Source organism: Lemur catta, chromosome 7, assembly GCF_020740605.2.
Source record: "Lemur catta isolate mLemCat1 chromosome 7, mLemCat1.pri, whole genome shotgun sequence".
In the NCBI taxonomy this organism is placed as follows: domain Eukaryota; kingdom Metazoa; phylum Chordata; class Mammalia; order Primates; family Lemuridae; genus Lemur; species Lemur catta.
In genome coordinates this window covers 93,960,626-94,247,695 of record NC_059134.1, presented here as the reverse complement: position 1 = coordinate 94,247,695, position 287,070 = coordinate 93,960,626, and the positions used below count along the sequence as shown (strand labels likewise).

The window sequence follows — 287,070 nt, the reverse complement described above, 5'->3', positions numbered from 1 at the left end:
GGCAAGAGACAAAACAGAAAGTTCAAAACTAAGAGCAACAGTGCCATGCTCCCCCAGGCGGCAGCGCCCGGCACCAGGGTCCCCTTCCCCTCTGTGGCCTCTCACAGTGGCTGCAGCAGCTTAGGCTACGACAGGGCAGAGGCCACCAAGGCTCTGTCTAGACCCTGCAGGATGAGAGGACATCACCCCAGACTCCTCAGCTAGACCTCTGAAGTCTGCCGTGGCTCTTTATTTGATGGCTGTGGTTCTACCCACTTCTTTGAAAGCCCCAGGATGGTAGGGGCTGGCCTTTCATCAGCCTGGTCACAGCTACTCTCCAGGGTCCGTGAGGAGTTGCAGGGGGGAATTCCCAGCTTTTGGCCAGGAGAAGAGAGTTGTCTCTAGCCTGTGCCCAGCCTTGCTGAGACGCCTGTGAACTCATCACTATCACCGGCCCAAAAGGCTGGTAGTGTTAAACCCGGTTCCTTTTACACCCAGCCCCCTACACAGAGGGCCCTGAGGCTGGACAAAGAAGTATCATGACACTAAACCCATCAGACTTGGAAGTGTCCTTCCCTGAGTGGCAGGAGAAGCCCAGGCCTGCCTGTGTGAGGGAGAGCGTCAGAGGGCTCTGGAGCAGACACACCGAGCAGAAGAGACAGGCAAGTATAGCACCCGGGAGGGAGGTGACGGGGAGCATCAGGCAGAATACACACATGTCCACAGCCCAGAGTGCACGGTAAGAGTCACCCCGCTCCAGCCATGCAGGGGTTCTGCTTGGCCAGAGGAAGGAGTAGGGCCCCCAGGATCAGCCACTGTCATGGTCCCTGGCGACTGGGAGCAGAGGGGCATGGCATCCCCCTGGGGGCCAGAAAAGGCAGGATGAGAATTGGCCACACCTTCTTCTGACCCTGGGAGGTAGAATTCGGGGGAACCCAGGATTAGCAGGGAATAAACTCATCAAAGGTAGAGCAAGGAGCCCCAGGTCGTTCTCCTGAGTTGGAAGACTCCCTCAAGTATCTCTCTGGCAGAAGAGAGAAGGGAGCACACGAGGGGAGAAAACTCAGAACCAGTGAGCCAGCAGGAGGGTGGAGGCAAGTAGGGAGGAAGAGGTGGGGAGAGAGGGACAGACGACTTGGCGATGTGAGCAGCCGGTTTGAAGGGAGCCCTCCCACCCACTGCAGGGCCCAAGGCAGGGGCCTGGGGAGAGGCAGCACGAGCCGAGCCGAGCCGAGGTCACTTTACCTGCTGGAGAACGAAGGTTTTCATAGCAGCGATGAGGGGCACAAAAGAATGAAGCACAAACACAGCAGGAACTCAAAGCCCCAGGGTGAGAAACACTACACCACTCCTTAGCGCTGGCTGGGGGAGGCTGGCTCCCGGCTTCCGGCTACAACTGCCCCTTCTGCCTCGGAGGCCCACTAGGCTTCTCTGCCCCTGGAGTGGGTCTGCCTGGGATGTCCCACGCCCCTCGTCTAGCACAGAGGCCAGGTGGAGACCAGAGCAGTGCCAGGGTGGCTGGGTGGAGCGCTGGGCTGCTAGAGAAATGGCAGCAGGCCACATGGACACAGCAGAGCTTGGGGGTCACCAGCCCGCTCGGCCCCAGAACTTCCTGACCACCAGCTAAGCACGGGAGGGTGGTGCTATTTCACTGAGCCTCTTCAGTACCATCCCTAAACTCGTCTAAGGGCACCTGCTCTTCTGCGACCCATTGTCTATCTTTTCCTTCTCCTTCCCTTCTCTCATCTCAGGGCTCCCTTTTCTTCCCTGTCACTCCTGTTCCTCCTGACCTCTCTGCAGAGGGTCTTCTTCTCCCTGCCCCTAGACCCTCCTCTGGAGCTCCAAGGTTTGAGTTACTGCCATGTGAGTCCAGACCTAAGAGCAAAATAGTGTAATTACCAAATTCCTCCAGGACAAAGACGCCTCGAACTGTATTGCACTTTTTAATGTGATTCAGCTCTATGAAAACCTGCAAGAGAGGGAGGGAGGGTGGGGTAAGGCCCAGAGGCTTCACCCCTGCCCCACGAAGCACATTCTCCCAGCTATAGCCCCACCCACACACAGAAAACCTGTTTCCCAAAGGGAGGACAGAAGAATCCACACACACACAACTCAAAAGCGCTAAGAAGCGAAGATAGCAGAAAGGGTATGTACCTTCCGCTCCTGGCCGGAGGAGAAAGCATGGGAGAGAAATGAAGGTGTTAGTTTTAATGGTCAAACCCAACCCGAAGGCCCCTTTGCTGGCCTGGGCTGCCCGCCATACCCTCTGCCCATAGGACACTGTGCCCCAGGGTTCCCCCCACTCAGCCCATCAGGTCTCTACCCTTCCATGCATCCTCCTCCGGCGCAGAGGGCTGGCACGGGCACAAAGCTCCCCTCAGACTGTCCTTGGAGTGGGAGGTGTTGGTATCCTCCTTGAAGCAGGATCCAGGATCTCCCAAGAAGTATGTGGGGATAATAACAGCTACCACTTGCTGAGCGCCTACTTGGAGTTTTACAAATCCTATCATCCTTACACTTATGTGGCACAGTATATAGTATTACCCCCATTTTACAGATGAGGAAACTGAGGATCATAAAGTTTATTTGCCCATGAATACTGAAGCTGGGTTTCAAATCCAAGCATGTCCTGACTCCAAAGGCTGTGCTTCTCCTGTTCAGCCCAGATTCCATAACTTCACCAGGAGGGTCCAGAGCTTCCCCCACTCCCACTGATTACTGTGGTACAAGACGGATCACAGGCCATTCTCTCCTCATCAGACTGTGAGGTGAGGCCCCTCTGTAGGCTCTGTCTTCGAGGGGCCAAGCCTTCAACTAAGGCCAGTTTGTACATGCGCTGTAACTGTTAAGCAAGGAGGTGGGCCCGGAGGGGCTACACCAAAGGCAGCACAAGGAAAGGGGCAGAACATCTGGGCATCGTTTAGCAGGATCTCGTCTTCAGAAGGGGAGGCCATAGCACTAAAACGTGGTCAGAGACCTGCTCCCCCAAAAGTTCTGGCACCTTCGAAAGTGCTTTGGCAAACCCCTCTTTGGGCTGGCCCTAAGGTCTTTAGGGGTTTGCTGCTACTGTAAGCCCTAGATTGGAAATACACTAAGGGGCTGCCAGGAAGCCTGGGCAGCTATTTCCTGTTGCACCAAAGCTGCCCACTAGATTCCTGGAAGCAGGAGAACTACAATGGCAAGTGGAGGGAGAAAGCCACAGTCACAGTCAGACGTCCACCTCCCCTGAGTGGCTGTTGCCTGGCCAGGGCTGTGGGGCCCCACACATTGGGATCTGGCTCCGAGCCTCAGGGAGAGGAACCAGGACATCGGGGAAGGGGAGGGAAGGCACTTGTGTGAAGAGTCAAGCTGTGAACGGACCTGGGATGATGCGCTGGCCTCAGAAAGGAATTAGCTTAAGGAATGTCCACTGAGAGAAAAAGTAACACTGTGTTAAAAGACCAAGAGAAAAAAAAAAGTCAGCTCCTATGGTGGAATCACAATGAGGGAAAGATGTATCCAGAAGTCCTCCCCAGTCAAAAGAAGAGGAATGGGGCCTGTGGAGCAGGGGACAGAGTGGGAACACTCAAAGGAAGGAATAGAACGGGAAGAAGAATCAGCAGGAGAAGAAAAAGGCAAATAAACACACACACTCCAGAGAGGACAGATACAAGCTACTGACACACGCGCACACACACACATACACACACGCACACGAGCTTCGAGCACACCAGAAATACGCCAGGAGACAGCCAGTCTAGACTCTCAAAGCAAAACCACCGAGCAAAAGCACACCCTGGGAATAAAGGGAGGCAGAGACACTGCGAAGAAGGGCCAAGTGAGACGCTCCCACTCACACTGTGCGGAGTCTAACGGATGGGGCAGCACTGCTGCCACGTCTCACTCTTTCCAGCCTCCCCCACAGGCTCTCTGCTGCATGTCCACAGCGCCTGGTGGTCGCCAACATCACTGTGCCCTCCCCTGTGATTCTCCTCCTGGGTCTAGCTGCTCCAGTTCTCCCTCAAGCTGCAGAGGCCCTCTCTCATGCTCACTGGGACACACCGGGGGCCTGAGCACTGATCTTTATTCCAGATGGAACAACAGGGCTGGAAGCCTTGTGCTGCCGCTTGCACCTACCTGGTTGTGCATGAACTTGAGGTTGATCCCTTCCAGGGTGACCTGCAGCAAGCCACCCTCTCCAGTCTTCATGTCCTGCACAGGGAACTCGCCACCCAGTTCAGGTCCTGTGGTGAGGGAGGAGGTTATCAGCTAACTGGTGAGGCAGGGAGCCCCACCACCTGACTTCTTCGTCAGGCCTCTGGCACGCAGGACTGGTGAGCAGAGAAGGAAGACACTCTCGCAGGAAACCGTTCTCTTCTCACCAGGTTTGATGCTTTGCTGTCGGGCGGCAGCACGCTCCATGCTGTCCTTCACGCAGTAGTACAGCTCTCGACACTGTGACATGGGGGGAGAGTTGTCCTGTCATATGAGCCAGCAACCCCTGCCAGGGACCCCCAACCTCTGCTCCATAATGGCCACTGAAGGCTTAGGCTCATGCCAGGACCTCAGTCAGCTTTAGGTATCCCACACAATAGCTGGGGACAAAAATGTGGCTCCAGACATGAATTTTAGAGATTTTATTTTATTTTTTTGAAATAGAGTCTCACTCTGTTGCCTGCGCTACAGTGCTGTGGCGTCAGCCTAACTCACAGCAACCTCAAACTCCTGGGTTTAGGTGATCCTCCTGCCTCCGCCTCCCAAGTATCTGGGACTACAGGTGCACACCACCATACCCAGCTAATTTTTTCTATTTTTAGTAGAGACAGGGTCTCGCTCTTGCTCAGTCTGGTCTCGAACTCCTGATCTCAAGTGATCCTCCCCACCTCAGCTAGGAGTGCTAGGATTATAGGCGTGAGCTACCGTGCCCAGCCCAATTTTGGAATTTTAACTTTCCAGTGAGGAACTCAATACTTGGCCTTCAACGCCTACCCCAGCCCCAGCCCAAACAGAGATCCTGGGTACCTTTTTAGTATAGAACTTGTTGAGCTGGGTCTCAGAGCCATTTCTACGCCATAAGCACAGCACCTTGGTCTTGGGACAGTAGGTCATGTTGATGAGCTTCTCATACCACCAACGCTCGTACACCGTCCCGATGTTACTGCGTAACACCACACAGTCATCGCATACCTGCAGAAGTGCACAAAGCAGTTCAGCGGTTCTCGTCTCTGAGAGCCTCCCCCAGCACAGCCCACACTACATTGTCTCCCACAGGGAAAGGATGGGACAGGTGGTCTTGGGGCCATTCCCACGGGCTGGTTTCTGCCTGGTACTCATGGTCTCCCTCGGTGGAGACACAAACAGACTGCTGGACATAGTGTCTGCTACAAGGATTGTGGAAAGCAATGGAGTCATTGAAAGGAACCTGTGTGTAAGGAAGGAGGCTCTGGTTGTGCACGAACTTGAGATTTCTCAAATCAGCGTTTATTACTTCTCATGTTCTATAGCCTTAAAGTACTCAGAGGATATCTCATGCCTCCATCTTACAACCCTAGGAATCATTGCTGTTGACAGCCGCAAAGGTAGGGGATTATGGCAGACTTCACCAAGGAGAAAAAAACAGAGCCAATGCATTTTCTAATCCTGGCTGTGCCCTTTTTCTATAAAAATATTTTGAAAAATTATATAAGTGACAGATGAACAATTCTTACTGCATAAAAATTATACAATACAGGGTGATATAAATAAAAAAATCAAAGTCTTTTTCACACCCTCTTCTTATTCAACATTATCCCATAGGTGACCTTATCAATTCCTTGGATTCAATTATATGGCAGACATTAGAGCACAATGGTTTAAGGGCACAGGTCTAAGACCAGACAGCCTGGTTTTAGATTCTAGCTCTACCATTACTTAGCTGTGTCATCTTGAGCAAATTCATCTGTGCCTACATTTCCTCATGTGTAAGATGGGGACAGTAATAGGAATAACTTCGTGGAGTTACTGTGAAGACTAAATGAGTTAATGTGGATAAAATGCTTCATGTGCATAAAAAGCCAGGCACCCTAGTTAGCTGATAGAATAATATAAGATATATAATTACCATTATTACCATGTTGATAGTTTTAAGTCTATCTTCACATTAGATGTCTCTTCCTAAGCTCCTGAACCTCTCTTTATCTGGAGGTCTCACATGTAGCCCCTCAAACTCATCATATCCAAATGTGCTCGACTCTCCTGCCAGGCAGATCCTCCTAAGTCCACTATGTGAGTGAATGGCACCCGCCAACCCCCCACCCAGCTGCCCAGGCCTGAGGTGCTGCTGGAGGTATACACTGAGACAGCCCCTGGGATGGCAATTTGGCAGAATCTATCAAAATTTTAAATGTATATGAGCTTGATCTGGAAATTGCATGTCTAGGAATATATTCTATATAAACTCTCTCTTTTTTTTTTGGAGACAGAGTCTCACTCTTTTGCCCTGGCTAGAGTGCCATGGCGTCAGCCTCGCTCACAGCAACCTCAAACTCCTAGGCTTATGCAATCCTTCTGCCTGAGCCTTCTGAGTAGCTGTGACTACAGGCGTGCACCACCATGCCCGGCTAATTTTTTTTCTATATATATTTTTAGTTGTTCAGATAATTTCTTTCTATTTTTTAGTAGAGACGGGGTCTCACTCTTGCTCAGGCTGGTCTCGAACTGCTGACTCGAGCGATCCTCCTGCCTCGGCCTCCCAGAGTGTTAGGATTACAGGTGTGAGCCACCGCGCCAGGCCTAAAACCCCCATTTTTAAAAGTCTTCCCAAACTGCTGTCCAACTGAGCATGCAGTCAGCAGGCTGTGCCATGAGAAAGGTAACCTTATAGTAGCCAGTTGATGACACAGTGATCAAGGACTCTTACTTGGAGTGGCAATGCTTCAAGAATGGGCATCTATGAGGATAACGAATCCCATCCCACACTCCAGAGACGTAGCATGAGACTCCCTTGTACAGTGGTGAGATTAAGTCTTATACTTCAGGGAGTCTTCTGGGGAGACTTATTTTTTAAAAGAAAAAGGAAACGGCAGAATCACCTGCCGCCTCTACTGTGGTACAGATGCTCTGAGAAACACTTAGCCAAATTCTAACACCTTAAAGGGTGACATGAAAATGACTCCCTTCTTAGTTACACTGACATGTATGATTCTGCTTCAGAACAAACTCCTCTGAATTTGGCAAACCACCTGTTCAAAAAGCTGTTGAATGTGAAAACCAAGTTCAATGAAACCAAAGAGGAATAGATAACTTATAAGCATTATTTAATTTCACTACTTTATATAGGAGTTGTACCTTGTCCCTAAAAGTACTCAGAAGAGATCCATTTTAGAATTAAAAACATGGAAATGAAGAAAACCTGGCCAATTTTCTTTACAATCCTAGAGTAGGAAGGCTTTTTCTTTTTTTTTTTGAGACAGAGTCTCGCTCTGTTGCCTGGGCTAGAGTGCCGTGGCGTCAGCCTAGCTCACAGCAACCTCAAACTCCTGGGCTCAAGCAATCCCCCTGCCTCAGCCTCCCGAGTCACTGGGACTACAGGCATGCGCCACCATGCCCGGCTAATTTTTTCTCTCTATATATTTCTAGTTGTCCAGATAATTTCTTTCTATATTTTAGTAGAGACGGGGGTCTCACTCTTGCTCAGGCTGGTCTCGAACTCCTGACCTCGAGCAATCCTCCCGCCTCGGCCTCCCAGAGTGCTAGGATTACAGCCGTGAGCCACCGCTCCTGGCTGGCTTTTTCTAACTATGACTCAAAATCCAAGAGCCATAAAAGAAACAACTGATTAATTCAATTATATAGAAGTAAAAATTTCTGCATGTCAAAAAATACCATAGACTGAAGTACTGTCTTGGGTAGATTGAAAAAAAAAATACCACAGGCAAAATCAGAAAACAAATGAGGAACTTTCCAATAGGTAGATCAGGCTGCCTACATCTGAATCCACTAATTACCAGGGGAGAGAAAACCAGAAGAGGCAATAGGAAGCCTTCTTGCCAAAAGAGTGAATCTGAACACACTTCTAGATTGAACTACTAGTTTGTTTGTTTGTTTATTTATTTATTTAATTTTTATTTAGAGATACGGTGTTGCTCTCTTGCCTAGGCTGGAGTGCAGTGGCACAATTATAGCTCACTGCAGTCTTGAACTCCTGGGCTCAAGCGATTCTCCTGCCTTAGCCTCCTGAGTAGCTAGGATTACAGGCACATGCCACGATGCCCAACTAATTTTTAAATTTTTGTAGAGTTGGGGTCTCGCTATATTGCCCAGACTGGTCTCAAACTTCTGGCCTCAAGCCTCCTACCTCAGCCTCCCAAAGTGCTGGGATTACAGGCATGAGCCACTGCACCTGCCTGAACTACTAGTTTAAAAGAAATGTAAGTGATAGAGAAACACATTAATGACACCAAAGAGACGTAATCAGCAAAAAAAGAGATATTTAAGAGTCATGTCTAGGCCAGGCACAGTGGCTCACGCCTGTAATCCTAGCACTCTGGGAGGCCGAGGCGGGTGGATCGCTTGAGGTCAGGAGTTCGAGACCAGCCTGAGCAAGAGCAAGACCCCGTCTCTACTAAAAATAGAAAGAAATTATACGGACAGCTAAAAAAATATACATAGAAAAATTACCCAGGCATAGTGGCGAATGCCTGTAGTCCCAGCTACTCGGGAGGCTGAGGCAGAAGAATCGCTTGAGCCCAGGAGTTTGAGGTTGCTGTGAGCTAGGCTGACGCCACGGCACTCTAGTGCCCGGGCAACAGAGTGAGACTCTGTCTCAAAAAAAAAAAAAAAAAAAAAAAAAAAAGAGTCATGTCTACTCATGACTAGAAGGGTGAAAAAGAAAAAAGAAAAAAAAAAGTCATGTCAACCAAAATTACAAATACATTGCCTCTTTGACCCAGCAATCCCACTTCTGGGAATTCTTAGACACACCTGTACATGTATGAAATTAAGCAGGCACAGCATCATTTATAATAGCACTATTAGCAACAACAAAATGTTGGAAGCAACCCAAGGATCCATATGTACTGACTGACTAAATAACTTATGGTACAGTCACACAGTGGAATACATGTAGTCATAAAAAGAGTAAGAAAGCTCTTTTTGTATTGATGTAGAAAATCACCAAGATAATGTTTAATGAAAAAAGCAAGGTCTAAATCAATGTGCTACCTTTCTGTAAGAAAGGAGAAAAATAAGAATTTATGTTCATATTTGGTTTGCATAAAAATCCACTGGAAGATACAAAGGAAACCAATAAAAGTGGTTACCTATAGGATGAAGGGGTGAAGTGAGTAAGAAATTGAGTGGAAAGGGACAAGAATGAGTGCAAGACCTCCCAAGGTATACTCTTTTATATTGTTCTGATTTATGGACAATGTGACCATATCATATATTCAATATATATGTAAAAAAAATGGTAGGTATCATCTACTATTATAAATTTAATTATTTGCAGAACAACTTGATGATTTAATGATGAATGGATCATGAAGATGAATGAAATAAATGGGACAAACATTCTGGCATTGGTTCTAGGAGTTCCTTGTGACTCTCAAACATCCCTTTGGGCCCCCAGCATGAACTAGCACCCACCTCCATGAAAAAGATATCTCCATTCGTGTCCGTCCCTGCATGGACCACAAATGTCTGCTTCTTCATGTGCCGGCTGCCACTGGACCGGATAGAGAGATCACGTCCATTCTGATGAAAGAGATTTTTAGGGACATTCATACATCCTTCTTACAGAGGGCTCTGGGCTAAGAATCCCTCATTCAGCAATTAAATTCATATCAGCTTCCTTAGCACAGTCTCATCTGCTGGCCACTGGCCACCAGGGAAGTGGTTGCAGACTTTTTGGTCTCAGGACCCCTATACCTCTTTTTTTTTTTTTTTTTTTTTGAGACAGAGTCTCGCTCAGTTGCCCAGGCTAGAGTGCCATGGCATCAGCCTCGCTCACAGCAACCTCAAATTCCTGGGCTTAAGCAATCCTTCTGCCTCAGCCTCCCAAGTAGCTGGGACTACAGGCATGTGCCACCATGCCCAGCTAATTTTTCTATATATATTTTTAGCTGTCCATATAATTTCTTTCTATTTTTAGTAGAGACAGGGTCTCACTCTTGCTCAGGCTGGTCTCGAACTCCTGACCTCGAGCGATCCACCCACCTCGGCCTCCCAGAGTGCTAGGATTACAGGTGTGGCCACCGCGCCCGGCCTCATTACACAATATTAAAAAACAATTACACTCATTACTATTATCACCATTCTCATTAGAAAAGACTTCAAATTGGGAAGCTTCAAAGCTCAAATGTCTCCCAAAATTCTCATTTTCACTTAAAAGTTCAATCTTATCATTGGTGACAAATACTGTCAGTTGTCTTCCTTGAAAGAACAGGCTCACTTTAGTAACTTCAGAGAAAATATCTGCCAGATACCCAACTATGAATAACCATAGTTTTTTGGTCATTCTTTCAAGTAAAAATGATATTTCATGAACAAAGCTTCTAGCTCACCTTGCAACTCAAACTGTTGTAAATTGCTCTTTCTCAAAACAACCATCATACTTTGGGTTTGCAGCAGAAATGCTTTATGTATACTTCCCATTTTGTCACATAGAATATTAAAAAGATGTATAATCAATGACCGAAATTTAATAAAATTAATGATTTTCACTGTTTCATTAAGAACATTCTTAAGTAAAACTGTTTTTTTGTTTTGTTTTTTTAGAGACAGGATCCCACTCTGTCACCCAGGCTGGAGTGCAGTGGTGCAATCATAGCTCACTGCAACCTCAGGCTCCTGGGCTCGAGCAATCTTCCCAATTCAGCCTCCCAAGTAGCTAGGACTATAGGTGCATGCCACTACACCTGGGTAACTTTTAAATTTTTTGTAGAGACAGGGTCTCGCTATGTTGCCCAGGCTGGTCTTGAACTCCTGACCTCAAGCAATCCTCCCACCATGGCCTCCCAAAGCTCTGGGATTATAGGTGTGAGCCACTGCACATGGCCTAGCTTTTTTCAAAAACTGAGAGCGCAAAAGGTGAGGAATACAATGGCTGCTAACATAGTTTGGGGCCACTGCCTTCATTTGTGTTAAGGTGCCAGCAGTTTTACCTGCCTCTGCTTTTGTACTATCAGTGCCAATGTCAACCCATTGGAAAAGGCAAGTAACATTTTAATATTGTGATGAAAATAGTTTTCACCTTGTGTATCCTCAGAAGTCCATAGACCACACACATGGAAATGGCTGCACTAGGATGGCTTTGGTAGAGAGAACCCCATCACAGAATGGCTGAAGCCTCATCTAGAGCCAAAGATTACTGCCCCGTTTTCAAAACTAGAGGTTAATTGGACTGCAGAGTGACACAAGCCAAGCAAAGACCAATGGGGAAGCATCTGCATTAGGCCAGAAGGCCCAAGCCAGGGAGGCTGACAAGTGCAGTGGAAGGGGAACCTAAAGGAGGGTCCATATGTGCTTACCAGGTTCGCCAGCTGATCAAGCACCTCATTGATTTGCTGGCTGTACACAAGCCCAATATGGGACTTTCCCATTAGGCGCCTCACCTTCTTTCGGATGTCATTCTTATTTACCTGAAAAGCCAAAACAGGAATCTTAATAAGGGATCTGTCCTCCTCTCGACTGAAGTAGACGCAAGAGAATGCAGTAGGCTTCCTACTAGCTGATAGAAATGGAATTCTGAAAGACCACATCACTGAATATGGCGGAAAACTTGCAACTGTATATTCAGCAAACTTGCTGGGAAGAAAAGCCCTGGCTTTACCTCTAATTAGCTTCTGCAGAAGAGGGGCTCTTAGAGCAGTTCTAGTTCCTCCCTATCCTCAACCGAGACTACAACATGTGCCCCTAAAGGGGCTCTAAAAACCCCTGGGGCTCTGCAGAATATAATTTAGAAGTAATGACCTACAGGGGCAACATCAGGATTTAGTCGCAGCCAAGACACCTTCTGAAGTTTTAGGATCATCATCCCTTCCCAACCAGATGATCCTTAACCTTCAGAGAGTGTCTTGGCTGCAAAATGAGTCCCAGTGTTGCCACTGTTCCCAACCAGAGTCAACTGGTACCCTGGAATTCAACAGAGTAGAGTGAATCTCACAACATAAAATGAAGCAAACCAAGAAGGGCATTCTCTGCATTCGATCAACTGATCTCTTCACATTTAGAGAGGCTGGGGAGAACAGGAGAAGGAAAAACTCAGGGGCTCCTTCTCAAAACAGCCCTCTTTTACCCACCAACCCCAAACTTATGTTTCCCTTTGAGAGCAGGACTCTTCTATTTGGTAACACACTTCTTCCACAGTTACAAAACAAAGTACAACCAAATCAAGCTAGACCCTACCATTACTTTGTTAATGGGTAGCTTTTTTTCATAGCTATAGAAATTCTCTAAGATAAACGGCTGTGCTAAAAAATGAATTCTGAGCATCCTAAGGTTTTAGAGTCTACTACTGTAAAAAAGATTTTTTTAACTCATTGTCTTCTGTGGGGAGTTCTATTGGCATCCTAAAACTACTCAGCCTATATAAAATTCAAAATAAACAGATAGTATGGAATCATTAGCTACCTTTACACTTTACAACATTCCTTAGCAAAACAGCCTAACAACTTCAGATAAATGGATCACATATAAGCTGGCAGAGAGGCCTCAGACTTTTAGTCAGGAAGAGAGCCCTAGCAAGATACTTTGACAGCTTCCCAACTGCACCAGAATTTAGGCGGTAGGAATAAGCCTTGCTCTTTTAGCAGTATGAGCAGTAGCTAGATTGCAAAATTGACATTACCTTCATCAGCAGCATGTAGGAGATGAGGTTGTGCAAAAGCGTGGCCAGCAAGCGATCTTCATCATCCTCTAGGCGCTTCCGATCATGTTCTCCCAGAGATAGATATCTAAGCAGAAAACCAGGCACAAGTCAGCCCTCAGGTAGGAGACCACAGAACTAACTGGGAGGAGGCTGAATTTGCACTTTCCCAAGGGTTTCCTAAGCCCCATACCTGTCGATCATTTCCTGGGGACCCTGGTCCATACCCATCCCTTCTCTCTCCAACATCACAGCATCTAAGAACGCATCTTCCCAGAACTGCATTTGGTCCCATAAAGTAGAACGCTCTTTGCCTGTGTAGAATCAAGAGTTTTTTAAGGGACTTATTTAACATTTAAAGAATATAGCTGTCAAACAAAAATAAAGAGTAAACTCCAAATAAAAGGGAGTCATCACAAATTCCAGGGCAAAGGAAACACAAACCTCTCTACCCCAGATCCACTATTCCTGCCACCAGCCCCAGATGCCACCAAGTAAGGCCCCGTCCCTCCCAAGAAGGAGGGATGAACACAGCACACAAAGAAATGTGGTTACTTATAGAAAAGGTCTCCATAGCAGCATCCTCTAACTGGTCCCACATCGATCCTTTGTCCCTTCCTGCCAATTTGTGAACAGGAAGGACCACATGGTAGCAAGAAAGGAAAGAAAGGAAGACAGAAAGACAGAGGCTGTTGATTAATACCAAAATCCAATCTCATCTAGTTTTCACCCACTGCTTGTTCCAGACCCAGTAAGTTGCTTGCTTCAGATAAAAATGCTATCTAATGTCAGCATTGAGATCAGCAAAAAACCAAGCAGCTTGTTTGGTGCTACCTTCTGCCCTGGCTGAGCCCAGCTTTCTTCCAGTGCAAGGGGCTTCCCAGACTACTCACCTAGGAGTCCCTCATAGAGATAGACTCGCTGGCTCACATCTTCAGAAGAGCGAATTGGGCTGCCTGCCGGCTTCTCCTTTATGCTTGGCTTTAAGCTGTGGGCTTTACCCTAGAGAGAAGGGGTGACAGGTCAGCTGCCAGAGGTACCAACAAAGAGAGGCAAAGTAAACCAAGCATCTCACTAAGAGGCTTGCACACTTTCACACCAGTCACCATCCATTAGCAACATAATCACCAGTACTCCTGCTTCTGCTATTCTGCTTGGTCTAGGATTTGACCAAGTCAATCTGACACTCCCGCTTTCTGTTACTGCCTCCTAAACCATGCTATCAAGTTTTCATTTTGATTTATCTTTACTCTTTAGTCCCCATGAAACTATTTTCTCTTTAAGAAAAAAAATCAGCCTAATTCTCTATGCAGTAGCATGATACAGAAGAAAGAACGCAGGGTTGGAAGTCAGATTAACCTAGGTTCAAATCCCCATCTCTTATTAGCTGTGTGAACTTAGGCACAAGACGTAGCTTCCATGAGCCTCATTTTCCTCATCTGCAAAAAGAAATTTATAATACCTACCTCATAAGACAAGGATTAAATTTGAAAATACATATAAAGTACTTAACAGTGCCTGGCAAATGGCTGGTAATTGATAAATGTTAATTTCCTCTTTCCTATCATCTCTTACTGCCCCTGGGAAATAGCACTAACTTTATCTGCCACTTCTGCAGTATTAGACTTTCTATTCATCAAAAAAAATTGTCAACTAGGTAGAGGTAGGTAATATCACATCATTTCACAACACATGGAACAGAATAAGCAGAGGAGCAAAGGTTATTAGGCAAAACCTAATTAGTGTAATTAAATGCCAGTCACCTGGTTCACAGCCTAATACTTTATTCAGTGGACCATACTGACTTAATATCATTTATTTCCTGTTAAAACAGCCTTTTTTGAGGCAAGAAATTCGGAGAACTACTCTCAGCAACTCAACTGTACTAAGAGCCCTTGCCCACCAGCACAGGACAAGTATGAATCTGTCCCAGCAAGGTTCCAGGAAAGGTAGCACACAGCTGAACGGCTTCTTACAAGATCAATACTCCATTGTATTTATCCTGACATCCAGAATGGAAGCACACCGGAATAATTTTAAATGTACTTATTAAAACAAGCTATTTAGAGGAGTGACATTAGCAAGGTGGCCCTCTAGAAGCCCCTAGTACTTGTCTCCCTCACAAAACAGCCACAACAATGAATAAACAATTACATTTTAAACAAATAACTGAATGAGAGTGCTGGAGTGCATCAGAGCAGTGACAGATACCCTGGTGAGCACAGAAACTCAGGATAACCAGTTAAAGAATGGAAGGACGCACCAGGCTTCCACCGCCCCATCCTGTAACCAGGATCAGCTGGGAACAAGGATGAACTACTCCCTACAGCAAGGAGGTAAGCAAGGGGATCCCCGCAACCACCATTGACAGCTTGGACACCTACAGACCTCACTACTGCTAATTGCCTGACATTCCCAAGCCAAGCTGTGAGCAGCTGTTACACCCTTCTCCATGGGGCCATGCAGAGGTGGAGTTAGTTGCTCCACCAACCCCAAGCCCCGCAGGAGCTGAAGCAGTGCCCTATCTACTGGGAGAACAGTACCTTGGCCACTGACTGCAGTCACACCTGCCCCGTGCCTAAGTTGAGGCAGCACCCTGTATCCCAGGAAACAGTGCCTTGGCAGCCCAGGGCGGTCATGTACCCCAGTACCTAAGCTGAAGTGGTGCCCTGTATCCCAGGGAAACAGTGCCTGGGCTGACCAGAAGAGTTATAACTCCCCAGCAAGCCTGAGCTGAATTGGTACACTGCCCCCAAGGAAATCAGTGCCCTGGCCAAACTCAGCAGCTGTGCATTCCAGGGCTGAGCTGATTTAGTACCCTGTGTCCCAGGAAAGTGGAGCAGTGGCTGAGCTGAGACATCCCACTCTACAGGTCAAACTCCAGTACCCCACTTCCCTGGAACTGTACTAGGGCCCTAGAGTCTGAATTGCTGAGATACCCTTCTCCCTACGGAGAGGAGTCAATACTGTGCTGCTACCTGATGCCCCAGGGCCCAAATGACAGCAGTGATCTGCCATTCTCGGGTATTTACTGCCCTTGCACCTGACCTGATAGAAGTCTGGGATACTGCCTAGCCCCATTATTCCAGGGTCTAGAGTCACTACCACATGGTGCCTTCCTCCTGTGGAAGCTGAGCTGCCAATCTCAGGAACTCTATTGGCAGCTGGTTCCTGAAGTGCATCTGTACCCTGCTCCCCAGGCCCAAACCTCCGGAGTACCCCTTCTTCCCCAGAGCAGGGCCAGTGTGGTTCCCTGCCCCCCACCTATGACCCAGCCCCCAGGAGTCCTCAGAGTCACAGATCCTGGCTCTCTGGGTAACCCACATCCAACCTTGCCACAGAGACCTGTACCCAAAGATCCAGGTGCCAAGGTAGATTTCTGAGACCCTAAGCCTAGAACCCCAGCCCCACAGCTGCTCAGAGGACCTGCACCTGGAACCCGGCACTGCTGCAGCTGCTTGTAGGCCATGTCAGATCCGATGTCAAGAGGGATCCCCTTGGCTAAATCTCCCCATTGTGAGGAAACTGAGAATAGGATGACCTCCAAAGCTCTTGACACCAAGGACATTAACAACTTATACAGAAATGCCACAAACTTCTATAGCTTAGGTCACTGAGGCACCCACAGTTATTGCTAATGTTGAACATAGCTGGAGAAGCTGCATGGAGACTATACCACTGTATCTATCCAGAAACAGTCACCACACTCTTCCCAGCCAGCATACTAAAACCCAACTGTAGGTGAAAGTCTTCCTCTGCAAGGCCACTCTAGAAAGTCTGGAAGAGGGACTGTCCCACCAGATGCATGGACATCAATGCACGGATACAAGGACATGAAAAAGCAAGGACATATGACATCACCAAAGGAACATCATAACTCTCTAGTAACAGACTCCAATGAAAAGGAAATTAATGAATTGCCAGAAAAGGAATTCAAAATAATGATCTTAAGGAAATGCAATGAGATACAAGAAAATACAGATAGACAAGTCAACAAAACCAGGAAAACAATTCACAAATAAATAAGAAATTCAACAAAGAGATAGAAACCACAAGCAAGAACCGAAGAGAAATCTTGCATATGAAGAATTCAATGAATGAAATAAAAAATACAACAAGACCTTCAACAGCAGCCTTGATCAACCAGAAGAAAAAAATCTCTGAACTTGAAGATAGGTCATTTGAACTTACTCAGTAAAAGGAAAAATAAAAAAAATAAGAATGAAGAAGAGTTAAGAAAGCCCACAAGACTTAGGGGACACCATTAAGTGAATACATATTTGTATTATGGAATTTCCAAAAGGAGAAAAGAAAGGAAAAGGCATAGAAAACCTATTTAATGAAATAATAGCTGAAAACTTGAGGAGAAATATAGACATCCAGATCCAGGAAGTTTAAAAGTCCCCAAATAGATTCAACCTAAAAAGGTCCTCCGTAAGACACACTATAGTCAAATTTTCAAAAGTCAAAGACAAAGAGAGAATTCTAAAAACAGCAAAAGTGTCAAGTCACATATAAGGAAATCCCATTAGACTAACAGCAGATTTCTCTGCAGAAACTCTACAGGCCAGGAGAGAAGGGGATGATATACTCAAACTGCTAAAATAAAAAAACCTTTCAGCCAAGAATATTATACCGAGCAAAACTATCCTTCAAAAATAAGGAACAAATAAAGTCTTTCCCAGACAAGCAAGAACTGAAGGAATTCATCACACTAGGCAGGCTTACAAGAAATGCTCAAAGGAGTCCTACATTTGGAAGTGAAAGACAATAATCACTATCATGAAAACACACAAAAGTATAATACTCACTGGTAGAGCAGATATACATAGGAGAAAAACAAAAGAATCAAACTTTATCACTACAGAAAAACATTAAACCACAATGATAGACAGTAAGGAAGAAAGGAACAAAAGGTATAAAAAGCAGTCAGAAAACAATAAAATGACACAGGCCAGTAGCAGTGGCACAAGCCTGTAATCTCAGCACTTTGGCAGGCCGAGGAGGAGGAGGATCGCTTCAGGCTAGGAATTTGAGATTAGCATGGGCAACATAGTGAGACCTCGATTCTTCAAAAAATATAGCCAGGTGTGACGGTGCATGCCTATAGTCCCAGCTACTCAGGAGGCTGAGGCAGGAGGATCTTTCTCTTGAGCCCAGGAACTCAAGGCTACAGTGAGCTGTGATAGTGCCACTGCACCCCAGCCTCCACAACAGAGACCTTGTCTCTAAAAAATAAATTTATAAAATAATAATAAAAATGAAATAAAATGACAGGAGTAAGTTCTCACCTATCAATAGTAACCATGAATGTAAATGAATTAAATTCCCCACTTAAAAGATATAGACTGGTTGAACGGATAATAAAACATGACCCAACTATATGCTGCCTACAAGAAACTCACTTCGCCAGTAAAGACACACATAGACTAGGCCAGGTGCAGTGGCTTATTCCTGTAATCCCAGCACTTTGGAAGCCTGAAGTGAAGGATTGCTTGAGGTCAGGAGTTTGAGACCAGCTTGGGCAGCATAATGAGACTCTACAAAAAAAAAAAGATGCTGGACACGGTGGCTCACGCCTGTAATCCTAGCACACTGGGAGGCCAAGGCAGGAGGACTGCTTGAGGTCAGGAGTTTGAGACCAGCCTGAACAATAGTGAAACCCTGTCTCTACAAAAAAAAAAGAAAGAAAGAAAAAGAAAAATTAGCCAGGCTTGGTTGAATGTCCCTATAGTTCTAGCTACTCAGAGGCTGAGGCAGGAGGATTGCTTGAGCCCAGGAGTTTGAGGCTGCAGTGAGCTATGATCACATCACTCCAACCTGGGCAACAGAGAAAGACCCTGTCTCTTTAAAAAAAAAAAAAAAGACACATATACACTTAAAGTAAAGGGACAGAAAAAGATACTCTGTGCAAATGGAAACCAAAAGCAAGCAGGAGTAGCTATACTTATATCAGACAAAACAGACTTTAAGTCAAAAACCATCAAAACAGACAAAAAAGATAATATAATGATAAAGGGATCAATTCAACAAGAGGCTATAACAATTGTAAATATATATACACCCAATACCCACAAGATATATAAAGCAAATATTGTTAGGTCTAAAGGGAGAGATAAACTCCAATATAATAAAAGTTGGAGAATTCAATACCTTGCTCTCAGATCATCTGGACAGAAAAATCAACAAAGAAACATTTTTTTTTTTGAGACAGAGCCTCACTCTGTTGCCCCGGCTACAGTGCCATGGCATCAGCCTAGCTCACAGCAACCTCAAACTCCTGGGCTCAAGCAATCCAACGGCCTCAGCCTCCCAAGTGGCTGGGACTACAGGCATGCCATGCCCGGCTAATTTTTCTCTATATATTTTTAGCTGTCCATATAATTTCTTTCTATTTTTAGTAGAGATGGGGTCTCGCTCTTGCTCAGGCTGGTCTTGAACTCCTGAGCTCAAACAATCCGCCTGCCTCAGCCTCCCAGAGTACTAGGATTACAGGCGTGAGCCACCACACCCAGCCAACAAAGAAACATTGGATTTAAACTATACTTTGGACCAAATAGACTTAATAGATATTTACAGAACATTTCATCCAACAGCTGCAGAATACATGTTTTTTTTTTTTTTTTTTTTTTTGAGACAGAGTGTCACTTTGTTGCCCGGGCTAGAGTGAGTGCCGTGGCATCAGCCTAGCTCACAGCAACCTCAGACTCCTGGGCTTAAGCGATCCTACTGCCTCAGCCTCCCTAGTAGCTGGGACTACAGGCATGAGCCACCATGCCCGGCTAATTTTTTTGTATATATATTTTTTTAGTTGGCCAGATAATTTCTTTCTATTTTTAGTAGAGACGGGGTCTCACTCTTGCTCAGGCTGGTCTCGAACTCCTGACCTCGAGCGATCCACCCGCCTCGGCCTCCCAGAGCTAGGATTACAGGCGTGAGCCACCGCGCCCGGCCCAGAATACATGTTTTTTCATCAGCACATGGAACATTCTCCAGGATAGACCACATGTTAGACCATAAAACAAGTCCTAAGAAATTTCTAAAAAGTGAAATCATACCAAGTATCTTTTCTGCAGAATTCCACCAAATGTTTAAAGAAGAATACCAATTCTTTCCAAACTCAGAAAATAGAAGAGGAGGAAATTCTTTCAAACTCATTATACAAGGCCAGCATCACCCTGATACCAAAACCAGACAATGACACAACAAAAGAAAAAGAAAATTATAGGCCAATATCTAATGAACATAGAAGCAAAAATCCTCAACAAAATATTAGCAACCTGAATCTGGCAGCACATTAAAAAGATCATTCACCATGATCAAGTGGTCTCATTTGATTCCAGAGATACAAGGATGGTTCAACATAAATCACTAAACATGATAAATCACATCAACAGAATGAAGAACAAAAACCATATGATCATCTCAATAGATGCAGAAAAAGCATTTGATAACATTCAACATCCCTTCGTGATAAAAACTCTCAACAAGTTAGGTACAGAAGGAACATACTTCAACAGAATAATTAAGGCCCTATATGACAAACCTAAAATCAACATCAAACTAAGTATGGAAAAGATGAAAGCTTTCCTCTAAGACGTGGAACAAGACAAGGAAGCTCACTTTTACCACTATCATTCAACATAGTACTGGAAGTGCTACCCAGAGCAATTAGGCAAGAGAAAGAAATAAAGGGCACCCAAGTTGGAAAGAAGGAAGTCAAGTTGTCCCTGTTTGCACAGACAACATGATCTTATATATAGAAAACCCTAAAAGCTCCATCAGAAAAACTCAGAATTGGCTGGGCATGGTGACTCATGCCTATAATCCTAGCACTCCAGGAGGCTGAGATAGGATCGCTTGAGGTCAGGAGTTGGAGACCGGCCCAAGCAAGACCCAGACCCTGTCTCCACCAAAAATAGAAAAATTAGCTGGGCGTGGTAGTGTGCGCCTGTAGTCCCAGCTACTTAGGAGGCTGAGGCAGGAGGATCACTTGAGCTCAGGAGTTTGAGGTTGCAGTGAGCTATGATGATGCCACTGCACTGCAGACAGAGTGAGACTCTGACTCAAAAAACAAACAAACCAACAAAAAACCCCCCTCAGAACTGATAAGAGAATTCAGCTAAGCTGCAGGATACAAAAGTGACATATAAAAATCAGTAGCATTTCTATACACCAACAATGAATTAGTGGAAAAAGAAATCAAGAAAGCAATCCCATTTACAATAGCTACAAAAAAGAAAAAATAACCAGGAGTAAACTTAACTAAGGAGGTAAAAGATCTCTACAAGGTAAATATGAAACATTGATGAAAGAAAACGAAGAAAACACAAAAAAATGGAAAGATATACCATGTTCATGGCTTGGAAGAATATTGTGAAAATGACCATACTACCAAAAGCAATCTACAAATTCAATGCAATCCCTATCAAAATACCAGTGATATTCATTTTGTGAGGGAAATAAAAATTATTAATCCCAAATGACTATTTGTAAATGTCACTTATTCATTAGTGTTTGGCAGAATTTTTTAAATATTTCCTTTGAATCAACTTTTTCATTACAAAAGGCTTGAGGTCTTACGCTCTCCCATATAAGCCCCAATACATTGTCAGCATAAAGAAAAAATAAATAAAACAGCCCGGTTAGACTTGAAGAGCAGTTAAGGCCCATTAACTTGAGTAGCCTCACTGACTCTCAATCCTATTCCCAACTTTCACTCTGGGAGGTCACTGGCTCTATTAGAAACATACATGCAAGCCGGGTGTGGTGGCTCACGCCTGTAATCCTAGCACTCTGGGAGGCTGAGGCGGGTGGATCGCTCGAGGTCAGGAGTTCGAGACCAGCCTCAGCATGAGCGAGACCCCCGTCTCTACTAAAAAAATAGAAACAAATTATCTGGCCAACTAAAAATACATATAGAAAAAATTAGCCGGGCATGGTGGCGCATGCCTGTAGTCCCAGCTACTCGGGAGGCTGAGGCAGTAGGATTGCTTAAGCCCAGGAGATTGAGGTTGCTGTGAGTGAAGCTGATGCCACAGCACTCACTCTAGCCTGGGCAACAGAGGGAGATTCTGTCTCAAAAAAAAAAAAAAAAGAAAGAAACATACATGCAAGGGCAACAAAGCGAGATTCTGTCTCAAAAAAAAAAAAAAAAGAAAGAAACATACATGCAAAAGGACCTGGGGGTGGGGATGATCACTAGTGTTAAATAATTGATTTTATTTAAATTCTATCTTCCATTTTCCCCATGGACCAAAGAGAAGGACCTTCAAGCTCTTGTAAAGAAAATCCATTCTCATCTCTCATAAAGTGGCAAGTGTATCAGAGTGTTTTAATACTGCCTGAAGAGGCACATATACATACATACTGAAAAGCAGTGTGTCTAAAGCAAAGACTAAAAAGAATTCATCTCATTCCAGTGGATCATGGGCTTATTGTGTAATCTAGGGAAGTCTTTTTTCCCTAAGGCTTTGTTCCCCTCACCTATTAGAAGAGACCATTCACGGCAATATACTGAATTGCAAACTTCTTAAAAGCGGGAATCATGCCTTATTCATCCCTATTTCTTTAGTACAAAATCTGGTACTTAGTAAATCACAGGTGTTTATTAATGAATGAAAACTTCAAATAACTGTTAGGAATATACTAAAATAATAATATACTAAAATAAAATGCTATTTTAAGGTGCTATATAAATGGAGCAGTGACCAGAATAAAACTGGACTAGTTCACAGAAATAGGTAGACTGGCACTAAACGAGAGCTGTACCTGCCCTGACATTGCCACAAAGGTATTGCTTTGTTCTGTTTTAAACCTGGGGTTTATTACTTCATAGGATTGGAATCTCTTATCTGACTGGGCAGGGAGCCTAACTCATCAATGATTCAGGAGAGGGTTCTAAAAGTATAGATCATGGAGTCAAACAACTCTGAAAAATGCCTTAGGAAACATTTCCTTAAAGACAAATATATAAGAATTACCTATTCCTTATTTATCCCTTCCCACTTATCATCTTTTAACTTTTCATCTATTTCTAATCCATTTCCCTCCCCCATTAAAGTAATGGCCTTCTTTTGGTAGTAAACAAAGCTTACAAAGATGGCGCTTGTGGCAGAGTTGGTCTCAATTTCACTATCAGACAAAGTGCCCCGAGAGCCTGCCAAGTGGGCACCGCCCTCGCCACCTGGTCCATCACCTGCATTGCTACTCAGGTCACTGTCTGCTCCAAGGGTCTCTCCAGAACTATTACTCACCTGGAAAGGAAAAAAGGTAGTAAGAGAGATTCCCCAGGGATGGGCCCCAGAAATGCCAAGCTGTTAGAGATTTTTGCTACCATAAAAAAAGTATCAAATTTCAAAGGTGTGTCAGATAGTCTGCGGAAGTACCTTCTTTATAAGATGAGGAGAAGCCCTGGGAGAAGTATCATGTATACACACCTATGACAGGTAAACATCTCCACCAGGAGAACCATGTTGACTTGTGACTAAGAACAGCCTCCAAAGAGAAAGTAGCTCCCTTTTCCAAAGGGGATGTCCATACCCCACCCACCAAGATGCCAGTGTGGTGTTCCCCTACCACGGTGCTAACTTCAGAATCCTGACTGGAGCTGCGGATCATAACAGCTGGGCTCACACCAGTGACAGAGTCTTGATCAGTCCTCTGAAACAAGACACAGGGACACAGACACATTAGGGGAAGTGTCCAATCCTCTCAGTTTCCCTCAGAAATACTTTACCTTCTTTCTCTCCATCCCCACCCTTCTGTTATCATCCCTAACGAGGTCGTGAGCAACTAATTTTTTCCTGAATATAAAATATATATGACTTACATAATAAAAACGAAATAATACACATGAAAGAAATACATGCTCACTGTAGAAAATACATGAAAGAATGAAGAAATAAGAATAAGCTATAAATCTACCACCCACATTAACCACTGTTTTTAGTGTATTTCCTTTAAGTCTTTTCTAAATATGCTTTAAAAATAAAATTGGAATCATACCATATATAACTTGTAAACATTTTCCCATGTCACTAAATTTTTGAAAACACAATCTTTAATGGATACTAATATTGCATTATATGGATCTATTATACTTATTTAATCATTCCCCTATTATTGGATATTTATGTTATTTTGAGGTTATTGTTTCTTTTTTTTTTTTTTAACTTAAAGAAGTATTCTGAGATAAAAGAAGTATTCTGAGATAGCAAATTTAATCCTTGCAATTTTCAACAGAGTTGTCACAAACCTGGGAACCAGATGTCAGGCTCACACCACTGTCTGCGCTGATCTGGGACTTTTTCTCCTCTGTCTCACCAAGGTCAAAGACAGGTTTGAGTACTTCAGGCCCTGAGTAGGGGAAGATTTCTGTTACTCAGTACACAAAGGCAAGGGGCAGGCTGGTGAAGGGAGTGGGACAGTAGCACAGCCTGGTACCAGACCTGTTTGGCCTGTCCCAGTCACCTTTCCAGGGACTGCCCCCAACTGGAAGAGGAGGTCCCCAGATGCCTTAAGAACCAAGTAGGACAAACTGGACGTGGTCTCAAAGGTTCTAAAGCCATCTTCTCAACTTGAGAAAATTCTGAGCAAATCATCTTAAAACAGAAAAGCTCCACAAACAAATATCTAAACTACATTCCACGGCACTCAGAATCAGAGCTTCACTGGTGCCCGAGACCATTTAAGGGTCCCAGGTCACTCAGTGCTTCCCAAACAAATGCGTCTAAAGGAGCTAGAAAAGGTTAGGCCCCAGGAAATAAAGAAACACCACCTGTTTCAGGGGGCACTGCCTACCCCCAGCCTACAAATTCGATATTTGAGATAAAAACCAGCCCCATTTTTCCCCGCCCACCCAAAATGGTATGGCAGAAGGACAGAATGACAGAAAGCAAGAAAGCGTGCCTAGGCAAGCCACCAGAGAGAGAGTTGGGCAGCTACAGACTCAACATGGAGGGACAGCAACCATCTCTGCCAACTTTACCCACAGGCCTTCTAACAGGTGAGGGAGATATCAGCCAATGAAGGGCACTGAAGTAGGCAAACTTCTCCCCACCAGCTCTGAAAGCAGCAGCCTACAAACCACACCTAGGAGTCACATACCACCTACCTGCTTTCATTCCAAACACCCTCCAAGAGCAAATTTGGGGTGGGGCTGACAAAGGGAGCCTGCCCCAACTGGGCCTGGGGAGTTGGCAGGTATGGGAGACTTGGGAACAGGAAGGGGCATTTGTTCCTTACTCTGTTTTTCCAAAGCTTTTTGCTTTTTCACTTCCTGGTGCTTGTTCCACAATTCTACCCCAGATGCAATGCAAGCGGGAGAGAAAGACAGACAGAGTCAGAGGCTGGTCAGACAGGCGAAATGGAAACCCACCCACCCAAGTTGATTCCGTTTCAGGCACAGGATTACCAATCAAGAGATATCTTCATCGGGAGGGGCTGGGGAATCAAGAGAGCCAATGCCTTCCCCCAAACTCATGAACTAACGACTTCAAATTTCTAATTCTAACCCTACTGTGACAGTAAAAACCCTGTCGATGTTAGGGCTGGAAGGGCCCTTAATAAAGCACCTTCATTTTTGCATGAAGAAAACTGATCCTAAATAAAGAGGATCTTCAGCCCTTGCTCAAGATCATGTAACGTAGGATCAGTTTAAGCTTCTACCATGCGCCATGCTCTCTCTGCCAAATGGGGTGGGGAATGGCAATTTTTACAGATTTCAGATAAGACAGGTGATCACCTCAAGTAGCCAAAGGGTTTCAGGAGCATGAGCACCAATCAGTTTGATTCACTGGACTGCACAGAGGCCACTCATGTGGACAGTCAGCATGCCTCCTGATTGCTACCTGAGAAACCAAGTCACCCTCAGAAGCAGTTCCTACACTACCAAGAGACCCATTCTTAGCCAGTCATCTGGGAAAATGCTTCCAGTAGGGGTGACAGAACATAAAATGGTCAAGACTAGCTTCTTAGCAGGGGAAAGCAGACAGAGTACCAATCATAGCAATTCTTTTCCTGGAAGGAACTTCAGAGTTTATTTAGTATGATCTCCTCATTTCACAGCTGAGGAGACAGAGACCCTGAGAGAGGAACTGATTTACCCAAAGTTGTATTCCTAGCTGGGGGCAGGTATAGGACTAAAACTCCAACTTCCAGACTGGCAGGTCAGTACTTTTTCTAGAACATCACATCAGGCAGGAGAAAGCCAGGGTTGATTGCCTGTAGAATTATATTATGCTGGCTAGGGAAGTATAGTGCCCCTAAAAAGGAAACTGGTTCCTCATTACCATTGATGGGAACATAGGGCAACTGCTAATGATCGTGGCAAAAGGCATCAGCTGGAAGCATAGTGCCCAGGGACCCAGAACCAGAAAAAGACAGATATAACCTAGATGACTCAAGGCCAAGTAGGGAGCAGGCCAAACAGATGACACCGAGAGCTCACTAAGGCACTGCCTTAGTGGGAATGGAGAAACCAAATATAAGCAAGACTTTAATCGAGTCCAGTGAGGAGGAGTTCAAAGAAGAGCTGACTCAGAAACCTATATCTCTAAGGTCCAGAACACAGGAATACACAGGAAAACCTCATGTCTGGGGTTGCCAGACATGCCCCAGAGGAGCAAATTCCAGGGCAATGTAATGGTTGAACGGGGGGAAACTGGTTTCAGAGACCCAGATGATCATAATTTCATAGCCTAAAAATGCATCTGTAAACTTCCTAATAGCTTCCAGGAACTCACATGGCCTCTAGACTATGTGAAGAAGTGCAGATGTAAACAAAAAGAGGGGCCAGGAGTATAGATCAGACTCCCCACACTAAGCCTCCCGGGGCCCTCTAAACAAAACTTCCATTCCTCAAAGACATAAGTGGTGGGTGGCTGGAGATGAAGCTTAAGGAGTAGAGAAGTACAAAGAAATGCCATTAGAAATGGACACAGACCTATCTCCTTCTCTAGAAAGCAAAGCATGGGGAAGAGAAAGGCGGGATTTTGGATGAATTGAGATTAGAGAGGAATATTTAAGAAGCCAGGACCCCTCCACCACAAAACACAGTGATACGTACCAATAGATGCTACAAAATTCTCTTCCTTTAAACTTCTGGTGTCTGGTTCCTTAGGACCTTTTCCTGTGGCACTTGATGCCCGAGGTCCCAGCTGGGGAACTCGCAGCTGTGTCATAGCTTTTGGGTCCCCCCGCCCAGCCAGGCCAGGATCCTTGCCAACTGGGGTACTTATACTTTCTGTTGGACTTCTCTTTCGCTTATCTGGTTCTGAGGAAAAAAAATTGAATATAGAAAGAGGTCAAAAGAGGTAATGAGTAGGAATCAAGGCACAGACATGAGGTGAGAGAAGCCAGGATACAGGAGGATGTGGAATGGAAGAAAAGCAGGGAAAGAAGAGCTGACTTTTTTTTTTTTTTTTTTTGAGACAGAGTCTCGTGTTGCCCAGGCTAGAGTGAGTGCTGTGGCATCAGCCTAGCTCACAGCAACCTCAAACTCCTGGGCTTAAGCGATCCTACTGCCTCAGCCTCCCCAGTAGCTGGGACTACAGGCATGTGCCATCATGCCCGGCTAATTTTTTCTCTATATATATTTTAGTTGGCCAGATAATTTCTTTCTATTTTTAGTAGAGACGGGGTCTCGCTCTTGCTGAGGCTGGTCTCGAACTGCTGACCTCGAGCAATCCACCAGCCTCGGCCTCCCAGAGTGCTAGGATTACAGGCATAAGCCACCTTGCCCAGCCAAGAGCTGACATTTTTCATGACAGAAAAATATCCTCTACATATAAACATGCACTAGAAAATAAAACCCCAAAGCCTGATGAGAAGCAGCAGGGAACCGGGAAACCTGTCCAGGAGACAAGTACATTTTCTCTCTTTTAGAGATAAGTGGGAGAGTTGTGGTTGGCGTGGTGCCCAGCTGGTACCATCCCTACCTTTGCTATAGTAGTGGGTCTGGGCGATCTCCAGAAGCCCAAAGATGCTGGCCATGCCACCCAGACCTGCATGGGCATAGGACTGCTCCAGACTGAGGACTGTGCACTTGAGGAGATCTAACATTCCCTTGTACACCTTTCGACTGATCTCCTGCAACAATAACCCAGGGGCTAGAGTTGGCAAAATTGTCTTTGGTGTCCGCATCCCTCTCCCCAGTTTATTTCGACTCCCTACCCCAAACACTGACCACATCCGGGATAATGTCCTGCCGGGCATCGTCCTCTGACTGCACTGTGCGGTTCAGCTTGCTCAGGACAAAGACTCGCAGCTGCTCGCTCTCCAGCAGCCGGCGCACCTTTTTCATGTTGAGCCAGCCAACTCCCTGGCCATCCAGCACGCTGTGCACCACCTCCTTCAGGAACTGCTGGTTCTCACTACGGGGTCCACAGACCACTTCTGTGGTCATCAGCTCCTTTGCAGAGTATCCCCCCCTCACCAGACTAGATGTTTGCCTCCAGGGGCAAAACACAAGCCAATTCTCTGAATGTCCAAATCCACCACATCCCCCAGCTCTCCCAATAACCTAGTTTGCCCAAATACCCACCACTGCTGTTCCACCCTTCTCAACACTGTAAGCTCTGACTGTTGCACACGGGTCGAATCAGATGGGAACTGCTGGCAAGAAACTGATTTTATGTACCTTACTGAGAGCTTCTCTCTCACTCTTGAACATCCCTGAAGTTTTTACAGGAATAACTACCTCTACTTGAGAACTTTTAAAACAGCTCTCCCATTTATTACCTAGAATTGCTGGATCGACCCTGGGGTGATGGAGGTTCTCTTTTCACTGTTGGGCTGTGTTTTATGACAGATGACTTCTGATCCACTAAGGCCCTCCTGTTTCCTATAGCAGGGAAGGTAGGAATGAGAGACATCACCATTGGAGTCCAGAAACTAGTGTTAGCATAGCCCTGAGTAGCCACGTTCCACACCCAATCCCCAGAAGGGCTGGGTGAGGGTGGCACCAGGGTATCACACATAGGTAGAAACCAGCCATGGCAATGTGAGGAGGAGGGGATGGAGACTCAGGCCACTCCACATGCACCAGCAGCACGCCCCACGGGCAAGCATGGGTGTCACGGGCGGCAGGGCAAGGCAGGTCACCCATGTGACGCTGCTTGCTCCATAAGGAAGATGGCCCTCAGGCAGGCACGAAAGATGCTAGGGAAAAAAAAAGATCATGCACAGCTCACGGGCAAGACCCACCTTCACCACTCCCGGGGCCGGCTTCAGTAACAATCTCCATTAGAGTATTTAGCCCAAATACTGGGACACAAAATACACAATTAGTAGGTGCACCACAATACTGCAACCCCTAGACCCCTGAGTGGAGCATAAGTCAGATAATCTGAGCATTCTCCCAAAGCTTGTATAGTGCACATAACCTTTGTTCTTGGGTACCTCAGAGCTGGAAGCCAAGTGACCAGGAGAAAACCAAGGCTGTAAGAAAGACCATCCTTAAGATGGTGGCCTCTCAAAGCCAGGGGCAGGGTAAATGACGCAGTGAGCCTTCAGGTACTAAACAGACACATGCGTGAAAGAGGGACCCCGGTTTTCACGAAACATCTGGCACAGGGTTCCAGAGGGCCTGTGGGTATGCACAGGAAAGCATCTTGCAGATGCTGTTGTGAGGAGTGGACTGGGGGTATGAGGATGGGAGGTGGGTGGGAGGAGAGGTGCAGCAAATGAGATGAAGCATCAGCATGCAATGAAAGTCTCAATCACTCTGCTCTTCAAATATATCATATGAAAGCCAGTGACACCAACACCTTTCCACCCCTACCTACCCAGCCACACGTGAACTCACTGTAGCAGCACTAGTCATTCCCTACACTGCCAGCTCTGATGTCCTTTTGCCCATCTATCTCATGGTCTCATTCCCACCAAAGAACATTCCTTAGACTCCTGACATTTTTAATCACTGGGAATGAAAGGTCAGTTAAATAATATACGGAGTTGCTTCTCACTATACATCCTACCATAATTAAATATTTCAGCACAATATCCAGAGAAAACAAACAAAAGGCAAGTTAAATTCAGAAGAGACCCTCAAACTGTCAGAGATCACAAATAAAATTCAAATACAGTCTTAACTGCCCCTAGAAGCAAACCAAAATTATCTGGCACACTTATAGGCCCTAAGCTGACATGAAGCCACAGTAACGTAAGGGACGGGACTCTAACACTGCCAGGCTGTCCACAACCACCCGCTGGTGGGCCAGCTCCCAGGGATGGAATTCATCCTAAATTCATGCAGTGGGAACCTGGCAGATGACATGGGGCATCTGATGATCCCTATATTAATCATGTCCCTCTGACAAGGTCCCTCCAAGAAGCAGCAGTAATCTCATAGTTGTCATTATCCTAAATGATATAACAGGGCCTTCTCTAGCTACAAAGACCAAAGACAGTTTCCATCTGACAACCATCAAGAGCCCATGATGTGCAGTGAAAGCCATGAGAAGCGGTATGACGGGCGACAGCCAGATCAAATGACTCATCATACACAGGGGTCCTGACAAGCACCCATAGGCCTGAAATGTCTCTCAGAAAAACCCGCTTTGGCAAAAGGAGGGCTGTAGTTACCTTTCAGACTGGGGAAGGGTGTAGTCTTCTCTCGGGCACCTTTGGTGGGCAGTGTAAGGTTTGAAAGACTGAAGCTCGTACTGTGGTTCCGATACAGGCTGCCTATCAAGGGGAGGGTGTGAGAGCAAAGAGTTAGCAGGATAAACAATCCAAGCATTATATTCCAATGACTATATCATCATCTCCTCTCCTACCTTTTTTTTTTTCTTTCTTAAATCTAGCTTAAAGTATAATATCTCCCTCCTTTCTAAACAGAATCCAAGTCTGCTTTATCAGACAATCTCTGATCTACCTTAGAAAGGATCAAGTCTAACTTTGGGCAAACAACAGAGCCATCACCAGGATTACTCAAAACCCAGTAACAACTTTCTCTGACTACCTTCCATGATGATAGATGAATCTCTCATCTACTGCTACGACAGCATGAAAGCTGGTAGTTAATATGCTTCTGGTCTGAAACTGGTGCTGTCCTTACCTGGCTTCTGAAAAAAATTCGTAATCACCATTATTCCCCATGTCTCTCTCTAGTTCTAGTCTGCCTTCAACCTTTAACTGATACCACCCCTCACTGCTGGCAATACTCTCTAAGCGCAAAAATCAATCTCATATAGATTTCAAAGCATGTTCATGAAAAAGTGCCTCACCAGGCAAAGATGATATCAGATATATACCCAAATCGAATTTGAGAATATTTCCACAAAATGTAAGTGATTTTGAATTTAACGCCTATTTTTCAGTTGACCACTCAGCTATCTTCCCTGAAACAGACTGAAACCTCCAGGTATAATCTCTCCTATTCTTTATTGACCTCACTTGAAAACATCTTATCCTGTATCACCCAAATGATCTGAATTAAGGGTTGATAATGCTAACCCAGCCCTACACCTGAATTTCCGAGCAGCGTTTGCCATAGCCAGGCCCTACTGTAGAGAAAATGGAACAGAGGAATGACAGAGCATAAGGCACTTACTGGCAAAAGACATGATGCCCCCGAAGCCCTCGGTGCTGGTGTTGGAGACGGTGGAGGTGGGAGAGCTTGCCCGAGAGTCTGACTCTGCGTCTGAGTCACTTGCCAGCTTCAAACTGTTGGGCCGCAGCAGCTTTTGAGCCCTTGAATGCACAGTGGCACCTATGAGCCCCAGGCAGGGGTGCCTAATCTTGGGAGTGTGGGCCTTATGCTACACTGCAGTCACGGCACCCTTCCCATAATTCCTAAACCCATAATTCAAAGCACCACCCTCTGGGATGGCAGGACCACGAGAGCATTCAGACTTCTCAGACTTTCTGATTAACCCTCGCCCAGGGTCCACTGTAGTGAGGTCCTTCAGTCACCCATCTAGAAGGAATCCCCAGGCTCTCACCGATTGCCATTGACATGTTGGCTGAATCGGGGAGTGTAACTTTCCCCCTGCTCATCATCATCTTCCTCAGGGGGAAAGCCATATTGGGGCTCGAAGTATGGATTGTCATAGGTTCGCCGGCGCACTGACCCCTCTCCAATTTCTGTCTGACGCCTGTCCACGTTCGATTTGCCAACGCTGGGAGGCACGGACGGGAGGGGCTTGAAGACGCCTACTGCTGCCTTATCATCCATCTCGGTAGAGTCAGCAGGTTCCTAAAAGCCATATTAAATAAAAAGTGGTCACCTGGTGCCCAGTGATGCCTTCCCATATTCTCAGTTTGGCAGGGCTGGGCCAGACCTGTTAGATTCCTAGCCTAAGGAATATGTGGGAAAAGATCTATTTGGCACTCCTGTTCTTGTCCCCACAAACTATGCAAGGGGGATCTTAGTTATTCCCTGAACAAAACCCAATGACCTCCTTCTGAGGTCAAAACTGCCTCTCATAGGGCTTTAAGCTCTAGGGCCTATGGAGAGGAAGATGGGAAAATTACAAGGAAAAAAGCAAATTAATAGCTACATCATGGCTTTCCTAATAAACATAAAGCCCACATCCCAAGCAATGGTTTTCACTCATCCACCTCTCCTAGTCCTCACGTACAGAGTTGGCTCCATGGATGACGGTGCTGGGGCTACTGCTGGCGGTGGTGCTGGAGCTAGAGCGCTGTGGGGGGTTTTCCTGAGAGTTCTCGCTGTCTGGGCCAGGCTCCTCTGCTTCCTTCTGGTTCTGAAGCTCATCAATCTCCACTTCGCTGGCATCCCCCAGTGCTGCATGCGTTAGAGGGTCCACATCTGCCAAAACCCAAGGGAGGCAAGTACAGACCACCCCATCACTGAACCCCAACGCCTGCCCAGAGCTGGCCAATCTCTCCAAGCACACTTACTGGGAGTGTCACCATTGATGTCGCATTTCATCATTTCACTGACAAAGTCACCAAGAGAGGAATAAGAAGAGCTCGAGTCATCATAATCCATACTATCACTGCCACTGCAGAGTGTAAGAGCATAAAAAACAAACAAAACAGAAAGGGGTAGGGAAAAGAATCTGCAGTCAGCACTAGTTAAAATAAAAGGGGAGCAACTCTTAACTCAAGGCCAACAAGATAAAATAAGGAAGCCAAGAAAAACAACCAACCACAGTATAATCCAAGGGCTCAAAGACTGATATGTAAATCCTATGAGATTTTGCATCCTATGTGCTGAAGAAGGGCTAGTGAGAGCCTCTGCACCTTACAAAGCACTGTGCTGCCACAAGAGCTGCTCACCTGTCGTCAGTAGGGTCAGAGTCAGAGTCACGCTCTGGTGGCACGCTCAGTGCCTCGGCCAGCTGGGAATTGCTATCATAGACTCGATAGTGGATGGGCTGCAGCTGATGAGCATACCACTTCGGCTTGTCACCAATCAGGGCTGGATCAAACATATCTACCAATGAGGAAAAAGAGAATTAGCAGCAAGGAAAAAAAGGCAAGCAACACATAAAAGAAAGGTAGGAAAGAAGTCTAAAGCAAAACAAGAGTGGAAGCGGCAAGTGGAAGATTAGCAAAGGAAAAAGCAAAGGCAAGAGCCATCGGGACGACAAAGCCAGAAGGTGGGGCAGAGCAGAGGGCAGGTAGACTCACTGTTGTGAATTCGCTGAAAGGCATAGTTGGTGGGGTTAAGGATCCATTCCCCAAAGTACTCCACAGCCTGAGTCCTGGCCAGTTTCTCAGCAAAAGGAGTCTGCCGGGGACGTGAGGCTAGAAAGGAACCAGCTTGGAAAGCTACCACAGGCCGAGGGAAGAGACGCAGGGTACGTGTGTGCATCTGAAAGCCCTGCAGCACGTTGGCAGAGTTGAAGAAACGCACCATGGCCACTCTGGGGAAGAAGGGGATGGTGAGATAATCCGAGACCCATACCCTATAGAGTAAGGATGCCTATGATCCAAGGCCTTAGAACAACTCCCAAAACCATCGTTTAATAGGCTTCCAACATCAAGGGGAGAGATATCTTAAAGGATCATCATCAATCCCCTTCTTCATCCTGAGAGTGTGATTTACTATTTCTTCTCTTTGCTTTTACTAAGGTAAAAAGTACAACCAAATATCATATATATTTTATATAAAGAAACTCTGGCTCAGGAAAATAGTCTACCCCCAGGTCACTGACAGAGCTAAGAGACCAACTGAAGAATTTATGATTGTATAGTGTGCTTGGTCTTACCTGGTTGCAACATCCACAGAATCCACATCATTGCCATAGATAAGTGGGTTGAATTCAGTGGAAGGTGTGGACTGCAGGTCATTAGAAGGCCTTCCCAACAGAAGTGGGATCTCCTGGCCCTCGTGAAATTTCTCCAGATTGAGGATGGGCTGAGTGTTGAGACTCATGCTTGCTAGGGCCTGTAGAACAACAAGAAATTCCTTATATTAGGCAGGTTCCTGGGCAGCTAGCCAATCTCAACTCCTAGAAAAGAGCCTTCTTGAAGTCTTCTACATCATACTCTCTGGTGAAAAAGTTCTGCAATAGGCTAGGCACACTGGTTCATGCTTGTATCCTAGCACTCTAGGAGGTTGTGGGGGGAGGACTGCTTGAGTTCAGGAGTCTGAGACCAGTGTGATCAAGAGCAAGACCCTGTCTCTACCCAAAATAGAAAAAAAATTAGCCACGCATGGTGGCACGCACCTGTAGTCCCAGCCACTTGGGAGGCTGAGGCAGGAGGATCGCTTGAGCCCAGGAGTTTGAGGTTGCAGTGAGCTATGACTCTACCCTGGGGGACAGAGCGAGACTCTATCTCAAAAAAAAAAAAAAAAAAGTTCTGCAACAAAGGAACTGTGCTTATTTGCAAATCATGGCAAACCTATTTCAGACCCTTCATCTTTAAAATAAGAATCCAAATATTTTAGTCTTTAGAAAATAGTCTAAACTATGTAGCTCTTCATCTTAAGCCAACCTAACCCAGGGCAACTTGATCAGATCTGAAGTCCAGGACAATAGTTTTCAAATTTATTTTAGTCATGAAATGTTTTCCAAAGTTGAAATCTATGTGGAAATACAAACAATTGAAATGTAAAAACAGAACTTCTTTGAAGGACATGAGGAACCACAGCCTCATATGCTCAGTGCTCCCAACCTAAATTAGCCCCTAAGAGGCTCCATGGGGCAGTTTGAAAACCACTGGTCTCAACTAGCAGTGTTTGTTAAATGTTAGTGAGTATAGAAGTCACCTGGGGATGTTGTTAAAATGCAGATGATTCAATTATGTACGGATGATTCCGTTTCTTTTCTTTTTTTTTTTTTTTTTGAGAGACAGGGTCTCACTCTGTTGCCCAGGCTGGAGTACAGTGGTGTCATTGTAGCTCACTGAAACCTCAAACTCCTGGGCTTGAACAATCCTCCTGCCTCAGCCTCCCAAGTACCTGGGACCACAGGTGCACACAGCCATGCCTGGCTAATTTTTCTATTTTTTTGTAGAGATGGGGTCTCTCTATGTTGCCCAGGCTGATCTCAAACTCCTGGCATCAAGCAATCCTCCCGCCTCAGCCTCCCAAAGTGCTAGGATTATAGGTGTGAGCCACCATGCCTGGCCTTGACTCTGCACTTTTAACAAGCCCCTGTGATGCTAATGCTGCTGGTCCATGGACCACACTTTGAGTAGCAGAGATCAGAATACAGGATCAATGAGCCCAAGGATCTTAGCTCTCACAAACATTTAAGGAATAATTCCATATATCAACCTCTCCATCTCAGTAGTCATACTAAAGCAATCATCAAGAATGAAAATACAGAAAGAGAAGACACCTAGAGAACTTTCTGAATTTGCAATTTTCACCAGACTCTACAGTAATAAGACATCATATTACATCAGGTGTGATGAAGCAAGTGAGAGTGAGAAGGACGATGCAAAATGACCCATTTAAATTCAAACAGATTATCATCTAGAGGTACTACTAAGTATTTCAAACAACACAGGAAAAGATTTCTAAAGACCTTGCAAATGAGAGCAGGAGTTCCTAAAAATAAAATAAATACAGTGCTACATAACACATAAAACAAGGAGCAGGAATGGAGCCTTGTCATGTTTTACCTTCAGGTACTGTGTTCAGCATGCAGAAGAAGAAGAAAACAATAAAAAATAAATAAGGGATTACTCAAATAAAGAAATTTTTGAAGAAAGGATTCTACAGGAACCTCAGGATCAATTCTAGAAGATAAAATAAAAGGAACCAGACTGTCTAAACTACTGACTCCCACCTAGTAAGACTGAGAAAATGCTCCAAGGCCATAAAGAATGGCAGACATGACAAGAAATAGAAAGTGAAGGGTTGTTTTATATGGCGTCTTAAGCATTAGAGGGTGATAGGGCATGTACTGAATTAGAAGAAACCTAAAAAGTTCTTTTTGAGAGTCACCTTGCCACCCAGAAATGGGATACACCTCTTCTTAAGCCCATCTGAGGCAAAGAAAATCTACTCCACTTGAAGTTTGAACAGAAACTGGCTCTTAGAATAGCTGTCTTCCTGCAGCAATCCCACAGCATCTATTACCCCAAATTCTCTCTTTCATTCTTCACCTACCTGCTTTAAATGTTTCTTCAGCTCTAATGATTCTGGTTCTGGCAGGATAGGTAGCACTTCTGCATTGGTGGGGGCAATCACCTACACCAGAGAAATGATAAAAGACATGACGTTAGAATTGCTCAGGAGATTCATTTACATAAGGGTAAATAACAACAACAAAAAAGGAAGATAAATATACAATGTTATTATATATGTGTGAATACATACATTAAATACCTATATGTATAAAATATATACACATACAAAACATATATACATACAAATATACGATATTCATACACATCTGAAAGGAAACATACCTAAATGTTATTTGTAATTATCTCTAGATAATAGGAATACAATTTTTATTTTCTTTTTTTTTTTCTTTTTTTATTTCAGCTCATCATGGGGGTACATAAGTTCAGGTCATATACATTGTCCTTGTCCTGCCCATCCCCCCGAGTCAGAGTCCCAAGCGCGTCCGTTCTCATTCTCCAGACAGCGCGCCTGGCACTCATCATGTATTCATACCTCCATCCCCACAATTTTTATTTTCTTCTTTATGCTTATTTTTATTTTTAAAGTTTTACAATGAACACATATAAGGGCTTCCTACCAAAGTTTGAATGTATTCGCACTGCAAAATGTTAAGTTTTTAAGTCCGAAAGACAGTTTCTTACTGGAAACTAAACCCCAGGAAAACCATTAGGAGATGATCTACACCACATACAATGGTCCCGAAACCACAACTGCCCTTCTGCTCTTGAAGGATGTAGGGGGAGCATTTAATTCTAGCAAAACTAAATCCTGTAATTCTTTGAGTCCTAACCAAGGGCCTATTTGGCCAATTAAGTAAACAGCATTTTTAAAAATTATTTCAATGAGTCTCATATTAGAAAACATCTAACTTAGAACCTTCCTGAGAGTAATCTAGAAAAACAGGTATCACAGGATTGGGCCCTATTTGCAGGGTCTAGAATGGCACTGTAGACCCTACAATGCCCTCAGACAAGAACCTCACCCTATTGCTGTCCAGATCCACTAGCCATACATCATCAGGCATTTTGAAGTCCAGTTTGTAGAGGAAGAAGCTGGCAGGGACCCCGATGATATATGGGGTTGGAGCCAACAGCAGCTGTGGAAATGATAAAGAGGATAAGAAACAAAGACAAAAATCTATCACAAGTACTTATCAAGTCTGGATTTTTCTAGATAAGAAAGTGCAGATCCACAATCCCTCTTCCAAAACCCTTGAGGCTAGATGTCTTTCAAAGTTCAGAATTTTTCAGATTTTAGTACGGTAACATGGTACATTTTTTGTATACAGTAGTCCCTCCTTATCCGCAGTGTTGCTTTCTGCAGTTTCAGTTATCCACAGCAAACCATGGTCCAAAAATATTAAATGGAAAATGCCAAAAATAAACAATTCATAGGTGTTAAACTCCATGCCAGGATATGAATCGTCTCTGTCCATTGTAGCCATGCTATATAAGCTACCTGTCTGCTAGTCACTGAGTAGCCATCTCAAGCTATCAGATCAACTGTCACACTATCACAGTGCTTCTGTTCAAGTAACCCTTATTTTACTTAATAATGGCCCAATGCACAAGAGTAGTGAAGCTGACAATTTGGATATGCCAAAGAGAAGCCAAATATACGTCAAAGAGAAGTTGTTAATCTCTTACTATGCCTAATTTATAAATTAACCTTTATCATAGGTATGTATGTATAAGAAAATAAATAGTATATATTGAGTTCAGTACTGTCCACAGTTTCAGGCATCCATTGGGGGTCTTGGAACATATTCCCCACAGATAAGGGAGGACCACTGTTTTACAATATATAACACCTGCAGCAGGGTAGCCAGTAGCTTACAAACACCAACTGTGATAAACAAAAACCATAAATGGCATAGGTTTTGCCACCAGATCAGTTCAAATCAGTCAGATTTTGCAGACAAATAAATTGTGATAAGGGATTCACTGCTGACTTACTTCTCTGGGCATTGAGCCTCCTCCCTCAGGAAGACAGAGGTGACAAAGCCAGAAGACACCTTGACACTCACCTGCTCTGCCGATGCCATGCAGGTGGGAAGCAGTGGGATGACAGGAAACATATATTCCAGGGGGTAGATCATTGCCACAAATGCCATCACAGACATGGAGAGTGCATTGTAATCTCGGGACTGTAGTACCACCTGCCATAAGCCATACCATAAGGATGACTCTCAACAGCATAAAATAAGGTTTACAAGAAAACATCTTCCAACATTACAATTTAATTTCTATTTTGCCATGCCTATAGCTCCAGCTTAATTTCCACAATCACATTGTCCCCTGCCCCACCATGCCTGCCACCTCTCAACCCAAGCACCATAGTAATCCTCCCTCAAATAACTCCCTCATCTTCCCAGTTCTTATGCTCTCCAGCCCAGGACCACTCACTGAAACAGAACTACTGATATTTCCAGAGAATTAGGTCAGTATAATTAAGGACAATTCAGCTGAATGGCAAGCCTTCTGAACATATCCACACCTGAACATATCCATACCAGTACCTTAATTCAACCCACATCTCCCAAGTACCTGCTGTATACCTGGCATCATGTTACCTCCTGGAGACAAAAAGATGAAAAAAACATAGCCTCTGTCCTCAAAGAGCTCATGGTCTAGCCTCTGCCATATTTCAAGGCTCTTTCCCTAGAAAGGTGTATAAAGCTGTCCCCTTACCTTGTGTTCTAACAGGATGCAGGTTAGCACCTGAAGACAGGCATCCACACCCAGAAGTTCCAAGGGAAGGTGCAGTGGGAAATCCACTAGGGTGAATCGAGAGGGGTCTGGAAGAGCAAAGGTGAGAGCTGGCTGGAGCTCCTGGGGCAGGACCTCAATGTCTACTCGCTTCTGCCCAGAGACGGGCACTGGGGAGCGCAGTAATCGATAGATCCAGGCCTCAATCTCTCGAAGATCATGCAGAAGGGCACTTGACTTCTCCTCCACTAGCAGTGATCCAGTAAAGATCCGCCACATGGTGTCCCTGAGGAGCAGATAGCAGGAATGAGACATGTATCTGCAACAGAAGCAGACAGCCCAGTGCAACCCAATATAACCATAGAGGGTAAAATGATGACAAGCGGGAAGTCATTATGAAAGCCCACTCTTTGAGCTCAGATAGGACCACAGGGTTTATACAAGGGCAAGGACAAGTATAAAAATATATACGCGGTAGGACTTAAGTGTCCTGCCCACCATAAAATATCAAATTCCTCATCATTACTCCAAACACAATAATGGTAGGACGTCTATCTCTGCAGCAGTCTTTTGCTTAGTAAGACTAACATAATATGCTTGACTAGGTCTGAAGGACCTCTGGCTATAGAGGAAATCTCCTATATGCCGCACAGACCAATTACACCTAATCTCTCAGTGCTCCCCCTTGCTCTGAGCATCAGTGGCAAACTCTACCTTTGTACACCTCGAGGGATACCCAGTTTCTTGCCCAGCAGTCGCTCACTACAGCAGTCCACCAGACGTTTGAGGGTGTACAGACACTCTCGGAAGGTGGAGAAGAAAGGGTAGTGGCTGAGCACACACAGGGACGTCAGAGTACTGTTGCGGGAACGGCTGCCCCCCTTGGCCCGGCGTTTGCCCCGAGGAGACTGGTTCACATCCGGGGTGGAGTCGGCACTGGGAGGCTGCAGGGATGAGCCACTCTCTGAGCTCTCAGTGCCAACCTCTTCTGAGGAGCAGGTGACACGGGTTCCTTCCTTCCCACGGGACCCTGCCCCACCTTCCCCCTTTTCCTTAGGTATTCGCTTTTGGAAGGAGCGGTAGAAGTTAACGCAGATGCCGTAACGCGTGACTCCTGTGTCCTTGTCAGTGAGGGTGAAGACAAAAGAGGTATCATCCCGAAGGCTCATGCGCCGCTGCCGCACACTCAGACAGCCCTCTGGCTGGCAGAAGAATACTACGTCTGGGGGCAGGGGAAACTCAGCATAATCCTCTAATGGGTATCGTCGCAGCAATTCAGGAGTCTGGGCCACACTATCACTGCTCGGGTGCCTGAAGAATGGAAAGACAATTTTAGCAGCCTGAAGCAATAGAACACTCTATCAAATTTTAATCACAGTCAACAAATAAAGCTCAAAATGCGATTTTTGATAAAGTAACCTAACCATAAGACATTGGAAAATATGAGTGCTGCTTGCCACATTTAGTTGGTAGGTCAAATGACGTTTGCACTGTCATGAAGACAGCTATCCTGAAATGAAAATTTAGACAATAAAATTCTAACATGTTAAGATGATTAACACCTTGCCAGGTTAATTAGCTAATGACTTACTAAAAGAGCATTTGGATATGGAGGTAGAGAAGGAGCACAATGTGCTTTTCCTTTTTACAAAGTAAGAAACCTGGGGTATAATGAGTATATGCTCAAGATCACAAAGATGCTAGTTAAAAGCAGCGGTCTCTGTCCAGACTAATTCTCTCAATCCACCTTGCTGTGTTGTTTTTCCTACTGGCATCAGTGCTCCCATCAGGGTAAAATAATAGGGAAAGAATGAGATAGGCAAAGTGGTATGGAAATAAGGAAGGGGAATAATTTTGTGGCTATCCCACGACAAGACAAAATCAGTCTCTTCTTGGTTACCTGGCCCCTACGATCACTAGATAGTCAAGTAACCGAGGACAGAACTTCTTCTTTTGCACCATGGTTCCAATTCATCGGTTCATCTCAGAGCAACTTCAGGGCACCAAGCAAGGAGTCAGTGTTTCCAGGAGAAATTCTGATATTATCTGAAAGTCCAAGTCTAATAGGAAAAAAGTACTGATAAGATCCATTGCTGTGCCTAAGGGACTCACCCCTCTCAACTTCATCCCAGCCAGGGGCACAGGTCAGAAGTTCTTCCACTTTAACACTAAAGATAAGAAAACTTGATGCTTGCCTATTCTAGTGTCTGGGCCTATGAGCTCACAGAGTCAAATGTCAGGAAGTAGGATAAATAATGGCTCACCTACCCATCTCTACCAATAGCTCATTTCCAGCCTAACCCCTGGGGCTCTGTTTCTGAAAACAGACCTAGGCAGTCTCATCTGGACTCAGTCATTATGATAACCAAAAACTGAGTCACTTTCAGGACCCCTCCAGGGTGGATCAAGATCAAACCAGGCTCTTCATCCAGCATTAATCTGCACTTCTAGGTCTAGATGGAAACCTAATTATGCTGTTTCAACATTCTACATTCAGCTTGATGTGAAACTACCATATAGCCTCTCTAGTTAATTGCACTCAGACAATAACAGCTGGCTATTCTACCCCATGCGATCTCAAATGAAGAATGTCCATACCCCAATTGCTTTATTGGAACTATTATACTTTTCTCTCCCTTCAAGCAAGAAAGGGGCCCCAGGGCTACTGCTACTAGCTCTGCCCTTGGTGCTGAATCATAGTCTTTCTCTTCTATTTTGGTCTCAGGATAGGAACCAGTAACACAATACACACAGACAAGGCCTTGTCCTACTATGTATTACATAGGTTCTGAATTAGATGCAGAAATCCTAAGGACAGGGAAAGGTGCTCAGGGAATTTCTAAACTATGTCCTAAAATTAGGAAAAGCTTACATGGTCTTAATTTTAATTTATTTCTTCTTAGGTCTCCACACATTTCTCTAAATAAAATGTTTCACTCCACTACAGGGCTATTTCCAGCACTCCAGGATTCCACCTCTGTGCTCCGCATGTGGCCTTAAGACCTTTTTCAATACTCACACAAAGAATCCCATTACACTACACACACACACCCCAATCCCTAGTCTGCTGCTGCGTGCACGCCCATACATACAGACATACACACTCCCTGTGTGCTTAAAGTCCTATTTGATTAGATAATGAAAAGTTTTATCTTTTTTCTCTCTGCCTAATAATAAACAAGACCCATCTGCATCACCTCTCGAATCTTCAAAATACTGCTCCCCCTTTTCCCTTGCTCCCAGTAGAGGACCTGCAGGTAATAGGATTCAGTTTTATCTCCATAGCGACTCTGGCTCCCAGCACTATTTATAGCAGAGCCACAGCCCCTCCCCTGCTTGGTGACCGCTCAGTGCTAGCAGCTGCTACTCAGAGTCCGCCAGGGCCCACAACAATTTACTCTCCTTGAGCCTGGAGACACCTCGTCCACTGACAGCACCTGCTAATAATTAGGTTATCTTCTGTCCCAACTGTCTTTAGTTTGTATTTTGTCCTAATTCTGGCTTTTGATAGCGCTATCTCCTCACCACCAAGTTCCCAAACATGCCATATATTCATTTCTAGGCATCACCACTGCTTAGCGAACACAAACAGCCCTTTGGTTCTCCCAGCTGCTACAGAGCCATGAGCATACTACAGAAGGTGGGACACCAGTATAAAGCTGAGCTCAACTCCTCCTAAGCACAATAAGAAGAGGAGGGAAATAGAGAAATGAAGTGGGATATGGGTGAAACCATAATTTGTTCTACAAAGAATTATGTGGTTAATTTGTCATGGGATTAGGAAAAAAAAGAATTATGTAGAAATGTCCACACTGAGAGCCAAAGTAGCTTAAAGCAAAACAATTTATAGGACCAGAGCTCTAGGCTAAGCCTTGAAATCTTACGCTGAAAGCCAGGAGCCCTTTCCAGCCAAAATTTTAAAGATCAGGCCTGAAGCCTCTCCTACTAGTGTATTAGGCATGGGGCCTCTCTTGCCTTGGTGGGATCTCAGCTCCTCTCCACTGAGAACTGTTTGACAAAACCCAAGTCATTCACAGTCCTCATCTTCTTCCAGAGCCACAAGGCCCTGAGATCTTGTGACTATTCTAGCTACAAGTGGTAGGATAGATTTTTAGCTACAGATTCATACCTCATCAGCAGTTACCGTCTTCAGTTACTCAGATTGCAGAGATAACCAAGGCTTTTCTTCTCATTCTCTCCCCACAAAGACTAAATCCTTTAACACCACCCACAACTCACACTCAGTCTTCATAACCAACCAGACTCAGACTCTGCCTCTTGCCTCAAACATATTTACTAAAGTGGAGCCCCTGGTTCCAGCTCCATATATTCCAAAGGCATCAAGCTCAAAATGCTGATGTCCCACATCACCATCCACTCCATCCAGATGCAGATTCAGAATCCACAAACCTTTAATTTATCCATGCTTTTTTCAGCATACAATGGCCATGCTAACCAACCCTTTGGATCTATCCCTCCCCTCGTTTTAGGCAGGATCTCATAGTAAAGCCACAGGAACCGGGGAGCGATATGACATCTCTGCTGACGTGAGCACAAGAGGCTCTCCTCCCCTCCTCCCCATCCCCAGGCAGTGACCTTGCAAGCTCATCAGCACAGACTGGTCCAGCGTGAGGGAGAACTGGAGCGATGAGGCAGGCAACTGGCAGGGCTGGGGGGAGAGCGGAGGACAGGAAAAGGAGCAAGAATTTATAGATGCACGAGGATGAGGAGGGGAGCGGTTGCAGGAAAGATTAAATGGTGTCTCCAATCTCCAGCAAGTCAATTTGAAACATCAAATTTTTTTAAAACAAAAGTCTTTATTAAAAAACCAAACATGGTTCTCCAAATCATAACCAAAAGTGACGCGAGCGCGCGCGCACACACACACGCACAACGCCAAACGCTCGTGCAGGCTCGGGCCCAGGGCTGGACAGCTCTGCCCGCCCCCTCACCTGCTGGACAGTTCTCCCCCGCCCCCGGCCCGGAACCAGCGCCGCCTGCCCGAAGGGAATCCAGCCGAGCAGCCCAGAGCTGCGCCGGAGCCCGCAACCCGCAGCCCCTCGGTGGCCTGGAGCGTCCCCCCGCCACCGGCCCCGTCCGCTTCCTCCTCAGACCCCTGCCTCAGTCCCTCCCGAGACTCCACGCCCTTTCACTCATTTAGGGCTTCCTCAGAGACCCTTTCCTCCTAGAGCCCCTGTCTCCCTCTAGGAGTCCCTAAATGCCCAAATACCCTTCCAAGCCCCCAGTGACCCAGGTTCTCCTACCTTCCGAGCCTCGGGGGACCGGCTAGGCCGGGCCGGACGTCCCCCGGCAGCGGAGCGTCAGTCGCCCCGGCGCTCGGCGCCGCCGCGAGCTGGCGCCAGTTCCGCGTCCGCACCGGGGGGCGCGTACCTCTCCGACCCGGTGCGGAAGCCGGAGGCTGAGGGGGCCGGGGCCGTACCATTCACCCCTGGGGGGACTGGGCTGCACCAAACCGCGCTGAGGGGTGGAGCGGACGACGGGAGAAAGGCGGGCGCGCACACGCCTATCCGTGTGGAAGTGGGAACGAGACGGGGCGTGCTGGGCCAGTCCAGCGCCACTGAGTTGCAAGGGGAGGACCCGAACGAATACCTTTGGTTAGGCTCCTCACACAGATTTTAATCCGACATGGTAATAGAACCCATTTCGACGAAATATCGATTAATCTGAAAGTAACTTCTCAGGATAATCTGCACCTGAGACTTTCTGATCCTCTCCCCACACCTCACCTCCTTCCCCCCGCACGCGGCTTGGAAGGGCCCGGCCGCCAGGGCTGGGAAGCCAGCTGCCCCGGCGGCGGAGCCTACCAACTCGGGGCAGCGGGGGGCCTGAGCTAAGGCGCGGCCGCGGGCTCACCTACACGGCGCGCACCAAGGAAGGGGGCGGGAACAGCGCCGCGGTGCCCGCTGGGAAGTGGAGTCCAGCCCTTTCAAGTGGCCAAACGCGCCGCCGGGCAGCCTCCCTGTGGCCTCAGGGGGCTTTTCCTCCTGCCCCACAGGGATTGGGGGCCGAAACCCGGCCCTGGGTCTTTCAGGTTGTGCCTTTTTTTTCAGACGTCAACGGAAACCTAAGGCATTATACCCACGCACGTGAGGTGCACGGCTGAGGCGTTAGTTCTGAAAATCCACTTCCTCCCCAAGAGAAAGATAACCCGATCCCACCTGGAACACTAAAGGGGGAGGGAGCGGGGTGTAATCCTCAGCATTTCATTTACCATATGGCACGGTGGGCTGGTAAAAGGAGACCCCCGCCCCCCCACTGCCAAGACTGTCACTTGTGACTTGTCTCCCTTCTCTGAGTCTGGAGGCGGATCCTAAAGGACATAGGCTTCCTCCTCTACTGCTGTGCCCCACCCCCAATCCAGAAATTGGTTTCTCTCATTCTGTGTTCATTTTGGTCTGTCTTCCTGTTCAAACAGTGCCAGACCCATCAGTGAGGCAGCCCCAAGGCATTTATGGCCAAGCCACAGAGTGACAGTGGAGAATTTCTCTTGGGGCCCTGTGGGGAAAACAGGAAGTGGTGGAGGCAGGATGGGCAGGGCCATGGAGAACCTTGTGCAAAGCGGCCCCCAGGTTCATCGGTTTGGTGGGGCCAGGACAGTCTTCAGATGGAGCACAGCTTTAGCAGGCCCCTCACTGCCTAGCAGCCACAAAACTCCCAACCCTTTGACTCTCCTTTAATGCCACGTGAGGATCTCCTTGCCCAACTCTTACAGGAATGTTTGCTCTTCTCAGTCACCTCCACCTCTAGGAGGCAGCCATGGGGCCTCAGCCATCCAGCCCAGAAAACAGAAGATATGGGGGAAGAATAGTCATTCGTTCACATCCCAGATCTCAGAGAGCAGCGGGGGGAGCTTTTTGTCCTGCAGGCGCAGTGCAAACACTTGCTCTGAGTGGACACTGCTCAGGGTCCGGAGGCTCACCAGTTTCATTAGCATCCGTGGGAACATCAGTTGGTCCTGGGGAAAGGAGAGGGACAAGTCCAGCCTTTGCCTCTCCCCAGGGAAGGGGGGAAAGGGTAGGGGAGTTGTGGGAGAGGTAGAGAATTGTCTGTGCACAATGTAGGTAGAGGGGGATTCTTGAAGAGAAAGTAGGTGTGTCAGGGAATGGACCTGTTGGAGGAAGAGCAAGGGCACCATTGGGAGACTCACATGGGGGTGGTGGATGGAGACGTAGGCATGCAGGGCCTCCACATAAGTGTGTTGCAGCCTCTCTACCTGGAGCTGGTCCTGCACGTTGGGCCGGTCTATAGATCACCAACAGAGTTGAAGAGCAGGTCTGGCCAGGGTCTTAGTTCCATACCCCATATCACAACCAAAAAAGTGGGATATGCCCCACCCAACCTCTCCCATCCCAAAATAACACAGCAAGAGCCTTCCCCCACCCCTTAGTGCAAGCCTCTTGCTCTTTGCCCCTCCTCCACACCTGCAGAGAAGATGCTGATGGCAATGAGCAAAGCAAACTCGGCATCATTGAGCTGCAGCTCATTCATGGCTCTGGAAAACTCAAAGATGGGGTTGATGAATTCCACCTGCAGTCCTGGGGAGGAAGAAGGGAGGCTGAGGCATGTGTCAGGAACAGCAGGAACTTCCTTCTCTCCTCCAACTCCTCAACTTAGGGAACTACTAGGAACTCACTAAGAAGTTTTCAGGGCTCTGTTGTGTAACCTTGGGCAATCTCTTAACCTCTCTAAGCCTCATCTGTGAAATGGGAATCATATCTGAACTTACTCATAAGAGTGTTGTGATGATTCCATGATAAAGCATGCAGAATACTTAGCAGTGTGCTTTGCACACAAAAGGTGCTAAATTAAATAATAAACCAGTTATTCTTTTTTTTTTTTGGAGACAGGGTCTCACTCTGTCACCCAGGCTGGAGAACAATGGCACAACCATAGCTCACTGCAACCTCAAACTCCTAGGTTGAAGCAATCCTCTCAACTCAGCCAGGACTAGAGGTACACATCACCATGCCCAGTTAATTTTTAAGTTTTTTGTAGAGATGGGGTCTTGCTATGTTGCCCAGGCTGTTCTTGAATTCCTGACCTCAAGCGATTCTCCTGCTTCAGCCTCCCAGGAGGTGCTGGGATTACAGGTGTGAGCCACTGTACCCGGCCAATTCTGTTATTCTAATTAGAATTCTTGAGGGCCACATTTCTAGAAATAGAGGCAATTCTTATTTTTATTTATAAAGAAGCCTTTTTCACTGGCAATTGGCCTTACTTATTCGAATACTAGAGATACATTTCAATATCACACCCTAGAGGGAATATAGGGCATACAGCAGTGTGGTTCAGGATGTGGACTCTGGCACCAGATTGCCTGGGTTTGAGTCCCGGCTCTACCATTTACTAGGCTTTGTGACCTTGAGTAAGTTATTTAACTTCTCTGCGCCTTGGTTTTCCCATTTGTAAAATGGAGATAATAATAGTACCTACCTCATAAAGTCCTTAGAATAATATGTGGCATATATGATAATTACTGTGTGTAAAGTAAATTAAAAAAATTAATGGAGCCAGTCTTCTTGCTGAGAAGACTAAAGTGCAACAAACCATGACCTAAAGTCATGACACTTAGAGAAAACTCCCATAAACATTGTCAAAGTCTTTGCACCCCACACTGTTCCCTAGATTCTGTTAGATTTCTTTTAGCAACCATCTGCTATCCTTTTCCATTTGAGGCTTCTTGATTAGTCACTTCCTGTACTTTCACCCTGATGTTTATCAAGAGTTGTGTATTGATACATTTAACGAGCAAGCCCCATTTTATAAAGCATTTCTTGGCCGGGCGCGGTGGCTCACGCCTGTAATCCTAGCTCTGGGAGGCCGAGGCGGGTGGATCGCTCGAGGTCAGGAGTTGAGACCAGCCTGAGCAAGAGTGAGACCCCGTCTCTACTAAAAATAGAAAGAAATTATCTGGCCAACTAAAAATATATATACAAAAAAATTAGCCGGGCATGGTGGCTCATGCCTGTAGTCCCAGCTACTCGGGAGGCTGAGGCAGTAGGATCGCTTGAGCCCAGGAGTTTGAGGTTGCTGTGAGCTAGGCTGACGCCACGGCACTCACTCTAGCCAGGGCAACAAAGTGAGACTCTGTCTCAAAAAAAAAAAAAAAAAAAAAAAAAACAATATAAAGCATTTCTTGGTGAGGTTTGGAGCCCCAAAATGTGCCAAACAGCCCCATTATACAGAGTTTAAGAGAAGAATTGAGTTATGCACTCGGGAGAGTCTGTTAACGCTTGCTGAAAGAACACCTCAAATGCGCTCACGGTCCGCGTGATTAGTCATCCACTACGTGCAACAAATGGTAGTGGATGTAGAGGGGGAAGAAGACCTGACAAAATAGAGCTCCTGTTCCCTCTCTCCAAGACCTCACTGATGAAATGAGAAATGAAAGACAAACATGATGACATCAAATCTGCTTATATAAATAAATCTATAAATAGGTGCAAATTCAGACAGCACAAGTCCACCAGTGCTGAAGGAACACAGAGACATTAGAACTGGGAAGGGTTCAGAAAGGAGGATGTTCTGAAGAAGAAGGAGGCCACAGTTAAGAAGGTCTGGGATAATAACCATCTGGGGAAAGGTGGTTTAGTAGAGAAGGGGGACATGGCCAGGCTTTAAAACTGGGTACAGTCATCAAATCACCCCCCTGATTAGGTGCCTAGACGTTCAGGCAGCATCCTGAACACTACAGAAGGCAAAGGTGCCAACAGAGCCCTGTCATGCCCTACAGTTAAGGGAGGTCTTCCTAGAAAGCTCACTGAGTGGCCTGTGTTGGGACAACAAGAGGCACATAAGCTGCCCTGAGTCATCAGAAACCAGGAAAGGCTTTATGACTCTGGCCTAGAAACAGATCTACCAGCCCTGAGAATGAAGTTACAGCATCAACCATATTTTACAGACACACTCACTCAGCTGTTAAGCTCCTCAGTCTCCTGTGCGGGCTCAGGGCCAGTTCCTCCAAAACTCCCTCAGCCTCCGTCCTCCCCCAGCCCTGCACCCAGAACACAAACATTACCAACAGTTGAATATGACAAGGCTGTCTGCTTAGCCCCAAGCAAGCATCAGATAGACAGCAGCAATGTGAACCAATTCTTGGAGAAAATGTTGCTCCAGATTGTTATTGCTATACAGAGACAGAAATGATTTCAGGAGTTTTGCAGGGCTTTGCCCCGAAGGAATATGTGAACGTGTTAGTTCACGTATCAAAAGCTGCCTCGCCTCAGGAGGGCGTCTCAATGGTCAGTAGCAGCTGCTTTCCAAGGTGACACTGCTGTCTCAAACCTGTGACTTTTGCCCCTTTTGTACGACAAAGCAGGCTTGCATGGAGCCTCGGGATGAGAGCTGATCAAAGAGTGCCCGCCTGACAGACAGACGGACACCTGCGGCTAAAAGCAGTTAGCCTAAGGGACAGTTCCTGCTTCACTCCTGACTACCTGTCTCAATCCACAAAAACTAGGTAAAGAAATACAGAGCCACTATATTTCTGTTTAACTTTTCTGCTAAAGTGATAGCTTTACCTTATAACTTAGAAGTTTGTCTTAGAAATATTTTGTAACTGTTTGTTCACGTAGATAGAGTTAATTAAGGGATCTCTGGAAGCTTTTGGGAGACTTTTAACTTAAAACAAACTACCTGTTATTATGTAAATCTGTTACCCCTGGCAATCGATCAATGTACCTATAAATACTGATGTGAAACTTTACTCAGGGCCTCACAGCTCACAGGAGTGCTGGGGGGTCTCCCAATCCCCCCACCTTTTATAAATTTTATACTTTACAAAACTGTACTTTCATCTCTGTGTATTCTTTTATTTCTATGTTCTATTATTTTCTATTTTTTATTATTTCCTTATCCTTTCCGATGACCTTATCCTTTCTGACGTCCCTGCCTAAGGGACCTGATTTTTTGCTCGGAGAACACAAACATTACCAACAATTGAATATGAGGAGGCCGTCTGTCTAGCCCCAAGCAAGCATCGGATAGAGAGCAGCAATGTGAACCAATTCTTGGAGAAAATACTCCGATACGGGATGGGGATGGAAGGATTCACTCTTATCTTACAACTGCCCCATCTGGGCTAGTTTGCCACATTTCAACTGGTTCTCCAGTTCATCAGGAAAAGCAACCAAAATAGAGTAGGGGAAATCAGCCCACAGGATCCTTAAAGAGCACATCTGAGAAAGATTGTTCATTTTGTGATGACTAAAAGGCTTGGAGCAGTAGTTTTCAAACTTTCTTTTCTAGCTGCAAAATCTTATCTTCAAGCAAAATGTTATACAGAAGCACAATATGTAATGCAGATTTAAATGGAGCTTCTTGTTTGGCTAAAGTAGGGATGAAGGATATTCCTAAACCTCCCTGTTTCTTCTCCAAGGTGACAGTTCCAAAACCCCTCAGGTTCCTCGGAACACAGTTTGAAAACCACTGGCCTAAAGCAACATAGGACAAGCGTCTATTTGAAGCAGTTGAGAGAGGTCTATGAGCATTCCAATTTTCTGTCTTCAAAAAACAAGTGGAGCCTTCTTTGCAGCCACCCAAACCTTAGGACTGTGGCTCTGTGGTCACTGTGGGCCCATGACCAAAAGCACCTGACCATCCAACCCCAATCCTTTTGTGATTTCAGTTCCTACCTGCTTTGGCAAAGTCTTCCCGGTTGTAACTGAAATCCTTGAGGAAGGTGATACTCTCATTCCCAGGGTTGTACCTCCGAGATGTCTCCAGAAGCATCACCTGCACACAAGTAGCAAACCTCAAACATGGTCTAGGAGGGCTGGCCCCTTTGAGGGAAGATTGATTCCCCTCATCCCTTACTTCCCAGTAGATTTGGCTCTCTCAGCTGGATGTCTGGAGGCCTCTCCCACAGATAATTCCACTGTGGTCCTCCCTTCATCCCTTGCCCTTTTCCAGCCACCTCGATCGCAGAGGTCTTGAGCAGAGCGATCTGGTCCTCCCGGCTGAGCTGCAGGAAGCCAGGCAGCTGTTTGGCAAAGTCAACGATCTCCTGCACAGAGACGATGGCCAGCTCTGTGAAGTGGGCAAAGCGCTGCTGACGGGCCTCCCGGCTCTGGGGATCTGGTGCCATGGGCCAAGGCTACCCAGGAGGGCAAGGAGGGAAAAGGCAAACTGCTTTGAGTGGGACATCAAAAAGCTCACTGGTGCTCTGGGCGCAACCACCCCTCCCCAGATCTGTCAAGTACCGTAACTCGAAGCAGGTCAGAAAAGGAGCGCCTGTTACACTGTTGCTGGGCGGCAACCAACTTCTCGATCATGCCCAGTTGCTCTGGGCTAAGCTGAGGCAGGACCTGGGGAGGTGAAGAAGCCCTTGGGGGCAGGGATGTGGCCTGAGCCTGTTCCTCCTCTTGCCGCTTCAGTTTCTTCAGGCGGATCTGTTCTTCTGACAGGACACCTAAGGACAGGGCCAGACGTGAGGAAGGGAGAAGAGGGGAGACAGGAAGCAAGGATAGGACACAGGGGTAGTTTGGGGCTCCAGAAATGCAGAGAGCATTAGATAAAGGCAAGGAAGTGTTTTTTTTTTTCTTAGAGATGGGGTCTCACTCTGTCACCCAGCCTGGAATGTAGCGGTATAATCATAGCTCACTGCAGCCTCGAACTCCTGGCCTCAAGGGATCCTCCTGCCTCAGCCTCCCAAAGGAGGAAATTTTAATCCATACTCAGAGACTGGGCAGCCCCTGCAGGCTCAGGCGCCCATTCCTCTCACCTCTCTTTCCCCTCAGCCTCTCCCTCCACTCCGGCCCCAGACACTCACATTCCTCCCTCATGCCAGCCTGTCGGCATTTACGAAGACGACACTCCTGGCACTTTCGGCGCATGTAGGTGTCCATGGGGCAGTGGCCACCGCTGTGGCAGATGTAGCGTGCTCCCTTGATGACACTGCGGCGGAAGAAGCCCTTGCAGCCCTCGCAGCTCAGCACATTGTAATGGAAGCCAGAGGCCTTGTCCCCACACACACTGCACAGCTCGTTCCCCAGCATTTTGGGGGCTGGCCCCTTTTTCCGCTTTTGTGGACGGAGCTCTGGAAACAGGGAAGAGCCTTAATGTTCTCCCCAACCCAGCCACTGCCCTGGGCACTTAGTGACCTGCATTCCCTTTATAATACAAAGTCCAGTCTCTCTATTATAAGCTCTCCTTCACCAAATGCCATTGTGTCCTAGGTACCATATGAGCCCCTTATATGAATGATCCTTATAACAACCATAATTATTATTTCCATTTCACAAATAAGGAAATTGAGGCTCAGAAAGGTCTAAGGTAGAGACAAAATTCACACTCAGATCACTCAGGTCTAGTTAACCCCAAAGCCTTTGGACTTCACCATGATATTATAAAGTAAAGAGCCCCAAGGAACCCATCCCAGATCCAGGGAGCTCCTACCTCCTCCAAATCCAGAAGCTCCTCACCTGTGGGTTCTGAAGGGAGCTCCGCCCTGGGGAGCAGGGTTGTGGGTTCTGCTGCCTCCAGCTCCATCCCCAAAGTGCCCCCAGCAGATTGGGGCATCCTGGCTTCCTCTCTGAGGATGCAGTTGCTGCCTCCTGGGCCCTGGCTGCTTGCATCTTGTGCATCGGGCTCCCACAGCTCCACTGCGGAGTCTGAGCCCCAAAAGAAAGGCACAAAAGGGGTCTCAGGCCCCATCCCAGCTCCACTTCCTCGCATCCTAGCTGGGAAACTGCAAACTTAGCCCTACCCTTAGAGGGCAGCAAAGCCGCAGCTTGGGCTTTGAGACCCCAGAGTTTGTGTGGGCTCTAGGACTAGTCACTTGTAGTCCCTTGTACCTCAAGACTTTAAAGAAGATGTTAACCTTTGTTCCTTGGGGGACTGGCATGCATCTACCTCTGATCAGACAGAACTCTTCAAACCCGGAGCTGGGTAAGCACTAGGCATGCCAACTCTCCCCAGCAGCAAGCTCAGATTGGGGAGGATAGGTGGGTGCCTGCATGGGCCAGGCACCAGAACCAGGGCAGAGGTGATCTGGGCAGGAGGCAAGCAATACTAAGAACAAGCTCTGGACCGCTCTTTGGAGGACAGCAGAATGCAGGCAATGAAGGCTTATTCCTAAGGGAGAAGAAGAGCCTGAGTTCTGGGCTCAGGGGAGAAGACTGGAATGAAGACGCTTACCAGGAGAAACATCAGGCACTGGGGCCTCCAGCCACAAGGACATCTCTTCCTGGAGCCCTGGACATTACCAAGGCACTGTCCTGCAGGAATGACCCAGGTTACACTCTTTGGGAACTGGGCTCCTTTCTGGCCTCAGCTCCCTTCTCCTTCTGATCCTGCCTTTTTATCAGTAGGAACAATATCAGCCAACTTACTCGTCATATATCATTAGCTTGTACTAAGGCTTCATATGCCTTCCTCATTTCACTATGTTGCCCACGCTAGAGCTAGAGTACAATGACTATTCACAGGCACAATCATGGCATACTACAGCCTCGAACTCCTGAGCTCAAGGGATCCTCTGCTGTCAGCCTCCCAAGCAGCTAGGACTACCAGCAGGTGTCACCATGCCTGGCTCAGTTCTTAAGCCCATTTTACAGATAAGCAAACTGAGGTTCAAAGAGATTAAGTAAATTGCCTATGACCACACAGTTAGGCAGAGGTAGAGTCTCTTTAACTCCAAAGTCTGAGCTCCCAGCCACCATGCCTGCCTTTCTCCCCAGAGCCACTCTCCTGGCCATCAGGCAATATTTGGGCACATGTGCCCTGCTTCTGTCAGAGCCCCTTCCCCCTTGCTCCAGCAATGACAGCAAATTGGGCAGGACTGGGAGATGGAATCGAGGCTCCCTGCACCTAGTGAAACACGCTGCTTATTAGAGAAGCTCACTCCTGCCACTTTCCAAGGTCCCAGCACGAATCTCTTGCCTCCAAGAGTCTCCCCACTTCACATACAGGACCTCTTTCGCCAGAACCCCTCATGAGTTATTCTGGGATCTAAATAGAATCCTGTCCATGCCCGGAGCTTCCATAGCCATCACCCCTAACTTCTCCCCGGAGACCCCTTTCTAAGATCCTCAGAACATCTCCCCACCCCAAGCCAGACATGCACACAGAGCCCCAGGCCGCTGCTGAGGAGCAGACCCACCGAATCCCCAGGCCACCAGACTTCCTGGCTGGGCAGTCTCTGGAGCCCCCTTGCTGGGAGAAGAGAATGGTGCAGTCCCCTGTCCAGAGGCCTGAGTGCCGCCAGCCGGTGAGCCGGAGCTGAGCACAAGAGGGACGTGGAGCCCCGGGGAAGTAGCACTGTGGGGAAAGGCTGAGGGGAGGGACCGCCAAGGGGTCGGGCCACCTCTCCTTCCTGCCTGGCTGACTGGAGCCTGCTGGAGCCCTCGCCTCCTCAGCCCCCGCCCACGGGGCAGCTTCCCCCCCAGGCTGACTCCTCCCCAGCCGGCCACCCCCTCAACCCCGCACCACCCCCGCCCCCTACCCCCAGCTAAGACAGTCGCATTTCCCTGCAGACCGGCACTGTTCCAGGTCTCTCCCCTTCCTCTCCTCACTCCGCGGCTCTTAGCTGCTCTTTGAGAAGGACTGCCTCCCAGGCACCCCCACCCCAATCCCAGCAGCCTCCAGAGTCCGCGTTCCCTCCCCTCCATAGACACCTCGCAGAGCAAAGGTCCCAGCACGGCCCAGAATTGCGACACTGACACCGAGCCCCAGCCTGCTTTCCCAGCCTCCCGCCTCCTCCCTTGCCTCTGGGAAGGGGCCAAGAAGCATTCTCCACTCGCCCCAGGCCTCTGCCAAGCTGGTAGAACTCCAGGGGTGGAGACAGGTGCTGGGCCTTCCAGGGAGTCTCTGTACGTGGGTGCCCTGCGGGGTGAAGGAGAGGTGACAGGAGAGATATGCTGGTAGGAAGTGAGCCATGAGCAATGGTAGGCCTGAGATAGGTGGGAGTGACAGATGACAGGAAACCCAGGTGCCAGCCCAGGATGGACCTGAGAAATACGCAAGTTGCCTCATCTGGGGAACAGTCCAATCGGAAGTGATGGCAGGCTCTATCCAGCACCCACTGAGACTACAGCCATAGTCTTCCTGCCCTGCCATCTAGGACGTGAAATCGATCCCTGAAGGTAGATCCCACATTTCATTGATTTTATGTCCCCCTGAAGGCCTGGAACAGGGCCTGGCATAGAGGAGGCAACAGAGTAGGTCCCATGTCCTTGTTTGTTGGATAAGTAAACAAGAAAAATATGGCCCTCTTCCATCCCATACTTGTTAGTTTTAGTCGATTTCAACTCAGCATGTTGATTTAGTGTTTGGGCTCTGGGCTCAGATTTTTGGGTTCAAATCCTGACTCTGCCTCTTTTTGCCTGTGTGATCTTGATCAAGCAAGTTACGTAATGTCTCAGAACCTTTGTTTCCCTATCTTTAAAACAGGGATAATAATAATAATTTTGTCACATAAGGTTGTGAGAATGAAACAATAGATCATAGCACAATGTGTGGAACACAGTAAGTGTTCAAGAAATGGCAGCAGTTGTCATTACTCTCCCACTCCTTTCGGCTGTGGGTCTTCCCATCACCTCGAAGTCATACATTGTGAACTTTGTGCTCGTTTCCGTATACAGTACAAACCCCTCACTATCTCTTCTGGTCCTCAGAGCAGCCCCAGGAGAGAGGGAGGATCAGTAACCCGAGCTCCATTTGACAGAGAACACTGAAGCTCATGTGAGGGCCTTTTCCAAGACCACACAGTTAGTGGCCAAGCTGGGATCAGAATCCAGATGTCCTTACTCCAGTCCGCGGGCTCTTTTTGTGCTGTGTCAGAGTCCAGGGCAATCTTGTCTTGTTGCATCTCAGGTCTGATGGGCCAGTGGAACGCTGAGATGGAAGAAGCCAGGGCTGGTGGGCTGCAGGGGAGAGGCTGGGAACATCTGCAGATGCTTCAGTCCAGATGCGGGAGGTGAGGAGCTGAGGTTACTGCTGGTCATTCACCCCTTGCCCCATTCCCAGTTTCCTGCTCAAGGGCTCTTCCTGTTTTGCTGTGAACTCCAGTTCCCATGGGCCCCACATTAAAGCATAGAAGGACAGGGGGCCAGGGCAGGCAGCCAGAGGGACCAAAACAGAGATGAACAGGGCACCAGGGAGAGGAGAACAGAGGAAACAGGGAAAGAGTGGACATGCGGTGTGGGGGTGGGACAGAAGGAACAGGATGAGAAAGGACAGGGAAAGGTGAAGCAGAAAGGAGCTTGGTGAAAGATGGGAGGAAGCATGGGGTGGGGAGGGGAACAGGCAGGGGGCTGGGGAGCAGATTTGAGAAGACAGCAGGCTGGGTGGTGTTGCAAAATCTGCCCATATATTCATTTTCACATTTCAGAAAAGCCCCTGTGACACTCCCATCTCAAACTTCTGCCTCCAGCTTTTGCTCTTGTTCCCCCTCATCACAAGGCCATCCCCTCACTTGGCCTCCACCCTGGTCTGGGCATCTCTGAGTCACGAGCACATGGCTCTCCACTCCTCTCGAGTGGGTTCCTGCTCTGATTTTCACAAGGCCCCAGCTGGTCTGGGAAAGTAGAAACCAGGGACGCCAGCCACCGTGGACTGGAACTGTTCTGTCCCAGCCCCCACAGCCCCCACCCCCTCCCCTGAAGCTCCAGCACAGCAGCATAGCAGAGATGTCCCTGAGATACCTGGTTTCAAGGAACTCGGGATACAACACTGCTCTGAAGCCTGGTGACCCATCTTCTGGGAGCCAGGAAAAGCCTCCCTCATCTACTTCTAGTCCTCAACTCCCTCTCCTGACACCCTAGTCTCCCCACAGGTGGATTCCCAGGACCTAAGACTACCCACCAGCCCCATCTGGAGCCCTCTGACCCAGGCCAGAGCCAACTACTGAACAAGCAAGTCAAGACACCAACTCCCCCAAGCCAGGGAGTCAGCCTCAGCCTGTCTCATGCAGAGGAGGCAGCATTACCAGTACTTCACTAGCACAGCTACCCCATCAGGTTATGGGGAGCTCAGGAGCCCCCTGATCCCCACCCCACAAAGAGGGGAAGGGAGAGGAAAATGGGTGAAGACCAAAACCTGTTGACAGTATCTCCACAGTGTTCCTTGAGACCAACTGCTGAGACTTCTGCCCTAGGCTAGGCAAGCAGTGAGGTCATCAGCGGCTGGACTCACATGTCCCAGTTGGCCAGCCCCACCCCCACGGCACAGCCCCACCAGCCCACAGGAGGTGTTAGGTCCAAAGGCCCCTTAGCCCCGGGCTCCTACAGGAGGCAACGTCCCTGGGAATACCTTCAGGGATCTACCAAGTCACATTTCTGACCCCCAGAACTTCCAGAGGCTATTTCTTGTAGCAAGGGGAACCCTGAAGCAGAACTAGGAGCAGCCCATGGTCACAGGTACCTCTGGATAATTCCCCTGAAGGCACTCATTCCCATGAAGCAGGCCACAAGGTAGGATTTGCAGGGATGGACTAGGGCAACTGCTTCTTGCTCCCTCCTTCACCATTCTGGAAGGGTGGAAAGTGTGAGGATCATCTTGCAGACCATTTCACCTACTCAAGTGACTTCTGCCCAACCTCCCAATCACAGATAGAGAAGAATCCAGTAGTTCCTGCTTCCCGGACCTATGAGTTCAGACATGATATAAAAGGCAGAAAGGAAAAAAGAAAAGTAACATTTCTTTAGGCCCTACTATACACATTTATCTTAGTTGTATTATTTGATTTAACCTCAGAATAAACCCCAGGAGTAACACAGAAGGCAGAAAGGAGAGAAGAAAAGCAATATTTATTTAGGCCCTACTACATAGCATTTATCTTTACCTGTATTATTTCATTTATCCTTACAATAAGTCCTAAGAGATAGTTACTAGCAAGGAGCAAATATCAAATTTGAATATAGGTATAGCCGATTCAAAAACTCAAGCTCAAACTAAAAAAAAAAGAAAGAAAGAAAGAAAGAAAGCAAAGGAAAAAAGAAAATCACAAAGAATGCACAAAAATACCTTACTCCATTACACAAAACTGCCTCCTCCTCAGATGGGAAAAATGGTTAATTCACCTGGATTTAGGTTTGCTCTGCCAACACGGAATAGAGCAGTGGTTCCCAAACCTGGCTTCACCTTCAGAGATTCTGATTTATTTGGGCTGGGGTAGGCCCACATACCCATCTATCTATCCATCTATATGTCTATTTTATTTTGTATCAGTAGTTAGGAAATAAGGTGTGAGAATCACAGAATCTTCTGGTAGAAAATATGCAGAAGCTGGGGTTGGGGGGTGTCAAGAAACTAGGGCTGAGCTCTAGGCCCTACCATCTACTTGTAGTGCTATCCCCTCCCTTTCTGGATTTGCTTCTTACTACAAAAACTGAAATAATAGGCCAGGTATGGTGGCTCACACCTGTAATCCTAGCCCTTTGGGAGGTCGAGGCAGGAGGATCACTTGAGGAGTTCCAGACCAGTCTGGGCAAGAGTGAGACCCTGTCTCTACAAAAATAAAAAATTAGCTGGGTGTTGCAGCATGTGATTGTAGACCCAGCTACTTGGGAGGCTGAGGCAAGAGGATCACTTGAGGCCAGGAGTTTGAGGTTGCAGTGAGCTATGATGACACTGCTGCACTTTAGCCCAGGGAACAGAGTGAGACCTTGTCTCAAAAAAACCCCCCCAAAATTGAGATAATATCTGTTTCATCAATCCCTCCTATATGGGATATTTGCAGGCACAAAAGATATAGACATACTTGAACAAGTGGGAAGAAAAGCAAAAGATCAATTTGAGGGATTTTTGTTCTACTTGCTAAAATTGGGTGAGCCAAAGATTTACATTCTGAAAGCACAATGGTCTGAGTACTTTGCAAGGACAGTAAGGAGCACATTAAAACAAAACACTCAAAAAAACCCACTAATACACAGTATTTTGCCAATTAGCCATGTCCCATTCAGTCCCACTAATGTGAAAAGGTTTCCTTTGACAGAAATTACTCTTTTTTTTTTTTTTTTTGAGACAAAGTCTTGCTCTTTTGCCCTGGCTAGAGTGCTATGGTGTCAAGCTCACAGCAACCTCAAACTCCTGGGCTTAAGCAATCCTTCTGCCTCAGCCTCCCGAGTAGCTGGGACTACAGGCATGTGCCACCATGCCCGGCTAATTTTTTCTATATATATAATTTTAGCTGTCCAGATCATTTCTTTCTATTTTTAGTAGAGATGGGGTCTCGCTTGCTCAGGTTGGTCTCGAACTCCTGACCTTGAGCGATCCTCCCGCCTCGGCCTCCCAAAGTGCTCGGATTACAGGCCTGAGCCATCGCGCCTGGCCAGAAATTACTTTCTTAAAGGTATTTTGGGGTCAGCAGATATAGTTTACTAATGCAGTTTGAGTAGCCTGCAAGAACCAATCCATTATAAACATTAATTAACCTCGGAAACACAAAACTTGGGTTTTCATCCATTCTCCTTAACTGTGTGGGCTTGGGCAAGTCCCTTCCGTTCTCTGGAAGTTTTGTTTGTTTTCTAATCTGTGAAGTAAAAGGACTAGGTTAGGTCAGGGATTCAGAGATCCTGATTTATGAAACCTACAAATGGTCTTTGTGAAACTTTTGAGATTATACTTGTGTGTGTGGACATCTTTCTGGATGACAGAGGGCAAAATTTTCATCTGATTCATAAAGGGGCTTATGACTAAATGAGGTTAAGAATATTGCTGGACACTGTGGCTTATGCCTGTAACCCCAGCAATCTGGGAGGCTGATCACTTGAACCCAGGAGTTCCATGCTATAGTGGGCCATGACTGTGTCACTCCACTCCACTCTTGGGCAACAGCACAAGATCCCCATCTCTTTAAAAAGAGGAAAAAAAGGAACTATTTTAACTATTTGGCTACCCAGCCTTAAGTTCTTATTCTATTCACTCCTCAGTCTCCTCCATGACAACTCTGGAAGCAACGTTTAGATCCTGAGGTACATATACATAATGGATCTGGAGTCCTAGGGCAGAATAAGGAGAGGCAGTTCTGATGAATTTTGATTCCCCAAGATCTGAGATGATTTGCTTCTAGTGGGCAGATATGAATCAAAGCATCCCAAGGCGCCGACGGTCTGACTTGCAACTGTGCATCACTCCAAGCTCAGAGTCATAAAGTCCTGAGGCCAAACTGGCTGCATCTGTTTTTTGGGTTTTTTTTTTTTTTGAGACAGAGTCTCACTCTGTTGCCCAGGCTAGAGTGCCGTGGCGTCAGCCTAGCTCACAGCAACCTCAAACTCCTGGGCTCAAGCAATCCTCCTGCCTCATCCTCCAGAGTAGCATGTGCCACCATACCTGCCTAATTTTTTCTATATATATTTTTAGTTGTCCATATAATTTCTTTCTATTTTTTTAGTAGACACGGGGTCTCACTTTTGCTCAGGCTGGTCTCGAACTCCTGAACTCAAAGGATCCACCCATCTCGGAGTGCTAGGATTACAGGCATGAGCCACCGTGCCTGGACTGCATCTGAATCCCAATGGCCAAGAGGGCCTCTGATTCTGGGGAAACCCCACCTAGTCCCTTTTCACAATATGCCTGCCCCTTACCCCAAAATATCTCCCCTCTGGTCTGAAACTATTCCCCTAGGGATTCAATGGGTTTGGAAAGTCTGAACATCCTGTGCAACCCAACTCCTTTGGGAAGGGGCATGGTGTCTTGATTCTAATTAACTAAAACTTGGAAGAGGACGGGAGGGAGAACAGGGAAAGGACTGGAAGGTTAAGCTTTCTTTGCTTTGGGTATGAGCAGTAGGCTAGACTGGGAGCAACCTCAAGGACACAGGGAGTCCAAAGGCCTGTTTACATACTGCGCCCTGCACCCCAAACAAGACCTCTCCCAGGGAACAGAGCCAGGGCCAAGGCTCAAACTCCACCCAAAGGCAGGGGCGTGGAGAGAGGCGCCCCTATCCTTTCCTATCCCTCGCCCGCGCGTATTCTGCATCCACCCCGGCTTAGGGTCACGCACGCCAGCACCCCGGCCAGAAGGGGCGCTCGCTCTCCCGACCATCGCCCCGCCCAGTGCAAGCGCCACCTTGGTACGGGGTCTCCCCCGGCCGACGCAATCCTGAGCTCACGGTCCTGTTTACCAAGCTGAGGTCTTCAAGCCCTGTCTGCCGCGCGAGGTCGCGCTACATTCCCACGCTCCTCTGCAGCGGCCAGATCGCTAACCTCCTACACGCATTCTCTCGCAGATTGCGCTTTCTCCCACCACCCGCGCCCATCCCTAAGCAAGATGGCGGCAAGCGCATTTCCGGCGTGTGTCCTTTCGGCTGCGTCCGGGCGGCTGCTGCAGGTGCCACCCAGCGGGTTCCGGCCCCTTTGCAGCATACACTACAACGGTGATGGCGGGCAGACGGCCCGGCTGGAGCCGGGCAGCACTTGTGCAGCTCCTTCTTGGCGTGAACCTTATGGTGATGCCACCCATCCAGGCCCGCAGTCTGCGCTTCGTAACCTTGGTAAGGAGGGACGGGGTTAGAAGCGCAAAGGCCGGCTGGTGGGGGTCCGAGGTCTCGAGAAAAAGGCGCTGGCATAGGAGGGAACGACTGGCCTGGGTGCTAGGTTGATCTATTGATCTGCAGCCCTGGGTTTGGGGGAGGAGTGGCGTGTCCAAATAAGGAGTTCTGTATCAGGGAGTAGCTTGGGATGAGTCTACCCTTATATAGGTTAGTAGTTAAATGGTTAAGAGACTCATCCCTAAGAAGCCTTTGGTGATCTTTTTTTCACTTAGCCAAGTTAGAATCTCTGGAGCCTAGAAGAAGTTACTAACTCCTGAATTGGGGTCTTTTGCAGTGGGTAAACTTCCTTGCCTAACATCGGGCAAAGGTAGATTCTGTGTCCCCATCAAGAAGACCCTTCTAACCTATAGACAAACTATTTTCTTTCCTCAGCTGTACCGACATGGGGACCGTTCACCAGTGAAGACATATCCCAAGGACCCCTATCAGGAAGAAGATTGGCCCCAGGGGTTTGGTCAGTTAACCAAGGTGGGTCAGAAGCCAGCCTTCCCTCCATGTGAGCTGTAGAATAAGTGACCTCTAGAGCAGGCTAGAGAACTTGAGTCCTCACTAAACTGCTATTTATTTCCCACACAGGTGCTGACTTTGACCAGATTTCGTAACCTAACTTTAGTCTGTATCCAGTACAGTGCTGTGCACAACTAGCCACTTAATAAATGACCTCTGGGATCAGATTAACCCACTCCTACTTCCAGCCAGGGATAAACCTGGAAAGCAACAGTTCCTAAACCCCATGGGGCTTGTGAGCCATCCCTTCCCTCCAGACCTTCTTAACCCTCAGGTTTGCTCACAGGAGGGGATGCTACAGCACTGGGAGCTAGGCCAGGCTCTGCGACAGCGCTACCATGGCTTTCTAAACACCTCTTACCACCGGCAAGAGGTAAGGCTGGCAGCTCAAGAGACAACGGGAATGGGATTTGCTGTTCTCATCTTCTGCCTTCAGGGAGCCTAAGGGTGGGGCTGGGCACTTTGGCCTCCTTCCTGCATTTCTGGTTACACCCATAGGACATGACATTTAAGAGCTATCTGAAACAGCCCTAGAAGCTGAGTTGCCTCTGCTTGGCTGGGAAGAGGCAAAACTGATCAAGCATTCAAACTCAGACTTAAGGAAGGGCCTAGCAAAGTGGTTTCTGACTCTGAAATAACAGGCTTTCCAGCCAAGACATTTATTGAGTACCTATTAAGGGCCAAGCACTGTGCTAGCACTTTGCACACAATGGTGCACCACTCAGATGTAATCTCTGTCTTCATGGAGCTTAGAATATAGTAGGGATGTCAGATGATAAACCAGACAGGGCCAAGATAAAGGATGGCAGGGAAGACATACATGGATAGGGCACATCAGGGAAGACTGGCTCCTTGAGGTCCTCTCCCCACCCCAGGGAAGGGGGTAGCTGTTCCTCTGGTTACCTCTCAGCCACAACTGTCTCAGGAGTCTGTAGGTGTTGTTATTGTTCCCTTGAGGCCCAGCACCATCCTGAACTTGTCCTTCTCCACTTTCCTCCTCCCTTTTCACAAGCCACTATCTCTGTTCTTTATATTTTCTCCCTGGTCTTAAGCCAGTTTACAAACGGGGGATGGAGAGTGACTGGAGACAGTGTCTGCCCTCAGGAATCTTGGTCTAGATAGGGAGACAGGCATTGTTATAAAATCAGACAGACAGACCAGAAAGCCTTGCTGGCTAAGCACTTTGGGCTGGGAGGAAGGAGCATGTGAACTAGTGCCATTCCCACAGGAGTTCTTCAGAGTGGTGAAGGCCCCAACCCCTAGCGGAGTGTTGGGGCCTTTGAGAGATGGGGAAAGCCAAAGAGGTGGGGAGGGCCCAATGCATGGTGGGTTTACAGTTTGCTAGGTAACCATCAAAAACAGGTTCTTCCTCTGGGGCTCTACTGAGGGGACGAAGAAAGCCCCACCCCCCCACCTGACAGACAGACAGACACACACACACATACACACGACTCGTGTTGCCATCTCTGCAGGTTTACGTGCGAAGCACAGACTTTGACCGTACTCTCATGAGTGCTGAGGCCAACCTGGCTGGACTCTTCCCTCCTGGCGGGATGCAGCGCTTCAACCCAAACATCTCATGGCAGCCTATCCCTGTGCACACTGTGCCCATTACTGAGGACAGGGTGAGACTGGCCAGCCCTTCCCTGGAGGTGGTGAGGGGACAGCTCTGGCCATGGGCCTGCTGATTCCAGACTCCTTCTCTGCCTGTTTCCCCTTCGGTGTACAGCTGCTGAAGTTCCCATTAGGCCCATGTCCCCGTTATGAGCAGCTGCAGAATGAGACCCGGCGGACACCAGAGTATCAGAACGAGAGCATTCAGAATGCAGTGAGTAGGGGCTGAGGTTGGGGTCATCAGACTGCCCTTCCCCCAGGGCAGCACTGATCCTCTGATCCATTTTTCATAGCAATTTCTGGACATGGTGGCCAATGAGACAGGGCTTACAGATCTGACGCTGGAGACTGTTTGGAATGTCTATGACACGCTCTTCTGTGAGGTGAGCCCACTAGGGTGCCTGCTGTGATCATTCTTCTCTCCCCCTCAGCAGGCCCGGGTCCCCAGGACAGAACACAATGCCTGGACAAGATCATTCCCACTGGGGAAGTCTAGGCAAGCTGCAGCATGTGAAACACGGGAACTTCCCTAACAAGTGAAAAAGAACCTCAGAGTGGGAAATGGTTTATTACTTGTCAGCAGTCCCTACTCCTCTCCACCCAGAGCTCTCATGGTGTCAGACTCCTTTCTGCTGAGTCTCACTTTGCGTGCCTGAGCTTCCTTTCCTGTGCCCTGCAGCCTCAACACTGTCTGCCATGCTACTGTTCCAGCCCCTCCGCCTCACCTCTCCTCTCCCTCCCTCCATCACACACACAGGCACCTTCCCACTGGGGAAGAGAGCTACCCCAGGAGAGGCCCTGGCCTAGGTCCAGGGAGCTAATCTGCCTGCTGCGATACACAGCAAACACATGGGCTGGTCCTGCCGCCCTGGGCTTCACCCCAAACCATGCAGCGTCTGAGCCGGCTAAAGGACTTCAGCTTCCGCTTTCTCTTCGGGATCTACGAGCAGGCAGAGAAGGCCCGGCTTCAGGGGGGTGAGTGACAGGGGCAGCATGTCACGGTCTTCCTCAGGACCCTATAGCGTTAAAAACCTGCTATTGGGGGCTTCTCTCTAGCTTCCTTCTCTACTGAAACATTTTCTGCTCTTTCAAACCCAGAACCCCCCCCATCACCCCATTAGTCCCCTTATCTCCCCAATTCTCCTGATGCTTCTTAGCCCATGTGTCACTGTCTGACCTCAATCAGGTTTGCATGCTCTTTTCTGCTATTCACATTCTTAAGCTTCACCCACATCAGAAAAACCCTCCCTCTCCTAAATGAATAGCTGTCTCCAGAGAACCACTGGGGGCCATTTTGAGAGAAGGCTGAGTAGCATACATGGCAGTTTCCTCATTTGAGCACCCAAGGGCTTGCCAGCTGTTAAACCTTTTTTGACAGCTCAGTTTTCAGAGCCTGCATATGGCAGTCACACTGGCATGGAGCCATCCTCTGTGTGTTTGGAAGCAATCTTAAGTTTACATTTGTTCCAAACTGGAGTACTTCTTCCAACATGGGCAGGGACTCATAGCTCATTTGTAAACTGGCAGGTTTCTACCTCTGTGTTGAAATATAGATAGATACCTTGTTTTATCTTGGTTCCTTCTGTAAATTTGAGAGTTCTTAGAAAACAGGGGTACTACATGGTCCCCATGAACCTCAAGTGTCTCTGTGCTGATCAGACCCAGGACTAGCAGAGGGCAAGAGGAGCACAAATAGGTCAGATCAGAAGACAGTGATGGCTGTAGCCACTGACACTGGGGACCTTTCTCCTTTAGGAGTCCTGCTGGCTCAGATACGGAAGAACCTGACTCTAACGGCAACCACCTCCCAACTCCCTAAGCTGTTGGTTTACTCTGCGGTAAGCTCCTATACTCCCCAGCATGCTCATGTCCAGCAAGGAGCTGGATTTCCTGTTTGCTTCCTGGAGGTGCAGGCAAGCAGTGCTGATGGGGAGCCCCTCTCCCTTACAGCACGACACTACCCTGGTTGCTCTGCAAATGGCACTGGATGTCTACAATGGTGAACAAGCCCCCTATGCCTCCTGCCACATATTTGAACTGTACCAGGAAGATAATGGGTGAGTGGAACTATCAGTGGATCTTCTGCAGGGACCGTCAGGTGGTGGCTGAGGGCAGACCAAGAACTCAATTACAGGCATGCTGAGCAGTTCCCGTCTTGCCTCCTGTCAACCCTCAGGAACTTCTCAGTGGAGATGTACTTTCGGAACGAGAGTGGCAAGGGCCCCTGGCCGCTGATCCTGCCTGGCTGCCCTCACCGCTGCCCACTGCAGGACTTCCTTCGCCTCACAGAGGCTGTCGTGCCCAAGGATTGGCAGCAGGAGTGCCAGCTGGCAAGCGGTCCTGCAGACACAGGTGAGCTGCCTTCTGCCCCTGTGCTGGTCATGTCCCAGACCTACTTTCAGTTCACATCCACAAATCTGAGGGTTGTCATGCTTCCGGCCATCTGACTGCATTTCCGAGACCGTTTTATACCTTTTCCCCCTCCTCACTCTCACTTCTTATATCACTGAGATAAGAACAACCAGGAGAGAAGTGGCTCATTCTCCGACCACCAGATCTACCAGCTTTACTTGCTGGTACAAACCACTAACTTAGGGCCAGCCTCTCCACCCACACACTGGGTCTGTCTCTTCTCACCTCCACAAGGAGCTCTGGTACCTCAGAGCTGCCCTCTCTGCTGGATCACTCCCGTCTCAAAAGCCTAATATAGACCTCTGAGACCCACATCTTTCCTCAGCTACCACTGTTTCTCTGTCCCCTTTGAGAGTCGGATCCTTGAAAGAGTTGTCTACGCTTTGGCTTCACTTCCTGATGACCCATTCTCCCAGACTCACATCAGGCAGTCTTGTCAAGGTGACCAGTGACCAATTCTTAGCTTCTCTTACCTTTCAGCAGCACTACATAATCAGCCACTCCTTCCTTAAACACTTTCTTGGCTAAAGAGTTTTTTCTCGGCCGGGCGCGGTGGCTCACGCCTGTAATCCTAGCTCTGGGAGGCCGAGGCGGGTGGATCGCTCGAGGTCAGGAGTTCGAGACCAGCCTGAGCAAGAGTGAGACCCCGTCTCTACTAAAAATAGAAAGAAATTATCTGGCCAACTAAAAATATATATACAAAAAAATTAGCCGGGCATGGTGGCTCATGCCTGTAGTCCCAGCTACTCGGGAGGCTGAGGCAGTAGGATCACTTAAGCCCAGGAGTCTGAGGTTGCTGTGAGCTAGGCTGATGCCACGGCACTCACTCTAGCCCGGGCAACAAAGTGAGACTCTGTCTCAAAAAAAAAAAAGAGTTTTTTCTCCTAATTTTCACACAACTTCCTTACTGGCTTCCTCTCCGCACTAAACAGTGAATGGCCCAGGGTTTATCCCTGGCCCTTTTTCCATCTGAGTGCACTCCCAAGGTCATCTCATCTTACCTCTTGGCTTTACATGCCATCTCCATGCTAAGTTCCATCTTTATGTCATGACTTACAGACTCACATCCAGCTGCCAAATTGAAGTCTCTACGTCAATATCAAATAAGATATCTCAGAGTTGCTATATCTAAAACCAAATGCTCTTCCCCTAAATCTGCTCTTCCAGGCTTTCCTATTTTAGTAATTGGCACTTTAGTCACCTAGTGACATGGTAAAACCCTCGGAGTTGTTTCGAATACCCTCTTTTTAATAGCTCACATCTGGTCCACTGTCAGATCCTATCAGCTGAACCTTTTAAACAGATGCTTGTCTCTAGTCCCGTCTACCACCGGCTCTAGTCTGAACTACTGAAAAGCTTCCTAATGTTCTGATTCTGTTCTTGTCCCTACTAGTCTTTCAGCACAGCAGAGTTGATTTTCTAAAACATAAACCAGTTCACGTCACTATCCTCAGAATCTTCCAATGGTTTCCCATCACATATGGAATAAAATCCAAGTTCTTTACCATGGCTTTCCAGGCCTACTTGCCCCTTGCTTACTCTGCTCTAATGATACTGACTTTCTTGCTGATCCTAGAACACGCCAAGCTTATTCCCACATCAGGGTCTCTTGCACTTGCTTTCTGTCCCCTGCCCCAAGATACTATTCTCTCAGATTTTCGTGTGTCTCACTCATTGACTCCAGGTCTCTTGAAATTCTCACTTCCTGCACGATGCCCTCTCTGACTGACCTGCCTTGTTTTGTTTTTCTTTATAGTATTGGTCACTAAATTTCATTCGTATCATTTGCTCCTTTCTTGGATCTCCTCTCCTAGAATGTAAACTGCATGAGAGCAGAGACTTTGCTTGTGTATCCTCTGCATGTCAGGACAGTACCTGGCATGTGGTAGGTGCTCAAGTATCTGTTGAATGAATGCTAATAATGACCTTTCTCTTCTCCTTCCCCCATGCCCAGAAGTGATCGTGGCCTTGGCTGTATGTGGCTCCATCCTCTTCCTTCTCATAGTGCTGCTCCTCACCATCCTCTTCCGGATGCAGGCCCAGCCTCCCGGCTACCGCCACGTCGCAGACGGGGAGGACCATGCCTGACAACCACTCAGCCCGCTTCCCTCTGCCTCCTAGGGGAGGTGGGCTGGGCCCTTGCTCCTGACTGTTGCTGCTCGTCAGCCATGGACAGGAGACCCCAGGTTGGGCCTCCCTCTCATCACCCCAGCCATATGAGCAAGTGGGGCTTGACTTGGCCATGGCACCTGCTACTCAGCATTCACTCGCCTGATGTTTACCAAGTACTGTGTTGGACATTGGCTTTCTCCAAACAGGATTTGCCTCCTCCACGCTCCCTAAGCACCTGAGATGTAAACAGGTATTCGGTTTTCACTCAGGACCTGGGATAAAGAAACTGACGGAATGGTGCCTGATCTGCCTTGCTCTTCCATCAAGCCCTGCTCTTTCTCTTCTAGCCTGGGGTCTTTGGCAAGTAGCTCAGAGGCCAGTCTTGCCTCTCAGTGCTTACTTCAGTAGGGAAAAACTGCACAATGCCAGGGGTACAAACACTGGCTACCAAGGAACAGGATCACTCAACAGTCAGCCATCCAAGTTTTCCTTTGTCTGGCTGAGGCCACCGTTAGAGTCAAACATAATGCTTTAGGCATTTTTGTCACCCCTTCAGCTTGAGCAGATCAAAGGGTATTTGTACTTGGGGGAGAGTGGGGAATGGGGGGGCTGAATTGGGGGGGTGCTGAATTGTCACACAGAATCATGAAATGTTCTCCCCCCCAGCGGGGGTGGGGTCTCCAGGGACCTGAGGTCACTGCAGGTTGTGAGTGGCACAGCTCCTGACTGTGGCCCAGAACAGGGCTGAGGCAGCTCCCAGAGAATGAAAGTTTTGGACTGTTAGTGCTGTTTCTGTGCCTCCTCTTCATTTCCGAAACCCACAGAACCCTTTGACCAGGGCACTGCCGGAAGATCCACTCAGAAGCTCAGTTGGATATGGTTTTATTGGCCATGACAACTGAGCACAAATCAAAAAATACTACCTGATCACTCTGCTACTGTACATAAGAGAGAAAAGCAGCTTGGCTTCAGGCTAGATACAACAGGGACCCTTGGGACAGCTAGGTCACCAACTCTAGAGAAATTCCTGGAGCTAAGTCCAGAGTAGTAACATGCCAGTGTCCCAGTCCCACAATGCCAATGGCACAGTGCCCGTGCTCCAACCCTAAGACTTGAATACTTTTGGACCTTTAACAAACAGCCACCTCTTCGTGTAGCACTTGTTCCCATTGTGGGCTCCGAGCCCTTGTTTGGCCCACACCTTCTTTAGTGTCTCTCATTTCTGTGTCCCAGTTTCCTCCTGGCTCCAAATGAGAATGTGATAACCTAGGAGGAGGGAGACCAGTCTGACTTGTACCTTCCATTACCAGTTTCTGAGAGCTTGGGGCTGGCCCAGGGCACCCAGGATTTGGTAAGGAAATACTAGAAAACGGGCAGCAGCCAGGCATTGCCATGACCAAGACAAAGCAAGAGTGGTGCAGGGCCTAGGCCAAAGAGACTACCGTCTCCCAGTCATCATTTTTACTGGCTGCTGCCCTGGGGCAAATGCAGCAGCGCTAGGCTGAGGTTAGCCTGCACTGAACCTTGGGGAGCAGGGTTGGGCTTGGCCAGTCAGATACATCCTGCTTCTACTCACCCATTGCAGAGGCCAGCGTGTCCCCCATGGGATTGAACTCATTGAGCTGCAGAGACAAGAGTATCAGCATGAGGAGGAGGTGAAGGTATTGATAGACAAAGAAGGACAGACAAGGACTAATTTTTGGTCAATAAGGTTGAATCCCTGCTTCCTCCCACCCTTATTTGAAGGTCCAAGCCTCACCGAGCTGATACCAGAAGATTCTGGGTCATAGAGCTGGCACATCATCTTCCCCGAGTTTCCGTCAAACACATCGATTGTCCTTAATTCATAGGGGCTACAACTTTTGAAATTAGGATCTGGGTATCGGCCCACAACAATGAGGTTATACCGAGGATGCCAGGCTGCCTAGGAGATGGAGAGGCTGGTCATGAGAGTAAATGTACAACACTACCAAGAAGGAAACTAGAAGTATTCTTTGCCACTAACAAGCTAACAACTTAATAATGGAGATAAGATCTATGTGAAATTACAAGAATGGTTTTCAATTGTGAGTGCATCTACCATTGCAAATTTTTAATCCCCAGCTGACCTCCCTGGCCCTTAGGACACCTTCAGGCTTTCTCTTTTGCATTTCCTGAGGTCATACGAACTGGTAAATAACATCAGCCTGACCCAGACATTGACCCAAGAGGTAAGCCTACAACAAAGCTAAAAGCCTCTGGTAACCAAAACCAAATGGGACGTAAGTTCTGAAGGAACCCCACCACTGTCCTTCCTCCATTAATGTGAATAACTAAGAGTTGAGTATAAAATCTCTAGTGGCTAAAAAAGGGGAAGCTACCCATGTTCCCCAGATTCCCCCAATGAAAACAAATTTGGCAGTTACTGGAATGACAGAATTGGATGAGATTTTCCTAATAAAATGTGTCAAGGAAGTTTGGAAAGAGGAAAGACATGGTTAGCAGGAAGGAAGAAATGGTACATGCAATGGCTTAGAAATAAACAAATCACACATGGGAAGCTGTAGGTAGCCTGGTTGGATATAGAGTGGGAGATGAGGAAAGATGGAATACCAACTGGAGAAGGATTCTTGATATTATTTATTAAGAGCCTAGATTTGATCTGAGGTACATGGGGGCCACTCAGTACTAAATCATCATCATTAATACTTACCAGGAGCTAGGCATGCTGCCAAGTGCTTTAAGTATACTAATTCATCCTCACAACAACCCTATCAGTTAGATACTATTATTCGCTTTTCACAGATGAGGAAACAGATCCAAAATGTAAGTAATTTCTTGGAGACTGAGGTGAGAGGATTGCTTGAGGCCAGGAATTTGAGACCAGCCTGGGCAACACAGCAAGACCCCATCTCTAAAAAAATAAAAAAGATTTAGCTGGACACAGTGGTATGTGCCTGTAGTCCTAGCTACTTGGGAGGCTGAGGTAGGAGGATTGCTTGAGACCAGGAGTTTGAGGCTGCAGTGAGCTATAACACATCTGTGAATAGCCACTGCACTCTAGCCTGGGTGACACAGTGAGACCCAGTCTCAAAGACAAAAAGAAAAATTTATGTAATTTGCCCAAGGATTCTAACCTAGGGGTGTCCGACTGCCTAAAGCTGGTGCTTCCCCCCACTATGTTATACTGACCAGAGAAGTACAGGCATGAAACCTGAAGGTCTGAAGAGGATCTGTGGCTCTAGGAAAGAATAAACTACTAGAGCACAGCTGGCAGAGTTCAAGCTGCATGGGGGCTTGGGCAAGAAGGAAACAAAAAACTTGAAGCTGTTAAGTCTTGGGGACTAAGGATAGAGAAGCCATTAGCAAGAACTTGAGAAAAGATGGGAAAATAAAGGACTTACTTCTATTGTTAGAAGCCACTGAAACCTGCAAGTCAAACTAAGATGGTGAAGGTTAGTTTGTGAATTAAGTGTACACACTGGCAACCGAAACTGAGAGCACAGAACAGAGGGTGGGGATCTTAGAAAACGCCCACAGTGAGATCAGGACTGAGCTGAATAAAACTCAGGAAAGTAGCTTATGAGACGTAAAGAAAACCCAACAAAATGGGATTGCAGAAGTAGGATAAAAGCATAGAGAGCCAAAGGGATAAGAGATGCTTTGCGTCAGGGCAAGAAGAGATGTGGGGTTGTAGGCTCACCACACCTGCCCCTCTCCAGCATGGGCACACCTGGCTGTCCTCATGATCACAGATCCCTTCTGCAAGCTCCTTTCCCTCCGTCACTCACCTTGATGGGTGTGAGGTGCTGGAAGTGACGGTGAGGGTGCGGGATCAGGCCCAGGGGACAGTCCCACTGGGAGGCAGAGTAAACCCGGATCTCACTCTTCTGGTCAGTGGTCAGGAGCCGGGCCCCATCAGGGCTGAAACAAGCTGGCAAAGTGAAAAGCCCCTGAGCTGAAGGAACCACGAGCCCCCTGTTGTCCTGTGCTTCGGAGGCCTTCTCTTGCAGGGGCACCCTCCCTCCCACTCCTCTGCAGACAGGAGTGGGAGGGAAGAGGTGAATCTGCGCTGTGAACAAAAATATCCTAGAAACTCAGCAGCCGATGGTGGCAGCCAGAGCCATAAAGGTTCTAAGACATCAGCTTGGCAGATGCTATCAGGGGTAAACGTTTGATCTAGTGGCTTCCACACTGAGGGGGATCCCCAGCAGTAGTTAGACAGGCAGGGTCTGCAGGAGAGATGAGATACGGAATATCACACCTGCGTTGACAGGATGCCTGTGTGGCAGCGAGTAGAGGAAGCTGGCTTTCCCTCTAACCTGGCGCAGGTCCCAGATTTTCACTGTTTGATCTACGGAGGCTGTGGCTAGGAACCAATCACAGCATGGGTTCAGGGCCACATGGGTCACTTTCTTTTTGTGCATTCTGAGATTCCAAAGCTGCAGAGAAGAGCTCGGTTCAGGTGGGGACACAGAACCGAGGCAGGGGTAAGGGAGGAAAAGGGAGGACCTGGGCTACAGACAACGCACCTCCTTGCCATCCATGTGCAGCAGGACCACGTTCCCCACATTGTCTCCTGTGACCACCATGCGGCTGCTGCCAGACACATCCAGGCTACAAAACCAGACGCTGGAGGGAGAGACTGTGTTGTAAGATTCTTGGGGACAGAGACAGGTCCATTTATGCACTGTTGCAGCCCCAGTGTCTAACCCACAGTTTAGGCATTCAGTAAATATTTGTTGAATGAATGAATAACTAACTGCCTTGCCATGAATTCCCAGTGAGGAACACTCAGACTTGTCTACCATCCATCCACAGGGACTGGGATGATGGGGCTGAGAAACTCGTCCAGTTACTGCTGGGCCCAGGATCCTCAGCTAGTAGGAGTCCCTGAAGCAGGCAAAGCTCAGAACCATCAGGCAAGTCCTCAGGCAAGCGTGTACCCCACAGCTCCACGTTCTGTGGAAGCCTCATTGTTCTCTCTCTTCACTCTCCACCGTGGGCCAAAGAGATGACAAACCAAACAGGGATTGCCCGGCTCTGTTCCTCAGAGCTGGCAGAAAGGAACTTCTGCCCCCTTCTGAGCATTTAGGGAAAAAAGCACATACAACCCAGAAGCTCTTTGGTTCCTCAAACTACTTGAGGACGAGGGGATTGGATGGGGGGATTCAGGGATACTGACACTCAGCCAGGAGGGCTCCAATTCATACTTTTTCTCTTGAACCCTCAAATCCATGCAACACTGTCTTTTGCCATTCCCTATGGATATCTTAAAGCAGGAAAGTTTAGAGTAACCTGTAGCTGAGTCTGTCCTTATTATGCACACGTATTTCTTACTCATGAGGCAGTCTGGGATAACATCCAGTGCTAGTTATACCCCCACACCCTCACTTAATTTCTTAGGGAGCACTGAGAGTCATGTCTCCAGCTAGAAATCAAAGTGACAAGCATTTTGTTATTTTTCCAGCCACTTGCTCTCGGGGAGTCCATAGCATTTATAGACAAAATTCTATCCACTTAAGCTTCCTTCAAGGAACTGGTCTGGTCATTACATGGCAGTGAATGGGGGAAATTAAGTTTGAAGTTCTTAGTTCCTGCTCCATTGTCTAAGAGGCTTCCTTGGCCCACGCCATATTGACTTGTCTAGTGAGAGTCAAGCTCTAGTCTAATATATTAATAGGTATGATGAACAGAAGAGCTGAAGCCTTGCCTTTACTGAGAAGAGCTAAGGCTCTTCCCAAAGTAAGAGCAGCCAAAGAGTTTGAAAAAGAGAGGGAACGGTAGAAAGTGGCTAACATCTTTCCTTTCTTCCCTGTGCCAGGTTTGGGTAAAGCGGATCTTGATGCTCTTGTCAGAACTACACTTAGAGCTTAGAAGCCCTTTCCCCTACTATTTAAACTACTCACTTGCAGGTGTCTGAGCTGGTAAAAACTCGTAGAATGTTGCCTTTAAAGTCTTGCAGCCTAGTTGTTCCCTCCATTGAGGAGGCGAAAAACTGGTTGGTATTGAGAGGGTTAAACTTCAGCCCAGTGATGCTCCCTCCAGCTCCAATCTAACATGAGGAAGGAAAAAGCCAGTGAGTGATGATGGGCCAGGAAGTGGCCAGCACATGCACATGCTGTGCTTCGGTGCAAGTGCCAGTTGGCCAGCATGTAGGGCCAGGCCAGCTTAGATGCCTGGACACTAGGATGCTTGCCACAGGGCCCTTTACTTTTTAGGGCTTTGTTTTTACTTTTTAAAAATTAACATACTATAAATTTGACTATATGGGGTATTAGTTCTATGACTTTTAACACATTTATAGATTTAAATAACCATCACCAAATCAGGATGCAGAACAGTTTCATGATCCCAAAAGAGTCCCTCATGTCCCTCATGCTATCCCAGTGCAGTCACACCCTCCCCTCACCCTCAACCCCTGGCAACCACTGATCAGTTCTTCATCACTATCGTTTTGCCTTTATAGAACGTCATATAATTGAATCATGCAGTATGCAACCTCTTGAGACTGTCTTCCTTCATTTCACTCAACATAAAGTCTCTGAGATTCATCCAAGTTGTTGTGTACATCAATACCTTATCCCATTTTATTGCTGGGAGGTATTCCATTTTCTATTATGTGGATATGCCATCATTTGCTATTCCCACAGTGCTCTTTTTAAAAGAGCTTCGGCTCAGAGCAGGGACTAAGTTGGGGGGGCGGGAGTCAGATCTGTGCCCCTTTCTATTTTTCCAGACATCCAGATAAAGATGATGAAAATAATCTCATCAATGGCTTAACTTAATCAAGTGCTTATTATATACCAGGCACCGTTTTAAGAACCTGACACCCCAAAGAGTATCCTCTCCACGTCTTCCTTATGCTGCGGCTACCCCAGCCTTGCAGACCTGTACAAGGTCTGCTCTGCAACAACTACTTAACTCAGCACACTGACACGTTCCATTCCCTCTAGGAAACATTCTAACCAACTAAAAGCCCTGACTTCAACATTATACAATTCATCCATATAACAAAAAACACTTTTACCCCCTAAATCTACTGAAATTAAAAAAAAACAAAAAAACATTCTAACCAATGCCCATGGCCTGCCAAACCCTGGCTGCTATAATAGTAAAACAATCTTCTACTCCCCCCAGTTTAGTTCTATGCTTTCCAAGCCAAAGGTTAGTTATATTTGTTCTCAAACCTGTTTATGCCCATTGTACTGTTTATTGTAATTATGTGATTTAACTAAACATGTAAACTGATGAAATACATGTGAAAAGGCCATTGTTATTTCTAATTATGATTAATATACATTAAAAAATAGGCCTAATTTAAATTAGGCAAAGGATTTGAATAGACATTTCTCCAGAGAAGATATACGAATGGCCAGTAGCACATGAAAAGATGTTCAACATTAATCATTAGAGAAATGTAAACCAAAGCCACAATGAGGTAGTATTTCACACCTACTAGGGTGGCTATAACCAAAAAGATGGACAATAAGCATGGACAAAGGTGTGGAAAAATTGAAGCCCTCCTACATTGCTGGTGAGAATGTAAAATGGTAGACGCTTTGGAAAAGTTTTTGGCAGTTCCTAAAAAAGTTAAAAATGAAATTATTATATGACCTCCCCAGCAATTCCACTCCCAGATATATAACCGAGAGAAATGAATGTTGTTTGTTCAGGTGAAAACTTGTACGCAAATATTCATAATAAAAAAAGAAAGGGGTCTGGGCGCGGTGGCTCATGCCTGTAATCCTAACACTCTGGGAGGCCGAGGTGGGTGGATCTTCTGAGCTCAGGAGTTCGAGACCAGCCTGAGCAAGAGCGAGACCCCGTATCTACTAAAAAATAGAAAAGAAATTATACGGACAACTAAAAACATATATATATATATATATATATATATATGTAGAAAAAATTAGCCGGGCATGATGGTACTTGCCTGTAGTCCCAGCTACTCGGGAGGCTGAGGCAGGAGGATTGCTTGAGCCCAGGAGTTTGAGGTTGCTGTTAGCTAGGCTGACGCCACGGCACTCTAGCCCAGGCAACAGAGTGAGACTCTGTCTCAAAAAAAAAAAAAAAAAAAAAGAAAGGGGCCAGACACGGTGGCTTACATCTGTAGTCCTAGCAATTTTGGAGGCTGAGGCAGGAGGATTCCTTGAGGCTAGGAGTTCAAGACCAGCCTGGGCAACATAGTGAGACCCCTGTCTCTACAAAAAATAAGAAAAATTAGCTAGGTGTGGTGGTGCATGCCTGTAGTCCCAGCTACTTGGGAGAGGAGGAGTGCTTGAGCCCAGGAGTAGGAGACTGCAGTGAGCTATGACTGCACCACTGCATGCCAGCCTGGGCAACAGAGCAAGATTCTGTCTCTAAAAAGTAAATAAAATAAAATTAAGTAAAATTAAAAAAAAAAAGAAAGGGTAAAAAGTAAATGACTTAAACCTCCATCTCAAGAAGTTGTAAAACTAACAGGAAGCTAAACCAAAGAAAATAGAAGGAAGAAAAAGAGCAGAAATTAATGAAACAGAAAACAAATACACAGTAGGAAAATCAACAAAGCCGAAGTTGGTTCCACGAAAAGTATAATAAAATTGATAAATCCCTGGTGAGACTAACCAAAAATGAGAAGGCACAAATAACCAATTTAATGGATGGAACAAAAGACATCACTATAAATCTTACAATAGTAAAAAGATATCAATGAATAACTTTATGCCAATAAATTTGAAAATTTAGATGAAATGAGCAAATGACTAAAAAAATACAAACTTGCCAAACTGACAGATTAGAGAAAATGTGTAGTTATAGTTCTACAGCTATTAAAGAAATTGAACAGAAAACTATTAATAAAAACCTTCCAGTAAGGGAAATTCCAGATCCTGTGGCTTCATTGGAGAATTATACTAAATATTTAAGAAAGAAATAACATCAATTTTTGTTGGGTTGCTTTCTTTTGCTTTTACTTTATTTTCAAGCTACTATATCTTTTTTTTTTTTTTTTTTGAGACAGAGTCTCACTTTGTTGCCCAGGCTAGAGTGAGTGCCGTGGCATCAGCCTAGCTCACAGCAACCTCAAACTCCTGGGCTTAAGTGATACTACTGCCTCAGCCTTCCGAGTAGCTGGGACTACAAGCATGCGCCACCATGCCTGGCTAATTTTTTCTCTATATATGTTTAGTTGTCCAGATAATTTATTTCTATTTTTAGTAGAGACGGGGTCTTGCTCAGGCTGGTCTCGAACTCCTGACCTCAAGCGATCCACCCACCTAGGCCTCCCAGAGGGCTAGGATTACAGGCGTGAGCCACCGCGCCTGGCCGCTACTATATCTTAAACTTACAGAAAAGTTATAAAAACAGCAAAAGAAATGTTTTTCTGCAACCATTTGATAATAAATTGCCAACATGATGTCCCATCACCCTAAAAATAACTTACTGTATATTTTCTATAAAGAACATTTTCCTACATAAGACCAGCAAAATCAGGATGGAAATTAACATTGTTAATTTTATTATTACCAGTTAATTAACTTTATTACGTTAATACTAAGACTATTCAAGTTTCACCATTTTCTCCGATCACTTCCTTTATAGCAAAAGAACTCAATCCAGAATCATTCACTGCATTTAGCTGTCATATCTCTGTAGTCTCCATCAATGTGGGATACTTCCTCAGTATTTCTTTGACTCTCACACCCTTATCACTTTTGAAGAGTACAAGCCAGTAATTTTGTAGAAGAATGTCCCTCAAGTGGGATTGTCTGAAGTTTCATCATAATTAGATTGCGAGCATGCACCTTTGGTGGATATATCTTGTGATGCTATATTTTTCTCACTATACCCTATCAGGTAGCACATGATTTTGATTTGTTCTATTACTGGTGGTTAACTTTGATCACTTGATTAAGGCAGTGTCTGACAGTTTTCTCCACTATAAAGTTATTCTTTTTTCCCTTTTGAGAACTATTTTGAAACTATGTAAATATCCCATTTATCACCAAACTGCCAGATGATTAATTTATTGGTATCAGTGTAGACTCATAGATTCCTATTTTATTCAATGAGTTGTAATCTGCTACTTAACATTTTATTGCTCTAATTGTCCCAGAACCTGCTAGTGGGAGCCCATTCAAGCAACCTTCTGTGTCCTTTTGACATGTCCTTATCATTCTTTGAGTACTTCTTTATTGTCTGGCAAACAAGACATTTGAGACTCAATCTACTTTTCTTGCCCTAGTTCTGGAATCAGCTATTTAATATATTCCCAAAGAGATCTGATTCCTTTTAGTAGAGCATGGTATTTAGAAATAAGATCTGGGGGCCTGGGGTAGAGCCTCATAACTGTAATCCCAGGAGGCCGAGGTGGGAGGATTGCTTGAGCCCAGGAGTTCAAGACCAGCCTGGGCAACATGGCAAGACCCCATCTCTAAAAAAAGTTAGCTGGGCATGTTGGTGCGTGCCTATAGTCTCAGCCACTTGGGAGGCTGAAGTGGAAGGATCATTTGAGCCCAGGAGTTTGAGGCAGCAGTGAGCTATGATCATGCCACTGCACTCTAGCCTGGGTGACAGAGTGAGACCCTGTCTCTAAAAAAAATTAAGCAAATAAATAAAGATCTGGGCAAAAGGTATATCATTCAGTGAACAGAGGTAGAGAAAAACACACATATACTTATACCTATTATTTTCTTTTCTTTATAAGAGACAGGGTCTCGCACTGTCACCTAGGCTGGAATGCAGTGGCACTATTATAGATCACTGCAACCTTGAAAACCTGGGCTCAAGTGATCTTTCCATCTTAGTATGGGCCACCATGGCTCGGGTAATTAGATCCAAATTAAACTTGTAGCGATGGTATATAGTATCTGATATGAAAAACACATTGGATGGGATTAATAGCAGATTTGATATTATAGAAGTAAAGATCAGTGAATGATGATATAGCAATAGAAACTACACAAAATGAAACAGGCAAAAAATTAACAGAGTATCAGTGACCTATAGAACAATGCCTAGTAGCCCAACTGGAGTCAGTAGTAGCTGGAGCCCCAGAAAAAAAAAAGAGGGAAAATTCTTCTTCTTTTTGAACTAGTTGAAAAAATAATGCCCTAAAAATTTCCAAACTTGAGAATAACTATAAACTCACAGATCAAAGAAGCTCAATGACCAAGCATATCATAATCATTTTTAAAGCAGCCTAAAGAAAAAAAGAAAAACCACAAAGAGGAACGAACATAAGGATGATAGCAGACTTGTCATCAGAAATCGTCTTTAAAGTACTGAAGAAAGGAAAACTGTAAACCAACATGTTGTAAACAATAAATATATACAATTTTGTCGATAAATTAAAAATTAATTTTTTAAAAAGCTGTAAACCTAGAATACTATACTTAGGAAAAATATCTTCCCCCCAAATTAAGGCAAAATACTTTTTCAGACAAACAAAAGTGGAAAGAATTCATTACCAACCAGTCTGCATTACAAGAAATATGAAAAAAATTTCTTCAGGCAGAAGGAAAATGTTACCAAAAGGAAATCTGGATTATACAAAAGAATGAAAAGCACTAGAAATGGCAATATGTGGGTAAATATAAAAGGCTTTTCTTATTTAAAAAATATCTTCAAACAATTCCTACCCTACAATCCAGCCATTCCACTCATAGGTATTTAGCCCCCAAAAATGAAAACATATATTCACACAAATACTTGTACACAAATGTTCATAGCAGCTTTATTAGTTGCTGTCAAAAACTGGAAAAAAATCCAGATGTTCTTCAGCATGTAAATGGATAAATTGTAGTGTAGCAATACAATAGAACATTATTCAGAAAGAAAAAAACAATTGATACACATAAAAATGTAGACAAATCTCAACTAATTATACTGAAAAGTTAGACCAAGAAAAAGAGAGTATATATTCTATGATTTCATTTATATAAAATTGTAGAAAGTGCAAATTAATCCATATTAGCAGTTTCTAGGGGACAGGACAGAGGTTAGAGAGAATGGATTACTAAGGGGTATGAGGAAACTTTTGTGGCTAATATAGTCATTATTTTAATTGTGGTGATGGCTTCACAATTGTATACATACATCAAAACTCATCAAATTGTACACTTTAAATATGTGCAGTATGTTAATTATACCTCAATAAAGATAGAATTTAAAAAAACAAAAAGAAAACTCTAGCCCCAAATGGCTTTGCTAGTCAATTCTACAAAAAAATTTAAGGAAGAAAGAATACTAATTCCACCCAAATTCTTCCAGAAAATAGAAGAGATGGGAATACTTCCCAATTCATTTTATGAGGTCAGCATTACCCTCATACCAAAAACAAAGGCATTACAAAAAAGAGGAAATTATAGGATATTTTTAAATGGTCACCGCTGGTATAAAATGATTAAACTAGAATATCTGACATACTAAGTAATGCACAACAGATTCTATGATAGAATATTCACGTAATAACGGAAGTAGAAGAATGAGTGTGTGGAATGGTATATACATGTACACAGAGATGCTGAAATTGGGGATTTCAGATCATATTTACTTTATTCTTTATACTTTTCTCTGTATTGTTTGAATTTTTTATGATGAGCATATATTGTTTTTATAATAAGATTAAAAATAAAGCTCTCTTCATTTTGAAAACATAGTATGTGTTCCCTTGCCAAGGTCCTGAAAGATGTAAAGAATAGAACCAAGGTCAGATGACTAAATAAGTGACAAAATGAAGCACTGCTGCTCTCACAGTAAATGGTCTCAAATCAACTTTCCATTGTCAACATCTGACAGTTCTCCAAGCCAGCACACCCTCCCTCTGCTCCAACCTAGCTCCCTGTAAGTCACAAAGCTCGATGGCCAGACCAATCTCCATTACAGTGTAAGAAAAGTTCAGTTACATAATAATAAAAGGTATATGCACGTTATAATAAAACGTAATGCAAAACAAAAGCAGTCTCAATCTGGCACAAGTTCAAAGCACTTGCTATTACCCTTTTAGTCAGGAGGCTCTTCCCCTAGAACAGATTAAACTACTTCTTACCACTCCAGGCTTAAGCTAAATTTTTCTATTCCCATCTCCTACATTCCTGGAAAAAAACACATCTCTTCCTGAGTTCTGGGTTCTGACTTCCACTTCAAGCTGTCCTACTGGTGCTCATCTGCCTCTTTAGCTGGGCAGAAACCCACCGAGCTCTGCCCCAGCACTCCTCTGGGCTGCCCTTCTTCTGGCTTCTTTCTTGAACACTTATCTCACACCTTGAATCCCAGTCTCCCAAGCCTGTCTTACCTGGCCTTTTCTGGTGGCTCCTCTCCAAAACCCTCCATTTACAAAGAGATCTTATCCTGGGTTCCCCCTCATCTCTTCTACCTCTAAACTAGAGCTGGAAAAATGGTGAGCTGAAGCAGAATCCAGCTCAGATGTGTGTTTAATTCTATTTAGTCCTAACATTAAAGAGTTCTGGAGGCTGGTTACATAATTTACTTAAGGCCACTGAACTGTACACCTAAAAATGATTAAGATGATAAACTTTATATGTATTTTATGACAAAAACAATTTTTAAATGGCCAAGATGATAATTGTTATGTGTACTTACAATTTTTTTTAAAAAAATCAAGATATTTCATGTAAAAAAAATGAGGATTTCAGACTTTGTCTGAAAAAATCAGATCTGATGTCACAGGACCTACACTCTTGCATGGCAGCCATCTCTAGTTTACCACTGACACTACCACCATACATCATTAGTTTTTTTTAATCTGTTTGGTTTCTTGAGGCATATGAGTTTGTGACTCTTGCTCTAAACCCAGAGCATCACTTTTCACAGTATAGCCCTCCAACGTCAAGCTACAGGTCTTGGAGGGGCCAACACATTCACTTCTCAGCGACTGATGATAAACACTAGAGAGAATAAGACCATCCCTAAAACCTCCATGCCAAACTTCATCCCAGTCACACTGTGCCTTTCCTCCTTTTCTCTCCATTTATCTAAATACTGCTCTTCCTCACTCTACTCATCCACAAAGCCTTCTCAATCAACGCTAATTCACAAGAGGCTCTTCCTTCTGTCATGTTCTATAGCATTTAGCAGCTGTGTTGTTAGTTATCTAATACCCTCATCTGCTCAGTTACACTCCAAAAACCTCATTCATTCAACAAATATAAAGCAGCTATTCTAGGCCCAACTTTGTTCTAGTTTGAGGTACTGGGGATATAGCAGTGAACCAGAAAGCAAGGTCTCTGCCACCAAGAAGCTTACTTTTTTTTTTTTTTTTGAGACAGAGTCTCACTCTGTTGCCCGGGCTAGAGTGCTGTAGCATCAGCCTAGCTCACAGCAACCTCAAACTCTTGGGCTCAAGCAATCCTTCTGCCTCAGCCTCCTGAGTAACTGGGACTACAGGCATGCGCCACCATGCCTGGCTAATTTTTTCTATATATTTTTAGTTGTGTGGTTAATTTCTTTCTATTTTTTTAGTAGAGACGGGGTCTCGCTCTTGCTCAGGCTGGTCTTGAACTCCTGACTTCGAGCAATCCTCCTGCCTCGGCCCCCCAGAGTGCTAGGATTGCAGGCGTGAGCCACCGCACCCGGCCAAGCAGCTTACTTTCTAGTGGGCCCAGATATGAATATTTCAGATACTGATAAACATTTTGGGGAAAACATGAAGTGGAGTAACAATACAGGGAATGACCGGGTTGGGTAGGAGCTACCTTATGAGTAGGATAGTCAGTGAAAGTCTCTTTGAAGAGGTATATTGAGCAGAGACCTGAATGAGAAAAGGGAGCCAGCCCTGAGAAGACAAGGGGAAAGCGTGCTCCAGTCAGAGGGAACAGCAAATGCACAGACCACCCCCCCCAGTTGCAAGAATAGAAATTGCTGATGTAGCTAAAGCATAAAAAGTGAGGAAAGACAATAGTATAAGATGAGGTCAAAGAGGTAAGAAGGGGCTTAGATTCTGTGGGCAATCAATAGTTTAAATAGTCTATAGCTTCTAATATTTTAAGGGCGGGCACTCAAAAAATATTTTTGTATCATCACCATTTACATACTTGAAAACACCCACAGTTACTTTTGATCTCAGTCATCTTACTGATGATTACTGGATGATATCAATATTCCTTTCATTTCTTCAACAAATACTTCTTTAGCACTATTGCCTGGTATGGGGAACTGCTCACCCCTTTAATGAAGGTGGGTTTGTCCTTTATGCCAAAGTTCCAGAGCATGATATCTCCCCCTTTGGAACCCACAGCCACAGTGCTGGGGTGAGTTGGGTGCCACGCCAAGGATGTAGCCCTCCTGTCAAAGGGGGCGGCCTTTTGGAATATCCGGTAAGAATCCAGAGAGTGCAAAAAGGACTGCTGGAGACCCTGACACAGAGAGAAAAGAATTAAGTTGAATTAAAACCCAAGACCTGGGTAAATTGTCAATCTCTGTTTCCTTCATAGAAGAGTCCTAAGGCCAAGTCCTCCCACCCAAGGAAGGGTAACTGCCTGGCCCTGTGCATAAAAATATTTGCAATGTACACGAACTAATCTTGGAAAGCAAAGGGGCAGAGTGCATTCCAGCTGGGACCTTTACAGCAAAAGACTTTTCCACCTGGCTGAGTGCCCAGTAGGCCAGTCACCACAGTCTGACCACTCTGACAACCTGCTAAACCAACCCATCATTTAATTTTGGAGCATTCAACAGTAAAAAGACACATGTATACCCTTGAGCACTTCAGCCAAAAAACACCTTACCTGCTGTAGTGATGGCCAGGCAGCTCTCCCCAACTTATACTGGTGGAGGGCCCTGACGATGCTGCGGCATGGTGGCGGGACCTGCAGGCTACCCAACCCCGCCCACAGGCAGCCTGAGTCACATCCTCTGCTAGAACCTGCCAAGCAGAACAGACATATTTTCCTCTCCAATCTCAGCAAAGGTTTTTCTGCAGAAATCTCAGAAAAGAAAACTTTGTTGTTTCATTTGGCAAAGCCAATCTGTCTCATCACGTCCTAAGGTCTTTCCATGGTCTGTTTAGTCTCACCTAAGCACAAGAAATAAAAATGAGTAGGGATGTGGCCCCTTCCCCAAAACACTCCCCCAAACAGTAATTCTAAAGTGAAACTAAATACGATCTTGCAGGGTTCCTGAGAGCTCAGCCAAAGAAACACACAAGAATAATGTACACTGCCAAGCTCTTTCCAGTTTGGGCTGTAAAACTTGAGATGGGATTGGGTGACAATTTTAAAATCACGTATAATGCACAATGAGAAGATTCTAGGGCAGCACAGTAGAAGCGACAGTTTAGGAAAAGAAGGAATCGAAACGTCTGGAATAGTTCTAAGTTAACTAGGTTACTTCTAGGGTGGTAAATCAGAATAGGAATAAAGCAACCCTGGATCACCAAACTCTATTTGAGGACCCAATCTCTATGGGTCCTACCTCCTGACAACCAATTCTTTCTTCTCATGGACAAAAACCGCTTGACCAACAGGCCCCTGCTCAACTTTTGAGTTCCCTCGCGTTCTTTATATCCCCAGGTTCAAGCCCCACTAAGCCTCAGAGAAGAAGCTTTCGAAGGAAGGAAGGAAAGAAGAGAGGGAGGTCTCTCATAGATGAAACCAAGTACATATATAACTAGCAATCTTGACTATTGAAATTCAGCATCCACAGAGCCAGGAAAGGTAGAATTATTTTAAGCGAAGTGTGTAAAACTACTGGTACCAACAAACCCTGTTGTTATATAAGGAGCTTATCAGCTTCTTCCTGTCACCTGGGGGTGGGGGATGGGTGTCTAAGTAAACTCTCAGCTGTCAAAAGACCTGCAGACAAAATGTACAGCCTGAGGCACCCATAACCTGGGACTTCCTCAGAAAAATAAGAGCACCCATCTCCCCCTCCGGCCTCCAGCGTGAGCACCCCAAATGGCAGAAACATTAAAGCAGCAGGCACAGGCAGTACCGGAGCCCTTCACACAGTGCTTCTTGGCCTCGGGCTCCAGCTCCCGGGGACTTCTGCTCCTCTTGTTCTTGGAGCGTAACACAATCTCGGTCTTCTGGGTTTCTGACCGTTTCCTGGGAGCCATCGCGTTCGCGTGCGAAGGGGTACTGTGCCCTATGCCGAGATCATGGAGGCAGGATTGAGAAGCCTCTGGGGAGAAACAAGGCGGGGACTAGGAAGCCGCGAGGCCACAGGTAGTCCAACTAAGCCAACTTCCCGCCAAACATGCCCAGGGCAAGTTCAAACTAGCTTCGAGCTCCGGCCCCACCCGTCTCGCAAAGGCCCCGCCCCTTCCTGCAAGGCGGGGGCGCGCGGGGCGATGGGAAGCGCGCGAGGGGCGGGGCCCGCGCCGCCGCAGGGCGCAGGGAGTTGTGTGCGGTGGGTCTGCTGACGCCTGGGTCGGCCGACCTGCCAGAAACAAAGATGGCCGCCCAACGCCAGGCCTCTTCGGACGCGGCGCTGCCAGCCTTAGCGGGTCCGCGGGAGGAGACCAGGTGCCAGTCAAGGCCTTGGCTCCCGCCTTCACTGCCTTGTAATTGGTGATGACGCCCGCGCGGGCACTGGGATTGACTGGTGCGTAGAGGGTGTAGTTGGGGCGTGGCTGCTTTGTAAAAAGGTAGTGCCTTCCCTGCATTGAAAGCTGGGCTCTTCCCGCCTGTCACTTGTGCAGTCGGAGTCAACTATCTCTCCAACTCCTGCTTCTCTGTGAAGAGTGGTTGCAACTCACTGCTTTTAACTGACTTTCCCAACCTGTTGAGTGTCCAGCTAGGGTGCAGCCTGGACCAGTGATGGTTCAGAAGGTGTGTGGCCGATGGGGCTTAGAGCCCCTGTGCCCTGGCTTCAGCCGAAGGCCAAAGCAGCGAGGTTCATAGGTGAAGCTGCGCTGTCCCGCCAGCCTGAGAGGAGACAGTTCGGGTGCACCCCACTGTCTGTGACGAGGCAGGCAGGAATTGGGGTTAGTCGAACACTGCTTGGCCTTTCCTCTTCCCACTAAGCCCCGTGCCAAGCGCTTTGACAGGGTAGGAGGAGATAAACAAAAATGGGTTAACAGTAGCTCCTGCACTCAAGGAGCTTTCAGATAGGTAAGGACGGAAGACTTCCAAAAGTAACTCTTGCAGAAAAATGAGTGCCCCAAAAGAGAAATTGGAAAGTGCTTTCTTGATGGGAAGATAAGCTCAGAGTGTTAGAAATGGCATTGTCTGGGAAAAGGGCAAGCTTGGGGCTTCTACCCTGTCGGCTTGTAGCTGTGTTTTCAGAGCTGTGTTACGAAGCTACCCCCGGCCCCCTTACTCAGACCAACCAACATTAGTTGTCGCTCATTAGGGTGCTCAGTTCTAGGGAATACTAATGTATAAGAAATGGACATTGCCTCTAAAAGATTTACAACCTACTGGGAAGAGATGAAATATACGTGAAACAAGTAAACAATTCAAGATAGAACACAGTTGAAGAATAACTGTGTCATGCCAACCAAGGTGGGTAGATGCATTCAGGAAAGAATCCAGTGGAGGATTGTATTGGGAAAGGTCTCACAGGGAAGATAGGATTTTGTGGAATTTGACTTGAAAAAAGTAGGGTTTGGCTGGGGAAGGAAAAAGAGCATCCTAGGCAAGGAACATTTTGGTAAAATTTAGGAATGGGTGTGGGTTATGAGAAAGAAAAATCAGCCCCTTGCATCTGGTAGCTGGCCTGGTACTATCAGCTAGGCCTTGATGTTCTGTTTAGAGAAACAATTTCACAAAACATAAGACAAGGCTACTCTGACCATGACAGATCAAGACAAAAACATGATAATTCATGTCTAAACACAAGCAAAAATATTGTCCAAACCACAAAAATGATCAAATATCTCCCTATTTTGGCCAATGTGAATAACTGCAGCTGCTTTGCCAATCACAACTTTAGTTTTGCTTCATTCCTAACACCTTAGATAAGATTTATTAAGGTACTGTAGGTCCCGGCTTCTTGGGAGGCTGAGGTTGAAGGATTACCTTAAGGCCAGGACTTTGAGACCAGCCTAGTCAACATAGTGAGACTGTGTCTCCACAAAAATGTTTAAAAATTAGCCAGGCATGGAGGCATGTGCCTGTAGTCCCAGCTACTTGGGAGGCTGAGGCAGAAGGATCTCTTGAGCCCAATAGTTCAAGGCTGCAATGAGCTGTGATCATTCTACTGCACTCCAGCCTGGGTGACAGAAGGAGACCCTGTTTCTAAAAAAACAACAAAAAAAAGATACTGTAAGAGAGGAAAAAACTTCCTTCTACCCTCTTAGGTTCTGTAGTTGGTCCTAAGAATTAAACCTATATAAGACAGATTTACAGAAGAGTGTACAAATTTTATTTAATATTTTTGTGTGTACATGGGAGACTTGAAAAGGAAAATGGAGACCCAAAGAAACCATTAGGCCCCAAAGCTTACATACCTTTTTACACAAAGAACAATGAATTATGCGTATGTGACAGGACAAAGAGGCTTGAATGATGGGCAGTAGAGTGTGGGATAGTGAGGAAACTATGGAGGAAAATATATGGAGGAAACTAGTGGAAGATAGGGTTATTTTAGTAGGTTTATTTGTACAGGTCCATTTTGAGAATCTCTAAGAACATTTTTTTCTTCCTGGTACAGGGAAGGCACCTTTCTCATGGGAAATTTTATGATGTGCTTTTAGGTAGAAAGGGGGAGGTCAGAGATCCTTACCTGCATCTCCTGTTTCTCAGGTGCCTTCAGCCCAAAATAATCAATATGCCCAAGTGGCATATTTTGGAGTGACATGTTCTGAACCCCTTCAATATCCAATCATAGGATTACGCCGCTTCCTAACAACCTCTAATCCAGAGCAAAGCCCCACTTCCTTGAACTCTTCCCCAAATTATCCAACACAAGTCAAATTCTATAAGTCCTTTCTCACACCCTCTTACAGAGATGTCCCATCATTCCCCATGGTATACATTCTCCATTGCAAAGAGCAGTAAACCCAAATTTCAACTACAGGAATATTCCTGATGATGTCTGGCTGGGGGGCATTGATGTTTATGAGTAGGGTGGGAGGCAGCTTGAAGAGACCCTCGTATTGAGGATCTGTACAAAGTAAGAGGTGCTAGCCAGGCACAGTGGCGTGTGCCCGCTGTCCCAGCTACTTGAGAGACTGAGGCAGGAGGATCTCTTGAGCTGAAGAGTTCGAGGCCAACCTGGGCAAACATAGTGAGACTCCCATCTCTAAAAAATAAAAGTAAAAAGTAACAGGGGCCAAGGGGAGATTGAATGGCAGACAGAAGAATTCAAATTTCATTTGTTCCACTGACATGTTTCAAAAACCCACTCAGCCCAGCACTATTCCAGTCAAAGGGAATGCTGAAATGAAAAACGCTTTTTGCCCTGATGGAGTGTGAGAGACAAGTAAACCTACAACTATGATAGAATGTGATAACCTTAGTGAGAGAAGCATGGAGGGGAGAGAGGGGCACAGAAAAGGGACATTTAAGTCAGCTTGGAGTAGGGTAAGGAAGGGGCAATGTCAAAGAAATCTTCCCAAAGAAGGTGACACTTAAGCTGAATCTTGAGAGATTGAGCAAGGGGGAGGTGGAGGGCATTCTGGGCAGAGAGAGCAGGAAATGCAAGGGCAGGGAGGCAACAGTTAGCTGTAATGGATTCCAGAGCAAGGGAAATGTCCTGCTTAATGCCAGGTTTTCCCAGAATCCATTTTTGGGATTGGGGAAATTTTCCACAGTGGAGAGAAAGAACCAAGTGTGAGCAGTGGAAACCTGCCTTGCACATGCCAGCAAAGTGCCTTGTTTCAGGTCGTGCTTTGAGGCACGCTTACCCCAGGTTGTGTTTTGGCTCCCTTTATTTCACAAGGAAACAACTGCCTAGGGGCTTGAAATCCTCCATTCCTATCTGATGAGCCATCAGGTGCAGGGTGGACACAAGCATTTAATACATATTTTTTGATGCTGCTAGTCTGACAATGAGGTGAATGGTGCAGCATTGCTCCTGTTTCATGCCATGAAGAGGCTGGTTTCCACTGCTCAGACTGCTCGTGAAACTCTGTTGATGGGTGTTTTGCTCCTATCTGTGATACTATTTTTGACATGGGCATCACAAAGCAACTCATTCGAAAGCTGCTGGTGATAGCAAATCAAGGTCTCGTGTTCACGCTGGAAGCTGGGCAGACCACGAGTGTGACCCTAAATAATGCCAGTTTCTTTGATCTGTAAAACAATATGTGGCTTTATTGAAGTGTTTTCTAGAACAGATAATATAGCACAGTGGAAAGAACATTGTACTTAGGCTATGTGATCTTGGGTTCATCATTTCACTTCTCTATGCCTTAGTTTCCTTACCATAAAATGAAAAGGAAAGGACTAGGTGGTCCCTTAGATCCCTTCCAGTTTTAGAATTTGTGATTTTGTGACATGCTGTAAAAGCAGCAGAAGCCAGCTTTCAACTCTAGTCTCTCTGTGGGAAATTCCCATCTAGTAGGGAGCATTTTCCTGGTGCAGGCTGATACATGATCTGGTTCTGTTCAAGCTGTGTATGGATCCAAATGCTTTGCTGAGTCTGCAAAATCATCCATAATCCACACAAATGATGCATGTAGGCTTCCCGCACACAGTTACTGCCTCCAGTGGTTGCAAATGATGCCTCAAGGATTCTGCAGAGCTTGCAGGGAACTGAAGTTTAAATTCTGTCTAAGTGATTGGAAGTAGACTGAATACAAGCATCCAGAGTCCTTGTTTCTTGACATCTCCAATATATACTTAAATGCCCAAGTATGAATACATTCATAATAGTGCTAAATGAAGGCATGACTCCCACCCTCTGGGAGCAGCACTCATTACCAAAAATACAGTTTTGGGCAGCTTTGGAAGTGTCAGACAGCTCTGTAAATTAAAAAATAAGAAACACAATCCCACCTTCTGTCTTTACTGTGTGGGGTTGAGACACCATCCACACACTAAATCAATACCCTGTCATGAAATACCATAGGTACAGGATGCCAGGGAACTTCTCTAGGCAGCCAGATTTGCACAGCAACTGCAAAGAGTGCTGAAATAATATATGCGAAAGTGCTTTGCAAACTGTAGAGTGTTCTACAAATAGAAGTTGTTATGTAATCTGGCAATGTGTTATTTACTGATAAGGTCTGATAAAAGTGGTGAAGAAGCTCTTTGCTATTCTCAAGAGTCCTCACCAGTTAGTTTGCCATGATAGGAAAAGCAGGGGACCAGAGAGGGGTTTGAGTTCTGGCAGGGCCTTCTGCTCACTCTTCTGATGCCAAAGGTCTCTTCTAAGGACTGCATAAATCCCAAGTGGCAGAAATAAAAATGATCCTCTCTGTGCTACAGCCAAGCCAATTCCCTATGGGTGGATGAGTCACATGTTAGTGGGGCTGGGAGAACTACACTGACATTCCTGTATGTTCCTTTCTTCCCACTACCCTTTCGCTGCCCTGCCTTGGTTCCTCTCCCTACTATGACATTGTAACTCAAGGAGCATATGACAAAGAACTCACTCAAGGAACCCCAGCTAAGTTTCTTTGTGTAGAGGAAGGTGGCAAGCTGTCCTGGGTAGCTGTGGTTCTTTCTTGTTGGTGAAGCCAATAGCCAGGTGGGGCAGTGTCTTGATACAAATCCATGCAATCCACCCCTACCCTCCAACTCTGAGTGGGCATCCTTGTAGACATTTATCATACATTCCCCTTCATACTTGACACTGTCCTTGTATCATAAGGCCCAAGAATCTGAGAGTTTTATCATAATTATAGGCTGTCTAGAAGGCCGAGCCACATTTGGGTTGGCAGCATTTAAGCTGCTAATCCATTCTGCAAAGAGGCACATTTGTGAAACTGGATAAAGAAAAACTAGGAAAGTCTCCTTGCTTTTGAAGCTCAGGAAGTATTTTTATGAGATTTCCAAGGCTAACAGCTGTGGCCTCCTCTAGCCCCTCTAGCTGGGTGGACTGGTGGTCCCTAAAAAGATATATCCACATCCTAATCCTTAGAGCCTGTGAATTTTATCCTATTTGGAAAAAGGGTCTTTGCAGATGTAATTAAGGATTTTAAAATGAGGGGATCATCCTGGATTATCTGGGTGGGCCCTAAATCCAATGGGAAGTGTCCTTATAAGAGTGAGGCAGAGGGAGATGAGACACAGACACAGAGACACACACAGGGGAGAAGACGCTGTGAAGGGGGAGGCTGATAAGGCCAAGGGATGCCAAAGGTTTCCAGATTGCCAGCAGCTACCAGAAGCTAGGACAGAGGCAAGGGAAGAGTCTCACCCAGAGCCTGGGGAGAGTGTGGCCCTGCCGACACTTTGATTTTGCATTTCTGACCTCCAGAGCTGTGAGAGAATACATTTCTGTTAAGTCACCCATTTTCAGTAACTGGTTACAGCAGCCCTAGGAAACTAATAGGTCCAGTCTCTGCCATCAAGGCTCAGCATTACCAAGTGGGACACTCGTTCACCAGTGTTGGGGTCAGACAGCCCTCACTTCCCCACTTCCTAGCTGAGTCCTTTGCAAATCTTAGCACCTCTCTGATTTTCAGTATCCTCCTTTGCAAAATGGGAAGAATAAATCCTGCTCCCCAAGCTGTGGTGACAAAGTGCTGAGCAAAATGCCTGAAATGCGACAGAGAACATATGCTTGAGTTCCCACCCACCGCCTTCACTACCTGGGTCCAGCCTCACCTCACGCACAGAGCTCCCATTCCAAGGTAGAGGAGCGTGGTTTCTACACCTTTTCCTGGGGCTTGGGCTTGGGTTCATCGGTGATGTCCAGAGCAGTGCATGGCCCTGCCTTCTTGATGCATCCTCATAGCATCTCATCAGGCTCCAAAAGCAAAATTGATCTTCCCCTCCTGTCCTGCCTTGTCCACATTACCCACATCTCAATAAATGCTATTTCCATGGAGATAGTCAAGCTAAACACCTGGGCATCATTTTTGCTTTGTTTTAATTTACTTTTATTTTTAAATTGTATGTATGTATGTATGTATGTATGTATGTATTTATTTATTTTTTGAGACAGAGTCTCGCTTTGTTGCCCGGGCTAGAGTGAGTGCCGTGGCGTCAGCCTAGCTCACAGCAACCTCAAACTCCTGGGCTTAAGCAATCCTCCTGCCTCAGCCTCCCAAGTAGCTGGGACTACAGGCATGCGCCACCATGCCCGGCTAATTTTTTCTATATATATGTTTTAGTTGGCCAGATAATTTCTTTCTATTTTTAGTAGAGACGGGGTCTCACTCTTGCTCAGGCTGGTCTCGAACTCCTGAGCTCAAGCAATCCACCCGCCTCAGCCTCCCAGAGTGCTAGGATTACAGGCATGAGCCACCGCACCCGGCCTATTTATTTATTTTTGAGACAGAGTCTGGCTCTGTCACCCAGGTTAGAGTGCTGTGGTGTCAGCCTAGCTAACAGCAACCTCAAACTCCTGGGCTCAAGCGATCCTCCTGCCTCAGCCTCCTGAGTAGCTGGGACTACAGGTGTGCACCACGATGCCTAATTTTTCTATTTTTAGTAGAGATGGGGGGGGTCTCACTCTTGCTCAGGCTGGTCTCGAACTCCTCAGTTCAAGTCATCCTCCCACCTCAGCCTCCCAGAGTGCTAGGATTACAGGCGTGAGCCACTGCACCTGGCCAATTTACTTTTATTTTTTAACTTTTTATTTTGAAGTAATTTCAGGCTTACAAGAGAGTTGCAGAAAGGCAATAAAGAATGTCAATTCTTGCTCTTTTTGCTCTCTCCCTTTTGCTACGACAGTGGGCCTGGTTGTCATCTGTGGAGTGTGTTTCTCGCTCTGTAAACCTATATCTTGTTCTTGCTCTATAATCCTATCTTTCTCTCCTCAGTAAACCACATTTTTGTGCTTGCTTTAAACAAATATTTCAATTATTTCCCAAGTGTAACATCATGCATAACCACAATACAATGATCAAGATGAGGAAGTTAACCCTAATAACACTATTCTCTAATCGACAAACCTTACTCAGATTTGCCAGGTGCCCACTAATGTCCTATTCTGGTGTAGAATCCAATCAAAGGTCATAGATTGGGAGTCATTTTGAAATGTATCTCTCCCTTCCCATTCACCTTCAACCCATAGCAAGCATTAGCAGTTATTTCCCCCAAATACTTCTTTAATCCATGTGCTTCTCACACCTGGACAGCTAGCACCCTGGAACAAGCCAGCATCAACTTGCCCCTGGATGCCTGCAGCCACCTCCTAACTGGTCTCTCTGCTTTTTGTCTCTCTCTAACCCCTGGGTCAGCCTAGTTTTTGTGTAAAGGGCCAGACAGTAAATATTTTAGGCTTTGTGGGCCATACAATTTATGTTGCAAGTACAATATTCAACTCTGCCACTGGAGTGTGAAAACAGCCAGAAACAATTTGTAAATAAATGAGCATGGCTATGTTCCAATAAAACTTTATTTATGGACACTGAAATTTGAATTTCCTATAACCTTCATGTGTCACAAAATATTATTCTTCTGTTGATTTTTTTTCTCATCCATTTAAAAATGTAAAAACCATTCTTAAGGCCGAGCGCAGTAGCTCACGCCTGTATCCTAGCACTCTGGTAGGCTGAGGCGGGTGGATGGTTTGAGCTCAGGAGTTTGAGACCAGCCTGAGCAAGAGTGAGACCCCGTCTGTACTAAAAATAGAAAGAAATTAGCTGGACGACTAAAAATATATATAGAAAAAATGAGCCTGGCATGGTGGTGCATGCCTGTAGTCCCAGGCATTCGGGAGGCTGAGGCAGGAGGATTTCTTGAGCCCAGGAGTTTGAGGTTGCTGTGAGCTAGGCTGACGCCATGGCACTCTAGCCTGGGCAACAGAGTGAGACTCTATCTAAAAAAAAAACAACAACAAAAAAACATTTTTAGCTTGTGGGCTGTACAGGCCAGGCTGTAGTTTGCTGATTCTTTGCCCCAATCCATTCCTTATATAACATCCAAAAAGGCCATTCAGTTCACGCCTCTGCTTAAGTCCCTCCAAGGGCCCCCTCCCGCTCTCAGGATAAAACTCACAATGCCTGACAGTGTCTGGCTGCTGCTTGCCTCTCCTGCCTGGGCCTGGGCCTCTCTCCCTCCCATTCGCCATGCTCTGCCCACCCTGCCCTCTGTCCCAGAAGGTCATGCTGCCATTTCAGGGCCTTTGTACACATCAGTCCTCAGTCCTTCTGCCCTGAACGCTCTATCCTAGGTCCCCCATCATGTTGCCCCATAGAAATGTTGCTCCATAGATTATTATTGCTGTATAGAGACAGAAAAGATTTCAGGGCTGGGTGCGGTGCCTCACGCCTGTAATCCTAGCACTCTGGGAGGCCGAGGCGGGTGGATGGTTTGAGCTCAGGAGTTCGAGACCAGCCTGAGCAAGAGCGAGACCTCGTCTCTACTAAAAATAAAAAGAAATTAGCTGGACAACTAAAAATATATATAGAAAAAATTAGCCGGGCATGGTGGCGCATGCCTGTGGTACCAGCTACTCGGGAGGCTGAGGCAGGAGGATCGCTTGAGCCCAGGAATTTGAGGTTGCTGTGAGCTAGGCTGACGCCACGGCACTCTAGCTTGGGCAACAGAGTGAGACTCTGTCTCAAAAAAAAAAAAAAAAAAAAAGATTTCAGGAGTTTTGCAGGGCTTTGCCCTGAAGGAATATGTGAACGTGTTAGTTCACGTATCAAAAACTGCCTCGCCTCAGGAGGGCATCTCACAGGTCAGCGGCAGCTGCTTTCCAAGGTGACACTGCTGTCTCAAACCTGTGGCTTTTGCCCGTTTTGTACGACAATGCAGGCTTGCATGGAGCCTCGGGATGAGAGCTGATCAAAGAGTGCCCGCCTGACAGACAGACGGACACCTGCGGCTAAAAGCAGTTAGCCTAAGGGACAGTTCCTGCTTCACTCCTGACTACCTGTCTCAATCCACAAAAACTAGATAAAGAAATACAGAGCCACTATATTTCTGTTTAACTTTTCTGCTAAAGTGATAGCTTTACCTTATAACTTAGAAGTTTGTCTTAGAAATATTTTGTAACTGTTTGTTCACGTAGATGGAGTTAATTAAGAGATCTCTAGAAGCTTTTTGGGGAACTTTTAACCTAAAACGAACTACCTGTTATTATGTAAATCTGTTACCCCTGGCAACGGATCACTTTACCTATAAGTACCCATGTGAAACTTTACTCAGGGCCTCACAGCTCACGGGAGTGCTGGGGGTCTCCTGAGCATCCCCCCTTTCATAAATCTATTCTTTATAAAACTGTACTTTCATCTCTGTGTATTCTTTTATTTCTATATTCTGTTATTTTCTATTTTCTATTATTTCCTTATCCTTTGCGACGACCCCTGCCTAAGTGACCCGATTTTTGCTGGAAGCATAGCTAACTCCCCGCACCATCACCTGGCTAACTTCCATTTATCTTTTGGGTCTTTTGGGTAGAGGCTTAAACTTCCCGAGGAGTCTTGTCTGCCCCTTCCCCAATTGAAGTCATGCTCCCATTATTCCCTCATAGCACCCTTTTTTCCCCTTTAAAACACATCACAATTTGTAATTATGTATTCAGACCTTTGATTCTAGTGGAAAAATTCTATGACGTCAGGGATCTTGTCTCCTTTCTTTCAATTGAAGATTGAGCATGGTATCAGGCACACAGTGGATGTCCCCTGAAAGCCTGCTAAACGAATGGGTCTTTTGCTAGAACTCCTTCACCAGCAAGGAGGCCCCCAGGGGATTTCAGGGAAGGGCCCAAAGGGACTAGGTCAGGCTACCTAAGCAGAAGCCCCCAGCCCACAGAGCTGAAACCTGGACTGCACAGTGGCAACTCGTGGCGCACCGACTCTGTGATACCTTCCAAAGAATCTGCCCCAGGCAAATTCCTGACCCTGGAGCAGCTTTCTCTGTAGGCTGCAGTCTGAAACCTGCCATGCATTTTTACCCGGTGCCATTCCTCTGCAGTTCTTCCTGCCATCCTAACCCAGAAACAGCCTCCCCACTGAGGTTAACCCCTCTCAATAACTCAGACCAGTTTTTACACCTGGGGCTGCCTGAGATCTTAAAAACATAGCTGCTAAATCAGAATACTTTACTCAGCGGCCTGTCAGGAATGCTGGGGCAATGTCCAGAGGCCACAGAGGGAAGCTCACATGGCAACCTTCAGAGGGGACAGCCCTGCCTGTAGCATTCTGCCTGCTCTAATCTACCCTCCACCGGGTGGCCAGAGTTATCTTTTAAAAGGGTAAATCTGATCTAGGTACTCCCATTCACACTTCCCACTGCCTATAGGCTAAAGTCCAAATTCCTTCGCCCAGCTTGCAAATCTTCACCATCTAATCCCAGCCCATCTTTCCACCCTCATCTTCCATCTGCCTCTACCCCATCATGAACTCACTATTCTAGATATTCTAGACCTGCGTGGTCCAATACAGTAGCCTCTAGCCAGATGCAGCTGTTAAATTATTAATTTAAAAACTTTTAAATTAGATTGAAAATTTATTTATTCAATCACACTAGCCACATTTCAAGTGCTCAATGGCCTCATGTGACTAGTGGCTATCATATTAGACAGCTCAGCTATAGAACATTTCCACCACTGTAGAAAATTCCATTGGACAGCACTGTTTTAGACACAAAGACCCACTCGCCACAACTACCCCAATTCTTTATTTTATTTACACAATTTACACATAGGTACATTCTCACTGTAAATTTTCTAACATTACAAAAATGTCCCTTACCAATTCCAGATCTCTCCCTAGAGATAACTACTAAAACCAGTTTGGTGTATATTCTCTCTGAATATTTACTGCATTCTGCACTTTGCTTTTTTCCCTCAACAGCGTCTTGGAGCTCTTCATATAAGAATGCATCTCTCTCTATCTTGTTCTTGAGTCATTGCGGAGTAATCCATAGCATGAATGAACTTCAGGTTATTCAACTCCCGCCTTTGGCCTTTGTAATGGACATTTACTTCCAGTTTTCCCCCGATTGCAATCAATACTATATGCAAATATCCTTATACCTCTTTGTGCACTTGTACACATGTTTGTCTTGAATTCCTAGGATGCAGAGTCATATGCTAAAACCTCTGGGGCTTGGCACACCCTGATGCTCCTGCCTAGAATGCCTCTCCACATGACTAATTCCAACTCATCGAGACCAGTCAAGTGTCATGTCCTGTCAAAGGTGGTCTCTCCTGCCTCTGTTTTCCCACAGAACTTGGTATCCACATTGCATCACTATTGTACATTTAGGGCTCTGCCTTATTTATCTTTGTATCCCCAACATCTGGCATAGGGCTTAGTATAACAATTCAAATGTTTTCTTGGCTGAATGAATGAATGCATAGATAAATAAACAAATGAAGGCACAGTGGTTAGGACATTCCAGAAACTCAAGGTGAGTCTGTGAGTGTTTGGAGCCATATGTGGCTGGTTGGTGCCCTGAGCCAAGCTACCTTGCTGGATTTCTGCCTTTATTCAGCCCTAGAACCCTGGGCATCTCATCCTGAACTCCCTTTGGGTTGGTGGACAGCTGATGGAGCAGTGTGAATGTTAGGAACTCTGGCCATAGAGCACAGAATCTGAGCCCTTGAGAGCAGCACTAGCTGGGGGCTGACTTTCCAGGGGCAGGTCTCTGTCTCCTTTTACCTGTGAAGCAGCCCCATATGCTCTGGGTTTTGCTTTATTTTTTCCCCCCACAGTACCTTAGGGGCAATTAAGATCAGCTGCAACATTTCTGCTTTCTGTTTCCAGATCTGAGCCCAAGGGAAGCCAGATGTTTTCCACTCCATATCTCCTTCTCCTTGTGGTCTGATGAACAGCCCTGTTTCCTGAGTCTCTCTATGGCCTGGCTTCCCCAGATCCCAGAGCCTAGCTGCCAACTTTATTTTTAATGAGGTTTTAATAGGCAACTCCTGTAATTAATCTCATTCTTGTGTTTTCACACTTCAGTGTAGGTGCCTAAAGGCTCTCTGGCGCTAGGTGGGATAACTGATTTTAAATAATACAAAACACTCTGACTGTTAGACGTTTCCCCAGCTCCTCTCATTTCCAGTTGTTTTACAATCTTATTTAGCTGGGGCTCATGGCCCAGTGGAAGGTCAGGCGGGCCACCCATCATAAAGGTAGAAACGGATAAGGAGAGAAGAGACTTGTCCAAGCCCCCAGAGACAGTGGGTGTTGAAACTGGTTTCAGATCCACTACTCAGGAACGACTTGCCAAACGTCCCCAGAGTGCTCAGGCCAAAGGTGGCGTGGCTTGGGTGCCCCACAGGCATCTTGGGGCGGCAGTTTCACCCTCCCACTAGGACTGCCCAGCAAGTGAGCCCTCAGCAGCTAATCTTACCACCTGAAATTACCCCTATTCATTCTCTTGTAGCCCCGTTTCCAGTTTGTGAGCGGATTCATCCACAAAAAGTGGTTCCCCCCGGATTTAGAAACAACATAATTTTGCTATTTTTAAAGCTGCTGTTTAAAAATCCGCGCGCACGTACTCAGTACTCACACTCCTCGGGGAGTCGGGGGTGGGGAGGAATAGTACTTGCTAGAGATAGAGCAGCGCCCCCCTTCCCCCCGGCTTCCCAGAGGGGCGCTGTGGCCGTGATGGCTCAGTCCTCCGAGCGCGCGGGGACCCTGTGAGCGCGGGCGCGTCCGACCCCACCGGCCCGCGCTCCCTCTAGTCTCCCAGGCGCAGGGCACGGCCGCTGGGTCACCGGGCCCAGGAGGGAGCGGGAAGGGCGGGGAGGGCCGAGCAGGTGGCGATTAGGTCAGCCTCGGAACATTCTTGGACCGCTCCAGTGGATATAAATAACAGACGGGCCGGCTCCGAAAAATCCCCCCCCCGGGGGAGGGGGATAGAGGAAGGAGGGGTGGAGAAAGAAGGGATTTATTTACGGTGGGGTGGCATCCTGGCGATCTAGAAAAATCTACTAGACTGATAAAGGGGCTGCAGGGGCGAAGGGATTTGAGAATGAATCGTAGTACAAAATTTGGAAATAAGAACACGAAGAGGGAGGAGCTCACGCCTTTTTGTCCCACCCCCACCGCGTGTTTGTCCCAGGCCTCTGAAGGCGCCCCAGATTAGCAGGCAGAGCTGTGGAAGAATAAGGCACAGCTTTGGAGTCCTGGCCCTGCCCGACTAGATTTTAGACAAGCTGCTGAAGGTCTCCAAGCCTCAGTTTCTGCATCTGCACAATGGGAAACCTAATGCTTGCAAAGGGGTGGTTGTGAGCCTCTCGCGAGTAAACGTCTAAGAAAGCCGTGCTCAGTCAAAAAATATAAGGTAGTGTGGCTCCCAGACCCCCCTCCAAAGGCTGTCCATGCAGGCCGGGTCCCTTCTCACTCCCACCGGTCTCCCAGGCTCTACAAAGGTCCGGGAGATGCAAAGCCGAAATCTGACTCTCTGCAGCCCCGCGGCGCCACCCTGGGGAGCCGGCCCAGGCGCTCGGCTCCCGGGAGCAGAGACCCCACAGACCGCGCCCCCCGAGCCGCAGGTGGCCGAGATGCCTGAAGCCCCCGCAGCCACTCGGCGGGCTGGTGGGGTTGGGGCCACCGCAGCGAGGAGAGGGCGGGGCCGGGGGCCGGGCTTCCCGGGGGAGGGCCCGGCGCGCTCCGGGAGGCGGCGGCCCGGCCCGGGAGCGGCAGGACTCGGGCCGGAGCGTGGCCGGACCCCCACTCGCGAAGGGGCCCAGGGAGGACGCGGTGAGTGCCCCGGAGGGGACGCGCGGGGACGCGGCAGCGGGAGCCGTGGCTCGAGTCCGCCCTCTCCTCCTGCGGCTCCTGAAGTTTGCAACGGAACCGCCTCCCGCGCCGGGAGCCCCCGGCCACCCCGCTCTGAGCGACAACGGGAAGGGCTGCCACGGAGCCGAGGGGTGTCTCATCTGCCGCGCCGCTAACTCCACAGTTCTTCAGGCTGGCCGGGGGGAGGGGGACGTCGGGGCTTTGGGGCCAAACCATCTCCTCGGTCCCCTCGAGGGCCCCAATCCTCCCTCCACGCGCCTGCCCTGGGGCCCCAGAAGGGGCCACGCTCCCCTGCGAGCCCTTGCCCTTTGCAAAGAGCCCCAATTCCTGGGTCCGCTGCCTCAAGCCACCATATGGAGTCCACGGCGAGGCCGGCCCAGGCAGGGGGCGCCCCCTCCCCTTGGCGGTGACCGGCAGGCCCCACCCCCGCCGAGACCAAGTTCAGCAAGTTTGGCCGAGAAGTCCTAGAGCCTCCATGGCTAGGCCTGGCTCTGCCGCTCCGCGTGGGTTCCCCGGGCCCCGAGTTGTGCAGCGCCGGGCGGGCAAGGGGGGCCTGTCGAGGGGCTCTGTCCATAAGGGTTGAGGCCAGAGACGCGCCGCCCCTGGGCTCCGAGATTTGGTGTGGAGGCTCGGGTTTGGAATGCGTCATGAGGGAGCGGGCACCCCAGCCGGCAGGTCGGGTTTCCAAAGAGTGCCCCTTTGTTATGCCCCTCCCTGGCCCTGCCTCCTCCCTCTTGCCTGCGCCACCCCCTCCCCCAGCCTCCTGACCTCCTGGCTGGCTCTGGCTACTGGTTCCAGCCCCTCCACCTAGTGCCCCTCTCTGGACCAGCCAACCGCCCCTCCTGTACCCTGACGGGGGCGGGGTTGCTGGGAGAAGAAGCCCTTGGGCGCAGCCTGTGACTCAGGACACAAGGATGGGCAGGGCAGGATGGCTGTGCTCTCTCCCAGGGGCATGCTCCCAGCTTCTGGGAGGGGGTGGGGGTCATTTCTGGCCTCCGGTAGCGAGAGTGAGTTCTTCCCTGAACCCTGGAACTCCCTACTTTGGTCTGGGCTGCAGTGAGGAGACCCTGCCAAGCCCCAGAAGACTTCTCAGCCCAGTAGGTGCTGGCTCCCTGGGCTGGGAAGATTGCGTTACCTGCTTTCTGAGCTCTTGCCTGCGGTAGAGTGTGTTCTGGGGACTGATGTGGGTCTCTGCTGAGGTCAGGAGGCACAAGGTGCCAACCTCCTTAATGGGGGCCGCGGTGCAAGCCTCCCCCGCCCCCAGCTAGGTCAGGCTGGGGCTGTGGGGCCTGGCTGCCTCTGGGTCTCGGGCTGGTGTTTGCTCTGGGAGGCCGGAGGGAGCCATGCCAGCCTTGCACACACAGCTCGCTCTGTTCTAGGGCCAGAGAGAGGGAACGGGTGGGGGGCAGCTCTCTGGGGAGCAGGGAGCAGGGAGGCCGGAGCAGGCAGGGGGCCCCAGACCCCTGAGGCCTGGCTGGGACAGCTCCAGAGGCTGTGTGATTTATGGCTGCAGCACTTTTTCCCCATGGGCTTGGCAAGTCCTCTCTGGGCAGTCGGACCGGCTGAAGAGGAAGCGAGGTGAACAGCTTGGGGTGCCTGGTGGGGCTGCCACTCCGCATCCTCCATGGGTCTCCAGGGAGGCCTGAGCCCCCCGTTAGCAGAGAGGGAAGCCCACTCAGGCCGAGTTCCCACAGCTGCTGGAGCTGGCAGGTTTTCTGGTCTTCAGGTGGACGTCATTTGTTTTCTTCTTTAGCTAATTATTGCTGATTCCCGTGCCTGGAGAAACACAAATCAGAATCCCAGAAGTCTCTGTCAATGACTGGGGACAGATACTGTCCTGTCAGTCACAACTCAGTGGGGTATGTACCCCAACTGAGGGGTCCCAAGGGGCTGTGGGAGCAAGGACAGAAGGACAGGGGAGGTGACTGTGGAGAAGATGCCCCAGTTTGAGGTTTGGAGGAGGAGCAGAGGTTTCTCAGTTTGGAGGAAACGCTGTGACAGAGCCCTGCTTTGGGGGCAACAGGCACACTCTGTCCTCCTGCGCCTGGCTGTGTCCTTTGGGCCTGCACAGAAGAGGAAGCGATTTCCTTCTAGGGGCTGTGAGTCAGTCCGTGCTGGGGACAGCTGAGACCCTGCCTAGAGGCAGTGGGAGCAGCCACATGCCACTGTGTCCTCTAGTCCCTGAGGTGGTGGCTCTGGGGTTGGAATTCGCCTTGGCCTCTGTGATTCTGTAGAACACTCTTATACCTGGCTGACCACCTGTCTGCCTCCCCCAGGCTGCCCCGTCCTCTGGGTTTTTGAGGGTAGGACTCAGTTGCTTGTTATCACCCTGTGGGACGCTGGTGGGTGTTGTGGAAGGGGGTGAGTGTGTTCTGGTGACTGCTGGGCCCCTCGTGTATCTCACTCGATGCCTGGGTTGAGTCTTATACCAGCCTGGCATGGAAGCCAACAGGTGAGGGAGTCTCCATCTTAGAGGGAGCTGAGGCCTCCTTAGGAGGGGACAGTAATATGCCCTTGTTCAAACTTCCTGGCCAAGATGGGACTCAGCCTCCTGGCTCCGTTTCTGTTCTTCCCAGCACAGGGAGCTACTGGCATGTGGCTGGGCACCCTCCCACTAGGCCTGCTGTGGTAACAGGGTCGCCTTGTCGTTCAAGGAAAGGCATCGGGGGCCCTGGCTTGGGCAGGCTGCTGCTTCTCTCATCTGCAGTTGGGGGAGTGGGGCTCTCTGCCCACCACCCACCCCCGCCTGCCATTTAATCCCTGGCTGGATCGTGTGACCCGCCTGGCATTCCCCTGCCTGGAATCTGGCGCTTCTGACAGCAGTTGCTATATCAGGGGAGCCGCTGGGCACCGCCCTGGACGCTCTAGGTCCCCACCCTCACCCTCTGCTTTGCTCTTCTTAACTTCAAGGCAGAGTCACAGTGGCAGCTTTGAGAGTTGGACACCCGGCTCCCGGTAGTGATCTCTAGGCCCCAGGTACGTCGGGGTGAGGGAGAAGGACAGACCCAGGGCGAGAGGAGGAGCTTTGAAACTGCCTTCCTTGCCCCTAGCCTGGCCCTCCTGGGAACTTCAGCCCCCTGCCTGCTAAGTCCTAGCTCTGATGGTTCCCTGGGTGGTGGCCATGGCAGGTGGGCATGGCCCAGAGATAGGAGAGCGTCATTTCCTATCCCCAAAAGTGTATGTCCAGCTTTCCTGCTTAGCCCGCTGCCTTCCACAGCCCCAAATCTGCCACCATTCCGTGCTGCGGGGACACCATGGCTCCAGAAGACGACACTGGAGGGGAAGCCTTAGGGGGCAGTTTCTGGGAGGTGAGCAGCAGGGTCCTGGGTTTGGGAGTGGCACTGAAATGCCCAGCCCTCTCTGGGCTCAGCTACCTGTGCAGGGGAGGAGCCTAGTTGGTGGCCCCAGCCCGATAGGGGGCTGCTCCCTGGTGACGCTGCTCTTCTCATGTACGTCCCAGGCTGGCAACTACAGGCGGACGGTGCAGCGGGTGGAGGACGGGCACCGGCTGTGCGGGGACCTGGTCAGCTGCTTCCAGGAGCGTGCCCGCATCGAGAAGGCCTATGCCCAGCAGCTGGCCGACTGGGCCCGCAAGTGGAGGGGCACCGTGGAGAAGGGTGAGGCGGCGCTCGGGCCTGGCAGGGAGCAGAGTGCTGCCGAGGGTGGGACCATCGGGGCAGCTTCGTTTTGTACATCTTGTGGAAAGTTTCAGGGTTTCACCTCCTTAAAGAGGGACGATCCTCCTGGTTATCCGTGGAGTTGTGGTGTTAGAGTTTGCAAAGTACATTCATGAGTCACTTTGGTATTTTTAACAACCCTGTGATGGAGATGGTCCTGTTCTACCCATTTCCTAGAGGAGAACTGGAAGTTCAGAGAGGCTCGGGGACTTGCCTGAAGTCACACAGCCAGGAAGAGCTGAAGCTTGAGCCTAGGCCTTCAGACTGGGAGTGTGGCATCTTCCCACCCGACAAGCTGTCTTCCTGGAGGGCAGACACTGGTTCTCCCCTTGAGGCAATAGACCCATAGCAGATATGCAACAGATTTGCATTTGAATCTCAGCTCCACCTGTAGCTATAGTGCTTTGGGCAAGTTAATGTCACTTTTCTGGGCCTCAGTTTTTTTTTACCTGTTGAATGTTGACAATGATACTGTCCTCACGGTGGTGGTTGAGGCAAGGACTCAGATATGTCAAGGCACAGAGTAGGCATTCAATAAGCCCCAGCTGACAGCATTGTCATTCATCTGTGCACCGCCCCCCCCATGCCTCTGTGCCTGGCACCCTGGGCAGCACCCAACGAGAGGGGACAGGCTTGATTTGGGTGGTGCCCAGGCCTGGCCCAAGCCCCACACCTCCCTGCAGGCCCCCAGTATGGCACACTGGAGAAGGCCTGGCATGCCTTCTTTACGGCGGCGGAGCGGCTGAGTGCACTGCACTTGGAGGTGCGGGAGAAGTTGCAGGGGCAGGACAGCGAGCGGGTGCGTGCCTGGCAGCGGGGGGCCTTCCACCGGCCTGTGCTGGGCGGCTTCCGTGAGAGCCGGGCTGCCGAGGACGGCTTCCGCAAGGCCCAGAAGCCCTGGCTGAAGAGGCTGAAGGAGGTGAGCCTGGGTGGATGGGCGGCACAGGCACGCCCCTTCCAGGCCTGCCCGGGGCTTGAGGGGACCAAGGCCTGGTGTCCAGGGCCTAGAATTGTCCCCATGCATGCCAGGTTGAGGCTTCCAAGAAGAGCTACCATGCAGCCCGGAAGGACGAGAAAACGGCCCAGACTCGGGAGAGCCACGCGAAGGCAGACAGCGCCATCTCCCAGGAGCAGCTGCGCAAGCTGCAGGAGCGGGTGGAACGCTGTGCCAAGGAGGCTGAGAAGGTACAGGCCGCAGGTCCCAGCCCCACCGCCGGCCCCAGGCAAAGCTTCCCAAATGAATCTTGCTCCCTGAATGCCTTCTCCGGTCCGCAGCACTCTTATTGCCCTAATCCTCATCTGCCAGCCTCTCTCCAGATCATCACTTAAAGGAGGAACCTGAGAAAAGGTGATGCTTTACCAAGGGAAGGAAATGTTGGAATTTCAGGCACTGGGATGACTTTAGCAGTTGAGAATCCCCAGCTCCGTTTCTTGCACAATGCACCATATTGCTTGCTCGCCCGAGTGCCCTTTTCTCCAGCTCTGCTCGTGCAAATCCTCCCCATCCTCTGAGGTGCTGCTCAGTTGCCACCTCTTCCAGGAAGGCTTTTCTGATTTCTCCTACCCTTTCCCATAGGTTGACTTCATCTCACTCTCCACCAGACTCTGACATTTGCTGTGCTAGAATGTCACCTCCCTTGTTAGGCTGTTGGGGTCCTTGAGGGCAGGAGCTGGGTCTCAGGACTGATGGCCCTTGGTGGCTAGCCCAGGGTTTAGATCGTGGCAGTGCCTGGTAAATACTGGTGGAGTCCTGCGTGGATAAAGCTCTTGTCCTCACCAGACCCCATTCCCTCCCATCCAGACGAAAACCCAGTATGAGCAGACACTGGCAGAGCTGCATCGCTACACCCCACGCTACATGGAGGACATGGAGCAGGCCTTCGAGACCTGCCAGGCTGCTGAGCGCCAGCGGCTTCTTTTCTTCAAGGATATGCTGCTCACCTTACACCAGCATCTTGACCTCTCCAGCAGTGAGAAGTATGGCCTGTGGGGTGGGTGTGGAGATCTGGGGTAATGCTGGCTCCCCTCCCTCTCCCCTGGGCTCTGGCTGGGCTGGATGGGATTGCCGGGTATAGGGGCCCAGGACTTCTCAGTCTGAGGCTGTGCTTCGGGCCACAGGTTCCATGAACTCCACCGAGACCTGCACCAGAGCATCGAGGCAGCCAGTGACGAAGAGGATCTGCGCTGGTGGCGCAGCACTCATGGGCCAGGCATGGCCATGAACTGGCCACAGTTTGAGGCATGTGTTCCACGCTGGGTGGGGCTGGGAGGTGGGTCGTGCTCCTACTGAGCTCAGCCTCAGCCTCAGCCTCTGGAGGGAGTTCAGCGCTTGGGATGAAGTCCGTGAAGGTGGTCTGGATGGCCCTGGCTGCCACCACAGCTGCAGCCCAGCCTGACTCTAAGCACTGTCCCCCCAGGAGTGGTCCTTGGACACACACAGGACAATCAGCCGGAAAGAGAAGGGTGGCCGGAGCCCTGATGAGGTTACTCTGACCAGCATTGTGCCCACAAGAGATGGCACTGCACCCCCACCCCAGTCCCCGGCTTCCTCAGGGTGAGAGCCAGGAGCCTCCTTTGAAAAAGAAACAGCCCTGCCCTCCTTCCCTGTCTTCCTTCCCTTTCTCTTGTTTCATTCCCTTCACACTTGAAGTGGGTTGAAAATTGGTGTCAGGGACCTGAGGGTTGTAATCATACCAGTTTTCATACTGGTTTAGATTGGCCAGGCATTTCCCACATTCCCTCCACTTCTGCCTCATATCAACTCTGTGGGGCAGGAATTGCGCCTGAGTTCACAGCCATGAGTGGCAGAGGTGGGACGAGATTCTTTCAGCTCCTCCCCACCTGCTTCTCCCAGGGTTCCTCTGGGGAGTGGGGGTGGGTAAGCCCTTTGCCCTGAGTCCTGGGCAAGACCTCTAGTCCAAGATGTTCCTTGTGCCCTGAGCTGTTCCCTTCTGCCTCCCCTCTACAGCAGGGGGCAGGATGAGGAGTGGTCAGATGAGGAGAGTCCCCGAAAAGCGGCCACTGGGGTCCGGGTCCGGGCGCTCTATGACTACGCTGGCCAGGAAGCTGATGAGCTGAGCTTCCGAGCAGGTACCCTGGGGCCCCTTCCTGCTCCTTTCCAGGCTTCAGTCTCTGCCTTCCTTGTGTGACTGAGCAGGGGGTGTGGAAAAGGGAAGCCAGATACCCTCTTGTCAAGGGCCAGTTCTCTGGCCGTTCAGCCTGCTCTGGGTCCAGCTGGCTGGGGCCTGGTTGCTGTGTTCGGGGTCTTGGGTGGGCAGCTTGCTGACTTCAACCTCCCTCTGCCTGAGCCCTGTCTCTTCTCCTAGCTGGGCTCTTGGACTACTCCATCCCCCTCAGTCCTTGACCCAGTTGCAGGAAAGGGGGCTGGGCCAGGGCAGTTGGCAGTGACTAGTCCCCCTTCCCCCAGGGGAGGAGCTGCTGAAGATGAGCGAGGAGGATGAGCAGGGCTGGTGCCAGGGCCAGTTGCAGAGTGGCCGCATTGGCCTGTACCCTGCCAATTACGTGGAGTGTGTGGGTGCCTGAGTGGCGTGACTGCCCTTCCACGTTTCTCCGCCCTGGGTCAGAGCCCAGCTTCTCCTGGACAGCCGGACCTGAGGGCCCTGAACCACCGTGCCCCTGCAGCCTGTCTGTCCCCTGAGGAGGGTGGAAGTCCTGGGACCCAGGGAGGGGAGGGGCCTGTGTCTAGGAAGCCACTGGTAGGGAAGGGCCCACTGAGTCTAGGCTGAGGGCAAGATGGAGGTCGGAGGTGACAGGAGGGTTCAGGATTGCCTGGGCTTCCCCAGGAGCACTTGGGTCTCCCCAGGAGCCGTGGATTCAGTTCCTGGCTTCTGTCTTGGGGTCCTGGGGTGGGCTTGGGGTGAATGTAGTTCTGGCCTAGAAGCACCCTCTTTTGTGGCTTGTTCTAGTGTGTATTAAACTTGACAACACAAACACACTGTTGGGCTTGTTTGCATCTTTTTGATACTCCATCCTTGCCAGTCCTCCAGAGGGCATCTGGAGAGAGGCCTAGCGGGTGTTGTAGGGCCGGGGTTGGGCAAGGGTTTGCCAGCTTGGTACCTGTCCTGGAACTTTGGGGCCCTAACGTGGGGTGGAAGGGACTCGCGATCAGGCTTGGTGTGAGCCGAGCACGATGGCTCGTGGCTGATGCCGGGTTGTGGGCTGGACGGGAGGCCGGTGGGACAAGGAATGCTCGGACCGACTGTTAATCATTACTCATCGATCGGTAACCGGCCGGGGGGAGCCAGGATACCTGGCACCCCGGGCCGCGCGGGAGGCGGCTCCGCCTTCGGGGCGTACCGGGCGTCAGGGCGGCGCTCGCTCCCGAGGAGGTTTGGGCCGGCCCGCGAGCCGTCGCCCCGCCCCCGCTCCGGATTGGCCCGGCTCGGCGCGGCGTTTACTCCCGCGGCTGCTCTGCCGCCGGGGCTGCTGACGTCGCCGCCCCTGTTCCGCCGGCTGCCCATTGGTCCAGGTCAGGCCCCGACACCCCACCCCTCAGCCGGCCGGGTTAGCCCGCCCTCCCCGCCGTGGATTGGCCCGTGGCGGGACCCGTCGGTCGCAGTTGTGTCTGGGAAGGAGAGAAAATGGCGGCGGAACCGAGCAAGACCGAAATTCAGACTCTTTTTAAGAGGCTTCGCGCAATTCCAACCAACAAGGTACATGAGCAGGGGGTGCGCGGACCCTGGCGCCGGCCGAGATGGACTCTCTCGCTCCCCCGGGGCCTAAGGGAGGGAGAAGGGCGGAGGTGGGCCGTTTCCCCGGGGTGTCAGCGCCCGGCCTCTATTCAGGGCCCGTGACCATTCGCTCGTCGCCTCCTTCACCCAGGCCTGTTTCGACTGCGGCGCCAAGAATCCGAGTTGGGCCAGCATCACGTATGGTGTTTTCTTGTGCATTGACTGCTCTGGGGTGCACCGCTCCCTGGGCGTCCATCTCAGCTTCATCAGGTGGGGTCTCCGCGAGGTTGCTGTGTTTCCACTTGGCCAGCCAGGGCTGTGTGGGCAGCAAGGGCGAGTGGCTGCCTCGGCTTGGACCGCTCTGAATTCGGTATTCCGAAACCTCCGGGCCGGGAGTTCAGTAGCCTCCTACCGGAGGGAACTGCCGGTGTGGGCCTCTTGCCACATAGGCGCCCCTCCGCGTCTGGGTCAAAACTCCCTTCTTCCCTGACAGTGAAACTTGAGACTCTGAGCGTTAATTTGGGGGGAAAGTTAGCTGCATTGACCTTGTTGTTGCTGATATATTATTGGCCGACTCTGTCTTTAGTGAGACTGTGAACATCCTTAAGGGGAAAGCCAAATCCAAGCTTGCCAGGGAATGCGACCTGCTTTTGGATCTGGGGAAATAATTAGTACCTTTGGAAGAGATAAGTGAAGAGCACAGCTTTCACACAGTAGTGTGGAGGAAATGGGGTGGTGACTGACAAATGTTTCCTGGGTGCCTACAGCAGCCCAAGGCAAAATGACGGGAGTGGGTCTGCCAGGGAAGCCGGCTGGTGGGTGACACACAGCCCTTTTACACAGGTCCACAGAGTTGGATTCCAACTGGAACTGGTTCCAGCTGCGGTGTATGCAGGTCGGCGGGAATGCCAATGCGGTAAAGCTCCTTCTACCTTCCCTCACCCCTCTTTCTTCTGCCTGGGTACTAACTTTGCATGACTTCCTTAGAGGCCTACTCAGGTTCTCTGTTCAGAGGGTTCTCTGGTCTGTAACACCACCACACGCTATTTTCTAAGCTTGGAAATTGTCATAGCTCCTCTCAAAGAGTCTTCAAATTCAAATTAAACTGGACAGATATTCTTGGGGAAAAGCCAAGGGAGTTGGGGCCTCCACAGACATTGAGTGTTGTGGTCCTGCCTGGATAAAGGATGGAGAGAGCGAGTATGGCGTGTTGTCCTTAGGCAGGGTTGAGCGAGGACTGGGCTTCAGGCAGTCATCTCAGGATGGGAGGTTGCGAGGTATTTTTTGCTGGAATTTCTGAGGAACTTTACCTCTGTGAAAAGCTGCTGGTGTTAATAGAGTATATCATTCTGTGTAAGTAATAACTAGGCTGTTACAAGGGAGTACCTCCTATAACTAGCACATTTTTGCTCTGGTGAGAATCACCTGTAGCACATTCTCTCTTCTTTGATCTCCAGACTGCTTTCTTCCGCCAACATGGATGCACGGCCAACGATGCCAACACCAAATATAACAGCCGAGCCGCCCAGATGTACCGGGAGAAGATCCGGCAGCTGGGGAGCGCAGCCCTGGCTAGGCATGGCACTGATGTAAGTGCCTGTTCCTGGGGCTGGGGCAGTAGGGTGGGTGGGAGTGTTCAGAGTCCTGTGTTTCAGGGGTGCTTTCTCCCTTCCAGCTTTGGATAGACAATATGAATAGCGCTCCTAGTCACTCCCCGGAGAAGAAGGACTCTGATTTCTTCACAGAACATACTCAAGTGAGTGCCCACAAGGAATGTTTCCCTCTGTTGTCCTTGACAAGTGGTTTATTTACCAAGGCCAAGGCCGTCTGTGGTTACCAACATAGATTCCATTTGCCTTGGTGTGGTATCTTGGACAAAGAATGTCTGGGGCCCACTGAGTTGGTGACTGCTGCTTGCTGGATAGGCCCCAGGTGGTTCCTTCTCTCATGAATGGGGGTACAATGTGACCCTCCTTAGAAACAGACCTTTTTTAAGCTGGGATGGTGGGGAGGAGGGGAAGTTTCCTGAAAGCTCAGGAGGTATCAAGGGCCCCAAAAAACTCTTCCAAGATTCTTCCCCTGTAAGAAAGGCACTGTGCTTGGGACCAATGAAAGGATTCCCTCCCCCGAGACCCACCCCTGTGAGGAGGGCTTCCTCGCTACTGGCAGTAGGTGCCGGAGTTGACTCTCTGACTTTGAATCCCTGCTTCTCTGTGTAGCATTTCTGTGACGGTGGCTGCGTCACTTAACCTCTCAACCTCAGTTTCTAAAAAGGAGATGTATCTGAGACCTCATAGGGCTTGTTGTGATAAATAAATGTGTTTGTGTATAAGGAGCCCTTAAACTTGTGCGTGGTACATGGTAAGTGCCCAATAGTTGTTAGTTGTTTTTAAATCAGAAAAATGGGCTCTGGCTCTAAGTAAATAGTGGAGGGAGGTTCTCAGTGAACAGCAGTTATAATTTTACTTGCTAACCTCTAGTCTCCTTTCCTTGTGGGCTTGGAGTAGGACCTTGTACTCACAAGGTACTTGTAGTTTCTTGGTGCTCCTTGCCAGCAAGAGTGGCTCACGAAGGCTTCTGTGGTCTGGCCTCCTTTTCAGCCCCCTGCCTGGGATGCGTCAGCCACTGAGCCTTCAGGGACGCAGCAGCCTGCCCCGTCTGCAGAGAGCAGTGGCCTGGCACGTGAGTTCAGCCCAGATTCCAACCAGGTGCTCTGATTCTAGGAAAGGACTTAGGGCTGGGAAGGGGACACCTGGCAAGGGAATGGGAGCAGGAGTCTTCCTGTGTCTTTGGATGGATTGGGATTCATTTCAGTCTCTTTTTTTCTTCTGGCGGCAAGCTGAGGAAAGCCAGTGACTCTTTTCTTAATGGGAGGTTTCAGGAAGCTGGGAGCTTTACACCTAACTCTTACCGTTGCATCCACAGAGCCAGAGCACGGCCCGAACACAGACCTGCTTGGCACCTCACCCAAAGCCGCTCTGGGTCAGTATGCCAGCTGGTGGGTGTGGGTTGGCTGAGAGAGGGTGGACCTCAAGTGTTCTTTTCAGATCTGCTGCCTGGTCACGTGGACTGAGGCTATAGGAGACTGAACATCTGACCTCTGGGGTGGGGACTGTGATTGAAATCATGGCTGCGACATTGATTGTAGAGCCAGGTCCTTTGAATTGATTGATGAAGCATGATGGGTTGGTATATAAGGTCTAAGGTCTGCCTCTGAGTGTGGGGCTGGGTGTAGCCAAAGTGTGGGGAGGCCAGTATGAGACTGGACACCTATCCCTGGGGGCTGAGGCAGGGCTGGCCTGCCTGGTTCATTTCATGGGGTGGAGGGACAACTCTGAACTGGTGATGGCTGGAGATGACATTGTCTTTTCTCAGCCAGTCCCCAGCCTGTCCTTTAACTTTTCCTACTCTTTCCTTAGTGTCCTTCAGACTTGGTTCAGGGTGAACAATCCATCTGCTAACCTCAGTTCTGTTGACTCTTGAGGTTGAGGCAGGAAGCCAGCAGAATGACTGGCAAACTGATCCAATGAGAAAGCTGGCACAGCTGGGTCTGAAGCAGGGCTCTATAAAGGCCCCTGGGCATGGGAGCTTTGTGGAGGCTCTGGGTGGGCCCTTTGTTAGCCCAAGTCTGTTTCTCCTCCAGAGTCCATGTATCTGTCGGCTAACGGGGCCCTTCCTGCCAGAGGTAACCAAGAGCTGCCTAGGGAGCCTGGCCCTTTGCACGTCAGCTCTCTGCTCTAGGAGCTGAGGCTAGTTTTTGGCATTTGCCCCTGCCTTGCAGTCTTCATTTTGGTTCAGGGACTTTGACTGTCTGGTGCTCCAGGTCTAGTTCCTGTCTCACTTTGCTGGAAGTCAGTAACCTCCCCTAACCTTGTCTGTCTTTGACTTTGATGCCATTGGTTGGAACTGGTGGTGGCAACTTTGCCTTTCCCTGCCTGAAGCTGTTTCTTTTTAGAAGCTTTTGCCATAAAGCTGCATGGTGTGACTGACTTGCTGGCTCTGACCCTCGTTTGTCTGAGCTCATGCGAACCCTCTTTCTCACGCAGAACTGAAAAGCTCCATCATTGGCAAGAAGAGGCCAGTAGCAGCTAAGAAAGGGGTAGGTGGGGAGAGGCAGTACGGTAGAGGTGTTAGGAGCTGGAGTCGGGCTGCCTGGGTTTACCCCTTGACCTTGCCACTTACTGGCGGTATGACTTTGGCAGAGGTACTTCATGTCTCTGAACCTTATCCACGAAAGGGATTTCAGGACGGCTATTTTCGAGGGGTTCCTGGGAGGAGTCAGTGAAATGGAGCTCATCTAGTGCTCAGCAGAGTGCTTGGCACATGCCAGGCCGCAGCAGGCATTAACTGCTGTCCTCACACCCTGAGGCTAGGATTGTATGAGTCACCTTATGTCCGGCTCCAGCAGGCCAGACCCACTGTTCTCTTTTGGCCGTGCTGGCTGGGCTCCTATTTTTTTTACCCTAAATGTTAGGAAGGACCCCTTCCTTTTGAGTGTGGCTAGAGTGTCCAGGCCTGGGAGGGATCAGAGGAGACTGTGGTTGGCAAGGTCTCATATCACATGACTCTCTTCCCAGCTGGGTGCCAAGAAGGGCCTAGGGGCTCAGAAGGTAAGCAGCCAGAGCTTTAGCGAGATTGAGCGGCAGGCCCAGGTGGCAGAGAAGCTCCGTGAGCAGCAGGCAGCTGATGCCAAGAAGCAGGCCGAAGAGTCCATGTAAGTGTTTGCTGTAGGGGCCTCTGGTGTGTATGGGGGTTGGTGGGTGGGCAGGTCAGAATGGGTGCTAGTCTCTGACACATTTGTTCCCTCCAAGGGTGGCCTCCATGCGTCTGGCCTACCAGGAGCTCCAGATTGATCGTAAGAAAGAGGAGAAGAAGCTGCAGAATCTGGAAGGGAAGAAGCGAGAGCAGGCAGAGAGGTTGGGCATGGGCTTGGTATCGCGAAGGTGAGGCTCAGCTCCGGGTGTGGTGGGAAATGCCATTGTTTCTGAGAACCATTTCGGGGCCTTCCCAGCAGTTTGGGATTCTAGGCTTAGTCTTTCTTCAAGGCTGAATAGATCACTTTGCTTATTGTCTTAAAGCACCTAGTACAGTGCTTGGCCCATAGTAGGTATGTGTGTGGTAAGTATTTGTTGAATGAATGAAACCTAGGATCAGGTGCTATTTCAGTATGTCTGAGATAAACTTAGTGTTTCTTAATGGCACTTTGAGAGGTGGGACAGTTCTTTACTTTTCGAGACCTCCCTGAGAATTGCAGGGCTTTTGGCATCCCTGATCCCTATCCATTAAATGTTAGTTATGTTACCAAATACTATAATACCCCAAAATGCCTCCCACCCCCATTTCAAATGCCCTGAGTTGGGCAGAATCCTTATTTCAGAACCACTGGGTTTATGTTGCTGTGGTTTTCTTAAACAACAAAAACAAGGGCTGTAAACAGGCTCTCTCATGCATTTTGTTTGAACTAACACTATGAGTTAACAAGAGTAATAGATATCAGTAACAGATTTTCTTGCTCTGTCACCCAGGCTGGAGTGGGTGACTACATAGCTCACTGTAGTCTCAAACTCCTGGGTTTAAGCAGTCCTCCTGCCTCAGCCTCCTGAGTAGCTGGGATTATAGGCGTGAACCACGGTGCCTGGCCAGTAATAGTAGATTTTTTTTTTTTTTGAGACAGAGTCTCACTCTGTTGCCCAGGCTAGAGTGCCGTGGCGTCAGCCTAGCTCACAGCAACCTCAAACTCCTGGGCTCAAGCAGTCCTTCTGCCTCAGCCTCCCGAGTAGCTGGGACTACAGGCATGCGCCACCATGCCCAACTAATTTTTTCTATATGTGTTTTTAGCTGTCCATATAATTTCTTTATATTTTTAGTAGAGACGGGGTCTTGCTCTTGCTCAAGCTGGTCTCGAACTCCTGACCTCGAGCGATCCTCCTGCCTCGGCCTCCTAGAGTGCTAGGATTACAGGCGTGAGTCACCGCACCCGGCCTAGACTTTTGATCTCTTAAAAAAAATGAATATCTTGGCTGGGTGTGGTGGCTCATGCCTGTAATCCTAGCACCTTGGGAGGCCGAGGTGGGAGGCTCACTTGAGGCCAGGAGTTCAAGACCAGGCTGAGCAAGAGCGAGACCCTGTCTCTACAAAAAATGGAGAAATTAGCCAGGCATGGTGGCAACTGTCTATAGTCCGAGCTATTTGGGAGGCTAAGGCAGGAGGATTGCTTAAGCCCAGGAGTTCAAGGTTGCAGCTGGGCGTCATATTTTGTGCAGTGATGCTAATGCTCACCATTGGGCTTACGCCTGGCTCTGCTTTTCTGTACAGCTCTGTGTCCCACTCGGTGCTGTCTGAGATGCAGGTGATCGAGCAGGAAACCCCAGTGAGTGCAAAATCCTCTCGCTCGCAGCTGGACTTGTTTGATGATGTTGGTACTTTCGCCTCTGGACCCCCAAAGTAAGGCTATGGTTGGGGGTAGACTTGGTTACCGTGTTCCTCATCAGGCTTCTCTGAGCCACTCTACTGTCTTCCTAGGTACAAAGACAACCCGTTTTCCTTGGGGGAAAGTTTTGGTTCCCGCTGGGATACAGATGCTGCCTGGGGTATGGACAGGGTAGAGGAAAAGGAGCCAGAAGTGACCATCTCAAGCATCCGGCCTATTTCAGAAAGGTAGAGTGGTCTAGGGCAGCACTGTCTAGTAGAACTTTCTGTGATGCCAGAAATCTTCTGTATCTGTGCTCTTCAATATGGTAGCCACTAGCTTTGTGGCTGTTGGGCTTTGTAGCCCTTAAAATGTGGTTAGTACAACTGAGGAACTGAATTTTTAGTGTAATTTGATATAATTTTAATAAATGTAAATGGCCATATATGGCCAGCGGGAATAACTAACTGCCACCCGTTAGACAGTGCAGGGATTAGGCTTTGATTTGAGCTGTGCTTTGTCATCACAGGGTCATGGCAGCCTCTTTTGCTTGGGATCCGTTTCTCTGGCAGGAGGGCCCTGATTTTATGCTTCAGTCCTGACCTCCCTGCCAAGGGTTATGTGTCTCTGGCCCCCATCTTACTCATTTTTTTAAAACATGTTCCATCTTAATCTGAGCAATGTTTAGTGATAAATTATCTATAAATCGTCCATTTGGAAAATGGGCACATAAGTAACTGTTTCACAGGGTGGCTGGAAGTATTAAATGTAATGACACTTGAAAGACACCTAGCCTGGTGTCTGTGCACCACTAGTGCTAGATAGCACGGCTGTGTACCTTTTCATTATGCACTGATCCTTTTAAGAGTAAGGGTGGGGGTGTGTGTGTGCTATTACTAGTTATGACAGGAGAGTAGGTATAAACCGAGGCAAACTGAGACATATGTCACCCTGATGTTAGGCAAATTGTGACTAGGAGTAGGGTAGCAATAGTGACAATATGGCCTCCTGGACCTCGATGAAGCTGTAGTGGTTTGGGGCAGGGGCTAGGCTCCTCCAAAGCCTATTCCCGCCCTGTCTGGTGTGGGTAACTCAGCTCTCTGTACCTTGGCCTCAGTGTGGAGAAAGGAGGGGCCTCATAGGATCCCTTTGTAGGCTTCTCACTAGGAAGAGGGTCCCTGGGTCCCAGAGCCACAGACAGAATGGGGCCTGGAAACTGTCATCTCCAGAAGGCCACTGGTGCTTTTTTTGGCCGCTGTACTCTGCTTCCCCTGATGGTAATGGGAAGGGTCAGAGATGTCCCATGTCTACCCTTCAGAGCCACAAACCGGAGGGAAGTGGAAAGCCGGACCTCAGGCCTCGAGTCCAGTGAAGCACGTCAGAAATTTGCAGGAGCCAAAGCCATCTCCTCCGACATGTTCTTTGGGCGGGAGGTAGATGCTGAGGTAAGTGGAATTGTCTACCCTCAGGCTGGAGGCAGCAGGTGGAAGCAAGTTTTCTCCCTGCCACCACTTTGGGCTTTGGCCCCAGGGTGGCTCGGCCTCTGTGAGTCCTTGGGTTATCGGCCAACATCCCCAGGCCTTGCCTCTTCTTCACCACAGTATGAAGCCAGGTCTCGGCTACAGCAGCTCTCAGGCAGCAGCGCCATCAGCTCTTCAGACCTCTTTGGGGACATGGATGGAGCTCATGGAGCAGGTAGGGCCCCAGTGGGGTGGGGGGCACCACGCCATGCCTATGAGCAGAGCGGGAGGCCCCTGGCAGGCTCTGGGTCACCCTTTCCCTTGCTTTTATAGGAAGTGTATCTCTGGGGAGTGTGCTCCCTACAGCTGACATTGCCCAGTTTAAGCAGGGTGTCAAGTCTGTGGCTGGGAAAATGGCTGTGCTGGCCAACGGTGTGATGAATTCGTTGCAGGTGAGGCTGGGGCCACTTAACTTGGAGAGGGGCCCTACCGAATAGTGCTTGGAGGTTTCCTTCACCACATTTAGACACTGCTCATGGTTAGCTTCTCTCAGAGCATTTTCTTTTCTTAGAGGGGCAGATTCCTTCCTTTCAGTTCTGTACCAGGGCTGGACCTCTCTCTAAGATGATGCCATGTCTGCACTGATTTTCCCCTGTTCTTGTCACCTGTACTATGTTTTCTCTTACCTGCCCAGCTTCTGTGAGATCTGGTAGTGCTTCCTCCTTGATTGGGCCCGAGTGCCACCTGCCCCAGCTCTCCTGTGTACTCCCACCTTGCGGTTGTCCAGCCCCTGTGGTCCCATCTTGCTGTGGGGGCTGTGGGGAGAGGCAGTGTGCACGCAGGGCAGCTGCTGCAGGTTAGAGACTCTGACTTCATTTTTTTCTCTCCCCATCCCCAGGATCGCTACGGTTCCTACTGATGCAAGCTCCATGGCTCAGGTGTATGGTGGTGACAGCAGCCAGAGCCCATGATTCCCAGGCCAGGGATGCTTGCCTTGTGGAAGCCAGGGAGGATTTGTTACTTTTTATGTGTGGTGTGTGAGTGGGGTGGCCTTAGAGGATCTTGGGTGAGGGAAATGGTCAGTACCAGCCCATGTCCTCTGCCTGTGGATTGAGCCCTTTGTTCTCTTACCCTCACACCCCCTCCTCCGTGTGTTAGATTATTGTCCTTCTAATTCTGCCCCCAAAGCTGCTGCTCACTTGTCCTGCCACACTGGGAGTGAGGGGAGGGCGTTCTCTTGGGATAGCTTATTCTAGGTCCAGTTCTTCCCCAAGTAGGGAAAATGAAAAGTGTAAAGCGTGTTTGCTGGCTCTAGGATCCTTCCAGGTAGTCTGAGGGCTTGGGCCTCTGGAACCGGGGGGAGGCCTAGGAAGAGTTCTACTGTAGACCAGTCCCCCAGGGGAGAGAGGCTCTGGACTTGCTGCTCCTGTTGCTGCTGCTAGGGGCCTCTTCTGGGTACCGGGAGAGGGGAGGGGAGGGGAAGGATCTTCATCGGGGCCTTACCAAGGGCTAGAAACTTTAACTGGTACCTAAAGGTTTCATTTAGGATCAGACTGGAGGCCCAAGTGATCCCTGTATCACCACCCCTTTTTTCAGTAATCCCACTTGGAGGATTATTTCTCCTAGGTGTCTCAAAGTCCTGCCATATCATCTACTGTGGACCACAGGACCCTCTGTCCCCTCCTGAGACTTTCTCTGTTCCTTCCCCTGGTCGGTGGCCATGGTGGATCTCCTCTGCTGTGTCCCGACTCGATGCTGTGAGTGTAATACTGGCCAAGGAAGCAGAGGACATGAGGGATAGAAGCAGGCTCCTGGGGCTCAACTTTCTTCCTGTGCATCATCCTGGGCTCAGGGGGGCCTGGACAGCACCCTACCCGCGAGAGCTTGAGGGCCTACAGAGCTGCAGGCCTCACCCTCTGGCAGCTGGGCCACGCACTGTGTCATTCTTGGTGCCATCTTCCCCTGCCATGCTGGCAGTCTGGGCCCAACCTTCACCTTTGGGTTGTAGGTTGGACTCCCCAGCAACACAGACCACTGTTCCCCCACCCCTCCCTCAGAGGGACATGACTTTCTTTCTGGACTGTTTGTATTGAAACAAAGTGGTGTCAAAATAAAGCCCCCACGGGGCCCTGGGTCCCCGCTGGTCTGAATGAAGTAGTGTCCTCTCTGGATCCTGCCTCCCTGCCCAGTGTGGGCCCCTCGCCTCACTCTCTGGGCTCCCACCGATATGGGTAGAGTGTTGGTACTGGAGCTGAGGGCACTCTCTCCAGGGCCTCCGGCTTGTCTCTTCTCTGAAAGCCAAAGGCCCCTGGCTCCTTGGCCCTGTGCTGCCGCGAGGTCCGGTGCAGCCTCGACCTCACCACCCTGTTGCACGTGGAGGAAAGAGCTGATATTAGTTGGCCCTTCACCTCATCTGGCTGAGGACAGGCGAGCTAGCTTAGCAGCCCTGCCACTGTTCACAACAGTAACTTGACTGGGGACATGTTTCTCAGTGGAGTTAAAAAAAAATATTTAAAATATTCAGACTTTAATGGAACCCTTTTAAATTCAGGAAGAAAGGATGTGTGTGTGTGTGTACACCCCTGGCTGGGCCATCCTTTCCCTTAGGGAAGTTTCTGAAAGATCTCTGTACACCTTCTGAGTCCTCAGGGTACAGTTATAAGTCACTGGACTGGGAAGTGGATGATTATGAAGGATGGGTAGAAGGAGCCATGGGGCTCTAAGCCAGTGATTTCCAAAGTGTAGGTGTAGGTCTGGGACTTCAGCTTTGGAATCATCTGGAGTGTTCATTAAAAATACAGATTTCTGGACTCCATCCTAAACTGGTGGAGTTAGACTCTGGAGCTTACTAATTTGCACTGTCAAACAAGCTTCCCTGTGATTCTGATGCATTTGAGAACTGTTCTCATGGGCTGGAGGCCGGAGATGATTGTGGACCTGGAGCTGCTTTAGGACTGGAACGCCCAGTCCTGGCCTAGGCTCTGCAGGGCTTTGGGAGCCAGTTCCTGTAATTATCCAGTGGGGCTGGTCTGGGTGGGGATGAGCCCAGGAAAATGTGTGTGGCCAGCTGTGGTGACACCCAGCTTCAGAGGAGGCATCTTGTACTGCTTGGGCCCCCTGAGTGGGTTTTACCTTCTGGAGGATCCCCCCCACCCCACCCCAGTTCAAGGAAGTTGAAGACCACTTGGCCTAACCTTCCTCTGGTCTTGGCTGGGAGCTTGTACACCTCAGGCCTGTGCCTTGTTCAAAGCTGCATCCCCACTGCCCTAACCCCAAGCAGGCGCTTGGCAAATGTTCGATGAAACCCTGGCTAGAAGGCTATGCTAACCCTTTGTGGCCAGGGTCTTTCAAGTTATGGGAACCTGGCCTTGAACCCTCTGAGCTCGTTTCCTGAACGTCTGTGCCAGCTGTGAGCACCTTGAAAAGTCTGATCTCGGGTGCAGGAGCTAAGTCACTGCCATTACGTGAGGTAGGTCTCCAGGCTTGAGTGGGCCTCTGGCCCCCACCTCCTGATCCTGCCACATAGGCACCAAAACCCCAAACTCACCCCTTTCCCTTCGTCCCCTCAGCCTAATTAATGGCTTTAGATTCACCACTTACCAGCCACAGGGGACTTTATTCATTTCACATATTTAACTCTTAGACACAGAGGAGATTTGAAGCAGGTTTTGAAAGTGAAAGTGTCTTCTTGCCCACCCTTCTCCGTCCTATCATGGCTAGTGGCTGTCCTCCAGCAGGCCACAGTGGTTATGTCCTCCCAGTACTTGCATCTCAGGTGTCACCCTTGACCATGCAAGGCCCTGCATGGCTATTCATGTTCTGCTCCTTAATGGAGTTGCTGTGAAATGAACCTTATCAGGGGACTAGCAGAGGTTGGCTGAGAAGATAATGTACTGCTCTTCCTCAAGAGGTTAAGAGTGTTAACAAAAGGCTAAGGTCAAGTCCCCTTCCTAGTGACGAAGTGGCCTCAGCACAGTCTGTCAGCCTGGGGCCTGACTAGCACTGAAAGGCTGACAGGGCCAGGGAGAGCAGGCTGTTGACTTTCTAGGGTCACAGTTTGGCTTGGCTGATCAGCACCTCTCTGGCAGGTCTTTGGGCTGGGGCTGTTATTCAGCCGTTTCACCAGCAGAGGGCAGCATGGCAGGGCGCTGGAGAGGAGGCCGGGTGGGAGCACCAAGGGCTGGCGTGGGGCAGGGTACAGGGCGCTGTAGGCAGGACCCTTCGGACTCCTCAAGTCTCGGACTCATCTGTCTCTTCAGTGGAGCCATCGCTCTCTGCATCCACTTTTCGGGAGTGATGGAGGGGTCTCCAAGGGGAGCCAACCCGGGGAGGGGTACGGGAAGGCAGGCAGCTGGCCTCTGGACTGGCAGTGACCGAGTTGACCAGGCCTGGGACCTGGACCAGCCTGAAGGAGGGAGGAAGAAGCCCAGAGGGCAGTGAGGTGCCTCCTGGTCAGAGACCAGGACCTCCATGCTCACTCTTGCACTTGGGTGAACCCATGGGCTGTAGACCCAAAGAACTCAAAGAGGTCACCTCAGGCCTCTGCTGGCCCCCATACCCTTCCCTGACCAATTAGGGGTGTTACAGGCAAGTACTGCTGACCCATGAGGGGGCACAGCCATATCTCACTGAGGTTTGGCCCCCACAAGGGGGCAGCATCTTCCCACTTGACACTTACAGCCGTTCCAGCTCCTCGTCCATGGCTGGGTCATGCATCAGATCCCCTTTGTCAGGCAAAGCTCCTAGGAGATAAATGGGGACACAAAACTTAATCTGAGGGTCTTTCAGCCAGACAGCAGATGCCTCCACACCCTTCACCTTCATGTCTGCCTGTTCTGACCATGGGAGGGCTGATCTAAAAGATCTGAAGACTGCTATAAGGGACAAAAAACCAGTCATGGACCAGGAATTGGGGCAGAGACCACAGCTAAGGAGACATCCCCAAACAAACGGGGCAATCCTCTTTCAAGACTAGGTGGTGGGTTCTGACCTGGTGCTGGGGTTGAGTTCTTCCTTGAGGCCCCGGGTACTGAGCTGAAAAGGATCTGGCCTAGGCTAATCCTAAAGGTTGGAAATTATCTAATTTTATGCCCCCAAATCAGAGTGCCCTACTTTGGAGAAAGACGGTAAAAAATGCTGCTTCTGCTCCTCCAGGGAGGATCCCAGGGGTTGAGAAGAGAAGGCTGGGTCAGGATCGGATGAAATTATTTCGCATGGCCAGGAGGGGAGCTGTCCCATCTTGGAGGTCTCCAATGCCAATCTCTCTGAGTTGGCTGGTTTCCTTAGCTATAAACTAAGAGAAGCTAAGTCTTTTTTTTCTTTTTATTTTTTGAGACAGGGTCCACTCTTTCACTCAGGCTGGAGTACAGTGGCATGATCATAGCTCACTGCAGCCTCGAATTCCTGGGCTCAAGCGATCCTCTTGCCTCAGCCTCCCTAATTGCTGGGACTATAGATGTGTGCCACTATGCCTGGATAAGTTTTGTTTTTTGTAGAGATGGGGTCTTGCTATGTTGCCCAGGCTGGTTTCGACTTCCTGGCCTCAAGCAATCGTCCTGCCTTGGCCTCCCAAAGTGCTGGGAGCCAGTAGGGTGACCCACCAAGAAGTTAATTCTTTGATCTTGGGGAAAAGTGAGAGGAGAGAGCCTTGGATGCTCCCAGGAGCTGTTAACAGTGGGAGGGAAGGTGAAGCTGAAATTTACAGATAGGAAGATTCTCGTTAGCAAATTGTTGAGGGAAAAGAGCTCACTGGTGGTTTGGATCCTAGACTGGGCAGTCAACACTGCTGGTCCCTAGGAAGACTCAACCTTAAAATTACCCATCTGGCACACCTCATCCAGCTCCTTGTCTGCTTCAATTTCTGACTTTTCCAAATATTTTTCAGATGATGCTTCCTGGTTCCCTTTGCTCTAAGTAGTTAGTGGTTTTCAGACTATGTCCCACAGAACCCTCTCATTTTTGGGGAGTGCCTTGGGACTAGAGGAACAGTGCTACCCCTCTCCATGACTGGCCTTAACAGAGTATCTCCAAATTTACATTTCATAGGCTGGCAACACAGGTGAGGGCTGAGACTACATGGTTCTTCCTATCTCCCACTCCATTCAACATTAGTGCTCAGTGAAAGTGACTGAGTAAGTGGCCTTGTTAAAGGCCCTTAGAAAAAGTGAGTTAGTTCAGGCTATGACCTAGTTGCTAGTTAGCTTTTCTTTTTCCTTCCTGGCAGCTGTAATTGGTGGAAGGGAAGGGAAAAGAAGTTCCCTAGGAGTGTGGAAGAACACCTAAGCAAATCCTCACCCACCTCCCCCTTTTGATTTCTGACTCCTCTTTTGCCTCCTTTCTACTCCTAGTCCAGCCAGTGACCTGGGCTACCAGCCTCATTCAGTTGAGGGGCCCCACCCGTGCATGCCCCAAGCACAGACTCAGAATAACCAGGCAGGTGGCATGGCCGCGTGGGCCCTCAGGGGTTTGTGTTCCTGTGTATTCGAGAGCATTCTCCGGGAGACTGTATGTTATGTGAGATAGTAAACATAAAGCACGCAGCACAGTACTTAGCCTGTTGTGGTTGGCATTTACCAAATGTTCACTTTCCTTCCCTTGACCCCATGCCCTCAACTGGCAAAAGGAAGGGGAATGCTTTGTGTCTCTTCTTTGAAACTCAGGCACCTGGGATCCCAAGTCCACTAGGAGGGTCTCTTGAGAAGAGACACAAATAAGAACCCCTTATACTCCAGTAGGGTGGTGGCTTGCTGGCTCTTGCCCTAGAGCAGTGGATGTGGGAGGGGGAAGGGTAGGTGGAGAAGGCTCAGTGAGAATAAAACGACAGGCAGGAAAAACTGGGCCAGTGCAGGCTTCCCCCAAGTTTTTTTCACCTTTTCAGATTATCAGATTATTATTTTTTTTTCTAGCTTGGAAAAAAGGCCTCCTCAGACACACCTTTGCCCTGTTTGTAAATGGGATTCAGGTCTCTTTGATATATAATCTCCAGAGTCACTGAATAAATAGCGCTGTGTCTGCCCAACCTGTAGGCCACTCCCCAAAGCAGAACTGGGGATTCTATGGGGAGGGGCTGGGCACGCCTCTGCCATGGAGAGGCTGCTTCATGTTGGGGCAGGGCCTCGGGTGGGGAAGGCTGTCCTTTACCATGGGAATGTGTAAGAGGACGGTTTTGGGTCAGGCACATTCTAGCTCCATGGGACTGAGTCTTTCCCTGAGGAGTTCAGGCAGAGATAGCGATGCCCCCTCCCCCATGGAACTGTCTGCCAATAGAGGCCAGCCACTACTGTATTGTGGGGGCCAGTGGGGTCGCCACAGCTAGCTCATGCTTACCTAGGGCTTGATTGATTCCATGATGCTTTGAGAGAGCCACAAGGAATCCATAGAAGGTCAGTCTCTGAACGTTGCTCAGGACTTCTTTAACAAGTGCTGGAGGTGGGCAGCTAGAAGAGAGAACACAGGTGCCAGATTCAAAGACTAGCAAGCCTGAGGACCATCTTTTCATACATACCTTCAGGTTTAGGAGGATACCCAGAGCCCTAAGGCCCTGGGGGAGCATGGCAGATCTCTAGGAGTAAGGCCTTGACTGTGACAGGAAGGGCTGGCATGTTCACTAGCTAGTGCTTTCACCAGGGGGGAGGAGGAGAGAAGGGAAGAGGAATGGCCACAAGGGACAGCCTCTTGGAGGAGACCAAAACCGGTTGCTCTGTCTCTAAGGGTACTTTGTGCCGCACAGGACAGTTTAACCCTCTTTTTGTGTAGGAAAGTTTTGTACAGTGAATGCTCTTTCCTTCTCTAAAAAGCCAACGCCAGTCTATCTCCTGGTAAGCCGGTCACCTACAGTTGGTCTTGCCCAAGTGAAAGCAATCATTTCTAAGCGAGCCAATTGGGAAACCTTTCAAGCACCAAGCTGGTTTGGGGGGCAAATGGCACAGTTCTAATTATATTGTGACCATCAAGGGTCCTAGAAGCCCTGGACCAATCAGAACATCCTGCTAGAGATCTGTTCCAAAGCCAGCAGTCTGCAATCCCTGGGGCTGAGGAGGGGTCTGCGCACCGTTCCTCACCTGTACTTGTGCCGGTCACACAGGTTTTCCAGGCACTGGTAGAACAGCGACGCCTCCACTCCCTCCATGCTGGCCTCGCCCAGGACTTGTCGCTGGCGGTGTTGCCCACTGGATGATGTTGGCACAATCACTGTATTGGGGTTCTTGCCTGACAGTAGGTCCTGATAGATGGCGGCCACACTGTCCAGGAATTCTGGTACCGTGGGGTGGGGGAGGACAGTTCAGGCAGGGAGGACGTGTTTCGTCCCTTCACTGTGTTCTCCCTTCTCTGCTTGTCAGCTCAGCTGCACACCAGCCTCAGTGCTCAGGGCATGGTGTCCTGAGAGCAGAAGCCCTCAGTCTTTTTTGACCCCCACATTCATAAGAGGTGACACTAATGCATATCAGCTCAAATGTCTCATCCTTTAGACAGTTGTTCCTAGACTAGGTGAGAGTCCCCATCACATGCTTTCATAGCACTTAGCCAATGATGAGTTTTCTGTGTGATTATTTATTTAATCTGTCTCCTTGCTGGAATGTAAGATCCTTGTACAAAGGCAGGGGTCATGCCTTGTTGACCTTTCCTGCCCCAGCACCTAGCACTGTGCGTGGCACATATTAAATGCCATAAATATTTTTTCAAAGAGTAAACATGTGCGTGCTTCCACTGGGAAGCCCCGTCTTGTGAGGCCACCTGCCTCTCTAACTCAAGAAAGCAAGTTGGAATACCAGTGAGGAACAGAGAAAGCCTGCAAGCTGCTAATTTATTAATCATTTGAAATTGTATTCAAATTTTTGTAGTTGAGCCATCATTAGTTACCAATGACTTATGGCCCGTCCCAGCCCTGGCTGACACACACTGCGGTGCAGTGTAATGATGCTCTTGGCCCAGTGCAGCTGGCTGGAGCACTGTGAGAGGAGAGGCAGGGGAAGCAATGGGGGGAAATGTTCTCCCAGACACGGCTGCTCTGCCTGGGGCCTAAGAGCTTCTGCTAAGGAACAGGTGGTGAGACCCCATGCTCCAGCCCCTGCCTGAACAGCCCTTGGCTGCCATCAAGTAAACAGAATGTGGTGCCTATGTGAGGCCAGGGCTGGCTGGGGCCACCAGTTGGCAGAAAGGCCATCTCCAGGCTCCAAGGACAGCCTTCTGTTTACTGGAAGAGCCCATTTTAAACAAGTTTGTTTATGGACATAGTCAGCAATTTCTAAACTCAACGTTCCATTTGATGTTGCTGTGTGTGAGCGGGTATGCGTTTGTCTTTATTTGTCTATTTTTATTCCACCTGATTCCAAAGGGATTTAGAGGCACAGCTGGTGGGAGTGAGCCAGGACTGGTGTGTGCTTATTAAAGCTGTGGGTGGGGAAGAATGTGTGGCCACACACACGACCATGCACCAAGGGAGAGATCTCTGATTGTGGTAATACAGAAAAGAGGCTGAGAGCACTGGCTTTCAAGTCAGCCTTCTCTTCAAGTCTGGTCTCCACCACTTATTAGCTGTGTGTCTTTGGCTACTTACCTTGTAAACTTATGTCTCAAAGGACCTATCTCTTAAGGTTGTTGTAAGGATTAAAGTCCTTAGTGCTCTGCCTGGGATATAGTAAGTTTCCAATGAGTAGTGAATGCTATCGATGTTGTTCTTATTGTCATTGCCACCTAGACTGATCTGTTGTGCTGCTGACTGGAAGCAGTGTGGTGTTCAATGTCTTCAGGAGGCTGAGGAAGTCAGCTGTGCAGACTGACTCTTGTGGCCACCATGGAGAACCAGACATCCTGTTACTGACCCGCGGGGAAGCACACTCCCAAAGGAAGTGGGGAAAGAAACACGGTGCCGGGCACACAGACGGAAAGGGCAACAGGGTGGGACAGGGAGAGACACGGTCCTAGAAAGGAGCCATTACATGGCCCTGGAACACTCTCACCTGAGTAGTAAAACTGGATCTGGAAGGCAAAAAGGAAATCTGAAAAAGACATCAAGCAGTCCATGGCATCGTCCATGAGCACAATCCTGAAGCCGGGGGAGGAGAGAGAGAGGGAATGTGAGTGTGGGTGGGTGGAGGGGGAGCGCCTGCGCCAGTGAGCAAGTGAGCTATTCCTGGGCCCCCAGTCTCCCCTGGGGCAGCAAGACATTTAGGAGAGTGATCCCAAAAGCAGGCTCCTCCCAGCCACCTCACTTTTTCATCAATTGGACACTGCCACCAAACTGAACTGACCACACTGTACCAAGAGCAGGCTCCAAGTTCAGTCTCTGTGGCACCAGCTAGTGGATGGAGCATAGGGGGTGGGGCAGCGAGCAGAGGGTGCAATTGTAATGTAGCCAAGGTTTCTTTTCATACACTTAGGCAGCGAATCCTTTCATTCTGCAGTGAGGACCATTTAGTTCAAGTAAATACAGCTGATCAGAAAAGGCAAAAAGAACAGCCAAGGGCTTTAAAGGGGTCTTGGCAAGTAGTACTGAAATTTAGTAAGTTACCAAAAGGCTAGAACAGCTACAGGCACCTCCACCCTGGGACACAGATGGCAGACAAGGGGAGAGGGCAAAGAGCTATTGGGGACTCTGTACTTGACAGGGTCAAAGAATACACTCCATCTTGTGATGCTGTGGTGGCCACTGCTCATCCTTGGTGTCCACTCTCACAAGGTGGCCACCTCCTGGTTTTTACTGTCCCTCCCACTAGGCCCGCACCTCACAGGAAGAAAATCATCTGACTAGTCAAGGGATCAGCCCAAGGCCATGTTCCTACTCTGCTCGGGGCCTCATCTGCCAGAAGACAGGAAGAGAAGGAAATTAGCACTCGCTGGGCTCTATCCATGTGCCAGGCAGGGTGCCAAACTCATCTACTGGAGTGGAGCTGGGCCCTCAATCTGTTCCTGATTGGGCCCTTCTGGCTTTATCTTTCTTATTGTTTTTTAAATTGTTTTATTTTGCTCTCTGATGTATTTTTCTAAATCTCTCTCCACTGCCCTCCAGTCAGAGGCTGCCCAAATGGCAGCTGGATCAGCCCCAGAGAGAGTGAGCACTGCTTACCTCTGGGGAAGGGGCTTTGCAGAGTATTCAATGTAAGTGGTGCCCCTACCCCAGGAATTGTGCAAGGCACCTGGCCCTGCTTCAGATCTCCCCAAAGACAGAAAGTGGTTCCTATCTAGTCTTTAGTTGTAATAATGATAACTATAGAAACAGGTACCATTTACTGAGTACTTCGTGGCAGGCACTGTATAAGGTATTTAACTACATTAATTAAATTTTTTCCGAAAACAATCCTATGAGGTAGGTCTTGTTATTATTTCCATTTTATAAGTGAGGAGTCTAAGTCTCAGAGAAGTAAGTTTACCAAAGTCACATAAACAACTGGTGAGTTTGCTTGACTCTATAGGCCATGTATTTTTGCATTAGGTCACACTGCATACTGATTGATTGACACGGTCTCCTTCTGTTGCCCAGACTGAAGTGCAGTGGTGTGATCATAGCTCACTGAAGCCTCAAACTCCTGGGCTCAAGTGATCCTCCTGCCTCAGCCTCCCAGGTGTCTGGGACTATAGGCACACATCACGATCCAGGCCTGGCTGATTTTTTAAAGCTTTTTATAGAAATGGGATCTTGCTATGTCGCCCAGGCTAATCTCATACCCCTAGCCTCAATCGATCCTTCCACCTCGGCCTCTCAAAGTGCTGGGATTATAGGCGTGAGCCACTGTGCAAGCCATACTGCCTCTTTTAAAATAAAAGACAGAACAGAAACACTAACATTTTATTTCTTAGTTTCTGTGGCTAATTTATCTTCTTTCTTGTCACTTATATCTTAGGGCCTTAATTGTTTCTCATGTGTCTCTTGGGGAGAAAGAAAGCTGCCTCCACTACCAGAGTCCAACATTGAAATTCCAGCTGGAAAAAATTCAAGGCCAGAGGGTGGGAAGAAGCAAAGCTGCCAATGGCCACAGGAGGGTGCCCTGGCCCCTCTATCAGTAGCCCGTGGGACTACAGTGCCATAGGCCAAGTGGTTACCCCCATTCCTCATAACCTGAGGAGAACCCAGACAGGCAAAAGGAAGAGAGAGGGCACAAAGCCCAGATTCTGACATCTGGATGGAGAGGGAGCAGAGAGATGGCAGACAGGGCGCAGACAGAGAGGACTGGGTTAGCAAAGACACCTAAACTGCAGAAGAGAGAGCGCTCCCAGGAGCCCTCAGGGAGCAAGACCGACCAGCCCCTCAAAGATTTTCCTTCTTAGGCTCAGCAGGGAAAGAAAAGGCCCTGGAGAAGAGAAGCCAGTGACCTTTCCTTCCTGCCCTACTCCCAGGTCTAAAGTTAATTACTATGACACATCTCCAAGCAGGAAACCACCAACGGGGAGCCAAAGCCTTTCAAGATGTTACATGGCTTCTCTTGTTTATCATCAGTCTGGAACCCAATGCTCCTGTTTATAGCGGTAACTTCTATTAATTATGTATTTATCTTCATTTATTTATATTGTGATACAATAAAAATACCATAAAATTTACCTTTAAGAGTGTACAATTCAGTGTTCTTTTATACAATATTCAAAGTTGTGCAATCATCACCACTGTTTAATTCCAGAAGTTACCTCCATTTGTAATTCTCGCTAATCAGCATGCTCCCGAGCCAGGCTTTGAAGCAAAGTGCCATGAGCATCTTCCTCTTTCAGCCACAGACAGGACTAGAAGCTGCCAACAGGGCACCCCTTCCAGCCTCAGAACTGGCCCACAGCTCTCTGGCAGGGGCTGTTCTTGAACATTAGCAGCCTCTTAAGACAGGCTGCCGTGGCAGAGGGCGTGCGTGGCATGGAAGGGTGGGCATGTCTGTGAGAGTGCCGCCCCGTGTGTGCTCTGCTCTCACCCCCGCTGCTCAGTTGCCCTAAACTTACACTGGTCAGGAGGGGGCAGTGGGCGAGTTAAGGGAGGGTGATGGGGCAGGGGCTTTCTTCCTGAGAGACACGGGGTGGATCCCAGCAGGTGTGAAAGGGATTGAGGGGTTTTCTCAATTGCAAACAGTGAGATGGGCTGCTAAAAAGCCAACTGCATCTCAGCGATGCCACCCACTACTCTGCTCAGCTACAAACCTGGGGGGCATCCTAGACATCCTGGGACTGCCTCCCTGGCTCACCCCAAATCAGTCAGTTACCGAGTCCTACTGACGCCATCACCGACATTTCTCTTGACTCCATCTACTTTCCATTTCCACAGCCACCATCTTACCCCCAGCCTCCACCTCTATTTTCTGGATTCTTACCTCCTTCTAACCGAGTCTCCATACACTGTGGACTCAATTAGAATAGTCAGTGTGAATTTGACTGTTTTGCCATTCTGTTTAGAACCTGTCCTGGGCTTCCCTTTGCCCTTAAAACAGAGTCCTCCATTTGGATCCTGGCTTAGGAGCCCACATAATCTTCCCCCTGCCTCCCACACTGTATTCCAGCCACCTGATCCTCCTGTCCTTCCTCATGCCCCTCAGACAAGCCTGTCGCTCTACTAATGTGCCCTGCCCCTCAGGCTTCTCTCCTTACCCACCTGATGCCTACGTATTCTTCAGGTTGCGGCCTACACAGCACCTCTCTGGGAAGTGAAGGAGGAAAGCACCCTCCCTAACTCAGACTAGCGTCAGCCTCCCTGCTACTAGCTTCTACACTTCTCTGCAACCTCTTCACACTATACATGTCTGTCTTTGCCTCAGCACTCACCAAATGACACCTCTGTCTTCCTGCTTGTTGCTTGACTCCAGGGTCCAACATTGTGCCTGGCACACAGTAAGCACTCAGTAAGAATCTATTGAATGAAGGAATGAAGGAATTCTTTCCCCTGGCCTGGTAACACCTGGACATTACTTTCAGCTCTGGATAGTCCATTTAAGAGGAATAAACTAGAGCTGTGGAGAAAAGGATCAGAGTGTTGGAGAGTCTAACAACCATGACATTGGACACATGACTGCATTTAGAGCCTTTAGCTTGGAAGAAAAGACTAGGAAGGAAGTGAGGGCTGAGACCCAACTCTTTTTGTTTGTTTGCTTGTTTGTTTTGAGACAGAGTCTCACTCTGTCACCCTGGGTAGAGTGCAGTGGTGTCATCGTAGCTCACTTCAACCTCAAACTCCTGGAGACCCAACTCTTGAAGGGCTGCCTCTGAGGGAGTTGTCACAGGGACCTACAGTTTCACTCTAGAAGACTTTTTCAAGCTGCGTAGCTCTGGGATAGTGGCTGATTTGTGAAGGAATGAGCTGCCTGTTGCTGGAGATGTTCAAGCAGAAGCTTGCATGCTGATCCTTCCTAAAAGCTTCTTCCAGCTCTGAGAGACTGTCGTTCTAAGGGTGGACAGAACTAACAGCTTCTCCTGTTAGTGCTGGGTCTTGTGTCTGGTGGGGGAAAGTTTGCTGTTCAGAGGACTGTGGCTACAGAAGATCCTGAAAGACTTACATAAAGGTGCTTTTAAAAACCCCGTATGCTGTGCTGTCCATCTCTAAATGAATGCTCTGACTGCTGAAAGTTCTGGGCATCTGCATCTTGCTTTGGAATCTCAGCAGAACTGTGGGAAAAGGCGGGCAGGAAGCTATTGGCCTGTCTTTGCCTTTGGTGACAGGGACAGCCCCAGGTTGTAGGCCCAGTATCCCCACAGACAGCTCCTTCATCCTGAACTCAAACTTATCACCACCCTCAGAGGGCTCAAGAGGGAATTTTCCTGGAGACGGGGTCATCTACATGTGCTGTTTTCCAGTTGATGGCAGTTGGCTCAAAACTCCTTCCTGCCAGAGGTCTTTTGCTAACGTGCCAGCTGCTCCTGACACCTGGAGGAGCCTGGCCGGCTCTTCTTTGAAGTGGCGCCAACAGGGAGCTGCTGCCAAAAAGAGTCTGTACAAATCTATTGGATCATGGAGGGATCCTTGTGGGCCATACCTCAGGGCTAGAGAGAGGGACTCTGGGAGAGAAGTCAAGGCACTCTGGTACAGGCTGGCTCTGAGCAGAACCATGTGTAGGGTGGAGTCCAGGGCAGACAACTGGAATGAAGAAAGAGCATTTGGGAGAGTCCGAGCTAATCCCTAGGGAGCTGGCTTCTCTCTCTCTCTCTCTCTCTCTCTCTCTCTCTCTCTCTCTCTCTCTCTCCCTCCCTCCCTCCCTCCCTCTCTCTCTCTCTCTTTCTCTCTCTCTCTCTCTTCCTCCACCCCCTTGCTGACTTCCAACAGCTGGGATGGGCTGGCTGGCTGGGAGTTAAGTGGGTGCCAAGGAAGCAACAGCTTCCAGCCTGAACCTACTGACTTGCCAACTTCTGTTCACCTCTAAGGGTCAGTTTCCTTGGTCTAGTGGCATGAGCTGCACCCATTTCCTGCAGTTCTGGGTTAGATGGCCCTGGGATTAAGTCCCAGCTCCACTGCTCAGTGGCCAAGATACCTTTTCTCTCTGAACCTCAGTTTCCTCATCTGTAAAGAGGAGATAATCACAGTTCCTATTTCACAGGATTCTTGTGAGAAGTCAATATGATGATGAACTTTGTCTAGTATACAACAGACACTCAAAGTATGTGTTAGTTGCTATCCATAAGTGTATTCTATTTGGTTTAAAGTGCTGAAAGAGCCCAAATTAGCAAATAAAAAGATAGCTCAGAGGAAGTACTGCCAGCACCCAACTAGGCAGAGGCTCTCAGGTGTAAGATAGCTATCTAGTTTTTTTTTTTTTTTCTTAGTAGCGATGAGCTCTTGCTCTTGCTCAGGCTGGTCTGAAACTCCTGAGCTCAAGCAGTCCTCCCTCTTCAGCCTCCCAGAATGCTAGGATTGCAGGCATGAGCCACCACACCCGGCCTAGCTATCTAGTTTTTTTTTTTTTTTTTTTTTGAGACAGAGTCTTGCTCTGTTGCCTGGGCTAGAGTGAGTGCCGTGGCGTCAGCCTAGCTCACAGCAACCTCAAACTCCTGGGCTTAAGCGATCCTTCTGCCTCAGCCTCCCGAGTAGCTGGGACTACAGGCATGCGCCACCATGCCCAACTAATTTTTTCTATATGTGTTTTTAGCTGTCCATATAATTTCTTTATATTTTCAGTAGAGACGGGGGTCTCGCTCTTGCTCAGGCTGGTCTTGAACTCCTGACCTCGAGCGATCCACCCGCCTCAGCCTCCCAGAGTGCTAGGATTACAGGCGTGAGCTATCTAGTTTTAAATCTACTTTTTGGGAAAGCCAGCCCTCAGCCAGGGCCAGAAAGAAGAGCCACCTTCCTTTTTTTTTTTTCCCCCTTCTCAAGTGATTCTCCTGCCTCAGTGAGCCACTTCCATTACTGGACTTTTGGGATGTCACATAACTAGTGTCCTCCATGAGGGCAGCTGAAGTGTGTCCCTAAGTGTGGGCTCACAGTACACCTCTGTGGTCTTTGTTTTAACATCAGGGCCATAAAAGCAAAGCAGTGATGACACTATGCCTGGTTACTTTCTCCAGGTGGGAAGAAAAAGGCTGTTGTGAAGGTTTCCTGGGACACTTCCCGAGGGTTGCCCCTCCTCTGGACTGCGTTGGCGGCATGTTTGTGCGGCACAAGGTGCAAGTCCAGGCCCTCAAAGCAGCATAGGATGTCCAGGTCATTGGTCTCCCCTGGCTCCAGCCTGCATCTCTGGGCACCCTAAACCCCACCTCCCTGCAATGCCTAAGAAGCTTGACCCAGAGGGTGTGGGAAATATTAATAATAAAAATGGTTAATATTCACTAGGGCTTACTCTGTCAGCACTATACGTTCATAAGTTCATTTTCTTCTCGTATTAATCCTATGAGGTAAGTTCAGTGAGTATCTTTACTGAGAACACAGAAAAGTTCAGAGGGCATAAGAAACTTGACCAAGGTGACAAGCTAGAAGCAAAAGAGCTGTAATTCAAATACAGGCCTGACTCTAATCACAGTTCCTAGACCACCTGCAGCCACTCCTGGTGAGAAAAAGTGGGCTCTGTGCTCCCCAGTGGCAATAAAACCTTCTTGCTAGTGCCTCTTCCCTTCTCCCACCCTTGGTGTTTGTGACAGCAGCTGCCCCCAGAAGGACTGGAAGCTTAGGCTCCGGATGCTGCCTCTTCCCTGCAGCATCCAGGGGCAGCTTGAAGGCCTCATTATCCCAGAACCTCCCAAGAAGCCTGACAGCTGGGGCTGAACTGCTCTACAGATCTTAGGATAAAGACCCAAATTCAACGTATGGCCTATAAGGCCCCTTTTTCCTTCTGCCCCCAAATGCCTCACACTCCAGGCCCCCTGGCTTCTCTCAGTTCCTCCAGGCCATCATTGGTGAGAGCCCGGTTTCTTCTCCATTGCTGCTCACTTTCCCCAGAATGCCTCTCCCTCTCATTGCTGTTTGCCTAAATCCTACCCATCCCTTCTGATTTAAGTGAAGTATTTAAAACCTCAGAAAAGTTACAGAGAATAACATAAACACCTGTGTTTCCACTAGCCAATTAACATTTTTACCATCCTTGCTTCAGTTTTTAAAAGCTTTTTAAAATACAGCGTTACAGATACCATTCAAGCCACCTGTGTACCCCTCCCTCGTGTCATTCCTCTACCCTTCTTCCACAGAGATCACCAAGACTGACTGTACCTTGAGGGTTTGGCATCCCTCTGCATGTTTTTATACTATACTAACTCATGCAAATGTCTACAGTCCTAAAACACTATATAGCTTTGTTTTGCTTGTTTTCAAACTTTGTGTGTCATTCTGTAACTTGATATTTTGAGATTTGTCAGTACTGATGCATATGTAGCTATTCATTTTGGCTGCTGGATAGAATTCCACAACTATGGTACGAAGATGCCACACTTCTTCATAACGAGGGGAAAGTCACCCCTTTTCCCAATTGTTCTGTTTCCTTCTGCAGAGGGACATGAAGATTGTTCCAATGGTAGTTATTAAAAACAATGCTGCATGTTTCCTTATATCCAGGTGTGGCTCTTAACTTTTTTAGATTTGCCCAAATTGCCTCCAAGTGATTGTAATAATTTACACTCCTACCTGTAGTTTATGAGTTCCCACTGTTCCACATCCTCACCAATATTTATGAGACTTTAAAATTTTTGCCAATTTGATAGCTGTGAAGTGGTATCTCAATTTAATTGACAGTTTTCTGATTTCTAGTGAGTTTGGGCATGAAAATATGCCCAAATGTTAATTATTAATGTTCTTCTCTGCATTGTCCATTCAAACCTTTGCACTATTTTTCTATTGGGGTCCTTCATTTTTTTCTTATTGATTTGTAGGAATTTTTTGTTTGTTGAGACAGAGTCTTGCTCTGCACCCAGGCTAGAGTGCCATGGCTTCATCATAGCTCACTTGCAACCTCCAACTCCTGGGCTCAAGCAATCTTCCTGTTCAGCCTCCCAAGTAGCTGGGACTTACAGGCACAAGCCACCACACCCAGCAATTTGTAGGAATTCTTTTTTTTTTTTTTTTTTTTTTGAGACAGAGTCTCACTCTGTTGCCCGGGCTAGAGAGCTGTGGCGTCAGCCTAGCTCACAGCAACCTCCAACTCCTGGGCTCAAGCAATCCTTCTGCCTCAGCCTCCCAAGTAGCTGGAACTACAGGCATGCGCCACCATGCCCGGCTCGTTTTTTCTATATATATTTTTAGCTGTCCAGCTAATTTCTTTCTATTTTTAGTAGAGACGGGGTCTTGCTCTTTCTCAGGCTGCTCTCAAACTCCTGAGCTCAAGCAATCCTCCCGCCTCGGCCTCCCAGAGTGCTAGGATTATAGGTGTGAGGCACCGCGCCCGGCCTATAGGAATTCTTTATGAAAAATTCTTAGCCAAGTAGGGTGGCACAACGTGCCTGTAGTCTCAGCTACTCAGAAGGCTGAGGCAGGAGAATCACTTGAAGACAGGAGTTCAACTTCAGTCTAGGCAACATAGTGATACCCTGTCTCTAAAAAAAAAATTATAATAAAAAAATTTAAGAAAAATTCTGGAGATTAATAAATTTTAAAAAATCCTCTTCTAGTCTCTGGTTTGTCTTTCGACTTTGTTTATGGTTTCTATTGTTGAAAGGAATACTTTAATTCTTAATTCCTTGGTAGTCTAGTGGTTAGGGTTCGGCAGTTTCACTGCTGTGGCCAGGGTTCACTTGCTATCAGGGAATTCTTGCTTCCTGGCTGGTATTTCTCTTTTCTCCTGAATGTCAGTCAGCTCTGTGAGGCAAGGACTGTTTGTTCATTGCTCTATCCTCAGCACCTGGAAAGTGAACACTGACTGCATGGATGAATGCAATTTTTTTTGCAGTCAATTGCAGCAGTCTCATCTATTGGGCTTGGGCTTGTTAAATTTTATTTAAGAATTCTTTTGCTACCTGGTGGCCATAAAAATATTTTCCTCTATTGTCTTTTAAGAGCATTATAATTTTGCATTTCACACTTAAGTCTGTGCTCCATGTGAAACTGACTTCTAATTATGGTATGAAGTAGGGATCTAATTTAATTTTTCTTATGTGGATAATGATTTGCTCCCCCACCACTTACTGAATCACCCCTTTTCCAATCTGTTCTGCAATACTATCATTGTCTATATCAAGTTGTGATAACTGCGCAAGTGTGTTCTGTCTAGTATGATTCATTTGTATAATCCTTACTCTAGTATCATACTATCTTAATTATAATGGCCATATATATATATAATTTTTTTGTAGAAATGGAGTCTCACTCTGCTGCTCAGGCTAGAGCACAGTGGTGTGATCATAGCTCACTGCAGCCTCAACTCCTAGGCTCAAGAGATCCTCGCTCCTCTGCCTCCCAAGTAGCTGGCGCCACAGAAATGTGCCACCATGCCTAGCTAATTTTTAATTTTTTTTTTAGAGATGGGGTCTTGCTATGTTGTCCAGGCTGGCCTGAAACTCCTGGGGTCAAGCAATCCTCCTGCCTCAGCCTCCTGAGTCACTGGGATTAATAGGCATAAGCCATCATGCCCAGTTATGGCCTTATATCTTGTTGGTCTTGATATCTCATAGGGCAAGTTCTTCTCTTACTAATCTTTCAGGTCCCAGATTCAATATCTCTTGCTCATGGAAGGCTATCTATGATCCCCTAGATTAGGTTGGTTCTCCTGTTTTTATATTCCTATAGCACTTCATTTATTTAATGTCTGCTGCTCTATCCATTTGTAAGTTCCTCCAGGGCTGGGAGGAACATCTATTCTGGTCACTGCCATAGCCCCTCCACAAAGCACAATGCTGGCACATAACAGGCATTAAATACATATTTGGTAAGTGAAAGAATGGGGAAGGAAAAGATAATCTGTTTTGGGGAAAGACCTTGTGGTGCAACAGTGATACAGGCAGATATCTGTGCAGAGAGATGTTGTGGGGGAGAGGCAGAAAGAAAGCATAAAGCTGTATCCTCAGGACATGGCATGAGGTCTGGCAGGTATCAGATGCTCAGTAAGCACTTGAAGACTGAATATAGGAATGAAACATCACTCCCCATTCACTAAATTATAATTTTTTTTTTTTATTTTTTGAGACAGAGTCTCACTCTGTTGCCCGGGCTAGAGTGAGTGCCGTGGCGTCAGCCTAGCTCACAGCAACTTCAAACTCCTGGGCTCGAGCAATCCTCCTGCCTCAGCCTCCTGAGTAGCTGGGACTACAGGCATGTACCACCATGCCCAGCTAATTTTTTCTCTATATATATGTTTTTAGCTGTCCGTATAATTTCTTTTCTATTTTTAGTAGAGACAGGGTCTCGCTCTTGCTCAGGCTGGTCTCGAACTCCTGAGCTCAATCCGCCCGCCTCGGCCTCCCAGAGTGCTAGGATTACAGGCGTGAGCTACCACGCCCGGCCATAATTTTTAAAAATAGGTAATTTTTAGAGGGTCATGTGACAGGTATTTTATATGGATTATCTCATTAAATCCTTCAACAACTCTGTCAGATGGGTGCTATAATTATTTCCATTTTACAGATGAGCAAATTGAGGCTTAGAAAAGTTAAATAATGTGGTCAAAGTCAGAAGCCGGTAGGTTAAAGGAACTGGTATTTGAATCTAGGGCTGTCTGGCTCCAGCACCTGAGTCCCTCACCATTAGGCTATACTGGGGCTATGTGACACAGGGGCCAGCTGAACAGTGACTTTCTTGAATGGAGGTGAGTAGCCATGTCTAAAACTAAATTCCCTAGGAGTTAGTGTGCTTTTGAAGCGGTATATGTATTCATAACATAATCATGATAATAGAGCTTTTTCTATTAAACATAAGATACTCACTAGGGGTGCTGGCCTTTGGTGAGGGAGACGTTAAATAGTGTTTCAGATGATAAAAGAGTAGAGAATATAACTTCTTTTAATCCAACCAATTCTAAAATGTCAGAATGAAACTGGCAGGAAATATTTTAAATCAGTATTTCTCAAAGTGTGGTTCCCAGGCCATCAGCATCACCTGGGAATTTCTTAAAACTATAAATTCTTGAGCCCCACCCCGGACTTACTGAACTCTGGGGATGGGGCCCGGCCATGTGTGGTTTAACAAGCCCTGCAGGTGATTTTGATGCATGCTCAAGTTTGAGAACCACTGCTTTAAATCTTCACCCTTGGAGCAGAGCTTCCCAACACTGAGTCACTTGGGCCTCGCATGGTTTACAGGTGTGATGGTCTCCTTGGCCCAGCTGGGAGGAGGCCAGAGCCTGCAGGCCAATCACTAGCAGTCTTGCTTTACTGGACATTTTTGTTATATATTATTTTCTGAGTGCTGTGAAGTGAAAAAAAAGGCCAGAAAGCACTGCCTTTAGGAATCCAGGAACTTCTCATTTGTTTTTTAAAAATCTGGTAATAATAATAATACCAACATTATTATAACAGCAAGAAAATACTATTTATTGAATGCCTCCAATGTGCTAAGCAATTTATATATTTTTTGTCGTTGAAATCTCACAAACACCCTATGAGCTGGTCACTATTATTGTTATCCCCATTTTACAGATATAAATACAGGGCTTGGAGAAGTTAAGAGATATCGTCGAGGTCATCCAGTTAATGGAGCACAGGTGGAATGTACACCCAGGTCTTTCTAATGCCATGGTGCCTGTACTCCTACAGGTCAAAGTCAATACTACTACTACTTCTAACATTTATTGCAAGTTTACTCTGTGCCAGCCACCATTTTAAGCACATCATATACTTCTTCAATTATTACAACTATTATTATTCCCATTTTACAAATGAGGAAACAGAGGCTCAAAGATATTAAATGACTTTCCCAAGAGCACAAACTAGTAAGCCGTGGAACTAGGATTTGAATTCAAGAAGTTTGGCTCAATTGCATGCTCTTAACCATCAGGAAAGCTTCCCAGTCCATGAAGGATGGAGAGAGACACTATGGTGGTCATTTAGGGATACAATTACTTAACTTCTCAACTACTGCTGCAGGAATGTGTGAGCTGGAGGGGATCTCTGGCTGGGCTGCTGTCATGCAGTCTGTTTGCTCTTTCCTTTCCTGTGTTTCCAGCTCACACCTGCTGCCCCAGGGCCTGGCCACGATGCTTGTAGCACATAAGGCAGGCGCGTGTGGAGACACCATGCCCCTGAACAGGCTCTGCTTTACAGCTGCCTGTGGATTACATTCTTTTACACACACGTCACAGACTGGAGGCTCCTTCTGCAGCCTGTCCCCAGACCTCAGGGCCCTGAATAAAGTAAGCCTGGCAGTGAGATGGGAGAGGGCAGTTCCTCTTCTAGCAATAGTCACTGCCTTGGAGGCTTAACTACTCCCATTTGTGATTCTGGTCAGATGCCTAGGCATGTGTGGGGAAGCTGGGATCCTGACCTTCAGGACAAAATGAGAATAGCTTAAACAATCAGGAGGCACTTTCTGGGATGTATCCAATTTTTCTACATACACACCAGCTGGAGTGGGGTGGGGAAAAGAATGGTTTTGAGGAGGTGGGTTGACATAGAAGCTTGATGCTCATAAATAGGGAGAAAACAAACTTCCCCTAATTCTGAATTCATCTTTAACTTTGCAGCCAGTACTGAGTGGACTTCTGTTATTTATACCTGCATTCCCTCCATTCCCTCGCACTGCTGTTAACATGGTCTGACTAGGATGCTGCCTCCTCCTCAAACTGAAAGGTCTGAGGTTTCTATCAAATAGCAGGACTTTAGGTGAGGAGTGGGTAAGCCTCTGGCCACAAATTCAGGAATGCCACTTCAGAAGCCCCTTGCTATTGATAATTGTACCAAGTACAGTTATACCTTGGTGTCAAGAATCGGTGGTTCTTACAGGATTCTATCACTTACACTCTAATCTTGCAGAGCTTACATATATAAGATTGTTTGGAAGGGTCTGGGGAGGTGGGTGGGGCAAATGCAAAGCTGTGGCTGCTGGGGGTTAAGAATCACATAGAAGGCTCACTCTCATACGCTCGTCATGTATTTTTCAGGAATGGGAAAAGCAGACAGTGGCTATTCTGGAGTGATAGAAACTAAGGTGACCTATCACAAAGTAGTGGCAGCCAGTGACCGGTACCCAAGCAATCCCCTTCTAAATCAAGTTCCTTGAGGGGCAGCAACTATATCTTATTCATGAATGCATTTCTAGTGTGCAGAATCTTGACACAAAATCAGTACTCAAGAAATCTTTGACAAAATGAAGCACTGATACATACTGTAACATGGATGAATCTTGAAAACATTATGCTGAGTGAAAGAAACTAGTACCAAAGGATCACATATTATACAATTCTTTTTTTTTTTTTTTGAGACAGAGTCTCACTCTGTTGCTTGGGCTAGAGTGCCGTGGCGTCAGCTTAGCTCACAGCAACCTCAAACTCCTGGGCTCAAGCGATCCTACTGCCTCAGCCTCCCGAGTAGCTGGGACTACAGGCATGTGCCACCATGCCCGGCTAATTTTTTCTATATATATATTTTTAGCTATCCATATAGTTTCTTTCTATTTTTAGTAGAGACGGGGTCTCGCTCTTGCTCAGGCTGGTCTCGAACTCCTGAGCTCAAACAATCCGCCCTCCTAGGCCTCCCAAGTGCTAGGATTACAGGCTTGAGCCACCGCGCCCGGCCCACATATTTTATAATTCTTGAACTGTCCAATGGGTAAATCTACAAAGTCAGAAAGTAGATTAGTGGTTGCTTAGGGCTGGAGAGGATGGGGGAATTGGAGAGCAATGGCTAAGGGGTGTAGGATTTTTTTTTTAGAGTAATGAAAATGTTCTAAAATTGATTGTGGTAATGGATACACAACTCTGGAAATATAAAGTCACTGAATTTTACACTTTAAATGGATGAGATGTATGTTATGTGAATTGTACCCCGAAAAGCCGTTAAAAAAGAAATACTTGATGAATAAGCAAATGAACAAATTATTAGAGGATATAGTTGCTGACTCTTGTTCTTGGAGTTACTCAGAACCACAGGCTATTAGAACCATGTAAAATGTCAGAGAAGGAACATTCATTCACACAGTCATTCATATTTGCATTCATTCAGCAGATATTTACGGAGCGTCTAGCATGTATCTATGTACTATGCTAAGTGATGGTGATTCAGCAGAAAACAAGATTGGAATAGATCCTATCTGCCCCCCTGGGGCATACACACCCACACTTATGGTTCCTTTCTTCTATTTAGAAATTCTCTAGTTAGACCCATAGCTGACTTTCATTCTTAAGTTCGGTCTTTAAGAATACTGAGGTGTTTTTTTTTTTTTTGAGACAGAGTCTTGCTTTGTTGCCCAGGCTAGAGTGAGTGCTGTGGCATCAGCCTAGCTCACAGCAACCTCAAACTCCTGGGCTTAAGTGATCCTACTGCCTCAGCCTCCCAGGTAGCTGGGACTACAGGCATGTGCCACCATGCCTGGCTAATTTTTTTTTTCTATATATATTTTTAGTTGGCCAGATAATTTCTTTCTATTTTTAGTAGAGACGGGGGTCTCGCTGTTGCTCAGGCTGGTCTTGAACTCCTGACCTCGAGCGATCCACCCGCCTCAGCCTCCCAGAGTGCTAGGATTACAGGCATGAGCCACTGTACCCGGCCAAGAATACTGAGTTTTTTTTATCCCAAAATTTGGGGCTGTGTCTTCCTTAAAATGATCTGAGCCCAAATGGAAATTTTCATGGAAATTGGAAGTTAACTCCATTTGGCTGCTTTTAAATTACACGAGATAATCTCCCATGCTTTTTTTCAGCTAAGAAAAAAAAAAAAATCCAAATCTCCTATGGATAGCAGATAAGTTAAAATGATAAAACCTGAACTACAGCTTTTACCAGTGGCAACTGCCATTGGGAAAGATAAGTATCCACTGAACAATGAAGGGGGAAAAAATCCTACAAAATTTTGGGTGTGAGATCACTAAAACAGATTTTGCATGAGGAGCAAAATTAGTTCATGAGCTGTGAATTGCAAAACATCCCGTCCCAGTGTGAGGTTGGTGTCTGTAGCTGGTAGGAATGGATTTCCCATCTTCCAAGACAGCTGAAGGAGTTGGCTGGCTCATTTCGAGAGGAGTGAGGTGATTCTTGGTGCAGTGCAATCAATGCAGCTTTGGTTTCAGCAGGTCAAACCACAAAAGCAGAAATGATGCTATGGCACAGGGACGCAGGATCGTGGGGAGATTGAGAGTCTCCTTATGACCCTGCCTCCCTGGGTCTCGATTCGGGCAGACTTGGGTTCAAGTCATACCTTTGCTACTTACAAGCTATCAGTAAATGTGGGCAACATAGTTAACCCCTTTGAGCCTCTGTTTCCTCTTCAGTGTAGTAACAGTTCCCTCCCTCAACCAGGGCTTTATCACCTTCATGCCCTTCTGGTCCCCAACCTCAATCCTCACAAGTCACTGCCAACTCTTGCCCTCTCTTTTCTCAGAATATCCTCTAGAGGGCATGTGTGTGTAGCACACGCGCGCGCGCGCGCGCGCGCGCGCGCGCACACACACACACACACACACACACACACACACACACACACACACACACACACATATATTTGGTTTTTCTGTTTGTTTGTTTGTTTGCCTCTTCACCTCACTATCCTCCAACTCTATCTTTAGACCCTCAGGCTCCCCACAGAAACCACAAAGAATCACTTGGCTTCCCTTTAGAAATGTAGAAAGTATTATATTTTGGGGGGCAAATTCCAAATACACCCCTCTCCAAATGCCAATATCTTCCCTAATGGTTATTTTTCATTTGTATACATTTCAAGTCTCTCTAAGAAGCAGTGGCCCACAAAATGCTGAGTTGGTTTCAAGAGTGCAGGAGACGTACCTGGCTGCTTTCTGTGTAAGCTCCAGCGGGAAATCAGGGCACAGCAATTGTAGCAAACAGTGATATTCTTTCATGGTCAGCAAATCTGAAGTGGAGATGGAGAGGAACACATTAGGTCTCTGCATTTCAAGTTACTGTTCTCTTTTTGGTCATTTCATGGGTTTCACACCTAATCTTGGTAGAGCTGCTCTATTAAAGGTGAGTCAGTGTCAAGGGTGTTCTAGCCACTAACCTCCAGGGATGAAATTTTAAGATCAATATTTCTACAAAGCTTTTCTGGGTGGGAGGCACCCAGTTACATTGTAACCAAACGAGCTTCACTGGTTTGAGAAAAGGTCGGGTGAAGAGAGGAAACAAGAGGAGCCTTTATCAGCCTTCTTAGTTTGGTTTTCCTTGTATATAAAGATCTGGAAGAATGGGTCATTTCAAAGCTGGTTTAATCTGCTGAAATTCTCTGGCATGGAACATTCACCACCACATGCCCAAAGACCATCCACAGAATATCTGGAAGCAGTACTAAGGCAAACAGTCTTGCAGAGCATGGAGGAGAAGAGTATAGCACAGAAACCCACAGACTTTATTACTCTGTCATCCAGTGTTGCAGCAGGCTGGCTACTTTTGGATGCCTGCACACAAATCTGGTCATCCTATTACAGGAAGCCAAGACCAAAGTCCAAGATATACAATCAAGACAACCAAGGCAAATGATTCCTGATATACACAAGCAGTGCTTTGGGAGAGATAAGCCAGGACGAGGCTTTGTGGTCCAGCAGAAAACCCAGAGAGGCAAATCTCAGAGAGGTTTATAGTATCCCAAGGGAGAAGAAATACACTGATGCTTAAAAGTTGTTTTGTTACTGCATGTACTAAAGCCAAAAGATTTTAGATGAGCCAAGTAGCAGCAATCTGCAAGTAGTACCATACATCAAAGCATTTCAAATATGGAAGGACATGGTAATGCTAATGCAAGAACAATCCACTCCGAAGCCAAACTGACTGGGAGGAGGATGGGTGAAAGGAGGGAATCCAGAGGGCATGGCTACATTTGGGGAATGAAGATGATGATCATAGGCACTTGGTTTCTTTGGACCCAAGTTACCCCAAGCCACAGGAATCCAAATCTCCTGCCCCTGTTAGTTCGGTTGATGCTTTTCCAAAACAAAAACCCCAAATCTCTAGGGATGGGCCTGAGTTCCTACTACTTTTTCATCAAAGCTGAATTCAAGGTGGGGGCAGAAAGTTAGACTAACCACACTGCCAAAGTCAGGGACACCAAAGGAACAGACTCAGCGTCAATGTAGGTCAAAGGATCAATATGGCTTTTGTGGCTGCCTTCTTGGCCACAATGGGGTGTGCACTTTCCTCTCCTCACTTGCCTGACCCCGGGCATGGCCTGGCAGGAGGTCTTGTTCTTCTAGGGAGGGAGTAATAGCCACTCATGGACTCACAGACTTAGGGTGAGGAACAGGATAGGCAAAGGGAAGGGAGAAAAGCCACTGAATCTAATGTGTTCGCACTTTGTTCTCACTCCAGAACTCCCCATAGAGAAAGAGGAGTGATTTCTGACAGGGAATTAATAGAGAAAGTTCTATCTTTAAATCATCCGTGCTTTTCTAGGCTAAACTTTGGTAGATGTACCTGATGGCATTCTTAGGGAGAGTCAAAGTATTTCATAGGAATTCACATTTATCTCCCAAATTACCTACAAAATATCCTTGGGAGGATAAACAGGGTGAAGAAAAATCAGAAGTCTGGAGAGACAAAGAGAGAGAGACTTGTTTAATTAAGAAAGATAAGTCTAGGGATCAATCTTAGCCCCCTGGTTTGCAGACTCTAGGCCCTCTTTAGGTTCTTGATGTTGTTCTAACTCATGTATTTCAAAAATAATACTTGTTTCCCAAGGACAGAAAAATGCTTTACGAAAATCACTTTGTACAATAAAAAAGGCTCTTAAAAATACTAAAAACAGAATACATCCTGCTCACCACTTCTGGAACTCCACTCTCTTAAATGTTAAGTGAAGAAGGTAGCCAGATAAAGAGATTAATGAAAATACAAGCAAATAAACAACTTTTAATTGTGGAAAAGAGTAGTTCTAATTCTACTAAAGTGGTGTCTAGATAATATCAAGGCTGGATGATTTCAAAGGAGAAGCATGTGCTACTTGGAAACACTCCTCAGTTGGTGTACAGTGGGTACTGGGAGAAGGACAAGCGGTAAGACTTGTTCCACAGTCAGAACACTGATGAGCAGGTGGGAGCTGTCCCGTTCCTGCTCCATAGGCTAGGGTTCAAATCTGGGCTCTGCAATTCACCAGGTATGTAACCTTGGGCAAACTGCTTAATCTCTCTAAATCTCAGTTTCTCAGCTGTAAAATGGGAATGATAATACCTAATTTTCAGGGTTGAAGTCAAGTGTAAAAAAGAGGACATTTATTAAGTACTTAGCAGACTGTTTAGAATTTAGTAACATCAAACAATGGGAGTTGTTTGGTTTTGTTTTTAAATCCTGCAGGCAAAAAAAAAAAAAAAAAAAAAAAATCCTGGAGCAAAGAGGGGAGAGGGGAGGAGGAAGGTGTTTTTTGCTGAGTTTGAGTGCCTCAACAACTAGAAGTGATCTGCCCTGAAAATTCTCTGTCAGATTGCTTGAGCCAAATCCAAATCGATTTTTGGATACTCTTCTGCTGTGTTCATTCTTTTAACATTACCATGTGTCTCCTCTGTTCCAGGCACAGTGTCATGATGAAGCTCTTGAGCTACGCGTGGGCATTAGTTAATCCTAATGCTCCTGTCTACTCTGGGCCCTTTGGCTCTCAGAGCTCTCTCCAAGATTTCAAAGGCCCTTCGGGCAGTCCTTTGTGCTCCAGAATAACAGTAACAAGAGTGAACAGTCACTGAGCTTTGTGCTCAGCTTTTGAAGTAGCTCAGTTAACCTTCACATCAGCCTTATGAAGTAGACTCCAAGGACATGGAAGTTTAGAGAGATGAAATAACCTGGAGAGCAAAGGGAGGAGGATCCAGAGCCTGGGGACATGAAGGACCTGTCTTCATAGAGCAAGATCCCAGGCTAGGAGGGAAGGAAGTGGGGCTGAAGGCTGGAGGGGCTTAATAATACTATTAATAACAGCTAACATTTCTCGAGCACTTACTATGGGCCAGGCACTGTTCCTCTAAGGAGTTTACAATTGTTACTTCATCTAATCTTCACTATTGTTAGTTATCCCCATCTCACAGACAAAAAAACTCAGGTTGTGCATGCTTAAGAGGTAGAACTGGCAGTCCAGCTCCAGAGCTTAAGCTAACATTTTCAGCACCTTGATCTTATCAACCATACTGTGTGAAGGCTTAAGAGCTTGTTTTCCCCTCCAAACAAACTGCAGGAGCTAAATATCTCCAGGTGAACTGGATCAAGGAGACAATTCAAGTGAACTGGGATTTTTCACGTAAGAAATTGAGTCTGAAAGGTTCTAATTACCATCAACAGAAAAGACTGAAGCTCCAGCACAGCAGTCTGAGCTAGGCCAGAGGACATGGGGTTGGGAAGGTTGAGTACATCTGTGCTGGTGGGGATAACACCATCTCTCATCCCCACCCACATGCCAGCTGCTCTTCGTCCTGGCGGGTACAGGGAAGGTAAGTGGTGTGTACCAACAGATGCTTTCTCTAAAAGAATCCCCCCACAATTAGGAAAGCTTCATCCAGCAGGTCCTGCAAGTTCAAAGGCAAAGACATAAGAAGGTTTTGGTATAAGATCAAAATCAGAACACTCTCCACAAATTGGCACATCTCTTTTTGTGGGTAGTCAGAACTGCTACACTTTCTTTCTTTCTTTCTTTTTTTTTTTTGAGACAGAGTCTCACTCTGTTGCCCGGGCTAGAGTGAGGTGGCATCAGCCTAGCTCACAGCAACCTCCAACTCCTGGGCTCAAGCAATCCTCCTGCCTCAGCCTCCCGAGTAGCTGGGACTACAGGCATGTGTCACCATGCCTGGCTAATTTTTTCTATATATATTTTTACTTGTCCAGATAATTTCTTTCTATTTTTAGTAGAGATGGGGTCTCGCTGTTGCTCAGGCTGGTCTTGAACTCCTGACCTCGAGCGATCCTCCTGCCTCAGCCTCCCAGAGTTGCTACACTTTCTTCTTCTAAGCCTTGTACTAGTCTCACCAACTGTGTGCCTGGCTCTGGACTTGAGATTTTTACACCCTTGATCCTATTATCTCCAGGGGCAGCACAGCGTAGCATTGTGGCTAATAGCATGAACTTTAGAGTTAGACTGCCTGGCTCCAAATCCTAGCTTTGCCATTGACTTCAAATTACTTGACCTTAAGCACTTCATGCCTTGGTTTCCCCATCTATGAAATGACAGTATGAACATCATAGGGTTGTTATGAGTTAATGTAAATTACTTAGGACAGTGTCTGACCATCATAAGGGCCATCTGTTAAGATTTTCTATTATTATTTTAGAAATAAAGAAACTAGAACTTAGAGAGGTTAATTACTTTCCAAAGGAAACAACTAGGAAGAGGTCTGAGATTCAGACCTAAGCCTATCGCAGGCTCCAAAGGTCTTGCAAGTTCCACCCCGGCAGGTGGGATCCAGCTGGTTTGTGAAGTACTTAACTTCCAATGATAGGATTGTTCATGCCAGGTAACTGGCAGACTTTATATCTAAATTAAACAACAGATACCCTTCGGGCAGGCCACACTAAAGAGGGCAGGGTAGTTGGGCAGGGCAGCCATTTTAGTGCAGAGCTCAGACTTCGCGATCAGATGACCTGGCTTCAAAACCTGGCCACCAGCATGACTTGGACAAGTCATAACTTCTCTGAATCTTGGTTTCCTTGTCTTAAAAGTGTGAATAACCACAGTACCTACACCTAATGGAACTGTTGTAAAAAATCAAAAGAGGTAATTTATGTGTAAGATACTTTTCTGAAAGCAATTAGCAAAGCGCTCAATAAATGGTAGCATTATTTTATAATTATTACCTGATTAAAACTTGAAGTCCTGAAATTAAGGAATCTTTGGACTTAATGCACTTAGCACAATGCCTGGCAAATATCTGTTGAAGGAATGAATGAATAAAAACATGCATCACATAGTGACTCAAATCAAAATTCAGAGGGTCAAAGTTCTGGTCACTGTGTGAACACAGAGATAGGGGATCTCCAGGCACAGGAGGCATTTCTGCAAACTTAGGGGGATATGAGGAGAAGCCAGGAGCTATAAAGTGCTAAAAATGGAAAATGTCCTATTTGGTAGGTACCATGACTCTCAACAAACACAACAAATCATGGCAGGTATACTACATTTCGTGGGCTCGTTGACCCCTAGACCCTTCTCAACAAGTGCTCAATTCAATCAGCTTGAATATTTATTTTCATGGTAATGCATCGCCAATTTTACTATGAAAACCAGAGTAAGCCTAGGGTTCATTTCATAGAAATTCACTTTACCACTATTACAACTCTAGCATGGATACTATTGCTTTCAAGATAAACAGTGCCTTAACTCGAAATATTCTTTTGTTGGTTATCTCCGCTCTAATCCTTAGAGAGTGATAGATGAGGTTATTTTAGTTAAGAAAATTAATTTAGTCAGAAATTATTGATTCCTAATATAGTCAAAGGCTAACTCATTCTCATTTGAAAAGGATGTCTTTTCTACATCTGGTCTGCCTTCTTGCTGTGGAAATTCCTGCCTCTGAAGCTCTGTGGGAGCAGCTTGGTCATTTCTACATCATTGTTGCAGACCACCATGTGTGTCCACATTTGCTCAGAAGAACTGTGGCGGTATGTGGTTGTAGACTCAGATGCCTCTGGTCTTCCTGGGATACGGTGCCTTTGCCAGGGTCAGAGTAGTGTCTCTGGGACAGAACTGGGGCCATATCTTTGTCCCTTACTCAGAGAAACCCTTCCCCAAAGCTCAAATCAGGTATGTTTAGCTGCAAAAGTATGGGGGATAAAATGGGATTTAGCCTAAATTCATTTGTGTGAGTGCCTCCTTGTTGGCTGGGTGAGCCAGTGCTGGACAAGGCTAGAGATAATGAAATGCTACCAGGCCATGGGGAATCTCAGAAGATTAAACAGCCTGTAGTTGGTTGGCTGCATGATCTCAATAGGAACTACCCACAGAGGCCATAGAATACCACAACCCATGAGTGGACTCTCCAATTTTCAGCTGCAATTGTTTTTATGTTCTTTTATGCAAGGGTTGTGAAGTCCCATTCTAAATGACACTCATCCTCAGCCAGGCTGCTCTGCCAAGAGATGCTCGGAAGGACATGGATAGTTCAGGGCATGACCACACCACCCCTTCTCATCCCTAGGGCACTGAGGCTTTCTTACCAGGCCACAGCTGAGTAAATACTTCTCAGTGCTACTCTGAAGGGAGGGGGAAGGGAGTGAGAGAGAGTGGGGGGGAAGGAGGGAGGAAGGAGGGAGGAAGGCGGCAAGACATCTGACAGCGTCACTCCCCATGCAGCACTTGGGACCACAAGTCACAGGAAGATTGCTAACATCCTATGGCCATGCTCCTGTTGAGTGAAGCCCCAGAAGAGCAGGCTGTGTTATCAAATTGTATCTTCTTTGGCAGCACTGTTATTTTATATTATAAATGGAGGGAAATAATAATTAGTTTACTGAAAGAGAAATTATTTTATAAAAGGAATGAGAAGCAATGGCTTCCAGTGACACCTGTGGGGTAAAGTAGTTGGGCCATTATTAACACAATCCTTTGCCAACTCATGATTCCCCAGAGCATCTTTAGTATGTTCAAATAGGGGCAGAAAACCCCTTTAGTTTTTTATATTTTTATTATGACTAAGTCAGACACAAAGCAAGAAATATATTTAGCCTATTTCTATTTGACTGGTAGGTATGTTCTAGGCAAAGTATCAGACATAGCAACAATTTCATGGCCATGTTTAGAATGAATAAAAGCAACTCCCCAGGAACTGTTTATAGAAGATAAAGATTTAAAGAAATGTGGGCATTTCCAATCAGGGTCTGAAAATTCTTCCCCAGGGTCATGTATGACACATCATGACAATCTGATCAGCTTTTTAGGCTAACAATAGCCATCTCTACCACCATGGGGGCCTGAACAGGAGGCCTGGGCTGATATGATAAGACCCTTGAGATATTGCCCTCTTTTCTGTCCATCATGATGGAGCCATTTGAGTTGGAGGACCAAGGCAAGGCTTCGTTCTAGGGGAGGTCCTGTCTTAGAAAGCTTTGATGACATGAAACACAACAGGCTGCACATGCCCAGGGTGGGCAGCCATGTGGCATTGTGGAAGGATGCACTAGTGCAAGGAGGAAAGCAAGCCCCTCTCTAGTAGCAACAGGGCGAGCTACTCTGGCACAGGCACAGTTTCCTACCCATTTATTGAGGAAGCGGGAGGCAGTTTTATGCACCAAAATGTGGAGCAAGATCTTGGCAACATAATCTCCCAAACAGTCTAGGAACCCACCAAAGAAGTTATTCAAGCCTAGCATTTGCACCAACACTCACATGCTCATGCAGCTCCACCAGGTGTTGCCACTTCACATCTTTGCTTAGAAATAGGAGGATAGGGTATGCCCTTTGAAACAGACACCTCAGAGCCAAGGTGTAATTCTCCTCCAGGAAGAAGCAGGTACTGTCACAAACTCCTGCGACCCACTCCTGCTCTTAATTGAACAGAAATGGTTAAACAGGCACAAGAGTTAAAGTGGAGAATGAACTTTAATCCCTTCTAATGGTGACTAAAGGTGAGAGAAAACATCCTGCCCTCCCAATGGTGATATATCTGGAATACCTCACTCAACCTTTGAAAAAGAGGAAGTATTTTTAATTTCCTTCTAGGGTTTTTATGGCCAGAATGAGGGTTTCTAACGTTGTTTAAGGGAGCGGGGGAGTCTATTCTACTACAGAGACACATCATGATATAGAGAAAAAGAACCTGGTCTGAGTTTGGCAAAGAACTGATTGTATTCCTCTGGGCACAACTTTTCTAGGCCTCAGTTTTCCCACCTGTAAAATAAAGATGTTGTAATATATGAAGGTTGAAGAAAAAATTTTAAGAAATATACACTTTTAAAAATGAAAATCTTATAAGAAACCTCAAAAAGCTTTTCTTACCAAACTTTCTCTTCAACAGCCCTCACCCAGGCTGGAGGCAGTCAGGAGAGAAGGCCTGCCTTAAGGCACTGCCTTAAAACTCTAGAGCTCTACAAAGGTCAGTGTGAAAACCACTGGCCATAACCCCTAAGTAGGTCTTAATATAGTGCAGTGGTTACGAGTGCAGGCTTTGCCAGGCATGGTGGCACACACCTGTAGTCCCAGCTACCTGGAAGGCTGAGGCAGGAGGATGGCTTGAGCCCAGGAGTTTGAGAGCTATCATCATGCTACTGCATTCCAGCCTGGATGACAGAGCAAGACCTTGTCTCTTAAAAAAAAAAAAAAAAAAAAAAAAGAGTGCAGGCTCTTAAATCAGCCAACCCAGGTTCAAATCCTGTTTCTTTAGCTAACTAGCCATGTGACATTGGGCAAGTTAACTGGAAATAAGAGTGACTAATAATAGAATTAATAATGATAATACTAATGCTAATCATGAAGAGTTTTTGAGAGGATTAAAAGAGATGATTAAAAAAGGGGAGAGATGGTAAATGATAAATTACACTGCAAGTATATGGCACAGGTAAGCATTCAATAAACAGTATCTTCTCTTGTTACTTTTCTGCATTTGAGGCACACAAGTGGGATGGCACCAGTATAACAAAAGGCACAATTCATCGATTCTCCTTCAGTTCAAGCAGGTGGGTGGCTGAAACAATCCTATTTCTTATCTCATGATTATTTTATCATGCCTTTGTTCTTTACTGATGAATGAAAACAGACTTCCTGCCTGAAGGCAGGTGCACACCACTTTCCTGGATGGCCGATGCACTGCCAACTCTCTAGCACCTCATTTTTAATAGTGCTGATGGCTAATATTTGTAGAAAGATTATAGAATTATGCAAACTATTTATATAGGCATCATCACTTTTGACCCCTATAAGAACCTTGCAGGGCAGGAAGAGAATAACAATATTATCCCCATTTTTATAGGCAAGGAAAATGAGCCTCAGCAAGGGACAAAATTGCCATGTTAAGTGGCAGTGCCAGGATCAAATCTAGCATTCTCATTCTCATTCTCTTTCTACTACACAGGCCAGTTCCCTATGATGTCTTTTTCTTTTCTTTTGAGACAGGGTCTTGCTCTGTTGCCCGGGCTAGAGTGCCGTTGTGTCATCATAGCTCACTGCAGCCTCAAACTTCTAGGCTCAAGTGATCCTCCTGCCTCAGCCTCCTGTGTAGCTGGGACTACAGGCCTGTGCCAACACACCTGGCTAATTTTTTTTTTTTTTTGTAGAGACAGGGTCTCACTATTGCTCAGGCTGGTCTCAAACTCCTGGCCTGAAGCTATCCTCCTGCCTCAGCCTCCCAAGTAGATAGGTCTAGTAGTAGCCACCATACCCAGCCCATCAGCCTAGCTCACAGCAACCTCAAACTCTCGGGCTCAAGCGATCCTCCTGTCTCAGCCACCCGAGTAGCTGGGACTACAGGCATGAGCCACCACACGTGGCTAATTTTTTTCTATTTTTAGTATTTCTGGGCTAATTTTCCACTTTTTTTTTTTTTTTTTTTTTTAGTAGAGATGGGGTCTCCCTCTTGCTCAGGCTGGTCTTGAACTCCCGACTTCAAGTGATCCTCCTGCCTGGGCCAGCCAGAGTGCTAGAATTACAGGTATGAGCCACTGCTCCCGGCCCGTAATTTTATAAGCTATGAACAAAACTATCCAAAGAGGACTTAAAAAAGCAAGCCACAGAAAACAAAAACTAATAAAAGTTATAATTTCTCTGAGCTTTCCACTATCCAAAGCAGCCATAGAATAAATGCGTGGAACAATTTATGCATTTGATTTGCTTAAAATGCATTTTCCTTCTTTTCTAAATAAATATAAACAGAAGTAGTGGCTAACAGGTTTACTCACTGAGGGTGAGTTGAACCAAGACAGACTAAAAATAAAAGAACAACAATCTAAGTTCTCTGGTTCTCGATGGGTGTGTGAGCAGGGGAAGGCTGTTGCCAGCATGTGGGCGTGTTTATAAAGACCACAGCCTGTTTTCTAGTCAGAATCCACTAACTTCCACCAATGATGATGGATTTATGGCTACCCATTAACTAAAAAAAACAGACTTAAGAAACAAAAACAGCAAGAACCAGAAAGAGGGTTAGATACAGATAAACACATACATCTTTTTAGATGAATCCACCTTTGTCTTTCCTGCTGTTTTCTGTCTTTTGTGGGCATATATAGTACCATATTATAATTATATGTATATGTGTGGGTAAGACAAAGAGGCAGCTAGAGAAAGAAGAGTGTCTGACTCTTTTGGGACTGGATGGGAAAGGAAATTGATGTTAGCAGTTACTGTTCCTTAAAGCCATCAGCTTTGTTTTTCAAAGTATGGTTTTCCTGGTAAAGGATCCTTTGCCTGTAATATGAGTGAATCACTCATCTTATTTTAATAAAAATGTGAGCCAAATGATGGTGTTCTCTATCTTGGGAAAAGACACAATAGTTAGGCTTTCTGAACCCCGGGCCTTATCTTTCACTGGGGCTGGCTTGCATATAAAAAGAAAAGGAAGACTGGGTGCAGTGTCTCACATCTGTAATCCTAGCACTTTGGGAGGCCGAGGTGAGAGGTTCCTTGAGGCCATGAGTTTGCGATCAACCTGAGTAACATAGTGAGACCTCCATTTCTACAAAAAAAAAAAAGAAAGAAAGAAAGAAAGAATGAAGAAAAGAAAACTTAGCTGGGCATGGTGGCATATACCTGTAGTTCGTCCTACTCAGGAGGCTGAGGCAGGAGTATTGCCTGAACCCAAGAGTTTGAGGTTTCAGTGAGCTATGATAATGCCACTGCACTCTAACCCAGGCAACAGAGTGAGACCCTGTCTCAAAAAAAATTTTTTTAAATAATAAATATATAAAAATAAAAGGAAAAAGATGAATAATACCCCAGTGGCATCAAAGTATGAACCCATCTAATTTCTTTTAAGCACAAGACAAAGTCTGGTCTTACTCACTGGGGTTTGGATTAGGTACCTAGTTTCCCCATTGATGAGTGGCCTTCAACTGGGCACCAACTCTTTGTGCTTTAGCCTTTTCCTCTGTCATGCCTCACATAGAAATGATCAGGGCTGATTAGAGTAAGTAAAATATATTTTAAAGTATATAAGTTTGTATACCCTTTTACCTTTTGAATTTTGTCATGTTCATGTATAACCTATTTCAAAAATTAAGAAAACAGGCTGGGCACGGTGGTTCACTCCTATAATCCTAGCACTCTGGGAGGCCGGGGCGGGTGGATTGTTTGAGCTCCAGAGTTTGAGACCAGCCTGAGCAAGAGCGAGACCCCGTCTCTACTAAAAATAGAAAGAAATTATATGGACAGCTAAAAAATATATAGAGAGAAAATTAGCCGGGCATGGAGGCGCATGCCTGTAGTCCCAGCTACCCGGGAGGCTGAGGCAGAAGGATCGCTCGAGCCCAGGAGTTTGAGGTTGCTGTGAGCTTAGGCTGATGCCACGGCACTCTCATCTGGGCAACAGAGTGAGACTCTGTCTCAAAAAAAAAAAAAAAAAAAATTTAAGAAAACAAACAAAAGTATGAGCAATGAGAAAGCATCAAAGGTCTTTAAAAAACAAGACTATTACGAATCATTTTTTAAAGTCCAAATCTTTTATCTCAATAATCCTGAGGGTCCTTTTTGCATCTAACATTCTAGGATTCTTTCACTGTAATTCTCTGTGGTTGAGGCAGTAGGACAAAGACCAGGTAGGGTATAAATTTGAATCCATATAGCATTTAACTTGCTAGAGGAGTGGGAATGCTGGGAAACCCACTGTACTGCTTTCCAGTGTAGCATCATATAGTAGCTAAGAACATGTGATTTGGAATTAAGACAGGCCTGAGTTCAAAATACCTCTACTACTTCTTAGCTGTAAGGGCTTGGCTAAACTTCTTTAAGCCCCAGTTTTTTCATTTGCAAAATGTTATAAATTGCTTTCTCCCAGACTTTATACAATAGTGGCCCCTGCTATGGCTCTGACTGCATCTCAAGGCAGCCAGAAATATTAGCCAAAAAAAAAAAAAAATTCATCTTTTGCTCAGAATATTTCAGCCACACTAGCTTTGCTGTTTTGTGAATATGTCAAACATACTGTTGCCTCAGGCTTTTGTACCTGCTGTCCCGTCTTCCCATAGATACCTGAACAGCTCTTAACCTCCTTCAGGTCTCTGCTCAAATGCCATCTTATCAGTTAAGGCCTCCCCTGGCCATAGTATTTAAAACAATAACTCTTCCTCTAAACCCTGTCTCATTTTCCTGCTTTATTTTTCTCCATAGCATTTACTACTGTATGATCTACTATATCTATGTATCTATCTATCTATATGTATATATGTATATTTTTTGAGACAGTCTTGCTCTGTAGCCCCGGGTAGAGTGGAATGCAGTGGTGTCATCATAGCTTACTGAAGCCTCCAACTCTTGGGCTCAAGTGATCCTCCTGCCTCAGCCTCCCAAGTAGCTGGGACTACAGGCGCACACCACCATGCCTGGCTGATTTTTTCTATTTGTGGTAGAGATGGCATCTCGCTCTTGCTCAGGCTGGTCTTGAACTCCTGACTTAAAGCTATCCTCTTGCCTCAGCCTCCCAGAGAGCTAGGATAACAGGCATGAACCACCTCACCCGGCCATATTTTTAACTGTATTCCCTGTCTCCCCAGTAGAAGCTCCAAGAGGGCAAGGATTTTGACTCTTTTATTCATTGTTGGTCCTTAAATAATCATTAGAGGAGTGAAACTGCTGTGAAGAGTATGTGAGATAATGCTTGTGAAGCTCTTTGCATTCACTGTCCAGGATAGAGAATATGGTTGGTAGGCAGGTTTTGTTTGGCTTGAACTGTGTTTTTAATTTTTTGAGGCAAAATATTAAAAAAAAAATCAAGATATTACCCACAACACAATCTAGATTTCAGATATCTCTTTTTAAGAAAATCCAAAGACCTGGCAATAGTGGGCCAGATTCCTGCATGGAGCTGAGGAGGAGGATGCCCTTGCCTGTTTACCACTGAATAACACCTGAACTTCTCACATTACCAGCCTGGCCACTGTAGGCATCTGAATTTTCAACCCCAGATGGAGAGTTTCTCTCTGGAGAAAGATTTAGATTCACTCTGAGGTGGCTGTGGAGACTAGACACCTCACATGTGGTGGCAGCAGGGGCGACAAGGTGTGGATGTAGGGGAGTTTTGGTATTAAGATTATGCTGGCCCTGGGAAACATATTGAGAAGTCTTCCCTCTTCCTCACTTCACTAAAGGAGTTAGTTAAGATTGAATTCCGGCTTTATTTCTACCCTAATTGATTGGTGGAATTCTATGAAGCCATCTATGCCTGGCATTTTCCTTGAGGAGAAGTTTTTAATTACAGATTTAATTTCCTTAAGAGATATGGGACTGTTCATATGATTTATTTCTTCCTGTATCCATTTTGGAAGGTTGTGGTTATCAAGGAAGTATGTCTATTTAAGTTGAGAGAAAAAACACCTGTCAAAAACAGGGCATAGAAATGAGTAGTTATAATACTCTCCGTACATTTCATTTTCTAATCTGTAACCATATTTATTTATAGTTTTCCTTCCTTTCCGCAATCTAAGATGATGTTTTCTCCTGGGAACAGTATGGCTGAGTAGAAGGGCAGGCTTGGGAGACTTGGAACCCTGCCTTGACTCTGCCAGACTATCTCCCTTGAGGAAGCTACTTACTCTTTTTTTTTTTTTTTTTTTTTTTTGAGTCAGAGTCTCACTTTGTTGCCCGGGCTAGAGTGAGTGCCGTGGCGTCAGCCTAGCTCACAGCAACCTCAAACTCCTGGGCTTAAGTGATCCTACTGCCTCAGCCTCCCGAGTAGCTGGGACTACAGGCATGTGCCACCATGCCCGGCTAATTTTTTCTATATATATTTTTAGTTGGCCAGATAATTTCTTTCTATTTTTAGTAGAGACGGGGTCTCGCTCAGGCTGGTCTCGAACTCCTGACCTTGAGCAATCCACCCGCCTCGGCCTCCCAGAGTGCTAGGATTACAGGCGTGAGCCACCGCGCCCGGCCGAAGCTACTTACTCTTTAGGCCTTAGTTTCTTAGTCTATAAAATAGAGATAATAATCAATTACTATTTACTTGAAGGCAAAAGGCCAGATCTATGAACTCATGATTCCCATGCTCTGATTATATTCACAATTTTTAACAAGCTTAGCTGTCTAGTTTCTAAGCCCAATACAGGCTAGACAAAGTAAACCAGGATAGGAAAAGGAACTGAAAAAGGCAGGTGCAAGGACAGCAGTGAGAAATTATAAATTATAAATTAGCATGACAGAACAGAGAGGCAGGAAAAAATATTTTAAAATACAATCTGGATGCAGTTAGGGTCCATTTCAATGGGCCCTGGAGGCGACAGTGTTTTCTAGCATAGTAAAATAATTTATGATTATGAAGATGATGTTTAAATACCTAGATGAGTTAAATTATATAAGAAGGCAGGGAAAGCCATTGTATATATATTTCTAGAAGATTTACATGTGAATTATATTAAAACCAATAAAAAAAATTGGTACCCAAACTTGAACTATACAAAAGTAGGCTGTAAAACAGTAAAATTCTTATTCTGCTTCTTTCTATATTTACTATCTTTAAACCATTTATTTATCACTGCTTATGTACTGGCTCATGGTGTTAGTTATCTTTTTTTAAAAAATTTAAAGACAGGGTCTCCCTCTGTCGCCCAGGCTGGAATGCAGTGGCACAATCATAGCTCACTGCAGCCTCAAACTCCTGGGCTCTAGTGATCCTCCTGTCTTAGCCTCCCAAGTAGTTGGGATTACAGCCATGTATCACCATGCCCAGCTAATTTTTAAAAATTTCTTGTAGAGACAGGGTCTCACTGTATTTGCCTAGGCTGGTCTTGAACTTCTGGCCTCAAGTGATCCTCCCACTGCAGCCTCCCAAAGTGCTGGGATTACAGGTGTGAGCCACTGTGCCTGGCCTGGTTATCCATTTTTAAGCTGCCTTACTGAATATTGTACATCATCATTCTCACTTAATCCTTCACAGCAGTCCTAAAGGATGAGTATTGTTGTTCTCATTTTACCTGCAGACACAGGGAGGTGAAGTAATTTATCCAGTTGCATAGCTAGCAAGTAGCACATTCAGGCTTTGAATCATGGGTCTGCCTGAATCCAAAGCATGTGCTTTTCAGTATTCTACTATTTATTTATGATCAAATTGCCCCATCACCACTCTATCCTTGTTCTCAGCATTGGAAGTTAGTTCATTCTGTGACTTGACAACTTAAAAGAGCCTTGGGAATCACAGGATCATAGACCCAGCCTTTTGCTTTCAAGTAAATAATTATTATCTCCATTTTATAGATGAAGAAACTAAGGCTTAAAGAGTAAATGGCATGCTCAAGTGAGGTAGTCTGGCAGAATCAAGGCAGGGTTCCAAGGTCCCACTAGACCAAGTCTTAAGGGTAGAGACACTACCCCACTTGATTTTATATATCACAGAGACTAATACACAGTAGGCAGTCAAAAAATGTTCAATGAATTTTACCTCTGTGCCTCCCTATGTATATGCCAGACACTTAAAAGCAAGGTAGTATATCCCAATGCATCTCAAAGTATGATTTATGGATCCCCTGTATCCCAACCCTATGAAATCAGAGTCAGAATTCTTGGGCTCAGGGTGTGAAAATCTGCCTTTAAATAAATAGCTCAGGTGACTCTTAAGATTGACCTCATAGTTGACAGCACATTTTCTGGAGTTAGTCAATCCTGGGTTCACATCCTAGCTCCATTAGTTACTACATGAATGATTTGGGGCATGTTAGTTACTTAAATTTTTTGAGCTTCAATTTCATTATCTTTAAAATGGGGATAACATTAGTACCTACCTTACAGGGTTTTTGAAGGGGCAAAATTCATTCTTTCAACAGATATTATTAATATGTAGCATCTATTATGTGCCAGATATTGTTTTTTAGGGTCTTAGGATACATTAGGGAACAAATAGACAAGCTTCTTGCCCTCATGGAGCTTATCTTATCATGGGGAAGATAAATAATAAATGATAAAATAAACAAGTAAACTACATGGTAAATTAGTGATAAATATAATGGAAAAAAATAGAGCAAGTCAGATAGGGAGTGTGAGGTGGTAGCAGTGGTACAATTTTACATAGAGTGGTCTAGGTAGTTTTCATGGAGAAGATTACACCTAAGCAAAGATCTGAAGGAGGTTAAGGAGTAACTGATACAGACATCTGAGGGAAGAGCATTCCAGACAGAGGGAATAGCCATTGCTAAAGTCTTAATGAGGGAAACTGCCTATTGGGTAAGAGGAACAGCATGGAAGCCAGTGTGGCTAGAGCCAAGAGAATAAGGGGGAAAGGAATAAGAGATGAGGTTAGAAGAATAATTGGGGCAAGTTCATGCAGGGCCTTTTAGGCCTACAAGCAAAGACTAAATGAGATATTCATATTAAGTGCTTAGAACAGTATATGGTACATAGTAAACATTTAATAAATGGTATCTATATCTGTATTTACATGAATATCTTCTGGTCTCTAAGCAGAGCTAGTCTGGAAGGTCAGGCTACAGGGACCTTTTATGTACTTTGGTGGGGTTAGAGAGTCCTTCAACATTTCCAAAAGTACGGAAATCAAATAGATCAAAGGCCTGGGTGATCCCCAGCAGCAAGCAGAGATAGTTAATTCTCTGCAGGTGCTCAGAAAACTGAACTAACAGAGGCATGCAAAGTCAATATACCATCAATAAAAGACAGGGAAGAGGTGGGGTGTGGAGTGGGGTGGGCTTGGCTAAAGGCTGAAACCAACAGAAGAGTTGTTAGTAATATAAGAGAAAAAGCAGTGGAGCATGGAAGCGTCACCTACGGCAGTTGAAACCCATTCTAATATCAATGAGACCACAAAGTCATGATAATAATGACTACAAACTGCTGGGGAGTAAGCCAGGGAGCCCAGCAACATGAATGCACTTGTATGGGGGAAAAACAAATTAAGAGATTCAGGCAAAACTATCTCCTTTCCTTGTGGAGGCTCTTTAATCTTTAGTATCTCTCTCCTGACACTAGGCACTGATCTTGCCCCAACAAGACAAAAGATAACTTCTGACAAGCTAATAATTCTCGTTTGGGTGAAGGACTTCTGAGGAGACAAGTGCCATGTGTCTGCCAGGCTAAAAGGAAGTGTTGTTTTCTTGGTCATATTGTCTCTCACTGGGCAGGTAGTGCTAAGACACACCCCACTCACCCTCCATGGCTTTCACAACTGAAGGAGCAGCAGACAGGAATGTTGTCTCTTTGGGAACTGCAGGCAGGCAAGAACGTAATAAAGGCTGGGTGAAGATATCCAGGCTGGGCTTTAAACTGCTTTAAACTGCTTTAAACTGTTGTGCCAGTTTCTTCTGGCACCTGTCCTAGGGAAAGCAAAGCTAGCACTGTCCAGTGGAAATCTGGAAGTGGGCATCCTTTGTGGCCTCAATTATGCCAGTTTGGCAAGGAAGTTTGTAGTTCTTGGTCTCCATGACCCTGACTTAACCTACTCAATAGGGAACAATTTAGTCTGAGTCAGAAAAAATGAAGGGCGACTCAATTTATGTGATTTTCAACTCAACACATTTAATTTGTAATAAGACCATTATTAAAATCAGTATAAGAAACCTTGCATTTTCATTCCATTCCTCAAACTATGTCTCTCTGCTTGTACCATTTCCTGATAGTAGCCATGTATATTTGCTTTGGGAGTTCTTAATTGCTATATTCTTACCTATCTATTCAGTCAATAAATGTTAAGTATCAACTGTATGCCAGGGACTGTGCTAGGTTCTGGGGAAATAGCAATAGATAAGAAAGGCAAAAATCCCTATTTTCTTGGTACTCACATCACGCGGGCGTGCATGCATGTGTGTGTGTGTGTGTGTGTGTGTGTGTGTGTGTGTGTGTGTACTAGACAAAGAAATAAATTCTTTTAGGAAATAAGAAGGGTGACAATATAAGTGAAACAGAATGGTACGATACAGAGTGGCTGAAGGTGGGACCACAGATGGGGTGGTCAAGGATAATGCCTTTGAGAAGGTACCGTCTGAGCTGAGAACTCACCAGAGGAGAAGGGGCCAGCCATGCAATCTGGGGAAAGAAGGAACGTCAAGTGCAAAGACTGGGAACCAGCAGCAAGAGTATTTTGTTCCCACTTTCCTATTCTGCACACACATGCTATTTCTCTGTCTCTGGCATGTTGCAATCTGTTAAAGAAATTGCTTTATGAGGGCTGGGAAAGGGACAATATTGAACGAAATAGAATTCCAAGGTTTACTGATTACTGGAGCTACATACTGCCATGGGGGAGGGTGGAGACATAGGCAGGTACTCTGTTCCCAGAATAACGATAAGGCAAGAGCTGCAGAAACTGCACTTCTCCTGATGCTGCCACATTCCACTGTTATGGTTAGCAGTCCATGTGCATGAGCGCAGGATGTCCAAGTCACAGCACTGTTTCACACATCATCATTTCAAGTCACCGACTGACAGGATTTAGCACTCTGTGTCTGGCAGCAACCAGCAGTGAAGCAGAGAGAATTCCACTGGATTATCCAAAGCATCTGACCCGCAAATGAGGAGTGAGGAGAACATTTTTAAAAAACAACTCCTGAATGGTTCAGTGAGCCAATTCGACATCGAACAGAGACATACAAACATCCAGCCGCCTCTGAGGCAAAAGGTCAATTTCTTGTATTTGTCCTGATCTTCAGAATCCAAGTTCTTGATCTGAGCTCAGTCCCTCTTTTTCTAGCCAGAGGGGTGGATGTGAGGCAGAGACAGGCCGGATGAGGGGCTCTGGGGCAATACGCCATTGTCTGAATCCAGGGGAGCATCACAATTGGAGCGGATGAGAGCAGCATCAGTGGGAGGGGAAGAGGGTCCCTCCCACATCAGAAGTGCAGGGCATGTCCTCTAAAGACAAAGTTTGGACAGATTGCTTTTTAGCTAAAGAAGCTAATATCTACAGCCAGATCTTTATCTTTGGTGAGCCCATCACAGATCCCAGGTTTAGGATGAGGGGCTAGAATAAGGGAAAAAAGCAAATTTCCATCCTGTAAGAAGTGGATAGTACTGAATTGCCCCCTCCCTTGTGGATTTCTGAACTTTTTACTTCTCCTAATTGGGTTCCGAGACCTTTCTGCACCCCATCCTTCTTTCCTCTAAGCCCTTCTCACACAGCTCTGAGGTAAGATTTACTAGATGGAATGTGTTTGCAAATCTGTTTTGTTCCCTGGAACATGTTTATCAAGAAAGAAGGGAAAAAACCCTGTCCCTTCTCACTATTTACTTTTTGGTGACTGCCTTCTGGGATTTGGAACTGGATAAACAGATGGACTTCATGGAAGGAATCAGGCGGAACGCCAGGGTGTGTATATATATATCTTAGTCTCAGTGTATATGTGGCAAATAGTCCTCATCCAAACAGCTGTGCTGGTTTTGGAGGGAAGCTTGGGGACAGTGTCTTCTGGATGAGAGAGCTCCCCTTGCTACAGGGTGTACCTCCCTGGTGGTACCTTGGGCTCTAGGATGCCAGATAGTTTCTAGAGTTCTAACCCTAGATATATGACCCTGATTTCATTTCCTGGCCTATGGCTGTGGTAATTAAGAGCTGTGCCAGATTCAAAACTATTGCTTATTATTTGTGCTGGGTTTGTTTGATATGTAAGAGTGCCTATTGTGTGAGTACACTGTGTATAGTGATGAGTGAACTTCGAGCACCTCTGCAATATACTGGATGCCTCTGTGTTAAGGGGATATGCCCTTAACCAGGATATACCCCAGGAGGGGTGTTGTTGTGTGTTACATACGTGTGTGTGTATGTGTGTGCATGCAGAAATTGTGGAAGCCCTGATATACAATATTTTCCAGGCCACGGAGAAGTATAACTGCCAGAGGGAACAGGGTACTGTGTGCTGCTGAAAGAGAATTGGGAGGGATTGTTGAGAAGCAGTTTCCCTCCTAATTTTTTGCTGCCTTCTCCAATATAAATCTCTACTGCAGGAGGTGGGAGTGGAGGAAGTAACTCTCTCATAATTTAATATACTTCAACTCCAAAGTCTGAGGAAATGTCATTACATTTCAGGAGAATCTTCTAATAGAAAACATATTCATTTACTTCACAATGTAGGGTTCAGGTAGATGTTTCCTTCTCTCCTGGAAAAACTCTTTTAAACAATCATGAAAAAAAAAAAAATGACAATACTGCCCAGACAGAGGACTGATGCCACAAAGAGCCAAAAACAAAAAAAAACAAAATAGCTCCTTCAGATAGACCAGACTACATTCATTAAGTTCAGGTAGCTCAAAGACAAGAACATTAAATAATTAGACTCTAACAGACCAAGGTGCTGTAGGTAATGGGACCTCATAAGGACAGAACAAAAGATTCTGTTTCTAACAAAGGTTCTGCAGACCTTTATACTACAGTGAGCAATGAGCAAGAGGGATGCTGCCCAGGAAATGAAAAGACTTAATCGTTCCTCTTCAGTGAGCGGAGCCCCAGGAGGAGTGTTCCAGGGAGCTCTCAAAAACACTCTTCAATAATACCATCCAGAGCCTTTGATTCAAGGAACATGCTGAAGAATAAACAGCCTATTAATCTGAGTTTTCTGGTGTGCCTGAGTATACAAAGCAGCAATGAACTAACCCCTTGGCTCTTGCAAACATCCCGACTGCACACCATCCGCTGCTCCACTGCACAGCTCAGCCCCTCCTTCCCATCCCTGCATGCAATTTGCCCCTGGAAAAGTTTCAAGGTTTGGGGGTCCTGATGGTTTCATCTAAGGATGCCCAGGCCAAATCCAGGGCGCAAAGAACGGAAAACAGCGTATCCTTGTTTGGCCATAAGAAGGCCCAGCCATGTGACCAGGCTCAAATGAGAACTGTGTGGTAGTGTGAGTGGGTGAGGAGAAAAAGTCATCAGTCTGCCTCTTTCTGAGCCAAGTTGACAGCCACAGGCCTGGGAAAGGAAGGCCCAGTTTCAATTGCTTCCTAGTCTTGGTTACCTTGGTGGCAGGAAGGGCTCCTGCATGGGTGGGCTTTGGGTGCCATTCTGGGGAAACATTCCTGGGCGTTTTGCCTAAGTAAAAATGACCAAGCAAGGTCCCTGAGCTTTCAAGGAGGAAAATTAGAAGAAAGAGAAGTGGCTGTTTCACCCTCAGATCTTTTCACTATGAGTTCTTCTTTACAATTAGGTGTAGCTTTTGTGGTAACAACCGTTTGATGAAGCATCAGGTTCTCCTTCCCACCCCTAAGGAAATCATAGATAAAGAAGCTGATAGTATGAACTTTAAGTAATAAACCAAGGGTTCAGTTGTTGAAACAATGTAATTGAAGCTAGGATCATAGGCTCAAATCAGCAGTGAAAGCCAGGTGGCTTCTCTGTGATCCATGGTCACTGACTTCATGCAAGGTGTGTGCTTAACCATAAAAGGAACTGGTGTGACAAGGTAGATAAATCAGTATCACTGCTACCCAATGTGTGCACATTTGTGACACAGATACACATTCTCAAAGCATATGTCCCTCTGACCCCAAATGTACATAATACCAAGGAAAATACATTTAATGAAAATTTCCTTTCTAAAAATAATTTCAAAGCGGTGCTTTGACTTAAAAAAGCTAATCTTAAAATTTTCTGATTCTATTTTCTGAGAACTACTTTGTGTTTAGTCTCTTGAACCGGAGGAGGGCAAAAATCTTACAAAAGAGAAGAAACAACACAAAAGCTCTCATACTTTATGTGATTGACTCTGAGATACAATAGAGTGTTGTGATTTTTTAATCAAATGGGTCTCTTCTACCAGCCTGAGCAACATCGTGAGACCCTTTCTCTACAAAAAATAAAAAAATAGCCAGGAGTGATGGTGTGCACCTATAGGCCCAGCTACTAGGGAGGCTGAGGCAGGAGGATCACTTGAGCCCAGGAGTTTATGGTTGCAGTGAGCTATGATGACGTCACTGCACTCAAATCCAGGCAACAGAGCGAGATGCTGTTTCAAAAAAAAAAGAGCATGGGCTTTGCAGTCAGACAGATCTAGATCTGAGCTCCACTTGTTAGATGTGTGATCTTTGGCATATGACATCGTATCAGTGAGCTTCAACCTCCTCATCTGTAAAATGGGAATACCCTCATGGGATTTTTGTGAGGATTATATAACATATCAAAAATGTTTAGTACCAACTTGGGACACAGTAATTGTTCAATAAATGATAGCTATGCTTATTACTCTTTGAATTCTCTAAACATAGGCATAGGAACCAAACATGGTTCTGTGGAGGTACCTAATTGGTGGTTTGCTTATGAGCTACTGGAAATGGCAGTTTCTTCATTCCTTATCAAGGTGGACTTAGAAGATCCCCAGATCTTCCCTCACTATGTTGGAAACAAGAGTTTGGGTTCTATGGAGTTACTGATGAAAGGGCAATGAGACATCAAATCGTGGTACTCTGGGGACATTATTTTTGACTTGGGAACTCTAGATTGACCTTGAGTATTCCCATCCTAGATTCTGGCTTAGCAGATACAGCCTTCTTCTAGGCTACCACCTGTTGAGACAAACAAATGTAATCTGAATAGAAGAGGGGCCTGCTAGCACAGATCCAGTATCAGACAGCCTTTCTCTGCAGCATTCCTAGGGTCATAAAATGACAAACATTCCAACAGTTTGAATCTAATCTTTCCTGCCTTATAACTGGGGCCTTATGAAACTGCTTCTTGTGATTAGAGCCATGGGGTACCTCGCTCCAAGGCTGTGAGGTGGACTTCATTAATATTGATGAGCTGCAGCTCGTTAACCTCATTTGATGTTTATTTACAACCATTCTTCTCATATGCTAATGAGCGACACTGGGCTCTTCAGATAGAAAGGAGAGAACTGGATCCTCTCTGCCAGCATCTCCTTGGCAAACTCCTGTCCCTTGAAACAGAAGTTCGCACAGAGGGAATGAAGCCAAATGGAGGGAATGCAGCAGAGAGGACAAAATGATGTGAAAAGAATGTCTGCAATGTAATGGGGGAGAGAGAAGCCCAGCTGCTGGGGCTACAGTGTGACTGAGGTTTGGTTACACCCACCCACTGGGTAACAAAGAAAAGCTGAAGGGTGGGGATCTGAGGAACTAAAAAAAGGAAGATACGTCAGGTTTTGGAATTGGGGTAGGGGGTGGAGATGAGTGGGCCCCAAGGGTGTCAGGGAGCTTGAAGGCCTCTCTAGGATTCATTGCATTTTCTTCTATGATCTTAAGAAATCAATAGGCAGGGAATTGGGATGGATTTCTATAAGGCAGTTAAATGACCATAACAACTAATACTTATCAATTGCTTGGCTTGGAGAAAGAGTACCATTGTCTCAAGCACCACTGTGAAATGTGTATGCAGGGAGAAATGATCTGTTTCTTTTTCCTCCAAGTTATGGGTAGGTATTTCAAAGAACAGGCTGACTAAGCAAGGAAGAATTAGAGACTGGGAAAAAATAAATTTTTTAATATGGCCAATCTACTGTTTTAGGGCTGCTAAGCCTAACAGAACACAGGCCTCTTCCAAATCTCATAGCATATAGCAAGTCAATTTTGGGTCATCTCATCTGTTCTAAGTGTATGAAAGAACTATACAAGGCATATGAGGGGGATAGAAGGAAAAATACTTTGGATTACTTAGATTTATAAATGTTTATTAATATTAGCAATAACAGCAAACTTAAGTATTTCTTAAATACTTAAAACATCAATTTCTACTAATTTTCTTGTCTTCAATGCTGCACACATTACTATTTAGACAATTATTCCCTTCCTGTCCTTGGGGCCCACACCCTCTCCTTTCTCTCAGTCTAGCTTTTTCTGTGAAGCACTTTGAAGATCATTCCTACCCTTGATGTGCCTTTCTGTAAGGATAAAAAGGCAAGAAAAAAAGAAACCTCTTACCTTAAAGATTTAACCACATTTTATTTAAGTACAAAGTATTAGTTCTAACCTGTAGCTTTTATGTTCAAGTTGTTTGTCTGAAATCATTATACCTTAGGGGTACAAATTTCATCTTCTTTGAAGTTTTCTATGAACTCAGTTCCTCTCAGACTGAAGGAATAATCAATAGCAATCTATATTTGACCTGAAAATATGCAGCTTGCCTACACTTAGGGACAAACATATCTGAAAAAGTAACTGACAGCTATATGTATTCTAGATTAGAGCAAAGTTTCTCAGTCTTTTTCTCATTATTGCCCCCCTCGCAGCTATTTTAGACATTTTTCCTAGTTGCCCATCCCCTCCATGAAAAAAAATTTTTTTTTTTTTGAGACAGAGTCTCACTCTGTCGCCCTGGCTAGAGTGCCGTGGCATCAGCCTAGCTCACAGCAACCTCAAATACCTGGGTTCAAGTGATCCTCCTGCCTCAGCCTCCCAAGTAGCTGGGACTACAGGCATGTGCCACCATGCCCGGCTAATTATATATATACATATATATATATATATTTTTTAGTTGTCCATATAATTTCTTTCTAATTTTAGTAGAGATGGGGTCTCACTCTTGCTCAGGCTGGTCTCGAACTCCTGAGCTCAAACGATCCGCCCGCCTCGGCCTCCCACAGTGCTAGGATTACAGGTGTGAGCCACTGCGCCTGGCCTTCCATGAAATTTTAATATCATAGACAGACTGTGTATCTTTTTCTTGTATGGGAGGGCCACAAACCATTATGATATCTAATTTTTTTGCCTCCCATAGAACCAATTTTTGGCCCTTTGGAGGCAATATTGAGGATACATCTTCTAGAGGTTTTAAAAAAATACATCTGATTTTATGTGTTCTAGGATTGAACCTAACATTTCCCCAGAGTGAACCATCAAACACAATTACACTTCTGCTCTGATTTTTAAAAAAAAAAAAAAAAAAGGAAGAAAGAAAGAAAAAAAGGACATCTTTGTGTCTATGTAGTTAGTAATAGTTCTTCCAAAAATATCAGAATCCTTTTTTTCACATTGGACCTGATCTATGCACAGCATAAATGGCTTACTTTTTGGCAGCAGATTAGCTTTTTACAATAGTCCTATTTGAGTGTTGGAAGAGGTAACAGATTGTCAGATCCCTCAGGGACCCCAAATAGTTCATTCTCCTAAAAGTCAACAATATGGAGCCTTGTAAGAGTAAAATTAAGTTCATCATCTCATTAAATTTCTCCCAAACTCCAGAGGAAACAGTGATTGGAATTGCTATTCCCCTTTTACAAGCAGAGAAATGATGACATTGAGAGATGAGGTAGCTTAATTTAGGTCACAGGGACTGATGTTTCCTCATATAAATATCTTATCTGTCATACAAGGTTGCTTTGAGGATTTCTAGACCTTAGTCTTCTGGTTCCTACTTTAACCTAGGATCATGGTATTCTCCTAGAGAAAAGTTTATAAAGGTTGTTCTGCCTCTGCCAACCCCTTCTCTCCATCTGACAGAAGAAAAGCAAAAGAAGACACTAACAGAGTCTCTAAGTATTGACTGATGGGAAGAGAGAAAGATAATTCAGGGTATTGTCCTAAATCACCATCTTTGCAGGGTTTAGATGAGAGGCTACTAAACTGTGATGTACTCCTCAGAAGATGCAAAGACCCAAATAAAGACCTCCCACAAATAGTCTTCAAGTAATATGAGAAATTCATATTTTACTTAGTAGTCATGGAAACTGACCACATCTTAAAACTATCCATATTTGAAACTCACCATAAGTGAGTAGGAACTGGAGGTTGGCAAGCCAAATAAAAAAATACTATCTAAAAGGGCTCTTCTCTGTAAACTAGCCTCAGGCTCTTTTAATTCTCACAAATAAATCAATGTTAAAATTCCTTCGGAATGAAATACAACTTATTTGTTCTAAAGAGTAACTTCAGAGGTAATTTGTCATCTGATGCCTTCAAGAAGATCTGTACCTAATCCGTTCCTCACAATAGGAATCTAGTCTATTAAATATAAAAACAAAGGATTTCAGGGAAGTGTATTCTGTAGTATTGCTTAGGAACCCAGTACTGAATAACATCATCTCTAATAAATTTGTCCTCATGTGTGATTTAAGACACATGCAACAGAAGTTCATTGTGTTTTTGTTTGAAGGGATAGAGATTGGCTGATGATGGTTAAAGGCTGTAACTTTAATTTAGAATACCCAGAGCCAAAAGATACCCAGAATACCCAGAGCCTAGATCAATGTAAACACATTTGAGGGAACATTGAAGTATATACATTTAGCTCAACTGGCTTTGATACAGAAATGTTATGCCAGTGGCTTCTTTTGCTGCAAACAGGGAATAAATTTGAAGGAAAGGGGAGAAAAAAACAACTTCACACCTTGCCTCAAAGAAAATGAAACTATATAACTATTTTGGACTTAAATAAAAACTAGAATATGCAAAGTATGAAAATCTAAAAGATGATTCAAGTTACAGAAGAGGCATTTAAATGAAAAAATGTTTCTTAGGGGATGCTGTAAAACAGAAACAAATGGCGGGGGTTGGGGGCAGCAAATCCTTTAAAGTCTTGAACATCAGAGCAAGAGAACTAAATTGAAAATATAATTTTCAATTTAGAGAAAGAGAGCCCCACCAAAAATCCATTCATACTGCTTGCAGCAACTGCCAATGAATTGGAAAGGGCAGTAAGGAGAAATTAGTACCACCATGCTCCAATACTGATTTGTTAATTTCAGCAGCATTTGTCTATCTTGTTCTACCAACATAACTAAAGAAACAATCCTAAATACAGGAAAAGGCTAATCTTTTTCACTGGCAGGAGATCAAAGAAAACACTTTCTCCAATGTAGTATAATAAGCCAATACAAACAAGATTGTACGTATCAAACATTTTTATCTGAAGTGTTCAAAACATTTGCCAATGTTATACCCACATCCTCTTCACTACCTTCCCCACAGCTTTGGGAGGAAAAGCAAGCTTTTTTAAATAGGAAGGATGTCTTCTCTGCATATTGGTGTAATTCTAAATACAACTTTAGGAAAAGAACTTCCAAAAGAGGGTGTGGGTGGGGGCCCTTAGGAGTTTCCAGGGTGCCAGATCCTCCAAGTACACTGGTAAAGGCTTCCAAGGCAGTGTGGCAAAGTTCCTCTTGGCAGCCATGGATGCTGCCAAGAAGAGCATTTCTTCATTTGGGCCAGAGAGCAAAGGCGAAAATTCAGAAGGAAGAGTAAGAAGGTATTTTCCCTTCCAGATTTAAGTAGGGAAACAGACCCACTGTGTCACTAATCCTTTTTTCCAGAGGTGGCATTATTATCCTAGTTTTATTCTCAATGAACAGTTGTATGGAAAGTGAAGTGTTTAAGATAAATAATTTGCCCAAAGTTACAAAGTAGATCTGTGACAGAGAAGGTTACAGAATCCAGGGGGTCAACTTCAAACAGTGATAGATCTAGGTTATCAGAAGAGCTTTTAGAGGTTTGAGAATTAGAAAACTGAATACATTTTTTAAAAAAAATGGAGAACAGGAATGGGTAGGAAGACCTATCAGTCCAGTGGTTTATCATAATACTGTGGTCCAACCTCAGGGGCACAGACATAAAAAACAATTTTACAATGGGAGGCTTAAGTAACAGGTAGAACTTTTTGTTCCATAGCTTTTCACAAAACCCATAAGTTGGTGCTGCCATAGTATTACTGATGGGTCAGACTTACATAGGCAGTGAACGTGGTGAGTATGTCCCAGATAGTTGGCTTTAAAAGTTTAAGTAATACGGTTTTAAATAAACAAAATCAATTCCTTTGCTCTACATTCCAAGTGGTAGGTGCTTTCCTGGGCCTCTGACACAGATATCTGAAGTCCTATTTTAGATAAGATGAGAAGACTTTCTTCTCAGAGTAGTATGCTAAGGCATTGAAGAAGCTCCTTGCTTCATTAGGACAATCTGGAAGGAGCCCAAAGGGCTGTCGTCAAGTACGCAATCTTGTGGACAGAGGATCTGAAACTTCAAGTTTGCTATAGCTGGAAATAAATGCATTTTCTAAAAAGAAGCTAAAAAATCCTAATTCTTCTGTTTCTGAACTTCGGAAATATTTTGATAGTAATTTAATTTTTTTCTGCTGGGACCTAATATAGTAGAAATAGCTTAGAATAATAAAATTGAGATGGGATTTTGAAAAACATGCTTATTAACTAAAAATTTTTTTCTTTTTTTTAGACACAAGGTCTTGCTCTGTCAGGCTGGTGTACAGTGGCACGATAATAGCTCGCTGCAGCCCCAAACTCCTCAAGTGATCCTCCTTCCTCAGCCTTCCAGAGTGCTGGGATTACAGGTGTGAACCACCAAAACCAGCCAATTTTTATGAGAAAATCAGACTGAATATCACTGACTACTCAGTAACCATTTTGAATGAATTAACTTTATAAATGGACACAGAGATCATGATAAAAATAATTAGGATAAAAGGAGTCTCTATGATTCCATGAAACCAAAGTTTATAAACAAAGTTTTGTATTGCTTGAGACAAATCCAGCGAATCTGAATGTGACCTTGACTTGTCATGTCAAGGCACCCAATTAACATTTGTTTCCCTTCACCCAGACCTATGCCTTCAGGCAAGAAAGCAATTAAACTTTTGTTAAAAATCAATTATCTGTTCATTTATATGAGGTACCTAGATTAGGCAAATTCACAGAGACAGAAAATGTTATAGAGGTTACCAGGGCCTGGGGAGGAGGGGAATGAGGAGTTAATATTTAATGGATACAGAGTTTCAGTTTGGGATGATGAAAAAATTTTGGAAGTAGGTGGTGATGGTTGTACAACATTGTGAATGTAGTTAATACCACTGAACTGTGTACTAAAAAATGGTTAAAATGGTAAATTTTATGTCACATATATTTTTTATTTTACCTGTTTATTTATTTTTAAGAGGTGGGGTCTTGCTCTGTTGCCTTGGCTGGAGTACAGTGGCACCATCATAGCTCGCTGTAACCTTGAACTCCTGGGCTGTAGTGATCCTGCCATGTAGCTGGGACTATAGGGTGTGCCACCACACCTGGCTAACTTTAAAAATTTTTTTTGAGAGATGGGATCTTGCTATGTTGCCCATGCTGGTCTTGAACTCCTGGCCTCAGGCAATCTTCTTGCCTTGGCCTCCCAAAGCACGGGGATTACAGGCATGAGCCATTGTGGTTGGCTTCATGTTACATATATTTTACCACAATAAAATAAGATCTGTCTTGTTTTTAAAAAAAAATTCAGAAAAAAATTTCTTCAATCATTCCTCTTCAAAATAATGTGGACCTAGGCAGTTCCCCACATTTGTCTGTTCATCAGAATCACTTGGTGTGCTTATTAAAGTTATAGATTCTCTGGCCATATCCCAGATTGGCTTTTTGTTTTCTTGTTAGTCTGGCTATTTTATGCATCCTTCTGTGTAAGTAACAGGAAATAGGGTACCCTTAGTTGTTATGTAGTTTTTAGCTTAACCAAGGGCCAAATTGAAAACAGCTTGGCCTCTGCCAATCTACAGCCACTCTAAACTGAAGCCACAAAGATGCAACAAATTCAGGTCTGCAATGTTACTCCTGATGTCCATAAAGCTACTGCTCTTCTACTGTGTTATTTTTGTTTCTCCAGGACACTAGTCCTGGGGGACTGCTCTGCAATGAATAAAATAGGCAAATAATAACATATTTGAAAAGGCTAGGAATTTGTACTTGTTAGAGGTGATACCAGGCTTCATTTTTGGCCCAAGGAAGACATGAGAATTTTGTAAATGGCAGATGATAAAAAGGTTCTGGAACACCCAAGAACATGAAAATTAGAAAATAAAAAAATTCTGTATGACTCAAAGATTAGTTTGGTAGAGATTTTCTTTCATTTGGAAGCCAAAACATATATTACATCACCCTGGCAGGACTGCTTTTAATGATCTGTAAACTTCAATGAAGCAAGTATCATTTAATGCTTTGAAGGGAGAGAAAAAAGGGTATTTCAAGTCCCTCAAACAATTTACTGCTCCAGTATTTCTAATAATCACGTGAGCATTTTTCCTTTTGATTGGAGAGCAAAGGAAAAAGGAACCTGTAGAAACTGGAGTTGGACAAGAGAACAAAGTTCATAGATGAAATCCTGTCTAATACTGGCAATTGAAACAAGACTCACCCCTCAGTTGTCCTTTAAACAGCTAGCCCAGCTCAGTCCCTTTTTTCCCTCTCAGTGATTTTTAAGTGTCACAAAAGGCTCTTCAGGCTGAACTAAACAATCATGGGAAAGTTCTTTCAGGAAAAAGATGTAATAATTACTGTACTTTGTCTTGGTCATGCCATTGCTAGGCCATTTCCCCTCAGAAATTTATTTCTCTAATTAGAGTGATGAGCTGACAAGAAGCAATTTTTAAGTCAAATCAATAAAATAAACTATCTCCAAATAACAACAGTTTTATTTCTGTGAGAATTACCCTTCCTTTATCCCAAAATGAAACTGTGACTATCTCTTTACTATTATGATATGGTTTAAAATGATGACCTTCAAGAATCTATAAAACTGAGGCTTAGAATAGACTTTAGAAGTCATCTAATTAATACAACTCATCTTGTGCCTGAATTTCTTCCTTAATGCTCAGTGGTTGTCTACAATAGCACCGTACAATAGAACTTTGTGATGATGGAAATGTTTGTTATTCTGCACTGTCCAATATGGTAGGAGCCACCAGCCATATGTGGCTTATAAGCACTTAAGATGTGACTGATGTGACTAAGGAACTGAATTTTTATTGCACTTAATTTTTTTAAAAAATTAGCTTTATTGAAGTATAACTGACATGCAGAAAACTGTACATATTTAATAGGTACAATTTGATGAGCTTGGACACATGCATATACCAGTGAAACCACCACTATGATCAACATAATAGGCATATCCATCACCCTTAAAAGTTTCCTGTGTCCCTTTGTTTGTGTGTGCTTGTGTGTATGTGTGAGTGGTAAGAACACTTGACATGAGATTTAACCTCTTATTAATTTTTAAGTTTATAATACAGTATTGTTAACTATAGGCACCATGCTGTAGAGCAGATTTTTAGAACTAATTCATCTTGCATAACTGTAACTTTATACCAATTGAACACATCCCCATTTCTCCCTCCCCCAGTCCCTGGTAACCACCATTCTATTCTATGCTTTTATAATTGTATTTACTTTTAATTTAAGTTTAAATAGCCACATGAGGCTAGTGGCTACCACATTGGAGAGCACATGTCTAGTATTTACTTTATTACTTCTAACGACACAAAATCCATTGCCTCCCAAACAGCTCTTTTCATTTATGGACAATTATAATGGTTAAGAAAATTTCTTCTTACATTGTGAAATCTGTTTTCCTGGTATCTTCCACCCACTGGACCTAATTCTGCCTTCTGGGGCCACGTGGAATAAGTAAGCTCTGGTCACATGCCACATCACCAAGTATTTGAAATCAGTAAGCAAGTTTCCCATTTTCTTTTCATTAAACATCCGTGGTTCCTTTAACTGTTCTTCATCATTTGGTTTCAAGTCCCTTACTAGTAGGGCATGCTTCAGTTGGCCAATGTTAATAGTGATGAAAATAACAACTAACATTTATCAAGAACCTATAAAGGGCCAGGCACCATGTGAGGCAATTCTCATGTATTATCTAATTTGAGTCCCTTCCTAACCTATGAAAATAGGACTGTTATTTGCCCTGACCTTAATGATGAGGAAACTCAGTCTCTGAGAACTCAAGGAACTTACCTGAGACTACTCTACAAAAAAATATACAGCGAGGACTCATATGTTGGTTGACTCTGCAACTACCACTCTTACCATTATGCTGTGTTGCCTGCCTTGTGAAAGCCTAACGTCCCCCCCAAAACCACTTATTGTAAATATTGTTTGATCATCATGGAATGTAAGCTCCATGTGGACTTTGTTTTGTTCAATTCTATATATCTAACACAAAAATAGTGCCTGACATACAGTAGGCACTCAATATATATTTGTTGAATGAAAGAATGAATAAATACTGCAAAACAATCACCTTTCTCATTATGGCCTCTGTTTTTCTTATATTAAGTCAAAGCTAATTTAATAATAGCTTCTTGTTAGTTATATCACCATGTTGTCCAAACTCAGTTTAAGTCTCTTATAGTTTTACTGTTAAGATGTATCTATCATGCCTTTTTTCTTGACCAACTTGGGCATTTTTTAACTCAACTTTTATTTATATTTCTTACATTGATATTTTCCCATTGATTTGTAATATGAGCCCTTTGCTCAAGCCTGGAACATGCATACCTGTAATACAGAGGTAAGAGTTACACACCACAACAGATCAGAGTCTCAGCCCCCTTGGTATCCTCTAAATCACCTTTCATGATACTCATTATACTTGTATTACTCATCCACTCATCTAGTTATTCAACAAATATTATATTTACTAAGTTCTATGATCCAGGCATCTTTCTCGATGCTAATGATATCCTATTAACAAAAAAAGACCAAAATCCCTGCCCCTATGGAGTTTACATTTTAGTGTAGGGGAATCAGGTAAAACACAAGATAAAGTCAGTGTCACAAAAAACAAAATGGTAGGGGGTCTGTTCCAGATTAAAAGAAACTAAAGAGACATTACCAAGTATAATGTATAAAACTTGATTAGATCCTGGGTCAGAAAACAGTTATTAAACATATTTAGGAACAATGAGGGAAACTGTAATTTGTACTGGATGTTAGGTGATGTTACACAATTAGTGTCAATTTTCTTATATGTGATCAACGACATTGAGGTTATGTAGAATAGGAGAATGGTCTTACTATTAGGAGATGAAGGATGTAGGGATAAAGTGTCATGATGCCTGTAATTTAGTTCCAAATTATCTACCTATCAGCAAAATGTTAGCATTTGGTGAAACTAGGTGAAGGGCATACAAGTACTTTTATACTACTCTCATAATTCTTTTGTAGGTTTGAATAATTTCTAAATAAAGAGTGGTGGGTGTGGGGGAAACCTATAACAACTGAGAGATGTGGGTCATGATTAGTTGGTTTGACTCTTGTTACTCTGGACATTTTTCTACAAGTTTGTCGATCACTTATGTTGAAAAGATTTCCTTTCACTATACACTTAGCAACATTGGTCCCATTACTTTCCCTTTTGCATTTCAGCCATAGGAAAGGCTGGGATCATGGGATAGCGATAATAGGATATTCTCTCAAAATAAAATTCCTCTTCCTTAAACTTTATCTGAAACAATGCTTTTACATATATGTTATTCACACACTTTATAGTTGAATTCGGTAAGTAATAAAATAATTACAAAGTGAAGCAAAAATACAAGGACAAAGTATAAAGCCCTGAAGTATGAGCCCAAAGTATGAGCCCTGAAGCCAGTAATATGGGGTATGTATTAGATTTCTATGGCTGCTATAACAAATTGCCACAAATTTGGTGGCTTAAAACAACAGAAATTTATTCTCCTACCAGTTCTGGAGGCCAGAAGTAAAAAATAAGCCTTATGTGGCTGAAATCAAGGTGCTAGCAGGCTGGTACCTTCTGGAGGTTCTAGAGGAGAATCAGTTTCCTTTCTTTTTCCAGCTTCCAGAGGCTGTCCTCATTCCTTGGCTTGTGGCCCCACATCACATCATATCCCCCTTCCATACACACCGACTTCTGGTATCCCATTGCCTTCTTCTTCTTCTATCACCAAATCTCTCTCTGACTCCCTCTTATAAGGACTCTTGTGATTACATTTAGGGTCTACCTGGATAATCCAGATTAATCCTGGATTAGGAACTGGATATATTTGGGGCCATTATTCAGCCTCCACAAGGTAAGAGAAAACAAAGGGCCACATGAATAAATAATAAAGGAGGGGAAAGGAGGGGATCCTCAATCATACTTTGAACATATGTTAGAAGGCACAATAATATCATTCCTCCTCAGAAAGGGTATTCCTCCTTATAAAACACTTTGAGATAGTAAACCTGGATGGAGGTACTCAGACCTCAGTTTGACTCTGGGCTCTGTCACTTACCATATGAACAATGTCAGGTAAATTATTTAACCACTGTGCCTCAATTTCCTTATCTTGTAAAGAGAAATAATAATACCTACTCAAATGGTGGTTGAAAGGATTGGATACTATAATGCATATAAAGATTTAACATGGTAAGTGCTGATTAAATGATAGCTATAATTACTATAATTATTATTCACAGAACAGGCTGTGCAACCCCCATGATGCTGAAACAATACATAGTATTTCCAGGGGCTCTATAACCCCTTCTTTTATGTGCATTCTATGTAAGCCAACAAGTAAAGCTTACTTGAGTATTAAAACTTTTTTTCCATTTTCAGCATACTTTATAGAAGTGTCTTTAAACTGTATCACAAACTTCCTTGGCTTAGTACAAAAAATGACAGTGAACAGAAGTTACCTTTTGCTTACCAACTATGGTTCAACATTATGAATACTGCTTACTGTCCTGGACCATAACAGATACCCTTAAATAACAAAATGATTTATAAAGCCATTTATTTGTCCCTGACACAGTAAACGACCTACCCTAAAATATTGTTTGTTTTTAATATGTATTTTCATTTCACTGTTTGGATCTCCAGGAACTCCTTTGTCTGTTAACATTTATCATGGCTGTGACTATTAGTGTGTGGCTAAGGCTAGCAACACTTAAGACCCACCTCACTACTTTTTATTTGTCGCTGCTGACCTGATCAGCACTGTGGTTTATACATTTATAAGTCAAGAGGCTTCCTGTGAAACTCTTAGGAGACTTCCTGCCTCACCTGCAATGATGCATATAAACTGTAAATATTGGCTCCTCAGAAACCATCTTTACTTACTTTCAAATTAGTGACTATGTTTTGGATATCTTAGAAGTTTAACTGCTGTGTTGGTGAGATACTAAGGAGAGTTTAACCATGTCAGACACTAGCCTGAGGATCTGTCTAATGTTGTTGTTTTTTTTGGAGACAAAGTCTCACTCTGTTGCCTGGGCTAGAGTGCCGTGGCATCAGCCTAGCTCAAGTAACCTCAAATTCTTGGGCTCAAGCAATCCTACTGCCTCAGCCTCCCAAGTAGCTGGGACTACAGACATGTGGCACCATCTCGGCTAATTTTTTCTATACATTTTTAGTTGTCCAGTTAATTTCTTTCTATTTTTAGTAGAGATGGGGTCTTGCTCTTGCTCAGGCTGGTCTCAAACTCCTGACCTCGAGCAATCCTCCTGCCTCGGCCTCCCAGAGTGGTAGGATTATGGGCGTGAGCCATCATGCCCAGCCTTTTTTTTTTTTTTTACAGAAGACCCATGAGATTTATTGTCTAATGTTTAATTCAAATCAAAACACCAGTAAAGGCCGGGCGCGGTGGCTCACGCCTGTAATCCTAGCATTCTGGGAGGCCAAGGCGGGTGGATTGCTTGAGCTCAGGAGTTTGAGACCAGCCTCAGCAAGAGCGAGACCCCCATCTCTACTAAAAATAGAAAGAAATTATCTGGCCAACTAAAAATATATATAGAAAAATTTAGCCGGGCATGGTGGCGCATGCCTGTAGTCCCAGCTACTCGGGAGGCTGAGGCAGTAGGATCGCTTAAGCCCCGGAGTTTGAGGTTGCTGTGAGCTAGGCTGATGCCACGGCACTCACTCTAGCCGGGCAACAGAGCGAGACTCTGTCTCAAAAAACAAACAAACAAACAAACAAAAAAAACACCAGTAAATTAATCAGTTTAAAGTATGACAGTATCTTCAATTTAATGATCTTATCTTACTGAAGTGGCCCAGTAAATTACTTTGTCCACCTGGAGTGGGGGAGTTCTTATATTTTTGTTTATAATGAGCATTAGATAATCCTTGGGGCTAATGATGGATATTATGTACCCACATGTATACAAATGTACACATAATAGAGGAAATCTAGGATACTTAGTGATTTAGCCATATTAATTCCTGCTTCTAAATTTTTATTGTTAACACCAACTCCCTTACTTAGTTGAGCCCTTTGTTGATATGATACTTTTTTGTTTGTTAGTTTATATCCCCCCAAATTACTCCTTGCCCTCAGGAGAGGTGTGTGAACTGCAAGTCTTCATAATCTTTGCTGCAGACTGGGGCCTGTCAGTCTTACCTATGGCACTTTTTTTTTTTTTTTTTTTTGAGACAGGATCTCGCACGGTTGCCCTGGCTAGGGTGCAGTGGAATCATCATAGCTCACTGCAACCTCCAACTCCTGGGCTCAAGAGATCCTCCTGCCTCAGACTCCCAGGTAGCTGGGACTATAGCTGTGTGCCACCATGTCTGGCTAATTTTTCTATTTTTTGTAGAGATGGGGGTCTCACTCTTGCTCAGGCTGGTCTTGAACTCCTGGCCTCAAGCTATCCTGCCGCCTCGGCCTCCCAAAGTGCTGGGATTACAGGCATGAGCCACCGTACCTGAGCTGTGGCACATTTTTAGGAGTCTCATGCTCTACCGACTGAGCTAGCCGGGTGCCAGTGGCACATTTTTAAATGGAAAAAAGAGAAGGACACTCAGAAAGACAAGTTGGTATATTACAATGAAACTTTGAAGAATTCTCAAATTAACAATACCCATATTTAAATATACCTATAAAATTCTCAACAAAACCAAACAAAAGCATTATTGGATTGTCATTCAGATTATTCATGTCACTGGTGTTTGCAGACTATACATTTTAGGTATGCCTATTCAGTGTTACTGAAATTTATTTTTATGAGAACTGCTCTTAGTGTAATATATACAGTGTAAAAATAATCCATTCATTTTAGTGTACAAAATAGATGTAATGGATATAGTGATATATGGTGCTTCTTTTTCTGTATTTTCCAGGAATCTAATCAATCATAAGTTTTTATTATCCTATCCACACTGGCTTTATGGTAGGGACCATGTGTATTAAGTGTACATTAATAACAGCAGAATAACAACTGCCACTTATGGAGCACCTATGTCTAAGCACTCACTGTACTGAGTACTTTTTATATTGTGGCGGTTTTAAGGTATGTCCACACAATTCTATGATATTCCCCTCCCTTCAAGAGATGGGTCCTCATTCCTTTCCCCTTGAGTACGAGCTAAACTTAGCGACTTGCTTCTAAGCAATAAAATAAAACAAAAGTAACAGTATGTGACGTCAGAGACAAGGTCACAGAAGGCTCTTTGGCTTTCTGCCTGCTCTCCTTCTCTGAGATCACTAGCTCTGGGAAAGCCAGCTATCACCTCAGGGGGAAAATGTGGTGAAGAACTGAGGCTTGCTGCCACCAGCCGTATGAATGAGCTCAAAAGCAGATCCTCCAGTCCCATCCAAGCCTTTAGATAAATGCAGCCCCAACCAAAATCTTGATTTCAATCTTGTAAGAGACCCAGAGTCAGAATCACCCAGCTAAGCTGCTCCTTGATCCCTAACCCTCAGAAACTGTGTGAAATAACAAATATTTATTGTTTTAAGCCCCCAGGTTTTGGGATAATTTTTAACATAGCAATAGATAACTAATATACATACATTATCTTTTTATTCTCACCACCACCACCACCACAGAATAAATGATTTAATCTCCATGTAAATGAGGAAACAAAGGCTCAGGTGGTTAAGCAATTTACTCAAGGCCATAGCACCAACACTACATTCTTTGCTCTATATTATACTCTCTCTTTTCAGGTCCTGTTTCTTTCAGCCAGCTTATTAACTACTGCCCCCAAATTTAATTAGCTTGCTATCCATGCTCTTATGCAAATAATGAATTTAAAAAAAAGCCTAATGATATAGTACAGAATAACACTCTGGAGACCTTCAGCATGACATGAACCTATTAATCAGAACACTCTGGGTATGACTGTTCAACCAGTTATGTATCACCCCTAGCCTATATACTCCTTCTGCTTGTTGGCAAGGATATTATGGAGATAGTGTCAAGGTCTTGTTGAAATCTAATTAAACTACACAAATATAGTAAATATACCTATACTAAATACACATTTCTCCCAGTTTACCAGTCTACTCATCTCTTCAAAAAGGTACTAAGTTTGCATTGACTACTACTCTTCCTCCTCCTTCAATATTATTGTCATTACCATCGTTCATCATTATTACCCCTTCACAGTTGTCACTGATTTTGATAAATAAGTGCTTTATACACATTATTTAATTTATTCCTCAGGACTACTTATGGAGTAGGTTCTCTTGTTATTTCTATTTTACCAACAAGGAAATTTGGCTTATAGATATTAATAAATAACTTGCTCAATGTCATTTTATTAAGTAAAAGAGCTAGGGTTGAAATCAGGTCTTTTTTACTCACCAAGTCTGGGCTCCTCCTTTTCCTTTTTCTTCCCCTCGGCTCCCCTCCTCTCCCCTTCCCTCCATTTTGTGCTCCTCTCTCCTACTCTCCCTACCATTTCCTCCCCTTCTCCTTCTCCTTCTTCAATAAACACTGACAAGCTTACAATGATCACAACTTCCTCTTCTGCATACTTATAGTTTATTCCTGTTAATAAATAGTTGAAGAATATCATCTAAGATGGATGTCAAGGTCACCAGCCTTCAGTCCACTGAAGTGACCTTCTGAATATTATTAGTTTCTTGACTTCCATCTTGTGAAATTTCTATCCACCCCCCCTTTTCCCTTCCCATGCATACTGTCTCAAAGACAGCAGTGGTTCAGACAACTCATCTGATAGTCCTCAGTATCTTGAAATGTAAAGTTAAGGAACTCAAGCTCATTTAAAGCACTTAGGTGATCTCTTACAATCTCAGCTATGTTTGATTTCATTCCTTGGAACCAGTGTTTATCTTTTCTAGTCCAAAGAGCATTCTCTTTGACAGAGAAGACTAAACCAAAATAGGCGTGAATATTTCTTCCTTTCATTCATTAATATTATACCACCCACCTAGGCCTCATTTTTCTTCTTGCTCCCAATGTAACTTTTTAAAAAGAAGACTTTTGATATTGTCTTTAGTATTTTGCCATAATCCTCAGTTTTCCTAGCCTCTTATTTTCCTTTTAATATAATTGCATAATTCTGTAATACTGTATTTTGAACCAGGCACTTAGCTAGATACTAGGAACACAAGGGTAAACAAGCCAGAAACATATTCTCATGAAGCTTATAGCATAATGCGGAAGACAGAATTTAAACAAATAATTAGATGTGTGATAAATATAAGGAAAAGAGCTAGAAAATGCATATTAAAGCTAATTTAAAAGTTCAGAAAAATCTTCATAGAAAAAGAAATGTTAAAAAAAGAAATATTACCAATCTTAAATAAACTCTTCCAGAGAAGAAAGGAAAAAACACTTCAAAACTGATTTTATGAGGCCAGCATAATCTTAACACTCAAATAAGACAAAGATATTACAAGAAAATAAAACTATAGCCTAAGATACCTTATGCAGATAGATGCAAAAATCATTAACAAAAGGAATCCAGCAATATCTATTAATAAAAAGGATAGTAAATCATGACTAAGGTGGATTTATCCATATTAACAGTATAAAGGGGAAAAATCATATGATCATCTCAATAGGTTTTTTAAAAATTTAAATATCGATTCAAAATGAAAATTCTCAGCAAACTAAAAGTAAACTTCCTCAACCTAATACGGAGAATCCATGAAAAATATAATGTAATTTGAAGGCTGAACATTTTTCTGCCATGATTGGGAACAAGGCAAGATTATCTGCTCTCACCACTTCTGTTTAATATTGTAATGGAAGTCCGATAAAGAAAGAAAAAGAAAAAAACACCCCACAGAGACTGGAAAGAAATAAAACTGCCTTTATTTGCATATGACATGATTTTATTTGTAGAATATTCTAAGGAACCTACAAAGAAACTACTGGAACTAAGAAGTGAGTTTAGCAATGTCATGGGATACAAGAGTAATATATAAAAAGCAATTCTATTCCTATATTCTCGTAATGAAAAGTGAATTTAAAATAAGAAATTTTAAAAACAACACTATTTTTTTTTTTTTTTTTGAGACAGAGTGTCACTTTGTTGCCCGGGCTAGAGTGAGTGTCGTGGCGTCAGCCTAGCTCACAGCAACCTCAAACTCCTGGGCTTAAGCGATCCTACTGCCTCAGCCTCCCGAGTAGCTGGGACTACAGGCATGCACCACCATGCCCGGCTAATTTTTTTTCTATATATATTTTAGTTGGCCAGATAATTTCTTTCTATTTTTAGTAGAGATGGGGTCTCGCTGTTGCTCAGGCTGGTCTCGAACTCCTGACCTCGAGCGATCCACCTGCCTCGGCCTCCCAAAGTGCTAGGATTACAGACGTGAGCCACCGCGTCCGGCCTAAAAACAACACTATTTACAATAGTAGCATGAAACATGAAATATTTAGGGGTAAATTTAATAAATGTTCAGGATCTGTACATTAAACACAATAAATCACTGTTGAGAGAAATTAAACTGGAAAGGGGAAAGAACCTTGGGCCCAGCCTCAAATCACCAACAAAAAATAATTCAAGGTGGATTATAGACCTAAACATAAAAGCTCTAATGCTTTTAGAAGAAAATAGAGGGTAATATTGTCATAAACTTAGGGTAGGCAAACCTTTTTTAGACTGGATGCAGAAGGCACTAACCATAAAAGAAAAAAAATTGCTAAAATAGACTTTAAAAACTTCTGCTCAATAAAAAACACCATTAAGGAAATAAAGAAGTTACAGATGGGAGAAAATATTTGTGATACACATATCTGACTTGCAACCAGAATATATAAAGAACTCATACCACTCAATAACAAAAAGACAAACAACCCACTAAAAATTGGACAAAAGATTTGAAGAGGCACTTTACAAAGGAAGATATACTAATGGCCAATAAGCAATAAAAAAGTGTTCAACATCATTAGCCATCAGGGAAATGCAAACAAACCACAATGAAATACCACTTCACACCCACTAGAATGGCTAAAATGAAAAAGACTATCATGCCAAATGTTAACAAGGAACTGTGACAACTGGAATTCTCATATATTGTTGGTGGGAATGTAAAATGGTACCACCACTTAGAAAAACAGTCTGCAATTCCACCTTTAGTTATTTACCCAAGAGAAATGGAAACATATGCCCATAAAAAGACTTAGGGCCAAATGTTCCTATAAGATTGATTTATAATGCCAAAAACTGTACATAATCCAAGTATCTATTAACAGGTAAACAAAAAATAAACTATGCTATATTCATACAATGGAATACTCTACAGCAATAAAAAGGAACAAAGTACTGATACATGCCACAGTATGGATGAACATTTCTCCAAAAAAGATATACAGATGGCCAATATACATGTGAAAAGATGTTCAACATCATTAGTCATCAGGAAAATACAAATCAAAAGCACAGTGTGATACCATTTCATATCCATTAAAATGGTTATAATAAAAAAGACAAATAATATCACGTGTGGGTAGGAATGCAGGAAACTGTAACCCTCATATGTTGCCAGTGGCAATGTATTAATAAAATGGTGCAGCCACTTTGGAAAACTGTCTGGCATTTCTTCTAAACACAGAACTATCATATAACCCAGCATTCCAATCTTAGGTATATATCCAAGGGAAATGAAAACATATGTTCACACAAATACTTGTACACAAAGGCCCACAGCAGCATTACTCACAATAGCCAAAAAGTAGGAAAGATTCAATGTCTATCAACAGACAAATAAACAAAATATGGTACAATCGTACAATGGAATATTATATCATTTGGCCATAAAAAGGAATAAAATAGTGATACATGTTACAACATGGATAACCCCTGAAAATATTAAGACAAAGAAACCAGACACAGAAGCCCACGTAATATATGATTCTATCTACATGAAATGTCCAGAATAGGCATATCCATAGAGACAGAAAGCAGATTAGTGGTTGCCTAGGGCCGGAAGTTGGGTAGGGATAATAGGGAAGTTACTGCTAATGAGTTATGGGTTTATTTTTTCCTCAGGGGGAAGGGATTTGATGAAAATGTTTTAACACCGATTTTGGTGATGGTTTCACAACTCTGTGAATATGCTAAAAATGACTGAATTGTAGACTTTAAATAGGTGAATTGTATGACATGTTATTAAAAATAATTTTAAAAGAACCATTTTATAATCCTTTATTGGAAACTTTCTTTTTATTTCCAATTTTCTACTGAGTTTTTAGTATTTTTATCATTGATTTTTAGGAATTCTGTATATAAGAAAATTAACCCTTCATCTATGACTTGCAAATATTTTCTCCCTGTTTATTATTAATCTTTTATTCTTATTTATAATATTTTTTGGTCAAGCAGATTTTTCTCCTTTTTATGTAATGAAATATATTAATCTTTTCTTTTATGGCTTCCAGGTTTTTTGTCAGTCATACTCAGAAAGGTCTTCTGAGATTATAAGAACATTTTCCAGTTGTTTCTTTATGTTTGTTTTCATTTTTTATATTGAAATTTTTGATCTATCTGGAATTCATTTTCATGTAAGGTATGAGGAAAGAATCCAACTTTGTATTTTTAAGATGGCCACCAGTTGTGCTCATTGATCTAAAATGCTCCCCACGAAATGTAGACTAATTTGATTTTCATATTTGAGTCAATTTCTAGGTTTCTGATTCAGGTCCACTGATTGCCCATCTATTCACGTGCCAATAACAAATATGCTGGTGATAAAGAGTGTGGTGATGAAGAACGTGACTGTGGAGTTAGCACCTGAGTTCAAATTTGAGCTCTGGCACTTATTGGCAGTGTGAGTTTGAGCAAGTTAATCTCAATAGGTTGTTGTAAGAATTAAATAAATTGTTGTATCTAAAGCACTTGGAACAATGCCTGGCACACAGTGTTTTGCGTTAGCAACTATAATAGCCTTATAATAGATTCTAATATCTGGTAGGGCTAGTATCCCATTATTTCTTTTCTTTCTCAGAATATTTCAGGTTATTCTAGTCTACTAGTTTTTCTGTATGAGCTTTACAATCAGCTTGTCTGACTGCAAATAAATAAAACAAAATCCTGTTGGTATTTTTTACTGTGATCATGTTAATTTACAGATTAAATTAAGGAACACTGACAGGTTTATGGTGTGCACTGATGCCTTTCCATATGGCCAACTCTTCTTTCAGGTTCTTCAGCAGTGTTTTAAACCTCTCTTCATATAGGCTTGCATATTCTTGGTAGGTTTATTTCTAGGTATTTTATCTTCTTTTGCCACTAAAAACAAGGTCTTTTCTTCTTGTTTGAATATCCTTTAGAAGGCTCTTATTTTTAAAATAAATTATTAATTTTAGTATAGCCAGCCACCTTGCTGAATTTTCATAATGTTTATAATAGATTTCAATTTAATTATCTTGGGCTTTCTAGTAATCATATCACTTGCAATAATGTAATTTTTCCTTCTCCTTTAAAATTTTTATGCCTCTTATTTCTTTTTCCTGCTCAATACAGTAGCATTGACTGATATCTTCAGCAAATGGAAATAATAGTAATAAATAGTAAGTAGTGAAATTGTTTTTATAATTTTATCTAGAACTCCTATCTCATATTTCTTCCTTCTGAAAGATGAACATAGCATAAAACAAATCAAAGATTTAAAATGTCAAAAGAATTTCAGATATATGTGAATTAGTAAATATTTTAATGGTGAGTGTTGTAGGTTGTGGGTTTATGGGTGATTATTTTTCTGCTTCATTACACTTTTCTGTACTACTGTGTTTCTACTATAAACAAGTTTTTCTCTGATGAGCAGGAAAATATAAACAGGAAAAAAAGGATTAATCAAGTATATTGCCTTTTGGCTGAACATGACTTTAAGCTTATGTCTTGCTGCTTGAAATCCCTATCACCATACTCTACTGATTCTAGCCAGTTTTGTGACCTGCATCAGAAATGCATTATCTATTTCTTCCATCTGGCGAGGTAGCCTATAGTGTAATCCCACAATGATGTCACTCTTTTCTGTTCTTCTTTTATCTGAATCCAGATGTTCTCCAACCTGCTCCCATCCTCAGATTTGTATCTAGATATCCATGCAGCTATAGATCTTTTTGATACCAAACTGCTTTGCTTCTCTTAAGTCTCTTAAGTATATTTCTTTTTCATTGCCCATGATTCTCCCCACAAGGCCTCTGAATGACCCAGATTGAAGTATCCCACGAGCAAACCTGCTCTCTGGTGCTCCTGAACACTAACTCTCCTTGAACAAGCATTTTCTAAACGTTTGGAACGCTGGAATATCTCTTAAGACATTCCAAGGAAACACTATCCTAGCCAAGATGATGATTAATACAACTATTGTAGATACAGCGTTCTTGGAGGAAGTCCAGAAATCACACTGATTGGCTTTATTACAAATTTGTACTATCTAACCTAGACTTGATGCTCATGGCTACTGGGTAATCCTTTCTCTTTTTAACTATTATAACATTCCTTACAGCAGATTTTCACCTCTCACCTCTCACAAAAATCAACTCACAATGGAAAACATGCCTAAGAGTTAAACCTAAGGTATGAAACCATAAGAATTCTAGAAGAAAATGTTGGAAAAACTCTTATAAACATCAGCCTAGGTGTTCTACAGCCATACTACCCTGAATGTGCCGGATCTCATCTGATCTTGGAAGCTAAGTAGGGTTGGGCCTGGTTAGTGCTTAGATGGGAGACATTGGCCTAGGCAAAGAATCCATGAAGAAGATTCCAAAAGCAATCATAGCATCAACAAAAATAAATAAATGGGACCTGATCAAATTAAAAATCTTCTGCATAGCCAAAGAAACTATCACTAAAGTGAATACACAACTTACAGAATGGGAGATAATATTTGCATGGTATATATCTGATAAAGGGCTGATAATTAGAATCTATATAGAGCTCAGGAAAATCAGTAAGAAAAAAATCAAAAAAACCCATTAGAAAGTGGGCAAAGGACAGGAACAGAAACTTTTCAAAAGAAGATAGACCAATGGCCAAGAAACATGAAAAAATGCTCAGCATCTCTAATCATCAGGGAAATGCAAATCAAAACCACAACGAGATATCACTTAACTCTACCAAGAATGGCTTTCATCAAAAAGTCCCCAAACAACAAATGTTGGCATGTATGCGGAGAGATAGGAACACTCTTACACTGCTGGTTGGACTGCAAACTAGTACAACCTCCATGGAAAGTAGTATGGAGATACCTCAAAGAACTAAAAGTAGAACTATCATTTGATCCAGCAATCCCACTACTGGGTATATACCCAAAGGAAAAAAACACATTCTATAATAAAGACATCTGTACTCGAATGTTTATAGCAGCACAATTTACAACTGCAAAGATGTGGAAACACTCCAAGTGCCCATCAATACATGAGTAGATTAACAAAATGTGTTATATGTATAGCATGGAGTACTACCTAGCCATAAAGGAAAATGATGAACTACCTACTGTATTATCCTGGATGGAGCTGGAGCTGATTCTTCTCAGTGAAGTTATCACAAGAATGGGAAAACAAACACCATATGTACTCACCATTAAATTGGTACCAAGTGAGCAATATTTATGTGCACATATGGAAAGGAACATTCATAGGGTGTCAGGCAGGTGGGGGGGGGATATGGGTAAATCCACACCTAATGGATGCCCTGTGTGCTGTCTGGGGGATAGGCACGCTTGTCAGGTGGTGCAAAGGCAATTATGTAATCAAAGCATTTGTACCCCCGTAATACTCTGAAATAAAAAATAAAAATAAATAAAAAAGAAAAAAAGAAATAAAATACTTCTATTCTGCTGTTTAAATTTTGTTACAACAAATGTTTTATTACTGAAATGTAGAGAATTTTATAAGACATACCTATGAGTCCACCATGCAGATGTACCAAACCTTGCCTTTTTGCCATTTTTGTTGTATCCTACTTTGTTATTGTTTTGGTTTGGTTTTATAAGAAAAAACTATACAAAAAAAACCTTAAACTATTTAAAAAAGTATGATGAGAAAAAGTCCCAACACTAATAAGAGAATACCATTAATAACATTTCAGTATTCCTCTTTCCAAACATTTTTGTATGTATATGAACATATAAAAACATAAAGATACATAATTTTATATAAATGGTATTATACCATCATGCTGTTCTTGCAAGAATAAATATAGATGCTTGGTGTCTACCCAGAATTTTAACACATATTTTCCCATGATTGCGTCCTGAATTTAATTTTATTTTAAAAGTAGAAATGTACTTCAAGGAATTATTGGCCAATTAGCATGACAAATAAGGTTCTCAACACTGGAATTATATATTTTTCAGACTACTAATTCTTTGGTCATCAGACCCGCTGTAATTATGACATGGTTAAATTCATTTATTTGTTCACATATTTTAAAAGGTATTAGTCACCTGGTAAACATTTTTGAGGACTACTCATTAATCCTGTTTTTTTTTGTTTTTTTTTTTGAGACAGAGTCTCATTCTGTTGCCTGGGCTAGAGTGCCATTGCGTTAGCCTAGCTCACAGCAACCTCAAACTCCTGGGCTCAAGGGATCCTTCTGCCTCAGGCTCCCAAGTAGCTGGGACTACAGGCATGTGCCAACCATGCCCGGCTCATTTTTTCTACATATATTTTTAGCTGTCCATATAATTTCTTTCTATTTTTAGTAGAGACAGGGTCTCGCTCTTGCTCAGGCTGGTCTCGAACTCCTAAGCTCAAAGAATCCGCCCACCTCGGCCTCCCAGAGTGCTAGGATTATAGGCGTGAGCCACCGGCCTAATCCTTGTATGTTTTGTTATACATCTTTCCTGAGGTTTCAATCAGCTAATACATCATCACATTCCTCATGTAAGTGACAAAGGTGATGATAATTACTTTCCTGTATCAGTTTCATCTCACTTGGACAGTTCTCCTTTAAATAACAGTGGTGATGGTAGAGCCTACTTTGTATAATTTGTTCATGTAAAATCCATCATATTGCACTTTTGAGAAATAGTAATTTAAAGCTCTAAAGGTCCTTTTTGGTCCTGTGTATCTAGAAATACAGCTTGCTACTCAGTAAGTTCCTTCTTGTCCATCTCCATGCCAGATGAGAATTTCCAGAACTGTTTTTTAAATCAGGGCAAGGGGAAAAGAACAGGGCAGGGAATCCTTGGCTGCAACAGCCGGCTTCAAAGAATTCAGTGTCCTGGCAACAGCAGCCAACTGGGTGCGACTGACTGCACCCTTGCACCAATGCCAGAGAACAAAAATGAAGGGCAAAGAAATTAAGGAGATTCTTGAAGTGACTTCCCAGGAGGAATCTCAGACCAGCCACACCCAGTCCCTTCATCTTAGTAAATAACTCAGCAAAACTGCAAATGGGTTAGCTGATTCCCTGCAGGAAACTCTCCCACAGAGTGGGGGATTTCTTTCTTACTGCTGCTACATGCAACTTCCCAAACCAGACCTTGCCTGTAGGGGAAGTGTGTGCTCTCCCCAAGTCACGGCATGTTTATCATAAGATGAACAAACAAACAGCAAATAGCTCTTGGAGGGTTTTCCCTATTTCCTGGCAACAGAAAGAGAGCAGCTGTCTTATGATTTAACTGGGGATTTGGCCTTTTTAATATATTACATTTTTAAAAGTTTCTAGTAGAAACCCTACTTTCTGTCTGTATCTGATGGTTAAATTGAAATGTGAAGTGAAGTGTTCCTTCCAAGACAGGCTGAACTGATTAGAAATGGCCTAAAAATAGGCATGGCCCAAGTAGGCATTCATTAATTTATTCACCCAGCATTTATCAAGCACCTACAATAACCAACACATAGAAATGGGGATTCAAAGATAAAATATCCAGTCTCTGTCCTAAAGGGAGCTAATAATGATAATTATCAAAACGATAAAAGCAACAGACTTTGACAGAACAGTTATTATGTGCCAGGATTATTAAATGCTTTACTCCATTATCCAATTTAGTTTTCACAACACCGAAGTAGTGTATGCTCCATTTTATAGATGAGAAAACTAAGGCTTGGAAAAATTAACTTGACTACAGTCACACAGCTATGTCCAATTAAAAAAGACACCTGAACCTAGGGCCACTTGACTCTAAAGTTCTCTTTAGTGCCTCACACAGAGGTAAACAGATGCTTGATATTACAAATTTACAATCTAGATCAGGAAATAGGAAAGCTATAAAAACCCATTTATTTTTAACCCTATATGACATTTTAGAATGTCAATAAATATTGACAAATTTATTATATTTGTCAATAACAAATATAAGGAATGGCAGAACAAGTGCCATAAGAGGGATTGCTTTTGAGTGGAGGTTGGAGAGGAAGCAAGGATGAAAAAGACTTTCAGAAGATCCATTACTTGAGCTGGGTCTATGTGAGCCTGAGCATGAATGTGATAGGCATAAGAGAAAGTTCTGCATAGAGGCAAAAGCGAAAACAAAGGTGTGCAAGGGGAAAAGCATAAGGAGTGGTTGGGGAAAGTGTTTTTGTGTGGTGAGAGGATAGCCCATGAGTAAGAGAGTAGTGGTTGGAAAGGTAGGTGTTGGGTGATGAGTGGTCTCATGATATAAAGTCATGGAATTCATATCTAATTAGTAGGCAATACAGAACCACTGGTGTTCTAAACAGGGGTGACAAGCCCAGGGCTCTGCTTTAGAGAATTACATTTACAAAAGGTCTTGCAGTAGTTCTCAAGCTTCAATGTGTATCAGAATCATCTGCAGAGCATACAAGATGTCAGGGTCCCAGCCCCAAAATTGGTTAAACTGGTTTGGCGAGAGGCCTGGGCAACAGTATTTTTTTTAAAGCTCCCTAACTGATCCTCATATGGAACCAGGGTTGAAACCACTGATGTAGGGCAAGGACTGAAACAAAGAAAAAAACGTTAAGAAGTTACTCAGTTTTTCCTAAGCTTTAATGATTATAAGAATCACCTGAAATGCTTGTTAAACAATAAATAACCAGGCCCTTTGCCATCTGGCTTGATTGAGTAGGTATTAGATGGGATCAAGGAATCTGTCTTTTTGACAACCTTGCCAAGTTGTCTAATTAGGGTTCCAAATTAGGGTCAGGTGGTGGTGGTGGGAAAGATGAGCAGGTTACATTAAGCAAAATAAAACTGGAAAATATTACATTTTCAACATTATTTATACTTGCTTTTATATACTTCCAGCTTACAACCCACCAAAACAACCAAATTTGAGTACGGTTTATTAAACTGACATCTTTAACCTAAGGTGGTTTCATTTTGATTCATAGTGTATAAAGTTTAATGTAGTCAATTAGTTTTGTTTCTAATGGAACCATGAGAGCAAGAGATTTCAGAAGCCTAGAGGTATCATTCAATTTCTCGCATATCTACTTTATTTATTTATTTATTTTTTAAGAGACAGGGTCTCACTATATTGCCCAGGCTGCAGTGCAGTGGCTATTCACAGGTGTGATTATAGCTCTCTATAGCCTCCAATTCTTGTGCTCAAGCAGGACTACAGGTGTGTGCCACCATGCTTGGCTTGGTAGATCTATGTTGTTTTTTTATTTTACTTTTATTTTTACTTTTTTTTGAGACAGAATCTCATTCTGTTGGCCAGGCTAGAGTGCCGTGGCGTCAGCTTAGCTCACAGCAACCTCAGACTCCTGGACTCAAGTGATCTTCTTGCCTCAGCCTCCCCAGGAGCTAGGACTACAGGTGCATGCCACCATGCCTGGCTAATTTTTTCTATTTTTTTGTGGAGACAGGGTCTTGATATTGCTCAGGCTGGTCTTGAACTCCTGACCTCAAGCAATCCTCTCACCTCCGCCTCTCACTCTGCTAGGATTACTAGCATGAGCCACTGCGCCCGGCTGATAGATCTATTTTAGAGAATGGGTTTTTCTATTTCATTCAGAATATTACAGGAGTACAAACACTTTGGTTACATATATTGCCTTTGCACCACCTGAGTCAGAGCTACAAGTATGCCCATCCCCCAGAAAGTGTGTACTGCACCCATTAGGTATGAATTTACCCACTCCCTCCTCCCTGCCACCTGCCCGACACCTGATCAATGTTGTTTCCATATGTGCACATAAATGTTGATCAGTTAGTGCTAATTTGGTGGTGAGTACATGTTGTGCTTTTTTTTCCATTCTTGTTATACTTCACTGAGAAGAATCGGCTCCAGCTCCATCCAGGATAATAGAAGAGGTATTAGTTCAGCATTGTTTTTTATGGCTGAGTAGTACCCCATGGTATACATATATCACATTTTATTAATCCACTCATGTATTGATGGGCACTTGGGTTTTTTCCACATTTTTGCAATTGTGAATTGTGCTGCTATAAAGATTTGAGTGCAGGTGTCTTTATTATAGAATGTCTTTTTTTCCTTTGGGTAAATATCCAGTTGGGGGACTGCTGGATCAAATGATAGTTCTACTTTTAGTTCTTTGAGGTATAGAGAATGGGTTTAAAAATATCACATGTTAAAGTCTCTGTTCAGCCTAACTTTAAAAAACAACAACAGAACAACCCCTTAGTTGTATTTTCAAGGAACTTCCAGAATCTGCTTATTATGTTCTTCAAAGCATAAAATATACAGTAAGGCAAGTATTATACCCCCTCTTTAATAAAAATCATGAATTTTTATTTTAAATAAGGTAGACTAACTTTATTTTTTCTCTTGAAGGCAGGTAAAATGGATCTTAAAATGAAAGAACTTGTAGCTACCTTTCTTTCATCTGTAAAACAATGAAAGAGGATATAAAATCATAGACAATTGCAATGCATTCTCATGCCTTAACTACTATGATTACATTTTGGGCTAGAAAATTATACATTTATCTCAGAGACTAAATGACACAAAATGTATTTATGTTCATTCAGCAGCAGAACATGATAGTGACAAGAGCACTTGATTGAGAATCAGAAGACCTGAATTTAGTCTTGATTCTATATGTACTACCAACTAGCTAGGACACCTCAGCCGCAATTTTTATATCTATACAAGGGGGAAGGGTTGAAGTAGATCAGCAGTTTTCAAACCATGTTTCACAGAAGCCTAGAATTTTTCAGTGGCATTTATAAAGTTCTATAAAGGTTTAATTTTAATCTTATTAACAACATTTTAATTTAAAATCTATAAGAAAAACAAAATGCACACTAAATATGTTACACAGCAAATTTTAATATATGGACAATACCAATCTATGCTCTCAGGTTAACTCATTTGTGGAGTTTCTCCTGTTCTGCAAATATATATATTTACACTGATTAGGAAGTTTTTTATCTGCTGTGATCTTGTTTTCTTTTTAATCCAGGACTATATTGGCATAAAAGCTGGGACAATACAAAATTTTTATATTTAACTGGGTGAGAGTACAGATGTTGTCAAGCTCTCCTTTAACTTGTACATATATGATCTGGTTATAGAAGCAAATACAAAGTAGATTTATTATTTTGTAAAATGCTTGATAATTATAAAATATAATAAAAGTCTTTAAGTGTTAAAATACTAACAAATAAAGTGGTAAAAATGTAGTCATATTTGTACTGTGAATGGAAGGGAGGCAGAAGCAGAAAAGATTTAAGGAGTAGAAGATCATATAAAAGACAAGTCCAAAATGTATAGATAAGTACTAGCAGTTAAAATTACACAAGAATGTTTCAAAATTAACATTTATATTTTTCAAAATATAACATTATAAAATGATATACAAATTGATACAGACTGTTAATTTTATTAGGATGAGGTCTTTGGACTGCAGACCTTTCTGAATTATTTGCAGAGACATAAGTAGTCATACCATAATTTATTCTTTTATACTAAAGTTTCCTGACTGACATAAGGCAGGTATCAGAACAACAGTCAAAATAAGAAATTAGTATTATTTCTACCTTAAAGTAAATCCATTAAATATATGTTTATCAATGTGGAAATTTTATTAATATTTTAAATAAATTAAATGGCTCAATTTGGTAATGCAGGGTCACAACACTGCCATCTTTTCAACCTCAGATAAAATGTTAGTGATGAATCAAAACAGGGTTTGGACTCAATATGCAAAACAAAATTAATTTTTCTGTGCTGAAACTGTGAGCAAAAGGATGGCCTCTGCATTAATCTTCCTGGGCTGCCATAACAAAATCCAGGGTGGCTTAACAGAAATTTATTTTCTCACAGTTCTGGAGACTAGAAGTCTAAGATCAGCAGGGTCAGTGTCTGGTAAGGGCTCTCTCCTTGGTTAACAGACAGCTGCCTTCTCTCTATGTCCTCACATGGCAGGAGGTGAGGAAACAGCTCTCTGGTGCTGCTGCTTCTTTTTTTTTTTGAGACAGGGTCTCACTCTGTTGCCTGGGGCTAGAGTACAGTGGCAACATAATAGCTCAATTCAACCTCAAACTCCTGGGCTCCAGCAATCCTCCTCCCTCAGCCTCCCAAGTAGCTGGGATTACAGGAGTGTGCCACCACACTTGGATAATTTTTCTATTTTTTTTGTGGAGATGGGGGTCTCACTTTTGCTTAGGCTGATCTTGAACTCCTGGCCTCAAAAGATCCTTTCACCTCAGCCTCCCAAAGTACTAGTGTTACAGATGTGAGCCACCACGCCCACTCCCCCACCCCACCCCATGTGTCTTCTTGTAAGGACACTAATCCTTCCTACCAGATCAGGGCCCTACCCTTATGACCTCATTTAACCTTAATTACCTCCCTATAGGTCTTTTTTTCAAATATAGTCACATTGGAGGTACAGCTTCAATATATGAATTTGAGGGGAGGACACAAGTCCACAGCAGCCTTTGAGGTATCTAAATTTTTTTAAAATGATATCACTGAACAACTTATATATGATGTTATAAGATACACTTATTTTTCTCCAAACAATAAAATTCCTAAACTAGCCAGATAATCGCTACTGATTTCTCCAAAGTGATTACTCATTAATTAAGCATGTGAGCAACTCAGCTTTGACACAAAAATGTACTATCACTCCCCTTTTGAACATTGGGATCAGTAAAGCTAAAAGAAAGATTGGACTGGAAGTCAAAATGTTAAAAACAAATCTATTAGTATTTTTTTTTTTTTTGGAGACAGGGTCTTGCTCTGTTGCCTGGGCTAGTGTGCAGTAGAGCCCAGGAGTCTGAGGCTTGAACCACTTCCTCAGACTCTTGGGCTCAAGCAATCCTCCTGGCTCAGTCTCCTGAGTAGTGGGGATTATAGGTATGCACCACCATGCCTGGCTAATTAAAAAAAATTTCTTTTGTAGAGACAGGGTCTCACTATTTTGCCCAGGCTGGTGCTGGTCTCAAACTCCTGGCCTCAAGCGATCTTTCCACCTTGGCCTCCCAAAATGTATTCGTATTTGAAACTACTTATCTACATGAATTGTAACTTTCTTGATACATTTTTATCTTAAAACCAAATAAAATTAAGTCCTCAACATCATCAATAGGTTCTTAGAAACTGCCACTTTAAGTAAAATGATATATAACAAGACCAATTTTACCACAGGCTAATTGATATAAATAAGAGTTAAGTTCCTATAGTATATTTCTGGTCACAAAAGCATCATCAAACTTCTAAAGATTCAAAACACTTATAATATTAAACATTGAAATAAATGTGAACTATACATATATTTAAGAAAGATTAATAAAAGCAAGTAAGATAATTATTTACCCAATTTTTGGTGAATCATTGAGTGACACTGGTCATAGTGGTGGTGGGTTAAATCAAGGAATAAATGTCTGCAAAGTGAAAATTGTAAGGAGCACCTCCTACTACCACACAGTTCAAAAATAATCACAAATGTGGAAGCCTCATGCTTCCATACCTCATCATTTATTGTCGTTCACTGGTGTGATTATCATCTATCTTAAGATCTTTTATTTGAAACAATTTGTATTCATTTTTCAACTTGCTTATTCCACTTTAGGGTTGCAGGTGGCCAGAGCCTATCCTGGCAGCTCGGGGCACAAGGTGGGAACCAGCCCTGGACAGAACACCACTCTATCATAGAGCACTCTCACACACACACCCATACTCATTCAGACTAGGACCATTTAGACACACCAATGAACCTAATGTGCACATCTTTGGGATGTGGGAGGAAACTGAAATACATGGAGAAAATCCATGTGGACATAGGGAGAATGTACAAACTCCACACAGACAGTGGCTCTGGCCAGGAATCAATTATTTTTCCTCATCAATGTTGTAATGAAACAATGTTATTTCAGGACCTGCTATACTGAAAAGCATTTCCCCTAACACCAGGAACAAGCCAAGGATGCCTGCAGAGATTTTTGTCAATTCTCTGATTATCATGCCGCAAAGTCTCGGAGGGTAAGAATGAGAGTAAGAATTTCTATCTGTGCCACTTACTGCTTTATCACCAGCAACTGATACATAAATGTTTGTTAAATGAATGAGTATAACTAGACTATGAGGCAAAATAACTGTAAATTCAGAGTGAAACATAAAAGATAAAAGGAAAAATGGAAGGGAGGGATGAAAATGGCAATTCTTTAGATTCTGGCATTTATTCTTGACTCTTTCTCTCCCATACCCCATACCCAATCAATCAGTAAATCCTGTCAAAAACGCCTTAAATGGCTCTTCATCTTCATGGTCACTTCCTGTTCTATTGTAATAGTCTCCTAACTGGTCTCTGTCTTCACTCTTACCTGCCTTGCAGTCTATTTTCCATACTTTTGTCAGTGTCACATGTGAAAATACCACACAGATCAAGAAGAGTCTACTAAATTCAGGAGACAGCATAAACTTTTTAGGGCACACAAAGCCCTTCATACCCTGGGGTAGCATGCATTCAGGCAGTACAGAGCAGAGTTGTTAAGAATGTGGACTTTGTGACAATGTAGGTTTGAATACGAGCTGTGCTACTTACAAACTTTTTGGCCTTGTGCAAGTTACTTAATTCTCTGACTCTCAGTTTCTTAATGTGTAAAACAGGATGATAATCATACCAACTCCTATGTTTGTTGTGTGGAGTAAATGAACAAATACACGTAAAGCATTTTGCTCAGTGGCTGGCACACAATAAGCATTCAGCATTATTTCCTGTTGACTTTGATGATGTTTTCTTCTTATGTGTTAAGCCCCAGCCAAAATGACTTTTTACCATTTTCCAAAGGAACCATGTTGTTTCATGACATCATATTTTTAAAAATCTTGATTTCTTTTTTTAGAATGTATTCCATATTCACTTAACAGTTTTCTACTATTCCAGGATCCATCCCAACTGTCTTTGCTCCTTTATAGCCTTCCCATACTTCCACAGGAAGATTTGGCTATTTCCTCCCTAGTACTATTACTGAATCTTACACATGGCTCTAATAATCACTTATACTCTATGGAAACTTTCTGGACTACTTTGTTTCTTCTCCTAGAATACAAGTTCCTTGAGGGCAAGTATTGTCACTTACTCATTTATATTTCCAGCATCTCATACAGTGTTAACGTAGAATACTTTGAAACAATAATACACTCTGGAGATAGGCTTTCTGGCTTCTTCTGGCATTGGCTTTTTCACTTACTTGGTGTTATGACCTAGAGTGAGTTATTCAACATTCTAAATCTCAGTTTCATTTTCTGTACAAAGGAGATAATAGTATCTACCTAGCACATAAGATTGTTGTGAAGAAAAATGAGATAATCTACATAAAAGCACTTAATAAATGTTAATTGCTATTATCATTATCATTTTCACTACAGACATTTTTCATGTCTAGAAATTCCACTTGGATCTTTTTTATATCTTTCACTTATCTCCTAATCATATTTGTGTTTTCCTTTAAGTACTTGAGTATATTCATATGATTTAAAATAATTGTTTTAAGGTCCTTCTTAATTCCATCAGCTATGTCATTTCTGGGTCTGTGTTTCTATTGACTGATTTTTCTCCTGATCATATTTATCTGCTTCTATTAATGTCTGGTAATTTTGAATTGGGTGGCAGATTTGTGAATTTTGCATTGTTAAGTGCTAGATTTTGTTGAATTCCTCTAAAGAATTTTGTTCTGTATACAGTTAAATTACTTGTAGATCAGTTTAATCCTTTTTGCCTTTAAGCTGTTGAGGACTCCAATGCCCTGTGTATTTCGAGGTCTTTCCATTCTGGCTGGTAGAAGCATGAACTATCCCCAGCCCTGTGTATACTCCAGGATTATTTGGCCTGCTGTTTTCTGGTGGTTCTTTTTCCAACCCACACATGTGCAGTTGGTAGCCAAAGATTTGCATACCCCCTTGCAGCTCTCTGGAGCTCTCTGCCCAGCTCCCTCCTCTTTCATATTCTGGCCTCCAAATTCTGGCCATTTAGGCCTCCCTAAACCGCAATCTCTGCTTCCTTAACTCAATAAGACTGCCAAGCTCGTTGATGATCTCCCTCCCTATACTGTTGCTTAGAAACTGCATCTCAGGGCCCACATTCCCCATTGCCTATTGCCCAGTGTCTGAAAACTGTTGTTTCAGATACTCTGATTTTCTAGTTGTTTGTGGCAAGAGGACAATTCCCTTTGTAGATACTTTTCCATGTAGAAAAGGAAGTACCTATCATTATTTTATTAAATGAAATATATGTATATGTGTGTATATATATAAAATATACATACATATTTATACACAAAGCTCAAAATTAAGTTTCAATTGAAAAAAAACTGTGAACAAAAGCTCTTTTGAGCCAGTATCTCTAAACAGAAGTAAAGATTTATATCAAGGGAATATCAATCTTTGCCAGACTTAGAAAATTGAGATTAATCTTTCTACATGAAAAGAATTACCAAAGTGAGAAGCTAAATTTTAAAGGCTTTTTACATTTCAATATACCTTTTTGCTTCCAGGAGTCTAAAATTGCCTAGATAGCAAGAGGTTCACTATAGTTTTCATGAGACTATCTAAAATTCAGACATAGGAAAATTAGCATTGTTCAGTACTCAGTTATGCAGAAATGATATTATATCCCTGTACTTGTTAAAAACTGGAATAAATGTTTCTTGTCAAAAGGAATCAGGTCCTTAGTTTTCTATAGGTGGCTTCATTTTTAGACATATTATGCTAAAACTCTACTCTTCTTTTGCTACCTCCCAGAAGAGTTAGTTTCCTCTTGATAATGCTAAAATATGTACATGATGTTCTAAGGAAGTTATCTGTAGAAGAACAATATAGTAGAAGCTCCACTGAGTAGGTACTTGGCATTAACTGAAAAAATAGGGCTTAATAAATCCTTTCCTTTCGAACCTTGCTTCAAGAGTTTTCATTCATCCTGGATTAAAATTGGGACTGAAACATTCAGGGACAGAAAGATATTCTAAGGTTTCCCAGAAAAAACTGAGAATATATTAAAACCATATAACTAAAGATTTTAGGATCACCTAGACAGAAATTTTATATTTGGTCTTTAAGAAATCAGAGGCTATCTGATTAAGAAGCATAACAATAAATATCCAGCATAAAATCTAAGTCTTGTTTATGGCACCGGAGAAACAGGGAGAACTTGGAGCTGCTGCTTCTCAGCAGCTGGATGAATCACTGGCAGCTGCTATTAGAAAGATAAAGAAATCCACATCTGCTAAGAGTCTAAATGCTATACGAATCCCTTGTGATAGTAAATAAATTCTTGAAGAGGCCCCACTTCTAAATCAGGGGAAAAATTAAGGCTAAAAAATTAAGGCTATCTAAAGACTATTTTCCATAGTTACCTCCATATGCTATATCACAGAAACTAGCTGTATATAGCATTTTTCAATACACTGTTGACTCTTGAACAATGGGTTTGAAATGTGTAGGTTCATTTACACACAGATTTTTTCCAATTGAATGGGGATTGAAAATACAGTATTCACGGGATTCAAAATCTGTGTATACGGATGGCCAACTTTTCATAAATGTAGGTTTCACAGGGCCAGCTGAAGGACTTGAGTATGTACAGATAGATTTTGGTATACATGGGAGTCCTAGAACCAATCCCCATGTATACCAAGGGACGACTGTAATAGGTATCCAATAAATATTTGCTGACTCAATAAGGGACTAGGAAAGAACTAGGAAAGAGAAGTTCTGATAAAATAGTACAAACTTCACCTATACACTCAAAGCCCCCAGTGTTGTTTATGTAGAGACCAGTGAGATAGTTTTTCTGAGCTAGTTCACTTAAAATTGAGTCCACACTGATTTTTAGCTATTAGTGCATTTATTCCGTAAAGGAAAAGATGCTATCCTCAGTACACTAAGTACTTCTTGCATAAATACTGTAGTAGAGATGGATGATCTTTAGAGTTACATTTCAAAGAAGCAGTGATTGAAGTAAAAATTGCAGAAACAGTGCATTATCCATTAGTAAATTTGGGTTCTATTTCCAGCTTTGCTACTAACCCACTGTGAAATCTTTCTACAAATTACACAATTTCATTACTTACAAATTGAACACAATAAACCTACTTTACCCATTTCTCAAGGATAGTTGAAATGATCTAATAAGATACTGGGTAGAAGCAGTTTTAGAAAAAAAAGTTTCAGTAGCTATATATAAAGTAGCAGTAGTATCAATTAGAGCAGGGTGGGGGATTTTGTAAAGTCAAAAGCAAGGAGCATATTTGTTGACTCACTATAAGCTCAGCACCAGGCACATAGTAAGTCTACCAGAAATATTTGTTGAATGAATGAGAAAGTAGGTTAGGCATTCCTCTTCTTTAAGGTAGGATCACTACAGAAACTGTCTTGGTTGGGCACAGTGGCTTGTGCCTGTAATCCTAACACTCTGGGAGGCAGAGGCAGGAGGACTGCTTGAGGTCAGGAGTTCGAGACCAGCCTGAGCAAGAGTGAGATCTGATCTCTACTAAAAGTAGAAAACATTAGCTGGGCAACTAAACATAGAAAAAAAATTAGCCAGATATGGTGGTGCACACCTGTAGTCCCAGCTCCTCGGGAAGCTGAGGCAGGAGGATTGCTTGAGCCCATGAGTTTGAGGTTGCTGTGAGCTAGGCTGATGCCACGGCACTGTAGCCTGGGCAACAGAGCAAGACTCTGTCCTCCCCAAAAAGAAACAGTCTTACAGGTATTCAATATTTAATTGTAAAAACATGTAATATGAAAGTAGGAATAAGAACAGGCCCTGGAAAACAGATGTGAAAGAAGGTTTGATGCAGAGAGTCTAAATCTGAAAATTTTGGAGCAATTTAATCTATCTTAATATTCTAAGTATAAGAACCTAGTGCCATTTCTAAAAAGAAACTCCCAATGGAGGTGCTTTCACCTTTCACCTCACCAAGATAAAGTCTTGATAAAGACATTTTCAATCAGTGTCTTTCTTAATATTTTCCTTGTAATATAATCAAGAGATGCTAAACCAACAGCATTCAAACATAAAAATGACTTGCATTTTCCAGTGCACAAGGCTTTTCTATCAAGGATTATAAGGTGCTTTGAAAAACTTTACTTTAGGTAACTTTATTCTACTTACCTAAATCTATATTTTTAGAAACTGTCCTCTATTTCCTACTGCTTAATGAAGTTTTTTAGCTTAGTCTGTTTTAAACAACATACTGCATTATTCACAATAGCCAAAAGGTGGAAGCAACTGTAGTGTCCATCAACAGATGAACTGAGGAGCAAAATGTGATATACACACGATTGAATGTTATTCAGGCTTAAAAACGAAGAAAATTCTGACAATGGATGAACTTTGAGGACATTATGCTAAATGAAATAAGCCAGTCACAAAAGGAAAAATATTGTATGATTCTACTTATATGAGGTACCTAGAGTAGTCAGATTCACAGAGACAGAAAGCAGAATAGTGGCTTCAAGGGGCTGGAGGGAGGTGGGAATGGAGAGTTAGTTTTTAATGGGTATAGAGTTTCCGTTTAGGAAGATGAAAAAGTTCTGGAGATGGATGGTGGGGATGGTTGCAGAACAATGTGAATGTACTTAATGTCACAGAACTGTACAATTACAAATGGTTAAAATGGTAAATTTTATGTTATGTATATTTTACCACAATTAAAAAAAATAACACATTTCCCCCCAACAATCTATTGCCCCTCTAATATTTTTATGTAGTTGCCCAAGTCAAAAAAGTGGAAATTATCACTGGTCTTCTCATTCACTTTATATATGCCAAATCCAATCACCAAATCCTGTGGATTCTATCCCCGAGAATGCCCCTTTCCATCTCCATGGATACTGCCTTAGTTTTGGCTCTTATCTCTCACTCAACTACTCCGAAACTTCTATTAATATGTTCCCTGCCACCAGTCTAGGCCATCTTCCCCACTACCTTTTGAATGATCTTTCAGATACCATCACACCACTCTCATATCTAAAAGCCTTCAAATAATACCCACAGAATAAAATCCAACTTCATTTTTATGGCAAAAATTGGTCTTTCAGGAGCTCTTTTATTCGTTTACAGGCTCATCTACTCTAGTCATTCTGATCTTCTATTTTTCTTTTCACTTTTTTCTTTTTCTTTTCTTTCTTTTTTTTTTTTTTTGTGGAGATGGAGTCTTGCCATGTCACCTAGGCTGGAGTGCAATGGCCCGATTATAGCTCACTTGTAACATCAAACTCTGGGCTCACGTGGTCCTCCTGCCTCAGCCTCCTGAGTAGCTAGGACTACAGATTAGCCACTGAGCCTGGCTAATTTTTTTATTTTGTGGAGACAGGGTCTCACTATGTTGCTCAGGCTGGTCTCAAACTCCTGGCCTCAAGCAATCCTCCTGCCTCAGCTTCCCAGAGTACTGAGATTATAGATGAGAGCCACTGCACCCAGCCTGAGCTTCTGTTTCTTAAATATTCCAGGTTCTTTTATGTTTCAGCACATGTCCTACCTAAAATGCCCTTTTCTCTTTTACCCACATGGGTAATTCCTACTCTTCCTTTCCAACTTAGATCAAACAGCCAATTCTCAGGAGAATCCCCAATGTACTTTTCTCTCTCTTCTCTAACAACAGTATCCTCATCCCAACCCCCTATTCATGAGTTTCTTTCTTTGTATTCACATTATTCCTTGTATTTACTACATAGTATTTTAACATTTGCCATTAGCAAGGGCCCTGGAGCCAGACTGCATGGGTATAAATCTGGGCCTGGCATTTACTGTGTTACCTTGTGAAGTTACTCAACTCCTCTGACCCTGGGTTTCATTAGTTACAAAATGGGGATTACAGTATCTACCATAGAGAGCCGTTGTGAAGATTAAATGAGTTACTACATGTAAAGTGCTCGAAGCTACCATTGGCTCTCAATAGGTATCATTAGTGATGGTGATGGTGGTAGTAATATCTCTGGCATAAGACAGATAGTTCCTCAAAAAGCAAGGTATTCTAAATGCCTTTAGTACCATGCATTCAATCAGTATTTATAAGGACAAAGGAAAGGTTTGAAAGAAAGGAAGGAAAGAAGGCAAAAAAAAAAAAAAAATTTGAGAAGACTTACCACCATTTTTGCCCACAGTTCGGAAGCATCTCCAGAAGGCCCGTAAAAACGATGCCCTGTTGTGGGGAGTGGCTTGGATGAAGCTGAATTCACGAAAGAGAATGTGAGTTCCCTGGCATACACTGTTAAAACTGCAAAGACAAAAATCAAGAAATCATCATTAGATAGAATACAGAAGACTAGAATCAGAATGAAAAATTGAGGCCAGGGAGAACTGCTGCCAAAAAGGTGGAAAATCTTTTTTATTTTCCCCCAACAAAACTCTAAACTATAGTCCTTCTATGGGGAAGTTTTTTCATATAATCATATCCCTCTGAAACCTCTTGAAGTTCAATTCCTCTGAGTGCTTCCCACCTCCCACATGTATACACTGGGGAAGTTTTAACCAGTCACTAGAGCATCTCATATAGAGGAAAATCTTTCAGTCTTTAACTGGATGATATAGGCACTCACATTTTTTTTGAGAATGCTACTTCCTTTCCCCATTTGGAATTAGTTTCCTTACAGATATTCCTTCTGTACTATCCCTGACCTATACCAGCTGCCACAGGGATGAAATGGCTTGTGGGGATAAAACTAGCTCAGGATGGGGGTAACTACATGTCTCCCTGACAATAACCTCAGAGACAAATCCCATGTACCAAAGAATATAGAGGTTCCAAACAGAACACTAAAGGCAAATAGGGTAGAAAGTAGTCCCTAAATGAGAGTATGAAGCAAAGCCCCAGGGCCCAAGTGAGTCACTGTTTAAGCTGGGCCAGGGAAGGGAAAAAAATATACTCCGTTGCCTTTGGCTTCTCCTGCCAAAGAAATAAAGGCTGTAGAGTCTGGAGTAATCTAAAAATGGAAACTCCACCAAAGAATAGGCAATTATCCAGTAATCATCCCTACCAGGGCAGACTTCAGGTTCCAGAAAACCCCTAAATTGCCTGACAAGTAAATCATAAGTGGAAAACATATTAATCTTTGTGAAGAAGCAGACATTAAACTAAAGATGGCAAGGAATGGAGGGAACAGAGTAATTCCAAATGCCAGTTTTCATTTGTTGACCATTGAAAGGGAAAAAAAAATTCTGAATCTCTGAACTGAACAGGAAAAAAATTCAGGAGCCATCTATTCCATTTCCCATCTATTCTATTCCAGACCAACTTCAGGGGGAAATGTCTAACCTGTTTTTAACATGGAGTATGTTATCATTTAGGATAAAATCAGTTTCTTGCTGTTAACGTTAACAGCGCTGTATAAAAAGCAAATTACATACTCTTCTTCCCTCATGGAAAATGAACATAGAAATCTACTTCTAAGACACTATGAGGACAACATCTGGAAAAGAATTAGGTTAGAAGAGAGGTTTTTAAAATGCAATGAAAGTGTTAACCTAACCAGGCAGTTTATGGCAGTACTGTTGTCTTGAGCAAAGGAAAATGAAAAATATAGCAAATGAGCTGTTACAGGTAAATGCAGTAGGCTACATTTCCAGCAAATGAAGTCTGAAATGATGACATTTGTAGCCTAAATTTATGAAGCTATTCAGCAAAGAATTAGTCTCAAAGTATACTTCATACCCTAAGGGGAAAAAGCTGGTGTCTAGGTCATGGTCTAGGCTGTATTATTATTAGGAACTAATAACAGTGAAATTACAGCCTTGGTATAGCTTTTTAAGACCATCTCAAATACCACATTTTATATAAAGTCTTTTCCTGATTCTATCTCCCACGGCCAGGTCTCATCATATCTTACTTATAACTTTCTAATGGTGCTAACAATTTGCTGCCTTGTTTTTTATTGTTGTGTGTGGGGTTTTTTTTTTTGTTGTTGTTGTTGTTTTAAGAGACACGGTCTCGCTCTGTTACCAGGCTGGAGTGCAGTGGCATGATCATAGCTCACTGCAGCCTTAAACTCCTGGGCTCAAGCAATCCTTCCAGCCCAGCCTCCCCGAGTTGTGGGGATTATAGGTGTGAGACACCACACCTGGCTGCTGCCTTGTTTTTAAGTCACTAGATTTCTTCTCCTTGCTAGACTGCAAGTCCTATGGACTAAGCACTTACATTTTACTCATTTTGTCTGTATTACATTACCTAATGCATAGATAACTCCATAAATGTTTGTGGTAGATGATTTACAAAGATAAGAAAAAATAGGTAAGTAATACCAGGTAGAACATATCTTTGCAGTTAGCCACACTGGAAATACTGAAAGACTGTATTTTATAAATTATTCAAAAAAAAAAAAAATTATTCAAAAGTCCAGATCTTTGGTCTGATATTTGTATTATAATATTGCAATGCCAGCTTTGTCTTGATTAGTATTTTTCTAGTATATCTTTATCTATGCCTTTAATTTTAACCTTTCCAAGTCATTTTGTTTTAGGTATGTCTCTTTAGTAGATGCAAAATTTTGTTTCTTTATCCAACTTTATAGTCTCTATATGTTAAGTGATTTTTAATGTATTTGATGAACTTCTGACATCTTATTTTATCTTTCCCATGAACCATTCTTCTTGGTCTTTTCCCCCCTCTTTTCTTGCTCTCTATCGTGCTAGTAAAGTTTTTCTTTAAAAAAATTCTTTTCTACCCCCTCTGTTAGTTTGAAAGCCATAAACAGAATCTGTAATCTTTTAGTATTAAAATTTAATATAAACAGCTGGGCACACTGGCATACATCTGTAGTCCCAGCTACTTGGGAGGCTGAGGCATGAGGATTGCTTGAGCCCAGGAGTTTGAGTCCAGCCTTGGCAACATAACAAGACCCTATCTTTTTTTTTTAATTAACATAGACATTTATCTACACATTTTTAAATATCTAAAATTATTCATTTTCTTTGTAATCCTCCAAAACAAGACCAAAGCACACTTTAAATTACTTATGTATACTCTTCTCATCTTCTGATATTATTTTTTAGAATTTGACTTCTACCTTTTTTAAATTGGAAACTTTTAAAAATGTAAAATATACATAATATTTATCATTTTAACAATTTATAAGTGTACAATTCAGTGGCATCAAATACATTCACAATGCTGTGCAACCATCAACGCTATACCCAAAACGTTTTCATCATCCCCAACAAAAACTCTGTATATGTTAAACAATAACACCTCCGTCATTCTTCCCCTAGATTCTGGTAACCTCTATTCTACTTTCTGTCTCTATAAATCTGCCTATTCTAGGTATTTCATATAAGTGGAATCATATCTGTCCTTGTATGTCTGGCTTATTTCACTAAGAATAGTATTTTCAAGGTCCATGCATGTTGTGGCATATATCAAAATTTCTTTTCCTTTTAAAGCTGAGTAATATTCCATTTTATGTATATACCACATTTTGTTTAAACATTCAATTGCTGATAGACACTAGGGTTATTTCCAGCTTTTGTAAATAATGATGTAATGATTGCTGTACAAGTATCTGTTCCAGTCCTTGCTTTCAATTCTTTTAGATATATACCTAGGAGTACAATTCCTGAGTCATATGGTAATTCTATGTTTAACCTTTTTAGAAACCACAAAACTGTCTTCCAGAGCAGCTGTACCATTTACATTCTCACCAGAAATGCACAAGGGTTCCAGTTTCTCTACACCCCCAGCAACATGTTATTTTCCTCTTTTTTAAAATAACCAACCTAGAAAGTATGAAATGGTATCTCAATATTGTTTTTGTTTTTGTTTTTTTGAGACAGAGTCTCACTTTGTTGCCCAGGCTAGAGTGAGTGCCATGGCATCAGCCTAGCTCACAGCAACCTCAACCTCCTGAGCTTAAGCGATCCTACTGCCTCAGCCTCCCGAGTAGCTGGGACTACAGGCATGCGCCAGCATGCCCGGCTAATTTTTTCTATATATACTTTTAGTTGTCCAGATAATTTATTTCTATTTTTAGTAGAGACGGGGTCTCGCTCAGGCTGGTCTCGAACTGCTGACCTTGAGCGATCCACCCGCCTCAGCCTCCCAGAGCGCTAGGATTACAGGCGTGAGCCACCGCGCCCGGCCTCAATATTGTTTTGATTTGCATTTCCCCAATGACTAATGATGTTGAGCATGTCTTCACGTATTGGCCATTTGCATATCTTCTTTGGAGAAATGTCTGTTCAAGTTCTTTGCCCATTCTTAAATTGGGTTGTTTGTTGTTGAGTTGTAGGAGTTCTTTACATATTCCAGATACTAATTCCTTATCAGATATATGATTTGCAAATATTTTCTCCTATTCTGTAGGCTATCTTTTTACTTTTCATGATAGTATCCTTTGATGAACAAAAGTTTTTAATTTTGATGAAGTCCAATTTAATTTTTTTGTTCCTTGTGCTTTTGGTATCATATCCATGAATTGTTGCCAAATCCAATGTCATGAAGATTCCCCCCTATATTTTCTTTTAAGAGTTTTATAGTTTTAGCTTTTAAGTTAGATCTTTGATCCACTTTGAGTTAATTTTTTATAAAGTGTTAGGTAAGGGTCCAATTTCATTCTTTTGCATGTAGATATCCAGTTTCTCCAGCAACATTTGTTGAAAAGATTGTCTTTTCCCTACTGAATGGCATCCTCACAGGAAATCAACTGACCATACACGTAAGGACTTATTTCTAGTTCTCTAATCTATTCCAGTGGTCTATATGTTTGTCCTTATACCTGTACCATACTGCTTTAATTACCATGGCCTTGTAGAAAGTTTCGTAGTTGGGAAATTTGAATCCTCCAACTTTATATTCCTTTTCAAGGTTGTCCTTGCTATTCAGGGCCCCTTGCAATTCCATATGAATTTAAGGATTATCATTTCCACTTCTGTCAAAAAGGCTACTGGAATTGATAGTAGATTGCTTTGGGTAGTATTCACATCTTAACAGTGTTATATCATCCTATCCATGTACATGCGATGACCATCTATTTATTTAAGTCTTCTTTAATTTCATTCAGCAACATTTTAGAGTTTTCAGTGTGCAAGTCTTTCACATCCTTGGTTAGATTTATTCCTAAGTATTTAATGCTTTTAGGTATTCTTTTAAATGGAATTCCTTTCTTAATTTCCTTTTCAGATTGTTTATTGCTGATGAAACATCAATCTTTCCTCTAAAGTAAACCAAAAATGTTCCTAAAAGTCCATACAGAAGTATACCATTAAAAGGTTATGCCCTTTTGATAGGATTAAATCTGCCTTAAACAGATTTCTCCAAGTTGCCGGGGTTTTCCCTTGAAAATTTTAATTTTTAAAAGTTTTGAAATACTGTAACATCAAATTTACCAATAAGTTATAATAGCACAAGAATTCCCAAGTGCCCTTTACCCTGATTACTCAAATGTGAATACTTGCTATATTTGCTCTCACTCATATACACACACACTGTGTCTTCCTCTCACACACATATGCACACACACACACGTATACATATATATACACATATTATTATTTTTCAGAAGAGTAAGTTGTAGACATGATGCATGTTTACCACTACAGTATTTCCTAAAAATAAGGAATTCGCTTATATAACAACAGTGTAATGGTCAAAATCAGGAAATTAAAATTGGTACAATACTATTATTTAATCTACAGACCTTACTGAGATTTCACCAACTGTCCCAATAATGCCCCTTTTATAACAAAAGAGAATCCAAGATCATACATTGCATTTAATCGTCATGATTCTTTTAATGACTCTTTTAATCTGAAACAGTTCCTAAGTCTTTCTTTGCATTTCATAACACGGACATTTTTAAAGAGTATAGTAAATCCTCACTTAACATCATCGATAGGTTCTAGGAAACTGCAACTTTAAGTGAAACTGCATACAAGGAAACCAATTTTACCATGGACTAACAGATATAAATAAGAGTTCAGTTCCTACAGCATATTTCTGGTCACAAAAAAATCACCAAAGACCCAAAACACTTCTAACATTAAAGAATGAAATAAATGTGAGCTATACATACACTTAAGAAAGACTAACAAAAACAAGTAAGATAATTATTTACCCAATTATTCTAGTTCAGGATTATGGGTGGCTGGAGCCTATCCTGGCAGCTCAGGGTGCAAGGCAGGAACCACTCTGGAAAGGCCACCATCCCATCGCTCACACACACTCTCACACTCACTCAGACGGGGACCATTTAGACATGCCTAAGATGCACATCTTTGGGTTGTGGAAGAAACTGGAGTACTAGGAGAAAACCCACACAGACATAGGGAGAACGTGCAAACTCCACACAGACAGTGGCCAACCAGGAACTGATTTTTTTCCTTATCAAAGTTATAAGAAAAATCACGTTGAATGAAACAATGTCATTTGAGGATCTGCTGTCCAGGCTATGTTGTAGAATGTACTTCAATTTGGGTTTGTCTGATGCTTCCTCATGATTAGATTCAGGTTATGCCCTTTTGACAGGATTATCACAAAAAGTGATGCTGATATCACAAAAGTGATGCTGAGTTGTCAGTGCATCACATCAGGAGGTACTTGCTCTTGATTGGTTACTGGTGGTATAACTTTGATTATTTGGTTAAAGCAGCATCTGCCAAGTTTTTCCACTGTAAAGTTATCCTTTGTAATGAATAAGTATCTTACAGAGAGAGATTTTGAAGCTATGGGAATATACTATTACTCTTCAAACTTTCATTCACTAACTTCTGCATCTATTAATTTTTGCCAGAAGCACCAGTCATAATGGTTTTGCCAAATGGTGATTGTTTTCTTAATTATATCATTTCATCTACATTTTTAAGTGGACCTTCTATAATAAGGAAGAACTTTTCCTTCTTATTTATTTATATCAGTGTGCACTCATGGTTTCTTACTTTATTCAATAGTTTATAATCCTTTACTATCATTATTCATTTTTATGCTCAAATGATCCCAGATTTGGCTATGGAAGCCCTTCAGGGTGACTTCTATGTCCTTTTAACATGTTCACATAATTTTTCGATTACTTCCTTCCTTTTTGATGGCATAAGATGTTCCAGGATCACCTTGTTCTTTCCCTACCCTACCCTAGAACCAGCCATTTCTCCAAGAGCCCCAGTTGCTTTTACTAAAGAACAGTGTTTAGAAACCAATATCTAGGTGTGTTTATTGCTCCATGTGTGTCATTGCTTCTAGGCTTGGAGAATACAGGGTTAAGAGGCAGATGAAGGTTTTTATATACACTTATATTACATATGTACATACACATCTATATCCATTTCTATATATCTATCTATAGACATATATTAAATCCCATTAGTACACACTGATTTAATTCCAATTCAACACTACAGGATACGTTCTATCCTTTCCACTTTCCATATTCGAAACTTCCTTTTTCCCACAGTGAGAAATCTGGTTTCTATTATCTATAATATATTTATTTATTGCTTAATCCTAAAATGTAATGCAATGACTAACCCATTCTTCCGTGAAAAAGAAGCCTACTAATTAGAGTTTAATACTTGTTTAGAGTTATTTTTAGTATGACAGCATGTAGAACAAATATTGTGTTCAAAAGCTCCTTAGAGGCCGAGGCAGGCGGATGGTTTGAGCTCAGGAGTTCGAGACTAGCCTGAGCAAGAGCAAGACCCTGTCTCTACTGAAAAAAAAAAAATAGAAAGAAATTAGCTGGATAGCTAAAAAAATATATATAAACAATTAGCCGGGCATGGTGGCACATGCCTGTAGTCCCAGCTACTCAGGAGACTGAGGCAGAAGGGTTGTTTGAGCCCAGGAGTTTGAGGTTGCTGTGAACTAGGCTGATGCCACAGCACTCTAGCCCAGGCAACAGAGTGAGACTCTGTCTCAAAAAAAAAAAAAAAAAAAAAAAGCTCCTTAGGTTAGCCTCCTCAATCCCTTCAGTATGGTTATGTAATTCATTAGAAATACAATTTTCCTCATTTGCTTCTATTTGTATTCAAACAGAATACAAAGGTAGGGTCTCCAACCTTATTGATTATATATATTTTTATCACTTGTGTAAATGAAACATTAACAGAGTTCCAACAGGAAGATCTGTACAAAAAGTACTTTCAGAAAAGTGACCTTTTCCCCCACTCTACTTTTATTTTTTCACTCCATTCCACTAAAACCCTAGAGGTAATGAATCTCACTGGTCTCTGGTTTATTGTTTCTGTGTGCATATTTTTTCTGAAATGAGCAGATACATGTACATACAGTTGACCCCTGAACAACATGAGTTTGAACTGCATGTATCCACATATATGTGGATTTTTTCCAGTAAATATATTGGAAAATTTGGAGGGATTTGTGACAATTTGAAAAACACTTGCAAACTACATAGCCTAGAAATGTTGAAAAATTAAGAAAAAGTTTTGTCATGAATACAAAAAATATATGTAGATATTAGTCTATTTTATCATTTACTACCGGAAAGTATACACAAATCTATTATAAAAAGTTAAAATTTATTAAAACTTACACACACACTTACAGACCATACATGGTGCCATTTGCAGTTGAGAGAAATGTAAATAAACATAAACATACAGCATTAAATCATAACTGCATAAAATTAACTGTAGTACATACTGTACTATAATAATTTTATAGTCACCTCCTGTTGCTATTGCAGTGAGCTCAAGCGTTGCATGTATCCCCTTAAAACGTGTGTGACATTAATCAGCTCCTCATGAGTAATTCATCTCTCCAGTAAATTGTGTACTTCAGCAAAAAAGATGTCTTATGGTTCTCTCATTTTTCATCATGTTTAGCACAACACCATAAACTTTGAATAACATCATGAGATTTACAGTTAGTGCCACTTAGTGATGCTGGAAGTACTCTCAAGAAGCAGAGAAATGTCAAGACATTACAAGAAAAAGTTGAATTGCTTGATATATACTGCACATTGAGGTCTGCTGCTGTGGTTGCCTGCCATTTCAAGATAAATGAATCTAGCATAAGGACCATTGTAAAAGAAGAAAAGGAAATTTGTGAAGTTGTCACTGCAGCTATGCCAGCAGGTGCAAAACCCTTACACTTTTTGTGAAATACCTTTTTATCTCATCTTGAGAATGCAGCTTTTTTTGGGGGGGGGGACAGTTTCACTCTGTCACCCTGGGTAGAGTACAGTGGCATCATCACAGCTCCATTGTGCAACTTCCAACTCCTGGGCTGAAGTGATCCTCCTGCCTCAGCCTCCCGAGTAGGTGGGACACTACAGGCACATGCCACCATGCCTGGCTCATTTTTTGTAGAGATGGAGTCTCGCTCGCTCTTGCTCAGGCTGGTCTGAAACTCCTGAGCGCAAGTGATCCTCCCACCTCGGCCTCCCAGAGTGCTAGGATTACAGGCGTGACCTACTGCGCCCAGTGAGAATGCAGCTTTTGTGTGGCTGCAGGATTGCTATAAGGCAGGCATACATAAAAACTTTAATATGATTCGAGAAAAAGTGAAGCCATTATGTGACAACTTAAAGCAAAAGTAAGGTGAATGATCTAAACCTGGAGGATTTAATGCCAGCAAATGATGGTTTGATAATCTTAGAAAAAGGTTTGGCTTTAAAAATGTCAAGATAACAAGTGAAGCAGCTTCTGCCAACCAAGAGGCAGCAGACGAGTTCCCAGACACCATTAAGAAAATTGTTGAGGAGACTGGGTGCAGTGACTCATGTCTGTAATCCCAGCACTTTGGGAGGCCATGGTGGGAGGATTGCTTGAGGCCAAAAACATATAGTCCAAATCAGCCTGGGTAACATAGCAAGACCTCTGTCTCTACAAAAAATTAAAAAATTAGTCAGGTGCAGTGGCATGCATCTGTAGACCCAGTTACTTGAAAGGCTGAGGCAGGAGGATCGCTTGATCCTAGGAGTTTGAGGTTATAGTGAGCTATGATCATGCTACTGCTCAAGCCTGGGCAACAGAGCAAGACCCTGTCTCTAAAAAAAACAAAAAGAAAGAAAAAAGAAAATAATTGAGGAGAAAGATATCTGCCTAAACAAGTTTTTAATGCAGATGAAAGTGCCTTATTCTGGGGAAAAAAAGGATACAATGGATACTTATTAGTAAGGAAGAGAAGTGAGCACCAGGATTTAAGGCAGGAAGGAATAGGCTAACTACTGTTTTGTGCAAATGAAACAGTTTGGGTTTATGATCAGGACTTCCCTTATCTATAAAGCTGCTAATTCCCAAGCCTTGAAAAGAAAAGATAAACATCAGCTGCCAATTTTGGTTGTACAACAAGAAGACCTGGACAATGAGAACCCTTTTTCCGGATTGGTTTCATTGATGCTTTGTTACCGAAGTCAGAAAGTACCTTGCCAGTGTAGACTGCCTTTTAAAGTTCTTTTGATATTGGAAAATACCCCTGGCTACCCAGAACCCCATGATTTCAACACTAAAGATATCAAAGTGGTCTATTTATCCCCAAACACAACATCTCTAATTCAGCTTCTAGATCAGGAGGTCATAAGGACCTTAAAGGCTCATTACTGTGAAGGAGAAGTTTCCCTTCACCCAAGAAGGTTCAATGAAAGAAACTTAAGTTAATCATCCACAATAAGGCAGATTAATACGAGAAAGAAGTTTATTTATCTTGCGCATGGGGAGAATCACAGAGTGATTACCCAGTATCTCAATGGGATCCAGAGATTTATATACCCTCATACTCATTTTAGAGGGGAGGAGAAGATGAAGAATATAGGTAATTCTGTTTAGGGGCAATAAATGGTTACTAGGGAGAATGAATGGATAGAGGAAACAGACTGACTTGTAAATGATTCTCATTGTAAATTAAATTAACCTGAGAGCCAGGTATTATGTTTAAAATGATTTGGATTAGGTCTGGTTGATCTTTCCTGTAATATATTGAGATATCAAGGAAGGGAAGGGAAGTCGATTGTTCTTTTGATGGATTTATCTGCTTTTATGTGGATGCAGTAGTTCCCAACCTTTTTGGCACCAGGGACCAGTTTCATGGAAGACAATTCTTCCACGGATGAAGCAGTTGAGGGCGGGGGCTGGGAGGTGGCGTGTGGAGCTCTGTGGCCCGGTCCTTAACAGGCCACGGACCAGTACCAGTCTGAGGCCAGAGGCTTAGGGACCACAGAGGTAGAGGGAACGCCCCCTCCAATGCTTGTTGATCTCTAAGAGCAAATATTCTTTATACTAAGGAGTCATATTTTGGGGTGAAATTTCCTGAGCTCCTTCATTACACACAGTAGTACTCTACGGAAAGGACTATCAACACTATGCAAGAGAACACTGATAGAAGATCGCGAAAATCTGGAAGATTATACTATTGAAGACGCCATCATTGCTTTAGAAAAAGCCATGAAAGCCATCATGCCCGAAACAATAAATTCCTGCTGGTGAAAACTATGTCCAGATGTTGTACATGACTTCACAAAATTTACAACAGAGCCAATCAAGGAAATCATGAAAGAGACTGTGGATATGGTAAAAAAGGTAGGGGGTGAAGTGTTTCAAGATATAGATCTTGGAGAAATTCAAGAGCCAATAGATACCAAACCAGAAGAATTAGCAGAAAATGACTTGATGGAGATGAGTGCTCTGAACCAGTGCCAGAAATGAAGATATAGAAGAAAGAGTGCCAGAAAACAAATTGACATCAGACAATCTGGCAGAAGCGTTCTGATTATTCAAGACTGTTTTTGACGTCTTCCACAACATGAACCCCTCTATGATATGGGCACTAAAACTAAAGCAAATGGTGGAAGAAGGACTAGTTCCACATAGCAACATTTTTAAAGAAATGAAAAAGAAAAAAGTCAGACAGAACTTATGATATAGTTCCATAAAGCTACATACTCTGTGCTTGCCACTCCTGCTTCCCCTTCCACCTCCTCCATCTCTCCTGCCTCTGCCACCCTTGAGACAGCAAGACCAACCACTTCTCCTCCTTTTCCTCCTCCATAGCCTACTCAACATGAAGACAAGTAAGAAGACCTTTATGATGATCCACTTCCACTTAATGAATAAATATATTTTCTCTTCCTTCTGATTTTCTTTCTTTCTTTTTTCTTTTTCTTTTTTCAGAGATGGGGTCTTGCTTTGTCACCCAGGCTTGGCTGGAGTGCAATTACATGATCACAGCTCACTGCAGCCTCAAACTTCTGGGCTCAAATGATCCTCTTGCCTCAGACTCCTGAGTAGATGGGACTGCAAACATGTGCCACCATACATGGCTAATTGTTAATTTTTTTGTAGAGACAGTGTCTCACCATGTTGTCCAGGATGGTCTTGAACTCTTGGCATGATCCTCCCACCTTAGCCTCCCAAAGTGCTGGGATTCCAACAGGCCTGAGCCACTATGCCCAGGCCTTATGATTTTCTTAATAACATTTCCTTTTCTCTAGCTTACTTTATTATAAGGATGCCAGAAGCTTTACGAATAACAAACAGTCAATTAACACATATTTTTATATATATAACAGTAGGCCATTAATAGTTATGTTTTAATGGAGTCCAAAGTTATACATGGATTTTTTACTACATTGGGGGTGGGGTGGGCGCTCCTGACCCCTAAGTTGTTCAAGGGTCAATTGCATTTTTATTTCCCCTTCCTTCTTACATAAAGGTAGCATAATACAGATATTCTTTTGTCTAATTCATATGGATCTGATTGTATCTTTTTAAGCTGTCATGAATAAGAAGTTCAGGAAATCTCTCTATGAATCCTCTAGCCACAAGAAACCAGACACATCAAAATTAAAATTTCTTTGTGAACTATATATTTTTAATCTTATAACGTATAAACTAATTTATTAAAATCAAATGGTCTAAGTACAAAGTTCTCAAATTTATTTTATTTATTTTATTTTTTTTTGAGACAAGGTCTCACTCTGTTGCCCCAGCTAGAGTGCAGTGACATCATCATAGCTCATTGCAACCCCAAACTCCTGGGCTCAAGCAAACCTCCTCCCTCAGCCTCCCGAGTAGCTGGGACTACAGGCATGCCCTACCATGCCTGCCCAGTTAATTTTTCCATTTTTTGCAGAGATAGATAGGGTCTTGCTCTTGCTCAGGCTGATCTCAAACTCTTGGCTTCAAGCAATCTTCCTGCCATGGCCTCCTAGGGTGCTAGGATTACAGGTATGACCCATAGCACCCAACCTCAAATTGATTTTAACGATAAAATAAAATAATTAAATTATGTAGTTTTCTCACTTTATTAGCTTAATTTTTTTTCAATTTTTTTTTCAGGGTCTCGCTATGTTGCCCAGGCTGGTCTCAAACTCTTGGCTTTGAGTTACCCTCTTGCCTGGGCTTCTCAAAGTGCTGGGATTATAGGCATGAGCCATCAGACTCAGCCATTAGCTTCATATTTAATTAACTCCAGGGTACTTTTCTCCAATAATATATCAAGAAATGTAGCAGGAACTGTGTTAAAAATGAATGATTTTATAATGAGATATTTGTAAATATGTTAACTTAATGTGAATTCTTGATACAGTTTTATTTTCTCATTTAGTAACAAAGGCTGTTTATGCAGCAAAAGTCATAAAGAATTCTATTAAGTGGTATCTGCTTTCCCCTGAAAAACTAAAGATGTAAATTCTAGGAATTTGCTTATGATGTCAATTCTACACAAACATCTTAACTTTGGATTTTAATTAGCAAAAAAAGCAAGAATTGATTTAAATTACTTTGCTGAAGTGGCCAGTAGCTCAAGGATTACCAAGGAAATAATGAAATATAAATGTAATCATAGTAGATCTAGCTATTCACATTCCACATATAGAAGTAGTAAAGACAAGGACAAAAGGACCAAATTAAAATATTCCAGCTCATTCTCAGTGTGCAAAGAGGCAAAAGTTCAAAACTCCTATAGCACTGCATGTCCTCCTTGCTCTTACTCAAACTGAAAATGGCCAGTGTGCCTTGATCTACACAGTTCAACTGGATTACAGTAGTTCAGTCTTCCTAGGTCATTCTCTCATCTCCTTTCTTTCTAAAGCCAGGCCAGCTCATTAGAATGGACTATCTTCTGTTAGAATTGGGATTGTTTTCTGCTGTTTTAAGACAAGTTTTTTTTTTTTTTTTGCAAGGAATCCTAAATAGAGCTACCAAGAAGGAAACTATAGGAACAGTTCACACCCAGCTATGCAGCACAAACTGGCCATCCCAAGGTGATACAAACACAGAATATGGATCAGCCTCTGAAAAACATATAAAATCAAAGACCTACAATATCTTGAGAAGAATCATGATCTAAAGTATCCTTTTGTTGCTTCTATAAGCAGTAGGAAAAAAGATATTCTCAATTGGGGTGGGTGGTAGGAAAGAAAACTTCTGTGGTATATTTTCTACTCACAGGTTGGCAAACTAGAGTTTTGTTCCCTAAAATGTCACCAAACTCCAAAGATGTATTCCTGTGGCATGATTTGGTCTCCTGAACTAACAATCCCTGAATTTGTTCTTTCCTTCCTTGTGAAATTCAGATGCAGCATAAAACCCTTAAATGTTTTCTTTCCATTGCCTATCTGCTACAGAATTTGGCAATGCTAACTTGATGAGAGAAATCAGTGGTGCATATCAGCTTGATCTATGTTGCAGAACCCCAAAGTAGTTTATCCCAGCCTCTTTCTTATACAGTGCTACAAAAAAGTTTCTGCACAAAAATTTAATACAGTATTTCTAAGAACTTCTAATTCTCTACTGGGATGTTGTCATTAATATCTATTATTCTATTGTTCAAACATACAATACACCAACTATCGGAAAAAGTAAGTATTCTGTATCCCAGGATAAATTTGATGAAGTGTGGAATGAGCTTCTGCCCACAGATATGCATCAAATGAATTGTTGTGTTCATTGATTGTAGGATTTCTGTTGGCCACAAAGAAATAAGCGTAAGTGGTACAGAAAATAGAGATCTGCCACACTGCAGGTGAACACTCACAATCTTTTTCATCTTCTCATTGCCAGCATTGGCTCAACTAGAAATAGAATATCCCAGATCTTTGGCTTCTTTAAAAAATCCCAAGTTTAGGAAGAAATACAACAGGGATTAATCAATCTTCAGGCAATGTCTAGGGATAGGTGAACCAATGTGTGAGAACTGAGCTGCCACTGTGGTAAATGATCTGCAACAGCAAAAAAAAAACAACCAAACTAAATCAGCTTATCAGTTCATTCTAAGGCCTTAAGCATCGGCATTTCATATCAAGATTTTTTTCTGCTTCAGTAATCCTCAGTAGTAGAGCTAGTTTTCAGACTATGACATCAGTGAGATCATATTTTACTGCATTATAAAGAGAGAAACTCATTAGGACAGCCTCACAGGCCCTGACAGCTATGAAAAGCTTCCACAATGGGAAGCAAAAGCAATGCTGAGATTTCTTTCCTTGGCCACTTCAAGTGGTCTTCTGTCATCAAACTCCAAAAAGAATCTTAAAATAGCAGTGGAATAGAGCACTTGTCCCACCCTTGGCTGCTGCTAAGACAGTGTTTCTAGACAGGGCGATCACCAGGCAAATTCTCCCAAAGAAGCCTATGAAAAGGACCTAGTTCTCATGTGCTGTGTCTCTGAAAGAAAACTGCCCCCCATTGGATCTTTGTTTATAATTTAGTTAAAACCCTGACAGAGTTAAAAAATGTTTCAAATTCCCTCTTAAAGCCTTCAAACTTCAAAACTTATTGCTGAAGGCCTGGTATGCTACAGTAAACTCCCAATTGTATACCTACCACATAAGGTCCTTACCCACCTAGTATCAGTGGAGAAGCAAGATGAAGCTTTAAGTGTGAAGAAACATTTTTTTTATAAGGTTGCTTATTCTAGGCCAGCAGGAACACGGAAATAATGTGCCTCATCATGGAAAATCAATGCATAGAGCACAGGGAAAAGGTTACTGCATACCTACTCCTTATAGCATGTTAGAAATTTAAATTATAAAAAGAATGTGGCAAGTTAAAAATGTTTTTCATATGCTATATAAAAATGAAAACAAAATTGTGTGTACATCACAATGCTAACTACTTTAAAGTAGGTCTGCATAAGGAAAAGGATTAAAAATTAAGAGATATGAATTGTGTTTGTTCATTGTATTATATGCCGTTGGCTTGTTAGTGATTTTTTCCTGTCTTCCAAATATTCTGTAATGTTGTATGTTACATTTTTTAATAAAAATTTTTTAAAACGGCAATTACCATAAACCTCTAGTTTGTCTTGTTTCTACAAGGTCCCTGAGCTCTGTTCCCAAGGCCTCTAAGCTGAGCTCTTGATAACAGAGCTTCCAGGAGTTTGCTTAATTTCACTTGAAATCCAGAGTAATTGTGTTTTCATGCTTTCTCTGGGGAAACATCTCCTAGCTTTATAGGAAAAGTTTCTGGACAAAGACTGTTTCTCTTTATAATGTTATAACATTTAACATTACGTCTCTGTTACATCTCACCGTTTGCTACATGTTGCATCTCATATTCTTTCTTATGTGGTCTCTAAACCTGTCATCTGTTATTTCTTTATCTCTTTCAACCTCTGTATCTCCTTCATCAACTGGCTCACCCTGTCTATACCATTTTCTGCTGCTACCACTGAAGCTGAAATTTAATTGCAGGTGAAGTCCTCCTCAGTCATCTGCAGATCCTGCCATTCCTTCCCCACAGTGTGATTCCTCTCTACCTCCAGACCTCAAACTAGCTTTTGTCTGTTTAAATGCCAGATTACACATCATATTTTCAACTAATATTTTTTCTGTTTTCCTCTTTAGCTTTTTGAATTCAATACTAATTTCTTTCCAGGTTTTGCCTACCCACTGCATATCTGTGCTTTGTATTACACTAGACAACTTTTTTTTTTAAGGGGGGAGGTCTCAATATGTTGCCCAGGCAGAATGCAGTAGCTATTCACAGGCATAGTCATAGTAAACTGCAGCCTCAAATTCTTGGGCTCAAGCAAATCCTCCTGCCTCAGCCTCCCAAGTAGCTGAGACTAAAGGCATGCACCACCACACCTGGCTAGACAACATTTTAAGGTAAATTTTATTCTATTTTCAGCTATAGCTTTTAGGTCCTTTTATTCAATATGTCATCCTTTTATTCTCACTAGGATTCCAAACATGTTCCCATTAATATCACCTACAGATTTCACTGAAAGTCCAACACTATTTTTATGGGTCCCTTAAATATTACAACCCTTCCTCAGTACCACCTCATTCAAGAGCTGGAAGTGTTAAATTTGTTGAGTCTCCTGGTTCAAAGTCCAGCAAGTAATTCTCAAACCATCATCCTTTGTTCATACTCAAGATGATATGAGTTAGGTTGAAAAAAAATACTTCATACAAATGTGTTAGTAATAGGCCAACTCTTCTTGGACTTGATCATAATTAAAAATGATAAAAAAAAGAATACAAAAAAACCCCCCCAAAATGATAATAAAATTGAAAGGGTTTTGGGATGCATGGTTTATTCCTTTAGAGCCACCCACATCAGACTTGCTGCTAATGATTCCATTCACCTCTTCATGGTTATTATCTCAAGTCCTGTATTACTTTATTACCATTATTTCCAGAGTCACCTTCTTTTCATTATTTGGAGTTATTTCCAAAGTTGGTCTTCATTTTTAGAATATAAATGCAGAGCCATGTATACTTATCTTCTAAAGCTACTAGTAAATCCATGTGTATCTTTCAAGTACTCATTTTCCTGACTTTAGCTAAAAGCTATTTTGAATTGCCCAGTTCAAGTCCATTACATTAACTAGGAACTCCTAAAATAAGAGCACTATAGGCATACATGATTTAAAGTTTATTATCTTAATGATTCCATATTCTATCATAGAAAAAGAATCATTTCTTCCTGATATCTTTTAAAAATCCCTTCAAATTTTCTTAACTCATTAGATTTCAGTGTCATTTGATTTATATTCTTATTTCCAACAGAGAATTTTATTTTTAAAGATATATGAGTAAAGAACTCTAGATACAAACAGGATCTTGCACCAAACCCTTATAAACAGATGAGACTATAATGCATTATTTGGGTAAAGACCACAGAGAAAGAGGCGCCACAAAATTTCCAAAGATCCTGGTATATTTGCTCCAGGAAATCTTAAAGGAAGAACATAAATTTAACAAGGGGCTTATCTGTTCCCTGAATACCTGTTTGTCAGGTAAGGTCTTGAATTCATTCATATAAAACTTTCTCTGTGACATAAACTTTCTTAGTATTGGCTTATTTTAGGATATGAGCACTCTGTAATTCTCTACTTGGTGCCATTTAACCAATTGCCAACCTTCTAAGGACCAAAGAACATTTCTCAATATTCTTTTGTGATTGACTGAGCATTACAAAGCAGCTATAGACAAAAGACCTTAATGAAAATCCACATTGAAAACTCACTTTTCCTGCCAAACTTTTAAAGATTTAGTTTAAGTAAGGAATTAAAAAAAAAAAAAAAAAGAAAAAAAAGAACAAGTGGGACACAAACAGTAACTTGAACATAAACTTGTAACTTAGAAAGTAAGATATTGGTAGAATTACCATATCATTCAGCAATTCCACTTCTGGGTATATAATCAAAAGAAGTGAAAGCAGGGACATGGACAGATATTTGTATACCCGTGTTCACAGCACTTTTATTTACAATAGCCAAAAGGTGAAAGCCACCCTAGCGTCCATTGACAGACAGATGAACAGATAAGCAAAATGTGATATATACATATAATGAAATATTATTCTGCCTTAAAAAGGAAGGAAATTCTGATACATGTTACAACATGGATGAACTTTGAAGACATTACACTAAATGAAATAAAACTGCTGGGTGCCAGGAGTTTGAGACGAGCACGGTAACATAGCAAGACCACATCTTAAAAAAAAAAAAAAATTAGCTGGGTGTGGTGATGCATCCCTGTAGTCCTAGCTACTTGGGAGGCTGAGGTGGGAAGATCACTTGAGCCCAGGAGTTTGAGGTTAGAGTGAGGTCTGATCACGCCACTGCACCCTAGCCTGGGCAACAGAGCAAGAGCCTCATGCAAAAAAAAAAAAGGAAAAGAAAGGAAAGGAAAGGAAAGGAAAGGAAAGGAAAGGAAAGGAAAGGAAAGGGAAAGGGACCAGTCACAAAAAGACAAATATTGTATGAGTCCACTCATATGAGGTACCTAGAGTAGTCACATTCATAGAGAGAGAAAGTAGCATGGTGGTTTCCAGGAGCTAGAGAGTAGGAGGGAATGGGGAGTAAGTATTTAACGGGTATAGAGTTTCAGTTTAGGAAGATGAAAATGTTCTGGAAATGCACAGTGGTTATGGTTGCAGAACAATGAGAGTGTACTTAATGCCACAGAACTATATATTTAAAAATAGTTACAATAGTAAGTTTTATGTTACCTATATTTTACCATAATTTCTTTTAAAAAGTAAGATATTGGTGTCAAACATCCAGTATGCATATTTACAGAATGGCCTAATGGAATGAGAAATTGGAAGTTATAAACAAAAAAATTTTGTGTAGTTCTGAAGAAAAAATGACTATGATTTGCTATTAAAAGTGTAGACCAACGACAGTAGCACTGGCATCATTTAGAAGCCTGTTAGAAATCAGAATCTCAGGCCCATTCCAGACCAACTAGAGCCAATTCTGCATTTTAACAAGATCCCCAGGTGATTCACATGCACATTAAAGTTGGAGAAGCACTCATATGGGGCAAATCTTCTTAGCTGTATGACTTTGGGCAAGGCACTTTGTGCCTCGATTATTTTTTATCTGTAAAATGGTGATAATAGGAATGCTTACTACATAAGGTTGCCAAAGATTAAATGTGTTAATAATGCATGCTATATAATGCCTGGCACATTCAGGAATGATTAGCTATCATTATTACTTTGCTGTGGAGAAAATCCATGTAAGTTGATTTCAGGGACTTTTCCAAAAATATTAGTCTTAGGAAGTCAATATTTTCCAGAGGATATGAAAGGTGCCTGGCTTTAAGAGATAATTGTAAAAAACGATATGTGAGAGATAATAGTTTTGGCAAAGTTTGAAGAAATGGAAATAACTTTCTTCAGAAGATCCAATGTAGAATAGAGATGTCAAATTTATTCACAATGGGGCAATTAAGTATGGGAGGACCAGACTAATATTATTTACAAAATATGAATGGAATGGAAGTAGCTTTTAATGAGATGATGTCATGTTTTTAAGATATTTGGGGGGCTAAGTGTTATGTTTTTCACATGTCTGAAATCCTTTCATGGGATATTAACTTTCAGCTGATTTTTCATAAATATATATGACTCATGTGATAAAGAACCAAATATTTGGATAAGGGAATAAGGTAGAAGAGAATAAAATATTGACAAGGTGGGGAGACAAAAAGGACAGCTACACAGGCGCCCGTAAGCTGCTAGGCCCTGGGCCATAATTCTCAGAAGATGTCACTGAGTTCCTAACCTAATTTCTCTGGCAGGAGATCTCTCCTTGTCCCAGAAAAGACTTTTGGAGACAGAGGGGATTAAAAAAAATAATATTGTTAAGAAGTGAGGTTGCTGGGCTTGCATTTTACTAGCCGGAATCCCTTTATCTTTCTTGAGAGCCCCCCAGATCTCTTTTATTCTAGGTCAGTAATTTAACACTCTCAGCTCTCAATTCAAAGCCTGTAATGACCTTGCTGTGCTGAATTATTAGCCCAGGATATAGAAAGAGAGAGAGAGGGAGGAAAAAAAAAAACCCTTAAAAACAACAGAGGTCTTTTGATCAGAGCACCAAACTGCAGTTCGCTGTAACTCAAGCTGCCCATTCTTATATGGCAGGAATTAAGGACTCCCCCTGCCAGGCAGGACCCTATTAAAAGACAATAGCTGTTTGAAAAGGGTAAGCAAGTTGATATGGATATAATAGGCCACATATGGGGGCCCCTTTCTACTCTGAAATAAAGCTCCTTCTTAGAGTTGTGAACTGGGAAATCCAGTATTCAGTAAGGCAGGAGAAGGAGGTATAATAGATGAGAGTGAGTAGCCATGCAGAAATGCTTGAAGGTGCTTCAGGAGAAAGGGAGGAGAGCCTGGGGAAGCCTGCAGAGATGAGCATCAATCACTGAGGATAGAGGCCTTCAGGATGACCAGGTGCTCTTTGGTCCCCAAGAGATATTAGAGCCAATCATGGCAAAGATTTGGCTAGAACCAATATTGTGGTTAGTTTCTCTAATGGGTTAACAACAACAAAAAACCCAAGAAGCAAAGTAGCAAGCTCCTGCCAGAAATGATGCAGCTGGCAAAAAGTAATCCTTTCTGTCTTATTTTATGCAACCTAACATGTCAACATCTTAAACTCATGAGGAATACCATCTACTGCCACTAAATGTTCTTGTTATCTCTTGGATGGGATTAAAAAAAAAAAAAAAAAAGCCTGAAAAGCCTGCAAAACAGAGACAGAGAACTCCAAAGAAATCTCTTGCCTGCAAACTATTAGGTCATTAAATATGAAATGTCTGATTTCGAATCAAAGGCGTAGTTTATTACATCTCAAACAAGAAGCAGTACGATTAATCAAAGTATGCACCTAAACTATCGATACAGTTTTATCATCTCAATGGTAGCTTGTTTATGCCAGCAATGAAGAAGCCTAGAGAGTGACTGGTGATGAAAACGTGAAAGGCATTATACATAGCTTGTTGAGAATTAAATATTTTTCCTTGCAAGAAGTGGTTCAAAGCCTGGAAGAATTGGTAGTTAGTAGGTGCAAGGTCTGGTGAATATGGTGGATGACAGAGAGTTTCCAAGTCCAGCTTCTGTAGTTTGAGCAGTGTTTGTGTGACATGTGGTCGAGCATTGTCTTGCAAGAAGATTGGCCTGTCTCTGTTGACCAATCCTCAGCTGCTTAATCGCAAGCATCCTCATCTTTTTGTCCAATTGGTTGCTGTAGACATCCGCTGTAATCCATTGACCATGTTTCATGAAGCTGTAGTGGATAATAGCAGCACTGTACCACCAAACAGATACCATTAGTCTTTTTTTGATGAGTATTCAGTTTTGGACTATGTTTCAGCACCTCATCTTTATCCAACCATTGTGCCGAAGGCTTGTGATTGTCAAAAAGAATCCATTCTTCATCACATGTAACAATACGGTGTAGAAATGGTTCGCCTGTATGTTGTGACAGCAAAGAAAGGCAAGCTTCAAAATGATTTCTCTTCTGAGGCTCATTTAATTCATGCGGTACCCATCTATCCAGCTTCTTTAATTTGCCAATTTGTTTCAAATGGTCCAATATTGTTGGAATAGTAATGTCACACCTTGCTGCTAATTCACGTGTATGTTGAGATGGATTTGCTTCCACTACAGATTTCAGCACATCATTATCCACCTTGGTCTCAGGTCGCCCACATGGCTCATTTTCAAGATTAAAATCACCACAACGGAACTTCTCAAACCATCATTGTAGTGTGTGTTCATTAGCCACATCCTTCCCAAACACTTTCTTGAGGTTTCAAGCTGTGTGCGCTGCATTGGTTTCACGACAGAACTCATATTTGAAAGTAACATGAATTTTTGACTTACCAATGGTTTCACAAAAATTGCTCTAAAAAAAAAATTGAAAGATAATCACAAGCCAAAATGTGCATCTGAAAGACTGAGGATGTACCTTCACAATAAAAATAAAACAAGAATTGTCAAAGTGAAATGTTAGAGATATCAACCATCAAACTTAGTACTTAAGGAAATTGGACATTTCATACTTAATAACCAAAAATGCATTCCTCCTCATATACAGAGAAGCAACCACAGATTAACACAGATATTTACCTATTACCCCAAACACTGCCCATTAGTGGATGATGATTTTGAGGATCTTCAATCCACAAGAGAATTTCCAATCATTGTTTTAGCTATCTCTAAGATCCTGTATGTTATAAAACAAGGAATGATTTAAGAGTAATTCAAGATATTTAAATGTATTAATCTAGTTGTTTATGACTAAATTCTGAATTCCCAAATTCCTGAGTCAAATATCAGATAGATATTTTTCTTTCCTCATATTTTTCTTTCCTCCACCACCTCTTGCCAATTGCCAAATGAACAACTCTCCAGTTCACATCTACTGCAATAAATGGGCTAGCTTGATGGAATTTATAACTACAGAAAAAACACAAGAGATATTCAACACTTGCTTGTTCCATTAAGTGGTCAACAGGGCATAAAACCTATCTTTAGCAAATTAAAGAGTTTAACTGATTAAAGAGATTTGGATTCCTAAGAAAAAAATAAACAGGTTTTGCTTTAAGAATCTCAAATATATTTTTAAAAAATTAATAGAGATTATTATTTCCATAAAATATTGTATTTCTAAATTACTCTCCAGTATGTCAACTTTATTTCATTTCAGATGGGATCTGCGATCATCATGTAGGAAGGGAGAAATAAGCAATGGAGAAGAAAGGTATTAAACATCATGCTCATTCCCCAATTCATGCCCTGGCATATGGTGACCATACTTTCAGAAGTCCAAATCGGGACATGTAGTCTACAAAAGTTTTATTTGGTGCGTGCGACACTTCCAGGTGTGAGAAACAGCAAAAAGATTTTACTTATATGGTTGGGTATATTTAGATGTTATATTAATAACCTTAAAATATATACAGCTTATGTAATCTGAAAAATAAAATCCATTATACAGAATGGCATGTGTAGTATACCATTTACAGGCATACCTCATTTTATTGCACTTCACTTTATTGCGCTTCATAGCTATTGCATTTTTTACAAATTGAAGGTTTGTAGCAACCCTGTATTGAGCAAGTATATTAGTGCCATTTTTCCAATAGCATGTGCTAACTTTGTGTCTCTGTGTCATATTTTTGGTAATTCTCACAATATTTCAAACTTTCTCATTATTACATCTGTTAAGATGATCTGTGATCAATGCTCTTTGATGTTACTATTGTAATTGTTTTGGGTGCCACAAACTGTGCCCATATAAGATGGTGGACTTAATCGATAAAAGTTGTATGTGTTTTGACTGCTCCACCAACCAGCCATTCCCTCATCTCCCTCTCCTCAGGTTTCTCTATTTCCTGAAACACAACACTATTGAAATTAGGCCAATTAAAGACTCCATAAGGACCTCTGAGTGTTCAAAGGAAAGGAAGAGTTGAATGTCTCTCACTTTAAATCAAAAGCTAGAAATGATTAAGCTTAGCGAGGAAAGCATGTTGAAAGCAGAGATATGCTGAAGGCTGGGCCTCTTGAGCCAAGCAAGTAGCCAAGTTGTAAATGCAAAGAAAAACTTCTTGAAGGAAATTAAAAGTGTATTCCAGTAAACACACAAATGATAAGAAAGTGAAACCACTTTATTGCAGATATAGAGAAAGCTTTAGTGGTCTGGATTAAAAAAATCAAACCAGCCACAACATTCCCTTAAGCCAAAGCCTAATCCAGAGCAAGGCCCTAACTCTCTAAAATTCTATGAAGGCTGAGAGAGGTGAGGATGCCGCAGAAGAAAAACGGGAAGCTAGCAAAGGTTCATGAGGTTTAAGAAAGAAGCTGTTTCCATAACATAAAAGCACAAGGTGAAGTAGTAAGTGCTGATGTAGAAGCTGCAGCAAGTTATCCAGAAGATCTAAGATAGTTGATGAAGGTGGCTACACTAAGCAACAGATTTTCAATGTAGACAAAACAGTCTTCTATTGGTGATGTGATCTAGGACTTGATACCTAGGACTATAATAGCTAGAGAAAAGAAGTCCATGCCTGGATTCAAAGCTTCAAAGAAGAGATCGATTCTCTTGTTAGGGGCTAATGCAGCTGGTGACTTTAAGTTGAAGCCAATGTTCATTTGACACTCTGAAAATCCCAGGGCCTTTAAGAATGATGCTAAATCTACTCTGCCTGTGCTCTAGAAATGGAACAACAAAGCCTGGATGACAGCACATCTGTTTATAGCATGGGTTACTGAATATTTTAAGCCCACTATTGAGATCTACTCCTCAGGGGGAAAAAAAAGATTCCTGTCAAAATATTACTGCTCATTGAGAACACCCCTGGTCACCCAAGAACTCTGATGGAGATGTACAAGTAGATTAGTGTTGTTTTCATGCTTGCTAACATATCAACCATTCTTCAGCCTATGGACCAAGGAGTATTTAATAATTTCAATTTTCAAGTCTTATTTATGAAATACATTTCATAAGACTATAGCTGCCATAAATAGGGGTTCCTGATGGATCTGGGCAAAGTAAATTGAAAATCTTTTGGTAAGGATTCACCATGCCATTAAAAACATTTGTGATTCCTGGGAGGAGGTCGAAATATAAACATTAACAGGAGTTTGGAAGAAGATGATTCCAGCCTTCATGGATGACTTTGCGGCGTTCAAGACTTCAGTGGATAAAATGACGCCACTGTACTTTAGCCCAGGCAAGAGAGTGATGCTAGAAGATTTTTGTTTTTGTTTTTTTAAATCAGGAATGGATGTTGGATTTTATCAAATGCTTTTTCTCCAACTGTTCAGTTGACCATGGGTTTTTGTTTCTTTTTAAATGATGGATTATACTGATTTTTTCCCAGAATTTTTTAGTTTACACTGATTTTTAAGTGTTAAACCAACTGTGTATTTCTAGAATAACCCCCACATGGTCATGATATATCATCCTTTTTATATATTGTCAGATTCAATTTACTAAAATTTTAAGAAGTTCTATGACTATATCCATGAGGAATATGGGTCTGCAGTTTTCTTTCCTGGAAATGTCTGTGTCTTGTTTTGGTATTAGGTTAATGCTGGCCTCATAGGTTGAGTTGAGAAGTACATCTTCTCTTTAATTTTCTGGAAGTATTTGCATAGAACTGGTATTCATACTTCTTTAAATGTTTGGGAAAATTCACTAGTGAAGCCATCTGGGCCTGGAGTTTCTTTGGGAGATACTGTAAACTATAAATTTAGTTTCTTCAAGTTATATATTTCTTCTTGAGTGTTCTTGTCCACTTTATCTAAATTGCTGAACTTACTAGCATAAAATGATGATAATATTTCCTTATTACCTTCTAATACCTATAGAATCTGTAATGATGTCATCTCTCTCTTTCCTGATACTGGTAATTTGTGTCTTTTCTAGCTTTTTTGAGATCAGTTTGGCTCACAATTTTTCAATTTTATTTATCTTTTCAAAGAATCAGCTTGGCTTCACTCATTTTCTCTATTGTTTTCTGTTTTCTTTTTCACTGATTTCCACTTTAATCTTTAGTATTTCCACCTCCCCCCCCTTTTTAATTGCTCTTCTTTTTTAAATTTTTCCACGTGGAAGCCAAGGTCATTGATTTGAGATGTTTCTTCTTTTCTAATTTCTTGCTATAAATTTCTCTTAAGTATTGCTTTAGCTGCATCTTACAAGTTTTGACATGTGTTTTCAATCAGCATGGTGGCACACGCCTATAGTGCTAGTTACTTGGGAGGCTGAGGCAAGAGGATCACTTGAGCCCAGGAGTTTGAGACCAGCCTGAGCATAGGAGTTTGAGGTTGCTATGAGCTATGTTGATGTCACTGTACTCTAGCCCAGGCAACACAGCAAGACTCTGTCTTAAACAAAAGAAAACAAAACCACTACAGCAAAAAAAGAAGAAAGAGGACAGGAAATGCCAAGGATAAAGGTGAAACTCTGGAGACCCCTATGTGTAACAGGCATAGAGATAAAATATACAGATAAAGCAGAGCAGAGGATTCTGGGAGAGACTTCTTCAATAGATAAAACTGAGAGGGAATGAATATGAATTCATTAATACATACAAATATTAATGTACTTGCTTTAGTCAGAGTCCTAGCAGTTAACAGACAATACATTTAAAAAGGGTAACTGAGGAAAGTTTTTTTTTTTTTTTTGAGACAGAATCTTGCTCTGTCACCTGGGCTAGAGTGCCCTGGTGTCAGCCTAGCTCACAGGAACCTCAAACTCCTGGGCTCAAGTGATCCTCCTGCCTAAGCCTCCCAAGTAGCTGGGATTACAGGTGTGTACCACCACATCTGGCTAATTTTCCTTTTTTTTTTTTTTTTTTTAGTAGAGACTGGGTCCCACTCTTGCTCAGGCTGGTCTCAATCTCCTGGCCTCAAGCAATCCTCCTGCCTTGGCTTCCCAAAGTACTAGGATTACAGGCGTGAGCCACCACGCCAGGCCTGCACTATTCTTGAAATGCAAGTCAATGATCATGAATTATTTACAAAGCAAATAAAGTATAAATTCAAGCTTCTCCTTTTCTTTTTTCTCTTTCTTTCTCTCTTTAAAAACTATAGTTAATAATTTAGTGTATATTTCAAAATAACTATAAGAGTGGATTTGGAATGTTCCCTATACAAAGAAATGATAAATGTTTGAGGTGATGGATATCCCAATTACCCTAATTTGACCATTACACATCGTATGCTTGTGTCAGAGTACCACATGTACCCCATAAATATGTATAGCTATTATATATCCATAAAATTACAAATAGAAAAATAAAGTCAAATAGACAATCAAGCAAACATAACATAGCTCTAAATATTTCTAAAGGTCAATTCTTGCTGAACCCAAACGATATTTTCTTTTCTTTCATTTTGGTGATACACAAAATATATATGTAAAGAATATCCCATAAGTCTTCTCCAAATGCAAGGACATTTATTAACATTAAATTGTTCAGTACAACATTTCAAATAATCTAAACTGCTTATGTTTTGTTATTTAAGTTTATTAATGCCACAGTGTTTAAAATTTACTAAAACATAATTGTTTTTTATAATTAAGAACATGAAAAATATAGGCAAAGACAAAGAAAAAATAAAAATAATCTCACCTCCCAGAAAAAATATGTTGTAACATCACTTTCCTCTTCCTCATCTTAATCAAGAATATACTTTTAAAGCACTACCTCTTTCTTTAAGCAAGTATCAAAAATAGCATTGGCAGTAGAAGGCCTCAGTTAGGACTTCTCTGATCACGCTATCAAAAATAGCTTCCCCCAGGGCATGCTTGTAGCCCTGCCTTGGACGAGGCAAAGGCATTATATGTAACCAAAATGTTTGTACCCCCATAATATTCTGAAATTAAAAAAAAAAATAGCTTCCTATCCCTCAGTCACTCATTATCCCAATACCCTCCCTTATTTTCTTAATAGAACTTAAAACTATCTGAAATTATCTTACTAATTTATTTGTTTACTTATTACTTGTCTGGGATGCAGTGGCCTTCAATAAACATTTGTTAAATGTATGTTAATCAACATACATTAATCCACATGCCACCTATACCACAGTATAGTTGTATCAACTTTTATTACTGAAAAACTACCTAATCCATGTTGCGATATGAGAAATTTAGAAACCTATGAGGATAATGCAGAAAAGAAAATGGGTTAGAAAACCTGCTAATTAGGGTATTAATAATGGAGAAGAAATAAGTTGAATGCAAAATGCAGTTAGATTCTTAAAAAGTCACATAAGACAAGCAAATCCACAGTTCTCAGAGAAAAAAATGAAGTGAGATAAGGATGAATAATAGTCTACATTTAAGTGTTTTTGCATCTGAGAAACTCTGTACTCAGTTTGTTCTTCATATCATTCTCGAGAAGCTCAATAGTAGAAGTATATCTTTGAAGTCGTGCCCATATCTAAAAATTCATGGCCTTCTGTGGTTGTGTTAAATTACAGGGGGTGCTGAAAGGAGAACAATCTCTATTGTCATCTACCCTACCTAGTCTCTTTTCAAAATTCAACATGGGCAAGTAAGAATTCAATACCTCTAAATTCCTATCTACTGCTCTGTGTATACAAATTCTTCTCTTTTCTCCATTCATCTTTCAATCTATCAATGTCAGAGACTTCTCTGTAATTTCTACCATCTGGCATATTTCTCAGATTCAGAAGAAAAATGTAATAAGAAACATATTTTCAATGGATCATTCACAGGTTTTTTGACAAAAAGTTTGACAGACTGATACAAATGTCTATTTTTGGAAAAATTGTGGCTGATAAATGTTTTGAATTCCTCAAATAGGCTTCAACTCCACTTCTCCCAAAGTTCAAAAATTAGTTCTAATATGTTCATTATTCCTTTGTCTCAAATATTTCAAATAATATATTAGGAAGTATTTGGGATGAATTTTAGCAGCACTTAAACAACTATTGAATAGGCAGAATCTCATCCAGGGAAATTGATTAGATGCCCTTTCAAGGAAACTTCTAATATCTGGTAATATATCTTCTCTGTTGACAATTTCCAAGATTTTCCTAGGAATCTCACTGAAACTTGAGAGAGAAAGAAAATTTACAGGGATAGTGTTAAGCAGCAAACAAAATCTAAATATTACTTGTGAATAACACTTCAATCACCCCTCTTCCTTTTTCCCTACAAAGTAAAAGTTACTACCACATAAAGTTTATGAGAATTCAGTTTCTTATGGTAGTAACTAACATACTTCTAAATGACTTATGAATGTACCAAAAAAATTAATAATAGTAACAGTCAGGGTTCTTGGTTACAAGCAACAGAAACCAAATCTGGCTATCTTAAGCAAAAAGGGGTTTTACTGGAAGGGTATTAATGGCTCATAAAATCCACAGGTAGCTGAAAGACCAGACTTGGAAAACAGACACGAATCAAGGGAACTTTGGAAGCTGAGCACCAGGAAACTAGGCAAGGTCTCACAACAACCATCTGATCCACAAGCTGTTACTGCAACTGACACATCTTTCCACTAAAGTCTCTTTTTGCTTAAGATGGCCAGAGTCAGTTTCTGCTGCTTTAGCCAAGAACCTTTATGGCTGCAGAATTTGTATAAAGTGAGATTCTTTAAAGAAAAGGGGTCTTGCTCTTCTGAGGAATTTCATTTCTTGCCATGATCTCCACTTTCCTTTTTATGTTCATGTCACATCAAACTTAGGATCTGCTTTTTCATTTCCACTCTTTTCCCATGCAATCATCTCTTCCTGGAGTTCCATTCTCCCTTCTCTGATAATCATCTACATATTCTTCTAGGCCTAAGTTGAATGTCACTACTGTGTGACTCCTTTTCTGACTCTGTACAAATAATCACTTCTTCTATCAAAGTTTATTCACTAGTCCATGACTTCTAATGCTCTATTTTAATTGTATTTGTGTCTCTATAATTTTCACATAACAGTGAATTCCTTGACTACCACATCTGGCGCAGTAACTGGCATACAGTGGGTGCTTAACAAACAGTCACTGAATGTTAAAAATTACAAGGAAAATGCCAGGCAGTGAGTTTTTTAGAGTTTACAAGGTACTGTCTTTTACTTTGCCTTTCTTCTTATTTCAACATAATTGACCCCTCTACAAACTGGTCCAATCCTAATTATATATTTTCTGTTTGTTGTTTAACTTGTATTAGTCCTCCATGAGTCAAGTTAGACTCATGGTCCCTTGCAGAGTATATTTTCTACTTCTGCTAATATAATTATATTCCAATGGACTGAACGTTCTAAAAGATTTTCTCTTCCAATAAAAGTAAACTAGGTAATTCAGACTAACCCTACTGACTAAGGAAAACTAGATAAATTATTAAAGGCATATGTCTGAAGTCATCAGAGAGCCACCAAGGTAAATGAAGAATGACAAGGCCAAGTTATAAGAGAATAAAACTCAGAAAGGTAAACCAATCATTTGGTGCCACTTTTCCCCATGTGCAGGAGTTCTAAATAGCAAGGTCCGTGGATTAAATTAAAGAGATCCAAAAACTTGGATGGGAAAAATTTTTTACATCTTTATTTTTACTACTAACCTCTAACTGAAATTTAACATTTCCTTCTCTTATGAATATAAACGTAGTAGAATTAGCAGTACCTGTGACTGTGTCAATAATATTATTAGAAATCTTGGATATTTTCATATCACATTACAGTTGTACCAGATATTTCACAATACTATTTATACTCATCACCACTTCAAAAATAAGGTATTATTATACCCACCGGTAGTTCCAGAGGCCTCTGCCAGTTCTGGAAGGTGGAACTGATAGTCTAAGAAGTTAATAATTTTGAATTAATGTTAAGTTCTTAAATTTTCAAGTGACTCAAGGCTTAGGGATTAAAAAAAAAAAAATTGGAGTTCAGGACCCACCCAGGTAGAGGAATGGGACTCTGGTAAACCCTTAAGGTTCTTTTGGCACCCTGAAGAGCTACTCCTGAAAATCAGCCCTCCCTGATACTTCAAATAATTTCAATCACTAATGGGATTGAGGTAATCCAGGATTGCTAGTGCCCAGGCCATCTTCCAGAAGCAAATATAAATCCTCTCTGAAGAATGATAACATCATTCTAGCTCTCACATTATTTCTGCAATTTTTCATATACAATGTATAGCACTCAAGTAGAGGGAAAAAAAGAAGTATAACACAACATAAGACAATGAAGTAAAAAACAAAGAGAGAGAACAGATAACAGAAACAGACCCACAGGGAATCCAGATAATAAATTATGGACTTTGTAATAGCCATGCTTTACTATATTCAAGCAAATGAAAGACATGATTTAGCAAAGAAACAAACAAAAACTTAGTGAAAATTCTTGAATTAAAAAATATAATGATTAGAATTAGGAACTTAGCAGATGGGTTTCACAGCAAATTAGACACAAATGAACAGAGAATTAATGAGCTGGAAAATAGATCAGAAGAACATATGCAGAATAAAGCATAAAAGACAAAATGATGAAAAATGCAGAAAAGTGCATAAGAGACAGAGGATACCATGAAAAGGTCTAATAATTGCAATCCCAATAGGAGTAAAGAGAGAGAGTAGAACAGAAGTAAATTTGAAGGCCTAATAATCGAGAATTTTTCCAAACTGATAAACATCAAGCTACAGGCTCAAGAAGCACCAAGAATACCAAATAGTTTAAATATAAAGAAAAGCAAACCTAGGCACATTATAGTAAAACTATGAAAAACCAGACTAAGGAGAAATATCCAGAAAGCAGCCAGAGATAAAGGACAGATTATTATTAAAGGATCAAGAATAAGACTGAGAGCTTTCTTCTCAATTGAATCAGCAGAAACCAGAAGACAATGGACGGGAAAATAACTGTGAACCTAGAATTTATATCAGAAAAAATTGCCCTTCAAAAATGAAGGTGAAATTTAAATAAGACCTATAGATTAGTTAATAGTTTTGAATTAATATTAAGTTCCTGATTTTGACAATTATACTATGGTTAATTTTCTGTAACTATAGTTACAGAAAATGTTAACATTAGTGGAAGTTGGATGAAAGGGATATGGGACCTCTATATTATTTTTGCAACTTTTTTGTAAGTCCAAAATTATTACACACACATTTAATAAAGATGAAATAAAGACAATTTCAGAATGGAAGCTCCATCGGGGTTGGGATTTCTTATCTGTTTTTTTCACTGCTCTATCCCTAATATCTAGAACATGGATTAAGGCATAGGCACCAAGTAAATATTTGTTGAATGAATGAATGAACATCAACAGTAACAGCAGCTACCATTTAGTCAACACTTACTATGTCTTAGGTGGAATACCAAACACTTTACATTCATTATCTCATGTAATCCTTCTAATGATTATATAACATGGAATTTCACATTTTATATATGAGTCAGTCTTCCTATTTTATACATGAGTTAAGCAACCTGCCCAAGATCAAATACCAGAATGTGGCAGGCCCTCAAACACAGATCTGACTCCAAAGTCTATGTTCTTAACTAATATGCTACAGTGCTTTCATGTCTCATAAAATGTCTCCTTTCTTTTTTGCTTATCCAAATTATATAAATACTTACCTTTCCAAATCAAGACAAACTCCTCTATGATGCCTAATTTAATTACTCTTACTTCACTAATAGCTATTATTTCTCCGTACCCTCAATTCTGAGCATACTAGCCCACATAACTTAATACCATTATATAAAGTCTTGTATTGCTCTATAAATGTTTGTTAATCAATAAGCATTATTGTGTCAACCAGATTACATTTCCTTACAAGAAAATGACCACATCCTATACTCCTGTTGATAAAGAGCACATTTGAAGCTCTATAGCAATATTTAATGTTTTGGTAAATGAAGAAAAACACTGAGCTGGAAAAATCTTGCAAGAAACAGTGTTTTTGGATGCTTTAGCAACCAGGCCTATATGGTTTAAGATCCTAAACATCAAATTTGACTCAGAAAAATACTATCTCATAAAGGTGGTTTTTACATCAGATTTTCTATAGTTAGCTCTTTTCTCTTATGGCAAATTAGTGGATTTTCAGGGTAATTTGGACATGGCAGTACAGTTCTCTTGGTTAAACCCCCTTCAGAGGGCATATAGGATTGCATAGAAGGTAAAGTATGAGAGTGTGCACATGAACAATTATCTCCACACATGTAAACTGTAGCTTGTGTGGTGTAAATATACTCTCCCTGCCTGGAACTGCCTGTGTAACATTCTCTCTTTGGGCTCTGTGGTTTCTCAATACATTCCAACTGTTCAGAGGCTGGAGCTTGGCTCAGCAAGCACAGATAAACAGCTTCCTGGAGCAGGCTGCCAGTGTGGGGAGCAATGACCTCAGTAGAAAATGTCTGCTTTTCATTACCCTGAGCACATCGCCGTACCCCTAGAGCTAACAGTAGGAACAATACAAGTTGGATAGTCTTGACTGACTCAGGTCTCCCATTACACCTTGAGTTTTTAAATCTTGGTAGCCAGAAGAAACGGTACAGGCAGGAAGTAAGAAAACGGTGTATGTGAACAAAAAAAAGATAGAAAAACTTTCTTAGGCTATTCTTGAATGAATTCAATGATGAGTGAAGTGGCTAACACTAAATGGCTAATAGGCATGCAGGAAATCATCAAATGTTTTAATCTCCAAAATTATATACATAATACAGGATAAGCCAGAAGCGTTATAGTAAACAAGGGAGACTAAAAAGTCCTCAAGACCTTCAACCCTGATGCCATTTAAAGAGAAAGAAGAGGAAGACCATGAAGAGAGCCAACAGATCCACAAAGTAAGAGAAATAAATAAAAATCCCAGATAATTGGAGCTTAAGGGGAATGCCACATAATGAAAATGAATTATATGCAGCCAGACATTTTATGCATGTCATTTCATTTGATTTGCATAACCCTATAAGATAGGTATTGTCATCCCTAGCAATAATCTAGACCTGGACAATTATAACAGAAGGACATTAATGAAGACATTTGTTGCTGATGTTATTTAATGACAAAGGAATAAATTCACATCTGCTTCTATGGCCACCCAGGAAACAGTTCTTTTCCCAAACTTCTCTCATCTCTCTGGTGCAGCCCCAGAACTCAGCAATCCTGGAACCAACATGTCCTAAAACAAATGTACATGTTCAAGTCATTTTCTGATAAGACAGTTTCTGTTGTGCTGGTCAGCACTGCATCTGATAGCTGAAGAAAGGAATCACAGTTATGGCCTCAGACAGGACTTTGGTGGAATATGATTCCTCTTGAAGGATCCTGAGAAACAATTTGTTTTTTGGGAAGCCATTGACTGTAAAAATGTACCTGCCATGGGGCTGGAAACTAAGAGACAGACAAAACATTTCAGCAAATCATAACAGTAGAGGGAAGCTTCTTTTGACTTTCATTTCACTTTTCTCAGGGAAGAAGAGCCTTTGTGTGACTGCCAAAATGCTAAGTGTCCTTCTTCCTTCCCCTCTATCCCCTCCACCCCCATGCCAGTTCATTAAAGACCTTCTGGTTAAAGGTGCCAGATTGTGTCATTCTTTCCTGCTCTTGTGCCAGGCCTGTGCCACTAGCACCACAGATCTTCTAGAGTTATGAGCAAATTATGTAAGAAATTAAAAGCTCTGAAAAATTTAAATTGTTTTGTTGTTCATAAAGGAAAGTTTCTTAACTTCTGATGACCTATTTTACTTTACTAATAGCACAAATGACATGTTAATTCAGATTTGTGCGTGTCTCCTTGATTTCCAGAGAAGTACTCAGGGAATTATCAGAGTGGTGGTATGAGAAGGAATATCAGGGGTCAGACCAACCAAAGATCCTTTGTATTATTTATAAATTAAAATAAATCAAGTTATTTCTCTAAGAGGAGATATTTCAGCATGAAGAAAAATACCTGTTTTATACTAACTAGCTGCAAAAGCAGCTCTTCATGAAAACAGAAATAATATCACTGGGTCTTGAGAATATTTCAGCCAAGGATGGAGTTCCTTCATTTCCTCTTAGTGAATGGTTTCACAAGCTAAGTTTCTCTTAACTTGTAGAAGGGAGGGGGTAGGGAAGCAAGGTCTTTCCTGACAAGGAGAATCTGGGCCCAATTATTACTTCTGTAACCTTTGACTCTGACTTCTAAATGAGTCAGGGGACCAGTGGGCTGTGAAATCGCTTCCTCAGTTACCAGGTCAAGTGCTGCTGGATGGTTTCCTGTAACCACAACATGAAGAAGGGACTAAAGAAGAGAGATGGATTCTACAAAAATAGGCAGCTTCTTGTATACTCAATGACCCTGGATTTTTAAGTTTCAAAATAGATTTTGGTGACTCTTAACTCACCACTATGGCTCCCCAGAGTCCTTTTGCTGTAGTATACAGAAAAGAACCCAAAATCCTCTATAGATTTCACAAATGATGGCTTAACAGAAGTGCCTAGGCCAGTAACAGTAAGGATAGGATTGTTTTAACTGAAGGCAAAATCTATTCCTGGCAATTATCTGAGTCTGTGAGAATCCAGATGCTGACAATGAGAAATGGGTAATTTTCTGTTACAATGTGTCAAGTCCAGCTAAGAACTGAACTATGGAAAAAAGGCAGGGTGGTAGTGGTGCAGGGAGAAGTGTTACCCCTTTTGAAGAAGCCTATAATAGGATTAGTCACCATTACTTCACCAAATCGTATTTTGGCTCAATTTAACAACAACAAGTAGGGAAAAAACATGCAGCACAAATGGCCCAGAGAGTCTCAAGTTCTTCTCTCATTCAGAACCTGGAAATTAGTGAAGTTTTGGTTTGCTCTGATGTGTTTCTTGTTTCCCCAACTCTCTGTTCCTCCATTACCATGAACACAAGAAGAACCCGAAACAACATAACTTAAATGCTAAATAGTGAATAATCCTAAAAACTCTTGCAACTTCAGAACTAAAAGTTTATGCCCTGATTGTTCTAGATTATGTAGGAAAGAGGTGGGTTATTTTTTCAGAGGGCTTAGAATACCTGTTTAAAAAAGAAGATACAATATATATTTTATAATCATGGATTATTTACATTAGAGTGTAAGTGATTTAGGAATATGCACTACTGGAATCTACTTTTTTCCCTCTGAGAATGAATTAATAAAGTTCACATTCAATAGATTTATTCTAATCAAAACAATAAAAAAGAAATTTGATGCAGATACCTTTTACTATAAGAGTATACAAAAAAGTTATGCAACTTCCCAACTGAAGTCTGATGATCATTATGTATCAGAATAAAATTATTAATGTTCCTTTTCTAAAAACTGATGAAGATTTCTATCTCCATATTTATACTATATAGAAGACAAATAATTTTATGACTATTTTATTACTTTCACTTATTAAACATGAGGACATAAGGGGGACCAACTACTTATGAACTAGTCCTAGGAACACTGTCTATTAAGGGTACTCCATTCTGAGGAGCAGCAAATAAAAGCAATCAAATTATCTTTTTTGGACACAGGAAGCTTAGGTAACCAAGGTGGACAAAGAGCAGGTGAGTCACCCTCTGAACTAAGTTATTGGCTCTCTGATGGGATGAGCCCTCAAATGTCATCTCCTCCAAGAGGTCTTTTCTGGCCATCCTATATATTACATTTCCTTGGTTATTTTCTTATTATTTATCTTATTACAGTTACCATCTGTATACCCTTGAGAATGTTACTTTTATGTGCCTGAATTTCCTAATGAGTAAAATGAGGATAATGCTAATACCCTATACCTCATAGTATTGTGAGGATTAAATGAGATAATACATATTATATGTTTAGAACAGTGCCTAGCACATGGTAATTATTTAGTACCTATTAGCTATTCTCATCATCATCAATTTGCTTGTTTATTGACTATCTCTCTCATTAAAACACTAAGTCCATGAGGTTAGGTACCTTATTTGTCTTGTTCACTGTTATATTCCCATTGCCCAGTACATATAGGTACAGAGTAGGTGCTCAAAAATGAATGAATGCTGCCCTATGTTCTCATGTATCCTTAAAATAAACCTCCATCAATAAAGGTAATCTGTGTACTTTTTTTCTTGCAACCAAAACAGTCATCATCAAAACTTCACCAAGAAACTAAAATCATCATTTAAAAAAACAAAAACAAGACACTTGATCATAAGAAAGAGCCCTCCTGGGCCTACCAACCAAGACCACAGAGTATTATTCTTTCCTATATTAGTATGGGGAGGTCAAGCTCCCCGATGCCACAGTGTAGTAACTATCAATTTAGCCTGTGAAGAATGGTTCCCAATTCTGATAGGAATTCTCAGATTTCAGCCTGTTTTCTGTCATCATTATTTTCCAATGTCTTAAAAAGCCACATTTCTCATTTTATCTTTGCCACAAGAATCTGGTCACACTCTGCTGTGGTTTCTAAGTTACAGCTACACTAGCCTCCTTTTCTTGGATGTACTTCTTTAGCAGTCCTGACCTAGTGCTGACACTTGGTCTATTCTTAGAGTAGCACCTCTAAATATTAATTTATTTTAACTTCCACTGGTTGAAGGACAAAATTCAGAGGTAGAGGTTACATATAACATAAAAGAAAATCCCCTAGGATTTAGTATCCTTCTTTCATGAGTGTCCAGAGAAATATGATCTACAAAGCTCACAGTCTTGCAGATATACACACAGTATAGCTCAGCCATTTGGGTTTTACAGTTTATCCAGATTTGCTGAAACAATCATGGATTTGTTTGAAAACACCAACAACCAGGGGTAACAGCACAGGTAGGAGGGCAAGCAGACTCAGAGAAGAAAATCAGCAGAGAAGCCTTCTGAAAACAATTTCAAAGAGTATTTTTATCATTGTTTAAAGGTAAATCACCCATCATTAAATGTGTGAAAATCTCAAGGTCTGAACTTGAGATGGAAGTGCAGAGTTAACATATTTTTAAAAATCATGCTTCCTGCTATTTAGAGCCAACTCCAATTGTATCCCCAAAAAGGCCAATACTAAACATTTAAATGGCAATGAACTAAGTTGACCAGAGATGGCTATGTTATAAACTTATGGAGTATAGTTCATAAGGGAGAATTCAAGAAGTGTAGAAATTATATCTAGAAGAGACCTTAAAATATCACCTGGTTAGTCTTTCAGCAACATTAGGCATTTAAGCGACTTGGAGGCAGTAGAAAACAGTAGCCTTTGTAATACTGCAGGAGGCTTGACTCCTGACTCTGTCACTTACTAGCTTGTGAACTTGAAGAAGCTATTTTAACCTTTCTGAGTCTTAATTTCCTCATCTATAAAATAGAGATGATGATAATATAATAATAATAGTACTTGCCTCAAAGAACTGTAGTGGCTGAGAAAAAGTATGAGTTTAATAAAAACTGCCTTTTGTAATATATAATTATTATGTTATTGTTAGCACATAAGGCTTTATTAAACCCATTTCATAGACGAGGCAACTGAGGCCCAGATTTCAGAAATTTGCCCAACGTTATGGAATGAAGACTTATAAGGAGCTCTTCTTCCTCCTAGGGTAGTGTTCTTTTCACTTCATTATGCTTCTCCTACAAATCAATACAAAACTGAGGCCTGAAAGAGAGGGATTTTCACTAGATAAATCAAATTCACAAAGTAAAATCGGGAGCTTCTATCATTCAGGGCTCCTTGCCTAACAAATACTACTTATACTACTTCCCATTCTATCATATATTCATACCTTTCAAGTCTTTTTACCAAAAAATCCAAAAAGTTTGTGGAGCTTTGATGCTGGTTTACTTTTTCACTTCTTGAAATAATGTATCTCAGACCAACCTGGTGTCTTATAGTTATAGAAGTGTCAGGTATGTGCAACTCACATACATTACGGAATTTTTAGTTTCCTGGGGACAAGAAATAGCTCACTTGGCAAGGAATGAGATTTCTATCAGCACTGTGGAAAATCTTAAGATTTACTTTCAACAGTGTATTGATAGATAAAAGCTTCCTACAAGAGTACTACTCAGCCATAAAAAAGATGAATTAATACCTTTCACAAAAATCTTGATGGAACTGGAGACCATTCTCTTAAGTGAAATATAGCAAGAATGGAAAAACAAACACCACATGTACTCACTGTTAAATTGGAACTAACCAATGAGCACACAAGTGGGAAGTAAAACTCAGTGGAAAGCAACCAGTGGGGAGGGGGGCTGAGGGGAGGGGACTAAGCCAACCTAATGGGTACTATAAACACTATTTGGGTGATGGGTACACCTATAGCCAGGACTCAAGCATTACAAAAATAATCCATGTAACCTAAAACCTTTGTACCCTCTTAATATTTTGAAATTTAAAAAAAAGCTACCTACAATCAACAGCATTCTGAAACAGTTATAAGCCTTACTTACTGGTTCACTGGAGTTTAGTGTTGGTTACATAGACCACTGGGTTTCACTTTTGGAGTGCTAGATACTTGGTATATAGCTTCTTAAATGACAGAATATAGAGCTTTACCAAAAAGAATCAACGACAAAGAGAGGCTAAAATAAGAAAATAGTCCTTATTATAACAAGATCAAGAATAAGAGTAGATAGTATGCAATAACTAGATTCAACAAATATTTACCTAACACCTATTACATGTAAAGTGTGATGTCAAGTGCTGAGAATACAAAGATGAAGAAGGAATAATGCCTCTCTCAAGGAACCAGTATAACAGAGAAAGGACTTAAAAATGAGATTGGTGGGGATAAATTATTAATTAAAAAAGCCAAAGAGAAGCATTACCCCCATCTGAGTCATATTGCATTTAGCAAGAAGGCTCAAGAGTGCTGGTACAGATTAAATGGCCTAGAAACTTGATTCCTAGGCTTGTCAGTTCTATAAAAGCAAGCAAGCCTTTTCAATCTCAGTCTTTATTCCCTGCCTACCTCATTTGCTTCAGCCCACACCATGAGAACAAGTAAGATTTCTTTTTCTTTCTTTTTTTTTTTAGAGACAGGGTATTGCTCTGTCACCTGGGTTAGGTGCAGTGGTGCAATCATAGCGCACTGCAGCGTCAAACCTCTGGGCCCAAGTGGTCCTTCCACATCAGTCCCCCAAGTAGCTGAGACTATGGGCACACACCACCACACCTGCCTAATCTTTTTATTTCAAATTTTTTTTGTAGAGACAGGATCTTGCTATGTTGCCCAGGCTGGTCTCAAACTCCTGGGCTCAATCAATCCTCCTGCCTCAGCCTCCCAAAGTGCTGGCACTACAGGCATGAGCCACTATACCTGGCCCCTTTTTCTACTTCGTCTTCCTTTAGAAGACTGGGAGAAAAGACCAGCTCTCCTCTCAGAAAACTTGTTTTTCCAAGGAACTTACAATGCCAGTCAATAAAAAAATCTAGATTTTATTTATAAGAACTCTAGCTCAGCAAAAGAGGCAGGGAGAGTCAAGTATTCCCCTAACAGAAACCCAAGTTTAGGGATTAGAATAGCTGTCTGATCTCCGAGGAGCCTCTGGAGAATAGAAAGGAAAAAAAAATCTATGTTCAAGGAAGATGGACTTGAGTTCATAATTCATTTAAAGGGAAGCCAGTAAGAGGTTACTCTTCTTTTCTTAGAATGTTCCCAATAAACCAGAAAAAAAAGGAAGGAGAATACAAGTGATTATATGTGATGGCATATTAGTAATAAGAATATGCTTTGTATTTCTTTAGCACATCCCTTCATGAAGATTAAGGTATTTTAAAGTGATTCTCTCTTTCAGCCTAACACAGTTCTGTGATATTCCGAAAGTAGTAATTATTTTGACTTTTACACTCCCAAAGCATACTTTACAAAGAAGCATGACCCTTCAAAAATATAATCTATGAAAGATATCCACCCTCTAGAAATACTCTTAAATCATTAAGTGATTGATACTACATCCTATAGAAAGAAAACTGCAAAGGAACATCATCCTAAACAATTCCACGAGGAAAGCCAGCCATTAAAAACACAGGCTAAAAGACCACCACCTAAAGGAAATCAGAATGAATATTCTGAATAAATGAGAAAGTTAAAATTTTTAAGAAGTACCTAAAGAAACAGATCTGATAGATCAAACAAGTTAAGCTACTATAAACATGACCAGTCATGAGACATATCAGTGGACAAAACTAGCTGTACCAAAGGCATGCTCCAAAACATATTTAGGCAGCCCTCAACCAACCTACCAAGTATAAGCATTCACTGTAACTACATAATCAGCATTGTCCTGCTCTATTCTTCATGGACTCTGTCTGCTTCCAAGTGCCTCTTCTGGGTTCCCGCTATTAGTAAAGCATTCATGTACTTACTATTCTGTGAAGAACCTGGCAATGCCATATTGGCTAATATCCTCCCTGTTCTCTAGCAGCTGGCACACTGCATCCTCCATGTATGTGAGGACATGTCGCTGAGCTGCAAACAAAGAGCAAGAGAGAAAGAGAAAGTGAGAGAGGTTAAAAAAAAAAAAGTTCTCCCAATCCCATTAGGAGGCCATGGAAGTCAATCAAGGTGTTGGCTCTGCCCTACCAAGTGGACTAGAATAGGCAAAGCAAACTTGCTGGCCCTATCCGAGCTATGGTTTCAAAGGGTAGAATGGAAGATGATGTAGAACATGGCCTACTGCCATGTGGCTGGCCAGTAGGATTAGCGACAACCCTTCATTCTTCATTTCAGTGGCAAGGGTGGGTTGAAGAGGAGCTTTAGCACCATTTAGCAGATACACCTGAAGTTCTTTTCTTTCCACCTCCTTCCATCCTCTTTCAGTTCTGCATGTCTCAGAAACTTACCCTAGAGGGTTGGTAATTCCATGCCTGAAGCATGAATGATCTGATTGTAAGGAAAACGTAATTCTTTAATTTTACAAAAAGTCACTAGAAAAGTTTAAGGACCACGAAAATTTCAGTACTGATCTATATACAAATTATTAACCTTGGTAAATAACAAACCCATGAAATCTGTGTGGCTCCATTTATTAGACATCATGTTTTCTGCATTTCCTGTGACTGGGAAATGTGTGAATTAACCATAGGCTTGTTATAAAAAGTGTGAGTGTTAGATCTGGGTTTGAATTATGACTCTGTCTTTGGTAGCTTAATCTTGGATAGTTACTAATCTGCACCGGTTTTCTTCTTTATCCAGTCTGGAAAGCAATACAATTTAACACTGTTTCTCAAAGTATGGTCAACCAACTCCCTGATCTGATTTACCTGGGATGCCCTGTTAAAATGCAGATTTGTAGTTCTGCACTATCCCAGACTTAGTGATCTTAAATTTCTAACTGGAGCCCAGTGATTTTTAACAACTACCCTTAGTGCTTCTTAGGTACTCTGATGTTTAACGATCACTGGTTAAGAACTTGGGGTTTGGACTTAGAGAGACTTGAGCTCCATTCTCAGTCCTACCACCTCCTAGTTGAGTGACCTACTCTCTAAGCCTACTTCCTCATCGTAAAATATGGATAATAATAGTATCTATATTATGGGGTTATAAGAATTAAATACAGTAATCAGGTAAAACACCACAGTGCCTGGCACATAGTATAACACATACTTGATAATACATTTTCTTAAAAGCCTATCTCAAAGGGTTATTGGGAGTTTACTGCAGTAAACAACATAAGCCCGACCTTCTTATATAGCAGGTACTCAACAAATGCTTCTCCCTCTTCCCTGAATTTTGTCTTTAGGTATAATAATGGTATCCTGACACACTTTACCTAGAAGTTTCTAATTCAGCGTTCCCATTTACCATCCAAAAATTCAGAAAAATACTTTCTTCTGGAGCAGTGAGAACAAAAAATCCAAAAATGATGAATATCCTCCCAAAACCAATGCCATGAAGTTGCTGCCAAGGTAAACATTTGCCTCTTTCACAGTTTGATTCTTCTGGAAAATATGGAGGAATTCACTAAAATTTATAAAAATGGGTGCTTCAAAAAACTATTCCTGAAGTCCTCCTAGTCTAGTGAAGCTCATGAAACAAATAAGTTTATCTACTGATCTGAATTCAAGCAAGTCTTCATTTGACAATAGTGACCATGTGACCTGAGGTTTCACCACTATCAGCCTAAAGTCCAGATGAAAGACATATTTACATTTTGTAACTTGTTCTATCTAAATGAGTGCTTCCCAAAGCTAACACCTACCAACCACTGCAAACCTTCACCCTCCCACACCCCAAAAAAGATGTAAAAATAAAATCAGTGGTTCCAACTGGAAAATTGTTTATTTAAGAAATGGCCAAAACTGAGAGTGAAGCTACATGCCACCTTCTAGCATAAGTTGTTTTCAAAATACAATCATTTTAATTAAGTATATATTAAATTGAGAGGAAAAAGTAGCCAGACTAACATTAAAATCAGCTATATTTTCACTTCTATATTCTCCTTCCTTTCTTCTACCAGCTTATCCTCATCTTACAAAAAGACTCCTTCCTTGGGCTGTATGGTCTTTTATAACTTAGCTCTACCTAAGGCTAGTACAGGATTTTTTTCTCTTTGATGATAGAAATGAAAGAGCTCTACTTAGAAGCAAATCCTGCTGCTTCTCCTCCCTAGCTCCAGGGACTAAAAGTTAATGTGAAAGCCCTTTATGGGGGAAATGTTTTCAGAGCAGTTAGAATCAAAGTACTTTTGTCCTCCTAGGAAAAAAAAGGATGAATTTTCTGGAAAATAGACTTTGCACCAAAAATACAAAAAGAAAAGAAAGAAAACCATAGGACCATACATATTTAACTTTTATCTGTCAATCAGATATTTAAATATTATAAATAATAATAGCTACCATTTATGAGCACTCATGCAACTTATTAAACAACAATATGCCAGATATAGTACTGGTTAATTGTTTCACATGAGTTATTTTATGCAGTCCTCACAACAATCCTATGATAATTATTCTTATACTTCTATTTTATAAATGGGAGAACTGAGACTTATAAAAAATTTAGGTAATTTGTTCAAGATTACATAGCTATTAGGAAGACAAACCAAGATTTGAACTGAGGTTTGTCTGATATCAAAAATCCATGCTCTTAACATACTACCTCAACATTAACACTATATAATCAGTTATGGAAGTAAAAATTATCTTTGTTTTACAAAGAGCACAAAGGCAAGAATGTATGTAGACAGTAAAATCACCTGAGAGATGTGGTCCATGTGAATGTGTGTGTATGTATGTTTATGTATGTGTGTGTCTGTCCTGTCTCCACCTGCATACCAGTCAGCATTTGTGTGAAGTTAGAACTTGTCCCCAGATTTCAAAAGTTTCCTACAAAGAACCACCCCACCCATTCCTGGTTCACAAAGTGGAAACAGACAGACAGCCCTGATGCTCTTTTTGTGTGTGGGTGAGCGGAAGGAGCATAAGAAGAGCCAGCAGAGGTAGGGAAAAGTTCCTTCCTGCTGAGAATTTCACACCAACCGCCAAGTGTGAAGCTCTCTTAATTGCAGCTCCTCAGTGGTTTCCTTCACTTGCAGCTTTTATCAGTCCAATGTTCCCTCTGTGGTTAAGTGTACCACCCAACCCTGGAAAATCCTTACAGTTTACCAAACTTCAATGAGACAGAATTTCAAAGCTCTTGCCTGGCAATAAAACATGGAGAGTGTTGTTTTATATTAGTTTTTAAATGCAAAGGAATAGGCTTTAATTTATGTGAATAATTAAAGAATAAAACAGCACACCTGCATCCCTGGAGGGCAAAGATATCTGGGCATCTTAGCTGCCCTCTTGGAAAAGGAAAAACATTTAAGACTGACTGGCTTTTCATCTTTGGCTTTGCTGTGACTTCCACAACAAGATCAGGATTAAGTTTTCTAACATGTACCAATAAGGCTCTATTGTCCTAAAATCCACACTAATGCCCAATCATCCATGTCTTGCTCAGATAGCATCCTTGTCTAAGTATTTATATTAATATAACTTCATTATACTGTATTGAAAAATCTAAGGAAGTGTAAGTAAACACGATAATGACTCTTGTATGAACCTAGCAAGTAAAGGTAATTGTGGATGAGAAACTTCTTGGATCTATTGATTCACTCTACGCTGATCATTTAATCTCTATATACCACTGTCACTCTTGCTATAAAATGGGTATGATACTAAGAATGACATGTCTGATAATAAACTTTTTTTTTTTTTTTTTTTTTTTGAGACAGGGTCTCACTCTGTCACCCAGGCTGGAGTACAGTGGCAGGATCACAGCTCACTGCAGCCTCAAACTCCTGGGCTCAAATGATCCTCTTGCCTCAGCCTATTGAGTAACTGGGACTACAGGTGTGCACCACCACATCCAGCCTAAACTACTTCTTTAGAAAACAGTCAATATATACAAAAGGTAACATATTAATGATTAACAAGCTACATACTGACTCTGTAGAGTGAAAGAGCATGGCAATTTACTTCAATGGTTAAGAACATGGGCTTTTGATCCAGGCCGACCTAAATTTGACTTCTAGCTCTGGCACTTACTGCGTGACTTCATGCAAGTTACCTAATCTCTCTGCTCTTTTCTGTAAAATTGGGGCAATAACATACCACTGAAGATTATAGTGAGGATTAAATGAAATAATCTATGTATAAACTTAGCCTGGCACATAGAAAGTGCTCAATAAATATTAGCCCCCTACTCACTTATTTTAAAGTTCTGCTCATCCAACCAACAATGTTTACAGATTATCTTCAAGGATTCTTGGGCTATAAAAAACCCTAACCTATAATAATCTACATAATCATATACCCATTTCAGCTATGGCCTTTAAACTTGTGGGATGCATTCACTTATTAACTGCTAATTACTCAGGAGGCCCTAATTTATACGGGGAAAGTCCGAAACTATTTCTTTTTCTCTCTTCCCAAGCATAAATACCATCAGAGTGTTAGCTGTTTATTTCACAATTAAACAATAAGAGGTCCCATTTGGAAATTTTTGCTTGAGGGGAGTAGAATTTCCACCTCAACATTAGTGAGACGATTCTTATTTTTAATTATTATTTAATACAGAGTCCCAATACTAGAATAAATAAGTCTCACTGGAAAAATATTCATATGAATTATTATATGTGCCATTAATGGATATACACAAGGGCAATGGCAGTGTGAGTAAAAAGCAGAGTGTATACATATACCCAACTTTAAACCTGACTTTTTCCCCTCCCTTGCGAGAATCCTTTTGAGACATATTTTGGTCTTTGAGGCCTCTTGAGATTCAGATGCTGGATGGCACAAATAAATGTTTATTATACTAAATTAAAACTATTCTCTAAGATAAGAAAAGTAAGCCTGTCATGTAAACTGTTTAGAAGTTTCAAGTTCAATTTCATTTATAAGTCACTAACATAATCTAGTATTTGATCTTGTGAGGCACAAATAGATAGCTTAATGGTTTAAAAAGTTAATAGACCTCTAAAATTAATTATTTACATCCTCCATCTTTACTGGTATGTCCTGGTCCAAGGATACAGTGTGTTCTGGTGAAACATTTTATCATCCATACAAGACAATCTTTGATCTTTGACCACACTAGACCAATTTCCCTTAACCAAAGGGGATGGGGAAATGAGGAAAACAAGTACATGTAATTCTTTTTTTTTTTTTTTTTTTGAGACAGAGTCTCGCTGTGTTGCCCGGGCTAGAGTGAGTGCCGTGGCGTCAGCCTAGCTCACAGCAACCTCAAACTCCTGGGCTTACGCGATCCTCCTGCCTCAGCCTCCTGAGTAGCTGGGACTACAGGCATGCGCCACCATGCCCGGCTAATTTTTTCTATATAGACTTTTAGCTGTCCAAATCATTTCTTTCTATTTTTGGTAGAGACGAGGTCTCACTCTTGGTCAGGCTGGTCTCGAACTCCTGACCTCGAGCGATCCACCCGCCTCGGCCTCCCAGAGTGCTAGGATTACAGGCGTGAGCCACCGTGCCCGGCCACATGTAATTCTTATACAACCCAATGAAGTAGGTAGCTCAGATAGGTTAAAGAACCTGCCCAAAGTCTAAGTAAATGCCTGAGCTAGGATTTAAATTTAGACTTGACTCCAAAGCCCATGCCTTTCCATTATACTCCACTACCTCTCAAAACCAAACATGAAAGCAAAACAAGAAAAATCCAAACACCTAAAATGTGTCCCATCTTGCACTGTATTATGTAGAAATTGCTGACTTTTCACTGGTAACACTAAAAAAGAAGCTTACATTGGTAAATTAGACAAAGTATTGGTATGACCTTTAAATTTTAAAAAATGCTTACTTCTAATTACACATGTAATTATTTTTAAAGGTTCAAATGATACAGAAAAAGCTAAAGACCAATCCCACTTCCCATAGATTAATAATTGTTATCAGTCTGAGGTGCCTACTTTCAAAAATAGAGAAATACAGTTTGTGATCTTGTTTTGTTTTTAAGTTTTAAGTTGTTTCTAAGTAAATGACATATACTTTTCTGCATCTTGTTTTTTTCACTCAGCAATATTCAGAGATCTTTTATAAAATAATATGGAACCAACTTACCCTTTTGATATTTCCCAATGGTAAATATTTCCCTACTGATAAATATTTCCCTACTGATAAATATTTCCCTACTGATAAATATTTAGGTTGTTTCCATGTTTTCACTATAACTGGGCTGTGTTGAACATTGTTTGTTGTACATGTTTCCCTGTGGATATGTGTAAGAGTTTTTCTAAGGTAGATAGCTCAAAATGGAAATGGTATTTCATACCATGCACATATATTCATATTTACTAGATAGAGACAATTGCTTTACAAAGTGGTTATTCCAATTAACACCCCTACCAGCCATATGAATACTTGTTTTCACTAACCTTGGTCTAAGTAAGACTTTGTAATTTTGCCAATTTAATAACCATAAAATAGCTCCTCTCTGTTGTCCTTAGTTTTCTTGATTATAAATGAACTTAAGCACATTTTCATGTTTATCTATATTTCTTTTTCTGTGAATAACCTAGTAGTATCTTTTGCCAATTTTTCTCTCTGATTATCTTTTTTATTCTTGATTTGTAGATTTTTCCAATTCTATATATGTCACAAATATATACATCTACCTTATGGTTTTTCCTTTCATTTGTTTGTGGTATCTTTCATTATGTAGAAGTTTTTCTTTCTTGTTTTTTTTTTTTTTTTAGACAGAGTCTCACTCTGTTACCTGGGCTAGAGTGCTGTGGCATCACCCTAGCTCACAGCAACCTCAAACTCCTAGGCTCAAGTGATCCTCTTGCCTCAGCCTCTCGAGTAGCTGGGACTACAGGCATGCGCCACCATGCCCAGCTAATTTTTTCTGTATATATTTTTAGTTGTCCATAAATTTCTTTCTACTTTTAGTAGAGATGGGGACCTCGCTCTTGCTCAGGCTGGCCTCGAACTACTAACCTTGAGCGATCCTCCCACCTCGGCCTCCCAGAGTGCTAGGATTACAGGCGTGAGCCACTGCGCCAGGCCAACATAGAAGTTTTAAATGTTGATACAGTCAAAAAGTATTTATCTCTGGCCTTTGTGTGTGTGTGTGTGTGTTTTGTCCTGTTCAAAAAGACCTTCTCTACTCCAAGTGTATAAACCTATTATCCTACATCTTCTTCTGGTATGATGTTTAGTTTAAGCTAATTGTGTCCCTTACAAAAATCATGATTTCATGATTAACATAGTGAGTATAGTACAAAAAGAAATTTAAAACTTACAGTAGAGAAAAATAAAGTAAAAGTATTAACCAAAAATCAGGCTTATCTAAACACTAACAAACTCTGAATATATAAAATAGCTGTGTTAAGTTTAACTTTGGGCCCCCAGAAAAAAATCATAAATGAATCACACCTTATAGATCAAAATCCTGAGAAACATCCTTGATATAAATGCAGGAGGCCTCCTTCCTTTAATAGCTCTTGATCAATATAAGGCTTACTTAATGCTAAACTTACAAATATAATAATAATAACAGCCAGCATTTACTAAACTTTATGTGCAAGACACCATTCTAAGTATTAATTTACTTAATTCTCACAACAACCCTGTGAATTAGGTATTTTTATTTTATCCCCATTTTATAAATGAAAAAAAGGAAGACTCAGAAATATAATTTGCCTAAGGTTAAAGAGCTGGTAAGCAGCAGAGACAAGCTTTGAACCCAGCCTTTTGGTCTGCACTGCCTGATATTGCCATCCTTAAAGAGCTATGCAGTATGACATATATCAGGTGGAATTTTCTTAGGACAAATTTGCACATTAAGGTAAGATCTTAATTAATTATAAAACAGACAAAACTAATATATTGCATCTATGCAACCAAACCACCAAAGTGCTGCTATACAGCTAGTCAAACTAAAAATACTAAAAGACACACCAGAAGCAAACAAAGCATTACACATATGCTAACATCACCTGTGACAACCAGAAAACAAGAGGTGACTAAAGATCTTTATGTAAAATGGAGGATGAAAAACTAAAGTCTACTTCCCTCAACCAAAAGAGGTATTGTACCAGTTAATAGCTGTGCAAAGCTGAGTGCCTTGACATTTAAATAGTCTCTGGTCAACTGTTAATCCTCCTGTCTTTCCTTTTCCTTCCAAAAACTGGTGGTTTTTAAAAATAGTTTGGCGATGTCAATTAAGAGTAAGTGCTTAAATCCTATTGCTTCAGTATTTTCAGCCTAAATCCCATAATACAGAACTAGTAGGTTGGAGTCCTGCAATTTCAAGTGCCAGACTATAGAATCTTCTTTTTTAAGGACGCTTTCATAGAGGTTCAAATTTAAAGCACTCTGCTAGCTGAACATAACAAAATGTACTTCCTGAACAACAGAGAAATCTGAAGTAGCACTTAAGTTTCCCACAGTTACAATCTAAGGGACACATGAAGAACCCAAGTAATAACTGTCACAACAATAACTTTGCGAAAATAGTTACTCATAGAGCAATATAGTTATCAAATTAACTCCATAAACACTCACAAAACTATTTTCCAGAAAGCACCATGAGTTTAAAAACAAAATTCTGTAAATTGACAAACACGGAGCAAATCATATGCCACTCATACTGTCATGTCAAACAGGGAAGTAGAAAGTTACAGAGTGGAAATTAACTGTGCTATAGAGTCATCAAAAGTTGTAGCCTTTTAGCCCGGAATGGTGGCAGGAACCTGTAGTCCCAGGCAGGAACCTGTAGCTGCTTGGAAGGCTCCCTTGAACCCAGTAGTTTGAGTCCAGCCTGGGCAACATAGAATGATCTGTTTCTTTAAAAAAAAAAAAAAAAAAAGAAACAGTTGTAGCCTTTGGGGGGCAAACCATGTATTTACAGATTATCATTAAATTTACAGATTATTATTAAATTCATAATGTGCAATTTAACTATGAATATACAGATTAGTGATATTAATGTAATAAGATACTAATGCAGTAACTTATTTACTTATCATTTTACATTAAAAATATTTTATAAAAATTAGTTGCCATTCACAACTGAGATAACAGCTAACAGGATCTCATTTTTTTCCTAATGACAAAAAGATACAGAAGAATTCTAGTTTAAGGTAGCTGAAAATTCCTGGGTTTAAAATTCCCAATCCTCTCTCTTCTGGCTGATATGGCCTTTATACAAAGGTGGGGATTCTTTTTCAAATGAGAGTCTTATGTGTCAAATTTCCACTAAGAACTGCTTATGGTATATGGCAGGAATAATGCTCAATACCCTCTGAGTTTCTATTTTTGTTATGAAAGTAAAGGATGCTATTGCAGACATCTATAGGGGTACCCAGAGGCCTAGTCCAAAGTACACAAAAACCATATGGGATGAACGATTGAAAGAGAATAAACAGGGAGGCTTAAGTTTAGTTTATACGGAAAACTCATATCAACATTTAACATATCATCTAAATTAATGGTGTAAAACACCACCAAGTACCCTATAAAAATTTACTTTGGGTCTATTGTACTAGACCAACATAATTTTTGACTTATCACTTTTAGGAATGTTGCAATCCTACCTTTCTTACTAGGCTCAACTCAATGCCACCTTCTTTGTGAAACTTTCCCTGATTTTCTCCTAGCCAGAAGCAATCTTTCCTTTTCCTGAACTTCCTAAACACCTATTTTAAATATTTCCAATGGCACTTTCTACCTTGATATACAGTCATTTCTGTTATGCATATGTTATATTCTTGGTAAGTCCTCCTCCTTAAAGACATATAGGTACCATGACTCATTTATTTTTTATCCTTGTTAACACTCAGGACCATTCAGTATCTTCCACATAGTAGTCATTCAAATATTTACTGAATGGAAACATAAACTGTATCCACTATTTATAAACTGTGGTTCTATTCTTTATTCAACTCAACCATTTCCGCACTGTGCCTCCCAGGTGGGAAACACTAAATACCAAAACACATTCTGTTACAATATTAGAGTTCTTACAGGAAGCCACTTTTGTCCTGCTCTCAACCACTCTGTTGCCTTTTTACTGTTCCTTCTCTCTATTCCAATGAGAAGGCACTTGTTCCTTCTATTGTTGCTAAGAGCCTCATTATGTTCAAGGTAAAGTAAAAAATGCATTCGATGCAATTACCAGTTCCTCACAAATTTGGGGGCTACTTGTCATTTCAACATCCAGGACTTGTATAAAAGAAAGTCCAAATGCTTTTCACTCCTAAGAACTATTTTCTTTTTTCTTTTTAGACAAAATGGAAGCACACAGCACAGGAAGCAGTCCTCAGTAAGCCACCGTTCATAAACAGCTTTGCTGAAAGCATAACAAAGGTTCTGTTGTGCTCTTGCATGGCAGGGCCAGTAAGCAGCAGGAGCAGATGAACTCTTTAAGAAACAAAGGTTCTGTCTTCATGCAAATGTTTGCATTAATAAAAAATGAAGAGAAAGATATAGAAAATGCAGCTAGCTGGACATAATAGGTCTCTAAACGGGAGGTTTTTCACATTTTCCAGGCGGAGTCAGCAGGTCTTTTAAAAACTTTGTCATTCTGAACATTTCACAGACATCACAAGAAAGACATGCAAATAACAGAAGCAAATCAAAGGACATCCCGCTGCTATGCTGGCGCCTCCCTCATCCATGCCTGGTTTGTCATTTTCTGTTAACCCTAGTGATGGCTGCTGTTTTGAGGAATGGAGTCCCTAGCCCATGTGGCAGTACATGTCCAGCGAGCTGGCCCCAGCACTGATAACATTACAATGCAAGCCATGTACTACCACTCAGGGACACGTGCTGCCAGGCAACAAGTGCAATATGTGATTTTTACACACTTGGCTTACAAATCTGCATGGGAAAGAGCCTCTAAACTAACCACTTAATAAGATATAGTCTTCTTGAGTGTGAGCATCACTGAGTAGTTCTCTGAAGATGGACTTGCTGAGGACCTTCAAAGTGAATTACAGTTGACCCTTGAACAATATGGGTTTGAACTGCATGGGTCCACTTATACACAGCTTTTTTTTCCAACCAAATGCAAATTGAAAATACAGTATGGGGGGGGGAATAGAAAACCCACGTATAAAGGCTGACTTTTCATATAAGCTAGAACCAATCCCCTGCATATGCCAAGGAATGACTGTATACAATAAGGTCATTAAAATAAATATAGAAAATAAAAAATCTTTTGGGGGCAGAGGGTTACCAGATATCTACTATGTGCTAAGCACTGTATTATGTGCTCAACCTACATTGTTTTATTTAATCTTCACAATCACAGCTTAAAGTAGATATTTATTATTCCCATTTTACAGCTGAGGAAATTGAGGCTTAGAGAGGGTATGCCCAAGGTCACACAGTTAATAATGGCAAACCAAGACCCAAAACTTTATGATGGGTTGGGAGCGGTGGCTCACGCCTGTAATCCTAGCACTTTGGGAGGCTGAGGCAGGAGGATTGCTTGAGATCAGGAGTTTGAGACCAGCCTGAGCAATGGTGAGACCCCATCTCTATAAAAATAGAAAAATTAGCCAGGCATGGTGGCGTGCCTATAGTTCAAGATCCTTGGAAGGCTGAGACAGGAGGATCACTTGAACCCAGAACCCAGAAGTTCCAGGCTGCAGTGCCACTGCACTCTACCCCAAGCAACAGAGCAAGACCCTGTCTCCAAAAAAAAAAAAAAAAAACAAAAACTTGTATGATGGCAAATTCCCCTCTGTTCTATACATTTTTCTCATCTTTTACTTTTTTGTGATTGAAACGTAGCTTACTTTGAAAACATCACAATGACTGTATTTACCCACTGTAGGACCAATTGTCACTCTTTCTCCATTTTTAATCATTTGGAGTCTTTATCATTCATTTTTAAGAGTGACTGGCTTTTTTTGTTAGTTTATGGTAGGTATCTGATTAAAGCTTCAGATGCTTTCCCACAGAAAAATGGACATAATTTAATATGTTATGTATAATTTTAGAGCATTCAAGAACTTCCTAAAGCTCATCTACAGCTCCCCTGAGGGTTCATGGCCTACATGTTAAGAAACAGTGCCAGAATTCATCTCTTCCTAGGAGCACATGGTCCATTTTTTATTCTCCATCCTTTTTCCTACTATTCTCCTTAAGCTCTTCAACAAACACAATGATGACCCATTAAACCCCGTGACCTGAAAATTCCTTGTCCTCCTCAATTTCCATTGAACACACTATTCTTCTGCACTGAGACTTGAAATCACTTAAGTCCTCCCACAGACTCTATCCCAATAGCCTCTCTGGATTGTACTTAACTTGGAAGTGCTAGTCAGAAACTTCATTACTATTTTCATCGCTGCTCCTGAATTACAAAAGTTTAAGAAATAGAAGGACTTTATTCTACTCCCATCATTTTACCGATAAAGACCTTGAAATCTTTCTTCCTTTTCGACTTTCTTGATCTAATGTTGTAAAGTTCTTAGCCTTGTTCAAATGTAGCTCTAAAGTTTTCTATATTTCCATCTATAACTACAATGCTAAAATTTTTTTGTACAAAGCAAGCAAAATCATGGCAACAACTGAACAATTACATTTCTTCAGAGAAAAACGATGAGAAAAGCTAATGTAAAAAGAACTAAAGACATGTATATATAAGAGGGTTCAAATTAAACCAATGTACCCCTTATATTTTCTGGGGTTTTCCCTTCCTCATTTTTCTCTCCTTTTTTGCTTTACTTACTATTGTATTTTTTTAAAATTTAATAAGTACTTTGTTTTGACATTCTAAACATTTCTTTATACAAATACTGACAAGTTTAAAAATATGTTCCCAGAATTTTTAGTTTTCCCTGCCCAAATCACTTTGTTATCTCTCTATGGAGACATAGTCTCTTTGATTCCTTCCCTAATTACTCCAATCTCCAGGTAAAAATTGGAGCATGTTTCTAAGAAAGAAGAGGCTGTTGGGGTTGGCAACTAGCAGTCTCTACTACAGAATTATATTAATATAAATGTTTTAAACTACCTTTCCCTCGCCAACACATACACACACACCCCTCACATACACATACATATCTGGGCTTATGGTCACTGGAATAAAGATCATATTTCTCAGCTTCTCTTGTAGCTAGACTTTAGTCATGTGATTAGTTATAAAATATAAGCAAAATACTGGGTGGGTCTTCTAGAAAGTACTTAAATGGGACTGATTCAGCTGAGAGATGTCCCTTACTTATCCTAGGGGATAAAGGGAATTCCTTCAGTCCTTGTGGATGGAATCTATGGTTAGGATGTTGGCGTAGAATCCTGAATCCCTGATGACACCTTGGAGCATACCATACCAGCTGTGGACTGCCTATCTTCAGACTTCTTTTCCATGAAAGAGAAATAATCTTCTCTCTTGGTTAAACCATATTATTTTAGGTTTCTCTTGTATGCAAACCCAATACTAACATAAAATATCTATATATTTTCCAGAAAGTATAAATGAAGGTATCAAACTAATGTAGCTGGCAGGTGATCAATCAGAAAGCTCATTGGTCTATTCATAGATCTAAGTTAGTGCATACCAGGACAGGATAGAGCATTTCCAGATACTATTCCAGAATCTGAAGAGATGTACTGTCATCTTCAATGTTTACTTTGTTGTAAACAAGGCAATGACTTTCATAACTTGAATAAAAAAATTTGTATTGTTCCTGAAAGTTTATTAAATACTTTCACATGTATTATCTCATTGAACCTCACAACCAACCTAGGAGTCAGATAAGGCTGGGATTATTATCTCCATTTTACAAATGAGGGAATTGCCCAAGGCCACACAGTTTGTAAGTGGTAGGGAAAAAACTTGAACTTTTATCTCATGAGTATAAATATTTTCAACTGAATCACAAAATTAGGATAATTCTTAGAGAAATTTAGAAAGTTTAAAATGATCATGACTAATACTAACCAATTGATATAAATATCATGATTGCAAAACAGACCACAAATTAATGTCTTGGTATTTAATAGAACTTACATAAAGATTTTTTAAAATTAATTTTTTCATTTACTAACTCTAGAAACACTCTGTTCAAGTTTAGAACTGATGACAACTCCATTTCCTTCTCAGATCCTTCATTTCGAACTACAGAGGAAAATGAACAAATGAGGGGCATTACATGAAGTATGAGGTAGCAAAGGGGAAGGAAGTACAACTTCTTTCTAATGGCCATTTCTCATTGGACAACCTAGGTCAGATTCTATCTGGTATAAGACACTTCTGTGATTGCATCCAGAAATCTCTGTTTAGAAAACTTATGCTGTACTGCTCAAGTATCCAAACTCATCAAGGAAAGGTGAACTGGCCTTCAGTCCAGCTCTTAAATAGAGAACCGATGCCAGCTCTGCATTGCCACCCACACACAAGCACTCAGGCACAACAGCCCTAGCAAGGGGGTTTTACTATATGAGACCTGGTTTCTAATCCCTATATTGTAGATGATTCAGTGGGGCATTATGCAAGGTACTTAACCCCTCAACTTAATTTTCTCACTAGATCATGGCGGAGAAAGATATTTTACTCTCCAGGACAATTTGGAAATCTGATTAAGTGTATTTAAACATTTTGCTTCTATAATGTTTACTATAAATAAATATGGAGAATGAAAACACTACATTTTCTTCTACTTTAAATTTGTACTTTGTCTTTCAGAACAAAATGACCCTGTAGAAAGCCTTGTTAAAGGGACCAAAGTTAAGGAAAATGTTAAACTGAGAAAAATGTGAATGGTGATAGTGGGGGAAGGAAAAGATAAAAGAAACTTTACTATCAATTTCATTTTCTTGAGATTATAAAATTATGAAGCTGGTAGCAATCTTATTAGGTCATATAGTTTAAGGTTTTTCTTAAATTAGAAGATCAATGTATTATTGCATATTAAAACATTACCTTCACATATTAACTGCCATGTTGAGTTGTATTTAACTCACAATAGTTTTGAGCCTGAGGCCTAGTGAAGCATATATAACTCACACATTTCTTCACCTTGGGAGTTGCAAGAACTATTTTTCTTTTTTTTTGTTTTTTGTTTTTGTTTTTTTTTTTTGAGACAGAGTCTCGCTTTGTTGCCCGGGCTAGAGTGAGTGCCGTGGCGTCAGCCTAGCTCACAGCAACCTCAAACTCCTGGGTTTAAGGGATCCTACTGCCTCAGCCTCCCGGGTAGCTGGGACTACAGGCATGTGCCAGCATGCCCGGCTAATTTTTTTCTATATGTATTTTAGTTGACCAGATAATTTCTTTCCATTTTTTTAGTAGAGACAGGGTCTCGCTCTTGCTGAGGCTGGTCTCGAACTCCTGACCTCGAGCAATCCACCCGCCTCGGCCTCCCAGAGTGCTAGGACTACAGGCGTGAGCCACCACGCCTGGCCAAGAACTATTTTTCAAGTTGCATATAACTCATGCACAGAAAACAATAAAAAATAATGAATTTTTCAATAAATTAGAAAGAATTGTTTTGTTTTTGAAGTTTTTATTCTATTTTTGTGATAAAACACCATGGCCCCAAGGAAAAAAAATTTTTTTTCGAGTGTGGCAGTCAATGTGTTAAATCCAGAATTCTTTTTCATTTTTAGTTTTTTATTAAAAATAATGTGGCTATAAACACCTTTGCATAATTTATTTTCTCTTTTGAGTTACTTCCTTAGGATATATTCCCAAAAGTAGGGCTCTAGGATCAAAAGATGTTCATTTTTATGGCTCTTGTTATGCATTGCCAGATTGCTCTTCAGAAAGAATATACCAAATTATATCACCTGCAAGAAATGAAGACCTTTTTCTTTGTAGATGTCCCAATATAAAGCTGCTTGTTTTAACTAACTCAAAAGTGTTTTAATTTCCAATGCTTTAATTATCAGCAAACCTGAGTATCTGGTAAGGTTCCTTCCCTTTATGAGTTAAAAAATTTAATTGTAAAAGCAATACATGAATGGAATAGAATAATACAGAAGGGTATGAAAAAAAAGAGGGTAAGTACCCTCTTAATCCAATTCCCCAGGGGATTCACTGTTAATGGTTTGTTCTATACCTTCTAGAACTTATTCTGTATGTGATCATACACTCATTGGCAAATGTTCATTAACTTGTTTTGCAGAAAAAGGTAATGACACTGTACATACTCTGCAACTTACTTTTCACTTAAAACTTCATGCACATTGTTCCATATTAACAAATCTAACTCATTCTTTTTAATGGCTACATAGTAATATCTATTATAGACATATCATAATTAAGACTATACTTTCAGGGATCATTTCTATAGTTTGTTACTGGAGAAGTTTCTCTGAATGTGTATAAAAAATAAAAAAATAGGAATATAATTTATTAACAATTCCATTATCATTATTTTTAATATTATTTTGAGACAGGGTCTTGCTCTGTCACCCAGGGCTAGAGTGAAGCGGCACAATCATAGCTCACTGCAGTCTCAAATTCCTGCGCTCAAGCGATCCTCATGCCTCAGCCTCCCAAATAGATGGGACCACAGGCACATGCCACCAAACCTGGCAAATTTTTCTATTTTTTGTAGAGACAGGGTCTCGATATGTTGCCCATGCTCATCTTGAACTCCTGTCCTCAAGCCACCCTCCTACATCAGCCACCAAAAATGCTGGGATTATAGGTGCCCAGCCCCATTCCCTTATTGATGGGCATGTAGACTGACTCCAGTTTTTCACTTTTACAAAGAATTTTGCACATGAACAACTCTTAAATCATTTATTTGACTGCTTGTCTTGACAGCTCTTAGTACTATAATATAAATTTGTATCATTTATTTTCTTTATGCATCATATATATCAAGTTTTATTTAGCATATTCATCATGATTGTCCTTATCTGGTCACTTTCCTTTTATCTTTGTTATTTGTTCTACAGAAATTTTCTTTTTAAAATTCTATGTATCAATCTACTCTCAATTATCTATATTGATTTACATCATAAAATTATCTGAGCTGTAATTATACTTTATTTTTTCCTAGTTATAAAAAATATTTTAAGATTTTAGTTCAACTGCAATTCAATGTACCATATGGTATGAGGTGTGAATCTAAATGTATTCCTTCCATATTAAAACCTACTTATCCCAACTAATGAATTTTTGACATTGTTTTGTTACACTTAATTTGTCACAGATTAAGTAGATTTGTACTTCAGCATCTATTTCTGGAATCTCAATTCTATTTCATTTGCTTATTTTTAAGTTAAAAAATTCACTACCATACATTTTTTTTGGCTTTCCATTTAAGTGTAATAATATACAGAAAAGTATGAATTTATACTTATAAGCAGCACTCTAGAAAACTTCCTGGAGCCACTGTCCAGACCCTAAACTCCCAAGGGTAAACACATAAATCAGTTTTGCCTGTTTTATATAAGTGTGTATACATATAGACTCTTATAGTATGCAGTCTCTTCCCTCTGTTTCTTCTACTCAACATTACGTATGTGAGGTTCATCCATGTAGCTGTAGGTAGTTGTTCATTAATTCTCACTGAAGCACAATATTCCATTCTTCAATCTCATTCCATTGTTGAATATAACACAATTTATTTATCAATTCCATTGTTGACAGCATTTGTTTTAGTTCCAGTTTCCCATAATCTGGACCTATTATAAATGATGCTACTATGAGCATTCTAGTGTAAGTCTTTTAGCAAACATATGTCCTCATTTTCCTTGCTTCAACACCTACACCCAGAAGTGAATGACTGGGTCATAGGGTATGCATATGTTCAGCTTTAGTATATACTACCAAACAATTTTCAAAATATGTCAGTTTATATTCCCACCAGCAGTGCATAATGAAAAACTTTTACCAATTACAATTTACCTGTATCCATCTTTTTAAATATAAAAATGCATCTTTTTATTTTGCATACTTTAATCAGAACAAAATAAACAAAAAAACCACAATATGCAATATCCAACCCTGTTGTCAAATGTGGGAGAGGGGGCTTGAGGACCTTGTATCCTGCCTTAGACATAAGGACAGGAGAGAGAAAAAAACACTAGATACCATCAAAAGGAGCCAGGTAGAACATAGCCACTTAAGGCTGCTGGGGAAACTGTGGGGACCTAGATTTATCTTTAACAATAAAATTTTCAGGTCTTACTGCAAGACAGAAATATCCAACACTTTAAAAACTAACAGTGGACCTAAGAGTTCTAAAGCACAAAGAACAGTAGTTCTTTGTTTTTTCTTGTTTTTTAAGAAACATAACCCTAAGGTTTCTCTTAGTTTTAAGTGCATAACATAAGTTAGAAACACTCTATTTTTAGTTGTTTGGGGGATGATCAAGATTAGATACTAAAAAAAAAATTAGATAGTTAATCTTATTAAAAGGTTTTTGATATCTATTAATATGCTTCTATGGGTATTTCCACTTATCACTTTCTGATAGATAATATTATAGATAAGACTAGTCTTATATTTATAGGATAAACATAGATTAAAGAGATATGCAAAATTATAAAATGATGCTATTCTTCTCACTAATTGTTTTGATTTTGAAAAACATTTTTCATAAAAAATGCTGCTTATGTTAATATGAAATAGGCTTATTATTTTAAATGAATTAATGTTTAAAATTTGTTTTATATTCAAATACAGTCAATTTGATAGATACGTGCTACCTAAACTAAATCTCAGTGAAATCCTCAATAAAAATATTTTTAAGAGTATTAAGAGATCCTGAAACCAAAAAGTTTGAGAAACAGAACAGTCTGTACTAAAGCCCAGAGACAAGAGAAAGAAAGCACTGTGAGTTCTGGAACCGCACATTGTTCAGAATAGCTAGGGAAATCAGTTTGAAATGAGAATAGTGCTAGATGGAGTGAAAAAGCTGCCATATCACAAGGTTTGTATGCCATGCTCATTTGGGAGGTTGTTAAAAGATTTTAACCAGATTCAATTTAAATTTTAGAAAGAACACTCTGGAGGAAATAAGGAGAAAGAACTGATGGCAATAAGACCAGATAGAAAACTGCTGAATCATTCAATAAAAGCCTATACTTTTCCTTTTTCTTTGGGGAATAATAGGTTGTTATTTATTATTTTAATTATACATTTTTTTTAAATAGTGAATAAGGTGTTTTAAGCATGATCAGAAAGTTGTCTTGTCTAAACTATCAAATTTCTTAAACATGTCTAGCTAGCTATGACCAACTTTAAATAAACTACATCCATTCTTAGTATCTTTTTTTTTAAATCTCTTTTGGATCTTTCAGTTAAACATATCAGATTAAATATAAGTGTTTTAGTTTTTGCCTCCAAAACCTCTGCTAAATTATCACTGAAGACATTTAAAAAAGACTTAAACCATACCACCTAACAGGTGCACCTCAATAGATGCAGAAAAATAATTCGACAAAATCTAACACTCTTTCATGAAAAAAAAAAAACCCTAAAAATCTCAGAATAAAAGGGAACTTCCTCAACTTGATAGAGCATCTACAAAAAACCCACAGTTAACATCATACATACTGCCAAAAAACTGAATGCTTCCCTCCCTCCCCCCACCCCCAACTCAAGGATGGGGGGATGGACACGCTTGAAGCTCTGACTCGGGTGGGGCAAGGGCAATATACGTAACCTGAACATTTGTACCCCCGTAATATGCTGAAACAAAAAAAAAGAACTCAAGGATGTCCACCATTACCATTTCTACTCAACATTCTATTCATCTGGAAGTTCTAGCCAGCACAATTAAGTAAGGAAAAGAACTAAAAAGCATCCAGTTTGGAAAGGAAGATGTAAAATGATCTCTACTTTTAAATGACATGATCTGGTCTATAGAAAATCCCAAGGAATATACAAACCAGAAAACTATCAGAGCTAATAAACTAATTCAGTAAGGTTGTAGGATACAAGATCACTGTACAAAATTCATTGTATTTCTATACATGAGCAATGATCAATCCAAAACTGAAATTAAGTAAACAATTCCAATCATAATAGCATCAAAAAATGAAATACTTAGGAACAAATTTAACAAAAGTGTAAAACTTATACAATGAAAACTATAAAACATTGTTGAAAGAAATTAAAGAAGGCCTAAATAGATACCCCATGTTCATGGCTTATTAGACTTAATAATGTTAAGATGGTAATACTCCACAAATTGATCTATAAATTCAATGCAGTCCCTATCAAAATCCCAGCTGGCTCTTTTGAGAGAAATTGACAAGCTAATCCTAAAATTCATATGGAAATGCAGAAGACCCAGAATAGCCAAGATAATCTTGAAAAAGAATGAAGTTGTAGGATTCACATTCTGAATTTCAAAACGAACTCAAAGCTACAGTAATCAAGACTGTGTGGTACTGGCATAAGGACAGACATATAGACCAATGGAATAGAATTGAGAGTCCATAAAAAAAAAACCCATACATTTTATGGTAAATTGATTTTTGACATAAGCACCAAGACCATTCAATAGCAAAAGAATAGTCTTTTTTTTTTTTTCAATGGTGCTGGGATAATTGGATATCCATATGCAAAAAAGAATGATTTTAGATCTCTTCCTCAAGATATAAAAAAAATTAACTAAAATGGATCAAAGAGCTCAATGTAAAAACTAATACTATAAAACTCTGAGGAAAAAAATATGTATAAATCTTTGTCAAGACCCCGTCTCTACTAAAAAAAAAAAAAATAGAAATTATCTGGCCAACGAAAAATATATATAGAAAAAAATTAGCTGGGCATGGTGGCGCATGCCTGTAGTTCCAGCTACTTGGGAGGCTGAGGCAGTAGGATCGCTTAAGCCCAGGAGTTTGAGGTTGCTGTGAGCTAGGGTGACCCCACGGCACTCACTCCAGCCCGGGCAACAAAGTGAGACTCTGTCTCAAAAAAAAAAAAAAAAAAAAAAATTGTGACCTTGGTTTAGGTAATTGTTAGGTAACAATTTATTAGATATAACACCTAAAGCATAAGAAAAAATAGATAAATTGGACTTCATCAAAATTTAAAACTTCTGTGCTCCAAAGGACACTAAGAAAGTAAAAAGACAACCCACAAAATGTGAGAAAATATTGGCAAATCATATATCTGATAAGCATCTAGCATCCAGAATATGTACAGACTGTTGCAATTCAGTAATAAAATGACAACCTAACTAAAAATAGGCAAAGGGGCTGGGCGTGGTGGCTCACATCTGTAATCCTAGCACTTTGGGAGGATCCAAGGTGGGAGGATCGTTTCAGGCCACGAGTTCCATACCACTTTGGACAATAGCAAGATCCTTTCTCTACAAAAAATAAAAGCTTAGTGGGCCATGGTGGCATACCCCTGTAGTCCCAGCTACTCAAGAGGCTGAGACAGGAGGATCACTTGAGCCCAAAAGTTCAAGACCAGACTGGGCAGCATAGCAAGATGCCATCTCTTAAAAAAGTATTTTTTAAAAAACCACTAAATTGGCACGTTAATTATATCTCAATAAAAGAAGACACAGATTTATAAAAACAGAGTTGAAGTTAAGATGAAGATGGAAGCAAATTAAAATTTTGGAAAATGGAAATTAGACAAAAAAGTAATAACTATTGAGGTGGACAGAAAAAAGCTAAAAAGTAAATTGACTATACTGAGGAAAGAAGATAAGAAACATGAACATTCTCTTACACAACGTCAGAAAGGCTTAGGAACTGTAAGCATCAGGTATCTCTGAAGACATGGGTATAAATACAGTAAAAACAGAAAGTTGGTTAAAAGTCTGTATGAGAAGCAGTTATGTTTCTAAATCTTGTTCCCAACATTGTATAGTAAAGTTACTACTCCTTCTCTATTCAGGTTTAAGAGTAAAGACTTACTCTCTATTGAGAGGCTGAATCAGGAGGATGTTGAACTTGGAACACCATGAACAGGTGAAGACAGAGGTACCCTACTCAAAACAGGAGAATTACATAAAAGTCTATATATTGATCTGTAAGACCCTCCCCTACTCAGGACTTGTCCAAGAAACTCCAAAAACTTGAGAAAAGCCTTTATATGAAAAACATATAAAAAATTACAAGCAGAAAAAAAGGAACTCAGAAGAAAAAGAGAAAATGCAGAAGACAAACACAAAAACACACAAAGAAAAACCAATAAAACAAAAAAAGAAACCCCATAATTTATATTCTCAGAAAGATAAGATAAAATCTTGCATTCCTGAATCCAGAAAACAAAAGACAAGTGAATGGAAATTAAAAATGCCAACAGTAAATGTGATAGCTAATTTTATGTGTCAACTTGACTGGGCTAAGGGATGCCCAGATAGCTGGCAAAACATTATTTGTGGTTGTATCTGCGAGAGTTTCTGGTGGAACTTAGCATTTGAATCAGTGGACTGAGTAAAGAAGATTCACTTTCACCAATGTGAGAAGGCATCATCCAATCCATTGAAAGTCCAAATACAACAAAAAGGCAGAGGAAGAGCAAATTCTTTCTTCTGCATTTGGACACTGGAGCTCATGGTTCTTGGGCTTTCAGACTCTGGGACTTATACCAGCATATGCATCCCACCTCCCTTCTCAAGCCTCTGGACTTGGATTGAATTATACCACCAGCTCTCCTGGTTCTCCAGCTTGCAGACAACAAATGGTGGGACTTCTCAATCTTCATAATCATGTGAGCCAATTCCCATAATAAATCTATACAGCTGACCCTTTAACAATATGGGGATTAGGGGTACTGAGCCTCATGTAGTTGAAAATCCACATAAAATTTTGGACTCCCAAAAACTTAAGTACTAATACCCTATTTTTTACTGAAAGCTTTACCCATAGCATAAACAGTCAATTAACACATTTTATATGTTATATTTATTATACACTGTATTCTTAGAATAAAGTAAGCTAAAGAAAAGAAGATGTTATTAGGAAAATCATAAGGAGGAGAAAATATATTTACTATTCATTAAGTAAAAGTGGATCATCATAAAGGTCTTCATCCTCGCTGTCTTCATGTTGAGTAGGCTAAGAAGGAAGAGGAAGAGGAGTGGTTGGTCTTGCTGTCCCAGGGGTGGCAGAGTTGGAAGAAAATCAGGATATAAGTGGACCTGTGCAGCTGAAACCCATGTTGTTCAAGGGTCAACTGTATATCTATATATCTACATATATCCTATTGGTTCTGTTTCTCTGGAGAACCCTGGCTACTACAGTAGATATTTTTAATATTCAACAGAAGGATTGGAAAAGTTAAAGATATTCACAGCATATATAAAAATAACAAAAAATGTGGAAAAGATGAGATAAAGACAAGAAAATTAGAGCATAAATCCATAAAGTTCAATGTCTGAGTAACAACAGTTCCAGAGACAGAACAAAGATGAGAAAATATCAAACATATAATTCAAGAAAACTTCTCAGAACTGAAATGTATGAATTTCCATACTGAAAAGGTCTCAAGACAACGAATGAAAAAAGATACACAGCAAAGTATGTCTACATGAAATATCACAAATCAGAATGGCATTAGATTTCTGAACAGCAACACAGAAAGCTAAAAGATAATAGAGAAGTGTCTTAAAAATTCTAAGGGAAATGTATCTCCAACACAGAATTTTATACCTACCTAAACTATCAATCAAGTGTAAGGGTAATATAAAGATATTTTCAGAGACACAAGATTCCCCAAAACTTTACTTTGCATGCATCCTTTCTCAGAAAGCTACTGGAGGATACAATCTAACAAAAAGGAGTATAATAAGGAAAAAGGATGACATAGACTTTAGGAAATACGGAATATAACTTGAGATAAGTAATACCCACGATAAAAAAAAAAGGATTTAGAGAGCAACCAGGCCAGATTCAAGCAGGTGGACAAGTTAAGTGAAGAAGTACTTCAGAAAAGTTATCTTAAAGAAAAGAAATTGAAACTGAGAGAACATGTGATATGTCTGTATTAACTACAAGAAAACTGATCCTTTGTTGAAAAGTTTAGGGACGAATTAAAGATAGGTTCATAGAAAACCAAGCACAAAAGACAAGGTAATTATTAATTGCAGGAAAAAGAAAAAAATATGTAAAAAGGAGAAATGTAATCATGATAGTATACTACATGATATATGTATATGTAATTTCCATATTCATAACAAACACTGAAAATTGATTTAACCAAAAGTTATAATTTTATTGGAAGACTAGGAGGAAGAGATGTTTAGGCATATAAGACGACTAAAATCCTCTGTTTCCATAACAAAAAGTCATTAAATAATACCTAAGGGCCGGGCGCGGTGGCTCACGCCTGTAATCCTAGCACTCTGGGAGGCCGAGGCGGGTGGATCGCTCGAGGTCAGGAGTTCGAGACCAGCAAGAGCGAGACCCCGTCTCTACTAAAAATAGAAAGAAATTACCTGGCCAACTAAAATATATATAGAAAAAAAATTAGCCGGGCATGGTGGCACATGCCTGTAGTCCCAGCTACTTGAGAGGTTGAGGGAGTAGGATCGCTTAAGCCCAGGAGTTTGAGGTTGCTGTGAGCAAGGCTGACGCCACGGCCCTCACTCTAGCCCGGGCAAAAAAGCGAGACTCTGTCTCAAAAAAAAAAAAAAATAATAATAATAATAATAATACCTAAAAGTGAAAAATCAAGAAGAGCAGTTTAAACATGTTATTTTACAATACACAGCAAAAATTTTTAAAACAGTGAAATATGTGAAAGTGGTCTCCTCTGAGGAGTAAGACTCAGAGGTGAGAAGGTTGTGGGGTAGGGTATTGCTATTTGTGTGTGTGTGCACATGTGTCTGTGGGTTATAACTCTTGTAGATCCACTTGACTTTTAAAGTTCTGTAGCTAAGAAAAATAAACCTCACAAATTTTAAATCCAACAATTGTTTGGACTTTCTTCAGTGGAAGAAATAGAATTTTACACTATTTGGATTTTCCCTCTTTTTATCCATTATTTGTGATATCTTGTTTTCCTAAAAAAGTTTTTCAATTGTTTCATCCAATTATTACTCAGTGGCCAGGAGTGGTGGCTTACACCTGTAATCCTAGCACTTAGGAGACCAAGGCAGGAGGATTGCTTGAGGCCGGGAGTTCAAGACTAGCCTGAGCAAGAGTGAGACCCCGTCTCTACCCCTAAAACAAAAAAATTAGCTAAGCATTGTGGTGCATGCCCATAGACCTGGCTACCCAGGACACTAAGGCATGAGGATTGCTTGGGCCCAGGAGTTGGAGGTGGCAGTGAGCGATGATGATGTCACGGGCAACAAAGTGAGACCCTGTCTTCAAAATAAAAAACAAACCAAGAAAAACATATATATATATTATGTGTATATATATATGTACACACACACACACATAATTACTTTGTAATACTTTTGTATTTTTGTTTTACCAATTCCTAATAGTCAACTTTTGTTCCTCTTAATGTTCTAAGTTACTTCTTTTTTCAATGGATTTACTTATGCAGCCTTACTTCATGTTTTAATACTGTTCAGAATTCTTACACTTATCCCCAGTTAAGCTATCTTTCTTCCTTCCCACAGTAACTAATACAAACTTTCTTTGCCCCCCTCAAGACTTTCACTTCTGCTTCTCTAAGAAGATAATCTTGGCTGGGCACAGTGGCTCATGCCTGTAATCCTAGCAATCTGGGAGGCCGAGGCAGGTGGATCGTTTGAGCTCAGGAGTTCAAGACCAGCCTGAGCAAGAGCGAGACCCCGTCTCTACTAAAAATAGAAAGAAATTATATGGACAGCTAAAAAATATATAGAAAAAATTAGCCGGGCATGGTGGTGCATGCCTGTAGTCCCAGCTACTCGGGAGGCTGAGGCAGAAGGATTGCTTGAGCCCAGGAGTTTGAGGTTGCTGTGAGCTAAGCTGACGCCACGGCACTCTAGCCCAGGCAACAGAGACTCTGTCTCAAAAAAAAAAAAAGAAGATAATCTTGATTCTTACTTGAAAGACAAAGAAGAGGTCATCAAGTAAAGAACATCAATTTCTAGCTCCATTTTTTAGTTTAGCTATGTTCTTCACCATCATTACTTTCTACCTCTTTTGTTCAAGTATGGTTACTCCTTGTAGAGCTGTTTTAAGACCATCTTAGCATCTGATTTCTCACCTGGGAATCCCTCCTAATTGAGGAAGATCTTAACCATAAATTGCTTTCAAATACAGTAAAATCCCAGTCAATATTAAATGTTAGATTATGTTTCACAGAGATGTAATTAAACATTTTCCACACTTTAGCGTAATTTTTTTTAGTTCTCAAATACTTTCAAAGCTCCCATAACAGTTTGTAGGTTCAGCACCATGCCTATAATGCCCAATGGATAAATATGGCCCCGCAAAATAGCCTTGCAACTCTGCCTTTGAGCCCAGAATTTCCTCCCACCTTTTCTGAAAATGAGTTTCATCAGTTATTATTCATCCTTTTCTTCTTTTGGATCTTCCCTCTATATACGATGGTTTCTTTTGCTTGAGCCTAAAAACATACTCAAGTCCCTCCCATCTAAAAAACTGAAATCAACAAACTCTCCCTCCTTTCTCTTGTTATCACCCCCCCTCCTCCTTTCCCAATCAGCTAAACTTCTTGAAATGAATCTAGCCTAGTCTCAACTGTCTCGCTGTCACCCAGGCTTGAGTGCGGCGGCATGATCATAGCTCACTGCAACCTCCAACTCTGGGGCTCAAGTGATCCTCTTGCTTCAGCCTCCCGAGTAGCTGGGACTACAGGCACATGCCACCATGCCAGGCTAATTTTTAAAGTTTTGGTAGAGGTAGGGGTCTCGCCACATCACTGTTAGGTCCAGAGCCGAGGGGGAGACACACAATGCTTCATGTGTAGCAAAACGCTGTTTTATTTTGAGCATCGGGGTGAAGACGGGTGGAGGCCAAAGAGCGTCCACCAGGAGGGAGGGAAAAGCCTTGGGTTTTATAGAGGGTTTTTTGGGGGGAGGGAGCGACACCTGCAGAGATAGAAGAGGTGGGTAGCTTCATCCTTACCAGAGGGGATAGGAGTACCATCACTGCAGCTGTCTGTGGTTGAAGTTAGATTTATAAACTTGGTCTCTAGACTCCTGGAGCTTTCGTTTCACAGGCTTTATGATAACTATCTAAGTATTACGTCCTATACATACTTTTCGGGTTCCCACTCTAAGTAAACCTAATATCCCACCCTTTTTATTATATACCTATAAGAAAAGGAAGGGTAAGTTATGGGAAAGGGAAAAAAATTAAAATTAGAAAGATTGGGAAGCAAGTGTCATCTTTTTGACTGCTTCCTTGTTTTTTACTGTTTCTGGAGACTTGATTATTTCTGAAATGTAGTCAGGCCAATCGCAGGGGATGTGATTTTTGCCCTTGAGATATGGTTTTGGGCAGGAAACAAAGGCTTAGGGTTTACCCCCATGTTGTCTGTCCAGGAGCTTCTCAGGAACACCTTGAGGCTATAAAACAAATTCTGAAAGCTGTGAGCTGGGAAAATGTAAAGACAAAGACTTACATTTCTTTTCTGGGTTCTTTTAGGTGTTTGTGAAAACAGTCCCAGCACGTTGCCTGCTAGTTTGGGAGAGAGATAGTAAAGAGTAGAGGGAGCTCAGAATTGATTTTCAGCTGTTATTAGAAAATTGGGAGATTCAAGGCCACCCTAACAGTTACCTAGGCTGGTCTCAAACTTCTGGGCTCAAATGATCCTTCCACCTCGGCCTCCCGAAGTGCTGCGATTACAAGTGTGAGCACTGTGCCCAGTGCTGTCTGCTCTTCAATCCAGGAAAATCTGGCATCCTGCCACGCTACTCCATGGAAACCTCACCTAATGCCCCTAACAGCTTCCCTTGCAGCTCTTATCTTCTTTGACCTCTCTGAGGCGTTTGATATCATTGAACACTCTCTCCATCTTGAAACTCTCTACTCTCCCTTCCCCGGTTTCTACGGCATTACCTTTTCCTTGTTCTTCTCCTAAATCTCTTACCAATCACTCTCAGTCTAGGAAGATAAATATCTTTATTTATTGTAGAACTAGCTCTCTGGAGACAAGATTTAGGTTTCTACAATGGGTCTGTAATTCCCAAACGAAAAAAATTTATTTGGCAGCAATCACCTCCAAAACTCAGCAACTAACACAATTATAAAGAACTAAAAACCCAGGCTGAGCACGGTGGCTTATAACTGTAATCCTAGCACTCTGGGATGCCAAGGCCGGAGGATTGCTTGAGGCCAGGAGTTCCAGACCAGCCTGAGCAAGACGATCTGTACAAGAAATAAAAAATCAGCCAGGTATGGAACATGTCTATAGTCCCAGCTACACAGGAGGCTGTGGCAGAAGGATTGCTTGAGCCATGAAGACACCACTATACTCTATCCTAGGCGACAGAGCAAGACCCTGTCACAAAAAAAAACACTAAAAAAACCCCAAAAATCCTAAAATTACATGTGCTCACTAAAGTGAATGACTTATTCTGATTAATTGGAAATGCTTACCAAGAACAGGAAGTGACACAGGGAAATGACAGGTAACACAGAGTTAAGAAAGAAAATAATAATAATAAAAAGGGAGCAATTCAGCTCAGTGTTAGCAAGAGACAGAAGAGTGGAGAACAGGGAGAAGGGATGAATATCTTTATACTTCAAGAGTTAGAGGTAGGGGGAAAAAGTCAAATACCCACCAATACCTGTGTGCTTCACCTGTAAGTAAGGGCAAGCAGCTACCAACAACACCTTACCTTGAGTAGGAGAGACATCTCCACTATATATATTAGGTATGGTAGATTCTTGTTTTCACCCCCAAAACCCATGCTCCCATTCTTCTTACACATGTTTGTACAGCTGGACTTTAATTCCCAGCCCCCTTTGTTGTTAGCAGGGACCTTATATTAAGTTCTCACCTATTAAATGTGAGCACAAGTGATGTTTGTAACTTCTGTTTCACTTGCTTAAAAGGTCCTTGCTCAGGACTCACTCCCACCCATTTTCACTGGCTAAAAATGGCTATAATGGAGGTACCCTTGGAAACCATGTGTTTCAAATGGGATGACTTCCCTGCCAGCCAGAAATCCTATCATGACTTCCTAGGGCAGACCCTGTCTTCCACATCCCAGATTTAGGTTAAATAAGAGAGAAATAAAGTTCTTTCTTGTACAAGCCATTGCCCTGGGGGGGGGTGGAAAGTGAAGTGGTGGGGGAGGAATCTTTTTATAGCTGCAGCTCAGCCCTCACCCTAATTTATACCCTGAGAGATCAGGTACACAAAACCACCTGAAGTGTAAAACCTCATAGACCTCAACAGCATAGGAAACGTTAGTTTGGAGAGAGGAAAGCTGTGAGTCCGTGGGGCTGGGGGGGGGGGGTTAGTTCTTGTCATTAATTAATAACTATAAAGTCAAATTTAACTAACATTGATTGACTGGCACCTAAATTTGGAATCAGAATCTTAGCTCCACCAACTGCTATCTATATAAACATTGGAAAATTCACTTAGGTTCTTTGAGCCCCCATTTCTTCCTATGCATAATAAAAATAACATCCAACCTCATGGGTAAATGTTGTAGCATATCTACAGCACAATATAATAAATAATATCTAAAATGATGATACTATATCATCAAAAAATGTTAAATTATGTTCTACATATTATTCCAAAGAATCTAAGGAATATATCATATATTCTATAGAAATTTAAGTTCTAACACTTAAATCCTTATTGAAATGAATAGCAAAGAGGGTCCTTAGAATTAACAGGACCTGAAAGAAAGCAAAGAAGCTAACAACACTGACTTTGGAGTGAGATAAACTTCATTCAAACTTCAGCTCCAGGCCGGGCGCGGTGGCTCATGCCTGTAATCCTAGCACTCTGGGAGGCCGAGGCGGGTGGATCGCTTGAGGTCAGGAGTTCAAGACCAGCCTGAGCAACAGTGGGACCCTGTCTCTACTAAAATTAGAAAGAAATTATATGGACAACTAAAAATATATATAGAAAAAAAATTAGCTGGGCATGGTGGTGCATGCCTGTAGTCCCAGCTACTCGGGAGGCTGAGGCAGTAGGATCGCTTAAGCCCAGGAGTTTGAAGTTGCTGTGAGCTAGGCTGACGCCACGGCACTCACTCTAGCCCAGGCAACAAAGTGAGACTCTGTCTCAAAAAAAAAACAAAAAAAAAACTTCAGCTCCAGACACACTAGCTCAGTGGCCTTGGGCAAGTTACATAACCTAAATCTCAGTTTCCTCAAGGAAATGTGGGATCAGCCTGGTGCCTACCCATTCTATTGTAAGGACTAAATGAGATTGCTGGCTACCTCCAGTCCTTCTGGAAATGAAAATGATTCTAGATGGCATACTAAGAACACCTATGTGAACATATTTTTCACTTAAGAAAGTACTAAGGCAGTTGTACTACTTAAAAGTTGAAATATTATCTCTGTATTTAAAAAAAAAAAGAGACATGATCCCTGCCTAAGGGTTTAGAATTTAAATAAAATAGCCTTTTCCCTTTTTGTGTCACCTAATAGCACATGAAATCTGGGAAATAAAGTTATCCAAATACTACTAACTATAGTTGGAAACAAAAGATGAAATTCTGAACTTGTACAATTACCTGAGGGATCTTCTCAGATTTTGCTGCCTAGAAATCTTATAAAAATACTAACAAAAATGGAAGATACTTTTATGTCAGCAATACTTTTATCATTTAAAAATATAAACTGTTTTCTGGTGTCCCTTCTTCCCTAAAGATAACCACCAAAGGTGTTTTTATTACTTGGCTGAGTTTGAGAACTTTCCAACTGGGGAGCCCAATGTCAAGTCCTTCAACAATAGTTACTATATCTTCTCTTACCATCCGAGGAAAGATAAGAGTTCACAATGTGAGACAAATCAACAACCATTTCTTTTCCTTGTAAGTTGGTTTCTCCTTTAGAAATATGAGATCAAAAATAAATATTTGCTAGAAGAGCAAAGGTCAAAACAGTCCCTATGTCCAGGCATGACAACAAAGATTAGCAAGACTCCAAAGGCTATTTATAAATATAACCTTGAAGAGAACAAAAGGCAGGGTTGTTCTTTTTTTGTCCCCCCCCCCTTTTTTTTGAGACAGGGTCTTGCTCTGTTGCCCAAGCTAGAGTACTGTGGCATGACTGTAGCTTACTGCAACCTCCAACTCCTGAGCTCAAGTGATCCTCCCGCCTCAGCCTCTTGAGTAGCTAGGACTACAGACACAAGCTACCATGCCCAGCTAATTTTTTTAAATTTTATTTTTGTAGAGACAAAGTCTTATTTATGTTTCCAGACTGGTCTCAAACTCCTGGCCTCAAGCGATCCTCCTGCCTCAGCCTCCCAAAGTGCTGGGATTACAGATGTGAGCCACTGCATCTGGCCTAATCTATTTTCTTTTTCCTATATGTTCACTATTCTTTACCATGCCAACCCTTGAAGATAAAGCAAAAGATTGCACATGTGAGACTTCAGAAGGTAATCATGTGTCTAAACAGCAGGTTCAGCGGTTTACAGGCTATCAAGAAAGACAATCAATTTTAAGTCTCATTAAATAGTTTACTTTGAAGATAGTCAACATATATTAATTAATTCATCCTCTCAACCCTCTGTGAGGTAGCTTTTATCAACTCCATTTGTTGGGGAAATTTGATCAAGGAGAATAGTATTTTCTGTTTACAAAACACCTACTTTATAAAGAACTCCACATATTTATCTTCTCAATCTTCTAACATTCCTGTGGGGTAGGTGGCAATATTACTGTTTCCATTTTTATAGGTAAAATGCAACAGTTCAAGGAGCTTAATGACTTACATGGTAGCCTTACTTTTATCCACTAACAAGAAGATACTTCTTGGGATTAACACTAGACCATGGACTCAAGTCTGAACTGCATATAATTCAAGAGTATCGAGTTTCCAGTTTTCTCTATGGCCATCTTTCAACACATCACATTCCAAAAACACTGGAATCATGCTTGTTGTTTAAGCTCACATATTCAATGTTTATAAAGCTTATTGTTATCATTTCTCTAAATTGGACTAGTTAGGTTTTGTCTAGGTGCCCGAAAGCTACATTATTTTTTGTTTACTGTCTGTATACTAGCATTGTAAATGATGTCATCAGTAATGTACTAAACTCTTAGACAAAGCTGCAGGGCCAATAAAAGCAACTCACTTGGGGAAGAGTGCAATTCTTCTTCCCTTTTTTTTTTTTAAGTAGCCACCACACAAAAAGATGACTCATTAAGCCCAAAAGAGGTGACTATGCCATGTACGGGCTTCTTATGCAGCCTTCCACAAAGAGATCTGAGTGGCAGCATAAGGCGTCCTCTTCTGTGCATTTTCCTCCAGGCAGAATGTGCATTTGTGTGGCTACATACACAATTATAATCTCCTCTGAAAGGCAATTCCTTCCATATGACAGGCTGAACAGTGGCCTGAGTGCTAGCCTCATGTTGCCCATGCAGTTAACATGCTGAAATACCAGACACATTTAATCTCTCCTTTCTGAAAAACTAAGATGGGACAGAAGAAGCAAAGCTGGAAAGAACACCATACAGAGAAAGGAGGCCAGCCCAAGCGCCCAAACTCACTTTCTCATGGGCTGAACTTCTTTGTGTGTTGCCTACTTACGTGTCAATTTGCAGGACTTTGGGGCATGAGAACCAGGGAGCCGAGTGGTTCTGGCAGCCTCTCCATTTGACAAGTAAAGCCAAAGACATGTGGCCTTTGGTACATTTTACATTCAAAAGTGTTATTGTTTCAAACATGCCTATTTTAAAATATATAATTTTCCCATTTAGAGCATGTTGTATGTAAGTTGGCCACAGGAGGAGTTCTGCCAGAAGAATTACAAAAAAAAAAAAAAGAAAAAGCAATTAGTCCTAATGTAGCCCTATCCCTACCAGATGCCTCTGTTTGCTGGGGGCCAATGGAGCTATTCCAGGTGAGAGAGGTCTGAATTTAACAAACACCTGATATGAAGTCCTGGGGCACAAGCAGATTTCTGTCTGAGATTACAGAAACTGAAGCTTATGTTTTATCACAATTACCTGTAATCTCAGGGCCAGATAATAGTATTAAGGAGACCTTGAGCTACACAATAGGACAGCTGGAAAAAAGGCTTTTACTCTCTCCAAAGAATAGTGCTTTTAAAAAGCTAATTCAATGAAGAAAAAGAAAGGGCTCTGAAAGTGCCTTCTCAAACAATATTTACTTTTACTAGGTTCCTGCTAATCAAACAAAACTTAGTCAAAAGCTTTTATGAAAAATACATTTGATGATTTCAGCAGTAATTGCTTTGTTTAAAGAAAGGTGCTTAAGAAAAAACATAGCTAATGGGATCAGTAATTTGGTAAGTTTAGATGTGTTTGGGAAAATCCCTCCTCTTTGATAAATCATTAAAATTCTGCTCAGATAAATGTGTTTTGACTTGAAATTCCAATCATAGAATGAGCTATTTCCTAAGGCCCCTAGGGAAGTAGTGCAAGGGTGATCCCAACACAGAAAAAGGACCCAGGGATTAGTTTACAAGGGTAATTCCAGTTTTAATCAAAGCATATCACTCTGCCCAACGAAAGGAAAGGATCTTTTGGAGATGCCCCCAAATTATCCAAAATTGTATAAAAATCCTTCGTTTTTAAAATACCAGCTTAAAAAATGGATTAAATCTTAGTGTTGTATAACCAAAACATAGAAACTATGGTATTAACCAAGAAAATTAACCTTAGGTATAATCAGAGTTTAAATTCAAAAGGATCCAGGGCAGATTTTAATCAGTCATGCTTTTTTTCATTCATGGAAGGGGAAAAAAACATAGTTTCTCTCACATGGTAGGAATTCAATAACTATTTATTGAACTGAATTCCTTTCTCCCATTTATTTTAAAATTTATTCTGCTACTTAAAGCAGACCATTCATTCAAGAATTGAGCTCTTCACTTGGGCCAAGCATTGTGCTAGACTTGAAAGATACTGAGAAAAAAGCCTGCCCTCATGGTTTACATTCTAATAAGAAACAGACAATAACTAAGTATACAAGTAGATAAACAAGATAACTGTGATAAGTTCTGTGAGGGATATAAAAAGGATAACGAATAAGATAGGCTAATGGATCATGTCTCTTCTGATCCACTATTATTACTTTTTAAAACTTCAATTATCCACTTAACCTCCTAGAATTACTCATTTAGCAAATATTGTATTTGTGCAAATAAAAGTGACCCCCAACTTTTGGATAGCATTTGGAGGACTTTATGATTACTTCAATGTATAAACGTTAAGCAAGGTCAAAAATTTAAAGCACTATTTTAAAACCCTAGAATAACACTGAAATCACCCTCAATTTACTTTGGAGAAATGGGGGTACACAAGGACTAGGAACAACAAGCCTTAGAACTCACTTGCTCTTTTTTTTTTTTTCCGCAACAGAAAGATATTGATTACATTTATTAAATAGCTTACAGAATCCTTGGCAAAATGAAAGAAAGAGAGTCTAGGCTGAACTTTCAGGAACAACTCCAAAAAGGCACATTCCAAAACTAGGCCACCAAGGGAACTGCTGCCCCTGCCATAACTGAGAAGCTCACAACCAAACTGGGAAAGGGCCAAAATAGCTGTTGGCTCTAGAACCACAGAGTTCACACATTCTATAATGCACTTATTACACTGTCACTTTGTGTCATAGTAATTTATGACTATGTCCCATCTCCCATTTATGGTGAAGGACACTTTATATTCATGCCTTGCTTTATATAGAGAAGGTATTCAGGAAGGAAGGAAGGAAGGAAATGAAGGAGAGGGGGGAAGAAGAAAAGAAAGAGGTGATTTTGTGACCATGTTCATAACTATTTTAAAGTGACCAGATTTATATATTATAAACCTAGTTTCCAAAGATTTAGGAAGTCAGTATAACATCTATAATGTTTTATTTTATTTCATTTCCTTTCTGCAACAACCCACTTAAGGTCCTAAGAGGATTTATGCTAATGTATTGTAAACAGCATTGTGTCCTGGTATAGGATTGGGTGGTGCACTAGTTATATCCAAACAAAGATAAGTTTGCATATCAGGATTCATCCAAAAGAAAAAAAAAATTGTGCCTGGCTGTCAGACAAGTAGCTATCATGCACTATAGTATCAGCAAATACAAAAAATAAGATTAACAATGCTTAAGAGTCTTCCACATAGAGTCCTATGTCGGAACTTTTGCCAAGGCTTAAAGCAATTGTATTAACCTCATGGCTGGAAGGGACTGTATCAGTGACTGTTGAATGTTGTCTCAGCCCAGGTACTGTGAGAAACAGGCACCAAAACAGGATCAGACATGCAAGAGATGTACTGAGTGAAACGCCCATGACAGAAAATGGGAAGGGAACCAGAGGAGTCCGAGATAGCTGTGAGACCATAATGTAGGTTTGACCCTAGTAAAGGAGAAAGAGAGGAGAAAGGGACTTAACAGCAGTGTAGTAGGAGTCTTCAAGCCAAAGTTGCTCACGGGAGGAGTCACACATCTCATAGAAGTGGGTCTGTACCGCCTAGTCATTGACTAGGAGCAACCCTGTGATGTCAGTGTGAACAAGGTGTTGAATTCAGAGCTGAAGCAGGAAATCAATTACCCTGCCCTCCCAACAGTAGGAGATCTGAGAGGTGTGCTTTCAAGGTTAACAAAGGTGCATTATAAATTTTTATAAAAGTATAGTAATAATAATAGCTAATATTTATTGTGCACCTATACAGGTGCTCTAAAAAGATGATCTCTTTGTATACCCTCTTTTCACAATGTAGGCACAAGGTCGTAGCCAAGCACTGCTCTAAATGTTTACGTGTGTGAGGTAAGTACTATTATTATCAACATTTTACAGATGTGGAAACTAAGGCACAGAGAGATTAAGTAACTTCTTCAAGGTCACACAGGTACCCAAAGTACATAGTTTATTGTCAGTAAAACTCTCCCGAATGGTTTAGAAGTTATCTTCCTCATTGCCTACCTCTAAGAGATGAGGCCAGTGGCAAGAGCGAACTGGAATTTTACCATTCCCTGATCCATCGTGATTCCTAGGATGCCCCCTCATGGTAGAAATGTTAAATGAAGCCTTTGGATTCACCTGAATTTATTCCAGGATCCACGTACAGGTCTATGCAACAGTTGGAGCCCCATTTTTGGAGCTGTTCAAGGTATTTATAGAATAGAGTTTAAAACCATGTAGACTTGAATCAGACTGCTGGATTAGAATTAGGGTTCCACCACTTACTAACTAGTTATTTGGTATTTTTCTGTGTAGTTTCCTCATCTGTGAAATGGAGATAATAATTGAAATTATCTTCATGTGTATTAATATATGTAAAGCACTTAAAATGGTACCTAGTATTAATACTTAGTAAGTTCTTAAAAAGTCTTAGTTTTTATTAGCTACTCACATTTGGGGTACCCTAAGGTCATATTATCTATATTCCACTTAACATATATGTATGAATTAAGTATAAGAGTGTACACAATGATGAGTAAAATATAATTCCTGTTTCTAGGAAATTTACTTGCAACTAACAAACTGTTTAAGAGAACTCCATGCTTAACAGGAAAGCAAGAATCACTGCTCTTTCAGCCAACTGTTATTTTGGTATGTTTGTTTTTATCTTTTTAGTGGAGAGGAAAAAACACAGGCTATGAAATCTGACAAAAATCTTGGTTTGAGTCCCTGCTTTACTATGCATCATTGCCCGTGTGATCTTGTGCAAATCAATTAGCCTGTCTAAGTCTCATTTTCCTTATTTGTAAAATGAGATATTAGTAACTCCTAAATGGGACTAACAATAGTATCTACTTTATATGGTAGTTGTGAAGATTACATAAGATACGGCACAGTGCCAGGCATATAGGAAGACTTCAAAAACTATAGCTTAAAAAAAAAACTATCCAATGTATTGTGATTCCTCAAAATGCATAGCCCTCAAAGGAGAAAAACCACCTCTGATTTCCTAGAGTTACCTGTTTTGCCAGTGAAGTGAGAATCACTGACCAACCTTAGTGAAAATAAGCAGGTCCCATGGAAATAGAAGAGGCAACCTGGAGCATGAGTGAAAGCACGCACCTCACTAAATTAGGTGGAGTAAAAACTAGACCTCACACCCTCATGCTTATACTCAGGTCAGCACGTAGCTGGTGTGTTTGGCAAACATGGGACCAGAAGAGGCTACCCTTTGGCTCCAGAGAGCTCTCCACACCCAGCCATACAGAGACACACCTCGGCCTCTGGCAGAAGCTTCCAATAAGTAGCTTTCACAAGGCTGGAAATCTTTCATGGTCTTACACAAAGAGTTCTATATTTATTTCGCCTCCTTACCAGACCTTCCTCTCTCTCTCTTCAGGCCTGGGCATTAACAATTTTTATCACTACATTATGATGACTGCAGACATGAACATCATTGAGCTATACTTTAATGATAATCTTAAGCTCTTAAGCCATGCCAGGCCATGATTACAGGTTCCTAATCCACAAAGTCAGTGGGGAAAGGATTAGTTTACCCAACATGATGAAAGATTGTTTTCTTCACTAATAGTCAAAAAGGCAAATACAATCCCTGGCTAGCAGGTAGAAAAGTATATCTATAGATATTCATTGAATATGTATCCCTGTAATTCATACCAGAATCCTAAAAAGAGGTCTCTAGATACACTTACGAAGGGGTATTCAGCTTTAGCTTCTCTGTTTCACTGAATGCCTAGGGCTTTCCAGTCTCTGCAATTTTCTTTTCTCTACATGTATTTTCTTTTCTAGGCATACACATGCAAGTGACATTATTATTTGTAAAAACAGAACAAAACAAAAACAAATTTTAAAATCTACAGGTATTTAAAAATTTAAATCAGGAAATATTTTATCAATTTAATATCTAGGGAGTGGTTTTAAGTGGTCCCTAAATTGAGAGTGAACGCTTCAAAATAGCATGCCTCTAAGAAAGATCAAACTATAATAGACAGGGGTGGTTCTCAACTAAAAACAAATACATTTCAGCATTGTTATATGATTTGATGAACCCTGAGGAAGCCCGTGAGTAGTATCACTGTGCTAAGGGCAGTACAAATTTCCAGATGGTGGTTAAGACAGGGAGTTAAGACAAATATGCAACAGAGCCTGAAAGAGCATTTGTCCATGATTCAAGTATTAAGGGTGGTTGGATTCTATGAACATTAAGCTTTTTCAACCAACCTGAGACTTTGATTCTGTTTGTAGATTCATTGTCATCATTGCCACTGAATTAGTATTCCTGAGAAAGCTACTTTATGGAGGGACCACCAATTTCTACTCACCAAAGTACCAGTACACCAAATATGATAAGCCTTTGAGACATCTAATTCAAACAGCAAACACCCAAGGAACTGAATAAAGTAGGCTTTTCAAATATTTCACAGATTCATTGAGTACTAGCTAAATGAGATAAAATACATAAAATCTTTAGCAAAAATATAGGTACTGCTAGACATTGATATTGTTATTCATTGGATACAAAATTATCTGTGATATAAGTATCCCCTTTTAGCTGATTAATGAATGTGGTCACTGTCTTAAACTCTCTCCGTATATACATATGTAGGTATATATACCTTTCAGAGACCAAATAGCCCTTAAACTTGGTGAAAAGACATTCAACTTCATAAAAGAAGTGCACATTAAATCTACCCTGAGACTATTTGTTACTTAACAGATTGACAAAATCCAAAAGTTTGATCTAGTTTGTTGGCAACACTGTGGAGAGACAGGCATTCTCTTACATTGCTGGAGGCAGTGTAAAATGGTACAGTTCCTATTAAGGACAGTTTGGCAATACCTATCAATATTTGAAATGCATATGCCCCTGATCCACCAATTCCACTTTATGGGATTTAACCTTGCAGATACACTCACAAAGGAACAAAATTGAAGGTTAAATATTGCAGCATTTTTAGTAATAGCCAAAGGCTAACAACTAATTGTCTACCAATGCAGGATTGGTTACATAAATTATTTAAACACAATACAGCTAAGAATAAATTTTTAAAGGAATGAGGAAGCTCTCTACTGATACAGAAATTACTTTGAGATATAGTAAATGAAAAAATGTGCACTGTATGTTCCCTTATGTACATAATAAAATAAACTCTGGAAGGATACACAGGAAACCAGGAATAGTGGTTACTTGTGGGGGTACTGAGGGTGGATAGGAACTGGACAGATGGGGAGATAGGAGTGGAAGGAGACTTTTTATTATAAACTTCTTTATATCTGAAATTTTTTAAAAAGCTTTTTAGCTACAGCTGCTGGAACGGGATATTTTTAAAATTGTTTTAATCAAGTTTTCATATTACCAATTCAAAAATTTAAACCAGAATTGTTTTTCATTTAAAAACATGTATGGTATATCCATACAATGGAATATTACTCAACAATAAAAAGAAACAAGCTATAAAGCCACACAAAACATGGCAGAACTTAAATGCCTGTTGCTAAGTGAAAGATGCCCATCTGAAAAGGTAACACACTGTATGGCTCCAGTTATATGATATTCTGGAAAAAACAAAACTTTAAAGACAGTAACATCATAGGCTGCCAAGAGTTTCTGGGAGGGAGAAGGATGAATAGGTGGAGTATACAGAATTTTTAGGGCAGTGCAACTATTCTGTATGATAGTGTAATAGTGAACACATGACATTAAGCATTTGTCAAAAATCATACAACTGTGCGACACAAAGAATGAACTCTAATGTAAACTATGGACTTTAGTTAATAATGTATTCATACTGGTTTATCAATTATAACTAATGTACCAGCTAATGCAAGATGTTAATAATAGGGGAAACTGAGTGGGGAAGAGAGCTCTCTGTACTATCTGTTCAATTTTCTGTAAACTTAAAACTCTTCTAAAAAATAAAGTCTATGACATTTAAAATGTGTATGTTGGCCAGGCGCAGTAGCTCACGCCTAGAATCCTAGTACTTTGGGAGGCTGAAGCGAGGAGGCAAGAGGATCACTTGAGGTCAGGAATTTGAGACCAGCCTGAGCAAGAGTGGGAGACCCTGTCTCTACAAAAACAGAAACATTAGCCAGGTATGGTGGCCCGCGGGCCTGTAGTCCCAGCTACTACGAAGGCTAAGGCAGGAGGATCCCCTTGAGTCCAGAAGTTTGAGGTTGCAGTGAGATATGATCACGTCACTGCACTCTACCCAGAGCGACAAAGGGAGAAGACTCTGTCTCAAAAAAAAGAACAAGTGTATGTGTGTGCATATATATGTGCGTGTGCCTTTTTTCATCCAGTACATGTGTTACATACTGACAGTGCTCAATAAAATACTACAGATACAGTTTTAGCTAAAGAACTAAGTCAGGTGGGGCACGGTGGCTCACGCCTGTAATCCTAGCACTCTGGGAGGCCGAGGCGGGTGGATCGTTTGAGCTCAGGAGTTCGAGACCAGCCTGAGCAAGAGCGAGACTCTGTCTCTATTAAAAATAGAAAGAAATTATATGGACAACTAAAAATATATACAGAAAAAATTAGCTGGGCATGGTGGCGCATGCCTGTAGTCCCAGCTATTCGGGAGGCTGAGGCAGGAGGATCACTTGAGCCCAGGAGTTTGAGGTTGCTGTGTGCTAGGCTGACACCACGGCACTCTAGCCTGGGCAACAGAGTGAGACTCTGTCTAAAAAAAAAAAAAAAAAGAACTAAGTTAAGAGCTCAAGTTCTGGAATGGGCAAATCTGGTTCCGATCCTAGCGCTACCATTTTCTAGCCGTGTGGCCTTATTTACGCAAATTACCTCTTCAGCCTCAGTTTCTCCATCTGCAAAAATTGAAGAAAACACAGTGATTCCTCCTAGGGCTGTTAAGAAGTTCATATAAAGAATAGTGCATATAAAAGGCTTAGCACACAGTGCCTAATGAAAAAGAAAAGCTCAAGATGTTAGCTGCCGCTATAACGGTAAAATGATTATTCATGGAGCACTTCAGGTTCCAAGACTACTTACTCTACTAACAGCATATAAATAATTCCCCAACAGGGCCCCAAATCCTTAAGTCCAAACTGATACACTTTGAACCCAATCCACATTGCCTGAGTTCCAGTCTGTACACTTCAGACCATTCTTTACTCCCCAGACGTTTTTCCCTTCCTGCTCGGCCTTTCAGGCTCAGGCCCTGGAACCCCCGCCTCTCCGCCCCTCCTCATTGCACCCCGACCGATCCCATTCAGACCCCGCCCCCACCCCCGCCTCCTCCCGGACCATGGCCTAATTCGTCTTCCCGTCTTTCCTTCCCCAGAGTTGAAGCAAGCTCCTACCCAGATACTCGTAGTCCGGCAGGGCTAGGCGTTCGGGACTCAGCATCCTTTGACCCAGGTAGCTTCAAGGCTTTCTTCGGCTTCCGGAAGCCAGGTCGCCGTCTCTCTTCGTTGCCATGGCACCCACGCGGTGGGAGGGGAGGCAGGAGGCGGAGAGGGTGTCACACAAACAGTCTCCGTATGGCAAAGCCGAGCTGGCCACACAAGTTCCGGGAGCAGTTGCTTCGCGGTGGTCGAGGTTTCTTTGGACTCCCATTCTTGAGGACTTGGTTTTAGAGGAAATCTGAAGTGGAGCATTCTTTTGAATCTGTCATATTTCCCGGTGTCGAAGAATTACTGTCAGCCGTCCATATCCGCAATTTCTGAATTTCGTAACTATTCCTGCTTTCTACAG

General features: G+C 42.8%; 7 protein-coding genes, 1 long non-coding RNA gene and 1 pseudogene across 59 annotated transcripts in view; 5 read left to right on the top strand and 4 right to left on the bottom strand.

Moving 5' to 3' along the window:
- Positions 1-45,661, bottom strand: part of MADD (MAP kinase activating death domain) — a 47,069-nt gene extending 1,408 nt beyond the window's left edge. The window contains exons 1-33 of one of the 37 annotated variants that reach the window (XM_045557981.1): positions 44,335-45,661; positions 40,971-41,130; positions 39,785-40,381; positions 39,053-39,356; positions 38,389-38,520; positions 37,345-37,458; positions 36,342-36,422; positions 33,988-34,166; positions 33,407-33,642; positions 33,053-33,209; positions 32,672-32,775; positions 32,389-32,579; positions 31,750-32,003; positions 31,359-31,498; positions 30,389-30,490; positions 28,544-28,646; positions 27,990-28,176; positions 27,742-27,892; positions 26,871-27,077; positions 25,049-25,102; positions 24,060-24,160; positions 23,381-23,464; positions 22,900-23,058; positions 13,696-13,804; positions 13,358-13,420; positions 12,996-13,116; positions 12,785-12,890; positions 11,466-11,576; positions 9,583-9,690; positions 4,981-5,145; positions 4,341-4,413; positions 4,096-4,202; positions 1,879-1,948 (exon numbers count right to left, since the gene is read on the bottom strand). In XM_045557981.1, the coding sequence (XP_045413937.1) occupies positions 1,879-1,948; positions 4,096-4,202; positions 4,341-4,413; positions 4,981-5,145; positions 9,583-9,690; positions 11,466-11,576; positions 12,785-12,890; positions 12,996-13,116; positions 13,358-13,420; positions 13,696-13,804; positions 22,900-23,058; positions 23,381-23,464; positions 24,060-24,160; positions 25,049-25,102; positions 26,871-27,077; positions 27,742-27,892; positions 27,990-28,176; positions 28,544-28,646; positions 30,389-30,490; positions 31,359-31,498; positions 31,750-32,003; positions 32,389-32,579; positions 32,672-32,775; positions 33,053-33,209; positions 33,407-33,642; positions 33,988-34,166; positions 36,342-36,422; positions 37,345-37,458; positions 38,389-38,520; positions 39,053-39,356; positions 39,785-40,381; positions 40,971-41,032 (4,732 nt within the window). In that variant the 5' untranslated portion in view covers positions 41,033-41,130; positions 44,335-45,661. Of the gene's footprint in view, positions 1-1,878; positions 1,949-4,095; positions 4,203-4,340; positions 4,414-4,980; positions 5,146-9,582; positions 9,691-11,465; positions 11,577-12,784; positions 12,891-12,995; positions 13,117-13,357; positions 13,421-13,695; positions 13,805-22,899; positions 23,059-23,380; positions 23,465-24,059; positions 24,161-25,048; positions 25,103-26,870; positions 27,078-27,741; positions 27,893-27,989; positions 28,177-28,543; positions 28,647-30,388; positions 30,491-31,358; positions 31,499-31,749; positions 32,004-32,388; positions 32,580-32,671; positions 32,776-33,052; positions 33,210-33,406; positions 33,643-33,987; positions 34,167-36,341; positions 36,423-37,344; positions 37,459-38,388; positions 38,521-39,052; positions 39,357-39,784; positions 40,382-40,970; positions 41,131-44,334 lie in introns of those variants that run through there. The other 36 variants (XM_045557982.1, XM_045557983.1, XM_045557993.1 and 33 more) reach the window with 36 other exon arrangements.
- An 87-nt stretch (positions 45,662-45,748) lies between these two features.
- Positions 45,749-57,675, bottom strand: NR1H3 (nuclear receptor subfamily 1 group H member 3). Of its 5 annotated transcripts, none has more exons than XM_045558021.1 (11): positions 55,838-56,329; positions 54,567-54,913; positions 53,228-53,307; positions 52,513-52,701; positions 51,861-52,127; positions 51,292-51,500; positions 51,006-51,185; positions 50,725-50,824; positions 46,513-46,626; positions 46,239-46,333; positions 45,749-46,046 (listed from the first exon to the last, which is right to left on the bottom strand). In XM_045558021.1, the coding sequence occupies exons 3-11, from the start codon at positions 53,268-53,270 to the stop codon at positions 45,900-45,902; spliced, it is 1,344 nt and encodes a 447-aa protein (XP_045413977.1). In that variant the 5' UTR covers positions 53,271-53,307; positions 54,567-54,913; positions 55,838-56,329; the 3' UTR covers positions 45,749-45,899. The 5 variants fall into 5 exon arrangements, with proteins under 5 accessions (XP_045413977.1, XP_045413976.1, XP_045413979.1 ...); XM_045558020.1 differs by lacking the exons at positions 54,567-54,913; positions 55,838-56,329 and adding exons at positions 54,192-54,362; positions 54,534-54,548; XM_045558023.1 differs by lacking the exons at positions 54,567-54,913; positions 55,838-56,329 and adding an exon at positions 57,452-57,675.
- A 3,623-nt stretch (positions 57,676-61,298) lies between these two features.
- Positions 61,299-68,531, top strand: ACP2 (acid phosphatase 2, lysosomal). The gene is made up of 11 exons (XM_045558027.1): positions 61,299-61,523; positions 61,956-62,051; positions 62,377-62,463; positions 63,563-63,715; positions 63,820-63,918; positions 63,998-64,087; positions 64,547-64,679; positions 65,460-65,542; positions 65,655-65,761; positions 65,881-66,056; positions 68,071-68,531. Exons 1-11 carry the CDS (start codon positions 61,410-61,412, stop codon positions 68,202-68,204), a joined length of 1,272 nt encoding a protein of 423 aa, XP_045413983.1. The 5' UTR covers positions 61,299-61,409; the 3' UTR covers positions 68,205-68,531.
- A 563-nt stretch (positions 68,532-69,094) lies between these two features.
- DDB2 (damage specific DNA binding protein 2) lies at positions 69,095-85,458 on the bottom strand. Of its 2 annotated transcripts, XM_045558025.1 has the most exons (10): positions 85,143-85,458; positions 83,939-84,075; positions 83,375-83,566; positions 74,117-74,262; positions 72,740-72,839; positions 72,472-72,649; positions 71,999-72,141; positions 69,988-70,152; positions 69,805-69,850; positions 69,095-69,494 (listed from the first exon to the last, which is right to left on the bottom strand). In XM_045558025.1, exons 1-10 carry the CDS (start codon positions 85,264-85,266, stop codon positions 69,445-69,447), a joined length of 1,281 nt encoding a protein of 426 aa, XP_045413981.1. In that variant the 5' UTR covers positions 85,267-85,458; the 3' UTR covers positions 69,095-69,444. The 2 variants fall into 2 exon arrangements, with proteins under 2 accessions (XP_045413981.1, XP_045413982.1); XM_045558026.1 differs by lacking the exons at positions 71,999-72,141; positions 72,472-72,649; positions 72,740-72,839; positions 74,117-74,262.
- Positions 85,459-85,598: 140 nt separating this feature from the next.
- On the top strand, positions 85,599-92,108 carry LOC123642666. Its single transcript, XR_006736507.1, has 2 exons — positions 85,599-85,754; positions 91,729-92,108. It is a non-coding gene; the product is annotated as an uncharacterized LOC123642666 (long non-coding RNA).
- Positions 92,109-99,766: 7,658 nt separating this feature from the next.
- Positions 99,767-107,547, top strand: PACSIN3 (protein kinase C and casein kinase substrate in neurons 3). 8 transcript variants are annotated; one of them, XM_045557972.1, is made up of 11 exons: positions 99,767-99,876; positions 102,826-102,891; positions 103,133-103,223; positions 103,376-103,532; positions 104,276-104,511; positions 104,622-104,777; positions 105,394-105,569; positions 105,711-105,831; positions 106,010-106,146; positions 106,561-106,682; positions 107,020-107,547. In XM_045557972.1, the coding sequence occupies exons 3-11, from the start codon at positions 103,170-103,172 to the stop codon at positions 107,133-107,135; spliced, it is 1,275 nt and encodes a 424-aa protein (XP_045413928.1). In that variant the 5' UTR covers positions 99,767-99,876; positions 102,826-102,891; positions 103,133-103,169; the 3' UTR covers positions 107,136-107,547. The 8 variants fall into 8 exon arrangements, with proteins under 8 accessions (XP_045413928.1, XP_045413935.1, XP_045413932.1 ...); XM_045557979.1 differs by having other exon boundaries at positions 99,778-99,876; positions 106,564-106,682; XM_045557976.1 differs by lacking the exon at positions 99,767-99,876 and adding an exon at positions 100,398-100,418.
- Positions 107,548-107,972: 425 nt separating this feature from the next.
- On the top strand, positions 107,973-118,306 carry ARFGAP2 (ADP ribosylation factor GTPase activating protein 2). 4 transcript variants are annotated; one of them, XM_045557967.1, is made up of 17 exons: positions 107,973-108,265; positions 108,435-108,553; positions 109,127-109,199; positions 109,741-109,872; positions 109,959-110,039; positions 110,884-110,965; positions 111,209-111,265; positions 111,927-111,968; positions 112,330-112,382; positions 112,861-112,997; positions 113,095-113,226; positions 114,599-114,727; positions 114,806-114,940; positions 116,011-116,137; positions 116,294-116,387; positions 116,486-116,604; positions 117,051-118,306. In XM_045557967.1, exons 1-17 carry the CDS (start codon positions 108,194-108,196, stop codon positions 117,069-117,071), a joined length of 1,605 nt encoding a protein of 534 aa, XP_045413923.1. In that variant the 5' UTR covers positions 107,973-108,193; the 3' UTR covers positions 117,072-118,306. The 4 variants fall into 4 exon arrangements, with proteins under 4 accessions (XP_045413923.1, XP_045413924.1, XP_045413925.1 ...); XM_045557969.1 differs by having other exon boundaries at positions 108,181-108,265; positions 108,398-108,553; XM_045557968.1 differs by lacking the exon at positions 111,927-111,968.
- Positions 118,307-119,748: 1,442 nt separating this feature from the next.
- On the bottom strand, positions 119,749-286,865 carry C7H11orf49 (chromosome 7 C11orf49 homolog). Its single transcript, XM_045557971.1, has 9 exons — positions 286,677-286,865; positions 245,342-245,444; positions 203,988-204,118; positions 142,393-142,477; positions 126,112-126,197; positions 124,213-124,405; positions 123,479-123,588; positions 120,831-120,894; positions 119,749-120,557 (listed from the first exon to the last, which is right to left on the bottom strand). Exons 1-9 carry the CDS (start codon positions 286,720-286,722, stop codon positions 120,383-120,385), a joined length of 993 nt encoding a protein of 330 aa, XP_045413927.1. The 5' UTR covers positions 286,723-286,865; the 3' UTR covers positions 119,749-120,382.
- On the top strand, positions 261,693-261,771 carry LOC123643009 (annotated as a pseudogene).
- Positions 286,866-287,070: the final 205 nt, after the last annotated feature.

Coding starts and splice junctions, on each gene's coding strand:
- NR1H3 (XM_045558023.1), bottom strand. CDS start 53,270: ATGTCCTTGTGGCTGGAGGCCCCAGTGCCTGATGTTTCTCCTG. Junction 50,825..51,005: donor TCAAGACCTCTGCGATCGAG/GTGGCTGGAAAA, acceptor ACTTGTGTGCAG/GTGATGCTTCTGGAGACATC. Junction 46,047..46,238: donor TCTCCATCCACCACCCCCAT/GTGAGTCTCCCA, acceptor TCCTTTCCCCAG/GACCAACTGATGTTCCCACG.
- ACP2 (XM_045558027.1), top strand. CDS start 61,410: ATGGCGGGCAGACGGCCCGGCTGGAGCCGGGCAGCACTTGTGCAGCTC. Junction 63,716..63,819: donor TGCCCATTACTGAGGACAGG/GTGAGACTGGCC, acceptor TTCGGTGTACAG/CTGCTGAAGTTCCCATTAGG. Junction 66,057..68,070: donor AAGCGGTCCTGCAGACACAG/GTGAGCTGCCTT, acceptor CCCCATGCCCAG/AAGTGATCGTGGCCTTGGCT.
- DDB2 (XM_045558025.1), bottom strand. CDS start 85,266: ATGGCTCCCAGGAAACGGTCAGAAACCCAGAAGACCGAGATTGTGTTA. Junction 72,142..72,471: donor CAGGCATCCTGTCAACGCAG/GTGTGATATTCC, acceptor TCACTTTGCCAG/CTTGTTTCAGCCCTGATGGG. Junction 69,495..69,804: donor CACGCTGGCCTCTGCAATGG/GTGAGTAGAAGC, acceptor CCCTCCTCCTAG/GTTATCACATTCTCATTTGG.
- PACSIN3 (XM_045557972.1), top strand. CDS start 103,170: ATGGCTCCAGAAGACGACACTGGAGGGGAAGCCTTAGGGGGCAGTTTC. Junction 105,832..106,009: donor TGAACTGGCCACAGTTTGAG/GCATGTGTTCCA, acceptor CTGTCCCCCCAG/GAGTGGTCCTTGGACACACA. Junction 106,683..107,019: donor TGAGCTGAGCTTCCGAGCAG/GTACCCTGGGGC, acceptor CCCTTCCCCCAG/GGGAGGAGCTGCTGAAGATG.
- ARFGAP2 (XM_045557967.1), top strand. CDS start 108,194: ATGGCGGCGGAACCGAGCAAGACCGAAATTCAGACTCTTTTTAAGAGG. Junction 108,554..109,126: donor GTCCATCTCAGCTTCATCAG/GTGGGGTCTCCG, acceptor CCTTTTACACAG/GTCCACAGAGTTGGATTCCA. Junction 109,200..109,740: donor TCGGCGGGAATGCCAATGCG/GTAAAGCTCCTT, acceptor TTTGATCTCCAG/ACTGCTTTCTTCCGCCAACA.
- C7H11orf49 (XM_045557971.1), bottom strand. CDS start 286,722: ATGCTGAGTCCCGAACGCCTAGCCCTGCCGGACTACGAGTATCTGG. Junction 124,406..126,111: donor GATCCAGTTTTACTACTCAG/GTGAGAGTGTTC, acceptor CCACGGTACCAG/AATTCCTGGACAGTGTGGCC. Junction 120,558..120,830: donor GACGAGGAGCTGGAACGGCT/GTAAGTGTCAAG, acceptor TCCCTCCTTCAG/GCTGGTCCAGGTCCCAGGCC.